This window comes from Sciurus vulgaris, assembly GCF_902686455.1.
Source record: "Sciurus vulgaris genome assembly, chromosome: 17".
Classification (NCBI taxonomy): domain Eukaryota; kingdom Metazoa; phylum Chordata; class Mammalia; order Rodentia; family Sciuridae; genus Sciurus; species Sciurus vulgaris.
Window position 1 is genome coordinate 56,682,792 of NC_136478.1, and position 224,643 is coordinate 56,907,434.

General features: G+C 47.8%; 6 protein-coding genes and 1 long non-coding RNA gene across 10 annotated transcripts; 3 read left to right on the top strand and 4 right to left on the bottom strand.

Moving 5' to 3' along the window:
• Positions 1 to 1,074: 1,074 nt before the first annotated feature.
• On the bottom strand, positions 1,075 to 23,865 carry STRN4 (striatin 4). Of its 2 annotated transcripts, none has more exons than XM_079119552.1 (18): positions 23,436 to 23,865; positions 17,773 to 17,876; positions 17,210 to 17,283; positions 15,996 to 16,074; positions 13,732 to 13,929; positions 11,054 to 11,195; positions 8,246 to 8,405; positions 7,579 to 7,692; positions 7,147 to 7,241; positions 5,609 to 5,784; positions 5,475 to 5,522; positions 5,057 to 5,178; positions 4,451 to 4,621; positions 4,176 to 4,316; positions 3,691 to 3,789; positions 3,433 to 3,519; positions 2,084 to 2,316; positions 1,075 to 1,884 (listed from the first exon to the last, which is right to left on the bottom strand). In XM_079119552.1, the coding sequence occupies exons 1-17, from the start codon at positions 23,715 to 23,717 to the stop codon at positions 2,147 to 2,149; spliced, it is 2,262 nt and encodes a 753-aa protein (XP_078975678.1). In that variant the 5' UTR covers positions 23,718 to 23,865; the 3' UTR covers positions 1,075 to 1,884; positions 2,084 to 2,146. The 2 variants fall into 2 exon arrangements, with proteins under 2 accessions (XP_078975678.1, XP_078975677.1); XM_079119551.1 differs by having other exon boundaries at positions 7,147 to 7,262.
• Positions 23,866 to 30,661: 6,796 nt separating this feature from the next.
• Positions 30,662 to 33,212, top strand: FKRP (fukutin related protein). Its single transcript, XM_079119554.1, has one exon. The coding sequence runs from the start codon at positions 30,701 to 30,703 to the stop codon at positions 32,183 to 32,185; it is 1,485 nt and encodes a 494-aa protein (XP_078975680.1). The 5' UTR covers positions 30,662 to 30,700; the 3' UTR covers positions 32,186 to 33,212.
• Positions 33,213 to 44,137: 10,925 nt separating this feature from the next.
• On the bottom strand, positions 44,138 to 54,266 carry SLC1A5 (solute carrier family 1 member 5). Its single transcript, XM_079119553.1, has 8 exons — positions 52,913 to 54,266; positions 50,778 to 50,820; positions 50,300 to 50,347; positions 49,307 to 49,473; positions 47,080 to 47,313; positions 46,643 to 46,837; positions 46,405 to 46,539; positions 44,138 to 44,666 (listed from the first exon to the last, which is right to left on the bottom strand). Exons 1-8 carry the CDS (start codon positions 53,467 to 53,469, stop codon positions 44,432 to 44,434), a joined length of 1,614 nt encoding a protein of 537 aa, XP_078975679.1. The 5' UTR covers positions 53,470 to 54,266; the 3' UTR covers positions 44,138 to 44,431.
• A 6,775-nt stretch (positions 54,267 to 61,041) lies between these two features.
• LOC306647565 (small ribosomal subunit protein eS25) lies at positions 61,042 to 61,514 on the top strand. Its single transcript, XM_079117052.1, has one exon. The coding sequence runs from the start codon at positions 61,088 to 61,090 to the stop codon at positions 61,463 to 61,465; it is 378 nt and encodes a 125-aa protein (XP_078973178.1). The 5' UTR covers positions 61,042 to 61,087; the 3' UTR covers positions 61,466 to 61,514.
• Positions 61,515 to 83,296: 21,782 nt separating this feature from the next.
• On the bottom strand, positions 83,297 to 92,343 carry AP2S1 (adaptor related protein complex 2 subunit sigma 1). 2 transcript variants are annotated; one of them, XM_079119558.1, is made up of 5 exons: positions 92,187 to 92,343; positions 88,951 to 89,100; positions 84,382 to 84,495; positions 83,715 to 83,774; positions 83,297 to 83,588 (listed from the first exon to the last, which is right to left on the bottom strand). In XM_079119558.1, the coding sequence occupies exons 1-5, from the start codon at positions 92,187 to 92,189 to the stop codon at positions 83,487 to 83,489; spliced, it is 429 nt and encodes a 142-aa protein (XP_078975684.1). In that variant the 5' UTR covers positions 92,190 to 92,343; the 3' UTR covers positions 83,297 to 83,486. The 2 variants fall into 2 exon arrangements, with proteins under 2 accessions (XP_078975684.1, XP_078975685.1); XM_079119559.1 differs by lacking the exon at positions 92,187 to 92,343 and adding an exon at positions 90,758 to 90,782.
• Positions 92,344 to 104,912: 12,569 nt separating this feature from the next.
• Positions 104,913 to 215,233, top strand: ARHGAP35 (Rho GTPase activating protein 35). 2 transcript variants are annotated; one of them, XM_079119549.1, is made up of 7 exons: positions 104,913 to 105,054; positions 148,418 to 152,294; positions 164,699 to 164,843; positions 205,289 to 205,366; positions 206,745 to 206,876; positions 213,174 to 213,279; positions 214,408 to 215,233. In XM_079119549.1, the coding sequence occupies exons 2-7, from the start codon at positions 148,611 to 148,613 to the stop codon at positions 214,763 to 214,765; spliced, it is 4,503 nt and encodes a 1,500-aa protein (XP_078975675.1). In that variant the 5' UTR covers positions 104,913 to 105,054; positions 148,418 to 148,610; the 3' UTR covers positions 214,766 to 215,233. The 2 variants fall into 2 exon arrangements, with proteins under 2 accessions (XP_078975675.1, XP_078975676.1); XM_079119550.1 differs by lacking the exon at positions 104,913 to 105,054 and adding an exon at positions 123,377 to 124,422.
• A 1,043-nt stretch (positions 215,234 to 216,276) lies between these two features.
• Positions 216,277 to 218,803, bottom strand: LOC306648994. The gene is made up of 2 exons (XR_013760544.1): positions 216,980 to 218,803; positions 216,277 to 216,928 (listed from the first exon to the last, which is right to left on the bottom strand). It is a non-coding gene; the product is annotated as an uncharacterized lncRNA (long non-coding RNA).
• Between the last annotated feature and the right edge of the window lie 5,840 nt (positions 218,804 to 224,643).

Genomic DNA, 224,643 nt, shown 5'->3' on the forward strand with positions numbered 1-224,643 from the left:
GATGGAGACTGCAAGAAGAACCCCCTTTCCTTGTACAGGGCTGTTGGGGGCAGTTGAGGTTTGTACAGTGTTGATTCTGTCACCACATCCGGGGACTGGGGTGGGGAAGGAAGTCTGAGGCTGGAGTGAAAACCCAAACCACCACCTGGGGAAGCTGCAAGGAGCCCAGAGGGATGAGGGGGGCCGAAGCCACATGGAACCTACAGCCAGGCTCCTGATTGTGTTGCCTCGTCACTGTCCACTTAACCTTCTTCCAGGTGGGCAGATGACCGGTGAAATGCCCACACATCCTCAGAGTGCAGTGCACAGCCTTCACCCTCTCCAAGTCCTGGGCACTGGGGCCCAGCCCTCCACCACACCAGGTGTGGATATCAGAACCATACTGCAGTGGGGTTGGACTCACCCGGGCACAGGGGGTCGGAGGAGGTGGAGGCTCCAGAGCAAGCAGGGAGTGACAGGACCGGATACCAACTCCCATGACGCTGGAGCCTCAGAGCAGCCCCTCCTCTGCCTCATCCTCTGACATGGGGATAACAGTGGCCCCTATTTGAGGTTGTGAGGACTGGTAAAATGACAGGAAAAGGGCCTGGCTCCCAGCTGAGAGAGTGAACATCAACCACTGAGAAGGGAGGGACTCCAGCTGCTTCGAGGGCTGGGCACCTGCACTTCCTCCAGGACCCTCCCAGCATGGCTGGCAAGCCTACCACCTTCCCTCCCGCCCCCCAGGGGCCCAGGCAGCAGTGGGACAGGGAAGGAGGCTCGGTCCTCAGCACCAGCCAGCAAACATGCCCAGGTGGCCAGGTCTCCTGCTGATCTGCCACACTGCAGCATCTGCTCCTCAGGGTCCTACCCCTGGGAGTGTGCACTCAGGGACAGAAAGGAGGGGTATGAGGAGATTCGGTTCTGTGCCCCTACTTCCGCCCCTCCACCGGCACCCCACCCCAGCTCCAGGCCTCTCTTTAGCACCCCCCTGCAGTACCACAAACCTCAACCCATCAAATTCCACCCCCTCAGGCAGAGGGGGTGACCCCCCCAAGTCCCCAGCCTCCTCAACAGATGGTACAGGCACCCATCTTACTCCAAAGGGTTTATTGAGACAAGTTTTCACATACAAGTTCAGGGGCAGAGAGGATGGGGCTTATAAACAGGAACCTGGAGGAGGATCAAGGGTGTGGAGAGGGTGGAACCCAAACGAAGAGAGTGAAATAAATAGAGGTCAAGTGTGGAGCCAGGAGACTGACAGACTATCACATAGTGATAACGGGGCAGGGTGCCATTAAAATCCCATTTATTATACAGATATACAGGGAGTTATGGGGGGCCAGCGGCCCCCACTCCATCCTCCATACCTCAGGGAGGGGCTCAAGAAGGCCCTCTGGAGAGAAGGCTGTCCCTCTCCATGGGGGCTGTGGGGGGCTGTGAGGCCCACCCTCGGAGGAGGGGCACGGGCACTGCTTCCCCAGGCAGGGCCAAGGGCCAGGGAGGCTTGGTTAGTGTCTGGAAAGCAGGGGAGAGGCCCCCAGGAGGGGGCACCTGGAGACTCCTCCCAGCACAGTTCCCCCCCAGGTCTGGAGGAGCCAGGCTCAAGGAAGAACCTGACACCTTCTGGCATCTTAGAAAAACTGATCCCCAGGGACCCTGGGACCTGGCTGCACTGCCCCCGAGAAGGCAGCGGATACCAGGAGTGGGTGTCAGGGCATGGGCAGAACCCCGAGGCCATCCTCGAGGGGCAATTCCTGAAGGGGCCCATCCCCAGGCTGGGTACTTGGGGAAGGAGAGCCACAGGAGGGCATTCCTGGAGAAAGGGCTGTTAGCACCGCCAGGCTCCTCCTCAGGTAGGGAGAGGCCCGGCCTCTGAACCTCCAAAGTGAGGCTGGGAGCCACCTGCAGAGAAGAGGGAGGAGAGACTTGACCACCACCTTTCGGGTCCCTCTCTAGGCCTCAGCCCCCTCCCCTGTGTGCCCAAGGGCTACCTCAAGTTATTCTCAGAGGACTGTGGACTTGGCATAACCTCAAGTGCCTGGGGCCCTCAGGCCAGGAAGCAGAGGCTTCTACCCTTCCGCCCAGAGGGCCTGCCACTCACCTCAGCCCCACCTGCCGGGCCCGCTCCCCAGCCAGTATGGGGCCAGGGCGGGGCCAGGTGGCATCATACAAAGACCTTGGCCAGGGCATCGGCGCCAGCACTGGCAATGAGGGCCTTGCTGGGATGGCAGGCGACAGCGTGGATGGCCTCTTCATGCTTCTTACGATGGGCTGTGATCTCCTGCACGCAGGTCTTATTGTCCAGGCTCCACAGGCGCAGGGAGCAATCGTGGCCTGCACAGGAGTGGGAGGACTGTCACCAAGCTCCTCACCCAGACCTGGCCCTTGAGTCCTCACCTGGCCTCATCCTAAGGCCTTGGGGCTCGTGGGGCTCTATCCAAAGGACAGGCCTTCTGTCCCCATCCTGTCAATCACCATCTAGTCACCAAGTATTTACTGAGCACCTGCTGTGTGACAGGAGTGGGAGGGTCACAGAACAAAACACGTCTTCCTGCCCTGTGGACCCTGCAGGTCAGACAGCAAACAGGAAAACAGCAGAGGTGGCTGGGGACAGCTCAGTGGTAGAGCACTTGCCTAGCCTGCGCAAGGCCCCAGGGCCAGTCGCCAGCATCGGAGCAAAACAAAAAGAAAAAAGGAAGAAACACTTCTAGGTGGTGGCACCCAAGGACAGATAGGGCAAGGAGCCTTCCAGGCAGGGGTCAGCCGTGGAGACTCCTGGGGACGCTGGAGAGTGTGGTGAGAGGCTGCAGGCAGTCTGGCCGGACCCAGGGCCTTGAAGTCTTGGCGATGAAGCCCTTCGGTATGAGGCGCTTTGCACCAGGTTCAGTCTTTCTGACAAGCCCCTCAGGCTCTCTGCAGACAGCCGATGCCATCATTGGGCAGGGACAGAAATAGGCCTAGGCCAAGATGCTCATCTGGTGAGATGAGGCAGAGGCAAAGGCAGCATGGCCTGCGCCTCCTTCAGCCTCAAGCCTGAGGGAGTCTGAGGCAGGGCAGCCCAGCCTGCAGCCCCTAGGGAGCTGCTCCCTGCGCCTTCCAGACACAGCCCTACCAATGCTGGGCCCAGCACCCTCATCCAGAGACCAGGAAAGGACCAAGTGTTCAAATCCCCACGGGTCCAGTCCCGCAACCACCACGCCATGGCCAAATCCTGAAACCTGTGAGCCTCAGGTTCACAGAGGGTGACTTAGAAGAGTAAGCAAAGTGACACAGGTGAAGTGTCTGCAGTTGTCTCTGCACGCACAGCTGGCTGTCACCACCGTCATGACCAGGACTTCTCCTGCTATGGCCATTTCCCAGCCCATGTGGATTCCAGCCCAGGGAGCCCCTGGGTCAGGGCCCAGCTTAGCTCCTCTGGTAGGGAGGGGGCAGCCACAGGTCCCAACTTACTTCCAGACATCAGGAACACGCCATTGGGGTCCACGGCTAGGCAGGTGACTGCATCCAGGTGGGCCACCATGGAGTGCACGGATTTACCTGAAGGGAGAGAGGGTGGGTGGCAGGTCCTGTCCCCCTGGGCCTTGCCCGGGAGGCGAGGGCTCAAGAAGGCATCGTGGCCAGGTTCATGGCCAGGTTCTGGGTCCCAGTCTGCTCCACTCCACCCTCACGCGCACGCGTTGGGGGTGTGGGTGAGAGGCCAGGTCTCACCTGTCCGATTGTCCAGGAAGCGGATGCCCCTGTCATCATGTGCGGTGATGGTGAGGGGCTGGTTCGGGTGACTCACCACCTGGTTGATCTGGCTTGGGACTGGCCGGGAAAGAGGAGAGAGGGAAGGATGCAGAGAAAACCAGGGAGACCAGGACAGGCAAGGGGGCTTCAGCACTGCCAGCTGGCGCCTGGGCCTGAGGCCAAAGGGGCTACTCCCTTCCATCCACTATGGTGCTGCTTCTGCAAGATGGTCCCTGGGCCCTGTTCCGCAGGGATGTGGAAACATTCTGTCCTTTCTGTAAGGCGTCCATGACGGGCTGTCCCTGGCCTCCCTAGAGACCCGTACTGTCTCAGAGCATGGCTCGCCTCCACTCAATCTTATTTCCTTCCTGCTTAGAGCCCCTGAGGGCAACTGGGTCCCCGAACCACAGGAGGAACTGGGGCACTATAAGCTATTCAGTCCCTAGCCTCACAGAGCCCCTTACCACTGCTCCCTCGGGACTCCAGTGTGAGGAGGGCGCTGCCAGCCTCCAGGTCATACAGGACGGTGTCACCAGAGCGGAAGGAAGCCACGACGTGGGCAGGCTCAGTACTGGTGAAGGCCACTGAGGTGGGGATCCCGTGCTCTGAGGGTAGAGGGGAGAAGACTGCCCAAGGAGCCAGATCTTGCCCTGGTGCCCAGGGCCTCCTCAGGAGCTGCCCCCCTCCAGGCCTCCAGCTCTGTACCACACCAGTGTGGGGTGCCAGAGCCCCTGCTTACCGCCAGTTGTGGGGAAGGTACAGAGGCAAGCTGGGCTGCTGCTGCTGGGGTCCCAGATACGGACGGTGCCATCGGCAGAGCAGGAAGCCAGGCGCTGGGAGGTGGGACTGAAGGCCAAGCCCCACACTGCATCCCCATGGCCCTCCAGGACATGGCTGAGCACGCTGGGGTCTGGGCCAGCCCAGGGAGGAAACACACTACGTCAAGACCGCCTGCCCCACTGGACAGTTCAGGGGCTCTCATTTTGCAGGGACGCAGCCATTCCTGGCCTCACACCTGAACCCCACTTCCCTCAGAGAAAGCCCAGGTCCCTGCTGCCTGGCCCAGCTGACGCCTGGCCTCACTCGTCCACCTTCTCAAAAACCCTCCAGTCACCCCGAAAAGCCCCTGCTGAGCCTGAGCACAGAGACTGCCCCACTGACCAGCCCTGACACATGCTGGCCCCTGCCTCAGGTGCCCAGCTCTGCCTCATCCCACCGCCCTCCCCCAGCTGTAGGCTGAAACCAGCTACTCCCGCCTGGCCTGACGGGAACCCGGCCCAAGCACTCTGGCGCCTCAGATGGGCACGAGGTGCGCACCGCGTGGTAGGGAGGGAGGCGTCCTCACCATAACCATCATAGGGGTCCATGTTGAGGTCCGGAATCTTCCAGCTATGGATGCGGGCGTCTGCCCCTCCACTGTAGCAGTACTCGCTATCACTGCCCATGGCCACTGCCAACACTGGGCCTCTGCAGGGAACCACGGTGGGGGAGGGAAGAGAGACAGGCAGTTCAAAACCTTCCCTGGCTGTGGGGACCTAAAGTTTCTAAGGGTAGCATCAGGTGTGGTTGTGCCACCTGGGCAAACTGCCTGTCCCCAAGCCCTATTCATTTCCAACTTGGTAGAGCCACAGTAAGGCCGCAGCTAGGAGCATGTGGGGCCAACAGTCTAGGAGTGAGAGACAGTGCAGGGGTGCTGCGTAAGACGGAGGGGCACGGGAACTGAGCCCCCACCACCACCGGCCTCCTAGGCAGGCACCTCCTACCTGTGGGCCCGGAAGGCATGGATGGGCTCCACGTCCAACGCAGCATTCCTGGGGGAGACAGGAGTCCAACGTCACTGAGGCCCCCAGGCCCAGGCCTGGAGGCCCCACCCCTGCTCTGGGACTGCTGCCCTCACTTCTTGGCTGTGACTGCTTTCTGCAGGTTCCAGAGCTTTAGTGTGCCGTCCTCAGAGGCAGTGAGCAGCGCCGACTGGCTGTGGTGGAAAGCCAGGGAGCGGATCCCATCGTAGTGCGAGCGGAGGGTGAACTTGGGGTTCCACGTCTTCTTGAAAGCGTCCTTACTATCAGATAGCTGAGGGGGGAGAGCTGCCTCAGTGTCCCCTTGTCCACTCTAGCCCTCGTGCAGACACTGACACCCGGGCCCAGGAGCCCTCCAGCCCCCACCTAGACTGGTTCCAGCCTAACACTTTCCCCTCTTCGGTGTCCAGCAGAGTCCCTCACTCACACAATGAGTTCCTGCAGTATTCCAGGTTCTGGGAAAACCAAGTGGTCCTGAACTTGGGGTCATGCAAGTTCAGAGGGGCATCTGCACAGATCACACACTGTGAACAGTGCTATAAATCAAGAACACCCAGGGAGGGGACCCCAGGCAGCCTGGTCTCTGCAGGGCCAACGGGCTTTCAGGAGGCAGTAACCAGTGAACAGGACTTAACCAGAACTAGCTAGGGGAGGGGAAACCATTCACGCAAAGGCCCTGAGGCAGGAGGCAGCATGTGGGTCCGGTGCCTGAGAGACAGCACAGCTGGGCTACACCAAGTGGGTGAGGGGTAAAACCAGAAAGGCCGGCAGGAGGCAGAATGGCGAGCCACATTCAGAACTATGCATTTCACCGTGAGAAAAAGCTTTGGAGAAATGGGGAGCCACAGAAGGGTTCAGAGCAGGAAGTTACATGGCTTGCTCTGGCTGCTCTAGGGAAGCTCAGATTAGGAGCATAGCTGCAGAGATGGGTTATGAGGCCATGAAGCCACAGGGAAAGATGAGGACACGGAGACCAGGCACTCTGCCATGGAAATGGAGGCAATCGCACAGGTTGAGGTCTGCAGCAGATCCGCAGGCCCCTGTGGAGGTGGCCCTGAGGTCTTGCACTTGCCCTCACAAAGGTGGTGGCACACCATATGGGGACCTGGAAGGGCCAGGCTCAGGAAAGACAGCAAGCAGACTGTCAGGCAGGATGAGTGCCCTGCCCCAGCCAAGGTTCATGCCACATGACCCCCTCAACCTGGTTCAGCACCCTACATGGTCCCTGCTGAGCCGTCATTTCTGCCGTAGTTCTTTGGAGTCAGAGAATCTGGGGTGGGAGTTCCCCTGTGCCACCTGGGTGAGTGGAGGAGCCCATGGCAAGCTCCAGGTGGACCCTGTGCCCAGCCCCACTTCTGAATTCCACACCATGTCCCTAATCTTGTTGGATCAACCACTCAAGGTCCTGTTCTGCCCAAGAAAAAGCACACATGCACTGCCCAAGAGGTCCCCAGATGGCCCAAGGCCTGAATCAGGTGGTCAGGTTCAGAACACAGGCCACAAAGGTCTGCCTTGCACACCTGTCAAACGAGGTGAAGCACCTCCTAGAGCTGGGACTGAATCCTGACCTAGACTGTGGCCAGCGCCCGGCAAGGGAAGCGCTGTAGGTGATGCCCGTGGGCACCTGAGAACTTACATCACAGCTGAGGTCGTTGTCGTTGGTGACCGTGAGATCTGCCAAGTCCCCCAGGCTCACCTCCCCGCCCCCGATAGTGTCCATGATGAAGACGTCTGAGGAGAAGCCAAAGGAACCTGGTAGGGGGAGGGTGGGAGGGGCAGAGAGGGCCAGGGAGAGAGAGACAGAGAGAGGCGAAGAGAGAAATGAGGAGCGAGAAAGGGAAAGGGAGGAGGACAAGATCAAGAACCACAGCTGGAAAGGAAGAGACAGAGAGACAGCAGGGCAGGACAAACAAAAAGAGAGGGAGACAGAGACAGACAGACGAACTTTTGGGACAGGGAGGCTGCAGACTGGAGGCTGGGCCTCGCCCCTAAGGACACAGAAGCCCTGGGCTTAGCTCTGCAGCCTCCCTCTGCCATGGGCCCCAAGGGACTGAGGCACGGGGTTTACCTTCGTGGGGCCGAGGTTGGGGCGTGCCAGGAGGTGGGCCAGTCACTTTGGGGGGCAGCCCATCCACATCCCGAAGGTCAGCCAGAATTCCCTGGAGTTTGACCCGACGGCTTTCTGCAGGGACAAGACAAGAGGCAGGAGTCGCCCACCAGTTCCAACCCAGCCTCTCAAGAGTGCTGCTTCTCCACTGCCTCAGGCCTTTCTGCCGCCAAGGGAAACTCTCAGTGGCGGGCTAGTCTCTGCCCTGTCCTGAGCCTCGGTCTCCAGTCATCCACCCATGTGACCCCCACAAGGGTGCTCCTGGCAACAAGTCACAAAACAGGGAGGAAGATGCAGCCCTGCCCCGCCTGCCTCTCCCCTACTGGGTCCTTGTTCTGGTCCCTCCTAAGCTTAATCAGGATTAGACACTGGCCACAGGGGACAGCAGCCCAGCTCCAGGAAGAAAGGCCTTGCCTACAGTCCCCCTGGGACTTTCCAGGAAAGGGTGAAGGGCCTGGCCACTGGCTCCAGTCCCTGCTCTCCTTGGCCCCTCCCCCTCGGAAGCATATCCATCCGGTGGAGAGACCTGACAGGAAGCAGCTGCGGCAGCTGTGGGGCCAGGGCAGGGCCCAGTCTGCCCCTGGAGGGAGGCAGGCCAGCAGCAGCAGCCCAGCCATGCTCCACTCACCCAGCTCGTGTGGGCTCCCCTCTCCGGCACACCGCCGAGGGTCTGGAGAGCCCTCCCCGTCCTCTCCTGAGCCCAGGAAATCAAACTCATTGATGGCATCCTCTGAGTCGTCCTCCTCATCCTCGTCTTCCATCTCGGGAACAAGGGCCTTGGAGGGGAGCTTCGGCATGGACAAAAGCAGGTAGGTAAGGGCTGTGTCCACAGACCAAGCCTACCTGATCTCTGGGAGTAGATAAGCCAGAGTCCCCAGCCCTGGCCTGGCATCCTCAGATTCCTCCTGCCTCAGCGTCCCCCTCCACTTGGGGCTGTCCTGGAGTATCAACTCAGATTCTGGGGCGCCCCCTGCTGGAGCCTCGGCAGCTGCTGAGCGCTAGGGACAGGGCTGGGCCAGGGCCCCTCAGCCTGACTTCTTGCAAGACCCCCTGCAGTCCTCCTCCACCTCCCACTGGAATCCTCTGGGCCCTGCACACACCAGCCATCCTCCTCCCCTCTGCCTATTCCTGCCCCCACCCCCAGCACAGGGCTTCTGGGGAAGACAGGTTGGAAAACAGCAATGAGGTGGGGGACATGTATCTGTGCACAAGTGAATGCATGAAAACACACAATTAAAGGACAAACAGCAGCATTTTAAGCATGGGAATAAGAGTAACCATGACACTAACCACTCGTCACACACACACCAGCCTTGTTTACACAGAACTACACTGAGTGAACTTCGTACACCTGGCTCTACTTAACCCCCGCAACCCCATGCACAGCCACTGTGATTACTGGGCAGAGTGAAGCCACTTGCCCCAGGCCACCAAGTCCAAGCTAGGCCATGCCCTGGGCAGCCTCAGCCAACCATGGCCTCCTCCAGGGTGTGGCTGACCCCTCTACAGGTGAGGTCTGAGGTGGGACTGGATCTGGAGGCAAACCTGTGGGCACCTGTGAGAGGCCAGACTCTGGCCAGCACTGGGGCCACAGGAGTAGATACGGTCAAGGGTTAGACAGCATGTCCGGAGAGGCCATGCCCGCCAGGTCAGGACTCACAGAAAGGTGGAACCATCACAGATGCTGTTAAAAGGGCATGCGAGAGGGGCCCTCCCAATCCTGTGGGAGCTGCCCCATGCCACGCATGCCTAACAGTGACCAACTGCTGACATCTGGGGGGCTCTTGGTGGGGGCAGTCTCTGCACAGCTAAGGTCTACGTCAGCTCATTTTAAACAACCCTCTCCAGAGACAGGGAGACTCTGAGCCCCATTTCATGTATTCAGAAACAAGCTAAGTCAAAAGAAGCATGAGCCCTAAGCCATGTGGCCAGGCCACTAGCCAATATGGGAGTCACAGCAGGTCTGTTGGGACACAGGCCTGGGGAGGTAGAGACCCCTATATATGAGCCAACCCACAGGGCACAAGGGACAGTGTGGTGACAGATGCAAAGGCCTAATGGAATATTAAAAAGTCAGTGATCATTTCTGCTGGGAGGAACAGAGAAGGACATGGACGGTTTCCCATAGGAAGCAATACAGAAGTCTTGAAAAAGTCAAATTCCCGGGGAGGGGGAGGTGGGGGCACAGGAGGTAGGAGGGATCCATATTCCAGACCAGAGGGCAGGGTGAGAGACCCAGTACTGCTTTCCCTCCCATCCTCCTGTGGGGGCAGTTCTGAGCCTTCCCTTCCCCTCAGTGCATTCCCCAAAGGCCCCAGCCAGGCATGGCCTGTGCAGACACACTGGGGGCGCCAGATAGAACTGAAGCTAAAGCAAACCCAGTCCCTCGGAGCAGTTGGGGAAGAGAGACAGATCTGACACCAGAGCAGTCGGGCTGGGAAGACAGTCCAGGGACTACAGGAGCCCACAGGAGGTTCCTGACCCTGTAGGGGGACAGGAAGCAGAGGGCAAGCCAGAGAAAGGTAGTGTCACCATGAGAGGTGGTGGTGTCTGAACTGAGTCTGGGCAAGTGGGAAGGGGGTCTAGGCAGAGGCTGCTGCTGGGAAGACCAGGGTTCAGGGAAGGCCCAGGCATCTCCCACTGCCCCTCCTTTCGGGCGCATCTCTGCCTCCATTATGGCTCATCCTTCTGCATGTGACTTCACAAGGCCACCATCAGCCACAAGCTGCTCCCTGTCAGTGACTGGACTCTTCATGTCATTCCTTCCACTGGCACAGGGCTTGCCAAGTGAAAGCCCAAAGTGATGTTTGCTAGAGCGATGAGACCACACCATGTCTAAGGATAGCATCCTTGAGGTGGCAGAAGCACGGGGGCTCTGGCAGGCAGGGAGCAGGGGAACATGTAGGCTGCATCAGGAGCCAGAGCTCGAGACCACACTGAGGTGATCTGGACACTTCCCCAGAGGCATCATCCCTGGGTCTGGGTCCTCACACCAATGGCAGACTAGACACCCGCATCCTAGAGCCCACCCGGACCCAGGCTGACCTGGGCTCGGCCATACTCACACCATTTACAAATATTTACTGAGCGTCTCTGTTCCACACCCTTTTCAGGACACAGGGACAGAGCCACAGTGTCCCTTCCTGGTGGAGCTCCCAGGCTACTGGAGGAGAGAGAGAGTGATAGCAAGAACATCCGACTCCAATGGCGAGAGCCTGAGAGGGGACATCGCGGGCGTGCGGCCAGGCACAGGCCTCGCCTGCAGAGCTCCAGGGGAGTCTCCAGGACTGTGTGAGCTGAGGAAGGGGCAGCGGAGAGTTCTAGGGGGCAGTTGGGAGAGGGGGCTCAGACAGAGGCCCTGACCTGGGCACCTCTGCAGTCAGAGGGAGGGCCTGGCTGTGGGCAGTTGGACCGGGACCCGCGAGGAGGGGCCCACCTTCACACGCTGCTTCTTGTGCTGCATGCTGTCCAGCTCGTCATCCTCGTCACTGTCCTCATCCTCGCAGTTCTGCAGGAAGGGGATCTGCTCCAGCACGGAGCCACCTAGGCGCTCTTGGCCGTCTTTGCCTGCTGCATTCCTGTTCATGACAAGGGCAGAGTTAGTCCTGCCAGATGGTGAATCCCACGTGGGAAGGTGCCAGGCTTGTAGCCAGAACCGAGACCCAGCTAAGTTCTTAAGCCCCAAGGAGCTCTGGCCCTGACTATGCACAGCCGGACCCAGGCTCTGCTCCACAGACACTCGTCCCCAGCAGGTCCCTCATTCAGACCAGACAGCCCAGCATCTCCCTGAGCTCCCACCCGGGTTCTGGAGGCCCTGCACCCACCCTGACAGCACCTGCCCTGGGGACAAAGCTGGAAGAGAAGTGCCACTGACACAGCAGCTCCTGTTCCCATGGCCAGTCAAGCACAGGTCAGTCAGAGGCAGCAAAGAGGAACTGGTCACCTGACCAATGCCTGTGGGGCCACGAACCAGCAGGGTTGCAGGACCTGTGCTATCCCAGAGACAGATGGCACTCCTATGTTTACCTCTTGGCCTCTAACTTGATGACAAGTTCCAGCAGAGGAAGTGTCCGCCAAACCCATGGTAGAGCAGGATCAAGCAAAGCGCAGGTACACGCCAACACCTTCCTCTCTGCATCTGGCTGCCACCGAGTTCTGAACTGCCAGGGCCCCTTGGTACAGAGATGACTCGAGACTTGCCCAGGCTGCTAAGCCCCCTGCTCCCTCTCAGTCCTCCCTGGAGCACCATCACAGACCCTCCCTCACTCGCTACCAGGGCAGGCAGGACTGCACTCTCCAGGACTTCCCCCGACAGGGCGTTCGGCATCAGCTCCCCTTCTTTGCTTCTCCTTCCTTTGGCTCCTCTCCTGTCTCAAGGTGTGGGAGCCCAACGCCCTGGGTTCAGATCTCCCTGCGCCACCCATCCTCGCTCCCTCACTGGTCACGGATGGTCCTGTGCCTTTCCAAGAACATCCAGGTGCTGGCAAACTAGGAGTACGTTTAGAAGCCACCTGCCCCAAGCTCCAGATGCTCTATATGGAGGAGCACAGGCACCTCAAGCTGGTCTCAGCAGTCCTGCAGTTCCACCTGTCTCCCTACTTCAGGAGATGCTGTTCGGGCATTTAGACAAGACCTTGCTTCCTTTGCTCCCCCATCACCTAAATCCTTTAAATAGTGTCAACCCAGGAGAAACTCCCTCCCCCACCACTAAGATCCCTCAGTCCTCACCTGTACACTGCAGTAATCTCCCCCAGCTTCCCTGCCTCCACAGCCTCTTGTCACAGTAAACCTGCCAAAAACCAAAGGCTTCCCACACCCACTGAGTGTACAACCCAACTTCTTTTTTTTTTGGTACTAGGGATTGAACCCAGGAGCACTTAACCACTGAGCCACATCCCCAGCCCTTTTCTTGTTTTTTTCTTTTGAAGCAGGGTCTTGCCGAGTTGCTAAGTGCCTTGCTAAGTTGCTGAGGCTGGTTTTGAACTTGCGATCTTCCTGCCTCTGGGATTATAGACGTGCAATACCACGCCCATCTAGAATCCAACATGATCTGCCTCCTGCTACCTGGCCTCACCACAGGCCTCAGGCCTGCATCTCCACACTGGCTCTGGTTTCCTGCACACACCACACCTGTCCCTCTCAGGACAGAGGCATTCACTGTTACCTCTGCCTAGAACATTTTCCTTCTAGGTACCCTTTGCCCAAATGTCACCTCCCTGCCTACCTCATCCAAAGTGCCACTATTTCTATCACTTTTTGGTTTTATTTTTTAAGTACCAGGGATTGAACACAGGAGCACTTAACCACTAAGCTACATCCCCAGCCTTTTATTTTTTTAAATATTTTTTAGTTGATGGACTTTATTTGTTTATATATGGTGCCAAGAATCAAACCCAGTGCCTCACACATGCTAGGCAAGCGCTCTTCTACTGAGCTACATTCCCCAGCCCTTTTTATTGTTTTTTATTTTGAGACAGGGTCTTGCTAAGTGGCTGAGACTGGCTTTGAACTTAGGATCCTCCTGCCTCAGCCTCCCAAATTACTGGATTACAGGTGTGTGCCACCATGCCCAGCTTCACTTGTTTTTGAGGCAGGGTCTCACTGTGGTGTGCAGGATGGCCTTTCCACATCAGCCTCCCAAGTAGCCAAGACTACAGGAAAGCACCACAATGCCTGGCTATCTCCTGCCACTCTTTTTTTTTTTTTTTTTTGTTTTAGTGCTGGGGATCGAACCCAGGGCCTTTTGCGTGCAAGGCAAGCACTACCAACTGAGCTATCTCCCCAGCCCTCTCCTGCCACTCTTAACATTTCACCTAATAATGACATTATTTACTCTGACAAGTAAGAGCTCCTGAAGGTGGGAACTATGTGTTGATCCCTGCCAAGTGCTATCAAGCCACCAGGGTCCAGGTGCCAGGGTGTGCAGGACTGCCTTGGGCAGAGGGCCTGGAGAGGCGGCCCAGGGTATCCAGACAGAATTCAGGGGCTCCCGGCAACGGAAGGACAGAGGACTCCAGGACAAATGGACCCACAATGCACTCTACAAAGCAGAAAACGCAGGAGCACAGCTGGCTTTCGTGTGCACATTCACTAGGAGGAGACCCAAGGACTCACCTCTTGATCTGCTCCTCAATCTGCTTCACCAGCAGCGACTCACCGCCACTGAGCCCCCCAGGACCCGGCACTGCCCGGGAGCCCGTGTCACTAGGCTCAGTGGCCCCATTGAGCTCCAATGAGCGTCCCAGCAAGGAGCGTACACGTTTGGATCGCATGTCAAGGATGGTGTCTGTGTAGCCCACCTCTTCCAGGTACCTACAGGGATCAGAGCCAAAGCATGTCAGAACCCACTCTTCACAAATGGCAGGGGCCAAGGCAAACTGCGACAGCATCTCAAGGGGCTGTTTAAGAGCAGACACCACAATTTTCTACAGGCACACCCTGGCACAGCAGTTACACTCTCCAGACTGCTTCCAATGAAAGCTCTGGTCCACATGCACACCGCACAGAGTGTCCCTGGTGCGCTGAGGGGACAGCCCAAGTGAAGGACCAGCCTCAATGTCCCACTGAAGGAGACTGTGTCAGCAGATTGCTGAAAGGGACTCTAAGCAGAGAGTAACTACAGCAGAGGGTCAGAGAAAGATGGCTTTAGTAAACAGCAGAATAAAAACGACAAGTTAGATGTTCCACATAATTCCAGTTTTTGCAAAGAAGAAAAAAAATGTTAGGGTATATGTAAGTTTACATTACACACAAACACACTTATGTTATGCTCTCCAAGAAAGACACAGACAAACTGAGTAGTAGTGACCTTGGCAGAGTGTGATCAGGGACACAAAAGGGACTTACTCTACTTACTTCTATAACTGAGCATTTATTGCTTCTGCAACTTAAAAAATTGAAGCCAGCCAAGACTGGCGTAAAAAAAAAAAAGAAAAGAAAAAGAATACAAAGTCAATTGTGAATTGGAAAGATAAGAGACAACAGTGCCTTGGGGCTCCACAAGGGACCTACTGGCCAGGAGGCCCTTTCTGTTTATCCTGTCCCCTGGGAGAAATGCCACCTCTGGCAGTTAGGCTGTGTGTGTCCTCCTTTGCTTTCTCCTCCTGAGTGAGTGTCTAAGGCAGGGAAGCATGGTGACGAAGCAAGAGGCCTCCTGGACTGCTGCCTGAGGTCTCACTGCAGACCCTCCACATATTAACCGTGTGGCCTCAGGCAAGCAGACCAGCTCCCCACACCTCGCCTCTGAAAGTGAGGAGGGGAATGAGAGCAGTTACACCGCACGGGGACAGGGAGAGGGACTTAGGAGAGGAACCAGTATGTGAGGAATGTTTAGCACAGTGTCAGCACACCATAGGGACTTGGTAACATGGCCCCTGAGCATCATTATTATTTTCCTATCGCCTGGGGTGACCGTGCATGTGTTAAACTGGCGGCCGCACCTGCAGTGAGCTTGGGGAAGCCAAGGACAGCTTCCTGATGTTTGTCACAATGTCCATAATACCAAAGAATTAAGGACCTCAATGAAACACAACACAAATAATTTACATGGAAAATGTTCACGACACTTAGTAAAAGCAATGCTCTGAGACACTGGAACAGCGAAAGGGGACTCTTGCTTTTATAACACAGCCACAAAAAAGATGGATGGTCTATCTGCCCACATGTTTAAGAAATCAACAGTACATATGCCAAAATTCTTATGGCTATATAAAACTCCTCAGGATAGAATTATGAGTGATATTTATTTACCTACTATTATTATTAATTTTTTTCAGCTCTGGGGATTAGACCCAGGGCTTCAAACATGCTAGGCAGCACTCTACTACAACATCCCCCACCCTTTAATATTGCATTTGGAGACAGGGTCTCACTAGCTGCTGAGGCTGCCTTGAACTTGTGATCTCCTGCCTCAGCCTCTCAAGTCACTGGGATTACAGGCGTGCATCACCATGCCTGGCCCGAGTTTTCAAAAATATACAAATCCCTTCAGTAATAAAAAATAATACTTTGGCTGGAAGTATAGATCAGCGGAGCATGTGCTTAGCACTCTCAAGGCCCTGGGCTCCATCCCTAGTATTTCAAAAATAGTAAAACTTAAAAGATAAAAAATACCCTTAGGAGAAAAAAAGGCACGAAACATTCAAGTTGTGTTCCAAGAGTAGGGGTCCCCACATCTGCCTCCTACAGCAAGTCCTTCCTCCTGTTCCCTAGGCAGAGTTCCCCTCATAGGTGACAGACCATCCAGCTGTGGCCAGCTGGGATCCTGATAATTCGGTGTCCCCAATGGGGACAGGAAGGACTGTGGAGTCTGCAGGCTTATCTCCCTTGCCAAATGGGTTGTGTCCTGCCCCTCATCCGGTCCCCACCCCCATACTCACTGTCGAAGAAGCTGCCGCCCCTCCTTCCACACCAGCGGGCTATTCTCCAGGGTGACCGACTCCACAGGGCCATTGGAGACTGATGGACAGAGAAAGGAGGCTGCCTTCGAGACTGCCACTTAACCAACACCTCCTCCAGTCTCACCCCAAACCCAAAGCCATCGTCATCACGCATCCCGCAGTCACTTCCCGAGTGTTGGAAATCCTCTCCATCCTGTTCTCAGCGATTCCTCCTCCTGGAAGTGGCCTCACCTGTAGTCTCCTAAATGCTCCCCAGACCACTCCCCACATAAAAGCAGAGCTCTGCCTTCAAATGCAGGTCTAGATATCTTCCCACCCAGAGGCTGGGAGAACAGGCTGCTGGGGTCCAGCCCCACTCTGCACTTCCCACACCCGTGGAGTGACCTGGGTGGTCAGCCTACCCTCCAAGCCTCAGTCTTTTCTCCCAAGAAGTGCAGGTGATCACAGCATCGACCTCGTAGGACCACTGTGGGGATCTAGCTGGTAATCTGTTTAGTTTTCTATTCAGCAAGTATTCACTGGTGTCTGCTGTGCCTGGCCAGGGGCCTGAACCTGGCCACTGTAGACCTCAAGTCCTGGCTGGAAGAGTCCCTTTGCCTCGCAGTTCTCCTTGGCTGAGCCTCAGCAGACTCAGCACGGCCCCTCAGGTCTGCCACCTCCACAGCTGGTCCAGCCCCGTCCCTCACCTGGAACCTGTGCACTCCCTTTGGAGGAATAGCCCTGTCGAGGGGTTCAGGCTCTAAGGGCCCAGAGGGCAGGGCCACGTCTATCTAGCTCCCTGGGGCGCTTCTGTGCTGTGACATAAAGCAGCACCCACAGATCAACTTTTGGGATGCAGAGCTGGATGCCAGCCCAGCGCACACGCTGCCGCTCAGCAAGGTTTCCGCAGCTTCCCACGCTGTCCACAGCGCCCTATAAATAGCCCAGCTCCCGCTCCTCACAGGCTGGCACAAGCTGCTGCGATTCTATGGCAGTCTCAGAGGGAGGGCTGGCAGGCAGGTCCACCCCCAGGGCCCAGCAGAGCCCCACATGGAGCAGACAGCAGGGCACAAAGAACTCATCCCTCTGGCCCCGCCCTGACTGGCGGTCACTCTGCCTTTCACAGTACAGTAAGGAAGAGTACCCCCGGCACACTTCCCTCACAGCCAGCTTCGGGGGAGGGGTGACAAGAGCCAGGATCCCAGGCTGGGTACCTTGTTCTGCCAGATCTGGTTTCTTCTCCCCCTGGTTCAAGTCTGTCCCAAACTTCAGTTTATGGTATTTGGCCCTAAAAGAACAAATGATTAATGAGTCAGAAACAGGTAGATGGGCCAGCAGACACCTCCAGAATCCCAAATCCCAGGGTCTCCCTCCTCCACTCACCCCACTCTGAAGCAGACCTGCCCCCTAGAAAATGCCACTGTAGGCAGTGATGGAAAGCGATCTTGGAGTCAGCCTGGTTGGGCTGCAACCCCAGTTCCAGGACTCCTTGAAGTCACCCCGCTCCTGAAGCCTCAGTTTCTTGTCAGAAACAGGACAATAATGCCCAGCAAGTATTACAACAGGTAAGCCAGATGGTGATGGTCAATATTCAGCCCACCACGGGCCTCCATCATGCAAACTGCTACTGATGTCTACTCTGGATCCCACTGCACCTACTTCCTCTTCCTCCCTGAATGACAGGAAGAGGATGCTTGGTCCTCAAGTGCCTGCAGTCAAAAGGTGTGTGGCCCACAAGACCTCTCAGAGGGCAGGATGAGCAGGTCGCAGGACTCACCTTTCCTGCTTCAGTGCGTACTCCAACATCTTGATCCGCCGCACCAGGTCAGTCTTCAGATTTTCCTGCCCTTTCCTTTCTCCCTGGAGGAAGGCCACTTGAGCCTGGGGGCAGAAGGGGAGGCAAGGGCCTCAGGGCTCTGGCTAGTGATGGTGTGTCACTCACTTACTCAGGTACAGCTCTAGCTCCCAACCCGCAATATGCCAGGTTTAACAGTGCACTGGCAAGACACACTGAACTGTCTCCAGGTTCCCAGCCATGTTACCACAATGAAAAATCTGAAGAGGAGTCCTTAGCTCCTACAATGAAAATGGGGCCAGTGTGGGACTAACTCAGCTGCTGCCTTCTGGGGAGAAGGTCAGAGCCAGCAGAGGAGGGGATGGAAGTAAGATGCAAGCCCTTGACCTCCCCTCCCGCACCAAGTCAGCTGCCATCCCTAAGGTGGCGGTGGGGGTGGCGTCCCACTATTCTTTCTAGAGCATCTGTCTCTGAGAGGCGTAGGAAGCTACTTCTGGAGCTTAGGGACAAGAGTGGGTGGCTTAGCTCAGCTCCCGCTGCAATGCAGAAGCTACCCGACCCCCACCGCAGGGACCAACCATCCCATGATGTCACACCCAGGGCATGAGGGACATGTGCCACAGACATGGGCCAGGGTTTCTGCCAAGCATTTCACACCGTCTGTTGGCTCAGACTGCCCCAGTCTGCTCGTCTGTCAACAGGTCATTTGGAGACACAAGGCCAACGGCCTTCAAGGCAGGATCTTGGCCCCTGACCATGTTCCGGAGGACTTCTGCCAAAGCCCTGAGCATGGGGCTCATCCCTGGCTTCTCCCCTAGGGCTCCACGTTCCAGCCTCAGACAGCCTGAGCTCCAATCCTGGCTTAGTCACTTATTTGCTGCATTAGCTTAGGCAGATCATCAAGCCACCACTTGGCCCTCTAGAAAATGGGGTGCATGAGAGCACCCCCTTATTTGTTCAGTTCTCCTCAGTGGAGGCAGAGCCCAGAATGAGGGCTAGCAGAAGTCAGCTTCTACCTCTAACTTTCTCGCCATTTTTATTCTCTCTGTCCATTCTTTTGATCCCTTTACAAGGTAAGGCCCATCAGGCAGGAATGCTGCAGATCACAGCCCCCTGCCCTGGTGGACAACATCATCTTCCTGGCACTGAGCTCCCTGCATTTCACACACCTACTGAAGAAATTCAACAGCTCAAATGGAAGCCCCCAAGGGCTGACCCTAAATCGCTTCCTCCAAGCTGTGCTCACTCTGCCTCTCCACCCACACCACTCTTCCTTGCCTTAGAGCTGCCAGGACCCTGACCTAACAGCCCCATGCACCCAGATCAGGGCAATCCCTATGCCCACAGTCCTGCTATCCCCTCTGTACAGCCCCAGGGACCAGGAATTGCCCTCAGGTTGGCTGAGAACTGAGCATGTTAAGTGATACCTAGCACTGGTCCTGGCCAGGGACACAGGCACCCTTGTATACCTGGTGAGGCCATGAACTGATTGATGCACCCTTCCTGGAGGGCAATCTGGCAGTATCTAGAAAGAGACTAAGACAGGTGTCAGGGAGCATGCCTAAAACCCCAGCAATCCAGGAGGTTGAGGCAGGAGGATCCCAAGTTTAAGGCCAGCCTTAGCAATTTAGCGAGATCCTGTCTCAACAAAAAATAAAATGGGCTGGGGGTGTGGCTCAGTATAGAGCCCCCTTAGGTCCAATTCCCAGTACCTAAATAAACAGAGGTTCATGCACTTTGCTTTTGTCCCATCAGTTCCACCTCTAGGAATGTGTTCCACAGGCATACCTGCAATGGTGTGCCTATTTATGAACAAAGAAAAAGGATACACACACTACAGGACAGTTGTTCATTTAGTCCACAAACTACTTAAGCCCCAACTATGCATCAGGGTATAGCACTGAGCAAGATGGGGTTTATATTCTACTGGGGAATGTGGGACTACTAAGCAGCAAATAAACACATCACCAGATACGCTATGGGCAAGACACCTTATCTGTCCAGAGAGAGAAGACTTTTTCCCTCCTAAGACTTTTCAACAAAATGTACGTACTTGAATATCCTGGGCCAGTTAGGCAGACTGCCCATGTGACCAACATCTCACAAGGGTGAGCTTTTGGCCTGTGTCTTCTCAGGATCCAAACCTCCTCTATGCATCATTAGGGAAGATGGACAGAGGGAGAGAGGAGAGGAAGGGGTCCATGCTGAGCAGCCCCCGATCTGCCCTGCCCACCCGCCCTTCTCAGCTGTCCCCACTGGTGCTTCTACTTCCCAGGTCTTTCCTTCCATGCTCATTACAATGTGAGGATCTCAGCTTACTCTCCTTTGTTGTCCCCTTCCCAGTTCCTCTGGCAGAGAAGGGAGAAAAGAGAACCAGAAAGATGTGGTTAAAGTGTCTCAGACTGGTGGAATCCCACCAAAAAGGGGAAACGTTGGTGGCCAGTCAGCTTCCCAGCAAACACCAGCAAATGCCAGCAGCAGATCTGTGAACTGGGGAGGCAGGTAAGGCTGGGATCCGTAAGTTCTCTGCTCACCATATTCACCCACCACCTCTCCCTCTGGCCAAAGAGAAGACACCTTCCCTAAAAAGAACCTTAGTTTTGAGACATGGCAGCCACTCCTCACCAGCTCTTCCCTCTCTCAAGAAGGCAGCAGCTCCCAGGCTTCCTCCAGCAACTGCTGCCTCTTCACTCCTGCTGTCAGCCTCTGTCCCAGGGTCCCTGTGCAGTGCCTGGAGCCCTGCAGCACCTCAGTTCCTCACTTCCACACTCCTGGCAGGGAGGAGTCCCCACCGGATCCCACAGCCCCCTGGGTCAGGCACCACAACTTGCTCCCACATGAATGTCTGGGTCAGATCCCTCCCTGAAAGGTTCCTCTGGTCCTCAGAGAACCTCCCTGTCAGAACACAGCATACAACACCAGGGCAGAGCCACAATCTTGAGCAAGTGCGTGAGTGTGTACAATCTGTGCAGGCTCCTGCCCAGTCTCCTGGTGGCCTGCAAGTATCTGAGGGGCAAAAAGCACAGCCTACTTCTTGGAATCCCCATGAACACACTACTGGTTATTATCAGACTGTACCTTTACCACCTCCCCACTTCAAATTCTGGGTGCCTCCTGGCAGGATCTCATTCAATACGTGTCCCGAGAACTGGCTACATAGCAGTCTGCTTTGGAAGTGGGTGGGTCAGCTCTTCCTGGTTCATCAGAAGTATGTGACCCTGCCCAGGCAGCAGAGTCTGGAGTGCCTCAGCAATTTAGTGAGCACTGATGGTAGTGGAAAGCAGTGGGGACCCTGGCGGGGTACCACTTTAGGAACACAGCAACTCCCTCCATGTCTCCACCAGACATTCCACTTTACGCAGGGAAACAGGTTGTTTGTTTGTTTTTGCAGTCAAAACAAACTGAGGATTCAACCCAAGGGTATTCTACAACTGAGCTACATCCTCGACCCTATTTATTTATTTATTTATTTATTAACTTTGAGACAAGGTCTAAGTCACTGAGGTTGGTCTCAAACTTTAGATTCTCCTGCCTCAGCCTACCAAGTCATCAGGATTACAGATGTGTGGCACCACACAGCACACCGGCCAGATATTTTAATCTTACTAATGTAACAAAAGCTCAAGGTAAGTGGTGCTGGAGGCCAGATAAGAGAGCAGAACCTAGCTCAGTGCTCCCCACAAGCCCCCCCACCCCCACCCCGCAACCCAAGAAGAGTCACCAAGCCATGGGATACACATAGCTTTTTGCTCATTAAAAAAAGATGAGAAGGTGGGTGTAGGATACACTGGTGTGAAGTTCCTGAGACCAGGATTCAGCCCAAGCTCTGACCATTATGACCAATGGGTGACCTAGGGAGGCCACCTAGGCCAGTTTTCTTATCCCGGATGGAAGAAAGGAAGGGAACACAGTCCAGTCCCAGTGATCCTTGATAAATTCTTTGCTCTCCCCAAACCCGTTTTCTCTTCTGCTTTTACTTAAAAAGGAAGGGATAATATCATTTATTCTCCAGGATGCCGCAAGAATCAAACGATAGCATGTACCTAAAGTGCTTAATACAGTGTCCAGCACATAATATGCACTGAATAAATAGCAGCTGTTATGACTATTGCTGAGTGAGGTAATGACATTGGCCCTGCCTACATAATGGGGTATTGAGAAGATCTAATGAGATGTATGCTGGGAAAGAACTTGGAAAGTACAGAGTGGGCCACAAAAGTGAGGCTCACTTATGTAAGGATTCCTCTCCCAATCCAGTCAGAGCCTCAGCTACCACTCAGCTAAGATGGTGGAGGGAGCAACTATGAGAATGCTTTTTATCAATCCCATCACCAAAATTCCAATCAATTCTTAACTTGGGCCCCTGCTAAAACTAAGTAGGAAGCAGCAAATCAAAGAGCAAAGATGGGCTGCTAGAATCATGTACTGACAACTTCTGCTAATAGTACACCAGTCCGGGAGCCCTCAGACACCTGGCAGCCCATCCCCAAATCCTCACCTCTCCGACCCTGAAGCGTCTCTTGACACTGTCCAAAATGACCCATACTCCTCAAGGTCACAGAACCTAGCCAAACCCCTCAGACTCTTTCCTGCAGCATCACGGGAGTGCATTCCTCCCCACTGCTACTCCACAAATCACAGGGCTCATCTCAGGATCTTCGGCAAACCATCCTGCTCTACAAAACGCTGCCCCTAATGCATCGTCCAGGGTACCTCCACTCCCTCTCACTGTTCTCATCCCAGGCCCCCATCTCCAGGCAGACACCGTCCCTCTCCAGTTCAGGGCTCTTTACCTGACATCCTACACATACCTCCCATGTCAGGGCCATCGCTCTCACTCTCCAAACTGGTGCTCCCATTCTCAAGCACCCCCGTTCCTAGGGTACGTCCTTATCCTGTCCACACTTCCATCCAGGGACACCCTCCCTGCCCTATGCCACACACGCCGGGGCTCCCTAAAGTTTCCTCCTGGAACCTCTTGAAACCCTCACACAACCGTCTTTCAGTTCCTCGGCCCCGTAACACACCCCATCCCGGACTCTCGGACCTCCTCTCCTCACTCCTCCGGGCTACCTCACCCAGAACCGAGTGGGTCCCAAGTCCTCCCAGACGCGCCCGCTCTCCCACCAGGAGCCCCGGGCCGGGACCCAGCTCGACCTCCACCGCGCAGCGGGTGGGGGACGGGCTCGGGGGCGGGAATACCCCCGCCCCCTGAGAGCGCCTGTCCACTCCGGTCCGGGACCACTCGGATCTTCCAGAGCCCTCCAACTTCTCCGAGCGCCCTTCGCGAGTTCTCGGAAGCTTCCTCCGGCCCGAGCCGCCCCTCAGAAGCCCCTGCGCGGTGCGCTCACTCCCACTCCAGCAGACTTGGGTCCCTCCGCCCCTTTCTCTCGGCCGGTCCCGCCCGTCCGCGGGTCCCTCCACTCCCTCTCCGAGCCGTCCCCCGCCCTCCCGCCGCGGGGCTCCTCAGGACCCCGCTCGGGCGGGCCCCCACCTGCTCCCTGGGACCGTCGCGGCTCCCTCCCGCCCCCCCCGGCCGTCCCGGCGGCCATTGCTCCAAGATGGCGGCGGCGGCGGCGGCGGCGGCGGCGGGTGAGGCCGGGCCGGGCCGGGTGGGGGGGTCGGTGGTCCCGGGCGGCGCTCACCTGCAACTCGGCGCGCTCGGCCTCCCAGCGCGCCTTCTCGGCTTCGAAGCGCGCCCACTCGTGCTGGATAAAGTGCAGGATCCCGGGCAGGCTCAGGGGCTCCGGACCCGCCGTGGGCCCGGGGCTGCCTCCGCCGCCGCCTCCCTTACCTGCCGGGCCGGGCCCCGGAGCAGGGCTAGATACCGGGGCCGCCCCAGTCGGGCCGGGGCCCGCGGCGGAGCCCAGCGGGCGGCAGGAGGAGGCGGCGGCAGTGACCGCGGCGGCCGCTCGCTCCTCCATCATGGAGGCCCCGGGGCCGGCCCGCGCGCCCGCTGTGCCTCGCGCGCCTGCGCGGCCGCACCAACCCCCCGCGCGCGCGCTTGGCGGGGGACGGGGGGAGGCGGTGACGAGCACGGGGCCGGGCGCGAGCCTCGCCCACCCGGGTCGACCCCGAAGGCGCGCGTGCGCGCGGGGGTGCGGGCAGGGGCGGGGCGGGGCGCGCCCCGAGGAGAGCAAAGGAGACCCAGTCCCCGCCGGCGGCGGCTGCCGCCCTCTCAGGAGCGAGACTTAGGAAGGGGCTGCTTTCTGCCCCGCTCCTCCCACTTCACCCCAAAGAGAGGGTCCTACCCCACCCAGACCCAAATACACCGCTGGACAATCGCTTTCACTCTTTGAGAGAAGAGGTGACCCCCAGGGTTGATTTCAAAGTGGCCCCTGCTGATTCCTGGCCAGGTCGGTAATCATGGAAACACACTGCCTGGAGCCCACAGTCTCCCCTTCCCCATTGTGGTTATGGAACTCCAAACCTCTCCTGTCTCAGCACCAGGAGCAGGTTGCTAAGGGCACCTAGTTCCCTGAGGGTCCTTCTGCCCCTGCCTTCATCAGTTACTATGGCAACCCCCCTCACTTAGTACCCAGGTGGAAAGGACCCCAGCCCCAAGGACACTGATGTCCAAGAGAAAAAACTTTCCCAACCCCCACTTTGTAGCCACCCAGTTGGCATTGCCATAGTAACCATCTCCCTCTTCTCATCCTGGGAGGTCCCTGGACCAAACCAACCAGGTGTTTTTTTCTTAGAGGAGGAGATGCTGTTTCCAGGCAGTTGCTATGGTTACAGGGCCTGGACCATCCCCAAGGAGGTGAGAAACAGGAAAGGCCAAGTGCTTGTTGCTACAATAACAGCCCCTCCCCCACAGGTGACCCTAGGAACCAGGCCCAACAAGGTAGGGGATGTTTTACAATTGTCTCTAGGGGGTGGAGTGTGTCTAGGGAAAGGGTTGTCATGGTAACAGCCTTACCTTTTAGCCTTACCTTTTCTGGACACATTCATGAGAAATGGTTAGAGGTTGTTCTAACTGCCATCCCTCCCACCCACCCCACCCCTTTCCAGGCATGATGCCCCATTTGGTGCCCAGACTTATGGGACTTTAAGAAAAAGGATTCCCTGACCTTGTAGATGCCACTTTTGTGGTCATATGAAATCAGGCTCTATTGTGCAGAATTTTCTGACCTGGAGTTTTCTGGTTCTCCTTCCCTCAGCAGAGCAGCTAAGCTGGGCTGGCACAGCCCTCCTGGAGCTCCCCCAGCCTGCACCATAGGAGGTAAGAAGTCCCTCAGTGTCATAGCACTCTCACGGCAAGTGCCCTTTCCTCATCCCCAAAGGCTCTCCCACATAGAACTTGTTTTTTCTGCCTGCTGCAAGGCTGGAGACTCACTCCAGATCAGAGCCCTGCACTTATGTTTTGTGGGGAATGTAGAAACCAGTATGCTCTTCTCACCTCCCCTGACCACCTTTCTGGCAAGCCCCCTGTTTTCCTCTCATGCCTTCTTGCCTGTTTGTATGGTGCTTGGTTTTTGTCTGTTTTCTCACATCTGGAAGGCAGTCCTGAGCCAATGACTACCTCCTTCATCCTGATCCTCAGAACATAGGGTCTGGCACAGAAAGCATTTGAGAAATATCCACTAAGTTAATGGGTTGAATTAATTATCATGCCATATTCACATATTCATGAGCCCATCAGGTTGGAGCTGGGGAAGGCTTACTGAAAATAACCTGAGAATTGAGCTGTATGCTGACCCCAAGAGAAGCAGATTTAAAGCATAACTCTGGGACCAGCTTCTTGGGTCAAATTCTGGGTCTAACATTTCCTGGCAATGTGACCTTGAGCAAGTGACTTTAAGTCTCTAGAGCCATTTCCTCAGCCTTAAATGTGATCATATATGAGGATTAAACCGTGAATACATGTGAAGTGTTTAAACAGGGCCTGACACGTTGTGAGCTGATACAATTGTTGATGTTGCTGTATCTTGATGCAGAACATGTAGAACAATCAGGTCTTCACAGTCATCAATCATCCACTATGCCCTAACGAAAGACTTTATGGTACTTAGAGTTGGTGAAGCCAAGACCAACCTTGTCAGGGTACTAAATGATTTCTTTTTATTCCTCCTTCATTCTCCTGGCACCCTCACCAGCCGTTAGCATCTCCCTCTCGGCCATCAAATCCTCAGGTCACTAAGAACCCAATATCTGCCCTCTGCATCCGTCCCTGCATCCTTCCCTGCATCCTTCCCATCTCTAAACCACAGGCTTCCCATCTTAACAATTGAAGTCATTCCTTCCCTCGACACATGGTTTTTGGGCACTGGCTGTAAGCCAGGCACTGAGCAGGGAACAAAATAGATCCCTGGCTTCCATGGGAACCCCGACAGTAAACATCATAGCAGTAGGAGAGAAAGCTAAGGCAGGGACGGGAGAGGAAGAAGGTGGGTATTAGGGACATGCTTGTTAAATAGGACAGCCATTGGAAGGTGGATTGAGCAAAGACCTGCAGGCCAAGGGTCGGGGGGGACATCCAGACAGGTAAGAGGCAGTTCTGCAGCTAGAGAATCCTGGGTGTGTTTGAAGAAAGGGTTTGGGGCCCTGCATGGCTGGAGCAGAGTGAGCATGTACGGAAGGATGGTCCTTATGTGGGGCCGGGCAATTGCAAGGACATTGTCTTCTCCTTGGATTGAGAAGGCTGGGGAGGGTTAGAGCAGTCAGGGTAGGATCTCATTCTTGTTTTAACAGGATCCCTGTAGGCAATGAGTGTGGAACTGTAATGAGACAAAGATGGAAGTAAAAAGATGGTCTCTTGCTGACCATCAAGAATTTGAAGATTCTACAACTATCTAAGGACCATTTTGTGCTCTTGAGGAGTAAAACTCATTCAGTTTTGTTTTTGTTTTTGTTTTGGGGATTGAACCCAGGTACGCTTTGCCACTGAACTGCATCCCCACCCCTTTGTATTTTATTTTGAGACAGGGTGTCTCTCAGTTGCCCAGGCTGACCTCAAACTTGGAATCCTCCTGCCTTCGCCTCCCAAATTGCTGGGATTACAGGCGTGTACCATCACGCCCAGCAGTTTTTAAGATTTTTTTCAGACCCAGAAGATTCTGTGGTTTCAAAGTTCCTCACCTCCACAATAACATAAGTTCTACAAGAACAGGAATATTTTGTGTGTCCATGACTGTAGCTACAGAACCTAGAACAGTACTTGATGTATTGTAGTTCAACAGACTGATGTTGAAAGATTGAGGCCGGGGAGATCAATCTGGAAGGCAAGTCCAGTGTTCTAAAATCGGAAAATTATTCTTTCTTTCTTTATTTATTTGAGATAGGATCTTGCTTTGTTGCCAAGGTTGACCTTGAACTTCTGCCTGGGTTCAAATGATCCTCCTGCCTCACCCTCCCAAGTAGCTGAGACTACAAGTCCAACTGCACCTAGTGGAAGCTGTTTTTTTTGTTGTTGTTGTTTGTTTGTTTTCCCCAGTGCTAGGGATGGAACCCTCATATGCACGCCAGGCAAGTGCTCTGCTACTGAGCTACAGCCCTGACGCAGAAGTCATTCTTTTTTTTTTCTTTAAAGTGGGACTAGAACTCAGGAGCGCTCAATCACCAAGCCACATCCCCAGCCCTTTTAATTTTTTTTATTTTGAGAGAGTGTCTTACTAAGTTGCTGATGTTGGTCTTGAACTTGTGATCCTTCTGCCTCAGCCTCCGGAGTCAGGTGTGTGCCCCTGCTCCCAGCTCTCAGAAATCCCTCTTAAAGTACAGCTCAGATTCTCGGGGAGGAGGGTGTACTGAGGATTGTATGTAGTGGTGCTCTACCTTTACCACTGAACTATATCCCTAGTCCTTTTTCTTATTTTTAGACATGCGGTCTCTAAGTCCTGAGGGACTATCTAAGTTGCTGAGGCTCTAAATTGCCAAGGCTAACCTTGAACTTGCAATCCTCCTGCCTCAGCCTCCCACGTCACTGAGATTACAAGTGTGACAACAACTCAGATTCTCAAGTGCTATCCAAACTGGATTGAAGAAGGACAAGTAAGACTGGGATGGGTGGAGAGAGAGGGCAGGAAGGCCAGGCAGGACCCAGGCACATGGCATTAAGGTAGAGATTAGTTCAGGAAACTGAGTGGGCTTTACAGACACACGGAAACCTTGACCTTGGCCATCAGTTTTCACTAACTACATCCTCAGTGTCTGGCCATGCGCTGGGGACACAGCAGTGATTACGACAGACCAAGCTGTGCCCTCCCAAGGCACACAGTCTAGCACTGCAGACAGATCCATCCCCACACAGAGATGAACCAGAACAAGCAGTGCATGGGTAGAGGAAGCCAAGGGCTACAGGAGCCTAGAGGAGGCTCCTGGCTCAATGTGAAGTTCAGGGAGGGCTTCCTGGAAGTGGTGTCTAAACAAGACCTCAGGGATAAGTAGAAATTCCCCAGCAAAAGTATGGGGAGAAGGGGTGTTCAAGGGGAGACCCTTCCAATCAGAGGGAACAGATGTGCAATTGCTTAGAAATAACACCAGTTTGAAAAAAATTCTAGGTGACTTAGGCAGAGTTTAAGGGAGGTGTTTTAGTCAGCTTTTCATCGCTGTGACCAAAATCCTGACAAGAACAATTTTAAGGAGGAAAAGTTTATTTGGCGCTCATGGTTTCAGAGGTCTCAGTCCACAGACGGCCAGCTCCAGTTCCTTGGGGCTGTAGGTGAGGCAGAACATCATGGTGGAAGTGGGTGGTGGAGGAAAGCAACTCTGACCTTCCATCACACCAAGAAGCAGAGAGAAACAGCTCCCCTCCAGGCAGGGCCCCATCACCCACCTCCAGCCACACTCTACCTCCTACAGTTACCACTGGCTAATCCCTGTCGAGGATTAACGCACTGATGGGGTTAAGGCTCTCACAACTCAGTTCACCTGTGAACTTCATGCATTGTCTCACACATGAGCTTTTGGGGGACACCTATCTAAACCATAACAGGTGATGAAGCTGGTATAGTGGACACGCAAGTGGAGTGTTACACATTTTAACTTTCTCCCCTGGGCACTGGGGAGCCATGGCAAGTTCTAGCAGGGAAGGAGAGGTCAGATTCATGCTCTAGGAAGACGCCCCCCTCGCTACCAAGAAAAAGGGACTTGGGCAGGAGACCTAGGGGAGATTGGATGGGAATTAGGTGGACCTGGGTTAAGGGGAAGCTGAGGAAATGAGAAGGAAGAGTCAGAAGTATTTAGGAGGAAGGATTACCTGGGTCTCTGATGTTCCCTGTCTTTGGGGAGGCCAGAAACCTCTAAAAATCTTTCATGGGGAAACTGAGTACTTGCTCAGAACCCAGTTACACCACCTGTGCAGAGATCAGGCAAAACTCCCAAGTTGTGATGGGGAGAGGGAGATAGCGCCATCTGGAGGCCAAAGAACAGGGACATGTTGTGTCCAGTGTTGGCAGCCTACTTTGATGTGACCCAATCCACTTTTTAAAATTTTTTAAATTGTTATAAAATACATATAATATAAAGTGTACCATTTTAACCAGTTTAAATCACACACTTCATTGGTGTTCAGTACATTCATATTGTTGTGCAAACAATTCAAAACACTGGGGGTATATATAGCTCAGTGGCAGAGCCCTTGCTGAGGCCCTGGGTTCCATTCCCAGCACTGCAAAAAACAACACCCTGAAATGCTGTACCCCTCAAACCACCCCCGGACCCCTGCCAACCACCATTTCACTCTCTACTTCTAGGAATCTGACCCATACCATTTTTTAAAAGAATCAGTTAGTGATCAACATTTTAAAATTGGGACAATTCTGGGGCTAAGGATGTAGCTCAATGGTAGAGCATTTGCCTAATGCATGAGGCCCTAGGTACCCTCCCCAGCACCACAAAAAAAGAAATCGGGGGGCCCGGCCAGTGGCACACACCTGTAATTCCAGTGGCTCAGGAGGCTGAGGTAGGACGATCATAAGTTCAAGGCCAGCCTTAGCAATTTAGCAAGGTCCTAGGAACTTAGGGAGACCCTATCTCAAAATAAAAAGGGCTGGGGATGTAGCTCTGTGGTTAAGCATCCCTGGGTTCAATCTCTGGAAAAAAAAAAAAAAAAAAAAAAAAAATTTAAAGGGGGGTGTGATTCTGATTTAAAAAAAAATTTTTTTTTTAAAGCATTTCTGGCTTTTCTTGTAAAACCAAAATGATCTGATTGGCCATCAGGAAGGAGTTGATGGGATGGCACAGGATTTGAGGAAATGAGAAGGGGCCAGAAGGCAGGTGCCTGGGGTAACACTGAGGGTTGCTGTGGTGCCAGGCCAGGTGTGGGAGGGAGAGATCAGGATGGCTTCCTGGAGGAGGGAGTGCTGGAGAGGAAGGTGCAAGTTGGCCTGGGTGTGGATCCAGGGTATTTATAACCCACTCGGAATATGAAGGAGAAGTTGCCAGAATAGGCAAAGGATGAGACTGAACATGTAAAGTGATTCGCTTGGGAGGAAAATCCTTGAAAGCACCACATGGCTCTGTCCTGAGTGCTGCTGGGGCTCCAGCAGTGACCAAGCAGCCTCAGGTCCTGCCTTCCATTGTCCCCATGTAGTAAGAAACGAGGACTCTTCCCTGTGCAGTGATGGCTTAGAGTGGCCAGGCTGGAGTAAGAGGACCCCAGGAGGCTCAAGGAACCCAGCCTGGGAGTCAGGGAAGGTTTGCTGGAGGAAGTGAAGGCAGAATGAAAGCCGAACGGGGAGAAGAAAGGCAATGGGTCTGGAGGTGGGGTTCCGTGGAGGCTTGCCGGGCATGCTGCAGGCCCTGGGTTCCATCCCCAGCACCGAGGGGGCATTGAGACTGGGGGTGGGAGGGGCGAGGAGCAAGGCTGAGGTTTGAGGGAGGGGGCTTCTGACAAGCAGCTGCAGCCTCCCCTCTCATCCCATCTCCCCAGGATGCCCAGGATGCCCGGTTAGGGCCTGACTTCGGCCCCATGCGGCTCACCCGCTGCCAGGCTGCCCTAGCAGCCGCCATCACCCTCAACCTCCTGGTTCTCTTCTATGTCTCATGGCTGCAGCACCAACCCAAGAACTCCCGGGCTCGGGGGCCCCGCCGTGCATCTGCCACTGGCCCCCGCGTCACCATCCTCGTGCGGGAGTTTGAGGCCTTTGACAACGCGGTGTCCGAGCTGGTGGACTCTTTCCTGCAGCAGGACCCAGCCCAGCCCGTGGTGGTGGCAGCAGACACACTCCCCTACCCGCCCCTGGCCCTGCCCCGCATCCCCAACGTTCGCCTGGCATTGCTCCAGCCTGCCCTGGACCGGCCTGCTGCGGCCTCCCGCCCGGAGACCTACGTGACCACCGAGTTTGTGGCCCTAGTGCCTGATGGGGCACGGGCCGAATCACCAGGCCAGCTGGAGCGCATGATAGAAGCCCTCAGGGCGGGAAGTGCCCGCCTGGTGGCCGCCCCTGTTTCCACCGCCAACCCAGCACGGTGCCTATCCCTGAACGTCAGCCTGAGAGAGTGGACTGCCCGCTACGGCCCGGCAGCCGCTTCCTCCCGCTGTGACGCCCTGGATGGAGACGCTGTGGTGCTCCTGCGCGCCCGCGACCTCTTCAACCTCTCAGCGCCCCTGGCGCGGCCAGTGGGCACTAGCCTCTTCCTGCAGACCTCTCTTCGAGGCTGGGCAGTGCAACTGCTGGACCTGCCCTTCGCCGCGGCGCGCCAGCCCCCACTGGCCACGGCCCACGCGCGCTGGAAGGCGGAGCGCGAGGGGCGCGCGCGACGGGCGGCGCTGCTACGCGCGACGGGCATCCGCCTAGTGAGCTGGGAGGGCGGGAGGCTCGAGTGGTTCGGCTGCAGCAAGGAGAGCACGCGCTGCTTCGGGACCGTGGTGGGTGACACGCCCTCTTACCTCTACGAGGAGCGTTGGACTCCCCCGTGCTGCCTGCGCGCGCTGCGCGAGACGGCGCGCTACGTGGTGGGCGTGCTGGAGGCGGCCGGCGTGCGCTACTGGCTGGAGGGCGGCTCGCTGCTCGGTGCAGCCCGCCACGGAGACATCATCCCATGGGACTACGATGTGGACCTGGGCATCTACCTGGAGGACGTGGGCAACTGCGAGCAGCTGCGGGGGGCCGAGGCTGGCTCGGTGGTGGACGAGCGCGGCTTCGTGTGGGAGAAGGCCATAGAAGGCGACTTCTTCCGCGTTCAGTACAGCGAGAGCAATCACCTGCATGTAGATCTGTGGCCCTTCTATCCCCGCAACGGGGTCATGACCAAGGATACCTGGCTAGACCACCGTCAGGATGTCGAGTTCCCAGAGCACTTTCTGCAGCCTCTGGTGCCCCTGCCCTTTGCAGGCTTCATGGCGCAGGCACCTAACAACTACCGCCGCTTCCTGGAGCTCAAGTTCGGCCCTGGGGTTATCGAGAACCCTGAGTACCCCAACCCCGCACTCCTGAGTTTGACAGGTGGCTGAAGTCCTGGCGCCCTCTCCTGATGTCGGGGGAACCTTCCGGCAGAAGAGATGTTTGGGGGGGTTCTTTCTGGATGTGGAGAAGCTAAAATTGACAATGGGGGGGGGGGCATATTCCGGAGAAAAAACAGGTGAACTGACCAAGAAAGAAACTGAAGGAAGCACACAAGAGAAGCCTGGCCTTGGCAGGGACAGAGCCAGGCCAAGCACTGGAAGCAACGTCCAGAAATTGTGAAAAGTCCTGCCCACGTTGAACAATGGAATATGGAATATATGTGGGAATATCCTGGGTCATTCCAGTAATTGAAGGAGTTACTTGCATTTGGTACACAGGCCCAGAAATGCCAGGCCGTCCCTCAGGGCCCGGCACAGAGAAGTGCTGTGCCAGAGATTCCAGGAGCCCTGAGGCGCTGGGAGAGTTTGGAAAAGAGAGGGAAGGAGAGTCGGGTCTGGCGAACTCCAAATCCCGGCTCTCTCGCTTCCGAGTTGGGTCTGGACGAGTGGGTCAGAGTCAGCTTCCAGATCCTCCAGGATTCCAAGTGCCTGGATTTGGTGTCTTAACCCAAGGAGCCCTCAGGATTCTTGGCTGCTGGGGTTGCTTCCTCCACTAGAGGGCGCGTCTGTCCCACTCCTGGTGGCCTGTGGATGCCGGGGAACGTGGAGCCCAGCGCCTGTTGCAAGCCATCCATCTCTTGAGCTTTTGCTCTTCTCTCAGAGGCCCTGTGGGAGATGGGACAGCAGTGACCATCTTCCCTTCTTCTGGAATGTGACTTCTTTCCTCTGGAACAGCCACGTGCGTGGCTTAACCCCATCTTTACAGAGGAAACAGGCTGAGAGCTCCCAGGGGTGACTGGTTAACCACCGGTTCTGGCCGCTCATTACCCCGTATTTCAACTCTCTGCACCTGTTTCCTGACTTGCCACATTTATGGAACCAGGCATCATTCTCAGTATTTATCCCTCACCTCCCCGCCCTCAAGCCTCAACTGCCATTATGTCCATTTCACAGTGAGGAAAACTGAGGCCAGAATGGTGACCAAGAAAGAAACTGAAGGAAGCACACAAGAGAAGCCTGGCCTTGGCAGGGACAGAGCCAGGCCAAGCACTGAAAGCAACGTCCAGAAATTGTGAAATAGTCACAATTGCTCATCAATAGTCACGTTGCTCACCCAAGGTCGGATAGATAAGGGAGTCGCAGACCGGGGACTAGAACCCAGGCCATCAGGCCTCGGCCCATACTTGATTTCCTCACTATGACCCTTCTAGAAGTGGCACCCCAGAGGGGCGTGAGGGTCCCATGCTACTAAGCAGTTACCTGCTAAGCCTTCCTTCTTCCATCATGCACCTAAGAGTCAGTAGTGTTGGGCATGTACTCCCAGGGTACGTGTATTTATTTATAAATTATGTACAAGTACTACTATCAGTCTAATTACTAATGTGGCATAATTAAATTATTCCATTTTTAAATAAAGTGAATATGAATGGGAGTTTATGTTTTCTTGCCTCATCTTAATGCCTTGCTCTGCACACCTCCTAAGTGTGCTTTGAAACAAATGAACAGCCACAGGAATCCAGCATGGTGGTACATGCCTGCAGTCCAGCTACTGGGAGGATGAGCCGGGAGCATCGCTTGAGCCCAAGAGTTTAAGACCAGCCTGAACAACATAGTGAGACCCCCCGCTCAAAAAAGCAGCACAGGCTCTAAGGTGGCAGAGGCCTGGCTTCAAACCACTGTCACTTCTCAATATGACCTTGGACCCCAGACACACATCCAGGAACTGGGATAGTGAGAGCATTTGGTCACAGGGCCACTGTAAGGGACTTCAGAGGGGAGTCCAAACCAGGATCTCCAAACCAGGACCAGGCTGGAATCCTGGTGTGGCCACCTGCTGTCCTTGTGGATCTTAGGCAAGTCCCTGCCTCTCTCACATAGAAAGGGGGGTGTGGTCATGTTACAGCATTGCACATCTCAGAGGAGGGGGCTTCACAGACCAGGAAGTGAAGACAGACATTTGGCCCAATCTCCTGAGTCTCAGTCATCCAAAGCCCGACTGCTTACAACCTAGCCTCTGCCTTCAACCACTGAACCCACAAATGGTTCCCCCAAAATAGGGAACATTTTGGAAACAGAAGGGGATGATTTGGTAATTACCATGAGCCTTGGCTCTCAGACGGCATGGCCTGAGGAGAGAGGACTCTGCACATTTGCAGCACCACCATGCAGTGGTGCCCCAGTGATGTTCATGAAGGAAAGATGATCTTTAAAGTATTTTGCAGCCGAGCTGGGCGTGGTGATGCAGACCTATAATCCCAGTAACTTGGGAGGCCAAGGCAGGAGGATCACAGGCCTAGACCGGCCTCAGCATTTAGCAAGACCCTGTCTCAAAAAGTAAACAGGTCTGGGGATGTGGCTCAATGGAGAGTTTCCCTTGGCTAAGTCCCCAGTACTGGGGGGAAAAACTGAAGCTGGTCAACTGGTTCAGGGATATAAACATATAGGCACACTGATTTTTTTTTTTTTTTTTTTCTTTTCTTTTTCCTTTGTCCTTTGATACCAGGGATTGAATCCAGGGGTGCTTAACCACTGAGCCACATCCCTAGCCCTTTTTTATATTTTATCTAGAGATAGGGTCTTGCTGAGTTGCTTAGGGCCTCACTGAGTTACTGAGGCTGGCTTTGAACCTGCTATCCTTCTGTCTCTGCCTCCCAAGTCACTGGGATTACAGGCTTGTGCCACCGGGCCCAGCATCAAATTTTTAAATATTTATTTTATCCTCTATTCCAAGCAGTCTACCTATATATACATCTTTCTTTAAATTGTTTACCAAAGAACATAAGTTGAAATTGAACTCATTCTCAAAATTTTTAAGTAATTTTGTTTTATTTAGAATCAGTGGGATTTCTTGATGATCACAGCTGTCTCTATCTATAGTAACAATAACCTTGCCTTAGCTGTGATTTGACACAAACAACCACATCAAATGCTTCCAGCAACTTCCCATTAAATGGAAACCATTCAGTAACTTGAGGTCCCAATAAACAAATGATTTCTCAGTAGTAACCATAGCATTTTTGGTTTTCTCCTCTCTCCACTGTTCCTGAACTAACAGCATAGAAATGTAAAACCTTTTCTAGGCCTCATCATACTGTTTGATGGTTTTATATATCCAACATCTTTAATATCAACTAAGTTAAGATATGACAGAAAACCCATCACAACTAACGTGAGCTAATGAGTTTACATTGGCATATGAACTATTGAAATTCAATGTTCTCAGCTGGGCATGGTGGCGCACACCTGTGATCCCAGCAGCTCAGGAGGGAAGGCAGGAGGATCTCAAGTTCAAAGCCAGCCTCAGCAACAAAAAAAGTCACCACTTTCTCATTCATTCTTGTTATTATTAACCAGCCAGAATAGAAGCACTTCATTGTTTTATCAACTAGGGTATACATACTAGTGCACACCAATTAAATGTTAACCTCACTTGGAGGTGAAAACTCTGGTAATCATTATCTGAACCTTAAATCAAACTCTCTGGTAAACACCAGTGCCTTTTGTAAGTCTTTAACAGCCTCTGAATTTTCTAGAAGAGCAACAAGCGTATAAAATGAGGGAAGCTTCTATTATATTTTGTTAGAAACTTGACCAAGGATTGTTCACCAGATCAGAAAATCACATTGACCATGGCTCTTGGCAATTAGACACCAATAAAGTAAGTCTCTGCCACATTAGGAAGTGCCAACTACCCGGGGTAAATGTCTGCCTACTTCCACAGGTTCTGGAGATGTGGAGATGCATATTATAAATTATTCTTTTTTTGGCGGTACTGGGGATCAAACTCAGGGCCTTGTGCTTTCAAGGCAAGCACTCTACCAGCTGAGCTATCTCCCCAGCCCTCTATCTCTTTATTACAGTTAGAACAGTAAGGGATTTTTTTTTTTTATCCTCATATTGCTGGACCTTTCACATACTAGGCAAGTGCTCTACCACTGAACTGCACCCCCAACCAAGGATTATTTTTGCTATTTCTTGAGACAGGTCTCACTATATTGCTCAGGCTGGCCTCAAACTCCTGGGCACAAGCGTTTCTTCTGCTCAGCCTCCTGAGTAGCTGGGCTTACCGGCACAGGCTGCCACGACTGGCTAAGGCTTGTTTTAAAAATCCTTAGCAGGTGGGTTATGTGATCTATGAACTTCATTTCAGGAAAACAGAGCTTTCCCAGCACACACTGGGGTGGTCATGATGGTTGCTGAGACATTAAATCATGGGCCAGTTACCCAGTGGTAAATGGCCCTACCATGAATCGCAACTCTTGGTATCCTCCTGGTTCTCCCTGGAGACCCCCGAACTCCCTCTGACCCAGCTGCCTCAGGGTTCACACTGAGCACAGTGGGAAAGAAGGGGGCCTGTGTCCCCGGTGCTGCTGGGGAGGAATGCCTTTGTCAAGCCGTAAATATTTTGTGTTTCATCCTTGGACGTCACACAATATTCGCTATGAAAAGCTGACTTGGCGGTAGCAGTGGTGCGCATCTGGAATTCCAGTAACCCAGGAGGCTGAGGCAGGAAGATCACAAGCTGGAGGCTGACCTGGGTTCCCTAACGAGACCGTGTCCAAATAAAAATTAAAAAGGACTGGGGATGTGGCTCAGTGGTAAAGTGCCCTTGGGTTCCAGCCTCAGTTCCAAAAAAGAAAAAAAAAGGAAAAAAAAAAAAGTGGTGGCTTGTATCTGGAAGCACCCACGGCCTGTCAATGGGTGAGTGAATACAAGCTGCAGCTCATCAGGCAACGGAACGCCCTCAGCAATAAGCAGAGGGTGAACCACTGGTATGTGCGAAAACAGGGGAGCCCCAAAAGCATTAGCCCAAGGAAGAGAGGCCAGATGCAGAAAGCTACAACTGCATGCATGCACTAACGTAAAATTCTAGAAGAGACAAAATGAACTCGTAGTGACCCAAGGCAGATCAATGGTGGCCTGGGCCTGCGGGTAGGGGGCAACTGCATAGGAGCATGAAGATCTTTGGGGGTAATGGGAATAAGGTGTATGGCTGTGGGTGGGTTTTTTAGGTGTATCCATCCTATTAAATCTGATAGTCTGCCAGGCACAGTGGCCCACGTCTGTAATCCCAGCAACTGGGTAGGCTAAGGCAGGAGGATCACAAATTCAAGGCCAGCCTCAGCAACTTACTGAGACCCTGTCTCAAAATAAAAAATAAAAAGGGCTCGTGGTTACACACCCCTGAGTTCAATGCCCAGTACAAAAAGAAAAAAAAAAAAAAAAACACCCAAATAGTCCACTTGAATGGACACAGTTCCTTGTACATCCTTAAAATCACTATAAATCATACCTCATTTAGATTGACCTGAAGAAAAGCAGACGGGGTGAGGAGGAGTCCAAGAGCCCTGGAAACACCCTTACATGAAGTAGGAGGCCCTGGGTTCAATACCCAGCATCACAAAAAATAAATACATGAATGAAATAAAGCCAAGTAGAACAGGGTAGGTGTGGGTGGGCGAGGGCAGGGAACCAGGAGGAGGGTGGTAGGATCAAACAAGTGGTCAGAGAAGGCCTCACTGAGGTGACACTGGGCAGAGATGAAAGGAGGTGAGCAGGGACTGGTAGAGATCTGAGAGAAGGGCCCAGGCAGAGCAAAGGCCAGTACAAAGGCCCTGAGGCAGGGGCAGGCCTGGTATGTTCAAGAAATGTGAGTGTTCAGGGGGAGGGTGGGAAGATGGGAAGAGTGCCGTCAGTGAAAGGCCTCCTTTCAGAGGCCTGGTGGGCCTTGGTGAGCGCCTGGCTCTCTCTGAATGAGGCAGGAGCCAGGGAAGTCTGGGCAGAGGGACCTGAGCGGCAGTAAGTGGGAACCGGTGCCCTCAGGCAACCATGTGGAGAACAGAGGAAAAGCAGAGGGTGAGGTGAGGCAGGGAAGGTGTCCCGGAATAGTTGAGGTAGGAGATGACAGCAGCTGCTCCAGGTGGCACCAGCGTGTGGCCTAGGGGGCGGGACCTAACTTGGTTCTTTTGAAGGCAGAGAAAATGGGATTGCAGCAGCCTGAATGTGAAACATGAAGGGCGAACGGAGGGTGTAGCAGGGAAGGGGAACAAGGGGCTTCTCCTGCACACTTGACTGGGGCCGCGCGGCACCCCGGCACTGCCAGAGTCCACAGACACCAGGCCAGGGCCAACCCCAAGGGGCCAAGAGTCCTTGCCTGGTGTTCAGTGGCTGCAAGGTGCAGGGTCACATCAGAGGGGTCCAGATTCTGAGTCCCAGCCTCTGGAGGAAGTGGCAGAAGGAGCCCCGCCCCACCCTTTCCATGGACGCCACAATTTCAGAGGGAGATTGAGAAGCAGGGAGAGCGGGATGGCAGAGGAGGACATCAGGATCAGGACCAGGCGGTGTGTGCACAGAGGCCCCAGCAAGGTCAACTTCCCAGCTGACAAAATCCAGTGGAGAGACCAAGACAGATGTGCAGACACGAGGGGTGCAGCCAAAGAGGGAGTAAGGAGGGCGTGGAGATGGGAAGGAGAGGGAAAGCCCAGAGAAAGAGCAAAGCCACGACTCTCCACGCCGGGCCGGGCCCCTTCTCTTTGGAGAAGTCTGTTACTTTGCTGCTTTTTCAATAAACCTGCTGCTTATCCAGTTCTTCAGTCCTTTGCTGAGCAGAGACCAGGAACCCGAGGCCCCTAGACGTCACATCTCCATCTTCCAAGAGACTCAGGCTGATTTCATTCCAAGACAGTGCCCTGGTATTCAAAACTTTTTAAAAAATCATTGATCGAAAGTTGTCTTCTGGCCCTAGGACTGGAATATTCTAACTCCCAAGTAGAGTGTGCCATGAAGGGTACAAGAGGGCATTGGGGGCGGGACCACGGGCTGGGCAGTCCCAGGCCTGGTTCTTTCTGCTTTGCTGTGACCTTGGAAAAGCACCTTAACTTCAGCAGGCCTTGGTTTCCTTGTCTATAAAATGTGAACAACCATGGTGGCTACCTCACAGGGTTGAGATAATTCAACCTGCATGGGAAGCTTCTGGTATAGACTGGGGCACAAAGAGTTTATTCTATCAAGGGCAAATGTTATTGTCACTTATAGTTACTATGGAGAAACAAGGCAGTAGTGTTTTAAGTGCGGATACATTTCAGCCAGGCTGAAGAAGTCTATTTCTCAGCCCTGGCACCTGCTAACTAGGTCCAGGGACTCATTCCCTCCTCTCTAAATTGGGGACCAAGGGGCTGGGGACATAGTTCAGTGGTGGGACACTTTGCTAGCATGTCTGAGGCCTGTATTCCATCCCTAGCACTGCAAAAGAAAGCAGGAGATCAAAATAATTGGAATGACCTCAGAACAATGTTTAAAGAAATAAGCATATGTGCAGAATGTAAGTAAGAGTAGTAGAGTAATCAACAAATGTTAACTATAATTATTAACAGAGCTTAGGGCCTAGGTCTGGGGGATTCTTAAGCTCCTGTCCACATCACAGTTGGAGAGCTAGTGTGGTGGCACCCGCTGGCAATCCCAGTGACTCTGGAGGCAAGATTGCAGGTTCAAAGCCAGCCTCAGCAACTGAGTGAGGCCCTAAGCAACTAAGGGAGACCCTGTCTTAAAATAAAATATGAAAAGGACTGGGATGTTGCCCAGTGGTTAAGAACCCCTGGGTTCCAGCCCTGGCACTAAAAAATAAATAAATAAATAAAAATAAAAAATACACAATGTATTTTATATTATATATGTATTTTATCACATATTCAGTAAAGAAAGCTGAGGTGCTCTTAATTCTTCCAGTAATTTGACATTTCTGTCCTTGTCAGGGTATAGGATTCTGAAGGTGGATGTTGAACTCAGTGTGGCCCTCAGTTCTCAAGGTCAGTCTGGCTAAATGCTGTTCACTGGGAATTGGTGGAACTTGGGCAGGCTCTGATAAAGACAGATCTGCTAAAGGGAAGACACAGGGTCCCTGCTACTGGCTTTCTGGGCAGAACCATCCTCTTGCCATCCAGGCTCTGATGTGACTCTCGCAGCCTCTTCTACAGGAAGCTCAACAGAGCCTGCGAACTCGTCAGTTATTGAGGTATGCGCTTGAGACCAGGGCAAAGGTGTGGCTCCTCGTGGCACAGGGCAAAGGCGCTTCCAGGATTGGCTGGACCATCTCAGACCACTAGTGGCCACTGATGGTTGTATGGATTCCAGGGAAATTTTGCTACCAGACATTTTGTCCTATCAACCAAATTCCCCCAAGTTCAGACTTTGCAGATTTTGTAGCAGAGAAGGCACCTTCAGCCATCACCACCCTGAGTACCTTCCCCACCTCCGGACCCCTGATTGTGCCCAAGCACTATTAATTTATTTTGGGGTACCAGGAATTGAACTCAGAGGTGCTTAACTACTGAGTCACATCCCCAGCCCTTTTTTGTATTTTAAGACAGGGTCTCAGGCTGGGGTTGTGGCTCAGTGGCAGAGCGCTTGCCTAGCATGTGTGAGGCACTGGGTTCCATCCTCAGCACCACATGAAAATAAATAAAATAAAGACAGGGTCTCACTGAGTTACTTAGGACTTTGCTAAATTTTGGAGGCTGGCTTTGAACTCGTCATCCTCCTACCTCAGCCTCCCAAGCTGCTGGGATGACAGGCATGCACCACTGTGTTCAGCTCTAAGCACTATTTTAAATAAGAAAAACGGTGCACTCCCAGCCTCTTCCCAAAATCCCAGGCAACTTGCCCAGATAAACTAAGATGCTCTTAAACCCCCGATAGCAACCCACCAAGGATTACGGCATAATAGAAAACATGTAAAACGCCAATGATCTAATTACTCAACACTTAACCTCATGAGGGGCCATGTTTGTGTGCAGGACACAGTCAGACATGAATCCCATTTCCCCTCCATCAAGCACAGGTTGTAAAACTAAACCAGAAAGATGTCCAGGATCTCCGAGATGACAACTACGAGTGGACCCAGGTTGGTGCCATCACAGGCACCAGGCACAAGTCAACAGACTCCTGGGAAGGGGAAGATGATGCAGTGTGTCACACACTTCAGCAGGCATAGGGCAGGTCCCATTAGAACAGATGAGGAGCACCCTGTGACAGGCTGTCATATTTGACTCCATGTAAATGTTACAGGTAAGTCTACATGGGCAATAACCAAACAGACTCCATTTTACCCTAAGACTCCATGTCATGTAGGAAATGCTCCCATAGGAACACCTCACCTTTGTACCCATCAACAGTTGCTTAGCATAACATGTTTGGTGACACAAAATGACAATTTTCATATAATGTAGAATTGTTCTCTTTGATTCCTATTTTTCTTAGACAATGTACCACATCAATAGCAATTGTCTAGATGTTAGTAACCACTCCTTAACTTGTGCCTAACGAAGGTCCTTTTGACCCACTTCCCCTTATGCTTATGATTTTAGATCTCATGCCATTAGTTTGTAGTTTTTTTTTTTTTTTTTTTTTTTTTTTTTTTTTTTGTGGGGCTGGGGATTGAACCCAGGGCCCTGTGCTTGCGAGGCAAGCACTCTACCAACTGAGCTATCTCCCCAGCCCTAGTTTGTAGTTTTGAATCACAGCAACAGACACTTAGGAGTGATGTACTGACTGATGGTATAAAAACCCCTGAACCTTATGCTCGGGGCTGTTCTCCCAATAGCCGTTTTGGGTGTTATGTGAGACAGTCAGTTGGTGGCTGATGAAGACTCAGATGTGGACTTCTCAGTGGTGGTCAGTCTGTTCTTCAGTTGCACCCCATAACACCCAAGCTCAAACAGCAGCACTGCAGGGTTCGGACTCAAATAGCAGATTTTAGAGGCTGAGGGAGGAGGATCCACCTGAGTCCAGGAGTTCAAGACCAGACTGGGCAACATAATGAGGCCCCAGCTCAAAATCAAACAGAAAGAAAAAGAAATTGGGGGTTTTAAAAAAGCGAGTTGCTGTGTTGGGACTACTTGGACAGTGAGAGTTCAGATATCGAGGGACACCTGCATCCCGCGGGGGTCACAATGGGATTCTTACGCAAGTGGCGTAAGAAGTGTTCCTTAGGTTGGGTGCAATGGCACACACCTGTAGTCCCAGCAATTTGGGAGGCTGAGGCAGGAGGGTTGCAAGTTCCAAGCCAGCCTCAGCAACTTAGTGAGGCCGTCTCAAAATAAAGAATAAAAAGGGCTGGGTGCAGCTCCCTGGTAAAGTGCTCCTGGGTTCATTCCCAGTACAAAGGAAAAATCATTTCAGTGCTAGGGATGGAGCCAAGGCCTTCCCCTTCCCACTGGGCCTCACCCCAGCCCCGTACGAGATTTCTAACTGGAGTATACAGAGTGTAGAATGCACCAGTCTTTTCCAATGTTTTTTTTTTTTTTTGCATCAGGGATTGAACCCAGTGGCACTTAATCCCTGAGCCATATCCGCAGCCTATTTTATTTTTTGAGGCAGGGTCTTGCTAAGTTGCTTAGGGCCTCACTAAGTTGTTGAGAATGGCCTCCAACTTGAGATCCTCCTGCCTCAGCCTCCCAAGTTGCTGGGATTAAAAGTACAGGCCACCATTTCTTTTATTGCTGAGCAATCTTTCCCACTTGAGGATAACAGCTTATTCAATTGATTTGTTCCCAGATGTTGGCAATTATGAATAAAGCAGCTATAAATATTTTTGTATTACGGAAGCCTGGGAAGGGAATGGAGGAGGGGAGGGCTGGAGAAAGAATGGTTAATGGACGCAGGGGTGCAGCTGCACAGGAGAAATGACTTCTAACATCCTACAGCACAGTGGGATAACCATGGGTGACAACTGAACACTTCAACAGCTAAGAGGATTTTAAATGTTCTCAACATTAAGAAATTATAGAGGTCTGACAAGATAGACAAGCCAATTATACTGATCTGATCATTACACTATACCCCTTAAATACACAGAATCACTGTCAACATTAAAAATCTTTAATAGCCAGGTATGGTGGCACACACCTATAATCCCAGCAGCTCAGGACGCTGAGGCAGGGGGATCTCAAGTTCAAAGCCAGCTTCAGCAACTCAGTGAGGCCCTAAGCAACTCAGCAAGGCCCTGTCTGCAAATAAAATACAAAAAAGGGCTGGGGGTGGGGTGTTGGGGTTGTGTTTCAGTGGTGGAGCACTTGCCTAGAATGTGTGAGGCACTGGGTTTGATCCTCAGCACCACATAAAATTAAATAAAATAAACGTATTGTGTCAGTCTACAACCTCAACAACAAAAAAGGGCTGGGGATGTGGCTCAGTGGGTAAACACCCCTGGGCTGATCTCTGGTACCAAAAAAAAAAAAACTATTATAAACATTCGTGGTTTCGTACGAATAGAAGTTTTCTTTTCTCTGACATATCCAGGAGTGTGACTCCTAAATTGCATGGTGTCCATTTTAGCTTTGTAAGAAACTGCCCAGGCTGGGCATGGTGGCACACAACTATCATCCCAGCAACTTGGGAGGCTGAGGCAGGAGAATTGCAAATTTGAGAGCAGTCTCAGCAACTAAGCAAGACCCTGTCTCAAAGTAAAAAATAAAAAGCACTGGGGTAGAGTGCCCCTGGGTTCAACCCCCAGTACCAAAACACCCCCAAAACTTCATGTAGAAAAAAAAAAAGAGAAACTGCCCAATTGCTTTCCTCTGGTGGTTTGATGAACAGACTTTTTTTTTCAATGAAGTCCAGTTTATCATATTTTTGATGTTATGGTTGGTGCTTTTAATCAATGTCTTAAAACACCTGATTAAATATACTTGACAATTTTATTGCTAGAAAGTGTCCTTTGGAGTGATAATATTTATCCTTGGCCTTTCCCCAGGGATCCGGGGAGTATTTGTTACTGTGGAGGGAATACAGGGCCTGGGGACCAGGTGGAATGTACCAGAGAAAGTTCAGTGGTCACCACACACACACACACACACACACACACACACACACACCTACAGCTGTAGCTGTAAATGTACAGAAGGCCACAGAACTCTACAAGGTGACCTACCTGGAGACAGGCAAGGCCAGGTGGGTCTGGATGGAGTTGGGGGAATATTATCACCTTGGGTGGGGACAGGAGTTGAGGACTGTTGGGGGATGGGGGCACTCAACACAGGCACATACCCCAGCAGTGAGGCCACCCCATCTCCTGTCCAGTGCAGGGCAGGAGTGCTGCTTCCCCAGAGCATGCAGGCAGCCCCCAGAGTCCCAGTTTGTCCATTTGTCTGCCCCAATGTCCAGTGTGCCCCCAGCAGGGCAGGCAGGTCCCTCAGGGGTTTACATCACTGACTCCTTCTCACAGGTGGCAGCATCCCCAGGGGGGCCCTGATACTGTTTGAGGAGGGGGTTCCCTTCCTCCGTGGCAGCCGGCAGTGGATTCAGAGGTACCTCACTCTTAACCTGGATCAGCTCGGGCTCCGTGCTCTGCGTCTTCGTGCGATCCACATAACTCTGGAGGAGTCCTGCCCCCAGAGCATCACCTTCCACATTGAGAATGGTACAGGACCGGTCCCTAAAAGGGTACCAGTGATGGAGAAGTGAGAGGGAGGAGAGGAGAGGAAAGTCACCAAGGCCCAAGCCTCCTGCCTGTCCCCCTAGACTCTGAGGGTTCCCGAGAGCCATCTTCCTTTACCCCAACCCTCCTAGACCCCAGAGCTCATCTTCCCATCTTCTCAGCATCCTGAGTATCCCCTCCTCCGAGAACCTCAAAGACCCTTCATCTCAACCCCCAGGAGTCCCATACCTCCCCTGAGTCTCCCGGAATCCTAAAGTGTCCCTCACATTTCCTCTACCTCCAATCCCCAAAATCCCCCTGCTCCACCCAAATAATCTTTTTTTTCCCCCAACACATAATTGGTTCCTTCCAGAACCTCAAAATCATCCCTCCCTTCTCCTCGAGCCCCCCAAAGACCCACCACCCTTTCCCCCCATGGCAGACTGAGGTTCTCCTTTCCTCAGGCCTTTCTCCTCCCTAGAATCCCCAAGAATCTTTTTCCTTCATCCTTATGTTTTTTGTGCTTATGTGCCATTTGAAAAAATGGAGATATAATTCACCTAACATGAGATGTGCACTTTAACGTGTATAGTTTGATGGTTTTTAGTAAATTCAGAATTGTGTGTCCTTCCTGATTTAATTCTGGAATATTCCATCACCTCGAGAAGAAACCCCTGTACCCAGGAGGCATTCGTCCCCTAGTTCCTCGCTTCCCCAGTCCTAGGCAACCACACTGTTTTCTGTTTCCATGAATTTGACAATTCCAGGCACTTTACAGCAATGGAATTTTATAATATACGGTCCTGTGTAAATAGTTTCCTTCTCTTAGCACATGTTCAAGGGATGTCCACATTGTAAGGTGTATGCATGCATTGGTACTTGGTACTTTTTTATTGCTATTCCAGTGTACAGCTGGAACATTCTGTTTATCTGTTCATTAGTGATAGACAATTGGGTGGTTTCCCCCTGCTTGCTCTTCTGAACCACGCTGCTATGACATTCATACACCAGTTCTTGTGAGAACCTAAGTTTTCAATACTCTAGGGTGTATACCTAGGAGCCGAGTTCCTGAGACACAATGTAACTCATATGTAACTTTTTTTTAGGTACTGGGGATTAAACCCAGGGATGCTTAACCACTGAGCCATAGCCTTTTTAATATTTTATTTAGAGACAAATTGGCTTTGAACTCTCCATACTCCTGCCTCAGCCTCCTGAACGGCTGGGTTTACAGACCTGTGTCACTGCAAAGGGCTGGCTCATACATAACTTTTTAAACCAAACTTTCCAATCTTTACGCTCAATAGCTTCATCATGACCGTGAATAATTAAGTAGAATTTACCACTTACTGGGTGGAGTTTGAAGGGAGGTATGTATAATAAGTCCTCTAAACCCTAACAAGAGTCTCTTCTCACCATTTTACAGATGGAGAGACTGAGACATGGGGAGATGAAATACTTGCCCAAGGTCATACAGCTAGTGGATAATAGCTCTGGTTTGGGGTTTGAACCCAAGCAGCCTAGCCTAAGAACAGTCTCTACTAACCACTCTGGTTCACCGGAGGTTCCTCTTTGGGGTTCCTCTTAGAACCCCAAAGATGCCAACCTTTCCTCTGACTGGAAGGCTCAAGGTCCCACCCCTTTCCCTCTGGAACACCCTCCTGGGTCTTCTGCCCAGAGGCGTTCAGTGACATTTTCGCTCGTCCCCTTTACCAGGGGCTCCCCTGAGTTCCCCAAGCCTCAAACCCACACTCACACTAGCCAATCCACAGCCAGGATCAAGGAGATTTCGTTGACAGGGAGGTTGACTGCTTCGAGGATGATGGCCAGAGTGAGGACACCGCCTGCGGGGATGCCCGCTGCCCCCACGCTGGACGCAGTGGCTGTAACCCTGGGGGAGGAGGAGGAGAGGCGGTGAGGTAGACGCCTCTGCAGTGGGAGGAGACGGGGTCCGGTGGGTCCAGGGGTCCCAGCCACAGCCGCCCAGCACTCACAGGATGGTGATGATATTCACAAAGTTCAGGGGTCGCCTGTTGAGCTGTGCAATGAACACAGCAGCCACGCACTGGAAGAGCGCCGCGCCGTCCATGTTGACCGTGGCACCGATGGGCAGGATGAAGCGGCTAATGTGCTTGGACACGCCGTTCTTCTCCTCCACGCACTTCATCATCAGCGGCAGCGTGGCGGAGCTGCGGCGGAGCTGGGCAGTGAGCGCACGGAAGACCCAGGCCCTGCCCACCCCACGTGAAACCACGCCCACTACTGTGTGGCCCCGCCCGCCCACCTCTCCCACTACCCAGGTCCAGCCTGCCTTTGTTTTCCCACCATCCCACAAGGCACTAGGGATCCCACAAAACACCAGAATTCCAAAATGTATGAGCACTCCATGTCCCGCTGTGTAAAATTCCTGCCCTGGTGGGTATCAGCACACCTGGAGGAGGTCCCAAAGGCAGTGGCCAGCGGTGTCATGATGCCCCACAGGAAGCGGTAGGGGTTCTTTCGGGTGAAGATGAAGTAGATGAGGGGCAATACCAGGATTCCGTGGATGGCATGGCCCAGCAGGCAGCACAGGATGTATTTGCCAAGGCTGGTGAAGAGCTTCCCCACGTCCTGCATCTTCGCAATCTTGCTGGCCACAAGGAACAGGATGCCCACAGGAGCGTACCTAACCACCCAAGAGATAGATCACTGCTGCTCACATGTCCACAAGGGCCAGGCACTGTGGTCAGCACCCACTTCCCAGCCTCCCTCAAGGTCAGGAGGCACCCGTGGCAATGTGCATTGAAGATGCGCTCCACTCCCAGTTCGGCCTGCGGAAGCTTCTGCTGCCTCCTCCAGGCACTTGCTGCCTCCTCCAGGTACTTCCCCTTGAGGGAAGAGAAGCCAGGAGATAAAAGCCATCGCGTTCCATCACTGCTTGGAGGAGCGTCCCCAGATCTGAACTTAACATAAGGAAACATCCACCACGCATGACTCATTTGTGTTCTGGGTTTGCTTGTTACAGTAGCTGGTAAACCTTGAATCAATATTCTCAGCACATCATGAAAAGCAAAAAGGTCGTGGTTCAGGTCTTAATACTCCTGGGTATGAGGCATTACGACCTACCGAGCCCTTGATCATGACTGAATCTGCACAACAGCCCACACAGCGCTCCTATTATAAACGAGTCTCTTAGAGTCAAACACCAAACAGCTCTATTAAACAGGACCCAGGGGCCGGGGTTGTGACTCAGTGGTAGAGCGCTTGCCTGGCACGTGTGAGGCACTGGGTTGGATCCTCAGCACCACATAAAAATAAATAAATAAAATAGAGGTGTTATGTCCACCTACAACTAAAAAAAAGAAAGAAAGAAAAGAAAGAGGACCCAGAATGTTGCCAACCTCCTAGGAACTGCTGGGTGAAATGAGATGCCAGCTGAAAGGAGCTGAAGGCTTTCTTTAAGTCATCGATATACTTCTGATGGGACTGTCATCACTCCCTCCTGGAGGGACCACCCCAGAGTGCTCATGCCTCTTCAACAGGCCTCCCAGGTCCCTTCCCTGATGGCTTGACTGCTATGGCTCCTTAGTTGTCTCCCCAGCCTCTTCTTCTTCCCAGCCACCTGTGCAGCTAGGTGTGGCCAGGTGCCCAAGTTCCGGCCAGTGGTACATGCCCAGAAGTTAAACAAGACAGTGTGACACAAACATGCACTAACGTCATCTATTATGACAGGTTATAGGCCGGGAACTGTCCCATGAACTTTATGAACTCATTTGTGCCCTTCCAGGCTGGTACCATTTAGCCTATCATCCCAGTGGGAAGGCTGAGGCACAGAGGGGCTAAGCAACTGAAGCAGCAGAGCCTTGCTCTTGGCCACACCACCACCTGGTCTCCCAGCAAAGTTCTTGTGTCAATCAAGACACACTCGATCTGGGCAGTGGACACAGGGTAGATGTTGGAGTTGGGTGGGGAGGTGTTGTTAAAAAAGCAGCAATCCTGTCCCCTCTCCCAGTTCCTGATCTTTTAGATCCAGGGGAAGAGTCTAGGAATCAGCACCAGACCACATGGAGACAAGGGGGAAGCCACAGGCCTCCGTATGAGGTTGTTTTTCTCATTGTCTGGGATCATTTAACAAGTCATAATGACAATAATCACAGCTAACATTCAGCAAATGTTCACTAGATGCCAGGTGTTTAAAGCCTCACTTTTAAAAAATGTATTCCTTTTCTTTTTTGCAAAGCTGGGGATCAAACCCAGGGAGGGCCTGGTACCTGCTTGGCAAAGACTCCACCACTGAGCCACACCCCCACCCTAATGCACTTTACCTGAGTGACAGTAGCTTATTGATTCAAAGGCGAACATATTGTCGCAATTTCTGAAACTAAGGTGCTTTAACCAAGCGGCAGCCGCAGCTTAGTTGTCCTCTGTCACCTCTGTCACCTTCCACAAAGATCGAGAATGTGCCGGCATCAGAGCCTCAGGACTCATGGAGTACAACACTGTTGCCATTTTATACACGAGGAAACTGAGGCACAGAGCTGGAAAGCTATTTGCCTGATGTCACACAGCCAGGGAATGGTCAATGCTAGATTCGAATGCAAGTCATCTGTCTCCAAGGAGTGTGCAGAGGGTCCCCCACCACATACACAGCCGTGCTTGGCCCCTCTCCCACCACTTACCACATGATCCAGGAGACCAGCACCATGGTGGCATCATTAAAGGAGTTGAAGAAGCGGATGAGCAGCTCCCCTTCAGGGCCTAGCTTCCGCAGGGCCCCGCCAAAGACGATGGCAAACACCACCAGGCCCAGGATGTTCGTGCCTTCCACCTCCAGCCCCACGGGCACCTGCAGGCCAGGAAGAGGTGGGGTGGGAGGAGGGAATTCAGCCGCCGTGTAGTCACCAGAGGCTGTCCTGGGCACACCTGACCCAGCAGAGACAAGATAGCTCCTCGGGCCCCTTCCTCCCAAGGCTCAGCGTACAGGCCCAGGGGAAAGAGACCTGTCATCAGGGGCCTCCCAGAGTGAGCAGGGTTGGAATGGGGGACCCCAGGGGAGGTGGGAATTGAGAGGGGGTGCCACCTTGGAGGATGAGGGGGCATCAAGGAGAGCTTCCCAGAGGGAGAAGAATCTGAACTGAGACTGGAGGAGAGGAGGGGCCATAGAATATTCCAGAGAAAGAAAACAATGTACAACAACCTAGAAATGAAAGCTGGCCACGGTGGCTAGAGGAGAATGCGTTGGACAGAGGGAGTCACAAGACGGGGCTGAGGTCCTATCTGATGGGGACCCCTTGCCTTGTGATAGAAAGCTAGGGTCAGATCTGCACTTTGGAAAGATGCCTCCGGCTGAGTCTGAGGGTAGGAGGAAGGGGAGGGGGAGGCAGGATGGGGAGTGGGGAGAATGGGGTGGGGGGGTGAGGGGGAAAGAGAGCCTGGACACTTCTTTTTTTTTTTTTTTTTTTTGTGGTACTGGGGATTGAACTGAAGGCCTTGTGCTTGAAAGGCAAGCACTCTACCAACTGAGCTACATCCCTAGCCCTTGGAAACCTCTTTCATGGAGAGACAAATCAAGAAGGCAGAAAAATCAGAAATTGGGAAAGGATGGCAGAATTTAAATCTAATCCCACTGTTAGAAGACCCAGAGGGTCAACAAAGACTGCCCCTGCTCTCACCTTCACCTGGGTCCCGTTGATCTTTCTCAGTTGGTAGGTGGTAGAGTACTGCAGGTGGGGGTGAGAAGAATCAGTGCCCGTTGTCATGGAGGTCCCCATCCCATGCTAGGACCCACAAAGCTCAAAGCCATCTGCCAGCAACCCCAGCCACCCCACTGAGCCACATCTCCAGCCCTTTTTATTTTTTAAGATAGGAACTCACTCAGTTGCCCAGGCTGGCCTCAAACTTGCCATCCTACCTCAGCCTCCTGAGTAGTTGGGATCACAGGCGTTCACCACCATGCCAGGTTCATGATCTTTTTTTAATTGGGAAGGGCACAGATGAGCTTCAGGGGTTACCCAAGAGCCCTCTGATAACATGTGTCACATGTGGCTACATGCATTTTCCCAGGGATGGCTCAAAATCAGGTGGAAAGGGCTACAAGTGGCTACCTCCCTCCCTACCCACCCGCCCCTTAGGACACCCTTGAGAACTCACAGAGGAAAAGGTTGCAGACACCAGGTTGGAGGGAAAGATATTTCTGTAGAAATAGACATATGGGGGTTATTAAGTACTGTCATAGGGGAGGAGAGGGGGGTTTCTGGGGAGCTGGCTTGGCCTCTTTGAGGGGTGAGGGCAATGCAAGGCCCCATTTGTGGCCCTCCCTCCCTCAGTCAGGGTTTGGCTGGACAGTGGGACCTGGCTGCACATCTTTTCAGGGTGTGGGATTCTGATTTGCGCACCCCCCCCCCCATGACATTCCAAGCCCAGGGGATTGTGGGCTTGAAGTAAAGAATGCTGGGATCCTGAGGCAGGCTAGGGCAGGGCCTCCCTGAACCTTAGCACCACCCCATGCAGCAGACTTCATACCCTCCATGTCTTGCATCAGCTACTTCCTGGAGGGCTGAGAAAAGGTCTGGTTCCGGGGGGGGGGGGGGGGGGGGGAGTGCTGGGAGGTGGCAGGATGTGGGGAGGATCTGGGCAGGTTGGAAAGCAGCAGGCCAGTGAGAGGCCCAGAGAGGGTGGCAAGGGCTGGCCACTCATGTCATGAATATGCATTTCTGCTTACAGGGCCACTCTTTTTTGTGTGATGTTGTCTGCCATGAGGTGGAAAGAGCAGCCAACCCACCCATGTCCCACGTGCTGCGAACTGCAGTTAGCACCCTACACAAACTGACCCAATGTACAGTCATTCCACAGTGGAATATCATCATACATGTGTGGTCACAGGTGTCTGTGTGGCTTTAGGCATTAGGGTGGCTCTGGCATAGCTGAATGGCAACTGCCAAAGAGTGTTTGGTTCCCAGTGGGCATGTGTGTTAACAGCTGGTGAAGGCCACGTGTCTGAGTGTTTCCGGGTGTCTGTGTCCAGCTGCAGATCAGCTAGATGGTTATAGGCTGCGTGACTGTGAAATGTTCCAGCAAAGTCTTGGAACTAAAGGTCAAGCAGGAATTACAGCTGTTTTGAAACTGTTATGGGGAGCTCATAAACAGCCTGGGGGTGGGCGTGCCTGCCTGCAGCTCAGGACTGGGCCAGGACTCAGCTAATCTCACTCAGCCAGGAGGTGTTACCCACCCCAATTGTGGACACCAAGCCTGGCAAGTCTCCCATCTCAGCCAGCACTGATGTCTGGAGGTGGAGGGATGCCCTATGACTCATTGTCTCCACCCCCCCACCCAAACACACACACTTCCAGGAAGTCCCCAATCTGGAGACACTGAATCAGAGGTCTCAAAGGCAAGGCCATGAAGACCCCAATCTGCACTCTTCAAAAGCAGGAGCAGTGGAGGGCAGAAGGAAAATAATCTGTTCCCCTTTCTATATGGATCCACTTTGGGGAGGCCCATTGCGGAAAGGGGGCTACACAGAGGAGGAAGAGGGATAGAAAGGTGGGGGTGGCAGGTGGGAGGGTGGCCAAGACTGAGCTGGAAGATAGAAAGGGGAAGTGGCCAGGCCCGCTACCCTGGGAGGGGAAAGGAGGCTGAGAAAAGAAACATGGCTGTGTCCAGGTGACACGTGGTGTGGGCAGCCAAGGGGCTGGGAAGTAAAATTCCTTGAATTCCCTCAAGTCCTCTTGTGGCTCCTTACCCAGGAATCCCAAAGCCTCTGCCCCTGGTTCTTTTTTTTTTTTTTTTTTTTTTTTTAAATAAGTAAGCTTGAGAAGTTATATAGGGACTCACAGCAACAGCTGCAATCCAGGTCATTGGGATGGAATCTTTGGGCAGCCCAGGGCCCTAAGATGGGGCGTCTGATCAATATTCCATATCCAACAAGGGGTGTCCTCAGGGTCCCTTTTCCTAACAGGGTTCTTTTCCCTCTGGGAAGGCCCTATGTCCTACAAGAGCCCTGAGCAGTCCTCTTCCTCCTCCCTCTATAAGACCTCCTTGCCTGTCGCCCTCTTATAGCGTCCCTACGAGCCCAGGTTCCTAAATTTAGAAGCCCCTTCCCCGGGGTAGTTAGTTCTCACTCTCCCAAGGGATCAGAGCTCCCTCCATCATATTGTCCCATTTTCCTAAGGCCCTAGAGAGGATTCCTCTCTCTAGAGGGCCAAAAGCCCTCTCCTGCCCACGTGGCCATTTCCACCACGCCTAGCACCGGAGCCTTTCCAACCCCTCCGCGGGCGGAATCTGACCTCGCAAGATCCAGGAACGAATCCAGCACCTCCTTGCTGGGGGTCTCTTCGACAGAGCCGGTGACCCCTTCAAAAGAGGCGTTGATGGCGGCAAACGCGGCGCCGGGTTGCAGCGCCAAAGCCAAGCCAACACCGAGCGCGGACGCGAGCAGAGTGGTGACCAGGAAAAAGAGCAGCGCCCAGCCGCCCAGGCGGCCAAGCGCGCTCGGGTCCAGGCTGGCGGCGCCGCTGATCAGGCTGCACACTACCAGCGGCAAGATGATCATCTTTAGCAGGCGTAGTAACAGCTCGCCAGGGAACTCGAAGGCGGTCCAGTGCTGTGGGCCCAGCCCACCTGCCTTCGAGACCCCCAGCCCCAGCGCCACGCCAATCGCCACGGCCACCACAGTCAGCAGCACCAGCAGATTGGCGCGAAGGCAGCGGCGCACCTGAGTCCAGGAACTGCAGCAGCCACCTGAAGTCGCAACTTGGTCCTCTGCGGGACCCACAACTGGTCCACCATTCGCGGCGGGCTCCGCGAACCCCTTGGGGTCGGTCTTAGGAGGATCTGCCACCATGATGGGATGCGCGGGGGTTTCTTTGTGCCTGAAAGCTGGGAGCGCTTGGGGCCCCTTCCCAGGATGCCGGCGTTAGGACCGAAAGTCCTAAACTTCCCCTGGAACTTTGGAGGGCTCCTTGGAGTTGTGAATTTACAGTGCCGAGGTTCCTTGGCTCTCGGAAGCTGAGGTGGCTAAGTTCTTCAGCTGGGCTCTGGGGCTTCTCTGCTCTTCTCCGTGTTGTCAAATGCCCACAAGCTGGCTGGAAGCGCCCGAGTTTCTCGGCCCTGGGCCTTGGGAATACAGGAGTTTCTCAGCCTGGAACGTGGGGTCTGTGGCTCCGGGAGGTTGAGAGTGGCAGGTGGCAGAGGTCTGCAGGAAACTAAATCCAGGTGGCGTAGATACGGGACTCCTGGCTCCGGGAGGCGCAGATCCCGAGTCCTGAAAACTGAAGGCTAGGGGACCCGAGTCTGGAGGCTGGGAAGCGAAGCTCCAGGAGGAAGAAATTTAACACTCATGGGTCGGGGAGGGGAAATTCAGGTCCCTGAGCGCAGGAGGTGGAAGCCAGGTATCGAGGGAGGTAGCAGCTACATCGGAGGCAGAAGTTCCCTGGGCAAGCTGCGCGGCCCAGAGAGGGTTTGGCGGAAGCTATCAAGATTAAAGGTGGGGAGCGGGGCTTAAGAAGGCGGGACCCACCCGCGGGCGGCGATTGGCTGCGGCTGGTTCCGAGCGCTACTGAGAGCGAGGGGCGGGGCTGAGACCCAAGAGGAGCAAGTCACCCAAGGAGGAATCGCACGCCTTAATTCCAGCCACTCGGGAAGCTGAGGCAGGATTATCAGAAGTTCAAATCCAGCCTCAGCACTTAGAGATATCCTGTCTCAAAAAAAAAAAGGAAGGAAGGAAGGGAGTGCTGGAGATGTAACTCAGTGTAGAGCAACCCTGCAGTAGCGGGTAGGAGGAAAAAGGACAAAAACAACGACACCGACTAGATCCGGGGGAGGGGCCTAAAGGGGCGTGGCACAGGAGGGCGGGACGCTGTCCAGAGGGGGCGGAACTTTGAAAGGTTGCTTCTTTTTCAATCAAAGGAATTGAACTTGTAGGTTGCAGCAACACTGCAGCAACCCGGCTCCAGCGTTTCTAAGACATGCAGGTAAATCCTAAGTATCTCATTTGCAAAACCTCCCAGTTGGGAACATCCTTTTTTTTTTTGCTGTGCTGGGAATTGAACCCAGGGTTGTACTCTACCAACTGAGCTATATCCCCAACCCGGTTTGGAACATCTTAATCCCAGTTCTTTTTTTTTTTTTTTTTTTTTTTTTTTTTTTTGTCATCTCTTAAAATTTGTTTCTTGCATATAAAATGCAGCTGATAAAAGCTCATTCCTCACATTGAGGTAGGCCAAAAGACAGGATAGGTAGAAAGGAGAATGTGGGACAAAACAAGAGGAACCATGACTTAAAGCACAAACTTAGAGCCCAAATAAGAATTTCACTTTCACATACTTTGATCACAAGCACTATTTTTTTTGGTACCAGGGATTGAACGTAGGAGCATGTAACCTTCAAGCCACGTCCCTATCCCTTTTTATTTTTTATCTAGAGATGGTCTTGCTAAGTTGCTTAGGGCCTCGCTAAATTGCGGAGGCTGACTTTGAACTCATGATCCTCCTACCTCACTTTCCGAGCCTCTGGGACTATTAAAGCAATTATTAGACCTTATCCACAGGTCCATAAAGAACCTCCCCCCTCATTTGTACCTCAAAGAAAAACAGTTTTGAGAATGCTTTTGCTCAACAAATAAATATTTCTGAGATTCATATTTTTAGAATCGGTAACTTGGGCTATATGTCACACCCTCTATCAATCCCCCAATTTTACACCAATGTAGTACTGTACAAATTCACAAAGGGAAGGGGTAAAACTCCCTCATGGAAAATTAATAAATATTTTTCATTAAAAACAAAAGAAAACAACCCCTAGTAGGTAATGATCCACACATCAAGTCACCAAGGACTGCACTCTATCTGCCTCTCAGAATGTGCACTTCTTGATTCCTCTTATAAAATCTACCTGTGCCTCACTTTGACCCATCCTTAAATTCCTTTCTGTGATGATGTCAAGGACCCCACAGCCTGAGTTGAGATCTACTTCCCTTTGGGGACCTCCTCTGGATGCTGTCCCAGGGACATGATTGCTATAAAATTTCAATGATACAGAGTAATTTATTGAATAATATTTATAGTTTTTAAAATAAATGAATGTTCACAGCTATCCACACTGGCATACTCCTATGTCTAGCCCCGCTTGAGTGCTAGAGGCAGAAGGATCCTAGAGCCTAGGAGACCAGCCTGGGTAACAGGGCCAGACCTTAGCTCAAAAAACAAAAAACAAAAAAAAAAAAAAAAAAAAAAACTAAGATCTTCAGACATTATTCAGACATTATCTTATCTCTGCCAATACCTGAGACAGTCTCACCCATTTTCCTGACTTGCAAGGAAATGAGGATAATGAAGTTCATGGAGGCCCAAACCCACTGCCTGAGCAGATGATTTGAACTCAGGTGTCTCTGGCCTGGGTCTACACCTTCATCCTTCAGCAGACACCATGGCACACCTGCATTTAACTCCTCTCCAATCAGTGACATTTCTTTAAGGGATTGTTATTTATTCTGAGCACCGTGTTAAGCCCTGTATGGGCTGTGCTAGGGACCCATCAGTGTCCATTATAGTCCTGGTCTATCTTCCTAGGACACAAAAAGTCCAGTGGACGATACAGACACATCCCCAGACAGTGATGAAACAGAGTCTCATCACTCTGGGATTGGAGAGTCTCAAAAGATACCTGACACAGCCCAGGGATCAGGGAGGGCTTCCTGGACCAGGAGACATCACTGAGCTGAGCATGAAAGAGCTGGACTGCTATGATTTGAAGTTGAATCCCCAAAGTCTTACGTTAATAGTATTAAGAGTGTGGAGACTTAATCCAATGGTGGTGTTTAGATCCCACAGGATTAGGGTCGAACATTCCCCCTGGGCAGCTGTTCATTCAGTAGTTCGTCCATTCCTTCAATTATTCGACAAGTCACAGCCTCAGAACAGAACACCTAGAGGCATCAGATAGAATGAGACAGATCCCATGTTCTGACATGGAACGACTTCCGTGATTCATCAACCAGCAGAGATGTGACTCATTGTCCTCAGGGGATTGGGTCCAGCACCACTGAAGATACCAAAGTCTGAGGATGCACAAGTCTCAAATAAAACCTGTAGTATTTGTGTAGAACCTATGAGCATCCTCCTTTATGCTTTCTATTTTGTTTATTTATTTATTTTGGTGCTGGGAGGAAGGAGCCACACAGGGCTACACCCCAGCTAAGACCTTTTTTTTTTTTTTTTTTTTCTTTTTTGGTACCAGGGATTGAACCCAGGTGTGCTTAACCACTGAACCACATCCCCAGCCCTTTTTATATTTTATTCTGAGACAGGGTCTTCCTAAGTTGCTTAGGGCCTCGATAAGTTGCTGACGCTGGCTTTGAACTCATGATCACTGGAGCCACTGAGATTACAGGTACAGGACACCTGGTCTGGCTTTTTTTTTTTTTTTTTTAAGACGGGCTCTCACTGAGTTGCCAGACTGGTCTTGAACTCGTGATCCTTCTGCCTAAACCTCCCCAGTTGCTGGGATTATAGGTGTGTACCCACAGTGTCCTGCACGTATATCTATTTTTAAGAAGGAAAAAGCAGGGTGCAGGAGGATGTGTACAAGGTAAGGCACCGTGTCACAAGTGAGGAAAAGCAAGTGAACATATGCCAGCACCCATTTTAAATGCATTGCTTATCTGCATTCAGGAAGAAAAGTTGTGGCTTTGCGGTAGGTCGCAGGAATCATGGGATTGCTCAGTGACTGTGAGTAAATCACTCAGCTCTCCAGCCTGGTTTCGCTCAGCAGGGAAATGGGTGCAGTTGAAGCTTCTGCCTCAGAGACGGCGGAGAGAAATGGGAACTAGTGTACAAAGTCCTTAACAGGTGCTGGCAAACCTCAGTCCCTGAAGAATTATAAGCTACCATGACCTTCTACAGATAAAGACTCTAAGAAGGTTCTGCCTGTATTCCCAGTTACTTGGGAGGTTGAGGCAAGAGGATCACTTGATCTCAGGAGTTCAAGACCAGTCTGGGCAACAGAGCAAGACCCCAGCTCGAAAAAAATAGACAATTCTAAGAAGAAAAGACCTTATGCAGTGTGTTCCCTCAGGCGGCCGTGGATCCACAGATGGGTTGCCCCTCCAGTAGTTTTGAGGATCCCAGGGACCATGGGCAAAAGGAGGCCTGTGAGGCCCCAGATGGAGCCAGCAGCTGGGCTTCAGCTACAGCCACAGCTGAAGCTTCTGGCAGCCCTCCTGGGAATCTGAGCCCAGGGGTATGGAGAAATGGCCCAGGTCACTTGGGCAACGTGAGCATAGGGCAAAGTTCATGTTCAGCCTTCAGGATGGGAGTGCCAGGCTGGAAGGCAAGGTAGAGGGAGGATGGTCCAAGGTAGGAAGGGGTTCCTGGGTTTGGTTCAGGATTGGCTGGTCATGCACCCAGCCCCCTGCCCTCCTCTGACCTGAAGAAAACATGCCAACTGGTTCAGTCCCTCCTCCTCCCACTCAGCAAAACCTCCTACCCAGATTCTGATTTCATCATTGTAAAGAAAGGCCTGGGATTCTGGGAAGGGGGAGAGAGGGGTCAGGAGGAGGTGAGGTCAAGCACAAAGGAAACTGGACCCCACACAGCAGAAAAGCCCTTCCAGGCCCTGCCTAGCCACCTGGGAAATAGGTCAGGATGTCACTGAGAATGTGCCTCCTTTGATCTGTATCCATGCACTCAGCTAAACTTTTCTGAGCACCTCATATGTGTCCAGCCTGGGGCTGGGTGGCTCTGGAGACCCCACAGAACTGAGACAAACCTTGACTCCTGGCCTCCTGGACTCTAGTAGAGGAGGCAGATCCATTGCTAGACACTGATGACCCAGAGTAGACAGGATGGGGATGGGGGAGCTCATAGGGGAAGGTGGGCCAGGGAAGTAGGGGGACAGTTCTGAAGGAGGGGACACTCAGGGGACATTTTGAAGGATGTCAGTTATAGAGTGGGGGAAGGGTAGAGACAGTGGACAGGGCAAAGTCCTGGAGGCAAGAAAGGTTTGGATAATTTGTGAAGCCAAGAATAGTTTGATTTGGTTGATGCAGGAAATTCAAAGGGAAGATGGGCATGGTGGTGCACACCTGTAATTCCAGTGACTTGGAGGCTGAGACAGGAGGATCAAAACTCAAGATCAACCCAGACAAAACTTAGAGAGACCCTCAAGCAATGTAGCAAGACCCTGTCCCTTCTGGGCGTGGTGGCACACACCTGTAATCCAGTAGCTCAGGAGGCTGAGGCAGGAGGATCTCAAGTTCAAAACCAGCCTCAGCAATTTAGCGAGGCCCTCAACAACTCAGTGAGACCCTGACTCTAAATAAAATACAAAAAAGGGCTGGGGATGTGACTCGGTGGTAAAGTGCCCCTGGGTTCCATCACTAGTACAAAAAGGGAAGAAAAAAAAAATACAGAAAATTCAAAGGAAAGCTGACAGGAAATGAGTCAGGGCAGCGAGCAGAAGCCCAACCTAATGGACAGAAATCACTGAAGAGGCTACAGACATGGGGCTCAGTGGTAGAGCACTTGCTTTGTATGCATCAGGCCCTGGGTTCTCACCCAACACAAAAATAAGAATAAAGTAACCCATACTACTTGAGTGCCAGTCCTAGCCCTGGCCCATTCCTGGGTCCCGCTGGGTTAAGAAGGCTCCCAGCTCATCAGGCACCCCTCGCCCAGGAGGCTGAGGCAGAATCTTAAGTTTGAGGTCAGCCTTGGCAATTTAGCAGACCTTGTCTCAAAATTACAAAAAGGCTGGGAATGTAGCTCACTGTATGCTTGCCTAGGAAACACCAGGCCCTGATTTCAATCCCCAGTACTGCAACAAAGAAAAGAAAAAAAAAAAGTCCCAAAAAACCAAGGTATCCACAGGGCCAAGCTCCCCTGAGCAAATCTGGGTCTGCCTTCTTCAGTTTCCAAAGACCACCTTCATACCTCAGCCACATCCTACATCTTCAAAGCCCTCAGTGCAACATCTGCGAACTTCCTCAAGCATTCCATTACCGCCTTTGGGCCACCTAGATAATCCAGGACCATCTTCCCATCTCACAAGCTTTAACTGAACCACACCTGTGACACAGACGTCACACCTGCCTCTATTGCCCTGTGAACAGACTCTAGGCACCTGATGTCTTTGGGCACCATCATTCAGTCAACCCTGGAAGCCTTGGGTGGAGAGAGTGGATGCAAATCCATGAGACTAACGGTGGAGAAGCCATGGAGACTGAGCAGGGGCAGCCAGGCAAATAGGAGGAACGGGACAGGTGGAATGTTCTGGAAGCAAAGTGCAGCAAGGACTGGCAGACCTCTGGGTCCGCAGATTCCACATCAGCAAAGAGAGAAAGTATTTAGGGGGAAAATTACATCTGTACTAGAAATGTACATGTGTTTTTACCTTGTCATTATACACCATATGACAATTATTTACATAGCATTTACATCGTATTGTTAGTCATCTAGCAATAACTTAAAATATAGGAGAGGATATGCAAGTATATCCACTATATGTAGGTTCTATGCAAATACTGCAACATTGTATATAAGAGATTTGTGTATCCTCTGATTTTGGTATCCTCGGGAGATGATTCTGGGATTTTTTTCATAACTTTATTTTCATAACTTTGGAAGACAGGCAGCCCTTATTTTGCATGATCCTGAAATGCACAAATTTCTGTTGTCACACTTAGTTAAATAATACCCGTTCCCCTAACACCACAGATCAAATTTTAGCTTCCACGGTGTAGTAAATGTGAGTTAATTGCATAAATTACATTTTCTGCTAGCTCTTTGGTCCTGTGTTATCAAGGAGGAGGGGAAGCCCAGTGTGTGCAATCTCAGTGGATCGGGAGGCTGAGGCAGGAGGATGGAGAGTTCAAAGGCAATCTCAGCAAAAGCAAGGCACTAAGTAACTCAGTGAGACCCTGTCTCTAAACAAAATATTAAAAAGATGTGGCTCAGTGGTTGAGTATCCTGAGTTCAATCCCAGGTACCAAAAAAAAAAAAAAAAGGAATAGGGATATTGAAACATGTCAAATGATGCGGGAGACCCAGCAGTGCCTTTGAGGACTTCTGCTATAAACAGAAGCAGAGGAACAGGGAACAGGGGCTGGAATGTGGGATCAAAGGAGATTCACATAGTTAACTTTTAGGAATTCAACTACATGTGCTGGGGGGAAAAAAAAAAGGAGGAAGGAAGGAAGGAAGGGTGAGGGAGAAGAAAGAAAGACTTTAAACAGTGAGGGGGGCAGGCATGTGGCTCAGAGGCAGAGCACGCGCTTAACATGCATAAGGTCCTGGGTTTGGTCCCCAGCACCACAAGGAAGAAAAAAGCTAAACGATGAAGACCATTTCCCCCTCTTTCATTCCCCCTAGCTGGAAAAGAAACATGAACTTGTCATCATGGAAAAACTCAGGCCTCCGACATCTTGACGAGGTTGCAGTAGCTGCCGCTGCTCTCCAGTCTTCGCGATGCCGCCCAAGGATGACAAGAAGAAGAAAGATGCCGGAAAGTCAGCCAAGAAAGACAAGGACCCAGTGAACAAATCTGGGGGCAAAGCCAAAAAGAAGAAGTGGTCCAAAGGAAAAGTTCGGGACAAGCTCAACAATCTAGTCTTGTTTGACAAAGCTACTTACGACAAACTCTGTAAGGAAGTTCCCAACTATAAGCTTATAACCCCAGCTGTCGTCTCAGAGAGACTGAAGATTCGAGGTTCCCTAGCCAGGGCGGCCCTTCAGGAGCTCCTCAGTAAAGGACTTATCAAACTGGTTTCAAAGCACAGAGCTCAAGTAATTTACACCAGAAATACCAAGGGTGGAGATGCCCCTGCTGCTGGTGAAGATGCATGAACAGGTCCAATCAACTGTACATTTGGAAAAATAAAATTTTATTAAAATCAAAAAAAAAAAAAAAAGAAAAACTCAGGCCTTCTCAGTTCTCACATACGCGTCTCCTCTCTGAATGTGAATCTAGTGTTTAAAGGTACATATTTTTCTGACAACATTGTTCCTGAACCTGAGTGGACAACTTCATCTTTGCTTGACCAAGAATAAATATGTTTCCACCCTGATGAGAAAACTGGTCCTGTTGACTTAATGGGCAAAATCATGCTCATTAGCCTGTAGGTGCATCTTGACTCCATGTGAGTTTCTCTTTACTGCCTGTTTCAGTTAGGATAAGCTAGGCTCTGCAGCAGTAACTAACAGTCCCAAGCTCCCACTGGCTTATAATGACCAAGGTTTGTTTCTCATTCATGTTACATGTCCATCTGGGATTGATCCAGAGCTCTATTAGGCTGACAGAACAGCCCCCATCTGAAACATGGCAAAGTGACATGCAGTACTACATACTAACTTCACCAGGAGTAACATGTTATTTTTCTGACACACCACTGGCCGCTGGTCTATTTTTTTTTTTTTTTTTTTAATAAAAATGACAGGAGGCTGTCGCTTGGGACTAGGCTCCTGCACAAGTCCCTCCCAAGCCTGACTAAAAATCAAAAAGGAGTCACAGTTCTACATTACCAAACTAAAACTAAGTTGTTATATGACCTTCTGAGAAAGTAAGGTAGGATAGAAAAAATAAGAACAGGTATAAAGGAGAATAACAGGGACAGAAAAAAGAAACTGTAACTTTAAACCTAAGAAGCTCCATGAACCTTTACTCTGCCACTGTTTTCCTTCAAGCCTAAAATCTAAAAACAGGAAAGAAAAGCCCTTTGACTTTAGAGTATTGCGAGTCGAGGTGATTAATACCTACACACATTGCTAGTGTACCCAACATATATTTTCAGACTAAACCAAACCTAGGGAAAATATTGTTAGAGACTTATGCCATGGAAATATTCCAAACTATGTGAATGGATGACATTCACCTTGGGATCCTGAAGGGAACCAGTCCACTATGATCTGCCTCATGCTCCAGGATTAAGAGCTTTGAACTCTCCAAGCTGATGTCACCCCCCTGACTTCTGATGTTCACTGTTTATAGTTTCACCTAAAAGGAGAGCCCAAACCCGGTGCAGGGGTGCAACCTGCAATCCCAGCCACTTGGGGAGGCTAAGTCAGGAGGATCGCAAGTTCTAGGCCAGTCTCAGCAACTTAGAGAGGCCCTGTCTTGAAATTTAAAAAATAAAAATAAGAAAGGGGCTGGGGAAGTAACTCAGCAGTACAGCACCCCGGGTCTAACCGTCGGTACCATACACATGCAAAAAAAAGATTCCTAAGTTTTTGCAATTTTGTCCTATGACATTTTAAAACCTCAGGTGTCAAACTATTTCACATTAATTGATGAAATAAACTAGTGAATCTCAACCAAGCATTTAAAAATATGTATGCATGTGTATGTCTATTACATATATATATATATGAAAGTATTATAAAAATAATCTTTGCGAATTTTTAAATTCATGTGTGTATCGTATCACGCACATCTTCTCAGGTGCCAAGTCTCTCAAGTTCAAAACCACATGACCAATACCAGTCTGCACGCGCGGCCCCTCTGGCCCTGTGACCAGACCTCACCCCTTCTGCTGCTTATTGCTTCCCTTCATTTGACCCACATCTTTAGATTTTTACTCAGGGACACCCTGAATCCTGTGGACCCCAAGTCGGACTCAGGTTGTCCCTCCAAGACCCCCAAGGGTCCTGGACCCTTCCATTGGACTGAGGATAGGGGCTGTCTCCACCTCTGCTGTGTCCCTGTCACAGTCCAGCACAGGGCCAGGCGCACAGCAGGACTCCAGGAATGTGGGTCAACTCAGCCACAGGAAGGAAGGAGGCAGCGTGGGACCCGCAGTGTGGGACCCTCGGGCACAGCTGAGCTCAGAGGCTGGGAGCCGCAGCTTGGGGAACTGGAGATGGCCTGCCTGCCCTTCCTACCGTCCTGATTATTTATTTAAGAGCTGGCCAGTTCCCCAGGTCCTCGGAGGGCCCCAGCTGCAGGCTGTCGGGTCCCAGTGGCTGTGGTACACGTCCACACTCGGGTTTCTGGGCCCAGAGCTGGGGTGTCGGGTGCTGCCCCCCTCAGCTCCCCCAGATCCTAACAAGGCCGGGGGAAGACTTCTAGGGTAACTGTCCCTGCCACCTCCCCAGATGCTGGCCTGGGACCCCACAGGTGTCCCGGGGCTCAGGTGACCTGGATAGAAAGACATTTGATGCTTCCAAGGAGGCTGGAAAGGCAGTGGTGAAGTGGGGGGGGGGGTCCCCTTCTCAGCTGACTCTGAGGGAGGAATTCCTTCTGAGCCCCAGGTCCTCCTCTCTGACACAGAGGGAAAGCAACTCCTGCCCCAGGGGTGGCAGAAGGAAGTCCAGCGATCACTGTAGGTCTTGACCTAGCCTGGACAGTGCCAGAGATGGGCAGGGGAGGGGCTTCTGGTCCTGGGACCATTAGCTCTCCCTTTAGTGAGCCCAGTCCGAGCAAGCCAGGCCACACCCTGGGGCTCAGGCACCACCTGGGCCTGGGGGACGGGCAGGGCGGAGAGATGGCCCTGCTCCAGGAGGACCAGAGTGTCCTGAGGGTTCTGAAGGGTCACCACTCTGCCCCAGAGGTTTGAGGAGACTGAGGACCTGGCCCTGTTGGGAGTCAGTTTGAAGAGCAGACAGCCCATTCCCAATGATTCTGTGGGTGTGGGTGTCCCCACCATGGGTAACTGGCCTGAAGAAACAGGACTTTTTTTTTTTTTTTTTTTTTTTTTGTGGTGCTGGGGATCGAACCCAGGGCCCTGTGCTTGCACTTTACCAACTGAGCTATCTCCCCAGCCCGAAACAGGACATTTTGAGTTTGGGAGACATCTATGTCACAGACTGCCTGGGGCTAGAAGAGCCCTGGAGTAGAGGCCTCTTACTGTATGAGGCCTCCTGGACTCCTGTGGACAGCCTCCCCAGGGCCTAGGTTTGAGAGGTGCTAGAATTTACACTTCTGAGGGGAGCTGATTAACAGGCCCTGGGCAAAATCCTCTCAGCCTGGTGGCACTTTGGAGTGGGAAGGGGAGGGCCAAAGGGGGTTTCCACCTCAGGCTCCAGTGAGGCCTCTGAAGATGCGTTAGAAACCAGCAGGCCCAATCTGCCTCAGTGCAGAGGAGCAAACTGCGTCCCAACGTCCCACAGCAAATAACGGAAGAGCCCAGGGAGAAGCTGCAGGCTGTGTGCCTCCAATTGCCGAAGCCTGGGGTTGGGGAGGAGGACAGGTGGAGGGACACAGGTCACTCAGAACCACAGAAGAGCCCCACAGCCCAGGAATGTCAGCAACTCACATTCTGCCCTTTTCTTTCTTTTTTCTTTCTTTTTCTTTTTTACTTTTTCTTTTTTTGAGGTCCCTCCATACTGCCGAAGCCAGCCTCAAATTCCTGGGCTCAAATGATCCTCCTGCCTCAGCCTCCTGTGCAGCTGGAACACAGGCACATGCTACCTCACCTGGCTATTACTTTATATTTTAAGCATCTTCAGTTTCATCATTTTTTAAAAAATAGTGGTAAAATAAACATGGCCAGGGCTGCTGAAGGGTGCCAATGTGGAAGAAATGGACCCAACAGGCTGAGACAGGTCTCACTGGATCGTTCAGGCTTGTGAAACTTGCTCTGCCTGAAGCCAACTTGATGATGATTGTTCTTTCAAGTGAGCCAGTCAATTCCAGAGTTTGCCGAATATAGTTCCAATCAGGTTTTCAGTAGAACAGAAACAGGGCAGACTGATACAGGGAATGGATGAGTGGATTTAGCCTGGTGAGAGGCCAGGAGAGGTAAAAAGGAAAAAGCATAAGCAAACGGAGTGGTGGGAATGGGCACAGTGGCACACACCGGTAATCCTGGCAGCTCGGAGGCTGAGGCAGGAGGATTGAAAGTTTGAGGCCGGCTTTACTAATTTAGTGAGGCCCTAGGCAATTTAATGAGAACCTGTCTCAAAATGAAAAATAAAAAGGGCTTGGGATGTGGCTCAGTGGTCCAGCGTCCCTGGGTTCAATCCCTGGTACCAAAAAAAAAAAAAAAAAAACCAAACCAAACAAACAAAACAAAGGTTGGCGGGGCAAGGCTTCTGCCAGGGGGCAGAGAGCCGCTCCTCAAAGCGGCTGCCATGGGGTCATGGTGAGGCCACAGAATAACCTTACAGGGGGAAGGGACAAGACCTTCCTATGAAGGAACGTCCAAAGGCTGCATCCTGGGAGCAGCCGGAACCATCAAAGGGCTCAGGCAGCCAAGTTGGCATCATTAGAAGCTGGTACACTCTGACACATTTGCTGGTGGGGGTGGAAATGGGTACAGCCTCCTCAAAAAGCCACCAGGCAGGGGGCATTCACATTGGAACCTCCCACGCCCTTTGACACAGGATCAACTCCTTGAGGGGTCTATGTCCCAGCCGGAGTCTGGAGCGTGGGCGCCACAGCAGCCCTGTCGGCATTAGCTGAAGTCTGTCAACAGCCATGCAGCAGGGAGGGCCCCACCAAGCACACGCGGCCCACCGGCCGTGGAGCCCCACGCAGCTTTACCAAAGAATGACCCAGGTCTCTCTGGGTTTGACGGCCGGCTCCCTGAGGCGGAGCGTTTGCCAATTTCTGCAGTGTAAACACTCCCAAGGTGGCTGATTTAAAAACACTCTGATTGATTGATTAATTGCAGTTGGGGATGGAACCCAGGGCCTCACACATGCTAGGCAAGTGCCACCCTGACTGATTTTAGGTTACTGAAGAGACATCATCAAATGCAGAGTTCAGAAGAAATAGCCTACCATGTGCAGATACAACAGGCATAAATAACCTCAAGAGTACAGGTAATAGTAAAATGTAGGAAAAGATATGGAATGCAATAAAATTGGTCAGTTAGTACCTTTTATAATATAATTTACTTACCAGTAAGTTTGGGATATATATTTTTTTTCTTGTTTGTTTGTTTTTGTTTTTGTTTTGGCACTGGGGATTGAACCCAAGGGCACTTTACCATGAGCTATTTCCCCATTCTTTCTTTCTTTTAATTATTTTTAATGTTTTTTTTTATATGGATACAATACCTTTATCTTATGTATTTTTTTATGTGGTGCTGAGGATGGAACCCAGTGCCTCACACATGCTAAGCAAGCGCTCTGTCACTGAGCCACAACCCAGCCTTCATTACTTTTAATTTTGAGACAAGGTCTCACTAAGCTGCGGAGGAATGGCTTGGAACGTCACTGTCCCTGGCTGTAGTTTACAGTCTTCTTTTTAATGCTAGCTATGTTTAACAACTGGCTTGCAAAATTCCCGAAAGTTGAGCAATCGTCCCTTGAGAACTGGCCTCAGAACACACGAAGACACAGATGGATCTCCAAAGCAAAAGCCAATTTCTGTGGAGGGCATTCTGAGAACAGGACCCAGGGCCTTGTATATGCAAAACAAGCACTCTCGGACTGCAGCACACCCTCAGCCCCCAAATCCAGATTTTGGACAGTAGCCTAGACGGCTCTATGCCACTCATGCAGTCCTTCTCACGCAGTCCTCTCCAGCCACATTGCCCTCCTCCCTGGTCCTGAGACAGTCCCACTGGACTCACTCCCACCTCAGGGCCTTTGCAACTGCTGTTCCCACCCTTACCCCAGATAACCCCACAACTTGCTTCTTTACCTTCTTTAGGACTTTGCTCAAATGTCTCCTCTGATCAAGTCCTTCTCTGACCACCCTGTAAAAAAAGCTGGAAACTGTCTCCCCACACTCCAACTTCTGCTTCATGTTGTATCTATTGGTAGCAGTGTCATTTCGGGCCACCTGACCTATTATGTAATCGGATGTGCTCGTCATTTTATTTCTCTGTTGTCTGTCTGCCTCACTAGAACGTCACTTCCATCAGAGTAGGAGACTTGCACCTGTATTGGCATTTGCCGTATCCCCCTGCCTAGAACAGTGCCTGGCATATAGTAGGAGCTCAATAAACATGTGTTGAGCCAGGCACAGGGGTGCCCTGTACTCCCAGCAACTCTATAGGCTAAGTCAGGAGGATCATGAGTTCAAAGACAACCTCAGCAACTCAGCACGACCCTACCTCAAAAAAATTTATTTTCTTGGCATTAGGCATTGAACTCATTACTACTTTACCAATAAGCTACATCCCCAACCCAGTCTTTTTATTTCTTATTCTGAGATAGGGTCTTACTAAGTTGCTCAGGCTGGCCTTGAACTCCTGCCTCAGTCTCCGGAGTCACTGGGATTATAGGCCTATGATGTGGTGCCTGGCATCCTATCACAAAATTTCAAAAACAGGCTGGGAATGTAGCTCAGTGGCAGAGTGTGTGCCCAGTGAGTACGAGGCCCTGGGCTGGATCCCCAGCACCAAGAAATAAAAATGAATCAATGGATATACCCTTAAGTCTGATACTAATAATAGTAATGATGATGATGACGATAATAACATGCAGAGCCTGTGAAGGACCTGAACGGCACTCCTGCCCTTGTGCCTACGTGTAATAGCCTCTCAGAGGAAACGAGAAGCTCAGCCTCTGCTGCTTCCTGCTGCTGGGAACCCAAGGCTCCTCTCAGCAGGCCCCACAGAGACCCAGCCCAGGGCCAGCTGGCCAGCTCTGCCGGCCTCTGATCTGACCACATCAGAGCCTCCACCTGGGCCTGCAGCCCATCAGAGGCTGCGGAAGCAGGGCAACCCCAGATGAGCCTTTGAGGATGGGATGGAAGAGGCCCCGTCGGAGGTCCCAAATTCCAGTGCCTCCCACAGTGGCAGAAGGGAGGCCGGAGGGGAGAGGGGAGGAGGAAGGCTTTCCAGCCCCCCTCCCCCTTAGAAGTCCACACCACGTGCCTTCTATGACCTATTCACATTTTTTCAAGTGTTCTATAAAAAGTACCAGACCGGCTGTCTGCGGCAAGGAGAGAGCCTGGGCCTCCTGAAGGCAGTGGCCTGGTGGGGACACACACACACACACAGAGGAGACAGGCCGCCGGGCCTCCAGGGCCTGTCCCAGGAGGCCCTGCTGTGGAATGGTCTCTACGAATCCCTCGGAAGGCTCTGGGAGGCCAGGCCTGTCCCCTCGGGCTCAGCCTCTCTGAGCCGGTTCCAGGGCCTCCCAAAAAGACATCCGCTCTGCTGCCCCAAGGTAAAGAGCCCCCGGAGATCCCACTGCTGCCAGGGCTCCGCGGATAGGCGTGCTCAGTCGTCACGCGTGCGTGCAAGGGTGCAAGCTGGCTCCCCCCACCGCCCTACTGGGTCCCCTCACCTCTCCCGTCCTTTCTGCACCCCTCCCCCTCCCCTCCCCCTCCTCTCTGCCCCTCCCCCCAGCTGGCCTCCACACCATCGCCAGCCTGCCCCCTCCCCCCCACTCCCTTCCCCCATCTCCTCATTTAGGGGAGAGCTTGGCTTCCTTCCTTCCTGGGACACATGTTTGCCGGACATCAACTCTGTCAGGCGCCCTGCCAGGGCTTGGGAGCAGAGGGCGAGGAGAGGCCGCAGGGGAGAAGCAGGAAACAAGGGAATCTTTGAAGAGTTCCCCGCTGGGAGCTGAGTGGAGCCCGAGGCATCAGCCGCATCAGGAACTGCCAGCGGGTGGCCTGCCGGACCGTGGGGCTCGGAATCAGGAAGCTGTGTGGGGCCAGAGGGGCAGAACAGGGCCTGGCTGAAGAGATGGGTCTTGCGCATTCTTTGGGAGTTGTTAAAACTCTTGGAGGAACTTAGCATCCCTTCTTCCAGGAAGCCCCTCTCCACTGTATTCCTTGGGTCCCCATCCCAGTCCTCTTCCCTATGGGTTGTCCCTCTCTGGCACTGGCCTGTGAGCCTAGTGAGGGCCAAGCCAGTCACCAGCCACTGTATCCCTAGGCCCCTGGCCCTGGTCTGGGCATGCACAGGTGTTCAGTAAATGCTCAGGCCACCCTGACACAGCTGGGAGGTCCCGGAAGCCTCCCTTTCTCTGACTCCTGGCCTCCAAGGACTCCTGAGCACCCCACTCAGCCTCTGGACTTTAGTCCAGCCTCTTCCATTCCCTCCTCAAAGGCCCATCTGGGGAGGATGCCAGCTCCAGCTGCCTCTGATGGGCTGCAGGCCCGAGGTGAAGGCTCTGAAGTGGCCAGATCAGAGCTGGAGAGCTGGCCAGGGGCTGGGCCTCCATGGGGGAGGCTGAGAGGGGCCTCTGTTCCCAACCTGTGTGCAGGGTGGCGTAGGTGGGATCTGGCTATGTAGTGAGACCAAAAGTGCTCACTTGTGGACCCATCATTACAATAACACAGACTCCCCTTGCGGGCTCATTCCATTCCGGGTGCTGGGCTAATTTTTTTTTAATGTATTTTTTTACATTTGTTTTTAAAAAATATTTTCTTTGACTTTCAGGTGGGCACAATACCTCTATTTTATTTATTTTTATGTGGTGCTGAGGATCAAACCCAGTGCCTCACACATACTAGACAAGTGCTCTACCACTGAGCCACAACCCCAGCCCCCAAAATAATGTATTTTATTATTGAAAGGGCTATGGAATGGGTAAGATGTAGTCAGGGTACAAGATCCAAAAGACCAGAGAGGTTGATGACAAATAGGAAGTATATCAACTGGGTATGGTGGCACATATCTATAATCCAGGGGCTTGGGAGGCTGAGGCAGGAGGATCTCAAATTCAAGGCCAGCCTCAGCAACTTAGTAAGGCCCTAAACAACTCAGCAAGACCCTGTCTCTAAATAAAATATATATATTTTTGGTCTCCCTGAGTTGCTTAGCACCTTGCTTTTGCCGAGGCTGGCTTTGAACTTGCCATCCTCCTGACTTGGCCTCCCAAGTCACTGGGTGCACCACTGCACCTAGCTCTAAATAAAATATTTTTTTAAAGGGCTGGGAATGTGGCTCAGTGATTGAGCACCCCTGGGTTCAATCCTTGGTGAAAAAAAAAAGTCTATTTTATAGTTTTAGAAGCACCCCTCACATTGGGGGAGAGGGTAACTCAAAAGTGTTTCCACAAGTTTCTCTGCCCACCCGGTCCCTCTTCCTGGAGGCAACAATTAATACAGCTTGGGCCAAAAAATGTGTTTGAAAAATATTTACCAAGCACCTGCAACAACACCAGGTACCGTTGTGAGGGCCGAGGGAACAGTGGTGAATGAAACAGGCCAACGTCCAGTGCTAGTGGGGCTGGCGTTCCAGAGACCACACGGAGCCCCTCGGATGGGGACAAGATCCCCAGAGAAAAACCAAGCGTGGGCGAGAGAGGGGCTGGGGTATTTTGGATCAAACATCAGGTTTCGGTCCTTATGGGAATGATCTGGACCCTGGATGATTCTAGAAGCAAAGCAAAGAGACAGGGGAGAAGGGGTGGCATGTTGTCCTTGAGAGGCAAGCGGGGAGGTCTCAGGAACTGTCGCCATCGCTGGCGGGAGGGCCGTTTTCCACCATCTGGCGCGTCCTGCATTCTCCGAGCCTGATCAGGGTTCCTGCCCCTGAACGTGGCAAAGGTCGTGACTGTCAACCAGGGACGCAACATGGAGGTGAGGCTCCGCGGGCTCGGCTCCCACCCGGGGCACCGCCCACCTGGCTCCTGGGCCACGCCCTCTTGGAACCGACCGTCCACCCTGCTGGAGGAGCCCCGCTCACACACACCAGCTACGCAGGCGTCCCACGAAGGTGCCCTGGCCCCGGCGCGGCTGAGAGCGGCCAGCAGCAACCCTGGACGTGAGTGAAGGTAACTCCAGTGAGTCCAGTCCCGGCCACCAAATCACCCCCAATCTGCCAGGTCTGCCAGCTGCCGCTTAAGACTTTGGGGAGCAGAGACAAGCTGTCCTCACCGCATCCTGTTCAAACTCCTAACCTGCAGAGTTGATGGATGTAGCACCAAGGTTGTTTCACGAATCTTTTTTTCTTTTCTTCTCTTTTCTTTCTTTCTTTTTTTTCTTTTTTCTTTTTCTTTTTCTTTTCTTTTCTTTTTTTTTTTTTTTTTGTTATGCAACAGCAGATAACTGGAAGACCAAGTGATAGGAGGAATGTCAGGGAGATGGGTAGATGGGGGGTGGAGTTGGAGGTTTTCTTACCCCTCAGTTGGCTCTTTTCGCAGTGAAGTAGGAAACAGGGTTCCCATTAAAAGTGAAAAGGAGGACGAATAGAAATTTGAGGAGAGAGAAGTTGTTAAAAAGTACAGGAGCCCAGCACGGTGGTGCATGCTCTAATCCCATTGGCTGAGGCAGGGAGGATTGCTAGTTCAAAGCCAGCCTCAGGCAAAAGCGAGTTGTTAAGCATCTCAGTGAGACCATGTCTCTAAATAAAATACAAAATAGGACTGGGGATGTGGCTCAGGGGTTGAGTGCCCCTGAGTTCAATCCCTGGTACCACCCCCTCGCAAAAAAAAAAAAAAAAAAAAAAAAATACAGGAAACAACCCGAGTCCCTCAAGTTTCGCCGACAGTTAGATAAAAGGTAACTCATCCATACAATGGAATATGAGTCAGCCACCCAGAGGAGCCGCCATGTTTCTGGGTCACCATAAGGTGTTCCGGAATGTCCTGGCAGATGCCCTAATAAGCATGAACAATGTTGAAAGGAGAGACAGATGACAAGTTCTTACTAGGCTGTGCTCAAAGTCCTCATCCAGCGACTCGCTGTGATAATGAAGCCTGGTGACATTGGTGAATTTGAAGTTGCTGATGATCACAGAGCTGAAGACATTATTGTGAGCCTCACAGGCAGGTTAGGCAAATGTGGAATGACCAGTCCAGATCTAGTGTGCAACCCAGAGACCTAAAAAAAATGCCAGAATAATCTGTTTCTGTCCTATTAGTTTAATTGGGTTGTACTGATGACCACAGGTGGCACCATGGACCAAGAGGAGTAGAACAAAAACACACGGGTCGGGGGAGTCCTGGGATTCTTTCTAGGAATGTAAAACCTACAAATAAGTGTCTCCATGGGAAAAATGGAATGAGATTCTGATATCTGCTGCGACACAGATGAACCTTGAAAACTCGTAAGTGAAGGAAGCCAGACACAAAGGATGTGTCATGCCAGCTGTGTGAGGTGCCTGAATCAGCAAACCAGCAGAGGAGAAATTATTTTCAGAGCTGGGGTCGTAGCTTGGTGGTAGAGCACTTGCCCAGCATGGGTGAGGCACTGGGTTCGATTCTCAGCACCACATATAAATAAATACATAAAATAAAAGTCCATCAACAACTAAACAAAAAATTTTAAAAGAAATTATTATTTTTAATTTTTTTTTTTTTTTTTTTTTTTTTTAGGGCTGGGATGTAGCTCAGTTGGTAGAGTGCTTGCCTCGCATGCATAAGACCCTGGGTTCAATCCCCAGCACCAAAAAAAAAAAAAAATTTTTTTTTTGAATTGTCAATGGACCTTTATTTTATTTATTTATTTAGTTATATAAAGTACTGAGAATTGAACCCAGTGCGGAGGATAAGATCTTGGGAGGAGGAGAAGTTAAAGAACTGAGAAGTTAGCTCACTGTAAGAGTCATCTCTGTGCATGGAATTGCCTAAGACTGAAGGCAGAGTTGGGCAAGGAGACTCTGGAGGCTGAGGCAAGGGGATCTCAAGTTCAAGGCTAGCCTCAGCAACTTAGCAAGAACATGTCTCAAACAAACACAAAAAAAATTAAAAATAAAAAAGGGTTGGGGATATAGCTCAGTGGTGTAGCATTCCTGGGCTCAATCCCCAAAACCACAAAAACAGACAAGAAACAGGGACCGTAGCTGGAAGACTGAGGAGGAGTGGGGATCTGCCCTTGATTGCAAGAAGCTAGCACACAGGGGGAAGGACGGGATTCCAGAGCCCCCAAGCTGGAGGGTTAGCTCTTCCCAGCATTATTTTTATCTCACATCACTCTAATTCCACCCAAAGGCCTTCTTCCTGGTACAGCCCTCACTATCCTGAGGATGTTGTCATGGCAACTACGTCCTCATCACTTTGCACTGGGGATAGGGTCTGGCATCCGTCTCCATGGAAACAGCCAAGCCTGTGTGGTGGAGAGATCATCCTCTGGAAGACCTTCCCCCAGCTGGGACTCCCTCTGCCACCAGCCTCATCCCCTCCTCTAAGAAGACCTCCAAATCCCTCTGTCCTGCTCAGTCTGGCTTCTACCCTGGATCCTTGATCCTGGGAGGGGAAGAAAGAAGCCTTGGGGGTTGGGTGGGAGTAGGGGGTGTCTGAGAGTTCCTACCAGAGGTAAGTCATCAGGAAAAACTTTTTTTTTTTTTTTTGTACTGGGGATTGAACTCAGGGGCACTCGACCACTGAGCCCCATCCCCAGCCCTATTTTGTATTTTATTTAGACACAGGGTCTCACTGAGTTGCTTAGTGCCTTACTTTTTTGCTGAGGCTGGCTTTGAACTTGCAATGCTCCTGCCTAAGCCTCCCAAGCCACCCACTGCACCCGGCAGGAAAAACAGTTTTAATATTTATTCATTCAACAAATGTTTATTGAGGGAGCTGGGGATGTAGTTCAGTGGTAGAGCACTAGCCAGGCAGTAATAGCTTTGATCCCCAGGACTGAACAAGGAAATTTTATTTTTTAGTACTGGGGATTGAACCCAGGGGCACTTAATCACTGAGCCACAATCCCAGCCCCCACTTTTTTAAAATATATTTTATTTTGAAACAGGGTCTCATTAAGTCGCCTAGGGCCTCACTAAGTTGTGAAGGTTGGCCTTGAACTTGCAACCCTCCTGCCTCAGCCTCCTTAGCCCCTGGGATTACAAGTGTATACCACAGTGTACAGCTTAAAAAAAAAAAAAAAAAATATATATATATATATATATATATATATCGAGAGCCTACCACGTGCCAGGGTGTGTAGCTCACAGGCACCATGCTAGTGCCAGGAATCTAGTAGTAAATAAAACAAAATCCCAACCTTCTTGGAGCTTACATTCTATTAGCAGGAGGGAAATGGATAATAAATAGACCAGGAAAACATGTAGGGTAATGTTGCCTGCAGAAATAGAATTCAACCCCATAGGTGAGTGTGTGTGTGTGTGTGTGTGTGTGTGTGTGTGTGTGTGTGTGATGTGGTCCTGGTTCAGAACCCACACACTTAGCATGCATTCTACCATTGAACTACATCCCAACCCTTCCTGTGGGCAATTCTTAAGTTTCTGGTAGCCACATTCAAACACCAAAGAGAAAGATGTGAAATTAATTTTGATAAAACATTCTATATAACCCAACTTTGACAGACAGAATAATGTTCTAATTGCCATTAACGTGCATGTTCTAATTTCCAAAACACAGCATGAGGGACTTTGCAGATGTGACTACAACACTTGAGGTGGGGAGATGATCCTGGATCCCCTTGGGTGGGTCCAACGTCATCTCGCGGGTCTTTGTAAAGGAAAGAACTGACATGGGAGAGGAGAGAGACAGAGAGTCCGGGAGAGGTGATGGTGGAGCTAGAGGCTGGAATGATGGAAGGAGTCTTAAGCCCAGGACTGTGGACAGTTTCTAGGAGCTGAAAAGGCTAAGGCATGGATTCTTCCCTGGTGTTCCAGAAGGAATGCAGCCTTGCCACCACCTGGATTTTAATCCCGTAAGTTCCATTTTGGACCTTCAGAACTGTAAGACAACAAATCTGTCTCCTGGTAATTTGTTACAGCAGCAAGAAGAAACTAATACACCCATATATACAAAATATTATCATTTCAATATTCCATCAAACTTAAAAATTATTATGGTATCTTCCATCCTTTTTTCTCATGTTAAGGCTTCAAAATCCAGTGTGTATTTTGCATTCAGAGCACATCTAAATTCGGGTTCCCACCTTTTCATGCTCAAGCACCACGTGTGGCTGGCTGGCGGCTGTGGCATTTGGGGTGCAGATCTAGAATGTCAGATGGTGCTAAATGCAGCAGGGCAGTTGGTTTGTGGAAAAGGGATGGTTTGGATCATTTTATCAGAGGAGGGATGGAACCCAGGGCCTCACAGGTGCTAGGCAACTGACCCACCACTGAGTACATCCTCAGCCGCTAGTTCAGAATTATAAAAGGGGTGCTGAGGGAAGTTCTCAATGAGAAGAGAAGATGGCATTAGAACAGAAACACTAGGCATGGCAGAAGCTCCTTGCTTGACCGGGAGAGGAGGAGCAAGGTGGCTCCAGGTGGGCGGAGTTTTAGGGTCAGGGTTTCTCTCTGCTTGTCCAGCATTTCCCCCAAACCAGGGCTCTGCACGTGGTGGGCAGGCCCTTAATCCAGGTTCATGAGCCGAATGAATGAATGAAGGAGCGGATGCCCCAGGCTGGACCGGCACTCCGCCCACCCCACAAGTCGCACCCGGTTTCTAGACCTCCGTTTCCCCAGAAAGGTCCGGCTGTTTTAAAGCTGCCTGATATCAAAGAATGAGTGGCTGGTTGACATGGCGCCTGGATCTCTTTCTAGATGGAGGCAGGGTGGGCTCCGGAAGGGGGAGAGGACGCGGGGCTGGCCCAGGAGCTGGAGACGTCTGGAGCTGGGTGACTGGTGCGGGGATCCAGGATCCAGCCCCCTAACTTTTGGGTGCTCTCAGAATCCTCACGGTGAAAGGTAGAGCTGGGCTGGAGCGAATTCACACGATGGCGTACTGCTGAGCGTCCGCCTCTCTCGGCATGAAGCGCAGGTGGTGACCCCCATCCTTGCCCTGTGGGGCTGACTCTAGTGAGGAGAAAGTCGTGCGCATATTCCTGTGTATTTATCAAGTGCTCTACCGCTGCCTGGCGAACGGGGAGGAGGCTGAGGCAGGAGGATTGAAAGCTCAAAGCCCGCCTCAAGCACTTAGTGAGGCACTTAGCAACTCTGGAGGCCCTGTCTCTAAATATAATGCAAAAAAAGGGCTGGGGGTGGGACTGGGGCTATAGCTCAGTGGAAAAGCGCTTGCCTAGCATGTGCCAGCCACTGGGTATGATTCTCAGCACCGCATTAAAAACAAAATAAAGGCATTCTGTCCATCTACAACTACAAAAAAAAAAAAAATTTTTTAAGGACTGAGGATGTGGCTCAGTGGTTAAGCATCCCCCGTACAAAAAGATTAGCTAGCTCTACCACTGATCGACACCCCCACTCCCAGTCCTTATTTTATATTTATATATATATTACATATATAATATGTAAGTGATATATGGTGATAAATATGATTAAAAGAAAACATAAAAAATAGTTGTCAGCGGGCTTGGATGGTGGCTCAGTGGTGGAGCCCTTGCCTAGCATGTGAGAAGCACTGGGTTCAATTCCCAGCACTGCAAACAAATAAATAAATAAAGGTTCGTCAACAACTAATAAAATATTTAGAAAAAATAGTTGTTGGGCATGGAGATGCAGGCCTATAAGCCCAGCAGTTTGGGGAGGCTGAAGCAGGAGGATCTCAAGTTCGAGGCCAGTTTCAGTAACTTAGTAAGACCCTGTCTCAAAACAAATAAATAAATAAACAGGACTGAGGGTGTAGTTCACTGGTAGGGGAAAAAGGTAAAGAAAATAAAATTTAAATCTAGGATATAAGGTATATGGTGACATGGCATTAGAGAGAAAGAGGACTATCTTATATGGCAAGGACGGGAAGAGCAGCTGAGGAGGTGATGGATGAGTAGAGACCTGAGAAAGTGAGCCACACAGACATCTGGGGGAAGAGCATTTCAGGGAAAGGACAGAGCACGTACAAAGGTCCTGAGGCAACCACTTTACACAGACAGGGATGAGTGAGGGGAAGCGGGTGGGAGATGAGGTTAGAAAAGGACCAGGGAGCTTGCAGGTGGTGCTGAGGACTTTGGCTTCTATTCTGAGTGAGGCAGGAATCACAGGAGGGATTTGAAGCAGGGAACTAATATTCTTGCACCTCTGGAAAAGGATTCTGCTGCCACGTGGGAAGCTTTCTGTTGGTGGCAGGGACAGAAGCAGCAAGGAGGTGACTGCAATAGCCCAGGCAGGAACTCAGGGCGACCTAAGTAGCTGTGGGGGTTGGACTTTGGACCCTTTTTTTTTTTTTTTTTTGGTGGTGCTGGGGATCAAACCCAGGGCCTTGTGCTTGCAAGGCAAGCACTCTACCGACTGAGCTATCTCCCCAGCCCCTGGACGCATTTTGAAGGTCAAAGTCAACAGGATTTCCTGCTGAATGGAATGTGGGGTGAGAGAAGCTGAGGGGAGTCAGGAATCTCCTCCAAGATCCCAGCCTGAGCACCTGGAAGGACAGTGGGTTCCCTGTTGCTCCAGGAAGTAGGCGGCTCAAAGCCCCAAGCTTGGAGCTGCACAAAGGAAAGCCCTGCCTGTGCCATGCCAACTAAAGTGGATGTGGTCGCCAAGGTGGGACTGCGTCACCTTCGCGGGGGAGGGAAGGCCAGGCTGCCTCTGGTTAACCTCGAGGAGCGCAGGCAGGAGGTCAGGCCAGAGCCACCTGCAGCACCTTCCGCCTCACATTTGCCTGCTGGGCTGGGCCTGCCTCTCCCTCCCTGGCCAGAGAACTCCTCTCCCGTCTCCCCCGGCACCCCTTTCCGCCCTAGCACTCTGCGGCTCTGCCTTCATCCAGGGCTCTGGTAGCAGGACTGGAGGGGAGAAACCCACCTCCTGCCTCGCTGACCATCACCATCTTTCCCCACCCCCAGGCTCCTAAGAGGGTCTACCCTATTGTTTTTATTCTGTGGTTTGTTTGTTTTTGGCAGCAGAGATCGAACCCAGGCGTGCTTAACCACTGAGCCACATCCCCAGCCCCCATTTAAAAAAAATATTTTCGAGGTGTAGCTGGACACAATATCTTGACTGATCTGTTTCTTCTCATGCGGTGCTGAGGAGTGCCCCGAGCCTCACACTCTACCACTGACGCAGCCCCAGCCCTTTCTAAGTTTTTTATTTTGAGACAGCTCTCAGTTGCTTAGGGCCTTGCTCAGTGGCTGAGGCTGGCTTTGAACTTTCTAATGGATGTGGAGAATGAGAAATTCCCAAGAAAATGAGGCCTGAGCAAGGGGGGTGAAAACAAAGGCCGTGCACTGCCAGCTGCAGGCAGGGAGAGGTGTTCTACCACCCTTGAAAGAAACCCGTCTCCAGCTGGGGTCGTGGCTCAGTAGAGCGCCTGCCTAGCTTGTGTGAGGCACTGGGTTCGATTCTCAGCATCACATATAAATAAATGAATAAAATAAAGGTCTATCAACAACATCTAAAATATAAGAAAGAAAGAAAGAAAGAAAGAAAGAAAGAAAGAAAGAAAGAAAGAAAAGAAAGAAAGAAAGAAAGAAAGAAAGAAACCGTTTCTGACGTTAATCTCCTCCAAGGTAAATCCTTCCCAGACGCTGCCTGCAGACCTTGACCAAAAGAAGCTCAAGTTCCTGAGTGCCCAAGGAAACTGATATGTACACTAGATCACCCTCAAATTAACCTATACAAACCCAGTCCCTTTCTTTGTCCAGTGGCTCCTTTCCCACCAGGAGAGTGGGTCCACGGCCCCGTTTCATCCCTGCACCCTCCTGAATAAAAAGCTGACCCGTGAGGTTTGCATCCTGCCTGGTCTTTTTGTGCTAACACTTTTGATCCTCCTGCCTCAACCTCCCAAGCCACTGGGATTACAGGCCTGCACCACTGTGCCTAGCTACTCCTCTGTTTTTTGCCTGGTTTCCTATCCGGTTGTTTGTCTATTTCTTATTGATTTGGAGGAGCTCTTTATATATTGTGGATATGAATCTTCCTGTCAGTGACATGTGTTGCAAGTATCTTCTCCCAATTTGTGGCTTGTCTTTTCATCTGTTAAAATGGTGCTTTTGGTGCCTGGCTGTTTTACTTCCAATTATACAAATCAGCCTTTTCTTTCATACTTATTACTTTTGTGTGTTTGTGTGTGCGTGCAAGTGTGTATGTCCCAACAATTCTTTCTCTACAATACAGTCATAGTAAGGAATAAGGAAGTTTTTATGTACTTCCCACAAGCCTCCCCAGTGATATGAAAGGTGGCCTCTATCATTTATCAACCCTGCAGAGAGGTCTGGGGTGTAGCTCCTAGGAGAGCATTTGCTTATCATTTGACCCCCAGGGCGGCACATACACACACTCACATAGAGTCTCCATAGCTGTGTGGATCTGTTTCTGGGCTTTGCAGCTTTCTTTCTTTTTCTTTCTTTCTTTTCCTTTTTTCTTTTTTCTTTTCTCCCTGGTACTGGGTGTGGAACCCAGGGTGCTCCACCACTGAGCTACAACCCCATTTTTCCTTTTATTTTTTGATTTGCGACAGGTCTCACTAAGTTACCCAGGCTGACCTAGAATTTGTGATCCTCCTGCCTCAGCCTCCGGGTGGCTGGGCCCCACTGGGACCCCTGCTTCATTCCATTTTTTGGCCAAATAATATTCCACAATACGGAAAGAGCGTGTCTGACTTGTCCACTGATGGGTCGATGAATGTCTGGACAGCCTCCACCTATTGGCACTGTGAGTGCTGCCAAGGACATGCGCGCCCCAGCTTGTGTAGACACGGTCTTTATTTCTCGAGGGTAAACAAGTTGGACTGCTGAGTCACAGGGACTGCATGTTGGTCTGTGAGAAACCGCATCGCGGAGAGTTCCATTTGCTTTGCACCCTGGCCACGGGCCACACTAGGTATTTTCGTAATTAACCATTTGCAGTGATCTCAAGAACATTTTTCTTTTCTTTCTTCTTTTTTTTTTTTGTGGTACTCTAATTGAACCCAGGGTCTTGCATATACTAGGCAAGTGCTCTCCAGCTGAGCACAAATTTTAGTTTGAGACAGGGTCTCCCTAATTGCTGAGGCTGGCCTCGAACTTGCAATCCTCCTGCCTCAGCCTTCTTGTCCCTGGGATTACAGGCATGTGCCACTGTACCCAGCTCCATCTCAACAGTGTTAAACATGCGAATATTCTCTCCTTTTTTTTTTTTTTTTTTTTACTGAGGATTAAACCCAGCAGTATTTAACCATTGACCCATTTGACCCAGCTATCCCACTCCTTGGTTTATACCCAAAGGACTTAAAATCAGCACACTGCAGTGACACAATCACATCAATGTTTATAGCAGCTCAATTCACCATAGCTAAACTATGGAACCAACCTAGGTGCCCTTCAACACATGAATGGATAAAGAAAATGGAGTACATATACACAATGGAATATTACTCAGCCTTAAAGAAGAATGAAATTATGGCATTTGCAGGTAAATGGATGGAACTAGAAAATATCATGCTAAGTGAAATAAGTCAATCCCCCCAAAACCAAAGGTCGAATGTTTTCTCTGATAAGCAGATGCTGATCCATAGTGGAGGGTGGGTAGGGAAGAATGAAGGAATTCTGGATTATGCAGAGGGGAGTGAGGGGAGGGGCAGGGTGGTGGGGATGGGAAAGACGGTAGATTGTGAGACAAATATTATTACTCTGTATACATGTGTGAAAAAAACTTTAAAAAATATATATGGATATGTATATATTTTAAAAAAGGACACTGTACTCACTCGCTGCCTGTCCTTCCTTTCTGAAGGTCAAGTCAGGCCTCAAACCCAAGCCTCAAACACACTAAGCACAGGCTCTCCCAGTGAGCTGCACCCCAGCCCCACACCAGCTGTTGCTTTTCTGCTTCATTTTCTGGTCTTTTCCCTGAACTCCGATGGCCAAAGAACTGAGAGCCGTCTTCGGATCTCTTCTCTCTCTACCCACTACTCCCGTGGTGACTTCAGTCGGCCCCACGGCAGCCAACCCATCAGTGGTCTGGAAACTTCCGATTGTCTGTTTCCCAGCCAGGCTGCCCAGAGCTCCAGGCGCACACACTCCGTGGGAGTAACAGAGGCTCACCCTGGAAAGGGCTGGGGTGGGGCTCAGGGGTAAGATGCTTGCCCAGCTGGGGTTCCATCCCCAGCACTAAAACAAAACACAAACAAAACTGGACAGATTACTCCCACCAGCTTCTCACTTCTACCAAGAAAGATTTCAGACTGAGATACTCAGGCTGCAAAATCAAGGGTGAGCTTTGAATTTTTCTCCACGTTATATCCAACTGGCAGACAATCTCACTGATTTCACCTTTGAATGTGCCCAGAGCCAGGCACCATGGTACACACTTGTAATTCCAGCTATGAGGGAGGCTGAGGCAGGAGGATCACAAGTTCAAGAACACCCTCAGAAATTTAGTGAGGCCTTAAGCAACTTGGTGAGACTATGTCTCAAAATAAAAGATTAAGAGAGCTGGGTGTGGGCTGGGGCTATATAGCTCAGTGGCCAAGTGCTTGCCTAGCACATGTGAGGCACTGGGTTCAATCCTTAGCACCACATAAAAGTAAACAAATAAAATAAAGGCATTCTGTCCACCTACAACTATACAAAATAAAAAAAAAAGAGCTGGCCATAGTGGCGCAGACCTGTAATCCTAGTGGATTGAGAGGCTGAGACAGGAGGATCTCAAGTTTGAAGCCAGCTTCAGCAATTTAGTGAGGCCCTAAGCAATTTAGTGAGACACTGTCTCAAAATAAAACACAGAAAGTGCTGGGGATGTGACTCAGTGGTAGTGTCCCTGGATTCAACACACACACACACACACACATACACAATACCCAATATAAAACAAAAGCGGGGGGCAGGGGAGTACTGGGGATTGAACTCAGGGGTGCTCAACCACTGAGCCACACATCCCCAGCCCTATTTTGCATTTTATTTAGAAATAGGGTCTCACTGAGTTGCTTAGCGCCTTGCCTTTGCTGAGGTTGGCTTTGGAGTTAAGATTCTCCTGACTCAGCCCCCTGATCCAGATTACAGGGGTACGCGCCACCTTGCGCGGTTGGAACTCTCCTCTTGACTTCTCCATGTGCATAATGACAATTACGGCTAGTGTTTAGGGTCCACTTCTGTAGATTCCTCTGGTGTCTCTGATGATGCCTTGTATATAGCAGGCATTAAATTACCATCTGCGGAAGGAGTGTGTGCTTACTAACACCTGGCACAACTGTAAATTTTCCTGTAGTTAATTCATGAAATCCTCAAACACGTGGGTGAGATTAAAAAAAAAAAAAATTTATCAATCCATTTTCCAGATGAAGAAACTAAGGCAAGAGAAGCTAAGTGACTCACCTAAAGGTCACACAGCCACTGAGTGGACTGCTGGGAGACACTTGTTCCCTGCAGCAGGCACAGTGAGGTGTGTGACATTAAGAGAGCCACCGTGCCCAGGGCTACTCTTGGCTTGCCGGGTGGCTCCTGTCCCTAGTGCAGCCCGCAGCCCTCAGGCTCTGCTCGGTGGCCACGCAGGGCACACCACAACCCACAGGAACTAGAAACAGGCAGGTCGTTTTCTGTTCACACTGGCCAGAGGGCCACCTGAGCACCTGGGTGGAAGCCAGGCCTGAAAGCTCAGTGGAGAGCTGTCCTTGCCCCAAGGCCAGCAGGGCTGCTATGGCCACGTGCGTGCCCCGCAGCCCTGGGTCCACAGTCACTCGAGCTTCCCTGGCTCGACCCTGGCTCAGCCGAGGAGCTGTGAACCTGGGCAAATAGTTGAGCTTTCCTGGGTTTAAGTGATCTCACCTGAAAAATGGGGACAAGAGTCGCTTCCTGTGAACGCCGAGGAAGGTGATCCGGTCAGCGGCTTGGGACGGGGCTGGCCGATCAGTGCACTTGGGGCGCACTGCCGCCTGACCCGCCCCGCCGGCGCCTCAGGAAGCCTGTGTGGGTGGGGCAGTCTGAAGGGGCTTTCACGCCCCTTGTGTAGCACAGTGGGTGCTTGTTGACCGACTCACTGACTGATGGAGGGCAGGGCGCCTGAGGGTCCCTGGGTCCCTGGGAGAGGCAAGAGGTCAAGGACTACAAGGCCAGGCGGGACCGCGGGTTTATTGGGGCTCCACACACACTCACAGCATCACACGACAACGGCGTGGTGACTCTGGACACTGACAGCCCAGAGGCAGTGGGGGGCGGTCTCCTCCCTTGTGGCCCAGACCCAGCTGGGTCCCTTCCTCCAGGGCGGCTGAGGGAGGGGCGGCGGGCGGCGGGCGGCGGCCTTCACTCCAGGGACTGCAGCATCAGCAGCTGCTTCAGCACCTTCGTCTGGCTGGTCTCGCGGATTTCGCCGGCCAGGAACATCTCGTCCACGACCGTGTAAACCTGTGTGAAGGGGAGGCGGGCAGAGGGGGCCCGCCACCAAGAAAGCCAGGAAGTGGACATCAAGGGCCCTGGTGGCTAAGGGCTCTGGGCCACACACACTCCCTCCTCCCTGTGCCAGGCGCTTACCTTGTAGAAGTTGAACACCAGGTCCAGTTCACAGACGTTGTGGAAATACTCGTTCAAGACCTGGGAGAGAAGGGCAGTAAGAGACGGGCAGGGAGGGGCATGCACAGAGACAGGAGCTAAGGTCATAAGAAAGAGACGGAGAAGCCAGACACAGTGACACATGCCTGTCACCCAGCAACTCAGGAGGCTGAGGCAGAAGGATGACAAGTTCAAGGCCAGCCTCAGCAACTTAGCCAGACCCTGTCTCAAGACATGAAAAAGAACTGGGGATGCAGCTCAGTGGTAAAGCACTGTGTTCCATCTCCAGTACTCAAAAAATAAAAATAAGTGGCAAAAAAGTCAAGTAAAGCTTAGGAAAAGGATGAAGAAAGAGACACAAACCCAGGGAGGGAGACAGAGATGTTAAGACAGAGCGAGGCGAAGAAGAGTCACAAGACAGGGATCACTGGGTGACAACACAGAAAGATGGCAGAAGAGCCAGCCTAAGGCACAGGAAGACAGTTGGACAGCAGGGAAGGCAGGAGAAGGGGACAGAGATGTGGAAGGACAGCAGGGGGCTGGGGCAGCTGTGAGGGGAGACAGAGTCAAGAGGACACAGGTGGCAGACAGACGGAGTGAGAGGGGACCAGAGCTCCAGGCCGCCTAGGCCCACCCCACCGCCACGCACCTCCACAAAGTTGTGGATGGCCTCCAGATAGGCCAGGTTGTTGTCATTGACGTCCACACAGATGCAGAAGTACAGGCCAGCGTAGCGTCGGTAAATGATCTTAAAGTTCCGGAACTGTGGACAGAGAGGCTGTCAGTGATCGAGGCCTAGGACCCAATGTGCCGGGCAGAGCAGGGCCAAAGCCTCACTGTGTGGTCTCTGCAGCCCAGGCAGTGCCTGGTCCATGCTGGGGGTCCAGCAGTGAGAGAGGCAGGCCCAGCTCTGCCCTCCTAACTGTCCAGGGGAGGGAGACTCACACCCTGGCAGAGGGTCAGGCGGCCCCAGTGGGGACTAAACCCCTCCTAAGCCCAGGAGCCAGAGAAGCTTCCTGAAGGAGGGCATCGCATTTGAGACCTGTAGGATGGGCAGAAGTGCCAGGCAGAGGGAGCAGCCTGCCAGGCCCAGGGCTGAGCTGGAGCTGGAATGTCCGACAGAACCTGGCCAGCCACACCACCATCACCTCCGCAGAGGCAAGGTCCTCAGCCTGGACTGATTCCATCACCTCCTGAGCCTACTGTGTGCCAGGCCTAGGGGGGTAGTACAGAGGTCACTACTGTCTCCAGGAAAACCTGGGCCCTGTGCTCACTGAACTGAATACAGGTGGAGTACCCTGAGCTGCTATGCTTGGGACCACAAGTGTTTCAGTCTTGGGAGTTTTTCAGATTTTGGAATATTTGCACAGACTTTACTGGTTGGATACACTAATCTGAACGTCCAAAATGCTCCAAAATCTGAAAACTCAGGTCAGCACCCAAAAAGTTCCAGATTTGAGCCAGGTTGGGTAGCACATGCCTATAGTCCCAGTTCCTCATGGGGTAGAGGCAGGAAGATGGCTTGTGCCCAGGAGTTCAAGACAGTCTGGGCAGCAGAGTAAGACTGTCTCAAAAAAAAAAAAAAATTTTAGATTTTTTGGATAAGGGATGCTCAACTGGAATATGTAAACATGAGGATAACACCACCGTAATAACATCCACACAACCCATGAATAGTTACATCTGGACCAGGGAAGCAGACTAATTTTACATTCATGGGTCCTAAAGAGATTGACAGGGGCTGGGGCTGGGGCTGGGGCTGAGTGGCAGAGTGTGTGTTGGGGGGTGGTGGTGGTAGTGGTGGTGGTATGTGTGCGTGTGTCGCCACCTGGTGGTCACAGTGGGTGCCAACATTAGTCCTTGAATTTTTTACTCTTTAGCTGACTGTTAATTTCTATAAGCAGATTCTGTTTTGCAATATTATTGCAGTGTTGCCCACACATACCAGAAAGAGAGATAATCTGGCACCGATCAGCGCTCCTTTATTACCTGCTGACCTCGCCCTCCTGGCTCCCCCCAGCCCTCTGGCTGCCCTGTCCTGGTAGCATCCTCTTCCTGTTTTAAATTCTCAGGCTTCTCAGGGACCTGCCGCCCATCTCACCTCTGTTCCTGAAAAGCCTCTTCCTGCAGGCGGGGGCAGGTGTCCCCTCTGAACAATCTGGCACTGCCCACACCCACCCTGTTCCATTTCAGGTTATCCCTGCCTGGGAAAGTCTGTCTCCAGATTGTACTGCGAGCCTATGCGGGAAGCTGAGGATGCCACGCTGTCCCCAACGCCACTCCACATGGGGCTGACATCACCGCACAGATGCTACAGCAAACTGAACAATGGCCCCCAAATATGTTCGTACCCTAATCCCTGGATCCTGCGAATATTTGGCCCTACTTGGTGAGAAGGGACTTGGCAGACGTGATGAGGTCAAGAAGTTTGAGGGCTGGGGGTGTGGCTCGGTGGTGGAGCACTTGCCTAGCATGTGTGAGGCCTGGAGTCGATCCTCAGCACTGCATAAAAATAAACAAGAAAAATAAAGGTATTGTGTCCATCTACAACAAAAATATATATATATTAAAAATAAAGCCAGGCGTGGTGGCGCATGCCTGTAATCCCAGAGGCTCAGGAGGCTGAGGCAGGAGGATTGCAGGTTCAAAGCCAGCCTCAGCAAGAGCGAGGTGCTAAGCAACTGAGTGAGACCCTGTCTCTAAATAAAATACAAAATAGGGCTGGGGATGTGGCTCAGTTGGTAGAGTGCTTGCCTTGCAAGCACAAGGCCCTGGGTTCAAATCGCCAGCGCTGAAAAAAAAAAAAAAAAATAGGGCTGGGGATGTGGCTCAGCGGCTAAATGCCCAGTACCAATCCTCAGAAAAAAAAAAAAAAAAAAAAGAAAGAAATGGGGAGATGGTCCTGCAGCATCTGAATGGGACAATGTCATTGCAGGGTCCTTAAAAAGGAAAGAGGGGTGGGACAGTGAGAGCCAGAGAGACTGAAGATGCTGCTGCTGGTGCTGAAGACGGGAAGGACGCTGGGCGGCAGCTGGCAGGCGGCTAATGCTAGAAGAGGCGAGAAGTGGACTCCCGCCCAGCCCAGAGGGCCAGGCTCCCACGTTGGTGGTGACTTGTGACTATGGCCACGGGAAGCTGACCCAGGCAAGCACAGCCTGGTTTCCCGCCTCCCAGCCTTTGTTTTTCCCTCACAAGTCCCCCCTCCTGATCACTAGGCCACAGGGACATGTCATGTGGCCTCTCTTCAGCCTGATACTGGGTGTATCAGTGCTGGACCAAGGACCTCTGCGCCCGTGGCACCCCCTCCTCCAGGGCTGGGTTCCTCCAGCCAGCCCTGCCGCTCTGGTGGCCACTGCCTGGAGACAGGCTCTGCGTCGCTGGCAACCAGGAGAAGCAGCACAGGGCTCTCAGGCACTGCTGGGAAGGAGCGCTGGGCTGGCCAGACAGGACTCAGCGACGTCGGGTAAGTAACCACACAAGGGAACGACCGGGTGAGCCTGGGTCCAGGGAACTGAAGGCCTGTGGCTCGGGCTCCCCGTCTCACTCCCCACCTGACCCTCTGCCCTTCTGGCTGCCCCGTCTGTCCGGGCCTCACTGACCACTTCTGGACCCTCATGTGTATCAAACCCAGCTCTTGGCACAGGACCAGGCGCTGTGCGGGCAGCAGGGGCCACCAGAGCGGCACCCCCAGCATCCCTCTAGCTCTCCTTTCCTCCCCTCACCCACTGTCAGCTCTTGGCAAGGCCACCAGTGACTTCTGCTGGCCGCCCCCAGTGGCCAGTCCCACTTTCCTCCTGGAACGCTCTCTTCCCTGATGGCAGCTGGCGTCCGGAGTCCCACGGCTTTCCTCCACCCTCTGCTTCCAGCCGTGGCCCCTCATGCTCCCTGTCCTCCGGTCTCACAGCCACCACGAGTCCTTGGCTGGGCTCCCACATTTCTGCCTCCTACCCAGGCCACTCAGTGCCTGCGACTTTCAGACCCCTTGGATTTGACCTTCCCACACCTCCTCCTGGCCTTCAGCCTCAGCCTGCTCTGCCAGACTCCACCACAGCAGAGAAAGCCAGAGTACTGCAGGGGCTCTCGCCAGACCCCAGCCCGGGTCTCTCCTCTAGCACTCCAAGCCCATGCCTGGCCACCCCGTCAGTTCCATGGCGGCTCTGTCACCCATATATGCACCTGCATTACTGCTGTCACCTCCAGACTAGGCCCCTGCTTCCCAGAAGCCCAAGGCAGGCCCTATCCCTCCTCTGCTCAAAATGCTCCTGTGCTCCGTTTTCCTGAGCCGATCTTCCAGGAGGCCCGAGGCCCGGCACCTGTCAGGTCTCTACTCATGTCTGCTCCACCCTCCACCCTCCTCCTGGCTTACCCCAGCCAGGCCCGGGCTTCCTGCTATTTCTGGAATGCCCTTCCTATGCTCCTGCCTCAGGGCCTTCATACTTGCTGTTCCCTTGGTCTGGAATGTTCCTCTCTCAGACAGCCATCTGTTTCCACTGCCTGGACTCCTTCAGGTCTTGGCTCTAGTGTCACCTTTCACTGTGCCTTCTGGAACAAACCACCTAGAGCTGCAGGGCCCTCCCCAGTGTCGCCCAGCACTCTCTCCTCACCTCAGCTGCTTATTATTCCCGCTGAAATTCATGGCCACCTGAGTACCACATCCATGACTATCTGTCTTCTCCCACCAACCAGGACACCCGTTCTCTGAGGCCGGGGATTTGTGTCTGTTACATTCACTGTAGTACTGTCAGGACCGAGAACAGTGCCTGGCACCCAGTAGGCCTGTGGTAAATATTTGTTGAATTCTACTGGACAATGGGTCTTATCTCTTTTTCTTTGCAGTGCTGGGGATGGAATCCAGGGTCTCCTAATACTAGGCAAGTGTTCTACCACGAAGCTACATGCCAGTGAATGTCATGGGAATAAAAGATGGAGACTCGTAGCCAAGCGTGGTGGAGCACGCCTGCAATCCCAGCAGTTCAGGAGGCTGAGGCAGGAGGATCACAAGTTTGAGGCCAGCCTCAGCAACTTAGCAAGGCCCAAAGCAACTTAGTAAGACACTGTCTCTAAATAAAGGAAGGAAGGAAGCTAAAGTGAGCTGAGGGAAGAAAAAGAGGAGAAGGCGGGTCAGTTAAAGGATCACTGTAGCTAAAAGTTGGGCAGGAGGCCAGGAGAGGTCACAAGGACAGAGGGGGTGTTGGAGGCCCGGAGGGGCATTTGTCACCTCCACAAAGTTGGTGTGCTTGGCATCTCGGACAGTGACCACGGCATGCACTTCCTCGATCAGCTTCTGCTTCTCGTCGTCATCAAACTGCATGTACCACTTGGCCAGGCGCGTCTTGCCTGCCCGGTTCTGGATGAGGATGAATCGGATCTGGGGGCAGCAGGAGGAGGAAGAGGAAGTGAGAAAGGCAGGGAGGCAGCAGGCTGGAGGCCACTGCCCCACAGCCCCACCCATCCCTGCAGGGGAGATAGGGTGCTGGCCCTGGTTGCTCCCCAGGGCCCACACAGGCCTCCCAGCGTAGGCTCTGTCCCAGGTCCCTCCAGCCCACCTTCCGGCAGTGGCCAACCCTGGAGCCAGCAGCAGGGCCCTCAGTCCCAGGCTCCATCTCCTCTTATCTGCCTCTCAAAGCCTATTTCCCCATGGGCAAAACAAATTCCAAGAAGAGGTTATTTTTTTGAATCAGGGTGTTCTGGAGGTTTAATAAGTTTATAAACCTAGTTCAGAGGCTGGTATGCAGTAGGCCCTCAGTAAAGGTTTGCATCTCAGATTCTTCATTTTGAGCCCTGCTTTCACTTTTTTTTCTTTTGGCTAACTTTTCTCTTTTTAAAAATGGAATAGTTTACATATCACAAAGTTCACCCTCTTTTTCTTTTTTTTGGTACTGGGCATTGATCCCAGGGATGCTTAACCACTGAACCACAACCCCAGGCCTCTTTTCTATTTTATGTATTTAGAGACAGGGTCTCACTGAGTTACCGAGGCTGGCTTTGAACTTGCGATCCTCCTGACTCACCCTCTCAAGTAGATGGGACGACATATATCTGCCACCATGCCTCGCAAATTCATACTCTTACACAGTAGACAGTTCAGTGGTTTTTAGGATATTCTCTTAGAATATCACAGTTGTACAAATATCATCACCGATTCCAGAAAATTCTTAACACCCAAAAGAAACCTCCTACCCACAAGCACGCACTCTTCCTCCCCTCAGCCAGTCTACCCTCTACCTCTGTGTATTTGCCTATTCTAGATATGTCGTACAAGTGGACTGTATAAATGTGGCCTTTTGTAACTGGCTTCTTTCTCTTAGAATCATGCTCAGGTCCATCCATGTCGTAGCACATGTCAGGGCTTTCTTTTTTTCTTTCTTTCTTTTCTTCTTTTCCTTTTTTTGAGGTGCTGAGGATGGAACCCAGGTCCTCACACATGCAAGACAAGTGCTCTACCACGGAGCCACATCTCCAATCCTGCAAAAGTCACTTCTGAAGTGACTTAACTGCTTAGGCCTCAGTTCAGCACAGTGTCTCAGGCTATGTGCTCTGTATGTGTCAGCTATCATCAGTTCTAGGAAGTTTGCTATTATAATTCTGAAAAGCCAGGTGGATCATCTTGGGCTACTGTGAAAACCACAGTTAAAGTCAGAAGGGCTTAGCATCGTGCTTTTATACATGCACAAAAAAGTTAGCTATCAAACACACACACACACACAATTAGTTATCATAATGACTAAGGTATTCGTTCAATCAAGAAGCTGAGAGTACAGTTTATTCTGATGCCAGAATAAACCCTGGTACTATCAGTTACTTGCTGTGTGTCCATGGGCAGATACTTAACCTCTCTGAGCCTCAGCTTCTCTTTCTGTACAATGAACTTAATGAGCATACCTCCTCCAAAGACCAACACACAGGTTAATAAACATAAAGGGTATAGTACAGTACTTAACATTCACTAAGTGTCCTATCAACACTAGGTCTTAGTAGCATTATACTATGTTGTTGACTTTGAGAAAACCCTGACCCAAACTCACCTAGCTAGGAAGGCTGTCTTTGGGCCCAGTTCTGTCTGGGATAGGCATGCTCCTGCCCATTTTTCAGATGAGAAAATAACAGGTTCAGAGAAAGAAAGTCTCACAGCCAGAAATTAGATCTGGAGTTCAAAGGCCTTGCTCAGAACCTCCTTACCCACTGTGTAGGAGCCTCCAACCCTTCCTAAGCGTTCACACACTCTAACCACCCCCCGAGCCCACCAGGCTGGACAGGAAGAGGATATTACACTCTCCTTCCACGAACTCCTTTTGCTGAGCCTGGGAAATCCACTTCCTAGCAGGGTAGGGGTCCAGTGCAGGAAAGGAAGGGGTGTGTGTGGGCACAGCAGGCAGCCACAGCCTGGGGCAGAGCCAGGGACAGAAGGGTCACATGGGAAGGGGAGCTACAGCAAGTCTAGAGTTGAGAGCTCTGCCTCTTATTCCCCTCAATACCTCTTCCTGCTTCTCCTTCCAGTTATAATCTCTCCCACTTCTAGGAATCTGTCCACAATCTTCCCACCAGCATCCTCATCTGCTTCTGTGCCCTCTGATGCCTCCCAATCTCCAGCCCCCCTCCCGTTTTCTCACTTTCAGTCCCCTCTCTCAAGTCTCAGTGGGTCTTTCATTGGAGATATCCCTTGTTCCAAGGTCACATCTTGCTTCCAAGTCCCTGTTCCTTGGAGAAACTCACCCACTGTTCTGACATTCTCCCCCAATCATCTCCTTTCCTGATTCCCTGACCAAAGAACTCTTTCTATGTTCCAGAGCCCCAACCTGGGGGACAGAAGTACCCCCTAAATCCAGTGCTCAGTCCTTGCCCCAAGAGCCCCCTCTTCCAAGCCTCCTCCCTACCTCCAAGACCTCTTGTCATGGAAGGATCTATTCAGCCCTCCCATTCGTTTCTGCCGTCCAGTCCCTACTCCGCGCCCTCTCCTCTGGCAGCACACTTTCCTGATTTTCCTGACTCCCTCCCTACAGGTGCCCACGACCGGCCTCCAGTGCCCACTCTCTTGCCCTGGAGAGTCTCTCTCCTCAGCAGTATCCTGCTCCTGTTCTAACGACCCCACTGTTGCCTCTGGAGAACCCTCCTGCCCCACCGGCGGGCAGGTGTCTGCAGTCCTTCAAAGCCTCCTCCCCACCTCCAGTGCCTCGCGAGTTACCTATCCTGTTTCAAAAGCCCCCAACCACTTTCGGTGCCTCCCGCATGCACTGCCTTTTTCTCTGGACACCCTTTCCTCAATGTCCCTTGCCTGGAGAACCCAATGCACACCCGAGCGCGAATCCAGGCCCTGTTCCCTCCTCCCCAGCCCGAGAGCCCACATCTGGTCCAGACCATCCGCGGCAGGGCTGCACTTGTCAGCGCCGAACCAAGCCTCGGATCTGCACTTGGACCCTCCCTCCATCCGTCCCGGGCGAGGCGCGCCCCCGTTACCATGGCGACCCCTATCCGGACCCCAGCGGACCCGGTCCCGCGGCAACAGGGCGGCTCCGGCTCCGGCTGCAGTTGCGGGTCCCAGAGCTGGAGCGGACTTCCGGCAAAAGAACCCGCCTACCTCTCGCGCACAGCCCACTGGGAGTTGTAGTTTCATAAGCGAGCCGGCAGACCAGGGAGAAGGCGCGGGCCCGCTTCCCATCATGCTCAGCGACTGTCCCCAAAGGAGCCGGGCTCCAAATGCATGCCGGGAGTAGAGGACGAGTGTCTCTTTGAAGGACTCCAATTCCCGAGATGCTTGGCAGTCAACGAAGGGAGTTTGCATTCAGGGAAATGTAGTTCTGGTCGCCTCCTACCCACACCCGCACACCGGGGAAGAGGGCTGGCTGGGAATAGTAGTTACAAAGAAGAGACGGCGTTGGTGACCTCGAAGTGTCACTGTCTTTTCAGGCTCACTCCCCGCGCTGTTTCAAATACTTTGAGGCTGGGGTGCATCTTTGCAGTACAGTCTGTGCTCAGCATGCGGGAGGTGCTGGGTTCATTTCTGCACTGAAAAAATAAAATAAAATGCATTTAGCGTTGAGTGTTTCCTAGTGGAAGACAGATGAGCACACTTTCCCTGCCTCTAAAGCTTGAATTTGACAGGTGCGGGGCCCGGAATCAATAACCAATACGGGGGAGGGAGGGCGGAATTTGAAAAAAATGTGCAAACCTGGCCATTGCGTCTAAACTGTGTGATATTGGGCCAGCGATTTCACCTCTTAGCTTTTTCATCGGCCGAATAGGAGGGATCAAGGAATCACCTCAGTAAGGTGGTTTTGAAGCATTAAGTTTTCAAAGTCCTCAGCACAGTAGTCTGCACATAGTGAATGTTCAAGAAATATTAGTTCACATTCTTTTTTGTGGTACTGGGGATTGAACCCAAGGATGGTCTAACTGAGCTACATTCCCAGCCCCTTTTATTTTAAGACAGGGTCTCCCTAAGTTGCTGAAACTGACTTGTAATTCTCCTGCCTCAGCTTCCTTAGTCCCTGAGAAAACAGGTGTGTACTATCATGTCCAACTTAGTTCGGACATGATCACGAATGTCCATTATTAACATTTGTAAGGTAGTAGGGACCTTCTCTCCAGTAGACCATTTGTCTTCTTTCAGTTACTCTAATATGCAATTACATTCCCACCTCAGGGCCTTCCCATGGCGCTTACTATTCCCTTGATGACTGTCCCTCCCCCCATTCCATGTTTGGGTTCTTCTTCCCTTATCTTAAACACCACCTGTGCAGATCTACAGCGACATCCTAGATACAAAGATCCCCTCTCCCACTCTCATAATTCTCTAGTAGTTAGTTTGGGGATTTTATAGTCTTTATTCCAACTTTTAATGGCTTCATTGGTGGGGTGTGATTTGTGGAGATCTCCCATTAGGTGGTGCATCTTTGGGAGCAGGCACCTTATCTGTAAATTGTGCCTTCATCACCTAGAACACCGCTACAGAGTTCGCACTCAATAAAGGCATGCCGGTTGACACTGAGGGGAGATTTGCCCTGGCAACAACAAAGCATATTACAGAATGGCGTAAATTAGACGTGTGTTCCCGACAGAAGAACCAGGACAAAACTATTGAATATTGCAAGGATAAAAGGGGCCAGAGATGAACTCCTCTCCTGTGCACTTCTTGATCTTCAACAAGGTTGGAGAAAGGTCAGCAAAGTGCCCAAGGAGCAATGGTGGAAAAGACACTCACTTGGATGTCAACCCAGCCCTGGCACGAGCCTGAGACCAAGTGTTTCCTTTAACTTTATGCTCTGGGGACCTAGTTTGTATCACCTTAATCCTGGCTCTGATCTCCAGTGCTCAGCATAGCGCTTGGCACGAGTGTTCAATTAAACATGTCGATGATGGATGAACCAACAGCCAGAAAACGGGTTCTGTCCCTACCCCAGCAGCAGTCATCATCCACCAGGGAAAATGGACTTAGGTGACATTACATGAAAAAGTTAAAGTATTATTTTAACTAGCCAGGTGTGGTGGCGCATACCTGTAATCCCAGTGTTTTGGGAGGCTGAGGCAGGAGGATTGAGAGTTCAAAGCCAACCTCAGCAAAAATGAGGCACTAAGCAACTCAGGGAGACTCTGTCTCTAAATAAAAATACAAAATAGGGCTGGGGATGTGGCTCAGGGGTTGAGTGCCCCTGAGTTCAATCCCGGGTTACCCCCCCCTCAATTATTTTAACTAGTCCTGTGATTTAAAAGTCGTAGGATCCTTTGAGTGCTGAATTAGCGATCTTATACTGTCTAATGAATTATGGCCAAACTTAGCGACTTAAAATAATAATCATATACCTTCGTATCTCATAGTTTCTGTGGTCAGTCACCACAGATGGCAGGGTGGTTCTGGCTTGGGGTCTGGCAGGATTGCAGTCATTGGAAGGCTTGAAGGGGCTGGCAGAGCTGTGTCCTCACTGCTCCTGTGGTTGCCACATGAAAGCGACTGTTGGAGGCCTCAGCTCCTTACGTTAGGAAACCAGGTTTGGAGGCTCATCTCATGGAAAAAAAACACTGTCCTAGGGATGAGCGCTGGGGAGAAAGAATGACTATCTGGTGACCAAAGAATGGGGAAGAGGGAGCTCTGCTCCACATCAGCTCAACTCCAGGGGCTGAGGGGTCACAGATGTAGGACAGGAATAATAAGAGAAAGAGAGAGAGAGTCTAATAAAGGGGAGGGATAGTCATCTCTTGTCTGGGATTAGGCCAAGATCTCCCAGGAACTCAGGTATCACCTCTTCCCACTCCTTTCATAGTTCAGTTTCCGGTCATGGCAGCTGATAGGTATCTTCGGCCTGAAGCAGGGGAGAGATGAGGCAAGTCTACGCAAGTTGACCCTATTATTATTGTTTTGGACAAAACATTTCTCAAATGTGCAGCAGGTCTATATGCAGAGCTGAGTAGAATCTGATCGAAACGTCAAGGTGACAAAGGAGATCAACACGAAATGAAGACAGAGATGTCAAGCCTTCACCTTGACATCTGCAGACATCAGCAGGTCCAAGCGGAGAGTCAGTGTTTTCAGAAAAAGTGAACTCCAGGTCCCTGAAGAGTAACCTAGACAACTGTTAGCATCACAACCCACAAGTCAGAGGCGTGATCTACAGCAAAGCCAGTGGGAGCCAAACACGTATTGCCCATGTTGACCTCCAAAATTAGTGATTTTAAAGTAAATTAATGTGAGTGAAACTAGATGGTTTATTATTTTCCTCAGCGATATCACCATGGTGGGCCTCCCCACAAGGACACGTAGCAGCTCTTTTCCCCCAGAGAAAGCGATCAAGAAAGGACAAGGTGGAAACCGCAGTGTCTTTCCTGACCTTGCCTCAGAAGTCATGTGCTGTCCTTTCTGAAATATACTGTTGGTGCACAGATCAGCCCTGACCAATGCAAGAGGGGACACGAATACCAGGCAAGAATCACGAGAGTCCATCTCAAAAACGTTCCCACAATTTTCTAGAGCAGGCGTTCCTGTTTTAATTGAAGAGTTAAGGACAGCTTTCGCAATGAATTCTTTCCTTCCTTCTTCTCTTCTTCTCTGTCTTTCCCCAGGCTGGGGGACTGAACCAAGGGCCTCATGCTGGATACACAAGTAATCTATCACTGGGCCACATCCCCAGCCCCTAACTTTTCTTATGTCTCCAAATTTTTGGGGGTGGGGTGGGGGTGAGTGCTAGGGATTAAACCCAAGGGTGCTTTAGCACTCAGCTAAGTCCCCAGACTTTTTATATTTTTTTTCTGAGACAGGGTCTCAGTAAAGTGCTCATTAAGTTGTCCAGGCTGCCTAGAACTTGCGATCCTCCTGCCTCAGCCTCCTGAGTGGCTGGTATTACAGGTGTGCACCACCACACCTGGTTCGCTTTCTCCAGCTTTTTATTTAGAAAATTATCATATCTACTTGAAAACTGTAATAGTACAATGAACTCCAATATATCATTTTCCCAGAAGCACCAACTGTTGACATTTGATACATTTACTCTATATATTTATTTGAACACTTTTTTTTTTTTTTTTTTTGGTTGTTTGCAGAAAACACACTGACACTCCCTCCCCAAATTCTACATACTGGTCACTTCTAAGAAAGGACTTTCTCCTCCATAAACACAATGCAACTATCACACTCAGGAAATTTAATATTAATACTATACTATTATAATAATATACAGTCCATATCAAAATATCTTTGATCATGGGGAATGAGATTCATTAAATTACATTATGTGTATGTATAAATATGACACAATTAATCCCACTATTATGTATAATGATAATACACCCATTAAAATATTTTTTTCTGGGTGTGGTGGTGACACACCTATAATCCCAAATCAGGAGGCTGAGGTAGGAGGATCAGAACTTTGAGGTCAGTCTGGGCAACATAGTGAGATTTCATCTCAAAATCAAAAAATATAAAGGTTTGGGGATGCAGTTTGGTGGCAAAGTATCTCTGGGTTCATTGTCCAGTGCTAGGGAGAAAAAAGTATCTCAGTAATGTTCCTTATAGAGTCCTTTTTCTGCACCAGAAACCCATTCAGGATCACAGATTGCATTTAGACATCATATTCTGCCAGGCATGGTGGCACATGCCTATAATCCCAGCAGTTTAGGAGGCTGAGGAAGGAGCATCATGAGTTCAAAGGCAGCCTCAGCAACTTAGGGAGGCCTCAAGCAACTCAGTGAGACCCTGTCTCTAAATAAAATATAAAAAAGGGCTGGGGATGTGACTCAGTGGCTAAGCATCTCTGTGTTCAATCCTGGTACCAAAATATATAAACCAACAAACAAACAAATAAAAATAAAAAGGGCTGAGTGTGAATCTCAGTGGTAGAGTACCCTTGGGTTCAATCCCCAACAGCAAAGGAGGGGGAGAATTATGTCCCTTTAACCTTCTTTCATCTGGAATGATCGCTTTTCTCATTGTTTTCAGTATTTTAACACACTGGCCATTTTTTGATGATTCTCAGTTATTTTGCAGAATGTCCCTTAGTTTGGATTTGTCTGATGATTCATCCTGTTTATGTCTAGGTTTAACCTTTTTTGTCAGAAATGTCACACAAATGATGCTGTGTTCCTCCAGAGCATCCCCTTAGGGACATGTGATGATGTATCTCATCCCTGGTGACATTAAATTTTGATCACTTGGCTAAGATACTGTCTGTGATACTTTTCCTTTCCAAAGTTACACAATTTATATGACATCAAAGCATAAACAACAGGAGAAAATAGAGATGGAATGAACTTTATCCGAATTAAAAATTTGGGGGACTGGGGTGTAGCTCAGTAATGGCAGAGATCTTCCCCAGCATGCATGAAGCCCTGGATTCGATCATGGGCACCACACACACACAAACACACAAACTTTTGTGTATCATAGGACAACTGTCAAGAGAGCAAAAAGAAAATCCACAGAATGGAAAAAAGTATTTGCAAGCACATCTCTCATATGGGATTAATATCCAGTATATACAAAGAACTCCTGCAACTCACCAGGTGGAGAGTAGTATAGGACTATAATCCCAGCTACGTAAGAAGCTGAGGTATGGGGTTGGGATTGTGGCTCAGTGGTAGAGTGCTCAGCTCGCACGTGTGAGGCCCTGGGTTCGATCCTCAGCACCACATAAAAATAAATAAATAAATAAAGGTATTGTGTCCATCTACAACTAAAAAAAAAAATATATTAAAAAGAAGAAGCTGAGGTAGGAGAATTGCAAGTTTTAGGCCAGCCTGGGCTACATAGCAAGATCCTCTTTCAAATAAAATGTAAGAAGTGCTGGAAGTGTAGCTTAGTGGTAGAGGGTCCCTAGGTTCCAGCTCTAGTACTACCCCCACCCCACTCTCTCTCATGCACACATACAATTAAAAGAAAAAAAAAAGCAAAAAGCTGCTCAACCTAAAAATGGTCAACCAACTTGAAAAGATTTTTCTCTAAAGAAGAAATACAGATGTTGAATAAGCACATGAAAAGGTGCCCAACATCACTAGGCATGAGGGAAATGCAAATCAAAACCACAAAACCACAAGGTGCCACTTCACACCCATTAGGAGTATGCCTATTATAAAAATAAAACAAACCAAAAATGTGAAAATGCCAAGTGTTGGCAAAGATATGGAGAAATTGGAACCCTCATACATTTCTGGTAGGAAGGTAAAATAGCAAAGCAGCTGTGGAAAACAGTTCAGTGATTCTTCAAAAAGTTAAATATGGGGCTTGGGATGTGGCTTGGTGTAGAGCACTTGCCTAGTAGACATGAAACCCCAGGTCTGCTTCTCGCACTGCAAAACAAGAAAAAAGTTAGAATAAAGAGAGTTACCATATGATTTAATAATTTGATTTCTACTGTAAACACCAAAAACAGGGACTCACACAGATAATTGTACACATGTTCATATCACAATGGCTAAACCCCAAATGCTCAATGCATGAGTGGATAAAAAAATGTGCTTTATATACACTATGGAATATCATGCAGTGTTAAGTTGAAATGAAGTTCTGATTCATGAAGCTTGAAGTAAATGAATAACCCAAACACAAAAGGACAAATATTGCCTATTCTAGATCTTAAGTGAAGAACCCAGAATAGGCAAACTCAGAGACAGAAAGTAGAGTAAATGTTAGTTATCAGGGGCTGGGGGCAGGGAAGGAGAATGGAGTATTACTGTTTGATGAGTCTAGAGTTTGTGTTTGAGATAATGAAAAAGTTCTAAAAATGGATACTGGTACTGATCACACAACATTGTGAATATACTTAATGCCACTGAAGTGGTTACAATGGTAAGATTTTTTATTTATATTTTGCCCTGGTTAAAAAAATTATATGATTTACTTTTTATTTTTATTTAAAAGATCGTTTTTGGTACTGGGGATTTAACCAGGGGCAATTTACCACTGATCTACATCCCTAGTTCTTTTTATTTTTTATTTTGAGACAGGATTTCACTAAGTTGCTGACACTGGCTTTGAACTTGTGATCATCCTGCCTCCGTCTTCTGAATCACTGGGCTCATGGGTGTGCACCATCACATCCGGGTATGTTTTATATTTTAAGAAACTCACCAGTATTACCAATAGAATGCTTACTAAATTCCAGACATTTTCTTTTCTCCCCCACTCCTTTCCTCCTCCTCCTCCTTCTCCTCCTCCTCCTCCTCCTCCTCCTCCTCCTCCTCCTCCTCCTCCTCCTCCTCTTCTTCTTCTTCTTCTTCTTTTTGGTATTGGGAATTGAACCCAGGGACACTGTGCCACTGAGCTACATCCCCAGCCCTTTTTATTTCTTTATTTTGAGAAAAGGTCTCACTAAGTTATCCAGGCTGGCCAGGTACCAGGCATTCACCACTGTACTTGACAAGTTCTAGGCTTTTTCTAAGCAGTTTATAGATGAAAACTTCAAAATAGCTCTGTAAGGTAGGTACTAATACTGTCGACATCATTTTATGGATGAGGAAATTGATATACAAGTCGAGGAACTTGCCCAAGGTCACACAGTAAGTAAGTTGTGGAGCTGAGGTTCGAGCCCAGGCTTTCCGGCTCCAGAGCCTATGCCTGTCCCTACTAGGCTACACTGCGAGGACTACAAGGAAACTCCAGAGAGGCAAGTAGGATGGGCCTGAGTTGTTCAGGGGGACTGCATCTTATCTGCAGTATTTAAAATTTTGTGACAGGCCAAGAAATTTCATGTATTATTGTGTAATTAAAAATACAAATAGGGGGCTGTCTCTCCTCCGGAGAGACGTATAATCAGAATGTGCATGATTTGCTTTACCAAAGGCTTCTCTCTTGAGAGTGCCCCTGCCCTCCCTTAAATGTCTCTATTTATTTATTTACTTACTTACTTATTTTTGGTACTGGGGATTGAATCCAAGGGCACTTACCCAGCGAGTCACATCCCCAGTCCTTTCTATTTTTAATTTTGAGACAGGGTCTCACTGGGTTGCTTAGGGCCTCGCGAAGTTGCTGAGGCTCCCTTCGAATCTGTGATTTTCCTGCCTCAGCCTCCAGAACCGCTGGGATTACAGGCCTGCGCTACCGCGCCCGGCACACTTCTATTTTTAAAGTGTATAAAAATAGAGAGGTTCAGTATATTCCATGGCATATTCAGCGCGTGCCCACCGAGCGTCAAGCGCGGGGTCTTGCCGCGCGGTTTCAGCTGCGAATCTGAGCATCCCGCCTCTCGGTTCTTCCTGGTGATTGGCTGCCCTTCGAGCCAATGGCGAAAGAGTTCCCCCGCTTCGGTCGCCCCGGCTGCTTCTGGAGACGCAGCTTCCTCCGTTTGGCTTGTAGGCGGCGCTGTGGGCTCACCGACTACTCGGTCACGCTCAGACCTGGTCCCCACCCTCTCGGATTCTTTCAGACTCTCAGGAATGGAGACAAAATATATCCCAGCACCCTCACCCTCTCTGTACAATTCTTTCGTGGCTTTTTCTGCCTGTGCATCTTTCCCAGGCTGTTTCAGAGCCCCACGCCCCGCCTAGTACCTCCTCTGGCTCTCTGGCTGGTGTGACCTCCAGCTATTCGGGCCCTTAGGGCAATGCTTGGGAAATCTTGATAGCGGCCCAACCGGCAGCAGGCACTTCTCTCTGTTGGCTAATTGTTTACTCGATTGTTTATTTATCCTGGAGTGGAGGCTAGCCGGGTGCGCGGGGGTGGCTGCCCCCAGGGAAGCTGCTTCCTGTAGTTGGCTTGCTCAGCTGCCATTCGCCCTTTGGCGCACTGGAAAGAATTGCAGAGCTGGGAAGGCCCTCCTTGATGGTTCCGTTCATCAACAAAACACTGCTTTAGTCCCTGCCTTGTGTGAATCTGCGTGAGGAGCATCGAGGATCACTGAGCTTGCCACAGCCTGGGCTTGCCCTCACAGAATGGAAAAGACCTATTACCAGTCTAGAATGACTCGGGATGGACAGGGCTTGGGTGGGCGACTTAAATGGTCTATGGGATCCTGGAGGAAGAATCTGATCCAGCCTGCTGGGTAAGGGAGGGCCTCCTGGAAGAGGAGGGGACATCTAAGCTAGCATCTGAAAGAAGGGTAGGAGTTAGTCAGTGGACAAGGACTTTGTATTTTTGGCTTCCATGGCCACAGCCCCTACCAACCCTTTTGTTTGGCATTGGACTCATTCATTTATTCATCACCATTTGCCAGACTTAAAAACCAACCAGAGTCCCTGCCTCCCTAGGGCCCACACATATAATGGTGACACTAGTTCAGAAGTTCGTTCCTTATGGAGTGCTATAAAGAATAGGTGTGTAGTCTGGGTTTATGAATTATGCCACTTATTGGCTGTGTAACCTCTATGAATTATACCCATAATTGTGGTTCTGAGGATGGAGTAAATATGTCTGAAGTGCTTAGGAATATTGCCTAGTACTAAGTGTTCACTTTTATTAAAGGATGAGGGGTCAGGCCAAATCTGAGGTCACTCTCAGGAAATGACTTCAAGGATAAAACTGAAGGATAAGGTGGTGTTCACAGGCTCCAAAAGGGGAGAAACTACGCCCAGAGTGAGGCACTGCCAGTTCACAAATTCAAATGACAGGAAGGACCTTGAACATTTCACACGTCATCTTAATTTGAGGTAGGGGTATCTAGTACTGCCACCCAACCCCTCAGCTTTCCAGTTTTGTTTTTTCTTCCAGCAACAGATCAGTACTGGGAACTGAACCCAGAACCCTCTACCACAGCTATACTTGCAGTCCTTTTTGAGAGAGGGTTTTCTAAATTGCTGAGGCTAGCCTCTAACTTCTGATTCTCTTACATCAGCCTCCCAAATTGCTGGGATTACAAATGAAAGTGATCTTAACATCACTTACAAAGGAGGGTTTACAATGATAGCCCACGCACTCGATCTGGCAGCCTTACTGCTTAAAAAAAGTTTCAGGGCTAAATTTTATTTTATTTTTGTGGTATTGGGGATTAAACTCAGGTCTGGCACATGCTAGGGAAGCCTTCTACTGCTGAGCTATATTTTCAGTCTTTTTTAAAAATTTTGAAATAGGGTCTCTCTAAGTTGCCCATGGGGTCCCCAAACTTCTTTTTTTGGTACTTAGGGTGGAACCCAGAGGTACTTTACCACTGAGCCACATCTCCAGTCCCCCCAACCACACACACTTTTTTTGTACCAGGGATTGAACCCAGGGGCACTTAACTGCTGAGCCACATTCCTGGTCCTTTTTTATTTTTTATTTTGAGTCAACATCTTGCTAAACTGCTTACAGTCTCTCTAAGTTGCTGAGGCTGGCTCTGAACTTGGGATTCTCCTGCTTCAACTTCTTGAGGGGTGGGATCATAGGTGTGCACCACTGCGCCCAGCCCTTGAACTTTTTTTTTTGGTATCAGGGATTGAACTCAGGGGTACTTAACCACTGAGCAACATTCCCAGCTCTTTTTTATATTTTATTAGAGACAGCGTCTCACTGAATTGCTTAGGGCCTCACTAAGTTGCTGAGGCTGGCTTTGAACTCCAGATCCTCCTGCCTCAGCCTCCTGAGTCACTGGGACCCCTTGAACTTTTGATCCTCCTGTTTCAGCTGGGATTACAGGCATGCGCCACCACACCCAGCTAAAAGTGCTAAATTCTAAAAAGGGTAGGCCAGGCGCAGTGGCTTATACCTGTAATATCAGCAGCTCAAAAGGTTGAGGCAGGAGGATCATGAGTTCAACACAAGGCACTCAGTGAGACCCTGTCTCAAAATAAAATACAAAATAGGGTTGGGGATGTGGGCTCAGTGCTCCAGTGCTCCTAAGTTCAATCCCTGGTACTCCTCTACCCCCTGCAAATAAAAAAATAAAAAGAGGCTGGGAATATAGCTCAGTTGGTACAGTGCTTGCAGCTTGCAAGCACTTGCAGCTTGCAAGCACAAGGCCCTGGGTTCAATCCCCAGCACTGCAAAAATAAATAAATAAATAAATAAAAATAAAAACAAAAGGGTAATAAATAAGAAAAAGAGGGAAATTATTTTTAGTCAAAAAAATTTTACTTAATGATATGTTTCCGTTTACTTAAAGTTGAGTCCACGTAATTTTATTTTTTAACGCTTAGAGAACACTTACTATGTGCACGGCATAATTTTTAGCACTTTACAAATATGCAGCAATACTAACCTTACCCGCAGTTTTGCTTTCCCAAGTTTCAGCTATCTGTGGTTAGCTGGAGGAAAATACTAGTATTTGCATTCACATTATTTCTATTACGGACCAACATAGTTATAACTATTTTGCTTTTGTTGTTAACCTGTTATTGTGCCTAATTCGTAAATTAAACTTTATCGTAAGTATGTGTGTATAGTACACGTATACACACACACACACACGGCTTGAGTGGTTTTGGGTCTTGGACCCATAGTTTAATTCTCAGACTATTCTCTGAGGGAGGTACGATTACTTTCCTGCTTTCCCATTTTATAGATAGATGAAGAGACTGGGGAAAGAAATGCAAAATGTAATCGGAAACGTAGCCTTTCCTTATGCATTCCTGAGGCTTTGTGCCCAGAGAGCTCATCTTCCATAATGCGTACTTCCGGAGGATTCCCAGAGGAACCCCCTCCTGAGTTCGGAGGAATCCAGTGTTACAGCGGTGCCGGCTCCAATCAGTTTCCCCTCCCAAACTGACATTTAATTTGCAGGCATTAGCACAGTGCTATCTTGGAAAGGCAGGACTGTATGCAGGACTGGGCCATCTTCCCTCTGCCCGGGATCTAGCAATCACTGAACCACTCAACAACTTGTATCAGCGCGCGCATTGCCTTCAGATCTTCCACCCTGCGTAGGGTAAGAGCACGCGCCCCCTGGCTCCGCCCCTTGTTCCAGAACCACGAATTATGAGGCTCGGATTGGGCTAAGGCGGGCCACGCCTTCTCGTGCTCCCCAATCAACTCCCTCGATGGGTACGCTCCCTCCTTCCCAGCCCTGCCCCACCGCCCCACGTTACGTTTCTCTTTCTCTCCTCCTCCGTTATCTCGGGGGTTGCGGCTCTCGCGGCAAACCCACCTCTCCTTGCATTTCATTGGCTGTCCAGGTCCCGCGCGAGCTGGATCGTGCCCTTGGTCCCCGCCTCCGAAGCCGGGCCCTGAGTCTTCGTTGCTGCTTTCTCCAAGAATCAGCGCGGGGCAGGGGCTCTGCTGTTTCTGGCGCGCGCCAGGACGCGCGCGCCTCCCGACGGCCACTCCCTCTGCCTTGCGCCAGTAGTGGAGCCGGCTGGCAGCCCCTATTGCGCACGCGCACTAGCCCACCCTGCTCCCTCTGCCTGTTCGTGGGTCTCCTGGCGCTCAGTCTCGCGCCGCAGCAGCGGCATTTTCTTGGGGCGCACGCGCGTTGTGCTCTGCGCCCATTCCCAGCCCCCGGCTGCGACGGTGGCAGAGAGCTCCTCAGACGAACGGGTGCTTCGCCGCTTCCCGCTGCTGGTCATCCTCTCGTGGCGCGCGCCCCGGGCCGTTATCCCCCTGCAACGGTCCCCTCGCCACGCACGCGCAATAGCGAGGTGCGCGCGCGGGAGCGGCGGCCGCAGGAAGGAGGTGCCGCCGCCATTGCGCGCGAGGGAGGGAGGGAGCGAGCAAGGCTGGTCCGCCCTCCCTCTGGTTCCCGCCCCTCCCCCCTTCCCCTCCCCGCCCCCCGCCCCGAGGGAGAGCCGCGGCGCGGCGGGAGGAGGAGGAGGCGGAGGAGGGAGCCCGCGAGGGAGGGTCCGCTCGGCCCCCCGCCGCCGGAGCCGCCGCCGCCGCTGCCGCTGCCGCTGCCTCAGCCGCTGCTGGACGAAGAGCAGGGGAACATGGCGCCGGGGCCGCCGTCTCCGCGGCCGGGATCGCGAAGACCGGGGCCGCGCTGAGGGCGCCCAGCTGGTGAGTGCGCGAGCTCGTGGACTCCGGGCTGTGAAGCCGGGCGCCGCCCCGCTGCGGGGTCTGGGGGAGGCGGGGACGGCGGGGCCCCGAGCCCGCGAACAATGGAGGAGCCGGAGGGGGAGGGGAAGGAGCGGCCCCCCAGCGCCCCTGGTCCTGTGGTCCCCACCGCTTGGCGCTTGGGCCCGGCCGGCGAGGCCCGCCTGCCCTTCGGACTTGCCCCTGTCCGCCCCAGCCTTGCTGTTCCTGCGCGTGCCCCCGCCCCCGATCCGTTGGGATCTCGGTGCCTGTCTCGTGTTCCCTCCGCCCCCCCCCACCCCCTGCCTGCAGCCACCCTGCTCCCGATTCTGCGCCTCTCGTTTTCCCTCTTCCGTGTCTGGTAATGCCCTTAGCTCCTCTTGGACTCTGCAATGCTTGTGGGACCCACCTCCTTCTCATTGACCCTTCTGCATCCCTTGTTTCTGGCTCCCACTTGGAGATCCGTGACTCTTCTGCCTTCTTTCTTATTCCGCTCTCACCACCCTTGGTTTCTGTCTCCGGCCCCTTCTTTGACCTATCCACTGTTATTTCTGCGGTATAATGTCTTGCACTCCCAGGAGCTGTCCCTTTAGGACCTGCGATCTGCCTCCTTGGTGATCCGTCCGAGTCCTGTTGATTTAGACACTGCTGCCTCCGGTTCTGTCCCTTGAACTTAATTCCATCTCTCAGGCCCAACTATCCCTTACTCGCATTTCTGTTCTGGCCCTGACTGAACCTGCTGCACCCCGGAATGCCCCTCGACTCTCTCTCTCCGACCCTTCTCTGACTTGGATCCACTGTATTTGCTGCCTCCTTTTATCAGCTCTTTCTTCTGTTTGCCATTCAGACCCTTTCTTCTCTTCCAGATCTTTTTGCCCCCCACCTCTGCCCTGTTCCCTGAGCTCAGATCTTGCAGTCCTTCCCTGGCAGCTTGCTTTCTGCCTTTGCCTTCCCCGGAAGCAGCCTCCTCCTCATTCTCTGACCCTGCAGATTTCTTATTTCTGCCATTCGCTTACCTGACCTCTTTCCCTGGCTCAGTCTCTGTCAGCCTTGGCTCCTCCCCACCTTCATTTTGGCACTCCCTTGAGCTGCTCCATTCATTTGTTCCCCCTTCTTTGGCCTGTCTCCCCTTCAGTTCCTTTATGCTTAACACCTGCTTCCTGCCTCCTCTTTGCCTCCCCCAGGCCTCTCCTCCCCATTGTGGCCCTTCTTATACTTGCCTTTACCTCTTAGCTCTGACCCATCTCCCAGCCCCATTCCTATCCCGCACCCAGATCCTTTCCACCTGGTCTCTCCTCTGATTTTTTCAGTTCTGCCCCATCCTTTATTTAGTACCCACCCACCTCATTGGGCCCCTTTTGGAGCTGTCCACTAGCCTGTATATTTTTTAACTCATTTTTAACTTTCCAACACTGCCCCTCTCGAAGTGGTCCCCTTTAACACTGGTCTTGTAAGTGCATTCCACCTTGGGTTCCTCTCAATTCTAAGTTTTCCACCTGACGTTCTCTCCGTGTCCTTTTGATTTAGTTGTCATCCTCCACTCTGTGTATTTGTCCTCCCTCCACTGCATGTACCTTCTTTTTGAGTCCTCTTTCCCCCAATTCTGACATTAAGATGTTTTTCGAATTTTTCCTTCTTATTACTCCCATCCCTTCTTGGAGCTACCCTAGTTCTTTGACATATGTTCACTCCTTGTTGATAATTCTCCCTTTCCCCTTCCACCTTTTTTTCCCCTTTCCCCTCATAGTCTGTCAGGCTCCTCTTGTATTTAGTTTCTATCTGACCTGCGTTTCCTGGATCCCCACTGTGGCCCACCCATTCCCCATTGAGGGCTTACCCTTTTCAGGCATGTCTTCCTCTTCTGTTTCCCATCCCTTAGCCTCACTGGTGAAGCAGGGAATTTGGACCTTGGGTTCTCTAGGCACTGAGAACTTCAGCAGCTTCAGATCCCTGAGACTGAGGGTTTTATCCCCTGGGATCCTGTGAAATCTGGTAAATAGGTGAGGGTTGGTTGGTTACTGCTCTTGGGAGCCTAGGAGTGTCTCCCACATTTCTTCCACTTCTACTTAGCTTACTGGGAAGTAGATCTTATTACCCCATTTTCTTTCCTGTGCTCTATTTCCCTCCTCCCTTCAGATCACTGGGCTTTGCAGCTTTGTGTCCTTAGGAAAAGGGGACTGCAGCTGCTCACAGGACTTTATTCTTTCTCACTTACCCTCCCTCTGAGCTGTTGCAGAGACATGGTTTTACCCTCTTCCGCCTTTTACCTCCAAGTCAGAGCCCCCTGGGAGAACTTAGGAGTGTGTTTTTTTGTTTTGTTTTTTTATTCCAACTGGCAAGTCATATTCTTGTTTTACCCCAGCTCGGGAAATGCCAGTTCTCAAGTTCTCCTGGATCCCAGGGGGCGATATGGTCCTTCTTGGTGTTTACTGCTCTGGGCCTACAGAATCTCGGCAGAGTCTGCCTTGCCTTTTTTAATGGTCTTTGGTTTGCCCTGTGACATTGGGGGACGGTCTGGGCAGGGTGGGTTTATTTCTTTTTCACCTCTGCCCGGGGAAGGCTGCAGCTTCCTGGTCTTCAAAATAGTGAGGGCCTGGGTTTGGAAAGCACTTTGCGGTTGTTTGTTGAAAGAGAGAGTGCCAAGTGTCACTCAGATTTCTGCTCTCTGGTATTGCTGGCACTCCCAGCCACAGGAGCTGAGCACCTCTGGGCAGATCCACAATGGGTTCAGAAGCTGGTTGGCATTCAAGGGGTGTGTGGGGTGAGCCCTCACATTCCCTGGACCTTCTGGGGAACTCACTGGGTGGAGTTAGAGAGGGTTGTTAGGAACCAGCTGACATGAGTTCAGTGTTGGTGGTATCTGGGAATTGTGCCTTCCCTACCTTTCCTGGGCTGTTTTCAGTAATATTGCAGTGGGTGTGGGCCTTAGGAAATCCATTCAGAGGTAGAGATGGCTTTTACAAAAAAGCCATCCAAACATTTTCCTCCTTTAACTTGGAACAGAGGATCTTTGGCATGGTCTAAGTTTATTTATTTTATTTCTTAAGTAAATCAAGAGCCTGATTTTTTTCCTGTGGCCTAGGGCAGTTGCATATTAAAGCAGCTATCCAGCTGTGAAGAAACATTTACTGGAAGGACTTTTCTTAACTGAGCTATGATCAGACTATGTTTATTTCAGCACTTATTTAGAAATAGTTCTGTGTGAACACATTTGAAATAAAAAACATTCACTGTCATCTACACATTTGGAGTGTTGACTCATTAAGTGTTGGGCTATTGGTATATGAGACAGTAAAGTGGGCTGGATAGTAGTAAATCTGTAGCACTTGCAACTAACTTTTTAGGACTTTTAAATTTTCTGATAAGCATTCTCCTAATTTTAATGATCTAACTGTGGCATGTAGTTTCATGGTTATTGCCTTAAAGAATTTTAGTTCATTACTAGTGTTGAACCTGACCTCATGTGTCATGGTTAATTCACTGAATTTATTTTTGTGTGTGTTCCCCATATTGGTGTAGTTGTTTTTATTCTTAATGTGGAGGTGACAGCCAGTTGAGAATAAAAACAACCGTATGCAGTACCCTTAAATTTGTGTTCCAGAGTTTTAATATCACTGGCAGCATAAAAAGTTTCTGCATGCCCAAAGCCTAAGTTAATATAATTGTAAGTGTGGAAACAGAACCAAGAGCTGGTTTTTCTTCCTAATGGTAACTGATGTTCCAGTGACTGTCAGATTTCTCTGATGGTAGCAGAGGCTCCAATCCCATCATTGACATTTACTTTCATGATGGAATTGGGTGCTACAGAAAATGTAGGGTAGTTGCCTTGGCTTCTGGAACGGTCACAGCACATAGGGTTGAAGTATGAGAGCAGGTACAAGTAGCTATTTTCAGCCTATTAATGTGATTTCAGGGTTTTTTTTTTCCCTGTCCAGACTTTTAGAAATTGGCCTTTTTTTTTTTTTTTTTTTTTTTAACTAATATTCATTGTTTAAATTATCCCCCCTTTTAAAACTATCCCCCCCTCCATTACCCACCTCCTTTTTTTTCTTGGCATGGTGCAGGCTATGGGATAATTACAGATCAGAAAATGGTCATTCCTTGATACCAGACAAATGGAAGAAGTTGTCTGGGTTGCACACATCTAGGTCTGATGATGACTTCTGGCAAAAGTCAATCTGGGTGGCGGGGGTGAGGGTTGCATAGAACTAGAACTTTCTAAGTGTGTGGTCAGTCTGTATGATGAGTAAGGATGTCAGGTCAGTACAACTGAAAGTGGGGAAGGTCAGATGACTCTGTGCCTTCCTCTAGTCTGGTCTGCTTTCCTGCCTTTGGCTGTAGTCTTCCAAGGCACTTTGCAGGGCTTTCCTTTGAACTCCTATGACTGTTGTCATTCACCACATAGTAGTCTAAATAGTGTCCTCATTTACCCAGTGTGACTTTTAAAAAAACAAACTTTTAAATCTGTTCTAATTAGCCAGTGTGACTTTTGACTAATCATGTTTAATCATCATCATGTTTAAAATTTCTTGTTTTTTACAACATATAAGATAGGTGAAATTGAGATTCTTTACACGAAAAGGGAAGGTAACTAGCAGAAATGGCTTCAATGACCTTGGGTTTGGTGGTCCTCAGTTTGGAAATCAGTGCCTAGTCTTAACTTCTTTATTTACAGGTAGGAAAATGGGAGACTTGCTTGGAGCATTGTGGCAGGCTTCTGCCACAAAAGAACAGTGCTGGGCAAAAGGGCAGGGGCCTGTCTTCTGGTCTAAGCCTTGTCCTGCTTATTAGGACCTTGGACAAATCCTTCCCTTTCTGGACTTCCCACTTGTAGTCTGAAGGGCTGAGGACTCTCCAGTCTGGATGCATCACAAGCACAGTTAGTACTGGGACTGGGCTCCTGGTGTGGCTCTTAGGTAAACTAGAATTGGAGTGGGGCTCTTTGATGGGGGAATGAACTGGATTACTTTTGTCATATACTTTTTCTAACGTAAACACTGCCTCTTAGCTGTTCGCATGGAAATTAGTGTGTGATTTTGGAGGATGGACTATCCAGATTGTATTAGCTACATAACTAAAACCACATACCTCTTTTAAAAAACAATATGGAATTTTTCAAGCTGAGTCATTGTTGACCTAGGCTCTCAAATAGCAGTGGTCTGAATAGCACTTGAATTGCTGGTATTAAGAAATGCAAACAAATCATTCATGTTCATCTTCCTGAAAGTTTATTTCTGTTTAACTTTTGATAGGATGCTTTATCAGGCTTGATTTTAAAGAATTCTTGAAAATAACTTTTGGCATCTGTCAATCTGATTTTCATTTATTTGCTTCTCTGATATTGAGAAACATCATTAACTTGATACATTAGCAGAGAACCAGGAACTTCAAGCCATGGAGCATCATCACAGGAAGGCAATATTTATTTTTGCTGAAAATAGCCATATTTACCTATTTCCTTCATCTTATTGAAACGAACACTGCCATTTTATGACATTTGTAGCTTTTGTGACTGTTGCATTATGTCTGTAGGTGTTTCATTCCCCTTTGCTCTCCTAGTATCTATGCATTCTTTGTTGGAAGAAGTCCTCTTCCTCGTCACTGTCGTAATTTGGTAGTTGAATTTGAACAATTTTAGGCAGCTTACCGTGGTGTAAAGAACATTAAAGCTCCCTTCCTAAGCCCTGGCTCTGCCATTTACAACTGTGTGACTTCGGCCAAATAACTTTTCACTTCTCTGAACTGCATTTTCTTTAACTGGAAAATGAAGGGATTATATTAGTTGGTTCCCATTCTGCCTTATTTTAGAACTGATAATACTTGATTGGCTTATCTCTCTAGATGATGCACTCCTTAAGGATGGGACTCTCATGTGCAAAATACCTTTTACTTGATAGGCCCCCTCTATAGATATGTTGATGAAATCTAAACAGATGCCAAAACCTTGATTTTTTTTTTTTCTTTTTCTTTTTGAGATCATGCACCAATTGTAAAGACTATCCTCTGGCAATGGACTTTTAGAGAGCATCCTTCCTTTGTTGGTATTTAATCCACATATTTGCTGCATCATTAGTGTCATGACCTTGGTGACAAGGTTAATAAGTTACCACTTATTAACAGTGTTATGATCCAGGTGTGTCTGATTCCAAAATTTATATTTATTAGGCTTCCTTGCTACTCTGGGATATAAAAATACACTATAGTTCATCCCTTTAAGGAATTTACAGTCAGTTGTAAACAAATATATAACGTAGGCTGAAGGGAAATGATTGTTAAACTATTCTGGTTAATGTCTGGCTCCTTGGGAGGCAATCCCACATTAATAGTATTAAAGGATTTTCATGTTCAGAGACAGCACACACAGTGTCCAAACCTGTTCCATGTCACAGGAATTTTTTTTTTTTGTGGTACTAGGGATTGAACCCAGGGGAACTCTACCACTGAGCTGTGTGCCCAACCCTTTCTATTTTAGGGTCTCACTAAGTTGCAGGGGCTGGTCTGGAATTTGTGATCCTCCTGCCTCAGCCTCCTAAGTTGCTGGATTACAGGTGTGCGCTACCACACATGTCCATATCACAGTATTCTGAAAAGAATCTACAGCTACAAATACCAGCTTGTTTTTCTAGCCAGCATATTGGAAAAGTTGAACATTTTATTTCTGACCTGGAAAAAATCAAAGTATAACAAAACTGTATGTAAACTAGTCTGTAACATAAAGAAGATAGAAATGTTTGGTCAGGATTCCTTAAAGTATGTATTATCTTTGGCAGATAGGGAAATATCTGGGTAGTTCTTAATTGAGAGAGAGAGATCTTTTTCCTTTTTTGGTGCTGGGGATCGAACACAGGGCTTTGTACATGCTAAGCATGCTCACTGATCTATACCCCCAACCAATATTTTCTTTCTTTGAGAATATCATTAGGCAACTAGAAATGTACAGAATATATACAACTGTGATTTGTCAAATTGCAATTAAAAATTAGGGACTGGGGATGTAACTGTGATAGAGCACTTGCCTAACATTCACAAGGCTCTGGATTCAAGCCGTAGCACCCCACCACCCCAGGAAATGATAAATAAAATTTAAATGAGTTATAAAAAATTTTAATTGTATAGATAGAAATATATAGATATATGGATAGAAAAACACTTGTGAAGCTGTAATTATTTAGTCACTTTAAAAAATGGTTTTTTAGTTGTAGGTGGACACAATACCTTCATTTTATTTATTTATTTTTATGTGGTGCTGAGGATTGAACCCAGTGCCTCACACAAACTAGGCAAACACTCTACCACTGTGCCACAACCCCAGCCCCTATTTAGTAACTTTTTAAGTTGCAGTTTAAAAAAAAAAATTGTTGGGGTGAAAATATGTTAGTCAGCTACAGATAATAGCCTCCTGAAGTATTAAAAAAAAAAAATTGAAAAATACATGTATAGTTGCATTGTATATTACCCTATTTCCATTTAAAAGAAAGGTCAAAACTGGCTTCATCTCTAGCAGCCTGTGCTACTTAGGAATGAGACAAAGGAAAATGATCACCGTTAATTGCCACAGGCAATTAAAAAGGGTTCTTTGTTCAGTAACAAATTGATTGTGTACAAATGAAAGTCAGCACTGCATTAATAGAAGATTATTAGATTCTTGAAACCTGCATCTTTAGCTAGAGTGGCTTTCACTTTGAGAGAGTTACTTCACTGGGAAAAGTATACCTAAAACGCTTGGTTTTAAAAAAACTACTAGGTCATAATTTTTCAAAAATGCTTGATTATGTTTATAAGTAGAAGACTGGTTGCTGCTTTTGTGATAACCTTTAATGGCCTAAAGTCATTGCGTATCTTACTTTATGTTTTTGGTACTGGGGATTGGATCCGGGATACTCTACCACTGAGCTACATACCCAGCCCTTTTATTTTTTATTCTTTGATTTTTGGTACATGGGAGTGAACCCAAGGGTGCTTTTTTATTTTTTATTTTGATACAGGGTCTCATTAAGTTGCCGAGGTTAGCCTTGAACCTGCAATCCTCTTGCCTCAGCCTCCAAAGCTGTGGGAATTACAGGCATTCACCACCACCATCGGCTTATTTTTAAATTTGTGATAGAGTCTCCCTAAGTTGCCTAGGCTGGCCTTGAACTTGTTATCTTCCTGCCTCAGTCTCCAGTCCCTGGGATTACAGGATTATGTACTTTTTAAAAATGCTGCTGACCTAGAAGAAATTTCTTCCAAATGGCCAGTCAGTAAAGGAATGTAGATTGAACCTTTGATAAATTAGGAAAAAGGGAAACAGGCTCTGAGTTGGTGAGGGGGTGGTTCCCAGCTGTCAGCAGGTGCCCAGTATTAGTCAGTCAGTAACCACAAAAGCTGTGAAAAATGGCAGTGTTCTCTTATGTAATTGGCATTCTATGTGTGTATACAGGGAATGTGTGTTTTCTTGTGTAGAGATCCACTTTTTGATTTTCTAATTTTTAAAAAAAGTTGAAGATGCAATCTATTTATAGAAAAATACATAAGTCGTAAATGTACATTTGTGAAATTTTTATGTTCTGTAGGTTCTTTCTTCATATGATGGGGCATACTTTCCTTTTCTACATAATTGGGTTTTTTGTTTGTTTTTTGGTACTATGGATTGAACCCAGGGGCACTCAACCACTGAGCCAAATCCCCAGTCCTTTTTATAGTATTTGGAGACAGGGTCTTACTAAGTTGCTTAGGACTTGCTGAGTTTCTGAGGCCAGCCTTGAAATTGTGATCCTCTTGCCTTAGTCTCCCAAGTCGCTGGGATTACGGGTATATGCCATTGTGCTCTGCTGTTTGCTGGGAATTAAAAGGAAAAACAGTGGTCATTTGCTACTGAGAGTATGATGTGATTAATACTCAAACTGCTGTCAGGCTTGCAAATTGCTGTGAACTTTCTAGAAAGCAGTTTGGCAATATTTTAAGAGACATAACAGCCCTTCATCCACTTACGTTAGTCTGTGTGAACCAAGTAGCGGTGATGCAAACCAAGATTGTATATAAAGATATTAACTATAGTGACATTTACAGATTAAAAAAAGAAGATCTGTGTCTTAACCTTAGGGGAATGTTTGCCTTATGGAAAAGAATGGAGTTGCTCAAAAAGTACGAGTTTTGGAGAATACTTGACTTGGGAAAGTGCACACAAAATAAAATGAAGTGTGGGAAAATGTGGATATAGAACTGTAAACAGTGTGAGTCCAGTTATGTTAGAATATATATGGGAAAACATGGAAGAAATACGCTCAAGTGCTGTTAGTAGTTATCTTTGTGTTGTAGGATTTTGAGTAGTTTGCCCTTTTTTTCCCTCTGAGTTTTTCTGAATTTTCTTCAAGGGCTTTACTATTGGTTTAAGAAAAAAAGATTGAACAAGCTTTTTTGGTGAAATGTGGTTTTGTGTTTCCTTTCTCCCTCCCTCCCTCCCTTCCTTCCTTTCTTGGATTGAACCCAGGGATGCTTTACAACTGAGCTTCATCCCTAGCTCTTTATTTGTTTTGTTTTGTTTTTTTGAGACAGGGTCTTCCTAAGTTGCCCAGACTGGCCTCAAACTTGGAAGCCTCCTGCCTCAGCCTCTTTATGGTTTTTCATATAAACATACAAAGCAAAAATTGAACTGAAAAGAAGAGATTGAAAAGTTGTGAGATCCTCTGGACTCTAGTCCCTCTAGGGCAGTCACCCTTTATTAGAGAATAATCAAATTAATTATTAGCTATATGTGTGTGTGTGTGTGTGTGTTTGTGTGTGTGTGTGTGTGTGTGTGTGTTTTGTGGTGCTGGGGATGGAACCCAGGGCCTTGTGCTTGTGAGGCAAGCACTCTACCAACTGAGCTATATCCCCAGCCCAATTATTAGCAGTATTAACAATTAATAGCAATCATTGCTTATTTTGTCCTAGAACACTACTGAGTGCTGCTTCCCTTTCCTCTGAGATAGGTGGAATTTTCCATTTCTCCGTGAGGACTGGAATACTGGTAAAAGGGACTTGTTCTCCTAACCCCCCAAGTTTGTTCTTTTTGTTTTTTTCCTTGTAGATATCCGGGATTAAATCCAGGGGTGCTCAACCATTGAGCCACATCCCCAGCCTTTTTTTATATTTTATTTAGAGACAGGGCTTCACTGAGTTTCTCAGGGCCTTGATGTGTTGCTGAGGCTGGTTTTGAACTTGTGATCCTCTTGCCTCAGCCTCCCAGGTGGAGCTGCTGGGATTAGAGGGGAGTACTACCACATCCGGCTGGTTCTTGTTTTAAGGGGAAGGAGCTTAGTCAAAGTCAGGAATATTCATTCAATTAGTTATATCTTTCTTTTATGAGCCGTGAATATTTAAGGAAGTTTTAGGGGCTGGGGCTGGGGCTCAGTTGTAGAGCACTCGCCTGGCACGTGTGAGGCCTTGGGTTTGATCCTCAGCACCACATAAAAATAAAATAAAGGTATTGTGCCCACCTACAATTAAAAATATATATATATATAAAAATTCTCAAGACTAAAAATATATTTTAAAAAAGATTTAAATACTTTTATTTAATATTTATTCTATTTCATTGTTTTTATTAAAATAATGTTAAACCTAAGGGCTACCTAGGAGAAGAGGGAACATACTAGATCTTTGTAGCTCTGGAGGATAAGGGGAGACAAGTTTTCTTTCTCCTTTTCCTGATCATTGAGCTAGTGTTTTGGTGTGCACCCCGTTAAAATTACCAGTCACAGAGACTTTGCCTCCTCTCTGGAGAGTTTATATCCCTATTCTAAACAAAGGCAATTCTTCCCTTACAGGTAGCACAAGGAACACCCTGTTTTTGTACCAGAAAGTAAAAATTTTAGAAGGCCAGTGGCCTAATTTTGTTTTTTCTTCTCCCCGATCTTATCTTAAAGAACTAAGTGTGGCTGAACATTTCAGTGCAAGAATGCATTGACTAGGAAGACAGATTTCATCTTATTATGAGAAGGAATTTTTTAAGAAACCTGTCCAAGTTCATGTTTAATTTTGAATAAGGTCATTTGGAGATTTTAAAGTTTACTCCATTTGCTCTTATTGTTCTTATTTAGCAGGACACTCATACCCATTTATTTACTGGCCATTCTTTCTCTTGTCGGGGAGAGTACCAGAAGGCCCAATGGTCAGTGTGAAAGGGTTTAAGTTCAGGTGGGGGGATTGCAAAGTTTAAGAGAGTTTTGGAAAGAGACTCCTGCAGAATTTTGCCTTTTGTTCCTCTCTCTCTGTTTTTGGTTGTGCTGAGATTGAACCCAATGCCTCATGTTATGTATGCTAAGTGCTCCAACACTGAGCTGCACCCCCAGCCTTGTCCCTTTATTTTTATTCCTAGAACAGGACTGGACAGGTCAATTGGAACACTATTTGTTGAATAAAGTTGTGAGGTGTGAGAATCCCAGAGAAGGTGAAGTTTGAAGTGTTTTGGTCCTTGGAGTCTTAAAATCCTTCAAGTGATGTAGAGGAAAAACCTATCTTTTGTTAGTTTTCATTTTGCTTCATATCCACTTTGTGACCTATGATAAGATATTTTTATTTGGAGTTATCTTGTCTATAAAATGGACTTTTAAGCACCTACCCTGCCTGATTGAAGTCTTTTTATTTTTGCTTTTTTGAAAACTAAATGCTGCAGATGAGGTGGTGTACACTTACAATCCCAATGGCTCGGGGGGCTGAGGCAGAAGGATCACAAATTTAAAGCCAGCCTCAGCAACTTAGTGAGGCTCTGTGAGACCCTTTGTCCAAATAAAATTTAAAAAGGGGATGTGGGGACTTAGTGAGTAAGCATCCCTGGGTTCAATTCCTGGTACCAAAAAACAAAAAAAGAAAACTAAATGCCAATAGTGAACATAAAAGCTCTTTAAAGTTGCAAAACCTTTTGAATTTATTAGGGGAATGAAACAGTTTGGTTAATGAGAATGTTTAGTGAGGGCGTGTGTTAGGTGCTGCTCAGGCAGCATGATGAAATTTTGGGTCAGTTATCAGCAGCACATGCCATTACTTTGTTATCTCTTGGTCTTTGTACAGCTGGTAACTTGCCCCCAGGAGTGGCTGGTTTTGGGGTCTTATCAGTGAGCATCTCACACATTTAAACATTAAAACTCACATTGCAGGCCAGACAGCGGTGGTTGAGGTTTGTTTGGCATTCTTGGTGTTAGGTCAGGCCTCAGTTGCTTTTTCTCTCGTTAGGACTGGCTTAGCCTGAGCCCCCAGTCACTCCTCTCACCCCCCTTCCCCCTCTGACAAGACACTCAGACATGGCACCTCAGGCATCTCCTCTAGGAGAAGGGTCTCAGCAGTGTATACTCATAGGGTCACAGTGCAAATTAAAATGGTGTATTTAAGAAACTTAAAATAGTGCCTGAGTCCTCCTAAATGCTGAGTAAGTGTCATCATTAGTTTTGTAGTACTTGGACTTGAGTTTTATAGTTTTGGAGAGTATGGTAGTCAGAAAGCAAATACAAGTTTATCAAACAGGCATTTTCCTTAGTTTTGCGAAGGAGGGCATTTTTAAAAAGGAAGAAAAACTGTTCTTTATTTCATAAATGTGAGATCCAGTAACAGAATGAAAGATAGTCCTTCCCAAGCAAGTTGACCATCTTACATGGACATATGTAGGTATAGGTTCCTAATTCTCATTTTACATAGACTGTGGAAAGCTTTGCCATAGACCAATACCAATAATATATGGAGAAACATTTAGACAGCCAGACAGATCATGTGCCTGTGATTTTGTTGTCACCCTAAAAAGCTGTTTAGCTTCTCCAAGCCTTAGTTTTCTCATTTATAAAATAAGGATATTAATACCTCATAGGATTGTTAGGAGAAACCAAGGAAATCCATAAAAAATGTTTGACATATAGTAAATGTTCAATTAATAAATTATTCTTTGGCTGGGATTGGAGCTTAGTGGTAGAGCACTTGCCTGGCATGTGTAAGCCACTGGGTTTGATTCTCAGCACCACATATAAATAAATGAATAAAATAAAGGTCTATCAACATCTAAATTTTTTTTAAAATTATTATTCTCAAATGATATTTATTGAATGCCTTTGAGTGATTTTATTTATTTATTTATTTATTTATTTTTGGTACTAGGGATTGAACCGAGAGATGCTTCACCACTGAGCTACAGCTACAGCCTTTTTAATTTTTTTTGTAGACAGTGCTTTGTTATGTTGCCAAGACTGGCCTCAAACTTGCAATCCTCCTGCCTTAGCCTCCCAGGTCACTGGGATTACAGGCATGTGACCCGGTGAGGCCTTTAAGTAAAATTTAGTATGCTGTGTGCTAAAGGGGATTCCAAGAAGTAGGGTATCATGCTTGCTTGCAGAAATCTCCATGGTATTTTCTTTGTTCTTTCCCATTTATTCTCTCTACAAGCCATTGGGGTCACACAAAACAAAACAAAACAAAACAAAACAGAACAAAACAAAACCTTGACTGGTACACTGCCCTGCCTAGAAATCTTCAGGGTTCCTATATTTTCTTTAAGACGAAATCTACACTTGGTAAGTTACCGGTGGAACCCTTTATAATTTGGCCATTCTTCCTTCCTGGTCTTGGACTTCTCCCATTTAAATACCTATCCTCCAGCTATCTGCTTGTATGAAGCTGGCTCCTCTTTCCAGAGCGCCCTTACCAACCCTTCTCCAATTGGTGACTTCCTGCTCATCTTCAGCATCTCTAGGGTCTGTGTTCTCTGATACCTTGCTTACTGGGGTTTTCTCAGCTGTGTTCCATTTGCACTTTGCTGGTGGTGTGATGGAAGTAACTTGTTTTTCTGTAGTGATGTGTCCATACAGTCTTTCATCAGTAGTCACGAAGCACCCAGGATATGCTCCTTTTCCCCTGTTCCTCAGCCACCCTGCCGTCTGCTTAGAGCCATCAGTGTTTTACCAGAGATATTTTTATGCACAAACAAACATAAGTATGCATGACCTCCCTCCCCCTTACATGAATAGTAGCATGCTCTAATTACTGTTTTGTATCTTTTTTTATCACTTAATGTTAGGGGAGATTGTTCAGTATTAGCATAGAGGGAATTTCTTTTTTTTTTTTTTACAGCTTTATGGTATGCCAGTACCAGACATGCTGCCAGTGATTTAGCCAGTTTTCTGTGGATGGGCATTTGATTTGTTTGTAGTTGATGTTGTTGAGAAAACTTGAACATTATTTTGCATGTGTGAGATTATACTTGTAGGAGAATTCCTAGAAGTGGAAAAGTTGTCTCCTGCTTCTTGAAGCATTATGAACAGTATCTCATAGGACAAGGTTGGAAGGTGTCTCTGTTGGAATGGATTGGACTTTTCAAAATCCCCTCGTAGTAGGGCAGTCAGTATAACATCCCTCTTTCACCTTAGGGAAATCTTTTACATTCACACAGCCAAAGTAGATCTCAGAGACTCTTCATGGTAATAATAGCCAGTACCTCCTTAGCCTTGCTGTCTGCCAGACATTGTTTTATGTACTTGACCTATGGTAGCTCAGGAATCCACATAGCAGACTTATGAGATAGATACTGTCTTTGCATCTAGGACTCAGATGAGGAAGCTGAGGCAATGCACACACTGGGTGGTGCAGGGAAGAGTTCAGAGAAAGGAGAATAAAGCAATACCCTTACTTATTTTATTAAGGTGCACGTTAATAGTGATTTCCATACTGACCTTAATTATTTAGAAATGCTTCTCCTAGTTAATGCTACTTGGATGGGCATAGTGCATTCTTTGGTTTGTTCCCTTGATCTCTGGTTTAGCTTACTTGTTAAAGATTTCCAGAATGATCTGTTAATTCCAGTTCCATTTTCCCCTTCAGGACCTTTTAGTGAGGTCCTCATTTGACTTTACATTGTAGTTTTAGGGAATTTTCATCTAAGCTTATTTTAGCAAAGTACAAGCAAAGCCGATCACCTACTTATTTCTTTAATCCTCCATGAAGTATTTTCCCTTTTCAATTTGGGAAAGAGCCCTGGAAATTTTGGAATTACATGATATTTCTGGAAAGCCAGTGGTGTGGTCATTAGCTATCCTGGAATGCTCGCTTAATGCCTATTTCAAATACCCCCTCTCTATTCACAAAGTCTGAATTAGCATCAGGGCTTCTTTTGTATCATCCTTATTCAGTAGAACTTTCTGAACTAGTGACATGTCCCTACCTGAAATGTAGTTTAGTAGAACTGAGAAACTATAATTTTGATCTTGATTGATTTAACTCCTCCAACCCCATGTACTCCTGGGGATTGAACCCAGTGCCACCGAGCTACTCAACCCTTTGTATTTTATATTTTGAGACAGGGTCTTGTTAAGTTGCTGAGGTTGGCCTTGTACTTGTGATCCTCCTGCCTCAGCCTCCCTGGTAGCTGGGATTATAGGCCTGTGCCTCCACACCCTGCTTTATGGAAGAGGCTGAAGTATGGGCGAGAGTAGTGCAGATTTAGGTGATATGCTTTTCAAAAAGAGAGCTTGCTTCCTTCCTTTCTCCCTCTCTCCTCTCTTCACTCCTTTTCCTCCCTACTCTGGCATGGGGATCTTCTTCTTGTGTTATTGCTTCTGATAGCTGAAGTGCATAAAGTGTTCTTTAAGTTCTACCTCCCAGGGAATAACTGTTGTTAACAGTGGTGGTTTATTTCAATATTTGTGTTTTTAAAATGATGGGAAAAGTTGTTAGGGTTCATTCGTGATTCTAGAAAGTGGACGTTACTCAAGGTTGTGGGTGTGAGAGTTTAAGGAGCTGGAGGCTTAGTGTGCAGGTCATCTATATAACAGAAGTATGACTAATCCTGGTAAACTCCCTTTATAAAGATGGCTGCGTTGTGATGGAATTCCGTCCTGACATTTAGAGGCCTTCGTGAAAATCTAGGAAAGAGAATATGAGTCATCCTTCTCTTCCTTCCCAGGTCTCAGATAGTTTTGCCAGCTTTGTGTTTTGAGGATGGGTTGAGGGTCTCAACTCCTTCTTTGTATGCTTGGGGTGTTTAAGAGAGAGATTAAAGAGGATTTACTGCTTGCTGGGAAAAATGAAATAACAGAAACAGGTCTGCTTTTAAATTTGTTCCTCCATAATGGAAGCAGCATCTTAGGTCAAGTTCATTTGTAGGTGGTGTAGGTGTGTGCGTTATCTTGTACATAGCTTACCACATGAGGATGCCATGGATTTTTTTTAAACTAGATTTCCTTGAATCCTTTTTTTTTTTTTTTTTAAATTTTTTTTAAATTTTATTAAAAATCATAAATTTACATAGGGCAATGTTGTTTGATTCATTTTGTTATTTTTTCCCTTCCCCCCTCCCCTCCCACCCCTCTTTTCCCTCTATACATTCCTTTCTTCCTCATTCTTACCACCCTCCTTATCCCTAACCCTAACCCTAACCCTAACCCTAACCCTAACCCTAACACTAACCCCTCCTACCCCCCCCTTGAATTCTTAATAGAAGAGATAATAGTAATCTCTAATCCAAATCCTCTGATTTCTCATTGCCATTGTGTACTGAGAGGACGTATTTATTTTCTGATTGGGCTGGTGAAGTTGGGGGATACGGAGAAATAGATGGAGAATGATGATAACTGATAAAACTGGTACTCAGAAGTAAAGGCAGATATTTTAAAAAGTCCTTGAATTAAGTAGAATGGGATGTGGGATCTTGTATTGAATTCTGGAACAGAAAAAGGAATTAGTAGAAAAAATTTTTCAGATTTTTCTCACTGAAGTTGCTTGGGCCTCCCTAAGTGGCTGAGGCTGGCCTCAAACTTAGAATCTCCTGCCTCAGCCTCCTAAGCCACTGGGATTACAGATGTGCACCACCATATTTGGCTACTTTCTTAGTTTTGACAGTGCTTACAGAACACCAGGCAGGATTCCTGCTCATGTTTCCACCGGCTCCACTTGCAGTTTCCTTTATGTCCTTGGGCACTGGTGGCTGTGGTTTGCTATATACCAGCATATCTGTCATAAATAGCCACATTCCTATCAGGGAGAGAAACTTGGCAATGTGGAGGTGAGCAAGGACCTCCGGACCAGCTTCTTTTTGTATTTCAAGCTCCTAGGGGTCCAATTTAGGGAAAATGTTTTGTTTTTGAAATATCTGCTTTTCCTATATTTCTTGAATTTACAGCTCCTTTTACCATAAAAGATGATATGGAACTGGGGTTGTAGCTCAGTGGTAAAGTGCTTGCCTAGCATGTGTGAGGCACTGGGTTCGATCCTTAATGCCAAATAAAATAAATAAAATAAAGGCATCAAAAATATTTTTTTAAACTGTAGGTTATTTATTTATTTATATACTAGGGATTTAACCCAGGGGCGTTTAACTACTGAGTCACATCCCCAGCCCTTATTTATTTATTTATTTATTTATTTATTTATTTATTTATTTATTTATTTTCTTGTGGTACTGGGGATCAAACTCAGGGCCTTGTGCTTCCGAGGTGAGCACTCTACCAGCTGAGCTGTCTCCCTAGCCCCCTTTTTATTTTTTGAGACAGAGTCTCTCACTAATTTGATGAGGGCCTTGCTGGTTTTCTGAGTCTGGTTTTGTGGGTTTTTTTTTTTTTGCGGTGCTGGGGATTGAAACCAGGGCCTTGTGCTTGCAAGGCAAGCACTCTACCAACTGAGCTGTATCCCCAGCCCTGAGTCTGGTTTTGAACTTCGGATTCTCCTGCCTCAGCCTCCTGAGCAGGCGTGTACCACCAAACTGGGCACATAGGTTATTTTAAACCTGCTATTTAGTCAGTAAGTAGTGACTACTAAATTATCTAAAACGTGTACAGTGCTGGGTGAAATATATGGTACTATCAGGTATGACTCCTGCTTTTGAGTTTTTTATGTTCTAGTTGGGAATGATAAAACATCTTCACCCTATGGTTTGTTATTGTGACTTAAGGTGAATCAGGTAGCAAGAAGAATAGGGGCCATTGTGGTGGGTGGTGAGTTGTTAGAAAATACTGAGGCCATCACCTCTGTGTTCAAATCCCTTAATGTTGGTATAGCCTCGAAAAACTAAATGGTTGGTGAATTTGGGTTACCTGTAGTTAGGCATGGCTAGATATGCAGATTATAAACAAAGATTATGAATTTAAGGGTCTGAGGAGCCTGAAGCAGTGTCTGTGATGACTTGGATTATAAACTGAAGTTTGGTTTTGTTGAGTCTCTATGGAGAGACGATCTGTAGCTTTTATCAAATTCTCAAAGGAATCTGTGACCCAAAAAAGATTAGAACCACTGGTTTAGAATAACACTGAGCCCCACGACCTCATTTTGTCTCTTTGACTTTACTGTTTTGTTTTTCCCTGATGCTTATTTGGAGGGGTCCTTGGTGCAGAGAACTCTGCTGTTGAACATCTAAGAGAGGAGTATGTAAGTTGTTCTTCTTGGAAGGTTGGTATTCTGGCTTTTAAACCTTCGTGTCATCTCTCATTGTTTAGTAAACTTGTCTTTCTATTTGAAGTAATGGTTACAGCTTTCCCAGGTCCAAGTGTTTGTTCATCGGTGTCATATGTTTATATGCCGAACTAAAGTCATTACAGAGCTGAAGTAGCAGAGTGCTGGTCCTTGAGGCTGTCATTGATAGTGTAGGTGCTCAGTGGTGGTAACTGTTAGTTTCATAAGTTACAACTAACACACAGCGTCAAGGCTAAAGTCATGGGGGATATGTAAGGTAGGATGGGAACCCAGGGGAAAGGTTATTTAGACTTAACTCTTGTGTTTTACTGAAATTTCACTGTTGACTTATTACCTCATTGATGTGTTGCAAACCTTTGCATGCGAGGGTATAACAGATTAGGTAGTTATGGCCATTGCCCAACTTGAGGTCCATTTGGAAACACAGTGACTGAAGCCCTCACTGTGATACATATTCACATGGAACTCTTAATGAAGACTGCTGACTCCATTTCCCTGCTTTCTGTGGACAAGAGTGCGAGATTCTCTTTGCTCTTAGTCACTCTACAGGTATTTATTGGACACTGCTAAGGGGGTGTGACACTGGACTGGACCCTTGGACTAGACTGTTTACTTGCTCCAAGAGCAGATGAAGGTGATTGGATGGCATCCGTTTGGCAATATCCGTTTTGATCTCTCAGAAATCAATATAGTGCTAAGGTTCCCTCTGTTGGGAGGTAGTGTAGATGGGCTTTGGAAATCAAAATACCAGTGTATAAACCTAGCTCTTCCACTTTCCAGCTGGTTAGCCTGGATCAGGCCTTGGTTTTCTTATGTGTAAAATGGGAATGTAACTCTGCCTGCTCTATAGGACCTTTGCATTATATGAGAGACTGCATGTCAACTGCTTTGCAGAGAGCCAGCCACATCCACATACTAGGGCCCAATAAATGGAAGCTGTACCATTACTGCCAGGTGAGGATTATAAATCTTGGAGGCATTCACTTATTTTATTTATTCATTAAAAATAATTACTCTGTGATTCAGAAGTAAGAGTATTCTACTTGTGCAAATGGGGAAATGGTTATTTTGGGGTAGAAATAGTAGCTAAGTCTCTTTGACCTTTCTTGCTTACATAATTTGGCTAGGGCAAATGTTCTTAATCGGGTTCTGAATTTTTTTATGTAAATATATTTTTTTTTCTGGGAGAGAAGGTCCAAATTTTATCAGAGTGTCTGAGGGATCTTTAGCTGTCAAAAGATTAGAATTGGTTAATTAACCTATTGGGTGTCTATGGAGCCATAGTTAGTACCTTTAATCCTAAAATTGTCCATTATAATATTACTAAAGAGAACTTTTCCAAATTAAAAAGGACACAATGAAGATACAAAGTGAAAATTCAAAAGGTTTTGTGTGATCCCCCCCCCCCCCCCCCCCCCCAAGAAAGAGGTAGGACAAATAGGGTACAAAAACAAAACAGAGGTATCAGGACAAAGTTAAAAAACAAAACAAAAAAACTGCCTAGCTGGATGTGATGACACACATCTGTAACCAGTAGCTTTGGAGACTGAGGCAGGAGGATCACATGTTTGAGACCAGCCTCAACAATTTAGTGAGACCCTAAGCAAATGTGAGACCTTGTCTCCCAAATGCTAGGGATATAGGTCAATGATAAAGCCCCCTGGATTCATTCCCCAGTACCAAGAAAGAAAAAAAAAAAAAAAAAAAAATCTAAAAGAAACTGCTTAAAAAAATTAAATGCCAGTGTCTTGCCTTCATAGTTCTGTTCGTGGGTTGAGCCCAAGGTCCTCTTCCAGCTGGAACTTCTGGTGATGTGCTGTCCAATCAGACTAGACCAAGTGCTTTCTCCTGAACATATCTGTAGACTTTGCCAGCTCATGAGGCCTCTCTGCCTAGAGGTGCCTTCTCCAGTGTGTAGAGTAGATGTAAATAAAGGGTTATGGAACTGTGGTGAAGAGTGATGCATATGAAACACTTTGTTGTGGTGGTGGTGCTGGGGATTGAAGCTGGGGCCTTGTGCATGCCTACAAGTGCTCTACCACTGAGCCACATCCTCAGCCCAGCATATGAAGGGATCAGATACCTGCTTATGAGTGGAGAAGGATGAAAGTTTAAATTATTGAAAATATTTTTAAAAAATCAAATGCCTGAGTGAAATCTGGGAGAGTATTTGGGGAATTAAAGTCTCAGTGACAGCCTGGGGAGGGGGTAGAACCTGCCTTGAATTAGGAAGTTGGAGTGTGAGGAACCAGTATTCAGTAGTATGGCCTTGGCTAGGTCATATTACTTCTGAACTTGGGTTATCACCTTCAAAAAATGTTTGGGCCGGCTGTAGTGTTGCACACTTGTAATCCCAGTGTGACATGGGAGGCTGAGGCAGGAGATCGCAAGTTCAAGGCCAGCCTCAGCAACTTGGCAAGACCCTGAGCTCAAAGATAAAAAAAAAAAAAAAAAAAAGGGACTGGGGTTGTAATTCAGTGGTAAAGCGCTCCTGGGTTCAATCCCCAGTATCACCAGGAAAAGAAATTGCTTGGATTGAACTTTTTGAACATGTAGTAGAGATATTGTTGCTAACATTAACCTTGTGCCAGGTGCTGTGTTAGATCCTGAGAACACATAGGAAACAGCCAGATAAGATGCCCTGCTTCTGTTCCAGTGGAGTGCGTTAGTTGGAAGTTAGTCCTTTCTAGCTGTGTGATTCTGTGATCTGGAGAATGGGTGCCAGCCTCTGCTTGGGATTGTTGTGAGGGTGAAATGAGAAAGCGCTTTAAAGATTATAAAGTCTGTTTCTGTTATTGATTATGAATACTCCCCCCTTTATCTTTTGGAGGGGTATTTTGTGTCAAACTCAGGGCCTTATGCATGGTAGGCAAGTGCTCTACCACTGAACTACACACAAGTCCTCTCCTTTTATCTTTGACGCATAATTTAAGCAGGTTTAAAATTGGATAGAAACTTCCTATACAAATAGGAGTATGAACTAACCCTCCCAGGGTTTAGGCAGATTTGAGGACTTAAATCTCAATAATAAGTGAAAAAAATTTTCTTTGTGGTACTGGGGATTGAACCTAGGTGCTTGACCACTGAGCCACATCCTCAGCCCTCCCTGCCACCACCTCTTCCCGCTGCCACCCCCCCCCCCCTTTTTTTTTTTGAGATGAGGCCTCACTAAGTTGCTAAGGCTGGCCTCCATCTTGCAAGTCTTTTGCCTCGGCCTCCTGAGTTGCTGGGATTATAGGCATGTGCCACCATGCCTGGCTATAAGAAGTAAATTCTTAAACTGAATTGCGATATAGGTTCGTAATGCCATCGTCACCAGTGAACAGTTTATCTGAGGAGTGAACCCTCACTTATGAGTATTTTGGAAGGATTTCTGCAGTTGGTTTTGTTTTTTGCCTTTCCATGAATTAATTAATTAATTAATTTATTTATTTTAAAGGTTTTAGACTGGCATTTTTAAATACAATTTCAAGTTAGTGAAGACTACACATTAGGGAAAAAACAAACCTCTAATGAATTGGGGCTTTTTTGACCATAAATTCAAGCTGTTCTCTAAGTGGTTTCATTTTATGATGAGGCAGAATTTTTAAAATTTGAATCTTTCAAAAAATTATTTGTTTTTGTGATCCTTGGAATGAAATCCAGGACCGCCGCCTTGCACATGCTAGACAGGAGCTCCATCTTGAGCTACCCCAAGCCAAGGCACAACTCCCTTGTCCTTAGGATTGTCCCTCATAGCACTCGAAACAAAGAGCCAGTGATGCAATCGGGGTGCAACCATTGCCTGTGTGTTTCAGGGAAATTTATTTTCCTAGTAACTTGAAAGCTCATGGTTAATTTCAATCAGGCTTTCTTCAGCTCTCATGAATTTATCATAAATGAAAAAGTAAGATTCATTCTTTGAAGTTCGAGTTTTCGAACATGGTTCAGTCATAGGAAGTTTCTTTTGGTGGGGGTAACAGAAATGAACCTATCTACATCCCTAGCCTTTTAAATTTTTATTTATTTACCTATTTGTTTTTGCAGTACTGGGGACTGAATTCAGGGGAGTTCTATCCCTGAGTTTCATCCCTAGTCCTTTTTATTTTTTGAGACAGGGTCTTGGCTAAATTCCCTTGACTGGCCTCAAACTTGTGATACTCCTGCCTTAGCCACATAGTGGCTGGTATCAACAGCTGTGCACCACTGTGCCTGGCACTGATGTGAAATTTCCAAGGTAGCCCCAATTTATGAATAACAAGTTGCTTATGATTTGTTGCCAGAACAATTTTTATTTTTTTCCTTTGAAACTTTAAATGAAATTGACTCTGTTTACACTCTTTCCTGATATATTTTGCTTTTAGTGAGTCACTGTGTCATGTCTTACTCTGCTGTTTTGTGGATAACTTTTTGTTGTTTTTGTTTGTTGATGGTACTGAGGATTGAGCCCAGGGCCGTGCACATGCTAGGCAAGTGCTATACCACTGAGCTACATTCCCAACCCTTTTTGTTTTTATTTTGAAACAGGTCTCACTCAGTTGCTTAGGGCCTTGATAAGTTGATAAGTTGCTGAGGCTGCCCTTGAATGTGGGATTCTCCTGCCTCAGCCTCTTTGCTAGGATTACAGGCAGATACCATGACCCAGCATTAAAAGAGTATTTCTGGAATAATGAAGTTACATAATTGCCTTTTTGGTGATTTTGTTTTTTAAGGGATTCTTTGTGTGTGAGTATAAGTGAATTTTTGCAGTGGACTGAGAAAAAAAATAAGGTTAAAGGGCAAAAACTTTCAGTATCTTACTCTTTCCATGGTGGGAAAAATGAAGAACTGTGCAAGTTAGGGCTTTTTCATAATTTAATACTCAATGGAAATGATATTAATTATACTTACCAAAGTTAAAAGCCAGGGACTGGGGATGTAGCTCAGTCGGTAGAGTGCTTGCCTTGTAAGCACGAGGCTCTGGGTTCAATCCCCAGCACCGCAAAAAAAAAAAAGTTAAAAGCCATTTCCCTTATGGTACTCACTTTGGAAATGGTCTTTGTGATAACTAGCAGAAATTCTGTTTCTTCCATGAGACCCAGGTGTTCAGTGTTCCCATTGATGAGACTGTGTTGATCTTTCTGGCCTGAGGCAAATCCCTGGATCTCCAGGTCCCAGTGTTCCTCTCTGTGGAATGAGGAGACCACCTCATTCTCTAACCCTTCCCTGGGGGATTTAAGAATCAATAAGGCAATGTATGAAATATTATTTTGAGCAACATAAAATACATAAAATACTCTGGGAAGTACATTATTAAAGTTTTGCATCTAAGTAGGTAGGAGACTGTCCCCCTCACAGTGGAAAACTGCTGACAGTGCCTTCCCTTTTCTCCAGCATGCTCAAGCTGCATGACTACTGCTGTCCATCTTTTCGGCAGTGCAGTGTTGAAGTTAAGCCATATGTTGTGAGTTTCAGAGACCCACAGCAGTGATCCGGAACTATGCTCAGTGATCCTGGACCAATCACTTTACCTCTGGGTCTGTTTTCTACTCTCAGTTGGGGATTATGACAGTATCTGCCTTATTAGGTTATTGTGAAGAATTAACATAAATCACATATGCATTCTATTTATTTGATACTATGTCTGACTCATCACCGAGTATTTGCTGTTATATAAAAGAGAGATAACTAATTAGAAAAACAGCTAGAGAGAGATTGGTCTAAAGCCAGTCTGGTCATCTTTGATTGCTTCTCTAGCCCATTTACTTTGCAGGGAGGCTTCACATTGGCGTTGCTCTACTTGTCCTTTTGATTCTCGCCGAGTCCCAAGAATGCTGTTAGTAAATGTTAAGTAAGGGGTGAATCTGAAGCCCCTTCATTATGAAGTGCTAGCTTAATCATTGAGAATTTATTTATTTATTTATTTATTTATGCATGCATGCATGCATGCATGCATGCTGGGGATTGAACCCAGGGCCTTGTGCTTGTGAGGCAAGCACTCTACCAACTGAGCTATCTCCTCAGCCCAGAGAATTTATTTTTTGACAGTTGATTATCTATGAAACATTATTATTATCCATAAACCAGTCAGTAAATCCTGTTTCACTAGAACATCACTTTCTCCCAAAGAGATGTACCGTAGACAGTACTAGGGAACTGCTCGTATTAGGTTGTAGGGCATGGTTTCCTGTGGTAAGTTTTGTTAGAAGTAATAGTGAACCAACTGTGATCTGTTAGGTATGTTGTCAAAGGAAGTAGGAAAATGACAACAGCTGACGACCCACTCTCATGGGTCAGCCTGGAAATCAGCAAGTCAGACTCTATGTGCTCACTGCGGCTTATGTATTCCCTGAGAGGCCCATTTCATGAGGCCATTTTTGTTAATGGAAAATAGGGTTAGCGGATGGTGTGTTGAATGACTTTTTAATGTGGTTCTAGTAGTTGTTAACCCTTGAAATAAGTGGCTTTTATTTAGCCTTTTTTTCTCAACAATCTCTAACACTTCTTTTCCTTATCTTTATTGTATATAATACCTGAAAGTGAATTTGATAAGACTTAGAGATACCTGTCTGGTGTGTAAGCAAGTAGGAAACACAGATTTGGGGGAATTGGAGGTTTAAATCTGCTCCAGATTGTTTTTCATCCTTTCCACAAAGGTAAACTGTTTGGGCAGTTGATTGTGATGGGTTTTTCTCTTACCAAAAAACAGGCCCACAGAAATGAAGATAACCTTTAGTTCAGGGGTGTCTTTAGCAAGGAAGAGGTGGAAATATCCCTCTACCCCCATGTGCTGGTCGATCCCTGCTCTTTTCCCCCACTAGTGGCTAGTGTTAGGAGCGAAGGAAGTTTGGAATCCTTTGCTTGTGCTTTGGATGAGATTTATTTTCAGGTTGCTTTTTAGAACGATTGCTTGGTTTTCTTTTCTCCACATAATCTTCATCAATTCCAAAGCTTTATAATAGTCATTAGGCAGAAACCAGATGCCTATGAAATGCCTTCTGGCCTTCTGTGAGGAAGCACTCAAGGAGACACACAGGAAGATTCTCCTGATTCTGCAGAAACTTGATTTACCCACAAAGACACACAATTGTTTTCCTTCAAAAAAAAAAACAAAAACAAACAAACTTAAAACTACTGCGAATGGAGGTGCACACCTGTAATCCCAGTGGTTTGAGACTGAGGCAGGATCACTAGTTTGAGGCCAATCTTGGCAATTTAGCAAGACTGTCCTCAAAAATAAAAAGGTCTGTGGTTGTAGTTTGGTGGTAGAGCATCCCCAGTACCAAAAAAACAAAACAACAAGAAAAATACCCCCAGCTAAATACATACTAAACGACTGAATTTTTAGAACTCTAGAATTGCATTAAGATGTATACAGGGAGAAATTTTGGGGAGTTTGGTTTTTTGGAACATTTCAAACAAATGATAGTCTTCATTCTTTTGCCATTTTTATACTTCATTTTCTAGCTTAGTTAATATTGCTCTTTTTATTTCTCAATTCTCTGCTCTTATCTTGGTTGTTGTTCAATCAGGAAAGTAGATATCACCATTCGAGCTGAAAGGGAATTGGAGGTTTAAATCTGCTACAGAAGAGCTGAAGGGCTGGAGGAGCAAAAGGAAGGAGAGGGTTATAACCCTCACCTTGTTCAGGAAGCTGCGGAGGGCCGAGGGCTGGAGCACAGGGTGCGCAGACTGCTGGCTTGCTGCTCTGGAAGCGTGCTGCTGCAGTGGAGCAGAACTTGTCAGCCCGCACTCCCCTGGTGCTGCTGGAGCCTGCGCTGGTGTGTGTGTGTGTGGCCCTGTGTGGTCGCTTGCCTGCCTATAGAGGCCTGGAGTTTGATTTTGATCCCCATCACTGCAGGGGTAGGGGGCCAGCTAAACTTGAAACCTGTTAATTTGAGGTAGCACTTTTATTACTTGGATCCCCAAGCTCTTTTTTTTTTTTTTTTTTTTTTTTAACTTTTTGGTTTTCTATTTAGACACTAATTCACTTATTCCATTTAGCAGGTATTTATTGGTCAGGTACTTGGTGTGATGCTGAGGTCAAATTGGAAACAGAATAGATAAGACGTTAGACTGCCTTGTTTTGGAGTTAACAATTTAATGAGAAACAGACATTAAAGCAAAAACCATTACTCAGCCTTAAGTATGGCCTTCATGGTTGCTGTCTGCCCGGACGCGCGCCCTCCGTAGCCCTGTCTTCCCCTCTTTGTGGTCACTCTCACCCTCCTCTGTAGGCCCTGCTTCTCCATAGGACCATCCTTTCTAGCATCACACTGCCCGCCTCCCAAGCACTAAAGCTCTTACCTGCTTCACTGTTCCCCGTGCTATCACCTAACCTATATTCATTCCTTAACTGTCCGTTTCATTTGGCAAGAATGTGAGCTCCATGAGGGTAGACATCTTTTTTATTGCTACATATGCTGTGCCCATACAGTGCCTGGCACAATAGTGGGTGCTTGCCAAGTAATTTTTTGTTGGGTAGTTGGATGAAAATAAATAAATGAAGGCAACCCAGTAATCAAAGGAAGGCCAAAGTGGCTAGTCTAATGAGGAAAAGGTAGATTGGTCAAGATGAGGTCACTTAAAAGCCATACGAAGTATTTTGGATTTTACTGTAAGAGCAGAAGGAAACGCTGAGGAGCTATAGGGATGGGATTGACAAGATCTGATCTGTTCTTTAAACAGTAACTTGCACTGGGCATGGTGGCCTCACCTGAAATCCCAGCGACTCAGGAAGCTGAGGCAGGAAGATCGTAAGTTCAGCAAAAGCAAGGCACTAAGCAACTCAGTGAGACCCTGTCTCTAAGAAAAATACAAAATAGGGCTGGGGATGTGACTCAGTGGTCAAGTGCCTCTGAGTTGAATCCCCGATACTACCTCTCCCCCTGGAAACAACAACAACAACAGTAACTTGCTGCTCTATGGAGTGTAGCTTGCAGAGAGCAAGAACAGATGGAATGGACATGGGAAGGAACATGTGAGGCTGTGGGGATCCAGGCCATCCAGTTTCCTCAGGAGCAATATGTCATCTTTCTCAGCTGTTGAACTTGAGTGTCCATTCTAAGGGCACAGACTGATTGTTATAAGTCTGATTATAATTGCTTGCACTTAGGTTATCATTAGCCCTGTGAGCCTTCCCTGTCTCCTTGAAGAACATCATTGTCCAGTGATCTTGCTGACGATTGAGAGCTGTCAAGATAGCTTGAGTGTGAGGTGTCATTTAACTAGTTTTTAATCTGCATGCACCTTCCTCCCCCTGCATGATTTAATGACCTAGCTAGTGAGTGAGTTCAGGCCTCTTGGCTGCTCTACAAGTGTTCTTCCACCAGAATGTGAATATTACCTTTCTCATTTGCTGGCACTGTAAGTGGCTTATGTTGTTTAGATTTTTTCATTTTTGAGACTGTTCCTAGTAGTTTTTACTGGAGGAATTTGGCCCACTTTGGTCACTGGAAGGCCTTTTCACTTGCCTTTACTTTTTTAAGCTAACTAGCTTGTGATGGGAATGTTTCTGTCCCCTGTTAGTTGGCAAAGTAGTAGAGGCAGCCCTTAATAAAGGTCACTCTGGAAGAATAATAGTTGGGTACTTGGCATTCATGGCATTCTTGTAGAATGATACAGGTTTATGGCCTTTTTATTAAGTTCTTAAAATCAAATGACCTTTAATTAGAAGCAAACACATGTAAAACTTTGTGACTCCAGACAACACTGGTCTCACTGTCTTAGATGATAGAGTCGGGTGTGTGCCTGTCGGAACACGGGTGTGGGCTGGGGGCCTGGAGGAGTGTGAGAAGGCTGGTTGAACACAGGCTGGCTCCGTCGCTGCTGTCTGCTCACTGCGCCTTGCTGTTGTGGAATGTGGACATACAACTTTTCAGCTCAGTTGACTTTTGGGTGCACCTGACTTGGCTCTTAGTGCTCCTGATTCAGCTGGTTGAGTTTGGCTTTCTGTTAAGTAGTCAGTGAAGAAAATAGAGTTGAGTTTTCCAAATTTTGTTTTTTCTTTCTTTTTTTTTTTTTTAATTTTGCTGCATAACAATTGTTTAGAATAGTAGGCTACAAATATTGCGGAATATTTGTGTATACCTGTAGCATAGTGTGATCAGTTTCACTCGCCCAAGTTTTCTGAACTCATGTACTAAAGAGAATTGACACACTGTGATGCATGTATTTTGATCACCATTTTGGAAGTGGCTCACTGTAATGCTTTGAATACAGTGGAGGAATATGTAAGCTCAAGGACAGAGTATTACAAAACAGCTCTCTTGCCCTCATAAAACGTGCAGTATGAGAAACCCTCACCCTATCTGTTGTCTGAGTCCTCACTGGTGGAAAGGGCTCGGTGAAGTTTGTGTTCTCTTTGTCTTGAGTGTGACCCGTGATGTTCTTGATGACAGAGACACCAGGGTTGGTGCGTTTGATACGGCGTTTTGGTATAAACAAGTTATATAACTTTACATGCCCACACCTGTGCTCTTTAGGAGAGTTAGTAGCTGGAAGGACTGTCGTGTTACAGACAGTGAAATTGAGTCCTTGACAGGCTCTTACCCACTAGGTTTTCTGAGCAGAAACTAGAAATTACAGATGGATTTGGGGCAGGGCAGTAGTCTGAGGCTCTGGGGGATGCATGTAGGAGTAAAGGAGCTGGATTTAGATACCTGCCTATCTCAGAATTCCCCTTTTACTTGGTAGACTATAGTAGTCACATTAGCCATGCCACACGTTTTCTGGCCATTAGGCTGGTAACGAGGTTTTATAATGATGTGCTTTTCCTTTTCATTCTTTCTAATGTGAGTTAGTAGCCCACAGTAGCTATTTGTTATACATTTATTTTAAAGACTATTCAAGAGAAAGTACCTGATCTGTGTGCCTCCCAGAGCCACGTGTAAGGTGGGGAGGGAGAGATGAGGTTCCCTCGGGAGACACAGCGCAGTGGGTTTATGTTAGGAATGAGCAGTTACAGGCATTCTGTGCGGGTGCAGCTCAGAAGGCTGTGTTTATTCTTGATAATTTGGATCAAGATACATGGTGTTTTGAATGGCAGCCAAATATATGAGGTCAAGGTGATTTCCTCCAGCAGGTAGGACAGCTGTTGTGGAAAGAGTGGGCTGGACCTGTTTTCCTTAAGTCTGAGGTCTAAAGCAATGATAAGGGGTGACTCATTGATCTTCAAGAAATGACTGGCCAAGCACTTTCTAAGGAATGGTGACTGATAAGGAAGTAGTTACTATTCTGGTCTCTTATCTTAAGGGAAATCATGAAGCTAGCATATTACAGAAAAAGCTGCTTATTAAATTCCTTATGTGAGCTCAAGTGTTTTCTTAGTTACTTTTGAACTCCGTAATGGGACAATTTTAAAGTTTGCAATTGATCTTAAAGTGTTGAGGAACAGACAGGTGCTAGATAGAACAAATAAGCAGAGTATCACAAAAACATACCTAGAGCGATGGGAGGACCCTTTTGCTATAATAAATGGTACCCACTGAGCATCACTCTTCCTGTCCCCTTCCCAGTAGTTTCAATTTTAGGATCTTGGTTACTCCTCCCCACACTGGACACAGGACAGCATGAAGTAGGAAGAGGCTGCACTGATCTGTAAACTTTTGGGACTGCCTTTCCTTCTCCCCATGCAGCAGCTGGCTGCCAGCCCCATCCAGCTCTGCCTGCCTTCCAGGGGCTTTCAAATTATAGAGAAAATAGCTCATGTTCATCTAAAAGCCCTTTTAATTAATCTCAAGAAGAATCCTAGGAATCTTTTTCAGATTAGCCAGTTTTCTCCAGATTTTGCTTCTTATTTATCTGCCCTTTCCCCTTGGCCTACTCCCTTGACAGTGAGCCACAGGGTCATCGGTTTAAGTATGGGAAGGAAATTATGGCCTTGAGCACAGTCAGAAAGAATCTGGCTCTCAGGCACTTCCTGTGAGCCACCACTAAATTACAAAGACTGGGCCTGATGAGGCTTTTCAAAGGAGCTTCTCACACCACCACCGTGTCAGCGTTTCCATCCATTGTGGGCACTTGTTTTTTGTGGTGCTTGTTATGACCAGGTTGGAATTGGCCTTTGCTTGGGAAGCACTTTCCCATGAGTGTAAAATAGCAGAACCGAGATAGAGTATGTGTGCAGATAGCTTTCAGAATTACCTTTTCATGCCAGACATGGCTGTGCATTCTTATTCAGAAGTCTCTGCATTCTTGTTCAGAAGTCTCTGGATCCTCAGGGCAAAGTCTGAAGTATCCTGTTTGGCAGGGCCCTCCACAGATTTATCCCCACCCCTATTGGGGTGGCATTGGGAGACCTGACTTCTGGACTAGGATCCTTGACTAACTTGCTGTTTCCTTTCTCTGTCCTCAGTAAGAGGAGGAAAAGAAAGGGTTTGGGACAGAGACAAATCTAAATCTGATACTCTCTTAGCAAAAGCTAGGAAATTAGACCAACAAGTGTCTGAGCAGTAAATGGTTTTTTTTTTTTTTTAATTTATTTTTATTGTTAACAAATGGGATGCATGTTGTTTCTGTTTGTACATGGAGTAACAGCATACCATTTGCATAATCATACATTTACATAGGGTAATGATGTTTGATTCATTCTGTTATTTTTTCCTTCCCCCCCACCCCTCTTTTCCCTCTATACAGTCCCTCCTTCCTCCATTCTTGCCCCCCTCCCACCCCCCATTATGTGTCATCATCCGCTTATCAGTGAGATCATTCGCCTTTTGGATTTTTGAGATTGGCTTATCTCACTTAGCATGATATTCTCCAGTTTCATCCATTTGCCTGCAAATGCCATAATTTTATTATTCTTTATAGCTGAGTATATTCCATTGTATATATATATATATATATATATATATATATATATATATACCACAGTTTCTTTATCCATTCATCAATTGAAGGACATCTAGGTTGGTTCCACAGTCTGGCTATGGTGAATTGAGCAGCTATGAACATTGATGTGGCTGTATCTCTGTAGTATGCTGATTTTAAGTCCTTTGGGTATAGGCCGAGGAGTGGGATAGCTGGGTCAAATGGTAGATCCATTCCAAGTTTTCTAAGGAATCTCCACACTGCTTTCCAGAGTGGCTGCACTAATTTGCAGCCCCACCAGCAATGTATGAGTGTACCTTTTTTCCCCACATCCTCTCCAACACCTATTGTTGCTTGTATTCTTGATAATAGCCATTCTAATTGGGGTGAGATGGAATCTTAGTGTAGTTTTGATTTGCATTTCTCTTATTACTAAAGGTGGTGAACATTTTTTCATATGATTGTTGATTGCTTATAATCTTCTGTGAAGTGTCTGTTCATATCTTTAGCCCATTTGTTGATTGGGTTATTTGTATTCTTCATGTAGTTTTTTGAGTTCTTTATATATTCTGGAAATTAGTGCTCTATCTGAAGTATGAGTGGCAAAGATATTCTCCCACTCTGTAGGCTCTCTCTTTGCTTTGCTGAGAGAATGCTATTTAGTTTGAATCTATCCCAGTTGTTGATTCTTGCTTTTATTTCTTGTGCTATGGGAGTCCTGTTAAGGAAGTCTGATCCTAAGCCAACAAGGTGAAGATTTGGACCTGCTTTTTCTTCTATAAGATGCAAGGTCTCTGGTCTGATTTTGAGGTCCTTGATCCATTGTGAGTTGATTTTTGTGCAGAGTGAGAGATAGGGGTTTAGTTTCATTCTGTTGCATATGGATTTCCATAAATTTTTTTTAACTTCTTGAAAAAGCTATATTATTTTTATTATTATTATTATTATTATTTTAATGTGGCACCCCAGCATATAAAGCAGACCAATTAGAGTTGCTCTGTTGAGGTGGAAAGGTTGGGCATGCCACCTGTTGAGCGTTTTTAGTAGCCTGAATAACTGCCAGTTATATCCTAGATTCCCCAGAGTGCTGCTTCTCCATGTTTTTCTCCCTGTAGTGAGGATTAGAGTCACCTGTTTGACATGACCCCCCAGGCAGGGGCCTAGTGTAGAAGGGGGAGCGTGTACTGTAGTCATCCATTCACGTCCCAGCTCTACTTGCTCCCAGCTCTGCTTGCTCGCTGTGTGAACTCAAGGCTTTTCACTCTCCTGAATTGTATCCTTTTTAAAAATTGCATAGGCAAGTGTGTGAAATTATAATCAGGCAATCACCACCTACCACTTGAGACCCAGAACCGAAGGCTCCACTGTGTGCTTTCTGTAGCTTCACTTCTAGCCTCAGATGAGGAAACTGAAATGTACTTTTCATTTTTTGTTTTCTATTTTTATTAATTTGAAATGTTCTTTTCAAATATTGAGGTGGTAAATATTTGAATGAGAAATAACAGTATTTTGCCATAACTTTTTGTTAATAGTGTCTACATGTAACATCTTTTTCGTTCAGAAAATCATTTATGGTAAGCATATTAACGCACATATTCATCTTCTGTAGAAGAATATAGGGGAAAACAGCCTTAATTTAGTAGATTTTAGATGATTCATCTTCTATAGAAGAATATAGGGGAAAACAACCTTAATTTAGCAGATTTTAGATGATTGGACCAGGGGCACAATTTTATGCTGTTTCTAAGCCCTTCTCCATATCTTGAAAGTTTTCATTTATTCCTCTCTCCCAGGCGTCTGGTTTTAACTTCATTTGAAACAAAGCAGGTGTCTTAAGTACAATTTTAGAACAGAAAATTGGGACCCAGGGGAGAAGAATATGGGTATTTGTTTTGCTAGTGTAAACGTAAATGACTTCTTTAATCTGGAAATCCAAATTGTTCCCTATTAAACTTTGCTGGATTTGTAAAAATTGTTTTTAGTTTTCAGTGGACGTTTAATTTATTTATATGTAATACTGAGAATCAAACCCAGTGCCTCACACATGCTACTAGGCAAGTGCTTTACCACAGAGCTGTGACCCCAGCCTTTGGCATTGTTCTTACTATCTGTTCATGTGCATTAAATAAAATAGAAGCTAACTATTTTTTTTTTTTTTAAGATTGTGCATGAGGTGTATAACTTTTATTACTTGCAGTAACCTGTTTTAGGACTGGCAATTTATAGAATAATGCAAATTACTAGTGAGGAATAATTTGAAATAATGGGCTGAAATCCTCATGTCATCTTAAAATGCCATTAGGGTAATAGACCTACTAGTTAGATTTGAAACTAGGTTAACCAGTTTTTCTCCAATTGAGAGAAAGAAATGCCTGTTTCTTTGGTACTGTCCTGTTGGTCGAAGGTCCCTCGCCATTCTTTTGCATATTCAGAAACATTTTTATGAAAAATCTTTTTCAAAAAGAACTTTTTTCCTACTGATAATTTTTTGGTTTTAACTCTGATATAGACATAAGTTCTCAAGCATATGCTGAAATAATTGTATGGATTTGACCATTTCAGAAAACTGTAAAATTGGTGACAATACCAGGAAATTTGAAGGTAAGACCTGGCTCTTTTTAGGATCCTGGTTTGGTAAAGATTTGGGCTTACCTTGCTAATGGCTAGGTAGGCTGCGATACTTGGCTTATATAGTGATTCCAAGTTTGGATTTGCCTTGGCTTTGCATTGCCTTTGGTGTGGTACACTTTTAGAGCTTATAAGTTGTTGTTGTTTTTCTCAACATAGGTCTGAGAATATAGGAATAAACAAGTTCACTTGGCTACTGTCCAGGAGTCAGTAAAAATCCCAAACAGGGACTTTAAAAAAAAAAAAAAAACTGTCCAGCCAGGTGTGGTGGCACATGCCTGTAATCTCAGCTGCTTGGGAAGCTGAGGCAATAGGATCACAGGTTCAAAGCCAGTCTCAAAATAAAAAGGGCTGGGGATATGGCTCAGTGATTGAGTACCCATGGGTTCAGTCCCTCGTACCAACCAACCAATCAACAAACAAACACAAACACTGTCCAGCCAGGTGTGGTGGCCACACATGTAATCCCAGAGACTCAGATGCTAAAGCAGGAGGATTGCAAGTTTGAGGCCAGCCTGGGCAAGACCCTGTCTCAAAAAATAAGGTGGGGGTGTAACTCAGTCGTAGAACACCTCTGGGTTTAATCCCAGTACCAAAAATGACAACCCAGAACACTGTCCATATTTTCAGCATGCAGTTGGCCCACTGAACCATTTTATTTCCCTCTGATTAAAGCAGCATCCCTCCAAATAAGACATTGTCTATTCACCTTGGAACTGCCATCCACACACCTAGCAACTCTTGGGTCTGATGGGAGCTGTTTGTAGGGCTCTATCCAACATCAGTTGCTTTAGTTTCAGTGTTTCTTCCATTTGGCATTAATAGGTAGAGGTCCCAGCACCCACTTCTCAGGGTGAACAGACCTTAGAAGGTCTTCTATCCTGTCCACCAGATTGATTGGCCATTCCTAGAAAATAACCTCTGGTGTGACTGGTCAGGTAGAAACCATCTGTAATCATTTCATAATGATTTGTGGGTCTCACACCAACACCACCATGCTCTTCTCTTCTGTAGCATTTAGAACCAAAGACACTGCCCTCACTTAGTCACTTTCAGGGTCCACCTCAGTGTCAGCTCCTCAGAAAGGTAATGCTACAGATCTGCTCGCTGCACCCTCCTAGTCTCAGCAGGTGCTTTGCTTCTCTGCCTCCACTGTCTTCTTGGTGACCAAAGGTCTTGGCTTTCTTTTGTTCTTGCATAATATTTTCCCTTGGGATTACTACTTGAGGCTGGTGGCCAGAGCTGAGGCCAGCTGAGATCCAGGACTGGTCTTGAACCAAAGTCTGACCCAGCACGCTCTTCCGCTTTCATACTACATTTCAAATAGTGATAGCTGAGGGATGGAGCATTTTGCTTTTTTCTGAGTAGTTTGCATTTCTTTTTGTATCCAGTGAACCAGCTCCCCAGGAGTTGGATCCATCTCTGAATAACATTGACAAGTTTTGCTTTTAGTAAGTGGGCTCCCGTAGCATGAATGACCATATGGCAACCTAGAAGTCAACATTCCTCACCCTCGACATTTTTTTCTTTTTTCTTCCCAAATCATATTCTGTGAGCCAGGACCATCTAGCAAAACCCAATTCTGACGCTGTTTCTGAGACTATAGGAATAAACAAACTCAGTTTCTCCCACTCTACGCTCACAACATGTTCTTGACCTCAGAATTGTAGAGGTCCTCCCACCCACGTGTCAAGAAAGCCATCTGTTCTGCAGCAGCCACTGAAATGTCCTCAGATTCATTTTAGTTCTGAAACTATACACCGGGATATAGTGTCAGATCCCATCAGTTGAGCTGTCCCTAACTTCCAGTGCAAGTGCCAGGTTATTATTACCTTGCTTCTGACTGGTTGTTAGTCAAGGTTTGCATGACCCTTTTCTTTGGTTAAATTAATTTGCTGGAGTGGCTCACAGAACTCAGGAAAACACGTTTCCCTGTTTATTCTAAAGGATATTACAAAAAAGAACATCTCAGCAACAGCAAAACAAGGAGATGCATAGGGCAAAGAATGTGGGAAGGGATGTGCTGTCTTCTGTCTTCTGGGAGCCTCTGTGTGTGCAGCTATCCAGAAGCTTGCCTGACACCCTGCCCTTCAGGTTTTTATGGGGACTTTGCTACATAGGTATGATTGATTAAATAGTTGGCTCTTGTTGATCAGCTTACCTTCAACCCCCCTCTCTTCTCTGAGTTTGGAAGGTAGAGCTGAAAGTGCCAGCCATCTAATTCTGCCTTGGTTTTCCCTGTGAGCAGTCCCCTTCCTGAAGCTGCTGAGGGTCTTCTGACTCTCTGTCAATAATTAGCAAACAGAAAGACACTACTTTGAAGATTCCAAGTATTTTAATAATTCTATTCCAAGAATATGGGACAGAGACAAAATATATATGTCACAGTATCATAATAGGTAACCCAGGAAGTTTTACTACATCATGGAGAATGATTACTCAGTTTTTAAATTTTGTTTATATTTGCCTTAAACTCAAATAACTTGATTAAAATTTTGTAGCTGCAGGGGCTGGGGATATAACTCAGTCGGTAGAGTGCTTGCTTCGCAAGCCCAAGGCCCTGGGTTCAAATCCCAAGCACCACAAAAAAAAAAATTCTACAGCTGCTTGGTAGAAAACTGCTGAGGATAAAGTTTAAGGAAGTGCTTTTACTAAATGCAATCTCCTCATTCTTCATGGGAATCTGGTTCCATCCTGTGAATAACCTGACCAGAAAGTTGATTCTTTAGAAGGACCGGTTTGTAGAGTTCTGCACACCCCAAAACATGAAATTGTATCAGGGTGGAAAATGGACTTTCTGTATTTAGTGTGGGCCAGCTAGCCTGGTAAAATTGCAGCATGGTTCGGTTTTTCTGCCTGGGATTCAGAGGTCCCTTTACCAGGACTTGGGGGCTGGGGAATGAGTCAAGAAGGGCAGGAGGGGACATTTGCAGAAATTATAAATGAATTGGCAGAGACTCGTAGCTGCTCTTAAAAAAAAAAATCTTTAGACCAGATGATTTTCAAAACAGACATCTGAGTTACTGGTCCTAATCTTTTGACCTCTTGTGTTTTTCTGTTTGGGCTTTCTGGAAGGTGCTGTACGTGTACTCTGCAGAGGGCGTAGGTAAGCTGAGTGTTTAACCCCATTGTCTAAGAATGGCCCATCTGTTTGTTGCGTGAGATCACAAGTTCAAGACCAGATGGGTAAATACTTGAATCAGTCATTCTAAAGATCTAGATGACCTATTTCAGAAATTTCTTGTAAATAGAGCCCAAAGGGATATAGTTATATTCTATGACTATGAAGAAATCTTCCCACTGTAGATGAGAATTAGGTGTATGTAGCCTATACTCTGGGAGGTGGGGTTTGGGGTGGGTATCGCTACCAGTACTATTTGGGAAAATGTCATTTGCTCTTTTCTTCCTTTGTAAATCCATGGTCTTCTATGCATGAAACATACCCCTAATGTTATTATTTTGATTTACATTGCATTGAAAGGCAGAGATATAATTGCAAAGAAATTCAAATAGTGTTTTCTTTTATGTGAGATGGTTGACTCCTTAGACTCTGGCTAAGGAGTTACGGTAATTCGTTGGTTGAGGGATTGAGGTAGCAGTATTACCAAAAATAAATAATACTGGTGGGGTAAAAAGTCTTTCATACCAGGCTGTCACAGGTAAAATACCTGTTCATAGTTTGAGCCCACCTGTCCTTCGCATTTTGTGGAGGGCGGTGGGGTGGTATCAGGATTGAACCCAGAGGCGCTTTAACCACTGAACTGCAAACCCAGTCCTTTTTTATTAAGTATAACTTGTTTATCAGATAAACTATATCCCAGCTACTCCTGGGAGTCTGAGCCTTGTAGGTTCTAGGAGGCCAGCGTTGGCAACTTAGTGAGATCCTGTCTTAAAATAAAAAGGGCTGGGAGTGTAGCTCAGTGGTAGAGTACAAACGAGGCTCTGAGTTCATTCTTCAGTGCTGCAAGGAGAAAAAGATCCTTGTCAGCAAGGACAGTGCCCTTCCTTTCATCTCTTTCTTTGTATGTATTGGATTAGGTTGACAGTCCTCAATTGGAAAGATGAGAGTAGTACAAAAATGGTTATCCCTCTGAACCACGTGGGAAGTTTGCTCCTATGAAACTGGTGCCATCAAGTGGGGACCTTTCTGTTTACTGGTCTTGGAGGTTGTGTTTTTATGCTTGTTGAGTTTGATGTAGTCATTTCTTTTTTCTTTTTTGTAGAGGAGAGAGTTTATTTGGCGGCTTACAGTTTCAGAGGTCTCAGAGTCCATTCCTCTGGGCCCAGAATTAGGCTGAACTTGAACTTCATGGCAGAAGAGTGTGGCAGAGGGAAGCAGCTCACATGATGATCAGAAAGCAGAGAGGGATCTCCACTTGCCAAATATATATATCCCAAAGTCATGCCCCCAGTGCCTACCTCCTCCAGTCACACCCCACTTGCCTCTAGTTACCACTCAATTAATCCCATCTGGGGATTAATTCACTGGTTGGGTTAATACTCTCACAACCCAATAATTTTCCCTCTGAACCCTCGCACATTGTTTCACACATGAACTTTTGTGAGACACCTCACATCCAAACCATAATATTCTGCCTCTGGCCCCCATAAGCTCACACTCATCTCATAATGCAATCCATTTCCAAGAGTCCCCATCGTCTCAACAGTTCAGGATTGCATAAAAGTTCAGGCCCAAATTCTCTTTTGAGACTCAGGGCAAACTCACATCGTAAGCACCTGTAAAAATCAAAAGTAATCTATAGGTATGTAGTATATAAAGGTACAGAGAAAACATTTCCATTCAGAAAAATAGAGGCATAGAAATAAGGCAAATATGAGCAAAAGCAAGACTCATATCCAGCTGGGGAAACAAGTCTTGTAGTCTCCATGTTTGGCACCTGGAGTAGATGGCATCATAATGTTCTTGCCAATGTATCTCCACTCCTGTGGCCTTGTTGCAGCCCACGTGACCTTTCTGTTGGCTTGTCTCTGCTCCATCCTGCAGCTTTCCTAGGACAATGTCCCAAGTTACTGGCATTTCTTAATCTCAGAGATCTGCACTGCAGCTTCAGCTTCCTCCTTGCATCTCCACACTTTGCCCTTTCAGGGACTGCCTGGAGGGGCCCCTGATTTACTGCTGCACTTTGCCTGGCCTCCCAGGCCTTCCTTTGAAATCTTGGTGGAAGTCTCCATGACCCCCTAACTGCAGCTTCCTGCATTCCTGCAGAACCAGCACCACGTGGTTGAGGCCAAGGTCTGTTGCCATCTCAAGCAGTAGTAAAGTCTCCACGGACCCTCCTCGCTGTAGCAGCCTCTGAGTGGGTGGTTGAGCACCTTGAAAAAACTTGTTAGGTCCCCTTGTGCAAGAAGGATTCCCCACTGGTCAGTCAGTGTCTCTCCCCCACACACTTTTTAATTTATTATTATCATTTAAAAATATTTTTTAGTTGTCAATGGATCTTTTTTATTTTATTTATTTATTTGTATGTGGTGCTGAGAATGGAACCCAGGGTCTCTCACACGCCAGGCAAAAGTGCTCTACTACTGAGCCACAACTCCAGCTCCCCCACTGGTCTCTTCTCAAGAGGATTTTCACTTTTACTCCCTTAAGCCTGAGATTGATATGGTCTTGCCTGCTCCTGAGATGCCCTCAGGCCATCTTTCTTATTGTCTTTCAGCAAAGTCTTTAGCATTTCTTTAGTGGAAGTAATGTCTTTAACAACTGCAACTTCCTTAGCCTTTGTTTTACTCCTGCCCTTCAAGACCAAGGTTTTCAAATCTTTCTGTTCTACCGAATACTCCCAAATATCCCAAAAACTTGGCTAAAAGTCACCAGCAATGCCCATGTCACTTCCTGAATGTTATACTGTCTATAAATTTCTTCTGCAAGATTAAGAAGTCCATTGCTTTTAAAATCAGCTTCACAGAAAGTCTCAGGACACTGGCAAAATGCAGACAGCTTCTCAGCCAGAACACAAATGGCCTCTAGCCCTATTACCAATAGTGTCCTCCTTTTCCTTTTCTTTTAATTTTTTTTTTTTTTTTTTTTTTTTAGATGGACACAGTACCTTTATTTTACTTATGTATGTGGTGCTGAGGATTGAACCCAGTGCCTCACACATGCAAGGCAAGTGCTCTATCACTGAGCTACAACCCCAGCCCAGTGTCTTCCTTTCCCTCAAAACCCTCTTGGTTCTTCTCCTCACTGTCCACAGTACTATTAATTTTCTGGTCTTCTGAGCTTCCCCAGAATCTGCATTATCTCTGCTTACAACACTCTTAGTATTTCCAGCTTACACTGCTACACATCTCAAAATCTCTCCCACCAATTCCAGAAAACTCCAAAAGCTTCTGAACCACATGGTCAGGTTAGTCACAGCAGCAACCCCTCTTCTGGTACCAGTTTCTATTTTAGTCATCTCTTTTGCTGCTGAGACTAAAATAACTGACCAGAACAATTACAGAGAAGGGAAAGTTTATTTGGGGGCTCACAGTTTCAAAGGTCTTGATCCATAGAAAACAAGCTCCATTCTTTGGGGCTCAAGGTGAGGCTAAACATCATGGCAGAAGAGTGTGGCAGAAGGAAGAAGCTCAGGAAGAAACTCTGATGTAATCATTTCATAAGACATTCTTTGTGTCATAAATAGATGAGTAGAATAATGGCATTTCTTCAGATTCCAACAAAAATCTGATTAACAGAAAATGAAGATGCCTGCTACATCTCAGTTCCAAAAGAAAGATTGTAATTCCCGTTTACAGCAAAATGCCCCAATATACCAGTTTTGCATATCACTAGATTTCATGGATGAATAAATTGGGTTAATAAGGACCTTAAATTCTGTACTCTGTATTTCCGTCTTCTCTAATTTGTCTGTGTTCAAAAGGAAAAACAAATAGAAAACAAAGTTTATGTTAGTGTTTATAAATATGAAAATGGGAGCATTGAGTTTGTGAAAATATTTTGTTTAAATTCAGTGCTTCCATAGACCATAAAATAGTGTTCTCTTCTTATTGGAGTTTTTTTTATCCCATCTTTTCTGGCCCATTTAGAAGGTAAAATCCTGGAAAACTGAGGCATGGGTCTCAGTGAAAGTGCTTTTTGTGTAGATTCTTTCCTTTCACCCCCTCCCCTAGCTCAGTTTTACCCTGTGTCTGCTTAACTGTTCATGTAACTCATAGCTTTGAAAACTATTCAGAAATTTAAGATGTTGAGGTATTAAGGAGGTTTAGGAAATGCTTTCTGCACTGTTACAATGTGTATTCTTATCCCTTTTCCATTCCATTCAAGTTAAGGGAAATTGCTGAACAAGTATTTTGCTTCCTTTGCTAATAGTTCCCTATGAAATGCTTTCCTTATACTATTAGTTGATGGTGTTTCTGGAAGTGGTTGCCTTTTCTCATAGCTGGAGTTGGTGGTTTGGTTGTGAATAATGGTGGAAGGTCTGTGTCTTCCAGGGCACTCCAGCTCACAGAGCTCAGGAACGTTTCCTGCTGTGGGGAGGCAGGCAGGGTTCCTGGGAGGGGTGGGTTAAAACGCACTAGGCATATCCTAATGGAGCTGTTTACAGTTTGAACTTCAGCGCCCACTAATCCTGGAATCACAGAGGCATTTTTGGGTCCTAGGAAATGTGTGCTATCTTGGGAATGTTACCACTTTTCACCCCGGGTGTTTTGTAGAGGTGTTAAAAAAGAAAACAGCCTCTTACCTTCCAGTAGAGGCACTCTGGTAGGGAGCCAGTGTCTTGGTTAAATAAATCACAAACAGCTCTAGATGACTGGTGACAAGTTCTAAAAAGCACGTGGATGTTTGCATTATGTTTTATGACAGCATATATTCTTGACAAAGAATAGAAAATGTGCCTGAGATATGTTCCTCTCTGACATAGTTAACTCGTGGCATCAAATGTGAAACTGTTAGGATCTTTGTTTTTTTCTAATGTAAGTAGCTCTATAAGACTCAAAAATAGAGGGAGTTACTGTTTTAAAGAATTCCTTTCTTCTCTGTTGTAACTCTTCAGTTTAAAAAGGATTAGTAATGGAAAATTATTAGAATGCATATTTTGATTTTGCTAATAAAGTATCTCAGTTACCCACTATGAATACCAGTTCCCATCAGATTTTAACTCTTAAGACATGATGAAGTCTTGAGCATGTGCTTTCTTCTTTCTCTTTGTGAACTTCAGGTCATTAAATTTAGTGACTCAGCTAATTTTTTACCCGCCTCTTAGAAAATTGTATGTGACCAGGCACTTATAGTTATTTCCTTTAAACCAAGTGTTTGAGATGTCTTTAGATTTATAACAGCCTTTGTTTAGAGTGTAATTCAGTCCTATTGAGGAACTAGTAAAACTGCATTATCCAGACATCAAAGCTAAGACGAGTGTACTTATTATACCAAGGAACTTAATAGGTTTCTAACAAGTGGAAAGTTACCAGAGGTCCAAAAATTAACCACTTCTGTGCCAGCTAATTCTCATTGGTTTGGGGTGGGGTGTTAGTTCTGTAATTCTCTTCTACATTGTCTAGAGCTGACTTTTGTTTTCTTTTCTTTAGCATCTTTCAGATAATTGAGATTATCATGTCATTAAAAAATAATAACTAAACAAGGTGTTGAATAATGCATTGTAGTTCATTTCAAAAATCAAGCCAGTATTTTTGCTGGAAGGGATAAATTATTAGACCTACTTTATAGAGAATAATTGAGTCACAGACAAGGGATGATTTGCTAGCTACATGCAGCAGTCACTTCAATTAGGACTGGTTTTTGCCAAGTTGCATTTCAAGATTGGCCAAGGGAGTGGCCTTGAGACCTGCCAGACCCTGGGGTAAAGAGTTTAGTGGAAAGTGGCTTTGTTAAATAGCCCTCCTCAAGAGTCTGTCAAACTTAAGTGTCTTCATAGGTTGAAACAGAATGTAAACCTACACTACAGAGTAATGTGGAGAAGCACTTTGATTTTGTACAGATCTCTCCTGTTCAGTATTTCAGAGGTATATATAAACATGCACAAACATCTTATGATTTTGTTCATGTAAGCAGTCACCTAGGGAAGTGAAGGGATGGGAAGTCTTATCTCTTCTTTCCCTTGAATGCCCTACTTATTTCTACTGAAGTCTGGAACTTGGCTTCTTTAGGAGCATGTCATTATTTGGCATTCCAATTGTCCCAGACCTAGCCAGTGGGAGCCACTCTGATGACACTCATGTCCTTGCAAGGTGCCCCGTCAGTTTTTCTTGGACAAGATATTCCTGACTGATCTTGTACCCACCTTGGCCTAGGCCTGGGCTCAGCCATTTTCTCAGGGAGCCCTCACACATTGCTTTAGTATTTAGCATACTCCTTATTTATATCTTCCTGTATTAGTCTAGAGTCTACTTTTTTGAGAGCATATAGATGTCAGTCTTATTCACCAATAATATCCTCACCTGGCATAAGACCTGGCACGTTAGGTATTGACTAAACACTTAGTTAAAAAAATATTTTGTTATAGTTCAGTGTTTAAAATTGGGTTCCAAAATGATGCTGATGGCTTTTCTTTGTTTTCCCTTTTTCTAGGAAGAAATGTCGGCTATTTGGCAATGAGAAGTGGTGAAAACTGACATCATAGTGGTACACAAGCACTATGGGTCCTGACCCTCATGCTTCTTGGGCAGCCATTCTCCACTGGTAATGTTGGGAAGCCCTCCACTCCGCTGGAAAACACTAATCTGATCTTGGAAGTGGCTGGTTGTGGCAGGATGTGTCGACGATGATGATGGCAAGAAAGCAAGATGTCCGCATTCCCACCTACAACATCAGTGTGGTGGGATTGTCTGGGACTGAGAAGGAGAAAGGCCAGTGTGGCATTGGAAAGTCTTGTCTCTGCAACCGCTTTGTGCGCCCAAGTGCTGATGAGTTTCACTTGGACCATACTTCTGTCCTCAGCACCAGTGATTTTGGTGGGCGAGTGGTCAATAATGACCACTTTCTCTACTGGGGAGAAGTTAGCCGCTCCCTGGAGGATTGTGTGGAATGTAAGATGCACATTGTGGAGCAGACTGAATTTATTGATGATCAGACTTTTCAACCTCATCGAAGCACGGCCCTGCAGCCCTACATCAAGAGAGCTGCTGCAACCAAGCTTGCATCAGCTGAAAAACTCATGTACTTTTGCACTGACCAGCTGGGGCTGGAACAGGACTTTGAGCAGAAACAAATGCCAGATGGAAAGCTGCTGGTGGATGGTTTTCTTCTTGGTATTGATGTTAGCAGGGGCATGAATAGGAACTTTGATGACCAGCTCAAGTTTGTCTCCAATCTCTACAATCAGCTTGCAAAAACAAAAAAACCCATAGTGGTGGTCCTGACCAAGTGCGACGAGGGTGTTGAGCGGTACATTAGAGATGCACATACTTTTGCCTTAAGCAAAAAGAACCTTCAGGTTGTAGAGACCTCAGCACGATCCAATGTAAACGTGGACTTGGCTTTCAGCACCTTAGTGCAACTCATTGATAAAAGTCGGGGAAAGACGAAAATTATTCCTTATTTTGAAGCTCTCAAACAGCAGAGCCAGCAGATAGCTACAGCAAAAGACAAGTATGAGTGGCTAGTGAGTCGCATTGTGAAAAATCACAATGAGAATTGGTTGAGTGTCAGCCGCAAGATGCAGGCCTCCCCAGAGTACCAGGACTATGTCTACCTGGAAGGGACTCAGAAGGCCAAGAAGCTGTTTCTACAGCACATCCACCGCCTAAAGCACGAGCACATTGAGCGCAGGAGAAAGCTGTACCTGGCTGCCCTGCCGTTAGCTTTTGAAGCGCTTATTCCTAATCTAGATGAAATAGACCACCTAAGCTGCATAAAAGCCAAAAAACTCCTAGAGACCAAGCCAGAATTCTTGAAGTGGTTTGTTGTGCTTGAAGAGACACCATGGGATGCCACCAGTCACATTGACAACATGGAAAATGAACGGATTCCCTTTGACTTAATGGATACTGTTCCGGCAGAGCAGCTCTATGAGGCCCACTTAGAGAAGCTGAGGAATGAGAGGAGGAGAGCGGAGATGAGAAGGGCTTTCAAGGAAAACCTGGAGACCTCACCTTTCATAACTCCCGGTAAACCTTGGGAAGAGGCCCGTAGTTTTATTATGAATGAAGATTTCTATCAGTGGCTGGAAGAATCTGTATACATGGATATTTATGGCAAACATCAAAAGCAGATTATAGACAAAGCAAAGGAAGAATTTCAGGAGTTGCTTTTGGAATATTCAGAATTGTTTTATGAGCTGGAGCTGGATGCAAAGCCCAGCAAGGAGAAGATGGGTGTCATTCAGGATGTCCTGGGGGAGGAACAGCGATTTAAAGCACTACAAAAGCTCCAGGCAGAGCGGGATGCCCTCATTCTGAAGCACATTCATTTTGTGTACCACCCAACGAAAGAGACCTGTCCCAGCTGCCCAGCATGTGTGGACGCTAGAATTGAGCACTTGATTAGTTCTCGCTTTATCCGACCATCTGACCGGAATCAGAAAAATTCACTTTCTGATCCCAACATTGATAGGATCAACTTGGTTATCTTGGGCAAAGATGGCCTCGCCCGAGAGTTGGCCAATGAGATTCGAGCTCTTTGTACCAACGATGACAAGTATGTGATAGATGGTAAAATGTATGAACTTTCCCTGAGGCCAATAGAGGGGAATGTCAGGCTTCCTGTGAACTCTTTCCAGACACCAACCTTTCAGCCCCACGGCTGTCTCTGCCTTTACAATTCAAAGGAATCACTGTCCTACGTAGTAGAGAGTATAGAGAAAAGCAGAGAATCCACACTGGGCCGGCGGGATAATCATTTAGTCCACCTCCCCCTGACACTAATTTTGGTTAACAAGAGAGGCGACACCAGCGGAGAGACCCTGCATAGCTTAATACAACAAGGTCAGCAAATTGCTAGCAAACTTCAGTGTGTCTTTCTTGACCCGGCTTCTGCTGGCATCGGTTATGGACGCAACATTAACGAGAAGCAAATCAGTCAAGTTTTGAAGGGCCTACTAGACTCAAAGCGAAACTTAAACCTGGTCAGTTCTACTGCTAGCATCAAAGATTTGGCCGATGTCGATCTGCGAATTGTTATGTGTCTGATGTGTGGTGATCCTTTTAGTGCGGACGATATACTCTTTCCTGTCCTTCAGTCCCAAACCTGTAAGTCTTCCCATTGTGGAAGCAACAACTCTGTTTTACTTGAACTTCCAATTGGGCTACACAAAAAGCGCATTGAACTGTCTATTCTCTCATACCATTCCTCATTTAGTATCAGAAAGAGCCGGTTGGTTCATGGGTACATTGTTTTTTATTCAGCCAAACGTAAGGCCTCCTTGGCTATGTTATGTGCCTTTCTTTGTGAAGTGCAGGATATTATCCCTATCCAGCTTGTAGCACTCACTGATGGCGCCATAGATGTCCTGGACAATGACTTAAGTCGGGAACAACTGACAGAGGGGGAGGAGATTGCTCAAGAAATTGATGGAAGGTTCACAAGTATCCCCTGTAGCCAACCCCAGCACAAACTTGAGATCTTTCACCCATTTTTTAAAGATGTAGTGGAGAAGAAGAACATAATCGAGGCCACTCATATGTACGATAATGCTGCCGAGGCCTGTAGCACCACTGAGGAGGTCTTTAACTCCCCCCGGGCTGGCTCACCACTCTGCAACTCAAATCTGCAGGATTCAGAAGAGGATATCGAGCCCCCATCTTACACCCTGTTCCGAGAAGACACATCACTGCCCTCTCTGTCCAAAGACCATTCCAAGCTTTCTATGGAACTAGAGGGAAATGACGGGCTATCTTTCATCATGAGCAATTTTGAGAGTAAACTGAACAACAAAGTACCTCCACCAGTCAAACCAAAGCCCCCCGTCCATTTTGAAATTACAAAGGGAGATCTGTCTTATTTAGACCAAGGCCACAGGGATGGACAGAGGAAGTCTGTGTCCTCTAGTCCTTGGCTGCCTCAGGATGGCTTCGATCCTTCTGACTACGCTGAACCCATGGATGCTGTGGTCAAGCCAAGGAATGAAGAAGAAAATATATACTCTGTGCCCCACGACAGCACCCAAGGCAAAATCATCACCATTCGGAATATTAACAAAGCCCAGTCCAATGGCAGTGGCAATGGTTCCGACAGCGAGATGGACACCAGTTCTCTAGAGCGAGGCCGCAAGGTATCCATCGTGAGCAAGCCAGTGCTATACAGGACGAGATGCGCCCGGCTGGGGCGGTTTGCTCGTTATCGAACCAGTTTCAGCGTGGGGAGTGACGATGAGCTGGGGCCCATCCGGAAGAAGGAGGAGGATCAGGCATCCCAGGGTTATAAAGGGGACAATGCTGTCATTCCATACGAAACAGATGAAGACCCGAGGAGGAGGAATATCCTTCGTAGTCTAAGGAGGAACACTAAGGTAAGACACCAGTTTAGAGTGAATCAGGGCCTGCGTGCACTGACTCAGGAGAATTGATTGATGATGACTTTGATGACTTCAAGGACAACTTCGGTTAAAAAAATCTTCCTGTGTGTGTAAGAGAAAGATATTTTATTTTTGACCTTGCTTTAAAGAGTTAGTGGTATCTCAGATCACCACAACTGGCAGCCTGCAAGTAGTTAGGACCTTGGTTAGGTAGCCTGAGTTGTCTTTGTCTAAAACAATAATTAATTATCAAAATGAGCAGATGGTGCAAAACTTGACTATGTCCTGCCAAGTGGTCAAGCCAGTGACGATATACTTATTCTTTCTTCATTTCAACATCATATTGCAGAATTACCTGCCTCGGGCTCTTACTGCTAGATATACATATCATCCATACATTTCTTAAGTGCTCTTTCTTTCCCTTGCTGATCCACAAAGGTTGCTACATTTTAGATTAGCGAGAAATTGATGTTTATTTGTACTCACAAAGCAGCGAAAGGCTTTCAGGTACATAAATGGAAGAGTCTTGCCACTGAGAGAAAGCGGTCTCATATTTATAAACTTGAAAAGCTGTCTAGTTCCATTTATCATATCCTTCAGCAAGTTGCTGCTATCAGTGAGAGCTTTTTTTTTGTACCATGGATTGAACCCAGGGACACTTTACCACTGAACCACATCCCCAGCCCTTTTTCATATTCTACATTTTATTTATAGTCACCCCTTTTGATGTTTGCCATAAAAATCCATGTGTACAGCTCAACTCTTGCTGAGTTGCTCAGGGCCTTGCTAAATTGCTAAGGCTGGCTTTAAACTTGTGATCCTCCTGCCTCAGCCTCCAGAGCCAATTGGGATTACAGGCGTGCTCCACCACGCCCAGCAAGAGAGCCTCACATTTTACTTAGGGACCACAAGTGGGACAGGGAGGAAAATTGGAAGGGATTATACAGTTAATAGTATGCATCATGTATGTCAGTCCTGCTCTGCGGTATGTAGAGGCAGTGACCCCAGTGCAGCAATAGATGAAGTCTTTTTTCTTGAGTAGAATTGTAGTTTGTAGGGCAGAAATCTGTAAGGGGTACCCTGTCCCTAACTTAGTCTTTTTCTTTTATTCCCCACTTAGAGTAGCAGGACATACTCTGTTTTTCCAGAGAAAGACATCTTAATGAGAGATCACAACAGAAATACAACAACCCTTGACCCAGCATTATGATACACAGAATGGTTTCTCTACATTGAAAGTTCTTGCTGCTGCCTTCCTGTGAAATAGTAGAGAACAAAGTCATTTGTCTGGCAGTATTACAGGGACTTGTGGAAAGCAAAGTTGCCAGAAACATTTGTGCTATTCCAAAACATACCAAATCGGAAGGCTCTGGAGTCCAGGCTGTCTTGAGAGCTGATGATTCTGTTGTAAAGAATAACGTTCAGCAGCACTTAGGACCCGCAGAGATGGAGGGACATGGTTCTGTTGCCTCCCAAGGAAATCGCATCTGCTTTGTGTTCACTCATTGTGTGCACAGTGCTCCCCAGTCACCATTAACCAGGAGCTTCCAGAGTTTTCTTACCTGTGCAGTGTCAGGGCAGAGGGCAGTGTCGTGTTCTGCCCTCTCTCCTCATCTGCCTGTTGAGTGATAATAGAATCATGCATTCTTCTATTGGATCCTCCTCAGCTTGTTTTTCCACATGGAGTCCTTCATTTGATTTGCCTCCAGTATTTTATTCTCCAGTGATTGGAGGGAGACAGACATATCCAAAGCTTCCTTACATAGGAAGCCAGAAAACAGCCTCCCGATATTTTCCCAAAGCTCCCTTTTAATGATCTCGAATCCAAACATTTTGAACATTTTGACTTTCTTCTCTTCCTCCTCCACTCCCAGTGAAGCCTGTTGCCAGGAGAGCCTATCAGACCCTGACAGTCTTCTAAATTGTGGGGGTGTTTGCACACCTGGGAATTAGGAAGGTGGTATAATAGTATACTGAGTTATGATTTTTTTCTGACTTCTGGTGACATTTTTAATACTTACTGAAAGTGATTCTTCTAAAATACATTCCAAAACAAGCTGTGCTTTCAAGAACTCTCACTCTGCTGCAGACTCGGAAAGAACAGCTGGCCTCGGAGCCTTAGAGGTGGCTGTGTTTGTGCTGGCGGCCAGGCTTCTTCATCTGAAACCACCTGACTCAAGGCTGCCAGGTCCCCATGCAAGGAGCCGAGACTGCTGGCCCATCCTTAGTGATGTGGACCATGCCTCTTTGAGTCAAATAAAAACAATTCCTCTGGCCCAAGAACAATTACATGCCGAAAGTCAGTTTAGGAATATCCTTTGAAAAGAGTGAATGTTAGCTGAAATTGTCTTTTCCTGCAATGGAGAATGGTTTTTGAATGAGCATGGCTGCTTTGTCAGCCCAGTGCAGAGAGGAGGAAAGCCTTTGCTACTAGAGCAAATTTTCTGTCAAAATTGCTACCATTAAGAGTGCAAGTTGATGGACTGGGGTCATAGCACAATGGTAGAGTGCTTACCTAGCATGTGTGAGGCACTGGGTTTGATTCTCAACACCACATATGCTGACCATAAATAAAATAAAGGTTCATGGGCAACTAAAAAATATTTTTTAAAAAATGCAGATTGACACTTGTTTTACTGGAAAAGCAAGAAACCAGCAAGTCAGAGAAGGCCAAGCCCAGCCCTACTGTTGGGGATTTGGCCTTTGATTTTTATTGGCATGCCAAAGCAATATGACATTTATTTGAAGTGAGGGGAAAGCCAGGAACTCCAATTTTAGTTGGTCATGGAAAACAACTCAGTCCCTCGTCCATGCCAGACACTCTGGGGGGAATGGCCCAGCTCTTTCTTGCCCAGGGAAGACTGGGTGTGACAGAGCACCCACGGCAGGAATTGGGGGTGTTCGGGTCGAGTGGGGTTTAGTGATTAGCATCTGAGGCCCTGGGAATCAGGGGACTCCTGGTCAGATCCCAGCTCCCCTACTTCCTCCCTTGGACTTTGAGCACATGAGTTACTTCTTCATATCCTGCTGTAAAAGAGCGAACATCTTCCTCTTAGGTTGGGAGGAATGGACACAGGGCAGACCAGGGACACTTTAGCAGCTGTTGGTGTGTAACTAGACTGAAGCATTGGCACAGGGTGAGTGGAGACCTGAAAGTGAAATAGGCTTGTCATACTCAGAAAAAGGAGACAGCTAGTCTGGGCTAGCTGACCAACACCTTCCCTCCTTTCTGTATAAGTATTAACCCTTGTTAAACCCTGTTTTCTTGGTGCTTCCCCTGGCACCTGTCCTAGCAAAAAACCTCTGCTCTGGGTGCCAGTGCACCAATAGGGGAGAAAGAAAAATCACCCAGTTCCCTCGGCTAATTTGCTAGATTAGTTCTTTGCCATGAAACTGGAGTCAGAGTGAGGGATGAGCTTTCATTTCTCCTAATGAAAGTGCAGACTGTAAAGCTGACTCTCCTTCTGGGTCCTTTTCCCAGAGGAACCATTCAGCAACCCACCCTCAGTGGGAGCCTTCCGCACTCTGCTGAATGAAATTGAAACTGTGATTGCACTTCAGTGAGGTTTGTGAATAGAGCTTTGTCTGAAGCGTTGGTGCTGCACATGGTCTCTGTCTCCCAGTGCCGGGCGTTTGCAAAGACGAGGTTGGGATCGGCGGCTCTTATTTTAAAGCCAAGAAATAAGCTGGGAACCTTGCTCCACAAATGTCCTGAATTTGATGTGTTTGACCATGATTTAAAGAAAGGACGTTCTTGGCTATTTACCCTTTTATCTGATATGTTCTTATTTTTGTGTAAAAAGAAAAAGACAAAAAAGAATGATAAAGAAAATCTTTCACTCACTGTAGCTGCCACATGACAAGACAACCTATTGAAAAGCTAACCAATTCAATCAAGCATTGTTTGGTCTATAAGGCACCAAGTAACCAGTTTGACAGTTTGTGTTCCCCCAACCCCCCAAGTGAATTGGCTTATTTCATTGGATTCAGTGAATTGGCTGGTTGTTGTGGCTTTGTGTGGACACAGCTCTCATTTTGTGAGGCCTAGAGTGGAGTTAAAGTTTCTAGTGTGAATAAAAACCAGCTGGAGAAGTGGACTGCTTGCTCCCCTGGGAGGGATATTGATTTGATAGACAAGCTGAATGCTATGAGACTGAGTTCTTTATAACCTGCTCAGGAAAGACTCAGTGTGTGCTTCAGAAAAGGCTCACCCTACTCGGTGAGATGGTGGTGGTTTGCCTGATTTGGAGTGGTGCTGGGGATTGGACCCAGGGAGCTCTACCACTGAGCTCCATTCCCAGGTCCTTTTTATTTTATTTTGGAACAGGGTCTCCCTCTGTTGCCCAGGCTGGCCTTGAACTTGTGATTCTCCTGCCTCAGCCTCTCAAGTGCCTGGGATTACAGGTGTGTGCCACCATGCATGACCATCAGAGCTGAGGTATTTGAACCCAGTCTCCTGATTTCTGCTCTCACTGGGTTTTTAGAGTTGAATCCACAAGAAAGCTGCTAATAATCAATGGTCAGGTGTTAATATTCAGTGATCAGTTACCACTCAATCCATTCAATTTGTCCATTCAAACAAAGGACCTTAGTTATCTATAAACAAAGTCCATTTCCCCACACTGTTCCCTAAGAATGGCATGATGCTGTGTTTGTTTCTGGTGTTAGAGTCTAGCTGAGTAGAAGACCCTGGAGACCCTGAAATAGCCACTGGAACTTGGAGAAATTGTTTCAAACTGGTGTCACTGGGTTCTCTGTTTATTTTAAACCTGAAGAACTTCTGTATCATGTTTTGGTGATAAAAGTAGACTATATTTTAACTATCTGCCTTAGCTTTCAGCACACACCTGTGCTTAAAATAAATAAATAAAATTACAATAGACAACCCAAAACTGTTTTTTAAAGAACAGAGAATTGTGGTGATGCTTCACTGAGCTAACTTGTTCTCTATACTTGGTGATGCTGAAATACCTTTGCAGGGATCCAGATGATTTCAACTTTAATCAGGAATTAACCCTGCTTCCAAAGGGAAGGACTTATACATGAATTCATCCAGTGTTCAGGAAGAGGCAAACAAATAAAGAAGGGGCCACAGTGCTGGGAAGTGCAGCATCAACGTGCGTAGAATTCCAGGCAGGGCATTGAGCATGTCTGGATCTCTCAAGCCCTCCTCTCTGTTTAGTCCTTAGTTGCACTGGCCATGAATTAAGTCAGTGAGAGTAACAGGAATGGAGCAGTTTTGCCAGGCTTCATGCCTTCCTAGAGCAAAAAGCTATGATCTCTGTATGGGGCCTGTGGTGGATGACTGACCTTCCTTTCTTTTCCCATCCTTCAGGAGGCCTAAATGGTAGGAAGGCCAGGACTTCATGCCCCTTCCTGTTCATTCCTAAAAATGCTCTCAGCTAGTGAGTGACTGAATCATGCTACTAACTGCCAGCCTGAAGGAGACCAAATCTGAACATTTGTCCTTAAAGAATAGACTTCTCTAGCAAGAATTAGTCTGCCCACAGGTTTTATCTTAAACTTGAACTTGGATATATTCTGAGCCAGTAGCAGAAGAACATATGGGGCTTAAGTGAACAGCAAGAAGGTCCTTTTGAAAATGAGAGAGTAATTGCTGATCAGAGATGCAGTATTGATTGTAGAATTTGGAAGAAGCTTGAGTAATGTCATTTGTGGAATTTTTCAGCTTTTCTAAGATTGCTTCATTAAGTTAGTCCAGAGTATGTCACCACACAACCTGGCAAGCCTTGTGTGTGACCCGCTGGGGCTCTGCTTCTGTTGGTTTCCCTTTCCTTCCCATTCAGATAATACCATCCCTTTTCCAGACTATGTTCTGTATATTGTATTCTGCCTTTAAAAAAAAAGTTGCATATCCAAAAGCCTGCATTCTCATTTTTTTGTTTGTGGTAGTAGGGAGTGAATGCAGGGGCATTTTCCCACTGCACTATATCCCCAGCCCTTTTTATTTTTTATTTTGAGGCAGAGGCTCCCTAAGTATCTAAGGCTGGCCTTGAACTTGGAATTTTCCTACCTCAACATCTCGAGTAGCTGGAATTGCAGGCGTGCAACACTGTGCCTGGCTGGATTGTTTTTTATTGTCTTTTTTTTTTTTTTTTTTTTCCTCAATTGTAGGTGGACATGATACCCTTTATTTTATTTACTTATTCTTATGTGGTGCTGAGGATTGAGCCCAGTGCCTCATATACACCAGGCAAGTGCTCTACCTTTGAACCACAACTCCAGCCCCTTTTTATTGTCTTTGTTAACTACATTACCAGCGTTTAAAAGGTTATGCTAGCCAGGCATGGTGGCACACACCTGTAATCCCAGCAGCTCGGCTGAAGCAGGAGGATCACAAGTTAAAAGCCAGCCTCAGCAATTTAGTGGAGTCCTAAGCAACTTAGCAAGAGCCTTTCTCAAAATAATAAATAAAAGTAGCTGGAGGTGTGGCTCAATGGTTAAGTGCTCCTGGGTTTAATGCCTGGGAGACTATGCTAGTTGGTACACAACTCTAGTTATCATATTATCTGACCCAAAAATCTGAATAGGTACTTAGACATGTATAAGAGTATTTACGGAGAGCAGAAGAAAATATTTGAAGTTGACAACTTGAGATCACTAAGGAGCTATGCTTGCTGTTCTCACAGAAAATAGATTATTATTATCCAGAGAGGGTGACTGGCCTCTCTACTGGAGGCCTGGAACTGCCCATGTACTAACAGTCCTCCTGGCCTTTTGCTTTGTCACTCAGTTAGTTCTTACCTGTGTGATGTCCGGGTCAGCTGTTCTTGGGGCTCCATCTTTTACCAGTCAGAGAGTAAGCTCATCAAGGGTGAGAGGTGACTTTGGTCCTGGTATTAACTTTGCCACCACTTCCTTTAATGACCTTGGATAATTCATTAAAAAAGAAAAACACAGGGCTGGGGAAATAGCTCAGTCGGTAGAGTGCTTGCCTTGCAAGCACAAGGCCCTGGGTTTGATCCCCAGCACCGCAAAAAAAAGAAAAAAGAAAAACACCAGGGGCTGGGAATGTAGCTCAGTTGGTAGAGTGCTTGCCTAGCATGCACAGAGCCTTGGGTTCAATCCCCAGCACTACCGGAAAAAAAAAAAAAAAAAGAAAGAAAGAAAAGAAAAACACCAAGATCCCTGTCTTCTAAGAACTTAGCCCAGTAGAAAAATAGTTGTGTGTGTGTGTATGTTAGTGACTATACCTTACTCAGTGCCTGTAGAGTGACAGAGGGAATTAACCATTTCATCTGGTTTTTTAAAAGAATTTTTGATACAGTACTATCCAAGTGTGAACAAGGCCCTCTGAGCCTCTTGTCAGTGAGAGCAGAACATGAAAGGAGAAGAGATCTGCACCCAGGCAGCCCTTACCCAAGCAGGGAAGGAATATTGGTCAGGTGCATTATTGGAAACTGTTCAGCATACTTGTTGAGATTCCACTGCACATCAGACTCTCAATTCCAAATGTCTTCTAGACTTAAGGAAGGACCCCTTCTCCTGGCTCTTCCTTATTCCTTAGCTGACATTCTACCCTTTATCTTACCCCTGTGGGCTTGGAAAGGCTGTGGGGTAGGTTTACACCCCAGTAGGGAGCAGAGGCAGGTGGTGAATGTGGTTTCCTACTTTGCCACAGTCTTGAGTTTTGCGTTTATGCCCTATTTCTCAAAAACCCAGAGGCCAGGGGCTCATTCCAATAATTTCTTCCCCCAAATGCAGCATTGGCATAAACCATTGTTTATAAGTTTTGACACATGATCAGTTTAAAGACTAAGAAATAGGCATTTCTTTTTAATTTTTTAAAAATATTTTTTAGTTGTCAGTGGACCTGTATTATATTTATTTATATGTGGTGCTGAGAAGTCAAGGTGAAGGTGATCCAAGCTGGTCCAGCCCTGTGTCTGGGCCGTGGCATTTCATCATGGAGGGAGGAGTTGGACTTTGGCAGTCATCAGTGACAGCACTGTGCACACTGGGCTGGAATCTCTCCAAGCCTCCCTCTGGACCATGCATCTGACCTTACCTTTCAGGGTGGTGGTGAGGTTGACATAACTGCAGGTCACTCAGTACTCACGTGGATCACTGTTCCATTTTTGACCCAGTTGTACCCTACACTTTGAGGCACAGATGTGTAGATGGTTCTCATGGTTGTCATGGCTGGCTAGATGCTTTTTCAGGTCAGCCCACTGAGTGAGTATCCCCCAAAGAAGATGGATGTTGAGTTAGTGTCACTTTATCTTCTCTAAGCACCTGCTGCAGAGAATGTTTCCCATGACTCTGTGATGAGGGACACATATCTGACTGGGAGCAGGAGACTTCTGGCAGGCCACTCAAGAATGGCATTTCCAGCTGAAGTGTGCCCAGTAATCTTTCAGACGCCTGAAGTCTCGGTCACTGTATCTGCAGTCTGACTCGACCCTTGGCACATGCCACAAACTCCTGATTTCCATTCTAGGCAGGTTTAGAATTAGTTGTACAAGAATTCATTTCCTAATTTTGTGACACCCTAAAGAGTCTTCAGTTATCTCAAGGATGTATTGCACATTCTGTAAACCAAAGTTTAACTCTTTTCTTAAAAGGTGAAAGGGTGGGGAAAATCCATCTCCTTTAGCAGGAGGTTGATGGTATTGCAGAGCTTGGTCTCCATTTCCACATTCATGAGCTGAGGATTGCACTAGTGTTAGACTTTTTGAGGTGAAAGAAATTAGCAGCTGTCTAATTTAACCTTCCATCTCTCTCAACAAGACCCCTTTGGAAGCCATTTGGACATACTTATCATAGTGCCCCATTCTTTCCTTTTCCAGCTTAGAGGTCTTTGGTATTTTATATGAGGATATCTTATTGCCATTAGAAGTTCTCCAGATGCTCCGTGTTCATTTATCCCACGAACTTCCACAAGGAGGCTGTACACGGAAGTGATTGAGAGCACAGATTTTTTTGCAGTCACACCGACCGGATGGGAAAGCTACTGGAAAGTCCTAGGAAAATCCAGTGGGGTGCTTAACATCCACACCCACAGATCAGTTGTGAACTTGAGTGGTGTAACACATGTTAAAGAACTTTGGGTCTGGTGCATAAAAGTATTCAGTTGACTAGAGCTAAATTTTCTTAGCCAACTTTGATAAAACATACCTGTATCATGTTTGGTCCTGAAAAGGTGAAGAAGCACGAGATTAAAACTTGTCTGGCTACTAGAACTGTTCAGAAGGCTTTTTATGTGGTTAGGAGGCACTTCCTCACAGCTTCCCTTTTCGTTTCATTTTTCCCCCTTTACAACAGTTTACTTAGAAGTCTTAGTTTTACTGAAGAACAATGCTATTAGGTTAGTTTTGGCAGGATTGATGGAAGAACATTGTTTCAACACAGATGGTTGACTTTAGTTAATAGTGCTCCAGAGCTAACCTTTCAAATGTTAGGGAAGTTTTCAGGGAGAGGCTTGCTTGATGCATCTGGTTGCAACAATGTGTAACAACGGTACTCAGCCCTTCTCTTTCCTTTGTAAGAACTCTGAGTTTATTGAATGACCACTGTGTATAAGGTGCTGAGCCACTTCCGTAACTCATATCACTTAACCTTCATGACTGCCTTGTCACCAGGCTCCACCTCATAGAGGTAGAAATGGCACATTATTTGACTCAGTTCACAAAACTTGTCAGAATTCTGACTCAGGTCTGTTAGACTTCAAAGCTTAAGTTTTTCATTTTCTTTTTCTTTTCTTGGGGGGGGGGGGTCTGTGTTCAGTGGTTCTGCACATTGAACCCAGGGGCACTTTACCACTGAGCCACATTCCCAGCCCTTTTTATTTATTTATTTATTTATTTTTGAATATGGTCTCTAAGTTGCTTAGGCTGGCCTTGAACTTGTGATCTTCCTGCCTCAGCTGTCCAAATGGCTGGGATTACTGGTGTGTACCACCACGCCTGATTCAAAACTTAAATTCTTTATGGTATACTTTACACAAGTAAAATATGCTAGACAGTCTATCTAGATTGGTTAAATTGTTTTCTGTAAAAACAGATCGTCTGTCACTAACTTTCTTTCACTGACTTCTTTGGTTAAAAAGTCCAAAGTCAGAGCCTATTTGACTAAGGGACCACATCACAGGTTTTGGCCAGCAGTGGGCAGGACCAGGCCTTGTGGCTTATCTAGTTAGTTCTTCTCCAGGACCCCAGTGTCCTCCATGTTGAACCATCAGGATGTGTGAAGATAGGCTTCTCTTTGCCTTTAGTTTTTTCTCTGAAGTATTACCAACAAGCAACCGGGAAATGGACTTTTTTTTTTTTATGTGTGCATTATTATCTTTTTTTATTATTTATTTATTTATTTTTATTACTGGAAATTGAATCCAGGGGCATTTTTACCACTAAGCTACATCCCCAGCCCATTTCCTTTTTAATTTTGAATCAGAGTCTCACTAAGTTGCTGAGGCTGGCTTGGACTTGCAGTCCTCCTGCCTTGGCCTCTGAGTCACTGGGATCATAGCTATGCCCCACCACGCCTGGTGTGCTTTCTTTTTTACTACTCATTTGCACAGGACATTATCAAAGAATCTCAGACTAAGTTGGGCATGGTGGTGCAGGTCTGTAATCCAAAATAATAACTTAGGAGGCTGAGGCAGGAGGATTACACATTGAAGGCCTTGACAACTTAGCAAGACCCTGTCTCAAAATTTTTAAAAATTGAGCTAGGGATGTGGCTCAGTGGTGGAATGGTTGCCTAGCATACATGAGTCCCTGGGTTTGCTACCCAACAATGGAGAAAATTAAATAAATTATTAAAATTTTTTAAATTACCTAAATCTCTGAAAGTATAATTTATTTTTAGTATTAAGGAGATTAACAATAGTAGTCTCATTATTTGGACATCTTAGTTTCTAATAGCTTCTAATTAAAGAAAGACAATAATAAAGCAGGGATGGTGGCACACACCTGCAATCCCTGTGACTCAGGAGACTGAGGCAGGAGAATCGGAAGTTCAAGGCCAGCCTGGGAAATTCAGCAAGGCACTGTCCTCAAAATAAAAAGGGCTGGGGGTTTAGCTCAGTAGTAGTGGCACCCGTGTGTTAAATTGGAAAAAAAAAAAAAAAAAGCTGACGTTTTACTCAGTGGTAAGGCACCTCTGGGTTTAATACCCAGTATTTGGCAGGGGCCAGTGCTGATGGGGAAGAATCTCAGACTAAACAGGAAGTGACTTGTTCCCTTATAAAGGGTACTAAAAAGAATGAGGATGGGCAGGGGAAGGGAAAGGAAAGGTCAACTGATGACCTGGGAGTTAGTTGTCTCCTTCAGTGGGTTTTATGTAAAGATCTCTAACTAGGTTTATGGCCTGTATACATTTCCAAGTCAGTCTGCCCTTCTACATTGATCTCATCAACTTGGAAATGAAACCAAATTGCTGCAGACACACCTGGGTGTGTTTACCTTGATACTATTTGGTTGCCCTCCTCTTTTTAGTAGAAGATTTTAACAAAAGGTTAAGTACCTTTCTATGGCTTTAGGAAATTTACCATTTGTGTAGAGCAGGGTCACCACCCTCATGTGAGTTTCAAATGAAAGTGTTGAATATTTGGAAGCAGAATATCTCAGTATTAATAGTGTGGACTCTTGTGAACAGACCTTCCTGGGTTTGAGTCCCAAGCACTGCCACTTACTCTAGGTTATTTAGGCACCTGAAACTTCTCCTTTGTGAAATGAAATCTTGTGAAACTTAAAGATTAAATTTTGAACTTGCATGGTACATAGTAAGTTCTCAAGTAGTTGCTGTTGCTGCTGCTGCTCATAAGGAAGATGACTTTGGGGAAAGAATACACAAAGAAATACATTATTTGTCTTATTTATTAGTTGTCTTTACCATTTTCTCATGTGGAAACCACTGGGAATTCACCCTAGACTAGTGTATCAAAGGGAATTCTTATTGGAGTTGTCAGCCCTAGCAGAGTGTACGTTGTACATCTTTTCTGAAAAGAGGAAATTATTAGTTTTCCAATCCAGCTTTTATCTTTTGAAGGTTTTAGCCATCTCTGAGAACATAATAACTTTATCCTTGTGGAGTGTTTGGAAAACTTCCTGTTTACTCCAGTTCATCCCTGATAAAGGATGTGGGTAGTCATCTTTGGTTATTTTGTTAAATAAACTTGGCCTGCTTCTTATAAACATCTTTGTTCTAATAAAATGGTCTCAACACTCAAGGTGTGACTGTGTGACAACTTTCTGGCATCTTGTCTGATATTAGTAGGCCAGAAAATGCAAAATTACTGAGATGAGCAAGTGGGTCTTTTTCTCTTACTTGAAATCTTTCCATCGGTTTCTGCCTCACTGCATATTCCTCTCTAGAAGTTTTATTGATACACAACAATACTCACTTTATTTTTGTGCTTCCTTTTTCTTGGACAGAAACCAAAGCCCAAACCTCGACCGTCCATCACAAAGGCAACCTGGGAGAGTAACTACTTTGGGGTGCCCTTAACAACTGTTGTAACTCCAGAGAAGCCGATCCCCATTTTTATTGAAAGATGTATCGAGTACATTGAAGCCACAGGTGAGTCTAACCTTGCAGCACATGGGGCCTTCCACTGTCTACAGGAAACTTTATTGAGAACTAGGCCTTCTGGAGTTTCTGGAAGCTGTGGTGGTTTTTTGTGAGATGCTCTTGGAGAAAGAGCTCAGCATTCTGACAGCTGTCAGACGGTGGGTCCTCCATTTTCATGCAGCTGCAAAGCTATTGTGTGGCATTTATTAAACTTCGCAGTATGTGGGAGCTGCTCTGTCTTCAGGACTGCAGTTGTGGTGGGTTAGGTCTCTCCTCTGGCCAGCTTTGCACCCAGCCAGAGTGTATAACACTGCCTGTCACTTACCTGACTGTGTTGCCTATAGACCTGTAAGCTCCTTTAGGGCAAGGAAAGGCATATTTATCAACATGTTCTCCACGCTATGTTGGACACATACTGCATAGTTGTGAGTATTACAGCCCCTGGTGGCATTGTTGAACAAGTACCTGAGAATCGTGTATTGATAGGATGTTTTTTCAGAAGTAAAAAATACAGAATGCTTGGATATCTTGTGCTTGTATGTCTGAATTTCAGCCACATTAACAACTTGGAGTTATCACAAATGCAGGCTGTCTTAAAATTTTCTGCAAGATTTTAGTTATGTTAAAACAGTTTGTTTAGAGCTACCATGTGTCTCTTTGACCTCTAGTTTCACACCCTTTGTTCCCTGATTTTCTCCTGGAGACTTTCAAAGCTGATGACCTTTGAAGAAAAGGTGATGTAGTGGGCACATACTCAGGTTGGTTCTGAGCATCAGTAGTTGAGCTCAAGCTAGGTGTGGTGGCACATGCCTATAATATCAGTGACTTGGGAGGCTGAGGCAGGAGGATTGCAAGTTCAAAGCCAACCTCAGCAACTTAGCAAGGCTCTGTCTTAAAAATAAAAGATAAAAAGGGCTGGGGATGTGGCTCAGTGGTTAAGTACCCCAGGTTCAAAAGTCAAGCTCAGAAAGTACAGGTTTATGTTAATTTGAAACAGGTAGGTATTTCTCCCTTAATGTTCTTTGTAACACCAGTGTTTTCTGTAATGAACAAAGTATCATGTGGTAATGATAACTCACCATCCTCTGCCAGTCATTTCATCAGCAGCCTGTGAAGCTGAAGTGAATGTTAATATTTACTTAGGAAGTGCTCAATCAGGAAAGATAGCTTTCAAGTTAAAGTTCACCAGAGACTTTGTGGTTATTTCTAGGGTTTTCTACACAATGGTTACCTATGGTTGAATCTCAGTAAGCACGCCGCATAATCATAAGCAGATCTACAACCCTGCTTAGTCCATTCTATACCCAAAACCTTGTCCATCCCTTGACACTGGTTTCATAGCAGTTTCTTCCTGGCACCTTATATTCAGACAAGGAGAAAAATCTGCAGAAAGCAAATTTGAGTGGTCAAAGCCACTCCTTATTGACCTGCACTTTGGAGTTTGGGTTATTTTCACGCAGGGAGGTAGGACACCTTTTTTCCCTTAATTTTTCTTTTCTTTTTTTTTTTTTTTTTTTTTTTTAAAGCTGTCAATGAATCTTTTTTTCAACTTTATTTATTTTCATGTGGTGCTGAGGTTCGAACCCAGGGCCTCACACATGCCAGGCAAGTGCTGTACCATTGAGCCACAGCCCCAGTCCCCCTCCCTTAACTTTTTTATTTTGAAATACTTGATAACTGTAACAATTGTAAATTATAAAAACTCCCAACTTGACTAAATGTTAATTTTACCACATTTGCTATGTCATCCTTTCTCTGTATGTCTCTTTTTATTGTTCTATAAAATGTTCAAAAGTCACAGATAATGATGCACCTTTCCTTCTAAATACTTGAGTGGATATACCTAAAAACATTCTCTTATAAAACTACTAAGCAGTTATCAAAATTAGGAAATTAACATTAATTCAGTACTAATCTTATCTATAATCTGTAGATATTTTCATTTCATTAGTAATGTCTTTCATAGCAGCATACAGAGATTATTTTGCTTCAAGACCTAATCCTGACCCTCATGTTGCATGTAGTTGTTAAATCTCTTTAGTCTCTAATCTGGAATAGTTTGATCTGTTTTTCATGACTTTGATCATTTAAAAAATACAGGTCGGTTCTTTTGTAGATGTCCTTCAACTTGGCTTTTGTTTTGTTTTGTTTGGATGTTTCTCATGATTAAATTTGGTTTTGTGCTTTTGGGCAGGAACAACAGGCAGTGATGGCATGTTGTTCTCAGTGCATCACATCGGGAGGTGTGTGATGTTGCTTTTCCCATTACTGGAGCTGTTCACTTCTCTTAGTTGAGGAAGGTGGTGTCTGCCAGTCTGCTGCACTGGGTAGCTGCTCATTTCCCCTTTGACCTTAATGAATATTTGTAGGGAGCTACTTAGAGACTGTAGAAGTAGTAGGTTTCTCCTAATGCTTTCACCCACTGTTGGATTTGCTCTTTTTTGAGGGGAAGGAGGTGTTGGGAATGGAACCCAGGGCCTCCCACATGCTAACCAAGCACTCTGCTACTGAGGTACAACCCCAGCCCTGACACACTAGTTGGAGCATCCAGCCATGACTTGCCTGGAACAGTGATCACCAGAGTTTTTCAAATTCCTGCATTGATTAGTAGATATTCTGTCAAGAAGAACTCATACTTCTTATGGAGAGCCTTTGAGCCTCCTTAAGCAGCTTTTGGCAGTGGCATGGGGTACTATGCTCCTCACATTCTCTCTAGCTGAGCATACTGGTGGGTTGACCTGCCTTGCCTGCCTGGCTCTCCAGCTTTCAACTCAGCATGATTAGATCTGTGCATTTGTGAGACCACACCTCTCCCTGCTGTTCTAGTTGTGAATCCTTTCAGCCCTAAAGACCTGTTCCACCCTGCTCTCAGTCCACCTCCAACCACCCCCAAGTTGTTTCTCTTAAAGCCCAGCTGGGCCTGGTGCAGTGGCACCTGCCTGTAATCTCAATAGCTCAGGAGGCTAAGGCAGGGGGATCACAAGTTTGAGGCCAGCCTCAGCAACTTATTGAGGCTCTAAGCAACTTAGGGGAGACCCTGTCTCTAAAAAGGGTGGGGATGTGGTTAAGCAACCCTGGGTTCAAGCCCAGCTAGATTCTATCACTGCCTAAAAATGTTTGGAGCATCAAAGTCATCTCAGACTCATCTGATAAGCCCCAAGTCTGTCAAATCTACTTGTCATCTCTTAACTTTTTCTCTCCACTTCATTTCTGCTGGCCCATCATCACTCCCTCCCCAGTCCATTCTCTTCTGGAAAACAGCTTCATGCTCCCTGGTTGCCTGCCAGGTGCATATCATGCTCCTGACCCCTCCAGCCCACTCCATGATGATTCTGTCTGTATTTTAAACAAGACATTGTTTTACAGTCATATTCCTCAGTTGCTAAATACTCTGTGAAAACATATTCTTCCCTGCCCTCCCAGTACTGGTGATTGGAGCCAGGGGTGCTTTACCAGTCCTTCTGGTCTTCTGGTTGCCTAGGCTGACCTTGAACTTGCCATCCTCCTGCCATAGCCTCCTGAGTAACAAGGAGTACACGTGTGCACCACTGCTCCCAGGCAACCATTTTTTTAAAACAAAATTACTTTCATTGGCAAATAAAAATTAAATATATTTATTTCATACAACTTCTTTGAAAATATGGAAAACCTGACTGCCATGTGCATTGTTGTATAATGTTGCATAAGTGACTGTAGCAGAGGACTGGGTGTAACTCAGTGGTAGAGTGCTTGCCTAGCACACAGGAAGGCCTGGACTCCAGTGCCATTACTGCCCCAACAAAATGACTATAACACGGATTGTTTAACCATGTAGCATTTTCTCCTGATATACTTAAGAAGCAGAATAGCTAAGAGAGACCTTTTAAAGTAGTGACAAAGTGTCCAATTTGCATTTTAGCCTGGGTTAGAATCTTTGCTCTGCCATCTGTTCATCTGTAGAACAAGGGGATGACAGGCCCTGCATCATAGAGGGCCATGAGGGCTTAGGCCCACATACAGGGCATGTCATGGTACCTGGCCCACAGAAGTGCTTTCAGCAGCTGGTTACCACTGTTAGCTTCACCAGCAATGTGCTCTGTCTCCCTTCCCTTCATTTGAACTTCTGACTTTAAGTGTGAACACTTTTGGCTGTTTTCTTTCTTCCTCCAACTTTTCAATTCAAGGTTGGTAGTGTCTACTGAAACGTTGTTGAAAGTTGTACAGTGGCACCTGGTATTCAGGTGGCTAATATTTCTCCACCTTTGTCCTTTTCTCCCCTTTTTATTGTTGTTAAACTATTTAAAGCAAAATGCAGATGTCATGTCACCTTGCTATTAAAATCCTCAGCATATATCGCTTAGCTTAGAACACCCTCCTCTAACTGCACTAGCATTATCACTTTTAAGATTGTTATCCATGGACTTGTGGTGTGGCTCAGTGGCAGAGAACTTGCCAAGCATGCACAACACCCTGGATCTATCCATAGCACTGGCCCCCTGCCCCCACCACCAAAAAAGTGTGCGCTCACATATATGTGTGTGTGTGTGCATATGCCTTGATTTAGTAGTTAATTGCATGTTTAAATTTGCTCATTTGACTTAAATTTGTCATGTCTGAGTTATTTACTTCGGGATCTAATTAATATGCTTAGTGTATCTTGGTTATTGCCTCTTTACTCCTTTTAGTCCAGAACAGTCCTCTCTGCCTTAAAAAAAAAAAAAAAGACGACGACAATGACGACCTTTTCTGAAGAGTCTAGACAAATTGTCTTGTAGAATGTTCCTTCATTGTAGTGTGTTTAAAGAACCTGCCCATCATCCTCAGGCCCCTCTAACTCCACTCTGGCTACCTCAAGAGTGTGGCCCCAGCTGAGCCCTTCAAGGTACAGTGGACACAGGACTGCTGTCTTCCTTTCCAGCCAGGATGCATCTGTGATTTGGGCACAGGCGCCTCTGTTGATGGTGTTTAACAATTGAACGAATTGTGTGTTGGTGTCTTCCTCAGTTCTGACTGACTCACACTAACTTATACTTGACTATTCTTAGGGAAAGTAGGCCTCCTGTCCATCTTTCCCTCTCACTGATGGTAGACTTGACTTGCCATAGGACTGCACAGTTTCGCACTGGGATTCACGCAGGCATTCCTGGCTAATTGGTGATACCATTCCCAGTGAACCTTGTTTGTCAGGCTGGTCCAAGCAGTCCAGAATCAGAAGTCATCACGTCCCTATTTTTGTGTCTGTCTCCTACACCTTGGCACTTAGACGCTTCTCCCAGCAAATGTAGCATCGCATCATCCCTTTTGAGGGACTGCTTGGGAGATTACACTCCTACTGGTAGTGTTGGAACGAACATTCGAGCCTTAGGGCTTCAGATGCAGCCATCTACCTCTCAGCACAGCCAGCAACATGGCCAGTGGTAAACAGAGGAGAAAGAAATCTCATAGTGGAGAGGAAGGTGGCTTAACCATTTACTAATTAGGATGCTTGGGACATACCATCACTTTAGAAACAAGAGTAATGTACTCACCATAGAGCAAGTTAACCATTATAGGTATGTATAATAGAAAGTGAGCATGGCTTAGAATTCCAATCTCCAGATGTGATCTCCATTCATAGCTGGATTATGCTTTCAGCCATTGCTGGTCCCCCGGAAGGTTTGAAAGCATGAGAATCGTGTCTGTACCATTCTGCAATTTGTTTTTATTTATTTTTAGGGTGTGGTGTGCCTAGGCTGGTCTTAAACTTGAGAATCTTCCTGCCTCAGCCTTCTTGTTCTCTGGGATTATAGGCAGGTGCCCAGCTGTTTGTTTTAACTTAACATTATATAACTTGAACTGCATCTTCTCAATTCCATCTTTAGGTAAAATGAATTCTAGATATTGGGACTGGGTGTTGGGTATCAGACTCATGGTCTTCCTCACACTAAGCACATGCTCTACCACTGAGCCACACTTTCAACCCTGTGCTATATGTTTTAATTGGAGAAGAAGGCAGCAGTTAGTGTCAGAAGGAAGTCCTGAGAGTGTGGGAAGAGAAGCTTTGTTTGGCAGAGGGGGGCATGTGGCAGATTCCTGCAGTTGCTGTGCCCCTCCCCACTCCCACTAAAAGGAAAACACCAAGAAAAAGGATCCTGGCTTTCTCACCTCAAAATTTGCCGCTTCTTCTGGGTATGTTAGTGCACACTCATAGTCCCAGCAATTTGAGAGACCAAAGCAGGAGAATCTCGGCCCTTAGGAAGACCCTGACTCAAAATAAAAAATAAAAAGGGCTGGGGTTGTAGCTCAGTGGTATAGCAGTCCTGAGTTCAATCCCCAGTACTGAGGGAAAATTTTTTTTCTTTCTCTCTTTTTTTTAATTTTTTTTATTTTTTTTGGGCGGGGGAGGGGGCACTCTTGGTATTTGTAACCTGGGTCCTAATTGAGGCTCTTCTTCCCCTTTACTTTTTTCCTTAAGTTAGTTCACAACATTATGGGTACAGATTGGTTCTGTTTGCACCTGTCTTTTTCCCTGAGCTTTGTGACAAGTTCATTTGTTCCTGTTTCATATTTCCTGAAATAGGGATATGTTTGAGCAGTCACCAGTAGGTAAAACAGCTTTCAGATTGATCTGCAGATGGTTTTAGGCCAGCCCAGGTCTGGAGACAGCCTCTGTGCTTGCTGTGCTAATAGGGCCTAGCGTATTAGGTTTTCACTCTCTCAGCTCTGGTTACATGGAAAGGTCAGAAGAGGGCATGTCACTACCACAGCTGCTCAGGGACCTCCACAAGAGCAGTGGCAGGGTAGGGGAAGCCTAGGAGGCAGAAAACTTACTACTTCTGCCTCAGAAAAAATTATTTTTTCCCTTTTCTTTCCAATTTTCCTTCTACATGGAAAATTGGTTGAGGCCACAGTCATTGCTCCCTTCTAGAGAAGTATGACTTCTAAGTGACAGAACATTGGCTAAGCTAATGTGAGCTCTTTGATACATGTCAGGAAGTAGGAATATTGGATTCTCGGCAGTTTATCTCACTGGTGTGGGGTGAGGGGTTACTTTTAGAGCCTGTTCGCCATTCTCCTGAGAACACTTGCTCAGGATAAAGTTCGCCGTCTCTACACCTTCTGGTGGCCACAGACTAAGATCTTAAAGCCTAGGCCTCAGCCAGATGCAATGGCTTCACTCCCTTACATAAGCCTAGCTACTCAGGAGACTGAGGCAGGAGGATCTCGAGTTCAAGGTCAGCCTTGGCAACTTAATGAAACGCTGTCTCAAAATAAACGGGGCTGTGAATGTGGCTTAGTGGTAGAGCGTCTTTGCTAGATTCAATTTCCAGTGCCACAAAATAATCAGTAAAGCCAAGGTCTCGAGCCAAATTTGAGTCAAGGTTTCCTGCAGTTCAGGAATCCCCTGAGGGAGCCTCCAGTTGTTCTCTGCACAGGTCTTAGCATCGTGGAGACCCAGCACTTGGTGCTCTGCTTGTCCTGATCCTGTTGCACTTGTCCCTGACCTTAGCCTCTGCTCAGCCTCACGGTGTAACCTTTTAAAAATAGCATTCTGTAGGCTTGGTTTCTTTGAATGATGTGGGAGACCAAACCTCTTCCTGCCTTTCAGTAACTTACATTTTTTCTTTTGTACTGGTGGACAGTGACAAAAAATGATTTCTTGTTCAGCTAGTCCTTTAATTTCTTTGCTTACTGACAGGCAACCATATCCCACCCTTCTAGTGAGTGCTGAGGAGCTGAGAACAGCAGCTGTTCTACAGAGAAGCAGTTTCATTGGGCATAAGGCGCCTGTTTGATATCTTAAATTATCATGTATTCAGACAATTCTATAGAACTAAACTAGTAGGCCAGTTTAGTTAGTGCATCTTAATTTCAGTTAGCCTCCATGCAGTATAAAACTTCCTAAAGTCAAGGGTGACTGGCAGCTGTTGAAGATAATAATGTCAAAGACGGTTTGCCAGCACGTGCACTCACCCTAGGTTCTGGTTCTTAAACAATTGTGGAGTGTTCTGTGACCTAACATTGTTTAATGCACTTGGTGTGTGCAATCTCATTTCATAAGAGATTGTTCTATTGCTTTAAGAACCCAGGTGTGGTGGGAAGCTGGCTCTTGGGAGGACATCGGGAATATCCTTTTTTTGGAGGGGCAGTTATTGCAGGGAGGACCCCAATGCCAGTGAAGTATAGGGTTAGACTCACTGGAGAGAAGGTGGTAGCATTTATTACCACTACCACCACCCCCCACCCCCCACCCCCGCGGGCGCCCACCCACACCACACTCTCTTGCAAGAAATCCTCCACAAAACCTGGTGACAGAACCGCAACTCTGCCTCTCAGGGCCGTAGGCACAGCATTAAAACTGAAGCATGTTCGTCTTCAAAAGCTCTTTGCAGGGGGCCTAGAATTGAGTCAGGCAACCCTGCCTTGAGATGTCAGTGCCAGCACTTAGCAGGCTGCAATTCAAGTGGCACTTACTTGATCCGCTTTCCAGGGGCACTGCCCCTTGATAATCAGGTCATACATGATCCCTGGTTAAGTGTGGAAGTCCCAGATACAGGACCAGGTGGTTATAGGAAGGCAAACTTCCTGACATTTCATTAGCAGGTCTAAAAATAATTAGCTTACTATCTTTTGGTGTGTAGGGGGATGGCATATTTCATTCATCCAACTAGTATTTATTGAATGTTTTTGTTAATTAAGTGCCTGTTTTGTGCTGGGTGCTGCATTGAGCTTATGTTGTCCTCTCGATGTGTAGGGTGGGAGAGATGAGCATAGTCAGGCGAGGAGCATTATTGGATTTTAAAATCATTAGGCAATAAAATGACAGGACCAAGTGTTAGTAAAAAGATTACTAACAAGAAGCAATTAGCATCCCCACAGACACTGCCGAGGGAATGGTGATAAAAGCATAGATCTCTTTAGAAAACTATTTGGCAGTTATTAAAAGTTAAGCAGCTGGGTGCCATGGTGCACACCTATATCCCAGTGGCTTGGGAGACTAAGGCAGGAGGATCACAAGTTCAAAGCCAGCCCTGGAACTTAACAGGTCCTAAGCAACTTAGCAAGGCCCTATGTCAATATAAAATATATTTTAAAAAAGGACTGGGCTCAGTGATTAAGCACCCTTGGGTTTAATCCCTGGTACCAAAAAACAGTTAAGCATACACTTGACCCTCCTCTTCTAGGTATTTGCTTAAGATAATTTAAAACTTACATTCACACAGACTTATTACACTTAGCTGTTTCTAACTGCTTTGTTTCTGAGAGCCCCAAACTGGAAACCAGCCAGTGTCCCTGTGAATAAACAGACGTGGTTCATCCCTCCAGTGGAATACTACTACCCAGAGATCCAGAGGAGTTAAGTACTGTCACTTACCAGCAATATGGTGTGGCCTCAGTCATTCTGCTAGAGCAACAGAAACCAAGCACAAAAAAAAAAAAAAAAAAAAAAAAAAAGACAGAAATGATTCCATTTCTATGTAGTGTCCAGAAGCAGATCAGTGGTAGTCTGGAAGCTGGGGCTGTGAGAAGAATCGATTGCAAAGGGGTCTGAGGAAACTTTGAGGGTCATTGTAGTGTTCTCTGTCTTGATTGTGTTGATAATTTTTCCCATGTATATGTTTCAAAATTATCAAGTCGTGAACTGTAGACAAACTGCTTCCGGAGTTATGGGGAATTTCCAGACCAATACTTGTTCATAATTTATCTATTGCCATAAATCAATATTTATTGCCATGATTATAAGTAAATGGCACCAGGGGTGCTTAAAAATTTACTCTCACACACACAACCTAGGGATGCTCTACCTCTGAGCTGCATTCCCAGCTCATTTTGTTTTGACACAGGATCTTGCTAAATTGCCCATGCTGACCTAATTTCCAGTTCCCCTGCCTTGGCCTCCTGAGTCACTGGGACTACAGGTGTGTGCTGCTACATCCAGCTCCTGGGCAGTTTCAGGTATTTTCTTTTTTTCTTTTTTTAAAATTTTTTTGTTTTGTTTTTAATATATATATATGGATTTTAATTGTAAATGGACACAATAGCTTTATTTTATTTATTTATTTTTATGAGATACTGAGGATTAAACCCAGTGCCTCACATGGGCCAGGCAAGTGCTGTACCATGGAGCCACAACCCCAGCCTTCAAACATTTCTTATGAAAGGATAACATACATTTTTAAAAGTGCACCCATCATAAGTACCAATGACTAGCCACAACCTGAACACACATGTACAGGTAGGAGCAGATGACTGACCCCTTAATGCCCCCTTGTGGTTTCTTTTCTCAATAAGGATAACCAGTATCCTATCTTCTAACAGTATAGAAAATTTGTATATGCTTTCATACTGTGAAAGTGGAATCGTGGGCTGGGGTTGTGGCTCAGTGGTAGAGCACTTGCCTGGCATGAGTGAGGCACTGAGTTCAGTCCTCAGCAGCATATAAATATAAATAAATAAAATAAAGGTATTGTGTCCATCTATAACTTAAAAAGTGGAATTGTATCTGCTTTTGTACTTTAAAGTAGAATCATACCAAATGTACATTTATTGTCTTTATCCTCTTTCACTTAACATTGTGAGAATCATCTGTGGTTGAATACATAACTCCATCTATAGTTGTGTAATTTTAGAGTCTCATTGCTATATACAATCCTGTGTGAATGTTCCACAGTTTATTTATTCCTCCTTCTTGCAGGGATATTTGGGTACTTTCCAGTTTGGGGCACTTACGAGTAGTGCTGCTATGAATACTCTGGTACATGAATTTTGGTGCACACATATGTATGCTTGTGTTGGTATATAGCCAGAAGAGAGGCAGTCTTAAATATTAATTTTAGCATGTTGAACTTAATGATTAAAAGATGCCTTTAGGCTCATGTCAGTCTGTGAAGGAGTAATTTGTGAGACTGAGAGCTGAAGCAGTTGGATGACCTGCGGCTTTGTGGTTTTGGATCTTTAGGACTGACCTGGTGGTTCTGGCAAGGCAGTGGATGGGTACACCACACATTTGTTTAGCAATGGGATCCTCCCACCTACAGAGGGCTTCAGGTCTGACTGCACACCATAAGGTGTGACTCTTCTCTGCTAGAGCTCTCTGTGGCCTCGAGCTGAGACTAGTTTGTGCACATCTATTAATCCTGGGCTCTTACTTGGCAGCCATGGTAGGGGATTGCTCTCTGCTTAAATGTTGGTCATTTGGACAGATCAGTAACTGTTCTTATAGACGCCTCACAGTGAGACACAGTCACCAAAACTCCAGAATGAAAAATTGTCAACCCGAGAGTAGTTTGTGAGGAGAGGAAGGAGGAATAAGTCTGGAAGTGAGATTTTACCCCAGTGCCTCTTCAGGGTGAGGACAGAGCTCTGCAGTCAGGGCTGGTGGGCTCTTGCTGCCTGTCAGATTGTGTGGTTTGCAGGTCAGAGGTGACCCCAGCTCCTTAGCTGCAAATGGAAGCCCTCTAGAAAAAACAGCTTTGACAGAATACTCAGAGTGTGACCTTCCTCCTGGAGCAGCTCATTTGCTTGGGTAAATGTGCAGAGTGCTTTCTGAGTGGCAGATTTAAATTTCACCACTAATTGATGGGAGCATCTTTAGGGAAAAAGGCTTGCCATTAGATCAGGGACCTTTGGGAGACATCCTTGCAGCAAACATGTCCAGGGCAGACTTAGAATAGTGGTTGGCCTTTGATGGGGGTGCAGGGGGAGTGGGGTGTGGAATTCAACTGTAAATACACCACAGAAAAGCCAAGGAGAGACTGTTGCCGCCTGCCCTTGTGCACATACAAGTTAGGCATATTTTGGTGGCCTTTAATTTCATTCTAGTGAAGAGACCATACAGGATGAACCTGGAGCCAGCTGCCCAGATCCAAGTCTTGGCTCTCTTATTGATGAACAAATGTTTAAACCTTTCCCTGACTTTGTTTTCTTGACTATAAAATGGAGCTAATGATAGTACTTTGAGTCATTGAGATGATTCAGTATGTCACAGGCTTGTAACAGGAACTGCTGTCAGGTTGTAAGTAATCAGCTGCTGCTGCTGCTGTTGTTGAAGATATCTAGAATGCCTCTTCCACTCTAGTTGGGCTTCTGTGCAGGCTGTACTCTCATTTGCCAAGCCTGCCTATGCAGAGACACCTAGCCTTCAACACCCAGGGCCGGTTCCTCCTCAGGGAGAGTAGTCCCCCATGGCATGTTCTCCTTTCTGAGTGATTAAGGGCTACAGAAGGGCAGGGCCAGGCATGGACTATGGGATCCATACAGTTGGTTTAAAATTCTTACTCTGCCAGACACAGTGGCACACACCTATAACCTCAGCTACTTTTGGATGGCTGAAGCAGGAGGATTGCAAGTTGGAGGCCAGCCTAGGCAAGTTAGCCAGACCCTGTCTCAAAATAAAATGAAAAACGCTAGGGATGTAGCATGTGTGAAGCCCTGAGTTCAATCCCTGATGCTGCCTAAATAAATAAATAACCCCAGCTCCACCCTGTTCCTTGGCTATAAACTGCTTTCCCATCTCTGAGCCTGTTATTATTCTGCAGATTGCAACTCTTGGCATTGCCTGCCTTTGAGTGACTGAGACTTGAGTGAGGGTCCTGCATGGGAGATATTTGGCCCAACCCATAGTACACCTCAGAACATGGGAGCCATGGGAACTCAGTGGTGAAATTTCAGTTTTAACTTCTTGCATGTCCTCTAATTATGTCACAGGTTGATGTTGACTCCTCATTGAGATGCTTGCTCCTTGCAGTTAGGGTTCCTTGGTTCATGTTCTTTTGGACCTGCTATCTGCTCACTAGAACTGTGGCACAGACTTCAGGATCATTCCCCCCCCCCCCCCCCCCCCCCCCCAGAGCTCTCTGCACCTCCTTCTTAGCTCACTCTTGTTGTGTTGTTTTGATTGCCTAGTTGGTTTTTCTGTTTTGATTTTTTCAAGATGTTGATAGACTTTTATTTTATTCATGTATTTATTTGTGTTGCTGAGAATCAAACCCAGTGCCTCACACATGCTGGTCAAGTACCCTACCGCTGAGCCACAATCCCAACCCCTGGCTGATTGGTTTTGTTTTGTTTTGTTTTGTTTTGTTTTTTTGGCGGCAGTGCTGGGATTGAACCCAGGGCCTTGTGCATGCAAGGCAAGCACTCTACCAACCCAGCTGACTCATATCCCCAGCCCTCTGTTTGGTATTTTATTTTTTTTTCATTTTGAGACAGTCCAAGTTGCTAAGGCTGGCCTTAGACTTGTGATCCTCCTGTGTCACCCTCCTGAGTTGCTGGGATTACAGGTGTGCATCACCACATTTGGCTCATTTACCTCCCTCTTTTTTTTTTTTTGCGGTGCTGGGGATCGAACCCAGGGGCTTGTGCTTGTGAGGTGAGCTCTCTACCAACTGAGCTATCTCCCCAGCCCTACCTCACTCTTTAAATAGTCCTTAGCACATTATTTCTCTCCCTGGCTCCAGAAGGCCAGAGCCCTTTGCAGGCCTCAGCAGCGAAGACACTGCTTCAGCCTTGTGTTCAGTGAGTACAAACCACGCACCTCACACCATTTGCTCTGCTCATTAGAGATGTTAGACATCCACTGTTGAACAAAAGACAGAAGTCCTTGTCTCTGGGCGCAGCAGTGCATGCCTGTTATCCTGGCAGCTCAGGAGGTTGAGACAGGAGAATTGCAAGTTGGCGAGGCTCTAAACAACTAAGTGAGACCCTACCTCAAAATAAAAAGGCATGAGGTTGTAGTTCAATGGAAAGTGCCCCTGGGTTCAGTTTCCAGTACCCCTGAAAAAGATCATAGTGTTTAGTGCTCAGAAGGAACAAATGAAGCATCACTGAGGATGTAAAGTGTCTAAGAGAGCATTCACCTTCAGATAACACTTGAAGGTCGAGGAGAACGGCTTTGGAGGAGGAACTGAGGAGGGAGCCATGCTGTTTCCTGGGGACCTTCAGACAGAATAGCAAGTGCAGAAGCCCTGAGACTGGAACATTCCTGGCAGTTTTGGTTTTCATTCTGTATGAAGTAAGAGGCCATCGGAGGGTTTTGAGTGGAGGGCCAGGATTTGGCCTCTTACAAAGTAACCTTGCCACTCTTGAATCAGTCCTGGCCCTTAAGGACCCGGTGCTCTTCCTCCAGCTGCCTTTGTGTTCTTGGCGTCTCCTTTAGAAGGAGGAACAAAGGTCCTGGTCCCCCACATTAGAGTTCAGTGTGGGGTAGCCTACCTAGGCTGGATCCCATACTGGGAAAACACAGGACAATGAGCAGGAGGGTCCCTTCTAGTCCTCTCTTCAGTCTAACTTCATCTCCCTTCACACAGGATTCCTTATCCTTTCCAAGCAGTGGGGCGCTTCTGTGTCAGTGTTCATTGCTTCCTGCCATCTAAAACGCCCCAGCAGATCCCCACTCTTTCTGAAGCCTTCACTTACACAGGCCTCTACTATAGTACATTTCTCTTTGGAGTAGGGTTACTTGTTAATCTGTCTGTTACCCCTTTATAAGAAAAGATACAAAAGGGCTCACCCCACCCCCTTTTCTCTCTATCACGTAAGGGCACAGCAAGGATGTGGCCATCTACAGACCAGAAAAAAGGCACTCACCAGAAACTAAATTGACAGGTTATACTATCTTGGTCTTCCAGCCTCCAGAACTGTGAGAACATCAGTGTCTGTTGTTTTAGCCTCCCCACCCCTGCCCTGTTACTTTGCTATGGTGGGCCCGAGCAGCTCAGACAAGTGGCAGTTTGATTGCCGGCATCAGAATGCTGAGATCCTGAAGGCAGGGCAGGCTTTTCTTCATTCATACATCTCCCTGGGCTTCAGTCAAGGACCTTTGTGCCCACATTGCCAGAACAGAGAATTGGGTCAGTAGGAATGGGAATTGAAGCAGCACAGTCGGAAGGACTGGACAGGTGGACTAAGATGTGGAAGAGTACCACTCGAGAACCTGGTTGGAAAGGATAAGCTACCCTTTTGTGTAGCCTGGCTCTCAGGTGCTTCACTGGTTTGAAATGTAAGATGACTTGGGTGTCAGCCATTTGAATCCCATTTTTTTTCAAACAGAAGGTGCAAGATCTTGTGATTTCAGTGCAGTTCAGGTTCTTTCACTTCTGGCTGGAATCCATCAGCTATTTAAATTTGGTGGCCTCCCAACAGTTTAAAACAAAAAAACTCATACTACTTTTCACATCAGCTGCAGTTTGGTTGAAACGAGATCTTTCTGGTTTGTCTTGTCATCCAAAGCTTGATAACTGGAACTACAATGTGTTTGTGTTTGGTGATCTATTTTGTGTGTTTCAAAAGCCAAAACAGAGAATGCTTTCTTCTATGCAGATATCAGGAGTCAGCATTTGGACTGTAACAGCAAGAGTGTGTTTTTGTAGAAGCTCACTCTGTAATGACGTGTTCTCTCTCTGGGCTGGGCTCTCTACCTAGCCCCTGAAGGCAGTGAAGGACCCTGACTCTGGGTGAATTTACAGTTCTTCTGAACCTTGGACAGTCTTCAGCATAGTTCTGACAAGTCTGACTTGAAAACAGGTTGTGTATTTGTTGGTATTGTTAATAAATACCACTAAGACTCGATGAGGAGAAGTAAGGTGGAAATGCTTAGCCTGGTCTGAACTAAACCCAACCCCAGCCATGCCAGCATAGCCCCTGTTGCTCCTGGCTGGGGAGGTGGGGGGCAGAGGGGAGCACCTTGCACATGCTGGTGATGTGAGAAGTCAGCCTGGTTGAAAAGATTAAAATGGGCAGAGAGGAGCATCAGATGGCAAGGATAATAACAAGAATGATGAGGATAAGGAACATTTAGGAGGCCCAGCTTCAGCTCTTTATAAACATTATTTTATTTTATCCCCCGCCCTGTGAGGAATGGAGCCTCAGAGGAGCCGTCTCTTGCCCATGCGCTAGACTCTCCACAGCCTCCTAGGCAGCAATTATGTAAAACTGACAGTATTTTTCTAACCTGAACAGCACTGTTTCATATTTCCTGTATTTTGGACAGGGAAGCTTTATCTTCAGAGTGATCTTTGAAGGGAAGGACTTACCCAGCATTTGAATAATAGAAGCAAGATTTCAGGGGAACCCCTCAGATCATTTAAGGGGGGAAAATGGTTTTCTTTTTTTTAGAAAATGGAAATTGCTATATTATTGTCAATACTGTTCCTCTTGAAAGATATAAAGGAAAAAGTGAAAATGAGCCGTAATGCCACCACTCAGATATAACCTTCATTTCCCAAGAGAAAAGAGTACAGCAAGGCTACCTAGAGCCACCAGCTGGAGGCTTCAGGCCAGAGTGAGGCCAGGTGTTTTATCCTCTGCAAGCTTCTGTTTTCTTCTCTACTGAGTGGACTTGGTGATAAAAACAATATTGTCATATATGTAACTATTGTCCTAGGCTTTTGTTTCTGTTTTCCAAGGAGACTCACAATGTTGCCTAGGCTCCTGGGCTCAAGTGACCCTCAGGTATCTTGCACTGTGTGCAGCTTATCCTAGATTTAACCAACTGTTTCTAAACACTTATTTGTAAGTCTCAGCACTCCAAATACAAATGATTTTTAGCCTTTTGTACTGGGGATTGAACCCAGTGGTGCTTAACCACTGAGCTACATCTGTGCCCTTTTCAAATTTTTTATTTTGAGACAGGATGTCTCTAAGTTGTGGAGGCTGGTTTTGAACTTGCTATCCAAGCTCCCATTTTCTTCTCTACTGAACAGGGATGATGCATATGCCTCATCCCAAATAATATGCGTCGCGACACAGGTGATATTCAGCTTCTTAAAGCAGACCCTTAGCACTACTACTCAAATTTTACTATCTTTCATAGGTGTGATTTAGGGTGTGGCTAGATGATTTATTCATCTAGATAGGCATTCTCAATAACTTCATCTGTGGGGTTGGGCACAGTGACCACCGTGATATGGTGGTGGTAAGGTGTTTGGCGCCAGTGTCAGAACACACTCAGTGGTAGCTCTGCATCTGTCATTCTTTCATTCTTGCAATGCGCATTATTTATTGAGCCCCTTCAGCAGGGCAAGGGCAGTCAATAGGACATGGTCCCTTCTAGGAGTTTGAAAATGGGGAATAGGTATAGGAGGAGGGAGGACGGGGCATGTAGCTCAGTGGTCCAGCATGTGCCCAGCATCCACAAGATCCTGGGTTCATCCCCAGCACCAACCCCCACCCAAACAAAAATGTATAGGAAAAGGGAGATTTCCTATGTTCAAAAAAGACTGAGGGGCTGGGATTATACTCAGTGGTAAAGCATATGCTTTGCATGTTCAAGCCACAGTGCTAGGAGGAAAGAAAAAGAAAAAAAAATGAGAACCTCAGAGTAATGGAGTTTTTTCCATTGTCCTTAATTTCTTCTCTGCAGAAAGGAGATCCTTTCTTCCTTACCTGTGCTGCCTGAAGGGTGATGTTGAATATCAAAAGAAAAATGGATACATGAATATGTTTTGGAAATTACGAAACTTTTGCAACTATTCTTGTCCGAGGCATGTTAATCTCATAATTCCAAAGCTAAAAGAACCTTCCACTTATTTGAACCTTCCACTTATTTGCTAGGTGCTGTGTCTCCTCTAATCTTTACAACAGCTCTGTGAGGCTTACATTGTAATAATACCACAACGATTCAAAAGATTAAAGGTGTCGGCCAGGGCTGCAGCTCAAGGACAGAGCCTATGCTCAGCAAACTTGAGGCCCTGGGTTTGATATGCCCAGCACTAAAAATACAAACAGAAAGAAGATTAAAGGTGATTGTCAGCCTTGCTTTTCAGGTAATAAGACAACTTTTATCTTATTTCTTGTAGATCTGTTAAGAGGTGGCCAGTTTAATGATGACCTCCACTGCATTTTGCAGTGAATCCAAAGTGGGTTTTTTGTTTGGTTGGTTGGGTTGTTTGTTTTTGTTTTGTTTTGTTTTTTTCAGTACTGGAGATGTCCCTTTTTTTAAAATTTCATTTTGAGACAGTCTCACAGTTTGTCAGGACTGGCTTGAACTTGTGATCCTCCTGTCTCATCCTCCTGAGAAGCTGAATTACAGGTGTGTTCCACCATGCCTGGCTCATCTTAACCATTTTTAGGTATACTGTTCAGTATGTGTTGGATCCTTTTAAAATCATGCTAGGCAAGACCTTTGGCAGCTTAGCCTGTCTCAAAGATAGATAGATAGATAGATAGATAGATAGATAGATAGATAGATAGATAGATAGATAGATAGATAGATAAGATAGATAAGGGCTGGGGTGTGTTGCTGAGGTAAAGCACCCCGGTTTCAATCCCCAGTACCATAGTCAATCAATAAAATTACCTTTCATCTTCGGAGGCGATTCCTTTCTAGTCTAGCAATTTATAGACAATCAGTGGGAGAGGCCTCATGCAGCAGGGATTTTCCTTGAATGTTTTACATGTGAGTGGTGCTGCTCACCCTTCTTTTCCTCTATCACCCTGCTCATTGACAGACTGCTTCCTGTACATGTGACTTTGCATATAGGATTGTTCATTCCTGCCTGGATCTGAGGAAGCCTCGGTCACCAGTCTCTGAACCATCCCCGCTATCTGGAATAAAGGATTGCTGGTTTAGTTCCTGGTTCTGAAGCATTTGTGTTTGAGAAGTGAAAGGGCATGCTTTGTCCCTCATCTGTAACAACAGGCATCTCTGGTTGCTTTCCCACACCCTTCTTTGACTTTTATAGCATTTGGCTGTGCTTAGCTTGCTCATATATTGGAACTTAGGATCACAGATGTCTCCAGTATTGTGATGTTTCTGTTTCTCTCCTGGTTGTTCTTATGGGATTCTCTAGAGGGGAAGGTCTTTGTTCTGCCATTTTAAAACTAAGTACAGCCCTTCAAATCAAATAAATTTAGCATCCAAAAAATGACCATTTACATATTGCCTACTGAGAATAATTTCCTAAATACCATCGACTGGGAGACTGCTGCTTTTGTGTCATTTAAGGGTAACCTGATCTTATGAGGGTGTGGCTTCAGGGTTTAGTTCGAGTTGTGTCTTATGCCTTTCTGCCTTCTTGCTATTCGTCTCAGTAGTTTCTGTCTTCACGTGATTTTATTAGCATTTCAGTGAGATCTTCGGCTTGCCCATCTTGTGTATGTATACATTCTCTGGTAATGGAGAAGACGTGACTCGGTCAAGGAGTATTCTCCTTTACTGGGCAGCCACAGGTAGTTGTTATGCTGGAAGCTGTGTGGGAGCTTGTAGCTAGGAGGCCCCCAGATCCCTATGACTTCCCTAAGACTATGTAGTATGGAGAATTTCAGAAGTTTTTATTCTTAAAGAGAAGGGAATTCCTTTTGAAGAACTAATTAGTGGAAAAATAAGACTTTTTTACTATTTATCTATTGTATTAAAAGGAATTAAAGCCAGGTACAGTGGGACACACTTATAACCCCAGCCACTTAGGAGTCTGAGGCAGGAGGATGGCAAGTTTCAGACCAGCTTCAACAATTTAGAAGACCCTGTCTCAAAAAATAAAGATGATAAAAAATCAAAAATTAAAGTTATTTTCTCATACCTCAGAGTTATCTACTGTTAAGAGTTTGAATGGTACAATACCCTTCCAGGGATTTCTTTTTCTCTCTCTCTCTCTCTCTCTCTCTCTCTCTCTCTCTCTCTCTCTCTCTCTCTCTCTCTCTCTCTCTCTCTCTCTTTCTTTCTTTCTTTCTTTCTTTCTTCTTTTGGACACAATACCTTTATTTTATTTATTTATTTTTATGTGGTGTTGAGGATTGAACCTAGTGCCTCACCAGTGCAAGGCAAGTGCCCTACCTCTGACCTACACCCCCAGCCCCAGGATTTCTTTTGTATGTGTATACATACAAATATTATAGCACATGCTTGCTTTTACATAAACAGAGCAACATAAATATACTGTTCTATGCTTTTTTCACCTAAAAATATATTGTGAACATTTTCCTATAATGGTAAGTATAGATAAACTACTTTTTAAAAGTCATCTGCATAAATGTTTCTTTGGTTTTGTGTTTTGGGGGTTTAGTACTAGGTACTGAAACCAGGGGAACTGCTACTGAACTACATTCTTATCCATTTATTTATTTTTATTTATTTTTATTTTATTTATTTATTTATTTATTTATTTTTTGAGACAGGCTTGCTAAGTTGCATAGGCTGTCCTTGAACTTGTGATCCTTCTGCCTCAGCCTCCCAAGTTGCTGGGATAGATGTGTGCCACTGTGCTCAGCTGTCTTGTTATTACAAATAATGCTGCAGTAGATCTCTGTGTATTTGTAGATGTACACATATGCACACACACATTAATCTGTAGAATAAATTCAGAATGAACTAGATGGATGGAAGGGTATGTGCATTTTTATTTCTTGGAGAATATTGCCAAAATGCTCTTAAGTACATCACTTCCCTTAGCCGTTTGTAAGGGTGGCATTAAAATGGTCATGTGAAGAGTGCATACTGTAGGATTCTAATTGTGCAATATGAAAAAACTTGCCTGTGCTATTTAGTGGTTATCCTTGGAAGGGAGTAGAAACTGGGAGAGGGCACCAAAGAGCTTCTGGAATGCTCAAGATCTACCCCATCTTGATCCATGGGTGCTGTTTATGTGGGTGTGATCATGTGAAAATCCATCACCATACACCTGCCTATAAACTTCTGAATGTGTTTTATTTCCCAGTAAATTTTTTCTTGAGGGAATACTGGGACTTGAACCCAGGGATGCTCTACCACTGATCCACATCTCCAATCCTTTATTATTTTTTATTTTGAGATGGAATCTCACTAATTTGCTGATGCTGGCTTTGAACTTGAAGATTCTTCTGCCTCAACCTCCCAGGTTGCTGGTGTTACAGGCATGTACCACTGCATCAGGCTATTTTGCTTTTTGAGACATGGGTCTTGCTAAGTTGCTGAGGCTGAGCTTGATCTTGGGATCCCCCAGCTTTAGCCTCCTAAGTTACTGGAATCACAGGTGTGTACCATCATGCCCAGCAATTTTTTTTTTTTTTTTTTTTTTTTAAGTATCTAGCCCAACACTTCATTTCACATTATTTTTATTATTGTTGTTGTTAGTAGTGGCGGTGGTGCTGGGGATTGAACCCAGGGTATTCTACGACTGAGTTACATTCCCAGTCCTTATTTAGGGGTGCGGCGGGGGACAGGATCTCATTAAGTTTCCCAGGCTGGCCTTAAATTTATAATCCTCCTACCTTAGTTTCCCAAGTCGCTGGGATTATAGGCAGGTGCCACTATGCCCCAAAACAATTCTCTTTTTAAAAATTAAACCCCAAGAGTTGAAGGAATTCCTCCCTCTCTCACAGTATGCAGCAGAAGTTTCCTGAGAGGCTGATGCTGGAAGCCAGAGCCCAGGCCTGCCTTGCCAAGATTGGCCTACTGATGCTGTTGGCACTGAAAAAGGCTGTGACTGAGTGGTGGTGTTTCACCTTAAGGCCCTGGAAGAAGAATGGAGTGTCTGAGAGCCAGCTGATGTGTCAAGTGGAGTTTCTGGGTGCAAAGCTGGAACTGTTGTTTTGGGGGAAGAAATCCCATCACAAGCTCTTGCACCCCTGCAACAGACAGCTTTGGAAGGCTTGCTGCAGAGGCCCATGTCTATTACTCCACCCTCTCTAATTCATGAGTTCTCTTACTTTATCCTTCTCTCTGCATCCTAAATATCCACTATTCTGCTGCTTCTACCTAATTTCAGGCTAGTGTGTTTTAGATCACTGTACCTTTTTCATTGAAATTATTCAAGTAGGGTTAAAATAGATTTCCACTGCCTGCTTTGGGAGAGAGAAGTCTGTAAATCCCTTGAGAAGTTAGAAATAGGCAGAAGCCATCCTGGACCAATGGTGAAGCTGAACGCCTCAAAAACTTGCAAAAGTGAATAGTCTTGGCAAGTTTTGGGTAGCCTCTCAAAATATAAAGTGTGGATCAAAAGTTATTTATTGGGCTGGGGAGATAGCTCAGCTGGTAGAGTGCTTGCCTCGCAAGCACAAGGCCCTGAGTTCAATCCCCAGTACCACAAAAAAAAAAAAAAAAGTTATTTATTTCCCATTTATATGTTTATCCATTTATCGTGATACTAACTTTTGATATCTTTCCCTTATATTTTGTTAGTTATTTTTTCAAACAGTAAATCCTTAAAATTGAGTCTTTTCTAGTTTTGTTTTGATTTTTGTACTGCTGACGATTGAACTCAAAGGTGCTTTAACACTAAGTTGCAGAGGCTAACTCCTCCCCACCCACACCCTCACCCCGGTACCAGGAATTGGACTCAGGGGTACTTAACCACTGAGCCACATCCCCAGACCTTTTTTATATTTTATTTAGAGACAGGGTCTCACTAAATTGCTTAGAACCTCACTAAGTTGTTGAGACTGGCTTTGAACTCAATCCTCCCACCTCAGCCTTCTGAGTCTCTGGGACTATGGGAGTGCACCACCATGTCCAGCCAGTATTTTCTAAGATTTTACTTGTTTTGTTGATTTCACTTTCTTGTTTTTATCCCAAAATTGTGTTTCTTAAACTCTGAAGAACTCTTAGTCTAGCAAAGAATCTGGTCAAGACCAAATCAGTAAGAAGGAAACCTTCTGTCTATGCAGCCCCTGTGCCCTGCTTCATTTACACATCCAGTCCCAGAGTGGATCTTGGGGGCTTTTCAGCTTGCCCCATGTGGTATTTTTATTGGTTTTTTTAAAAATATATTTTTAGTTATAGTTGGACAAATACCTTTATTTTATTTATCTTTATGTGGTGCTGAGGATAGAACCCAGTGATTCATACAGACTAGGCAAGTACCCTACCACTGAGCCACAACCCTAGCCCTTTATTGGATCTTTTTAAAGTTTTTTGGTTGTTGTTGTTTGTTTTGGTTTATTTATTTATTTATTTGCACAGTGCTGGGGATTGAATTAGGGCATTGCATATACTATGCAAACTCTTAACACTGCACCACCTCCTCAGCCCTTTTTAGTTTTCCCTGTTTCTCAGGCTGTCCTTGAACTTATGATCTTCCTGCAAATCCTGGGATTGCATGTAGCTGGGATTACAGGTATGCACCACTCTGCCTAGCTCTTTCAAAGATATCTTTTTCTTTTTTCTTTTCTTCTTTTTTTTTTACAAAATATTTCTGTGGTTTCTAGAATTGCTTTGTTTAGTCCATTTACCCATTTCATTGAGATTTTCATTTGGTTTATATTTAAAATGCCACTGGACATCTGTGTGATTATGGTCTTTTAATTCAAAACCCTGATTTCCTTGTGCTTTTTGCCCCTTCTCTTTGTCATATAGTCATTACAGTTGTTTGTCTTACTTTCTAGAGGTGATCTGATGGAATGAGTCTAATGAGTTAGTCTGTAAATGTTTCTGAGCCTATTGAGTTTAAAAGCATTTTTAATGCTAAAAGATTCTCAAGAAAGTCTGAGACCAGGACTCTCCGGAAAGATGACTATATCAGAGAAAATTACTAGCTCATGGCAGTAGGTGTGCCAGGTGTCTGAAGCTGCAGACTTTTGGTGTCCTAGAAGTCAAGAAGAAAGAAATGTCTAAGGTGAAGCTCCTGAGAGAGAATGAGTGGGAGGGTTGACTTGGTGTGGAAAAGGGGGCATTGTGGCTGGCTGCTTTGTTCTCATGTCCCTTGAAGGTAAGCTTCCAGCATCTGGACTTGGCCAGGATTTTCCTTAGATCTCTAGAATTCTAAGTGGGACCTGCAACCTTCAAGTTCAGTTTAAGATTTTGTTTGGAAAAAGAATTTTGTTGCTGTAAGAAAGAGAAAACGTCAACCATCACTATCATCAGTGAGATATTGGGTTTTAAAGGTTTTCATCCCAGGCAGTTGGTGACCTGTGTCAGAAGGCCCTGGGCCTTCCCTGTTACCTTCCTCAGCAGTCCGCCTATCAGTCATTCCTGGTGTTGACCACCTCCAGGAATCTTGAATTTGGCCCCTGCATTTAGTTTCACTCTCTTCTTGGTTTACTGTCACAGCCTCTTGTAATTGGTCTTTCTATTTCTGGTCTCATGTCCTTTCAGTCCCTTATCCACACTGCTGCAGATATCTTTCTAAAATAAATGGGGTTCACATCACCTTCCTCTGTTCACAATTCTTTGGTGGCTCTCCTCACTCTAGGACAAAGGTGAGTGCTCTTACTGGTAGGTTCTAGTCCCTGTTCATCATCTACCTTGCCTCTTGCAGTTTCCTTCATCCACCCTAAACTTTATGTCACCGACCAGAACTGCACAGTTTCTTAATCTTCCATCATATTTCTTACTCTCCAAGACTTTTCTTTGCTGTTCTATCTCGAGTCCCTCCCTGAGTCGTTCTTTGACCTGTTCTCTGAGCCAGGAACCCTACCCCGTGGTCTGTCATGCCCTTTGCCTTTCTCTGTGAGCACTCTGTGCACTGGACTCCTGATTGTCTGTCTGCATCAATGGACCCTAAGTTCCTTGATGGAAGGGACTGGATCTGTAGCATTGTCCCCTCCAAACTAAGTAAACAAAGCTCTAGTAAATGATTATGAATGACTTAATGGTATAGAGACACTCAAAAGACCTCATCCTTCAAAAGCTCCATTCAGCAGTGGAAATGTGAAGATGTGTGTACAGAAAAGGAGAAGGAAGAAGATGTGTATAAGGCTAAAGTCTTGAGCAGAGTTGCAACATCTGGGTGGGAACAGATGCCCTGTGTATTTGGTGTGGGGGCAGAGGGTGTATTGCTAACAGGGAGCATGTGTGAGACTTCTAGGTATGATGTCTAAATAGATGGGCTTGGAGGGAGGGAGCAGTGGGTCAGTAGAACAGAAGGGGAGAAAGGACAGAGATTAGACTGGCAGGGCAGAAGGAAACTTGATGTCCCTGGGTGGGAGCTGGCCATGAAGATTCCAGGGCATCATCCCCAAGTTTGGAGAAGATATGGAGAGTGCATTATTTATAGTAGCCCAAAGTGGCAGCATTCCACATATCAAACTGATAAGTGACTAATAAAATACAGTATGTTCATACAGGATAGTATTATTCAACCATGGACAGGAACAAAATAGAACCTTGAAAATATTATGGTACATGAAGTAAAACAGTTACTAAAGACCACATATTGTGTGATCCTATTTGTTTGTTTACTTGTTTGTGATACAGGGATTGAACTCTGGGGCATTTACCATTGGGCCACGTCCTCACTCCCCACCTCCCCTCTGGTCTCAAATTTGCAATCTTCCTTCCTCAGCCTCCTGAGTCTCTGGGATTACAGGCATGCTGTATGATCCCATTTAAATAAAATGTTCAGAATAGGCAAATCTGTACATTCAGAAAGTAAGGTAGTGGTTGCTAGGAACTGCTTGAAGGGAGGAATTTAGAGTGCCTGCTCACAGGACAGTTCCTCTATGGGTTGATGGAAGTTTTGGCCTATCAGTTGTGATAGTCGTACACTTCGTGAATGTTTTTAAAAAACCACTGGATTGGATGCTTTGAGTTGTGTGCATGTGAATTGTGTCTCAATCAAATAGATGTTCCATGCCAGGTTGGTCAGTGTTTCACTGGGCCCACAGGGGCCTGTACTGATTCAAGAGGCTCTTAGAGAAGGGCTTCTCTCCTGTCTGGCTCTCCTCCCACTCGGGACTGCTCGAGGCATCGTTCACCTCTCAGGAGGTCCAGTCAGTGTTGGAGTTGTGATAGCTGCATTGGGCTAGTGTGAGCAGCAGCACACGGGCTGTCAGCGAGCACTTGCTTCCTTCAGACTGCCAGGCATGTTGTCAGCTGGGTGTGAGCAGCCTGAGGGAAGCAATGCCCTCTCACGCCCTAAGGGAGGTCTCCTTGTGCCACAGTTCCGTCTCCGCCAAGCATCCTGATCTGGATTCTTCTTTGCTCTTCTGTTGCCCTCTTCACTTTGAGGAATCCTTTCCTGAATACCGACCCTGTTGCCTGCTGAATGCAAGGTACAGTGTCACCCTTGAGAGAAGCCGTAGCCCAGTGTGCACTGTCATGGCCTGACTTCTCTGTAATGGCCCTGCCGCCTTGCTGCTCCACTCCCTGTGCCAGGCTGTGAGGGACTCAGACAAGCACTGTGCGTCACCCGCCACCGTGTCTGCCCACAGTCAGCACTCAGGTATCTGGTGAAGGAATAGTGGGCTGTTCTTCCCGTGCACTAATTAGCTACCTTAGGACAATTAAAGAGCTAAAAGCACGAGGTGTGCAGCGAATTGTTGGGAATTGATCTCTTGGAGATATCTGATGGGCACTATCCTTTTTCTTCTTCCTCACCTAAATAAGCACTGTTTCATTGGCAATATATTACATACAGGTTTTATTTCACCTTTGAATGTTATAGGATACAGGTACTACAGTAAACTCCATCTTTGGAGTTTGCCTAAATACTTGTTTGAGGGCCATGGTGCTTTGTAGAGCAGGAAACATGGGGGGAAAGCAGATTCTCAGACCCCTAGAACCTATAACAAACATGAAGGACTGCAAGCTGGTGTATTTTTTACCTAAGATCTGTGATGCCTTCCTGGAGGTCTGAACCCTGGAACACATTGTGACTGGAGCAGAAAGTCTGCCATGATCATCAGGTCATTAGTGCCAGGGGCCTCCACTCCACAAGGTGTTCAAGGCCTCTGGCTATCCAGAGTATTTGTGGGATGCCAACCATGTGATCCAGAGCAAGCAAAGATGACCACACATCCTTTTGTTTCTCAAGGAGTTTATGATCCAGCAAAGGTCAAAACCCCTTGCAGCTGGTTAATGAGATCAGTGAGAGCTAGGAGGTAGAGTACTGGGATTCAAGGGATGAGTCGGATTGAAATGATTATGCCTAGACCAAGTAGTTCGTTCTTCCCAAGCTCTCCAGAATGGAGGCCTCAGCTTCCCAGTGATTCCAGGGCCCAGGTTACCTGTAGTTGATCTCTGTCTTTATCATGTGCTCTCCCCCTCCATTGCTTCCTTTCCAAACAGAATCATTGGTCATGTTTATAATGTATATAATGCAGTAATAGTAACTAATGAAACTATTTCAGTGTGGCAACATACTAGTACTTGGCTTTGTTTCCCAAATCTCAACCTCCCTGTCCCAGAATGGAAACAGATACCTTTGTAAGTGAACAATTGGGAGCATCAGAGTCCAGGTACTGCCTCACTTTTCCCTTTCCCCACAGGGCAGTGGCCTGGCACACTTCTGCCCCACATGTTTTCATGTGATCTCAGGAATGGACACCCAGTGTTAGGGAACCCTTTGATGTGTGGTGCACAGTTCTTCAGAAAATATTGACCTGGACTTGTTTGTTTTGTGGGACTGGCGATTGAACCCATGGCCTCATGCATTCTGGGCAAGTGCTATACCACTGAGTTACATCCCTAGCCTTTGACCCAATTTTTCCTGCAACTACCTTCCAAAAAATTCCACCAAATTATTAAATGGAAAATGGCTGTTAAGTGTTTGGAATAAGAAATATGCAGATATTTCCAGCTTTATAACTGACTGAGAGCAAATTACAATGTTGCCCTGATGGGAGTCGGCAGGACAAAAGGCCAACTATTGCTTGACCTGATTCCCTCCAGCTGTTGGGGAACTCCCAGATTGCTTAATCCGGTTGAGAAATGCTCCTTATTTAGACCTACTTGCAGCACAGAGCCTTTCATGAGAGGTGCCAGCACAGCATCTGTAGGCAACATGGCCCTGAGCAACTTCCTTCACTTCTCTGAGTCTCCATTTCCTTGACTGCAATGTGAAGATGGAAATAGTTTCCTTGCAGGGTATCTGTGCATATTGAAAGAGATGAGGTGTACCAAGTGCCACCTCAGAACTCACCTGCAGGCTCCTGAGCTGAGGTTTCCACGAGTCTCCTTTATGCCTCACAGCAATCCTGTGAGGCAGCTGGAACCTCTGATGTTCGAATGAGGAAAATCATGTTCAGAAAGATGCAGGCAGGGTCTCGAACTCAAACCCAGAGCCATTGTTCCACCAACCACATTGCCTCTCGTCACTGGAGTGATCTGAAGCCCATAGAGGACAGATTGGGGCCTGAAAACTCACAGAGAAGTAGAATCAGAACAGATGATACTGGACTCAGCACCAAAAACTTTTCTAACTGCCTGGGAGGTTTTTTCCTCCTGATACCAAATGTGTGGGGTCCTTTCCAGTGCAACCTCTCCAGCTCCCCAACTTGACCTCTGGATCTGCAACAGCTCATTCAGCTCTGGCACTAACTCCCAGAGTTGGCATCATACCCACAGATATAATGCTCAATCCCACAAGACTGTCCTTACTCCAGATGCTAGGTAAGTTTGGGGTGAATAACCAGAAGTCAGATTTGGGTCCTGCCTACAAAGTCAGGGGCTGGCATGGCCTCCTCCCAACAGGAGCAGGTTATTGCTAGAACAGGTCACAGAGCTCAGGAAAGCTCTGTGCTTACAATTACCAGTTTATTACAGAGGGTGCTGCTCAGGAATAACCAGAGAGAAGAGATGCATGGGGCAAGGGACAGTACGTGGAGTTTCCATATCCCAGAAACATGCCACCCTCCCAACGCCTGGGTGTGCTCCCTAACCCAGAAGTTCTCTCAGCCCTGTCGCAGGTTTTAGGGAGCCTCCATTACATAGGCATGATGGATTAAATCATTGTCCATGAATAAACCGAAGACCCTCCTATCACTCTGGAAGTTTCAAGGGTTTTAGAAGCTCTGTGTCAGCAACCAGACCTCTCCTGCCGCACCACACTGCACCATCCCTTCGCCCCTGTGCTTCTAAATTTAAGATCTCAAGACAGGCTCCCTCTGCCTTCCTGAGGACACCCAGGTGAGGAGGCTGCAATCAAAAGCTGGGAGGTGCCCCCACCCAAGCCTGGTAGCACAGGGCCCCTGTGCGCCTTGGCAACACAGTGAAAACCCTGTGCATGTGGGCTTTTGTCTTCCCAGAGCACCTTTACAGTTTATTGATTAATCGCCCATGAACTGGAGGATGATATTAATCTCAAAGTAACACTAATCCCTTTTACAAGAGGAAACTGAAATCCCAGACTCCTTTGGGTACAGGCTGCTCATGTGAGCCCACATTTCAGCTCACTCTTCTGTGCATTATGCTGATGGGGCTGTGGGCTCTATAGCCTCAGTGAGGCAGATTCAGCTTTTCAGCAAACTCCTTTCGACTTTGGGAAGCAGCTTCCTACAAAAGCCTCCTTATTTCCACCTGTGTTCAGCGTAGTCGCTTTGTAGAGCTGTCATGGAGGAGAACGGCGAACTAGACTTGTTAAATCCAGTCATTTATTTCCCTGCACTCAGAAGGTCCAGCTCACTGAATTTGTTTCTGGCCAGGCAGCCACTTCAGCGTAGACACTCCCATCTGTCAGCTGAAGCCGTTAGGTAGGTTAGCTGAAGCCATGACTTGGACACGCCACTAGGCTCTCTGTGAGTAATTGCCGTATTTGTGCTCCTGCGAGGTGATAGAGGGCTAAAATATACTCATTGATATGCCATGGGATTTTGTCATTGTCAGTTTTTGGTACCACCACTGAGCTACATCCCCAACCCGTCTTTAAAATTTTTGTTTTGAGATAGTGTCCGCTAAGTTTCTGAGGCTGACCTTGAACTTATGATCCTCCTGCCTCAACCTCCCAAAAGTCACTGGGGTTACAGATGTGCCCACCACCATGCCTGGTGGGTGGTGCTTCCTGGTGGTCCTTCTTGCAGCTGGACCAGCATGGTCTCTAGCATCTAAAAAAGGGTTCACTGATTGTCTGCAGAGGGGAGAAGAGGGGCAGAGTTTTGAGGTAAAGAGAGGAAGTGAACTGAAACAGTTTATTGTACAGCCCCAGGCCTGGAAGCCCCGAGATAGCCAGCACAGAGGAGCTTTTCGCACAGTGGGAACACCCATCTGCTCTCCCGTGTGGAGAGAAGTAGCACCTGTATGGAGGCACTACTTTCCAAGAAGTCTTCCACCTGCTCTGCCCAGTGACTCCTTTGTTTCACCACAGCAGATCATTCACTAAGTCTGATGATCTGCAGTCTGGTCTGTTGACTCACTCTTAGGGGCCGTGCAATGGTTGGCTGTCTTGAGTGCCCCAGAAAGAATGGTGCTGCTCCACAGAGCTGCCCAAATTCTTGTTAATGGGCCCTTTCACAAGGTGGGTCTTGAACAGCGTGGAGGAGCAGACACTGTTTCCTATAAAATTCACTGGCCCTGGTGAAGCAATCGGGAAGAGAACAGGCCTGGGAAGCTGAGCACACTTGCCCAGGCATGCAGGGGCTTGGGTTCTAGGGTAGCTGAGCTGAATTCCGGTGCTGGACTTACTGGCCACCTGACTGTGCAGGTGGCCTTCCCTCATTGTCCTCATCTGAAAAACAGGAACTGTTGTGTGTCTGTCCTGCCTGTAGAGGTGCGCCTAGATCATGGTGGGTGCTCAGTGCTTTCCATCAGAGCATCTTCTTCCTCCTGCTCACCTGCAGAACCCACACCTTCTCATTCCTGTAGACCTGGAAGGAGAGAGGGTTAGCGTGCAGGACCTCAGTATAAAGGCAACACAGGGTGCGGGAGAGGGAGCAAACAGATGGACACGCACTGGGCAGGAGCAAGGGCAAAAGGTCTGAACTGGGTGGCGCTGGCAGGCAGCTCCACGAGGGGCCCAGACGAGACCCTGCAGCAGACTGTGGATTCTGCCCCTCCGAACCACTTTCACAGCACAGTCTGCTGTTCCTCTGTCCCTTCTAGCTTGTTCTGTGTGGCAAACTGTCGTCTCTCCTCTTGGCTTGGTTGGGGCAGAGAAACCTGTCCAACTGAGTCCCCCCATACATAGAGGGCAGGCACAGCTGGAACAACCAGGCAACGCAGGGCTGTCAGAAATGTGCAGGGACTTGGGCTGCCACCCAGACTATCTGTCTTGGATGGAAGGCAGGATCACTTTCTGAGACAGTCTCGACTTCGCTTTGGCTGTGGACTCCACAGGCAGCTTGCCAGGGCATGCTGTTCTGATCAGGCAGGGCATTGGGTCCCGAGGAAATCCGCTAGCAAGGCCGAGTCACAAGCTAAATGAACTCTGCTTATCTGGAACAAGCAAGAGCTGGTGAGCTGACTGCCTGCCTGTATGGCAGTGGGGAATTTTTGGAATGCAAGTGATTTATGCTTCACTTATAAGCAACCAGAAAAATAGGGTGCTGAGGAAGGGGTTCATGGGAGGTAGCAAAAAAAAGTGGAGGGCTTTGTTTTTGTTTTAAACTAGAAAAGCAACTTGTTAATGACCCAGAGTTGTAAGGGAAGGAAAGATTAAGTCACATAGACTGACCCCCTTAAAAACCACAGCATGTGCTGGGTGTGGTGGTGCACCTCGTAATCCCATCAACTTAGGAGGTAGAGACAGGAGGATCACAAGTTCAAGGCCAGGCTGGGCAACTTCAGGACATTGTCACGAACATTTTTTTAAAGGGCAGGGAGTGTAGCTCAGTGGTAGGGCACCCCTCAGTTAAATCCCTGGTACCACAACAATGAAGTCTGTGAGCCATGGTATGATACAACTCCTAGGGCGACTGTGGGTGTGTGGCGAGCTGGTGGGCGTGTGACTGTGCCTGTGAGGGTACATTCTGCATGAATGGAAGCAGTGCTGCTGAAACAGGGAACTGCGCTTAGGTCTGGGAGCCATGGTAGCCAGCCAGAGCATGGAGGGCAAAGTGAAGAGGTGGCCTGGAGGAAGGTCCTGCGGCAGGAGCAGTGAGTGCTTCCAGGCCGAGGGCATTGGAGTGCAGAGGGCGGGGAGAATAGCATGCTTGAGCCTGGTGACAGGAGCCCCAAGGCCACCGTTGAGAAGTGTGTGTGTGTTTCTCTAGAGACAGAGGGCAGCTTTGATGCAAAAGGCCTCTGTTTCTGACTGTGAAGAGTGTTCCTTCTTAGGAGCAAGAGATCAGGACTGGGATTGGTGTCGTTTTCCCTTCCTTTCATGCACCACTGGGAATCAAGAATCTGAATGAAGTTCACCTCTGCCCTCCTCGAGGCCTGGGAGAAGCCTCCTGTGCCCTCATGAGACTTTTTTCGCTTGGGCTGCTCTGGGGCATTGGCCGGCGGGTGGGTGAGGACCACGATGTGCTAGCAGGCTCTGTGGGCAGCTCTCAGCCTGGTGGTGCCAGCTCCTCTCATTCACACTGGCATCACTAGGCCACTGGGCCCGTGTGGGTGTGCTGGCCCAAAGGACGCCTTGTATTTGGGCAGGATGAGTTTCCTGGCTCCCCTGGCTTGGGGCATTCATTCCAGCTGTGCCAAGTGTAGGCTGCTCGCCTCGGTTCTGAGTCCCACTCCTCCCCCTAGGCTGGCCTGTGTGTCGTTTTGCTAGTGTAGTCGCCTTCTTTTACTTCGGGAATCAGACCTGTGGCCTCACGCACACTGGTTAATCACTCTAGCACTGAGCAACAGGCCCAGCCCTTTCTAAATTTTATATTGAGACAAGGTCTCACTAACTTGCTGAGACTGGCCTTGACCTTGCCACCCTCCTGCCTAAGCCCTCTAAATTAATCTTAGATTAAGATGTGTGCCACTCGCCTGGCTGCACTGTGGTTTCTGAAACCCTGCACTGGGGTGTGCGTTCTCTTGAAAGTCAGGGAAACACAGAGCCCTGGTGTTTGGCTCAGAATAGGGTCCAGAAGCCCTGTTTTGCAGTTCACGCCAGGATCAAGCAGATGCCAGAGCCATATGATGCCCCAGACCTAGTGTGAGGTTTTCATTGCTTCCCTTCCAGTTCTTTCTGCCTTTCCTTCTCAGCCCTGAGATTATAACATGCGTACAGTGGCATAAGGAATGCGCAAAGCCACAGTACCTACTTGTGGGGCTAACACCTGATCAGATAGTTGGAAATAGTGCATTAGTGGCGTCCTGTCCTGGGAGAAGGCCTGGCATTGGCAGAAGCAGGTCTTGATAGCATTACTGGGAGAACAGACCGGCGTGGGAGGGGCCAGGGGGCCTTAGTGTTCCAGCAAGAGAAAAGCCAGGGAGACCTATGGGGGACTGTAGAGGATGGCCTCCAGCAGGCCTTCCTGGGAGGAAGAAAGTAGGAACTTGCCACTCTGCTGTGGCAGGGAGACCTTCCTCTTTCCCTGGCTCCACGAGCTCACAGTCAAGCAGATGGGACAGTGTGGGTGAAGATGGGCCTCCCACCAGGGAAACAGGAGAACTGGAAAGTAGCCCATCTGGCCTTTAGGGGCTGCATCCTGCCTGGACTATTGAAGGGAGAAGGCAGTGGAGAGCAAGCCTTGGAGGGAGCAGCGTGACACTTTAACAAGCCATCATCTGGAACTGGGCTTACGTTAGCACTACCGCTTGCCCAGTGCTGTGGCCTTGGGCAAAAGGCTTAGCCTCTCTGAACCTCGTTTTGCTGTTGAGAATAAAAATATTTATCTCAAAGAATTATTGGGAGGATTCACTGCACTGTTTCTAGTGAGGACTTTAGTACACTGCTGACACATAGTAAGGCCACATCCAAAAGTGAACTCTTATTAGTATTGCTATTTTAGTATTCTCAATTAGTTTTTCATTTGCCAGCTATTTGTGATACTGGTTGTTTTGATTTTTTAACCTCACTGTTTATAGCTTCTCAACAGACTCATTAATGATACCTCTACCTGATTTTTGGTGAGAATACCAAGCCTTGGAGAGGTGAGGTGTTTATGCTCAGCCACCCAGTTTAGCTATAAGACAGAGCCAGGATCTGAACTGAGGTCGCCTTGGTGTCAAAGCCCTTGCATATTTTTAAATACTTTTCTGCAGGCTGGCTTGTTTGGCCAAAGTTTCAGAACTTAGGCCATACCTACAGGCTGCACTGCTGTTGAGGCTTGCTATGAGTATAGGCAATAGAGACAAATAATGGCAGGCTTTGTGCTGTGCACTTTGTATTGGTCATCTCGTTTTTTCCCATCAGACGGTCAGGTGAGTGAAGGTCTAACTCAGAATTCGAATTCAGGCCTCTCTGACATCAAAATTGTGCTCATGCCAGACGTGGTAGCACACACCTATAATCCCAGCTGCTTGGGAGGTTGAGGCAGGAGGATCACAGATTGAAGGCCAGCCCCAGCAACTTGGTGAAACCCTAAGCAACTTAATGAAACCCTGTCTCAAAATGTTTAAAAATCAAAAGAAAAAGGGCTGGGGGTGTGGCTCAGTGGTTAAGCACCCCTGAGTTCAATCCCCGTTGCCCATGCCTTTGCCCATCTACTGTCACTAGATGGTTAGGCTGATAGCTACTATGTGAGCAAGGAGCCAGGATCTTGAAACTGTTACTGCTTGTGTACAGAAAGGGAAATGCACACCTGCTTTGGGCTTTTACCTAACCCTTACCCCATAGCCCTCACCTGCCCTCTCACCCTTTCATCTTCCATTGAGGTGAGGGGGCAGGACTGCAGCTGGGTCCTCAAAAGGAGTTGCACTATAGATGGGCCTGCGGCATGTGACCCAAAAGAAAGGCCTGTTGGTGCTCCCAGGCCATTCCTCTGAAAGAGAGCTTGGATGTGCTGCCAGGTGAGTGAGTTTCTGCCTCTTCTGAGTTCTCAGCACCCCTGGACCGTGAGGATCTGCTGTCCTTCGCCTTAGAGGTTATGAAAAGGGAATGGTTTAGTTCAGACTCAGCCTTCAGAGGAGTCTACCAGTGTTGTCTTTAGTCAGTCCTGGAGTGCTGATTAGATATTTTCAAAGGACTAAAGTGCTGAGTTTTTGTATCTAAATATAGAAAGTAAAAAATAAGTCAGTTTGTCTTGGAGGAAGTATTGATTTGTTTCTAGAAAGGAAACTTCAGAGGAACCAAGTCCTGGTGTGAAGGAGCAGCAGTGAGGCCTGTTGCAGTCAATTGCAAAAGAGTAGAAACTCATTTGGATATTTCAGAAAGTCAAGCCCATTCTGGGCAAGGAGGTGCTTCTCCCCCTTGGTTTCCTGTGAGGAACCCATCCTGCCAAGTGCTTCTGGCCTCTCAGGAGCCAGGGCAGTTGAAGGGCCAAATTATGCCAATCTTGGCACTGGGGTTGTAGCTCAGTGGTGGAGCACTTCCCTGGCACGTGTGAGGCACTGGGTTTTATCCTCAGCACCACATAAAAATAAATTCAATACAGGTGTTGTGTCCGTCTGCAAGTAAAAAATATTTAAAAAAAAAATACAGCACTACTTAGCCCATGGGGAGAGCCTCAGTGCTGGAAGTGGGCATCCATCTAAGCCTTCCAGTGTCACCTGGGTAACTTTGAGAAAGATCAAGTCTGATAGCTCTGTAAAGAACCTACCTGACAATATGTGCTAAGCAGATATTTATTGAAAGCTTATTTAGAGGTCCTAGCAGGGGAGTGCGGCTATTCATATGCCCTTGACTAAAGGACAGTTGTCCCCTTCTTCAGAGTATGCAGCTTCAGGAGGGATGCACATGGAGTGGTGAGGGAGAAAGGGGACACCGGCCTCGCCAGCCAGATCAGCCAAATCAACCCAGGCCATTGGAATGACAGATGTTGCAGATAGTGAAAGAAAGAATAGACCTTTTTGCTTTTGTCTACTACTTTTTAATTTTTTTATGAAAGTCATACATGACTGTGGCTAAAAGATTAAATGATACCTAAGAAACTTGCTTAGATATAAAAAGCAGAAGCTTTAATACTTCTTAGAAATGTTCTATTCCTAAAGTATCTTGTATCCATTTGTTTTATTGACTCATGGAATTTTGGAGTCAGAGAGACCTTAGAAACCTGGGCCACCTTCTGGAGTGGCAGGTCCCAACTGGCCAGCAGCAGCAACAGCACCAGCATCACCAAGGATCGTGTTAAAAATGCAGGTGTTTGGGTTTCACTCGAAACTGATGGAATCTGGAATCCCAGAGCCTGTACTGTAACAGGCACCCAGCTGCTCCTCATGCGTGCTTGATTTTGAGGCCTAGTGATATACAAGGAAATAGAAGACCACAGACTCTAGAATCAGACAAGGTTCAGATCCCATCTTAAGAGTTCACCGGCTGCCTGACCATGTGCATGGTACTGTACATCTTAGCCTCAGCATTCCCATCTGCACCTCGGGAGTAGTTGGAACCTGTCTCGAAGGGTCATAGTAAGAACTGGTGAAAACATGTGGCAAGCACTTCCGTGTGGGCCTCACAGGTCGTAAGCATTCAGCACGTGGTTTCTGATGGTGAGCAGTATTGTCTGTCTGCTAGGCTGGACAACAGTGTTCCAATCAGGTGGTTATTCAGTGCCGGGCGCGGGGGATCAAAAGCTCTGGCTCATTCCAATAAATGACATCTGTAGCTATTAGTAGTTATTTTATATATTGAGAGACTATTTGCCATCCTGTATTTCCATTCTTAGTCGTAACTCTGTTCCCTGGAGCCATTGAAACGAGACTGTTCTACATGGCATTTGTTCGGATATTTGAAAATAGTGACCTGGGCCATTCTGAGCTTTTGCTTGTTCTGGTCCTGAAAATTGACTTAAACATAGAAGACATTTGAAACCAGTAGAAATGTTTTTTTAAAAGAAAGGAGGAAAGCCCATAGCTGGGGCTGTACTTCAGTGAAGTAAGGCATGGGTCTTTGGAGGATCCTGGTGGAGGGATGCCCCTGAACTTAAGATTGGTACTTTCCTCAGATGGATTGAGGGTCTGGAGTAGACACAGTGTGTGCGGGCTGCTATTAGTAAGAATTCTGCTTTCTGCCGTCCAGCATGAATCAAAGTCACCCCAGGAGTGTTTTTTTGGGAACCTGGGGATACTCCACAACACCCCACTTGGAATCCAGCGTTTCTGCCTGGAATCTGCTCCAAGCCCCTTGTCCTTTTTCCCTGCTGTGGTCAGGCCCCTTGGCAAACTGCCCTGCTCTGTCCAGCATCCTGGCTCTTACCCGTGTGCCTGCCCTCTAGACACTTGGGCCTTCGTGGAATTCACTGTCTACTCTCAGTTTTGTTTTGTTTTTGTTTTTGTTTAATTGATGTTTGATTAGTAGTTGTGACGTACTATACTAGCCAAGCTAATGATGCCTTTCCTAAATTATGCTGTGGTGTCAGATATGACAGTTGCAGAATTGCTATTTTAAAATGAGATTTTATAAAATAAACACCCAGATTACAGGAAATACTAAGTTGATGATTAATTTAATGCAGTGGAGCCGCTGGCCTCATGCTTTCAAGTACTGCACTTTGTGAGGTCTTCTGCTGAGCTGTCCCCAGGCCACAGCCCTCATCACCCCAGGCACTAACTTGCTGTTTGTCTTCTGCCTTTTGATGCTGGAGTAGGTGGCAGGAGGAGAACATGCAGAGGGACTTCTGTGTCCATGTGGAGGGTCCCAAGGTGGCCCGAGACTGTCGGATCTGCAGTGCAGGGAGTGTCTCTCCACCTGGGACTTAGGAACTGTGACATACCATCACAAACTTTTTTAAGCTCCTACCATTTGTATCCCCCACTTTTTTTTTTCCGCATTAAGGAGGGTTGATATTCATGGAAAGGGAAGAGAACTTAAGAAATTGTTTTTGTTTGTTTTTGAATGGAGGAGTGAAAACTCAAGGCTGCCAATAGAATTTGTCCAGAATGCGTGTAACCCTAAGATGTGAAATGCAAGGGAAGTTTAAACATGTGAGGATGGTATAGAAAGCCACTGAGGAAACAGCCTGTGTTAAAATCACAGATTCCAGGGGTGGGGAATGGGGTCCCAATGATGGTAGGAAACATACTGTCTCGGAAGCCTTGCAAAATGCTCAGGATCCATGGGCTTTGCCCAGGTGTAGTACTTTTGGGGAGACTATGGCCTGGACCCCAGCCTGGTGGGTATAGCGAAGCAGTATGAGCCTCAGCCAGGCAGCTTCCAGAGCAGTGTGAAGATGCGTGTGGTAGAGGCCCTGGGCTCTGCCAGCCTTCTCATAGCAGCTGTGCAGCAGGGCCAGCTTCACCCTCTGAACTTGGGCTCTTCTCAGCTTTATTGTCTCCCAGCCAAGACTCCTCCCGGGACTTGTGGAAGACTCGATGGTATCATGACTCACAGGTAAACAAGTGGATGGTGGGTGTGAGAGCATCTTTCTCAGCGCACGGCACAGCGTGTGCTCATGTGGGGAGAGCACAGCCATGGCAGCTCCTTTGTAGATGGGTGCTGTCTCCCTGGGGCTGGTCCCTCAGCCCCCTTTTCTGTGGGGCAAAAGACCTGTCTGCACTTAACAATTTGAAGCCAGGATGACTTATGCACCAGTGCTCTGCAGAGTTCACCTGCTGCCAGGCTGGGACCCACACCACCACCTTTATCTCACCTGATGGCAACCCTCACAGGAGCAGCTGACATTGAGACACTGGGCTCGGGAACCTGATTGACTTCAGGCGTGGAGCCACCCTCAGTCCCTTTCAGCAAGCCAGCATGTTCTTCAGAAGGGACCTAGGGTATCCTTGGCCAGCAGATCCCATCTTGTTTTCCACAGCACCGTCACTGTTCTTTAGGTTTGTGATCTTGGTGTGAACGGCAGGCTCTCCTTCTCTGGGACAGGGAGAATGGACTCAACAGATGGTGCTCGGAATCCACTCCAAGTTGGCCAGTGTGTCCTCTGGGGACAGGGGCTGGGGTGGGGTAGGGATGAATCTTTCATTTGATATTTTATATTCAATGTTGTTGAAGTAATTGATTTGTACTGTTGACTTTTTCCTTACAGTGTGTTCCAGATCAGTTGCACAGAGATAAAATGTTTAAAAAAAATACAAGGAGGGAAAAAAACAGACCGCCTGATATAGGAATAGGAAAAGCCATTCTAAGTGGAAAACATCATTAAAAGTGACTAATCTTGAGCTGGTGTTGTGGCCCAGTGGCAGAGCACTTGCCTGGCATTTATGAGGCACTGGGTTCGATTCCCAGCACCACATATAAATGAATGAATAAAATAAAGGCCTATCAACATCTAAAAAAATATTTTTTAAAAAAGTGACTTAATTTTGAAAACTTAATTTTTTAAAATTATCTGATTCTTAAAATCTAACAAAATTAAAGCCAGGCATAGTGGCACATACCTGTAATTCCAGCAACTCTGGAGGCTGAGACAGGAGGATCACATGTTCAAGGCAAGCCTCATTGATTTAGCAAGGCTCTATCTCAAAATAAAAAGGGCCAGGGTTGTGGCTCAGTGTCAGAGAAGCCCTAGATTCAATCCCCAGATTCCCAACAACAACAACAAAAAAAAACAGTTATTTCTACTCAAAGAGGTCTCACCGGTACAAAAATAAGAAGCATTCCAGTAGGAAAATTAACAAGAATGTGAGTAGCAAATTCACGTAATAAGGAATACATCTCTCCAAGATTCTCTTAATCTTACTTGTCAGGAAACAATTGTGGGGGCTGGGAACGGAGCTCAGTTGTACAGCACTCCCCTGGAATGCACAAGACCCTAGGTTCAATCCCTAGCACCTTAAATAAAAAGGAAAGAAATATAATTGTGGGTTATTTTTACAGTGAAACCTTGGAAGAACCTAAACAACTAATGATAGAACTATTTTTAGTTTTTCTATGCTTTAGTGTTCAGAATCATGTTATATGGCATTCCTTTTGTTTTGTATTTTGTTTTTGAATTGCTAGGGTTCAAACCCAGGGCCTCAAACATGCTAGGCAGGTACCCTACCACTGAGCTGCATTCCAACCCCTAAGAATCATGTTGTAAAAGTATTAACATTTAGTGATAGAAGTAAGTTTACAGGCTGGGTGCAGTGTTCCATACCTGTATTCCCATCTACTCAGGAGGCTGAGGCAGGAGGATTGCAAATTTAAGGCCAGCCTCAGCAATTTAGTGAGATTTTCAATAACAGCAAGACCCTGTTTCAAAATAAAAAATTAAAAGGACTGGGGAGAGGTAGGTCGCATGCCCCTGGGTTCAATTCCCAGTACTTTGGAAAAAAAAAAAAAAAATAGTAAGTTCATAGTATACTTTGTAATAGAAAACAGTAGATTAAAATATATTATTTTTAAAAATGAAAAACTTGAGAGTATATATCAAAACAAAAATTACCTTCAACTGCTTCTGTTACCTTAAATATGCTTCTGTGCTATTTTTGCCAAAAAACAAATATTTTACTTGATGGCTTGATCCCAGGGGCTCTTTACCAAGGAACTCCATCCCAGTCTTTTTTTTTTTTTTTTTTTCCTTTTTTTTCTTTTTTACGGTGCTGGGAATTGAACCCAGGGCCTTCTAATTGCAAGACAAGCCATTCTACCAACTGAGCTATATCCCCAGCTCAATTCCAACGTTTTTTATTTCTTATTTTGAGAGTCTCACTAAGTTGGCCAGGCTGGTCTCAAACTTGCGATCCTCCTGACTCAGCTTCCCAAGTGTCTGGAATTACAGGCCTGCACCACTGCTCCTAGCCAAGTATTTGAAATTTTTTCAGTGAAAAAGAAAACCTGGGGAACATGGGTTGAAGCATGTATAAAAAATCAAGTGAGAAAAATCACACTTTGTCCTGGTCCTCTCACACAAGTGCCTGGTGGGCTCTCCCAGGGCCCCTTCTGCCCTTACACAGTCAGCTCCGACCTCTGTTTCCCAGCTCCTGCTCATCAGATCCCTGCTTGTTCATTTCCCCTCAGGTCTGAGCACTGAAGGCATCTACCGGGTCAGTGGGAACAAGTCAGAGATGGAGAGTCTGCAGAGACAGTTTGATCAAGGTAAGTCACAGCTAGACTGCCAGTGGGGCCTCCAGGCACTTCTGCCACCTGTCTACCCAAAGCCAAAGCCAAGAGGTGCTGGCTCAGTGACTGAGAAAAAGATCACACATGGCTCCAGTTGAATTTGCCTTTGGGGTCACAGTGCCAGGAAGGAGTGGGGACCAGACCATGTCAGCAAACCAAAGCCCCACCCCTGCCCAGACTGAGCCAACCTCGCCACCCTCATCACCATCCACAGATGCCGTTCCAGGTTGTTCGATCCCCAAGGGCCTTACCTCCCTTGATTGGGGAGGGTGATGACAGCAGGTGAGCCTCAACCACAGCTGTCCCCTCAGAGGCCCTGTGTGAGAAACTGCAGAGATGTTTTGGGATAAGCTGAGCCTTAGACCCAGACTCCCAGAGTGGAACTCTCAAGAGTCTTGGCAAGACCTGAGACACGCTAGTACACAGTCATACATCACTGAATGTTGAGGGACACCTGAAAAATGCATCCTTAGGCAATTTTGTTATTGGGCAAACATCACAGTGCACTTACACAGTCTGACAGCCACAGCGTTGCTAGGTGACACCGACTTATGGGATCACTATTGTATGTTCAGTCTGCTATTTACTAAAAACATGGTGATGCGGGGCACTGTGGTGCTCACCTGTAATCCCAGCGGCTTGGGAGGCTGAGGCAGGAGGATCACAAGTTCAAAGCCAGCCTCAGCAACTTAGCGAGGCACTAAGCAGCTCATTAAGGACCTATCTCTAAATAAAATACAAAAAGGGCTGGGATGTGGCATGTGACTGTATATGCATGAATCTGAGTGGCCAATAGCCCCCCGAAGTGGTCACAACAACATCCATCAGCAGATGATACCTGCAGAGAAGAATCAATGAAGCATGCAAAGAGAAGGAAAGTGAGAGAAGTGGTCAGTGGGGCCACAAGAGCAGGAGGAGCCAGAAGAAGAAAACTGTGGGCTCACCCTCCCTCCATGGAGGACAGGGATGGAGACAACCTTCAGGTGATTGGTCGATGTTTTTGTGACCCACCTTGAAGCAAGCCAGCCCTTCAACAGGGTCTCCTTTGTTCCCTGGGAGGGAGGGAAGTGAGTAAAGACAGCACCACGTCACAGCCAGACACTGGGAGGCAAGTGGCACAGAAAACCAGGGCACAGGGGTGCAGAGGTGGGTTCTGCCCAGCCACCTGGGAGAGTTGCTGGTCTCAGCATATGCCCCTGGACACGAAGCTCTTTTCAGCAGTCCCCATGGATGCTGCCTCCTTCCTAGTCTGGACTCATCCTGGAGCCCTCGGCACAATCCCCAGGGCCTCAGGCTTTCCCTGGCATCTTCCTATTGCTTCTGCCTAGCCTCACTGTTTTTGACTTCCTTTCAGACCACAACCTGGACTTGGCAGAGAAAGACTTCACGGTGAACACTGTGGCAGGCGCCATGAAGAGCTTCTTCTCAGAACTGCCAGACCCCCTGGTCCCCTACAACATGCAGATTGACCTGGTGGAGGCACACAGTGAGTACTGCAGCCAGGGTGGCTCGGAGCCTGTGGGCGGAGTCCCAGGGGCAGCACTGCCCTCAGAACAGACACTCTGGTTCTTGGAGCTGAGCTTTGAAGGACGAAAGGAAAGGAGAGATATGACCAGAGGGACTCAGATTGGTCCCTTCCTCTGTAGACAGTAGGTGCTCGTGAGGGGGTTATACCAAGAGAGCTGCAGGTTCCCCAAAAACCGTTAGTGTGAGGTTTGGTGTTCGACTTGGATTGAGTCCCTGCTCCTTTCCTTGTGGCTGACTTAACCCTCCCTGCTCCTTAGTTTGCTGTGGTCCCTGCCTCCTGCTGGCGAAACTCGATGTGGGGAGGTCCGCATGCAGGCTGTGAAAGACCTGTTTTGATTTCCTTTCCCTTTTCTTGCTTCTCTTCTGCCCCTCATGTAACGACATTAACATGGTCTGCAGCCATAAGCCTCTTAGGAAGCCACCTTCAGAGAAAAAGGGTCACCTCCTTGGCACTGCAGCACATGAGCACCTGTGTGTATTTGGTTGGTTGGTGTTGTTTTTTTGGTTCTTGGGGATTAAACTCGGGAGTGCTCTACCACTGAGTTACATACACCCCTTAGCCTTTTTTTTTTTTTGCAGTGCTGGGGATTGAACTCAGGGCCTTGTGAATGAATGCAAGACAAGTACTCTACCAACTGAGCTACATCCCCAGTCCCCTTTATTTTTTATTTTGAGACAGTCTCATTAAGTCGCAAAGCCTGGCCTTGAATTTATTGTTTTCCTGCCTCAGCCTGCCAAGTTGCTGGGAGGACAGATGTGTGCCACTATGCCCAGCTGAGCCCATCTGGTTTTTGTGCAGTCTCTGGGTGCCAGCTTGCCTGTCCTGTCAGCTGGCTGTTTCTGCCTTGACCTGCCTTTCTGTGGCATTATCCATCCACTCCATCCACGTGGGGGGCCTCCCACCAGCCACCTTTGCCTGACCTTTGTGCAGTGCCATGGAAGGGGCCTGACCTAGGAGCTTCCAAGCACCTGGTACTTCCTCTCTTTTTTAACCAAAGGCAACCTGCCTTCCTACTCTGCCCCTCCAGCAGACCAAGACCCAGAAGCAATGTTGCTGGGCAGCTGCAGAAGGTGCAGTGTCTTTGCCAGCTGACAGTGACGGGGTGGAAGAGGAAAGTTGTACTTCTCCGGCCCTGGGCATGAGTCTAAACTTGTCAGTGCCCAACTCAAAAGGGCTTTATTTATTTATTTATTTATTTATTTATTCATTCATTCATTCATTCATTCGTTAATTTATTTTTAAGTATATTTTTTAGTTGTAGACACAATACCTCCATTTTATTTATTTTTATGTGGTGCTGAAGATCGAACCCAGTGCCTCACATGTTTTAGGCAAGCACTCCACCACTGAGTCACAACCCCAGCCCATCAAAAGAGGGACTTTTGAACAAGCTCAGTTTACTCACAAGGCTGGTAGCATGGCAGAACTCTTAGAGGTTGTAGATAGCGTATCTCTTGAGTCCTGGGTCCTGGACCCTTAGAGGCTGCTAAGGAAGCAGGTGCTGAGCCAGGCACAGTGCAAACTCCTGTAATCCCAGTGACTCAGGAAGCTGAGGTCAGAGGATTGAAAGTTCGAGGCCAACCTTGGCAACTTAGCAGAGCCCTGTCTCTAAAAACAAAAGGGGCTGGGGATGCAGCTCCGTGGTAAAGAATCTCTGGGTTAAATTCCCAGTGCCACAAAAAAAAAGTGAGTGTGAGAAAGCCCATTCCCACCCTACAGAGGCTGCTGCACTGCATGGCCCTTGTGCCACCTAGCCATGATCCACATTTCTTGTGCTGTTTGTTTCCACAACCCAGGTGTCACATTGGCCTTACTGTGCCCACACAATAGCCACCTTGAGTTGGTCACAACTCCTAACTACACGGGAGCCCACCAGACTGTCAGAGAGTTGCCTGGTGAAGACAGGAGGCAGGGTTTCTCGGGGGAGTTAGGGCTTCCTCCTTGACCCTGACACCACAGAAAAAGTGGTTCTCCCAGGAGGTTCCAGGCTGGCCAGATGTGAAGCGTATAGGAAATCTCTCTCTGAGCTGGGCAAGGTGGCACATGCTTGCAATTCCAGCAACTTGGGAGGCTGAGGCTGAGGTGATAAGTTTGAGGGCACCATGGGCAACAGCCAGATCCTGTTGCAAAAAAATATAATAATAGTAGTTTTTTTGAAAATGAAACTCTCTCTCGAGCCCATTCTCCTTCAGCTTAAGCTTATCTCTGAGCGGAAGTTAGACGAGGGGCACCCAGCCTTCTGGAAGCCAGGATTCCTCTCTGCATTTGTCTTGACTTGGCGCCATCTAGAGGTGTATCAAATCCTGACACCCAACAGAATGCCATTGTCTCTTGGGGAACTGCTGGCATAGCACCTTCTTGTTTGGGGAGGGGCAGAGACGGAAGGGGCTGATAGGGAACTGGCCCTTCCTACATTGCCTTTTGCCTCTGGGGCCACTGCCGGGAGGAGGCTGCTGCTGCTTCTGCAGCCGCCTGGAAAAGGGTGGAGGCTCCCCGCTTCCTCTTCCATTGTGTGTTTCCTGTGCCCACACCAGTCAGCTGGTTCCTCCGTTGTCTTGAACCTGGAAGAAGGGGTAGGGGAGGAGTAGATCCCGCTGACACGGCACCTCTCGCCGCCAAAGCAGTTGAGTGGAAAGTGGGGCTCTGTGTGTTGGTGGTGGGTTTTACTGAGCCAGAGGTATCAGGCAGAGCAAAGTGGCAAGGAACAGTAAGGAACAAAATTGCCCTGCCCCAAAGTAGCTATTCCCAGACTGGCTGGGTTTCCATGGTGACATCAACTTAACCAGCTCTTTCCACTGAATGCCACAGAGCAGCTGTTCCTGTGTTTAGGCTGGGACCTGGTTTCAGGTCCCATCACAACAGAGATCAGGGTCACCACACAATTGATTCATTAGTGCCAGAACTATTGAACATTGCTGAGAATGTGCCCACAAAGTACAGACTTTTGTGACTATTCACCAGTTATCTTCTACCATGTTCATCTGCCATGTTCCAGGTGATGAGTGGGAGATTCAGAAATGAATAGCAGCAGCAGCCAGAGCTCACATGAGATAATATATGCCTGACCTGGCTCTCTGCCAGGCATCAGTGCTCTTAGTATTTGAGGCTGGTGGGACTACATTTCCATTTCACAGAAGAGAAAACTGAGGCTCTCAGAGGTGACCCTCCTCAGCTTAAGGCTCAGAGTCATACTGCTACTGACTGGCAAGTTCTTGAATCCATGCCGTCCGTCCCTGGGTACCCACTGAAGGTCCCTGCAGACAGATTGAAGAGGGCTGAGCTAGTCAGTCCGCCAAACACTGTGGATGCGGTGTGAGGGTGAGGGCCACATGGGAGAGGTGTCATCTCCGCTGTGACTTCAGGTCAGAACAGGATTCCAGGAGGCAGAGAAGGCAGCTTTACGTTGCCATCCCTTGTCTGCCCATGTGTGACCCTGCCCAAGAATGGAGATGTCCTCAGTCTTGTCCTTTTCTCCTGACAACCATCCGCTTCCCTCTCATCCAGTTTCCCTCAGTCCATCCAGCCCTAGTAGAACCTATCTTAGGGCTTCTGTGTTGGCAGGGGTCCTAGAGCTGGCTCCACCTCAGGCCAGCGTTTCTGAGCTAAGGACCTGTGGCTCCGAGGTCCTCAGCCCTCACAACTGCTCATAAAATCAGTTTTTTAAGTCTGGGGGAAGGCTGGTAGCTTTCATCAGATTGTCAAAGGGAAATGGCTTGAGATACTGGCTTATCATCTTTACCCTTCCTATTTGACAGGTGAGACAACTTAGGCTAGAGATAACAAACCCCTGACTGCCAGGGTCACAGGCAGACAGGTTCTGCCGCCTTTGGGACTCCCGTTCCTGTGTTGCCTTGTGAGCGGGCTGATTCTGGGGCCTTACCTTTCTCTAGTCTGTCCAGATAGATGCTTCAGGGCATGGCGCTGCTCCTGCTGCTGAGCACAGGTTTAAGAATTTCAGATACACATATGCACTGGGCTCAGTGTGGACAGGGACAGATGGAGGGGACAGAGCTATGCAGTCCCTGCCTCAGTGTGGAGGGTCAGGAGACACTAAACAGCATATATAAGATCATGCCCACAGGACAGAGCGGGAGTCGCACATGTGCTGTGCTGTGTGCATCATGAGGCCTGTGACCTTTTCCTTTTCTCCTGATGCAGGTGTGCAGGGTGGTCTGAGACCATCAACTCCAGGTCCTAAGTTAACAGGAGCAGATCCAAGCTTAGAACTCAGTTGGCAGCCAGGGCACCAAACATGGCAAGTAGCCAGGGCAGGGACATTGGGATTGGATCCCTGCCATCAATCTGTGGGACCTTGCCATTTTTGTATCATTTTGAAAGCTAATTTCTCCATTTTGTGAGAGGTTCTCTAAGGTCCCTGGTGGCCTCTGCCTGTCTTCTGATCTTCCTCTTGGGTTCCTGGAGTCTCAGCCACTTTCAGTGGCCTACTCTGTGTCCCAGACGTGTCTTGGTTTAGCCAGCCTCAGAATGACCTTTCTTGCTGTCTACGTAAGGCCTGCTCATGTGGGGCCCCGTCACGTTCTGTTTTGAGGGAATTAATGACAGCAGAGGCATGACAGGGAACCCAGAACAGATGGCTGAGCTGGGAGATGAGCCTGGGACACTGCTCAGCTGCCCTGGCGCCAGTGTTGTGACTTTGATGACCCCTCGAGCAGATTTCTGAGCCAGCACGGGTATAGCCCAGCCACGCTTTCCACCAAGGCGTTGCCGAGGGCTGCAGGGAGAGCCACTGTGCAGTGCTGCAGCTGTGTCCCCACACCGTCCCGTGGCAGAGGCTACTGGTCTGAGCCTAGAGTCATCCCACTCCCTGAGCACTTCTGCCAGGGTCTTGGCCACACAGCTGGTGGGCAGGAAAAGGACACCAAGGCTAGTGACTGTCAAGGCCCTTCCCAGGCTCCTGGCTGAAGGGCTGAGAAGGTTGGGCTTCCGCCACCACCGTCACGGGACAGCTGGGTTATCAGAGCAGGCTCCATGATCGCCCCAAGGAAGAAAGACGGGAACACCCATCCTTGCTACTCCTTGGGGAGGAAGGACAGGAGGCGTCTGCAGACAGTGGCCTGGCCAGCCCCACTTCCTGACTCAGCCATTAGGATGGACGAGTGAGACTCCGCTCTTACATGAAGGTGCCATGAGTGCTTGATCCAGACAAACACAATTGTGTCCGTGTCATGTGGACGCCTACAGAGAGACCTGTGCACGCTGGCATCGGGAAGGGGCACGAGGTTTTTATTAACTGAAATGTGGAGTTGTGTACCTGCTTCTCGTTGCTCCACAGTCCCCGTCCCCCAGCAGCCGTCTGTTTTTCCTCTGCAGACTTTATTGAAACAACAGTAAAGGATTTCCAGTCTCAGTCTGTAGAATCTGCCATCAGGGGGAAAACCTTCAAATAAATCTCAGGTTCAGAGAAATAAAGCCTCACCAGCCAAGGCAGACAGGCCCCTTCAGGGAGGAGAGCCAAGACACCAGGGTGCCAGTAGCCACAGCTCAGGCTCTGCAGCCAGTTGGTCAGGGTTGTCGCCCAACTCTGCCGCTCTCTGGGCTCCTAGTTCCTCACCCTTGAAGTGGGGCAGGAACAGTGCCCTCCTCAGAATTGCTGGACCGACTGCACCAGGCATGAAGTGGGTTGTGCACTTCGTCCAGGGCTGCTTGTTTTTCTTGTCTTGGGACATGAGGGTTCCACAGTGGGCAGAGCGTGGTGGCAGGGGGAAGAGAGTACAGAGTCACTCCGAGCTGCATGAGGCTCCCCAGTGCTGCCATCCGCTCCTCCAGCAGGGCAATAGAGGCATCCTGTGTCTCCAGGGGAGGACAGAGACCTGGTCTTGTGACAGATTCCCTTCGTAGACAGTCTATTGGCGTGGGTGGGTAGCAGTGCTCATCTGATCAGGAAGCAGGCAGTCTTTCTGCCTCAGGATGCCTGTCTCCAGGGGCAACCAGAGTCGCAAAGAATGGTGTTCTTTATGGTGGAGTCTCTGGATGGTTCCTTTTTGGGTGGTGGAGGTCAGGAAGCCCCAGGCATATAATACTGCCCTTCAGCAGGGGCCTGGGACACAGGTGGGCCTGGCCCTCGGGCTCAGGCAGGCCTGTGTGAAAGCCCCAGGTGCCCTCAGAGAAGGCCTGCTGTGCAGCTTGCCCCGAGGTGCCACCAGCCAACAGCTCCCATCACTTCCCTAGATCTGCCTTGAGCCACTGAACACCCACCAGCCTTGGCCATCAAGTCTTTTGATTTCCTTTCCTCAGAAATCAACGACCGGGAGCAGAAATTGCACGCACTTAAGGAAGTATTAAAGAAATTCCCAAAGGAAAACCACGAAGTCTTCAAATATGTCATCTCTCACCTAAACAAGTAGGTGGCAGCACTTTTTCTGACCTTACTCCCTCCTCTGAAAAACTGATAGCCAGTCAGGCGCAGAGGCGCACACCCGTGACACCAACGGAAGGCTGAGGCGGCAAGTTCTAGGCCAGCCTCAGTAACTTAGTGAGACCCCATCTTGAAAAATAAAAAATAGCCGGGTGCAGTGGCACACACCTGTAATCCTAGCAGCTCAGGAGACAGAGACAGGGATCGTGACTTCAAAATCAGCCTCAGCACTTAGCAAGACCCTAAGCAACTCAGTGAAATCCCATCTCTAAATCAAATACAGAAAAGAGCTAGGGATGTGGCTCGGGAGTTAAGTGCCCCTGGCTTCTATCTCTGGTACCAAAAAAAGAAAAGAAAAGGTGGGGAGATGGACAGCCAGGCTTAGTCAGCAGTAGAATGAGGCCTCATTCTCAGCCTGACCAAAAGGTCAGGCCCCAGTGTGCCCAACACCAAACAGTGCACTTTGGACTTCCTGGGCACCATGGGCCTGTGGTCCTGTCTCCTCTTAGATTAGCAGGAGGGAGGATTGTCTGGTGCCTACTGGTACCTCCTGAGATCTGCCCCAGAAGCAAAAATCCTAGAAACCTCCCACAGTCCCATCTCCAGCATCCATATTTCCCAACCAGGGTGTGACAGGATGCTGTTCCAGAAGGGCTATGCCACAAGAACAGACCTCAGTGGAGGGAGTGTGGTCGCCGCGGTCAGGAAGGCTGTCTGTCTGTTCCCCAGATGCGTTCACACAAGAGTAGAGTAGGTTCGTTGGTATACTGTGGAGCTCTGGCTTGAGACCACAGAGACCTCCTCTCTGCACAGCCAGAGCACTGTCACCCACTTGGGTTGTCTGGTGAGTTGGTCCCCAGTGGTTCCTTCCACCCCCAGGGTTTGGAAGGTGCCTGTGTGCCAGGGCTTCCAAGCAGCCCCTCGAGGGCTCACCACGGGAGCCCCTGGAGCAGGAGGAGCAGGCACACCACGCGGCAGTGCTTTCCTGCTCACCGAGGCAGCAGGTTCTCAGTGGGCAGGCAGGAAATGGGCCCAGGTGACAGTGACCCAGAGCATATGTGGGGCGGGCCAGGGGCCTGTGCAACTCTGACTGTGGATTTGGTGTTGCTGCAGAGTCAGCCATAACAACAAGGTGAACCTCATGACCAGCGAGAACCTCTCCATCTGCTTCTGGCCCACCTTGATGAGGCCGGACTTCAGCACCATGGACGCGCTCACGGCCACGCGCACCTACCAGACAATCATCGAGCTCTTCATCCAGCAGTGCCCCTTCTTCTTCTACAACCGGCCCATCAGCGAGCCCCCAGGTGCCGTGCCCAGCTCCCCCTCAGCCATGGCTGCCACCGTTCCCTTCCTCACCTCCACGCCTGTCACCAGTCAGCCATCACCCCCCCAGTCGCCTCCACCCACCCCACAGTCCCCCATGCAGCCACTGCTCCCCTCCCAGCTCCAAGCCGAACACACGCTGTGAGCCGCCAGGCCTGGGGCAGCAGGAGAACTGGTCTCTGAAGCAGTGTGGCACTCAGCCTTGAACAGGACCACAGCTACCAGGGCGAGAGCCAGAGCCAAATGCCCCCTTCCCTGTCGCATTCTCAAGACCTCAGCACAGGTACCAGCTAGCGTCCTCCAAGCTGGGCTGCAGGCACCCGAGCCCAGCGCTGCAGACCGGGGCTGGCTGCAAGCGGCAGCAGTGGGCCCCTGCCTTTGACTTGGACCACTTCGAGGACTGACCTAGTCAGGCAGCAGCCCCAAGTGCTCTTCTGCTGCTCCCTGGACCACGTCACCCAGCTGTGCACACCAGCCTCAGGGTGTCTCTTTGCTTGTGCAGACCCCACTATTGGGACAGTACCCTTGGCCTCTGCCAAGGGAGGAGGATGTTCTGAGATGCAGGCCTGCTCGAGGCAGGACTGGCACCCCTGAAAAGAACACTCCTGGCCTGTTTTGTCTCTTCCCACCTTGTGTATCTGCGCACGCGTGCACACACACACACACACACCTGCCCTGGGGTCCTTGGGAACACGTAGGTCACAGCTCTGCCAACCAGGTACGTACTGGGGCATCTGCCCAGTGGACGAGAACCAGGGGAGGATAGCTTTGTGCCTGGGCTGAGAGCGTGACTTCTCCATCCCCAGATCCCGGCTTCACAGGCTTCTGAACACATTCCCTCTAGGAACACTGGAAGAGGACGGAAAGGCCCCACCCGAGAATCAGAAAAGCAAAGGAAGAAACCACAGACCTCGAGATTCCACTGTCCTCCCGCCTCTGCTGGCCGGCGGGCAGGCGGAGGTGGCCCTGAAGGCTCAGCAAAATAAGGATGTCTGAAGCAGTGGCCTGCGAGCCTCTAGATCCCTCTTCGTCCTGTCAGCAGCGCCCCCACAAGATGGCTGGAGCACTGGTGGGAGAGCTGCCATCACACTACACACTACACTACACTACACTGCAGTGGGAACGCCGCGTGCCCACGGGGCGAGGCCGGCACCCAGGCTGGGGTTGGCGCTTTTGGTGTTGAAGTGGGACGACCGACAGCCAGCATTTCTAGGATGTGGGCAGGCACTGTGCCCACCTGTCACCACCACCAGCGCCATGCTGACCCAGCCAGGTCTTTCCACTCACCCCAGAGCCATTCCCCCCACCCCACCTCTGCCTTCCAGCACGCGGGCCCTGGCGGGCCACTGCCCCAGGCCCCAGGTTTTCATTTTCATGGTGGCACCATGGTCTCTACAGTCAAGAAGCCTGACCCCAGGTACCTAGGTGTGGGCAGGGGCAGAGGCCCCTCGGGTGCCATTGCACTTTAGAAAGAGCTTGCGTGGTAGGCGCCGGGGTTCCGCACCACCCCAGGAGAGGCTCCAGTGAGCCCTGCTCCACCTGCTGGTAGAGGTGAGCACTGTGCCCACGAGGTCCTTTGGGAAAACTGGCTATCGCATTCTTGATGGCAAAATAAGGTGCTTGGAAACACTAAATTACCCTCAAAAGTTCTGTGACTTTTCTTTTCTCTTTTTTTTTTTTTTTAGTATGCTGGGATGAACCCAGGGCCTTGTGTGTGTGAGGCCACTGAGCCACAGCCCAGCCCCTTTTATTAACCGAAACACAAAACCAAACCAAGGTACAGACGCATTGTATGTGAATGCCGGGTGTTGGGGTTCCTCCCCTTCTGGTGGGTCTGTAATACCTGGAGCCCTAGGTCTGGTTGGCTGAAATCGGGGACGAGGGGCTGGTGAATTCAGTTGAGGCTGGGGTCCCATGCTCTGGCCCTCCCATCCCCACAGCCCTGAGCCCTGGGCAGATGAGGAAGAGGCCTCACTCACTTCATGTCTTGCTCTCCCAGTTGGCTTTTCAAGGAGTTGGGACTTCAGGGAAACCATGTGGTGGGGGGTCCCTTGTGTGAACCAAGGATCAGGCAAGCGAGTCCCACCCTGGGCCACCCAGTTCTATGAGTTCCACTGGTGCACTCTGTGGGGCCTCCCAGGGGACAGGGAAGGCAGCTGTAAGGGTGCTGCCTTTCACCCTAAGCCTCGCAGAAGCACCATAGGCCGGGCTGGGGTCTCCTGCCCACTGCCCCCAGCCCTCAGGGCATCGGAGGTGGGCAGTGGGGACTGGGGACTCACGCTCTAGGAGATCCTCGGCATGCAGGGAGCTGCAGGGTTCCTTGAGACCTGCTTCACAGGATCTGGGGCGTCAGGGACACTCAGTTGGGCCTTGCAGTGGTGGCAGTCCTGGCCCTGAGCAGTCAGGATGATCAGATCTGAAAGGGAGAGCACCTAGGGCTCTGTTGGGACATGCTGGCCTTGCACAGAGCTCTGCCACCCCTCCCCCACCCAGGGCCCTGAGCTGTAGGAAGTGCTCTCATGTCCCTGTGGGCCGCACATCACTCACATCTGGGTGGCAGGCAGTGGTCTTGCCTGAAACGGGGGAGCAGGCCAGCTGTTGCCTTGCCCACCATTGGTGGGCGTAGCCTGATGGTACCACTCGGCACTACGCCAGGGCCACCCCACGTGGAGGCCCAGGAACGTTGGCATCCCTGACTCATGCCACACCCTGGGCGTCTGCACACGTGCTGCATTGTCAGCCGCCCCCTCGCTTGACGTTCAAGGGGGAACGTGGAGAGAGCTGTGTCCCTTCCCCCTGGCTTTTCCCTGCTTAGGAGGCTTCAGGCAGACTTTGCCTTTGCCACTGCAGTGGGGGGTGATGTCACTTGTAGGAGCAACTCACTGGCCGGAAGGTGTTGAGCAGAGCCCGCCCGCTCCAGACTAGGCTTCAGCTCCTGGTCTGTGGAAAGGGCTCCCTGGGAGCTATTGTCCCCTTGATACATGGCTCTAGGCCACCAGGCACTCTGGCCTCAACCCCAAAACATGACAATGGGCTAGCTGCAACATATTGTCACCAAAAGTAATTTCTGGCTGTACGCCTTCTTGTCCTGTGAACAGATCATTCCCTGTGCTGGTGGGGGGCCGGGTCTGCTTCCCCAGGAGACCTGCCTTGGGGCTGTGGGCTGTGCAGGTCACGAGGTGACTGGGGAGGCCAGGAGCGGTGCTCTTTGCCAGGTGGGCTCAGCCACACAACTGCACCTAGGCGGAAGACGAACCGGTCACTCCGGGGCCCTGGGGTGGGCGTGGCATGGCCCCAGCACCTGCAGCCAGTCTCCCTGTGGCCCTCCTGACAGCAGTGATGCCACTTGCTTTCCATGTAGTCGAGACAGGGCGTAAGTTATTGTTTGCATTTAAAAAATCATGTTCCCTGTGTACATTTTTAAAAAAGGAAATGTCTCGGAATTGTATGGGAATAAAACTGTTTGAAAAATTTGGAATAGTGCTGCTGCCGGCTTATTTTTCTGGTACTTGTATTTTCACATGTTAAATGATCTTTATATATGTTGAATTAACAAATATTTTGAGTTTCCTGAGAAAAACAAACATTAATGGTATTGAAATGTGTTCGTAGTCTGGCTGTGTGCCCAAAATTCTGTTTTGCAGCAAAGTGGAAAACTGTATGTAAAGAAAGTATAACAATTATTTCTTGTATTTTAGGGGCTTTAACCAGGACCTCTCTAGTTGGTGTTAGGAGTGTTTGCTTAATTTCCAGGCTTTTCTTTTAACACGTCGTGGGGTTTGAGGCTCCAGCCTGATTAGTGCATGGTCAGCCCTCAAGAAGGCTGAGGCATCTCTGACTGAGGTGTTTTTGTTCGGTTTTGTTTTTTAAAATCATGTATTTGCTACAAAGTATTGTACTTGTCTTAATGGGAATGGTGTAAAAAAAAAAAAAACTGAAAAGGCCTTATGTGACATGTATCATAGTTAATAAATCAATCTTGTAAAAAACCAAACTGGACAGAGATGAAGGGTACCTCCCATCAGGGCCTCGGCCTGGGGCCCTGCATGTGCGTCGGTCGGTCCCTCTCACCAGCACAGCTTCCCATTGCCGCTGTCCATCAAAGCTCCTCCCACAGACCGTGGTGACCACCACTCCTCTGTCCGGGGTGCTGGGAGGCAGGAGGGTTCAGGGGCAGGTAATCAACGGCCTCTCCCCTGCCAGGGCAGGCAGCTGCTGTCACCACCATTATCCAGGACAGTGCCTTCAGGGATGGCAATTGGCTGCCTCCCAAAGAAACCTCCCCACAGTGTATGCCTACATGCTTGGTGAGTTTTCTGGCCCAGCCCCTCCCAGCCCAGTCAGCCAGGCCCTGGTCTGCCTGCCCCCGCTCCTTGCCCCGCATCCACCACCAAGTGTGGCTAGCAGCCTTGACCCTGCTGCTCCCCCTGCCTCCATCCTGGGGCAGACCCTGATCCATGCTCGCCTCCACTCAGTAGACACCCCCATCGGCCTCCCTATCCTTGATCTCACCCCTTTGCCCTAACCTAGGGCAACAGCAGGAACTATTTATATAAGATGTCTTCCCCATCAGCTATCTCCACCTCAAGCCCATTACCCCAAGCCCATTGCAAGCGGGACCAGTTGATCCCGGCCCTGCTGGATTGCCCCAGTGCACACACCTCTGCAGGGAGCTACTGCCAGCCAGCAGCAGCTGGCACCGGTGACGGTGCTGGCTTGCTGTGGGCTTCTCAGCTGGGCAGTCAGTCAAACAAATACAGCTGTTTATTTCCTGGACCCAGAGCTTTGCTATCCAGGTGGGGACCCCACCCTGCTCAGCCTGCTCTTCTCCTTGACGTCAGTCAGAATCACACCAGTGCAGGTGGCTGCGTCTCCCTTGCAGGTCTTGGCTTCGTGCAGTTCGCTCCGCCTGCATTCCCTCTGTTGGAAGCTCAGCTCTACCTTCGGGTTTTCACCTGACCTTCAGAGCCAGCCTTCCTCTAGAAATTCCTTCCCAGCCCTCTTCACACGTGGACCTGCCCACCATCTCTTCCCTACCACGGGGTCTCTGAAAACCATGAGTGCTTCAGCATTTCTCCTTTTTTTAAAAGCCATCTCAACACCCCCTGGGCACACAGTTGGTAGTCAACACGTGTGCTCTTGATGTTCCTCTTGTGTTACTTTCGTTCTTGTGTCTGTGGTTCCCCCAGGTGCCTGCCCAGGCCCGGTTTGTAGGGGGCAGAGGGCCCACCTGCCTTACCTGGTATTCCATCCCTCAGCCAGTCTCTGCCCAAGCACCTCACTGGTGTCCCCCTGCCTGCAATGCTCCCCTCAGGATTTTAGTGTGACACACCCAAGCCAAACCCCTTACATCTCCTAATCTGTGTCCCCAGGCACACCCACAAGTTGGAGACCCTGGATTCCCACTTCCCTGCCACCCTCTGGTCTGATGTCCTCCCTGCCACCTCCCAGCCTCCAGTCTTAGCTGCTCCTTCTCTCTCTACGTGGCCAAGGAGCTTTTCAAAACTCAAACCAAGCCATGCCACTCTCCCTTAACACCATCCAGGGCTCCCCAGTGCCCTCAGAGGGAGCCCACATTCTTCAACAGGACCCATGGGCCTCCTGCCAACCTCTGTGGAGCCTTCCACCTTTGGAACCCTCCAGTCCAGCCAGGGTCCCCTTCTGCAAAATTGTCCTCCCTCTACTCACCTCACCTTATATGTGAATACACACGTGCACACATGCGCACCTTTCCCTCCTTAGCCTCTGATTTCTTCCCCAGGGACAGCAAAGGCCCTCCCTAACCCTCAGACCCACATGGATTCCTTTGCTTTCATAGAATGACTTTTCTATGAGCCAGGCACGGTGACCCACTCCTGTAATCCCAGTGGCTCTGGAGGCTGCGGCAGGAGGATCACGAGTTCAAAGCCAGCTTCAGTAATTTAGGCCCTAAGCAACTCAGTGAGACACCCTGTCTCTAAATAAAATATTTAAAAGACCTGGGGGGGAGGGGGCTGGGATTATAGCTCAGTTGGTAGAGTGCTTGCCTTGCATTCACAAGGCCCTGGGTTCAATCCCCAGCACCGCAAAAAAAAAAAAAAAAAAAAAAAAAAAAAAAAAAAAAAAAACATGTATTTTAAGAAAAAAAAAAAGAGGGAGGGGGCTGGGGAGATAGCTCAGTCGGTAGAGTGCTTGCCTTGTATGAACGAGGCCCCTGGGTTCAATTCCCAGCACCGCCAAAAAATTTTTTTTAAATTAAAAAATAAAAGACTGGGGATGTGGCTCAGTAGTTAAGCACCCCTGGGTTCAATCCCTGGTACCAGAAGAAGTAGAGGAGAAGAAGAAGAAAAGTTCTCTGAGTCTCTGAGAGTACGTTGGCAGCCATGAACACAACAAAGATCCCGACCCAGAGCTGAGACCCTAATGGGAGAAAGCCGGTAAACACGCAAGCACACGTCAGGCAGAACTCTCTGGCTGAGACAGGAGACGGCCAGGGAGGCCAGGGAAGCACTCACCCTGGGTGTGACACTTACAGAAAACAGCAATCAAGATCAAAACATTTCAGTATTTTCATTTGGTATAATGTTTTGAAAAATCAAAGTAGCTGTAAACTTAAAACTACTCTTAAGACAAAACTTTTTTTAAACTTTAAAAAAAAATTTAGTTGTAGGTGAACACAATACCTTTATTTGTATGTGGTGCTGAGGATTGAATCCAGGGCCTCACACATGCTAGGTGAGCACTCTACCACTCAGCCACAACCCCAGTCCAAGAAAAAACTTTTTAAATAAAAGTTAGCTGGGCACAGTGGTACGTATACACCTGTAATTCCAACAACTTCTGAGGCTGAGACAGGAGGATACCAAGTTCAAGGCCAGCATGGGCAACGTGAGACCCTGTCTCAAAATAAAACACAAAAGGGCTGGGGATGTATCTCAGTGGTTAATCACCCCAGGTTCAATTCTAGTGCCAAAGAAAGAAAGAAAGAGAGAGAGAGAGAGAGAGAGAGAGAGAGAGAGAGAGAGAGAGAGAGAGAGAGAGAGAGAAAGAAAAAAAGAAAGAGAAAGAGAAAAAAAGAGAAAAAAAAAGAAAGAAAGAAAGAAAGAAAGAAAGAAAGAAAGAAAGAAAGAAAGAAAGAAAGAAAGAAAGAAAGAAAGAAAGAGGGCTGGGGAGATAGCTCAATCGGTAGAGTGCTTGTGTTGCAAGCACAAATCCCTGAGTTCTATCCCCAGCACCACAAAAAAAAGAAAGAAAGAAAAAGATGTGTCAATAACAGTGTGAAGGGAGCCTACTGGAACCTGGGCAAAAGGAGAAATATGGAAGTTTGATCCCAGCATCCAGGAGCTCAGCTGCGAGGCAATGATGGATCAGACTAGAGTGGGACAGTGAGCAGCGAGAAGAGGCCGGGCCTGGATATCCTGGAGGCCGAGGCTGGATGTGTTGAAGAAGGGCTTGAGAGCTGGGTACCCTGACTCCAAGGCCACACCAGCTCCTGCGTTCCTCCCTGCAGCCACCAGGGGCCAGCAGAGCGTCACCTTGCCCAAGGCCCCATGGCCGGGCCTGTGTGGAAGCTGGTGGAGCCTTTTCTCATGAAGACAGAAAGATTAGGAGCCATGGAGACTGGGGAGGAGACAGGATCTGAGAATGTGGTTGGAACTGAAGTGTCCCAGGAACAGGCCACGGCCAGGGAATGACTTTTGATTCCTGTCATTTTGTCCATTCCTCCAGTCAGCCACCCATTTATGGTCCTGCAGTCACTGGAGGTCAGAGGCCAGGCCACACAGGGCCTTGCAGAGCAAGATAATGACCATCTTGTCCGTGGATGTGGCTTGAGTGAGAGAGAGACTTAACCAGATTTAGAGAAGGTGGAATAAAGGGGATTGGAGAGACAGGCTCACCAGAAGCCAGGCTGTCCCTCAAGGACCAGAGAGTCTCTGGGTACTACACATGCTAGCAGGGACGTAATGCCACTAAACACAGTTCTGAGACTCTTACACGGTGTCAGGCCCTGTTTTCCTCCCCTTTCATCTGTCACCTCACATCCTTTTCACAAAATTCCATGACAGGTCGAATGTTCTCCCCATCCTCCAGATGGACACACTGGCACCGCAGAAGCTGAGCAGTTTGTCCAACAAGCACCAGTGAGACCCAGATTTGCTCCCAGCTGTCCGAACCCAAAGCCTGAGGGTCTGACATTAGCTCCCCTGGAGGCCCCAAGAAGAACAGGAATCAGCTCTGCGGAGCTGGACTCAATGCTCCCTCCCCACCTGCACCTGCTCACCACAGTCCCTCTTGCCAGCCATCAGGCCCCACCCAGTCCCCCTCCTTTCACCACACTTGTGTCTGGGTGCCAGCCAGTCCCCAGCCCTGCCCTGCTGCCCCGCCTTGTCTTCTCTTCCCCACCTTCCCACCCATACTAGGAATTGAACCTGGGGTGCTCTACCTCTGAGCTCCATCCCCAGCCCTTCTTATTTTTTTATTTTGAGACAAAGTCTTACTAAGTTTCAGAGACTGGCCTTGAACTTGTGATCCTCCTGCCTCAGCCTCCCCAGTTCCTGGGATTACAGGTGTGCGTCATGGCGCCAGGCCTTATCTTACGTTTTTGCAAGTCTTTTTAGTGTCAAACTTAAAAGAAGATGGTTGGACTCTGAAGGCTGTTTCTCCAGCTGGTCTGTTACAATATCACGTGTCACGAAGCCTCTAGGAAGCCACCAGATGCTTGAGGGGGACTGAACAGAAAAGGCAGAGAATGTCTCAGTATAAAGATGTGGCCTGCCCTCTGCCTGAGGGGAGGACTGTCCCCAGGTCACAGTGAGAACTGTTGGATGAAATTGATAACTACATGGATGCTAGGAGGTAGACACTAGAATTAAATTATCCTCCTTTTATGGGACAAAAGGAAGGCCCAGACAGATGGAGCTCACAGCGGGAAGTGCCACAGCTAGGGCTTGAACCCCAGCAGTCAGGACCCTAACCTCCACAAGACCTGCATGTGTACGAAGTCACACAGTGTGGGGGCACCTCTCGAAGCTGATCTTGTGCCTGCCCAGGCCTCACAGCCAAAGTGATGTCAAGAGACAGGAGCCAGTGATCTGGGCCTGAGTCCCTCCCAGACACTAAGTGTCTCTGAGGACACGTGAATATTGTTGGTTGAGAGATCATCATAACCAGACTATTTAGCCCATCTGTGCCTCAGTTTCCCTAGATGTAAAGTGGATCCATGAGAAAGCCCAGGCCAGACCCTGCTACAGAACAAAGGACTGCAGGAAATCAGCACTTCCTAACAATTAACTTGAACTGCAAACAAGTTCAAATGCTCCTGGGCCAGTGTACACGTGTTCCTCAGTTTACCCCTCTGCCAGCCAGAACTGCTGCCCACACTCTCTGGGAACAGCGGCCTGCCTCCCTCTCCTAGAGACCCCCCTGTTTTCATTCCCCAGTTGGGATCTCATTAAGAGGCATTAAGTACCTGCAGACCTGCCTTCCAAGCAGCAACCCCTGGGACGCTGGGGTTGGGGGTGGGGAAGTTTGGGATGAGTGTAGGATCGCCCATCAGAGTCTGCAAGGCTGGCTTAGACACCTGGGTTCCTGTGATCTGTGCGAGTGACTACAGTTCCCATTTACCATCTGGCTTGGATGTGTCTGCAGTAGGACATGGAAGACCCCAGGTTCCTGTTCTCTGGAGTTCCTCAGGCACCCAAGTGCCAGTCCCTGAGACCTGGGGAAAGGGGTAGGTCCGGACGCCAAATCCTGGCCTTGTAAGGGGTGTGGGCTTGGGTACGAGGTCCCAGACTTGTCGGGAAAGGGTGTGCTGGCACCCTGAAATTCTCTCCTGGAAAGGGAGGGTCTCAAACGCCTGGATTTGTGTCCCTGAAGGGGACAATGACGTCTGAGTCACGGGGGGCTTGTGTGCAGGGTACCCTCCTTGTCCCGAGGGGCTGCTGGAAGGCAGGATTATCTTGGAGGAGCTGGGGCACTCGATTCCTTCCGAGTGTGATGAATATGCCGGGACTCCAGGTTCCCCTCCAGGGCCGGAGACGCTCC

Bases quoted from the DNA above. Each gene is read 5' to 3' on its own strand.
- ARHGAP35 (XM_079119549.1), top strand. From the start codon at position 148,611: ATGATGATGGCAAGAAAGCAAGATGTCCGCATTCCCACCTACAACATC. The intron at 152,295-164,698 runs GTAAGACACCAG...TTTCTTGGACAG, and splicing joins GTCTAAGGAGGAACACTAAG to AAACCAAAGCCCAAACCTCG. The intron at 205,367-206,744 runs GTAAGTCACAGC...ACTTCCTTTCAG, and splicing joins GCAGAGACAGTTTGATCAAG to ACCACAACCTGGACTTGGCA.
- FKRP (XM_079119554.1), top strand. From the start codon at position 30,701: ATGCGGCTCACCCGCTGCCAGGCTGCCCTAGCAGCCGCCATCACCCTC.
- AP2S1 (XM_079119558.1), bottom strand. The intron at 83,775-84,381 runs GTGCGTGGCGGT...CTTCTCTCCCAG, and splicing joins CCATCCACAACTTTGTGGAG to GTCTTGAACGAGTATTTCCA. The intron at 83,589-83,714 runs GTAAGCGCCTGG...CCCTTCACACAG, and splicing joins TGGTGTTCAACTTCTACAAG to GTTTACACGGTCGTGGACGA.
- SLC1A5 (XM_079119553.1), bottom strand. From the start codon at position 53,469: ATGGTGGCAGATCCTCCTAAGACCGACCCCAAGGGGTTCGCGGAGCCC. The intron at 47,314-49,306 runs GTAAGTGGTGGG...TTGGGTGGTTAG, and splicing joins CTGGTCTCCTGGATCATGTG to GTACGCTCCTGTGGGCATCC. The intron at 46,540-46,642 runs GTGAGTGCTGGG...CTCCTCCCCCAG, and splicing joins GTGAATATCATCACCATCCT to GGTTACAGCCACTGCGTCCA.
- STRN4 (XM_079119551.1), bottom strand. From the start codon at position 23,717: ATGATGGAGGAGCGAGCGGCCGCCGCGGTCACTGCCGCCGCCTCCTCC. The intron at 4,622-5,056 runs GTGAGGACGCCT...GGGCTGGCCCAG, and splicing joins GGACCCCTATGATGGTTATG to ACCCCAGCGTGCTCAGCCAT. The intron at 2,317-3,432 runs GTAAGTTGGGAC...ACTCCTGTGCAG, and splicing joins CGTGTTCCTGATGTCTGGAA to GCCACGATTGCTCCCTGCGC.
- LOC306647565 (XM_079117052.1), top strand. From the start codon at position 61,088: ATGCCGCCCAAGGATGACAAGAAGAAGAAAGATGCCGGAAAGTCAGCC.